Raw genomic sequence first — 288,358 nt, 5'->3', positions numbered from 1 at the left:
TCTGGAATTTAGGTCTGGGATCTACTACCAACTGGAGACCTAGTGCAAGTCAATGAACCCTCTCAGCCTCAGTTTCCTCAGAAGTTTTAACTAATACTAGATGAATTCTCAAGTTTCTTTCAACCATGAAAGTCTGAGATCATGTGTATGTTCAAAAGAAGAAAATGATCTGTGATTTTTCTATTCTATAATAACTGGTGGTAGAAGCAGGAAGAGGCTCAGAGGAAAATAACAAGAACATGAGTAAGATGTGGTTTGAACCCCTTAGGTGATTATATGGTTGGGCACAGTTGCTGTGCTGGACTGATGTAACAGAGATAAATGAAGTTTATAGTTTGTTCTCAGGCTTCTCTGAATCTAATCATGTCATGTGGCACATGGGGAACTATTCCAGTTGCTAATTCTCAGGGGTCACTTAATCTATCTAGTCCTGGTTTTGCTGTTTAGAAATTGAGTATAAACTAGGATTGCTGTATGTATACACATGGATGTATAACCAATGTGATCCTGCAATCTGTACATGTGGAAAAATGAGAATTCATACTCTATTTGAATCAAATGTATGATATGTTAAAATCACTGTATTGTCTTGAGCAACTAATAAAAAAAAAAGAAATTGACTATATACAGTCATCCCTTGGTGCCCATGGAACTGATCCCAGGAGTCACATCTGCAGATGTTCAAGTACCTTACATTAAATGACATAGTATTTGCATACAATCTTATGTACATCCTCTCATGTACTTCAAGACATCTCTAGACTACTTGTAAGATCTAATAAAATGTGAATTCTATGTAAACAGTTGTTACATTACATTATTTAAGCAACAATGACAGGAAAAAAGTCTGTGCATTTTCTGTACAGACGCAACCATAGTAAAGACTGATACACAGTATGCAAATAAGACATGGGGCAAATGAAGCTTAAAGAAATGCTGGAGCGAGACTGAGGACCTAGGGAGTGGCCAGAAGCTACAGCAGGTGTCAATTATATCTTCTCTGAGGCCAGAGAACATTGATTTCTTTATGTTACCTATAATACATAGTATATATCAGGAGCTCAGAAACTTTCTTGGATGAATCAATATTAAGTTATTAAGCTATTAATCTGACCAAGTGTATAATTTGAAATAATATCTAATAAAATGTAGGTTAAATTTAAATAAAATAAGTAATAACAATCATAAGCTAGTTAAGTCTTGGTTTTGATATTTTTCCATCCATCCTTCTGTGTCTAGTTTGAGAGTGATTTTCTTAAGAACTTTTATTTTTATCATGATATTGGGTTAGTAAATTCATCAGTTAAAAACAGCTAAGGATACTTTGTGTCTCCTGTGAACTCTTTTCATCTCTCTGAAGCTTGCTGGCCTCTGTCATAGGAGAGTGATATTCTTTCTAGCTAGGAAATCAGATCCTGAATGGCTGAAAACATGGGTTTTATTGTTAGACTTGGTTTGGAATTCTGACTGCCTTTGTTAGCTATGCTGTGTTGAGGGATTTAGTTAGTATCTCTAAACTTTCCTTTTCTCATTTTTAAATGAAAGCAATAATATATCTGTCCTGCAATTATTGCAAGTGCTGGTTCTACTCCTGAGATGCTTCAAAAGTGAATCATCCGTCATAAGAGTCTCACCCAAATCAGGTTGGATTTCTCTTGGTTCTATGGACTTATAAGTACAAACCATACCAGGCTATGAAATTTCAGAGGCATACTAGAAAGTTAAAACAGAAATGCAGGGACTGTTGTGCCCATTTTCCTGGTCTGGTTAGGCAAAAAAGAGGAAAGCAGACTTGTGCATCTCATTTTGAATCAGACAGATGATAAACACTTTAAGAAATTCCTTATTGATTGGAATTTCTTCCGCCACATTCATTTTTCCTAGTTTCCTATGTCTCTAAACTTTACCATAGAGGTCTTCCGAAAAGCCAGCTTAGTTCGGGCCATCAGATCAGTCCCACAACTCATTTCGGTTTACAGAACAATTAAGGGAGGGGGCTAACAACTACTGAGCACTGAGCGTCTACTTACATGGTGGGAAGGTTTTATATATAATTATAATTATTATTTTTAATAACTTTATGAAATAGGTATAATTATATCTTTTGTATAAATAAATAGAAGCACATTCACCTCTGGAGACTGTACAACTAGTATATTTCAGAGTGAGGAATTGAACCCAGAGAGTCTATCTGGTCATTAACATTTGAGATTTTTGATGTGATTGAACCAAATTAGCTGTATTTGTGGGGTTTTCTTTTACTGTTTCTATGTTTGGAAACTTGTAAACCAACAGGATTAGCCTTTTACCCCTTAATACTGTAGGAAAATAGCTTTCATAATATCATGCTAAGAGAAATCAAAGGTCAAATGTCTTTCATAAGTGGAAGTAGGGAGAGAGAAAAAAGGAATTGAAAAAGGGGGTATCTTAGGAAGATAGGAGGTTAATAGTTAACAGGAAGGGCGTTGAGAGGGAGGGATATATATTCATATATTTGTATATGAATATAATATGTACATAATTATATTCATATACAAATATATGAATATATATAATATGTACATATTATATTCATATACATATTATAATATGTACATATTATATTCATATACATATTATATTCATATACAAAGTACATATTATATTCATATACAGATATATCTCAATGAATTCTTATATATAAAATAATAATGCACTAATAATAATAATAATAATAATAATAATAATAATGATGGAAGGAAGATCAGTAGAGTAGAGAAAGTGGATCAGGAGGAGGGAAGAGGGAAAAGAAGGGGAAGGGACTGGGAAAGGAGTAAATCTCACTGTTGTGTATAATTAAAATAAGCCAGTAGTGCTGGGGCTGGGGCTCAGTGGCAGAGCACTTGCCTAGCATGTGGGAGGCACTGGATTCTATCCTTAGCACCACCTACAAAAATAAATAAAATAACGGCATGCTGTCCATCTACAACCACATTTTTTTAAGTGCACCAATAAAATTAAATAAAATAAAAGCACCAATATTTGAATAAAAAATTTGTTTAGTAAGGAAACCAAGAAAAACTGTTTGAGAACCCTTAGACCCTGCTTTTTTCCCTCGTGATGATGTGACATTGATGCGAGAGCATATTTCAAGAGAGTTTGATGTTTGTAAATATTCCTACACCCACAGGCTCAGACATTGTTAATATTCATTTTTCTGAAGTAGTGAGGTAAGTCCCAACTATAAAGGTTCAGTTATATAGTAACAATTTGGCTGTTTTCTCAAATATGGAAGCAATCAACTACATGTTTGATTAGGAAAGTAAAAGCCAGGGGAAAGCTGTCTGAAGATCTATGGCTCCTATTCTGGCTTTGTGAGGACATTTCATTCTCATTAGCAACTGGCCACTTGGAGCGCCATTTAGCAACACTACTGAACACCATGGCACCACATATAGTTAAACAGCTATGTCTATTCAGTGGAATACAATAGAACAGAGGTAAGGAATGAGACAATTAAATAGATTGGAACGGAACTATTCCTAACATGAATAACAGAAAAACCAAGGTGAAATGCATGTGTTAATACTTGATTTTTTGAGATTAAAAATATACAATTCATAGTTTTTATATACATGTAGACTATTTCTAGAAAATACTACGGTAACAGATAACTAGTTGCCTTCTTAAGCAAGAGATGATATTCTGAGGTGGATGTGGGATTTACTTTTCAATTATATGGGACGTTGTGTGGGATCTCTGGAAATTCTTGAGCTTTTTTTCGAGAGGTACAAAAGACCAAATTTATTTTCATAATAACACTAAGATGTTTTTTCTTTTTTCACTCCCATTCACTCATGAGTAGAAGGTAGAACTTCCAGAGGTTAAGTGACATGTGATATTGCAACAAATTGAATCCAGAAGCATATATGCTAATCCAACTGTGTTGATGAAGCCAGACATTTAAGAGATTTTCAAAAACAAAACAATGTCACTCTTCTCCCTAAGTTTTCTCTGAAGAGAAGTTTTTTAATCTAAAAATTATTACTTGTGCTCACATTATTATTATTTAAGAAATTAATATTAATAAATTAAAAATTTTTATTTTGTTTTCATTTGTAAACATTTTAATTTGTAAAAGTTCTAATTTGTAAGACAGTAAATTCTAGGAGACATAAACACAATCTCTTTGAGGTTCTCTGGGCCATGTCTGTTTCCCTCAGTGCCTCATGTGCTTGGCCGCTTTATTGTGTAGTGGTGAAGGGGGATGCCAAGAAGGAAAGAAATGTGAATGAAGCAAAAGTTTGCAATAAAACAGAGCTTTTTCTTTTTTCCACTTCCATAAAGGAGATCTGCAGGTGCTCTGGGGTTCAATGCTCTAACAAGTTCCAAAATAATTGAAGAGAAGCCGAGGCCAGTTGTTCCGAGGATCCTGCTCCACAGAGAATGTTCTGCACCCATTGATGTAAGTAGGGCCAGTTGCTGAAGCTGTGTCAACACGTGTGATTGAAGACCCAGACAGGAGCCCTGTGACTCCCCTTGAAGCCCTCATTTATCCAGGCTGGTGTCACAGGGGGAGTTTAGTGCTTGGATTTTGTGCTTATAGCTAATGTCAAATGAGGAGACAATGCATTTGATTATATAAGAAACCTGATGTTGAATTTCAGTTAACACTTTCCACTTCTACAAATCTGGTTGTGATGAGACCCATGTGAGAGGCCAATCTTGGGGTGTACTGGCTAAGGATGTCTTCCCCAACTCTGAGTGGGGGATCTGGCTGTGATTTCTCCATCCTTACTGGTGCCACTGGACTCTGGGTTCCTGGATTGCTGTGTATTTTCTAATATTAGAAATCTCATTGAAGTTTTTTTTTTTTTTAAAGTTACTTTCTTCTAGCAATAATTTGAAGTGACTTACAGTAAAACAATGCTTAATAGAAACATCAAAACCAGGAAAACAGGACAAGAGTTGATATATAATACAGTAAACGTATAAGAATTTCTAGCCCAGAGATTCTTACTGCAGATCAGTACAACACTAAACTGGGACTCATGGCAAAAAAACAGAGGCATGATGCACTGCAGAACTTTTATTAGGACACCAGGAAGCATTCCCACATATCAAGGTAGTTTGCCACAGGTGAATCTTTTTCTGAATGGGACTTCTTTGTTCACCCTTTGGTAGGCTCAAATCTTACCTACGAATCTAGACCTGAAGCAATTTTTTTGAATCAGAGACCTTACGAAGCTTAAGCTCATTGAAATTAGAAACCATATCTTCTTCCTGCCTCCCTTTTCAACCCTAGCACAGAGTCTGACACGTGGAAGATGCTCAGTGAGAACCCGCCTACTTGACATAGACTTTACTGTTTTCCCTAGAGCTTCAGAATGCTTGTTGAATGAATGAATGATTGAGTAGATAAGTGATAAGTGATGATTGGCTATGAGCAGGGGCTAATGTAGTATATATATTTTTATATATACTATATATATATATAGTATATATATTTTTCACATTCTCCAGGTTTCTTCTCACTGTCACAATGCTCCTTGGATTATATACTGCTTTCCATTTGTTATCTGGAGAACTCTTCATTATTCCTTAGCTGCCTTGTGGTGATAATTCATAGTTTAATATTATAAGTTCTATGTTTTCCACAGATTTCCCAGAAACTTGCTTTTTCTTCCCTCCCTCCCTCCTTCCTTGCTATGATAGACTCTTGATACAGGAGAGCTTAGAAGTTTTAACTAAAGCCTTTATGGTATACATTTCAGAATGATTAACTCATAGCTATGCCTGACCACTAATCAGAAGTTATTGCAGCATCTCTCTGTTACATTAGATTCCCAGACATTATTTATCTATGAATCATTCTGCTTTACCTTTCAGAAACTATCATTGTGGTCTTTTCTTTCTCTGTCACTGATCTTAAATAACTATTTCCAAAAGCCATTGTTTCAATATCCAAGGCATGTACTATATATAGACTTTCCTGTGAAACCTGATTTGGGTGCCATCCAGCACCCCCACCTTTATAATATTACACTTGGAACCTTCTCAAATATTTTGGTTAGAACAATAGTTATTGAACATTTGTGCTGTGTAAGGAACCAGGAGAAGGTTTGAGGGGCACAAATATAAATATATAAATAAGAGATAATCTCAGCCTATGTTTGGCAGGAGCTAAAAGAAGAGAAAAGGAATAAAAAAGAGAACTATACTCAAAAGAGAGACAGTCTAAGGAAAGAGAGAGCACTTGATTCTTGGTTGGTCAAAGAACAAATGTCCTAAATAAAGAGGGTGCAGTTTGGGATTGGAAACTGGTTCTGGAAGGGAATTCAATACCTACAGGAAAGATGTGGGTCAGTCATTACAGCTGATATAGGCAACAAGGACCCAGAGAGATCTGTGTTGGGCATGTGGGGTGAACAAGAGGGAAAACATAGAAGTCTGCTTAGAGCAGAGTGTGGGTTGAAGAGTGGTGGAAGATAAAGGTGGAAGATAAAGAGTAGATGCCAGACTGGGACGTCCTGACTGTTGGCCGGGCTGAAACATCTGGACACCATTTTAGGGATTCACACCTGAATTGTATATTCTTGGGAGGGAAAGAAACATCTTTTGGAGATGTTCATTTCTGATGTCCTTTTTGATGAGCGTGTGTACAGTTCTGAACCAGACTTAAGGTGTCAAAAAAAGTAAACCCCCAGGGGGAAATACCTGAAAGCCTAAAAAATTATGTGCATGAGATTTTTATTTTTATTTATTTATTTATTTAAATATTTATTCTCCAGTTCTCGGTGGACACAACATCTTTATCTTATTTCTATGTGGTGCTGAGGGTTGAACCCAGCACCCCGCACATGCCAGGCGAGTGCACTATCACTTGAGCCACACCCCCAGCCTCCCTGCATGAGATTTTTAAACCAATGTTTTCTACCAATCGCTTATTTTTTTCTTCAATCGCTTATTTTTGCTTTGATCTTTACAGAGTTTATAAAGAACAGATTTAAGGATTCATCACAAACTATTCTCAGAGCAGATCCTGGGTTGCTCCCCAAATTTTTATTTTCATTGTTTCAATTTTTGTTTCATTATAACTTTTCATATTTCGCTACATATTTTAGCCCCAAATGTAAGTTATACAGTATAGTAATAATGTTGTCAAGTCTTCCTGGTTGACAATGTATCCTGAATTGCCTCCTAAGCTTAAATTTACTCAAAAGTTTCTACTTCTGTCTTCCTTGTTTCTACTTTTAGTTTGATGAGCGGGATTTAGAGTCTCCTTTCTCAACACTCAAAGCAATTTTAAGACTTTCTCACTGGTGTCTACTTGTCTTACAAGAAAAATTCATAGTCTCATATATTAATTAATTCTTATTATATATGAGTTTTCTTTCCCTCAGATGACTGTGATTTCCTCTTTTAAGATCTGAGTCTCTGTCAGTTATTTTTGCTTTTGCACAGCAGTTAGCATAGTATTACACCTGTAGTATTTTCTTTGTGGGTAAAGGAACTGGGTAGTTTATGATAAGCTGCAGGAGCCCACCTGTTTCCATGTTTCTCTCCACCATTACCTTTCTTTCTTTCTTCTTTTCTTTCTAGAGAATTGTTTTCAGTAGATCTTTGCTACTTGAAATATTTCCTATTGACAGTATCAATATAACCTAAGAGCTTATTAAGAGTTCATAATTCAGGCCTCAGAATAAAGTAGAATACATATTTTGCTTGGCATTTGAGACTTTTGTTTTCTTACACAAGTCACCTAGGGATCATGCTAAGTACAGGATCTAACATATTCATAGTTCTTAGGTAATGACAGAATAGCTAGGCCTTAAAATTTTATACTATCAAAGTAGTTATTTCCTTTCTTAGAGTGTCCTTGGACAATATTTCCCCCTTACTATGACACTCCTCTACATACAACAGGTTTATGATAGGATTGGTACCTAGGGACTTTGGGCTGAATCCAGTCCACCAACCTGTTTTGGTAAATAGAGTTTTTTTTTAGAACATAGCTATATTAATTTATCTATAGATTATGTATGGCTCCTTTTGTGCTACATTGGCTGAGCTGAATAATTATGACAGAAATTATATCTTTACAGAAAAAAGTTTACAGACTTTGACTTACAAGAAGAACCCTACCTTTTTTTTTTTTAAAGTTAAGGAAGTAGCTATGATCTTTTGCCCCTGTGGCAAAATTTGTAAGCCCATCTTAATTTGTCTCTATTCTAGGAGAAGCTGAATCGTAAATTGTAATTCCCAAGTAGACAATGAAAAATCTTGAGTCCAGTTGATCTAAATAATGGTACCAGAGAATCTATGACTTTCCAAGTCCCATTTAATCTCTCCCTCTTAGAATAAAAGATTACAATTTTATTGAGATGTATCTTTCTTCCACAAATTGATTTCCTTAGTTGTTTAAGGTAAATTTGACTTTCCCAAGAATTGGAAAGAGTAGAAGAGGAAATTCTGAGTAGACATATGTTTGGGACCAAAAGAAAAAAAATCCTTGCATGGGTTGGATATAATCTGCATTTTTAAGCCTGAAAAGGTATTGTTGGTCTCAGCCCATTTCTGGACTCTTCATTGCACAGCTAGATTCAGATGGTGTGGGCTTGGGGTTCTTTTAATTCCCCTGGAGAATCCCACCACCTGTCTCTTATTTAGGGTTTTGTGAATTGTGAAATAATGGCAGACACAAGCTCCAAGAATAGCTGCATGTGTATGCCAAGCATACAGAGATGGAAGGCTTGGGCCAAGAAGCAGGAAATATGGAAGAGGGGCTGGGCTGGAGGCATCTGCTCTACAAACAGTGCAGCCGGAGGCTGTGGGAGGAGAGAGGCGGGCCCCATGCAATCATTCAAGGATGTGGGCACTCTGCTCTGATCTGCAAGTGTTGGAGATCCTGGCTATGCTTCTGGAACCAAATTTCAGTAGAGGTGGGTGTGAAAGAATTGAGATCCTTTCCCTCATCCAGAGTTATCTGAAGCCAAAGACGTTCAGTGTGGAATTCTGTGGGAAACTTGGCTGTGGCTCCAGGAGCTTTAGTTTTAGTTCCCTTCCCCTCTTTGTCTGCATAACACAGGACGCTAACAGGGTATTTTGAGAAGATGGTGTAGACATAAGTCTTTGCCTCAATTCTAGAGTATATCTCACCCCCAATTAACTCAGAGATTATAAGAGTGAATTAGGATCTCTTACACTAAGAACTACCCGCCCTGTTGCTGGGAACCCTCATCAGATCCTCTCAGGCACATTTAGCTCCATATCTCAGCTGGTCAGAATATGGGGGTTTAAAGCCAAAGTTATTGTTTGGGCTGATATTTCAGCCATTCCCTCTATTGGAAGAAGTATAGTACATTAATTATTTAACTAATAAATTCCACAATTATCCATCTAAAAATATTCCATGTAAGGGGAGGGTGTGGGAAAAACATACACTGAAGAATCAGAGATGCTTGAGTTTAGATTCTAGATTCGTGAGCTAACTAACTCCTCATTGAAATTCTAATTCAGTCACCATGATTTTTCTCTCCCCATTCCACTTTCCCTGAATCTGTGCATTGGGGTGATTGAATGTTTCCTTCTCTCTGCTTTTGCATCAAACTTTGCATATGATGAATGGATATTCATCATACCATGTTATATGAAAATCATTAAGTGTCTGCCTTTCTCCCCAGATTGTAACGTCATTGATGGAAGAGAGTTTTATTCATATATTTTTACCCCTACTGCCTGACACATATTAGCAATTAAACATATGTTTATTACACTGAAAGGTACTCATTATGTAACTTTACTAAGTAAAACATGGCTTTCTCTTATGTAAAATGAAGGTGACAAAGATATACTTTGTGACTTTGTTGTGAGGATAAAATTATGTAGTGTTCAGAAGAATGTTCTGTAAATATGAGGTACTCCGGGATTGATTTTAATCTAGTAGAAGACAATAAGATATGTGGAAAGCATGCAGAGATGTCCTAGACCACTTTTTCTAAACTGAATGATTTATTGGGGAGGATCTGGAGACTTGTAAGACATAATTTCAGTGAAAGAATTGACACTGGACAGGGCTTTTATGTCTCTCCCAGGAGATTATATGCTTATAACAGTAGAGACATATCATATTAATTTTTGAACTTCTTTACTGTCCTAGGCACAATTAAGAATGCCAATATTTGGGCTGGGATTGTTGCTCAGCGGTAGAGTGCTTGCCTAGCACACGTGAGGCCCTGGGTTCGATCCTCAGCACCACATAAAAAATAAATAAAATAAAGATATTGTGTCCAACTACAACTAAAAAAATAAATATTTTTTAAAAGAAAGCCAATATGTAATAATTTTTTTTAATTTTTAATTTGTTCTCATTAGATATAAGTGAATAGAAAGCATTTTGACACATCCTACATAAATGGAGTATAACTTCTCATTCTTCTAGTTGTACATGATGTAGAGTTACACCAATAGTGTAATCATGTAAGCATATAGGGTAATAATGTCTGATTCATTCCATTCTCATCCCTACCCCCACACTCCCTCCCCTTCCCTCACTCCCCTCTGTCTACTCCAAAGTACATTTATTCTTCCCTAGCCCATTCCCTCTTACTGTGAATTAGCGTCTGCATATCAGAGAAAACATTCGACCTTTAGTTCTTTGGGATGAGCTTATTTCGCTTAGCATGATATTCTCTAGTTCCATCCATTTACTAGCAAATGCCATAATTTTATTTTTTAAGGCTGAGTATTATTTCATTACACATATATACCACATTTTTTAATCCATTCATCTGTTGAAGGGTACCCAGGTTGGTTCCATAATTTAGTTATTGTGAATTAAGCTGCTATAAACATTGATGTGGCTATGTCAACTGGGTCAAATGGTGGTTCCATTCCAAGTTTTCTGAGGAATCTCCACGCTGCTTTCCACAGTGGTTGCACCAAATTGCAGTCCCACCAGCAATGTATGAGTGAACCTTTTTTTCACATCCTTGCCAACATTTATTGTTGCTTGTATTATTGATAATTGCCATTTCTGATTGGAAAAGATGGAATTTCAGTGAGTTTTGATTTCTCTAGTTTTGAACACTTTTTCATATTTTTGTTAATGGATCATATTTCTTCTGTGAAGTGTCTTTTTAGTTGCTTAGCCCCTTTGTTAATTGGGTTGTCTTTTTGGTGTTAAGTTTTTTGAGTTCTTTATATACTCTGGAGATTAATGCTCTATCCGAGGTGCATGTGGTAAAGATTTTCTCCCATTATGTAGGTTCTCTCTTCATGTTACTGATTGTTAATAATAATTGTTTTTTTGATGGGCTTTGCAAAGCTAAAATCTTCTGTACCTCAAATCTTTCCATATCTGTAACTTGTATATCCCCTATCTTGAGAAGGTGAATGGCAGAACTATTAGACTGAAAACAAAGATTTGGAAAGAAGAGTTGAGTTTGAAACATGTTGAGTGTGAAAGCGGTCCATCAAGCATGACATAGAACATGTACAGATTCCATAATGCTTAATGCTGCGGCTTGTTCATTTAAAAGCACATGATAAGTATTTATTGATTCACTGTGAAATTTTGGATCCCTCAGTCCATGTAGGTAACAAAGAACTACCACAGATATTTGAGCAGGGTTGTAAGATAATATGAATTTCTCTCCAGGAAGACTTGATCTTGCTGTTGAAGGTAAGGAAGATTGGAGGGAAAGGAGTTGGGGGTTGGGACATTCCTTAAGAGGTTCAGCAAAAGAGCAAGTGGGCAGTGAAGGAGCCGTAAACAGACCTGTGATAGGTAGAATAGGGAGGAGGGGACTACACAAGAGACTGGAGATTCAGCTTCCTCCTCACTATTATTAACCCTAGAGAAATTGCCTGGTTCTGGGAGGAGCAAAGACCAGCCTCCTCTGGCTTCAGAACAAAAGGCAATTATTGCATCCAAGGAGAGATAATGAGAAACACACAGGCCATGAGGATCAGGAAAGCATCATTAATCTTTTTGTTGCAAAACTACACTTTCCAAAGCCCTGGGCAAGGCTGCAGACGTCTCAGCATGAGGACTTGGGCCCTGTACTAGGAAATGCAAAATGGAATCCCCCTTAATAAATCACAGACCTGATAATATCCAAGAATCTGAGAAACTGGGAGGGCAAAGGGGTGGGGCAGTTTCTGAGGAAAGAGAGAGGAATGAAATACTGATGAGAAGATAAGAGAAAGCAAAGATGGAAAAAATGGTCAAGGGTTGAGTAGACTAATTTAGATATTTTTTCCCTCTACAAACTAATTTTCTAGAGACTTTGATCCATATACAAAATATTTATTAATTAACGAAAAGCTGTTAGAACAGTTGAAGTTACTTTCATTAAATAAAAACTCTTATTCTCTCCAACCCCAGAATTGTATACATACATATTATTTTTACTTATTAAATAATCAAAGATGGAAGTCAAATAGATAAGATACATGAATGAGATTTAAAAATGTCAATACTATTTGATTTAGGAATTTTGTTGTTTCTACTTAAATTATTTTCATTTATCAGTTTGTTCCTGAGGGCAAATAATTGCAGATTTGCTATTTGTACTCTGTTCAAACATATAAAATATTTTTTTTTATAACCTATGTGGAAAACAAGGTCCAAATCCCTTGGACTGATATCCAAGGTCTTTTAGAGTCAATTTCCAATGGCTCTTTCCATTTTAGTTCCTTATATGTATTTTTTATTCAAATCAAAAAACCTTCATACTCACAATTTCTTGTATATGTCCCAACTACCCATTTCTACCCATTTATTCCTGGGGACATTTTCACAGAGCATGTGTTAAAGTCTGTAGGTAGTAGTCTCTTTCAGCAAGACCACGGTGATAGGGTGTGTGGTCCTGGCAAGTCAGTTTAGACTCTGGATTTTAGACAGCACACTTGTAAAACAAGGGAGTGTAACAGGTGGTTGTCCAGGTTCTTTAAAGTTCTAAATTTTGGTGAGCTTTGTCCCCTACTGTCCTATGTTTGCTCATTCATCTGTCTGTACCTCATTTCAGGTTGTGACTGCTGCCTTAAGTGGCCCTTCTCTTCCTCTCCAACTGTCAAACCCTGCACTCCTTGGCTAATCTTTTATTTTCTTCTTGACCCTGTTGTCTATAGTTCTCATTAACAGGGACTATATGTGTGATTCCATTGTCCCCTCACTCATACTGCCTTTGGTCAAAACCATGGCATATGCCCGAGATTCAATAGATAATACCATTTGGATAATTCAATCCCATGGTAGTGGCGGAACCTAGCTGAGTGAGGTTTGGTATGAAAATGCGTATTTCCTTAAATCTTTGCTTTATGGTCCAATAGAGCCCAATCTGTGTCCCAGTTGCTAAGGGCAAAGGAATATATAGACTATTTATTCCAATATTCTTAAGAAAAACCACACACAGACCCATGATAAGTCTGTGTTTCTTTATTTTGAGTCAGAGGATGTTTTTTCTTTTCTTTCAAAGCCCGCATACAAATATGAACTTTATAGGACCTACCAGGGAATAGGTTCCACTTCTACCAATAGTTTAATCCTATATTTCTTATATAATCCCTAACATGACTAAAGACTTCTTGCTCCTTCAAATTTCTGCAAATACTCTGGTCCTTTCCTTTACCTTCACCACTCATATCCATGTTGGACAGAAACAATGACGACTGGAGGAAACTGAGTGTATACCCAAACACCAAGAGCATCTTTGCCATGTTCCCGCACAAGGGGCATGGTTAGAAGGAGGTGATCAGAGCCATCTTCTGACTCACCCTTCCCAAGAGTAGCCAGGGCAGATGGACGCTTCCCGACTGTTTACTCTTTCTCTCAACCCCATGAAGCATTCTTTCTCTTTCTGTTTCTTATTAATAGCACAAGAGATTTTTTTTTTTTTTTAAACAGCTTGGTGTAGAAATCTTGCCATATTCAGCTTTGCAGTTCTTTTTGGAATCAAGTATGGTGCTAAACACAGGGTAGGCATTCAGTAAGTATTTGTGGAGTGAATGAATGAATAAAGGAAGGACAGACAACTTTGATGGCAAGAGGGGTAATGTGAACTGTGGGAAGAGTATCGGGTCGTAGTCAGAATGGGTGATGGAGGATTGCTCTGACTTACTAGTACTGTAACCTTGAATAAGTCCCTTCATCACTGATGGACTCCCCCTGCTGTTGAAAAGTGAGTGTGTGTGTGTGTGTGTGTGTGTGTGTGTGTGTGTGTGTGTGTTGGGGTTGGGAGTGGTAGTGATTAAACATGAATACCTTAGAAAGAAATGTATGTAAAATCATCTGGTCTGATTGCAAGTGAAGGTCTGGGCTTTATGTAGCTCTCCTTCCTCCTTTTTGTTGGTACTAGGGATTGAACCCAGGGGGGTTCTCATTCTGAGCTGCAACTCCAGCCCTTTTTATTTTGAGGCAAGGTCTCCCTCAGTTGCTTAGGCTGGCTGCAAACTTAAAATACTCCTGCCTTAGCCTCCCAAATGGCTCCTTAATTTTTTTTTTAAATTAAAAACTCTGAAAAGCACTAAATAATACGAACGTTTAAACATATGTTTTAAGAATTATATGAAACGAGAAGTAAATTTTTCCTTCCTGGCTATCTCTTCTAATTCCTCAGAGTTGACTACATTTCTTGACATTCAGGTTTGAGGCTTACCCTTCCTGTCATCTTCCCAAAGTTGCTTAAAATGGAACTATTCATATCTATGTATGTAACTACCTATGATTTCTAAGTCGCTTACTTTTTGAATGAAGACAGAAATATTGATTGTTTTAATAAACTATAAATTACCACTAGTCCCCACTTCCAGTATTTTGTGATTACAAACATTATTGCAATGAACCTTTTTATGCATTTATATTTATATGCTTCGTTGTTGCACTTACTTAAGTATTAAGGCACATTAACATGTATTGTTCCCTTGACTCATAAACACTATGAGAAGCAAGGTAGAAATTGTTGCTCTGTAAAACAGATAAAGAGAAAAGAGGGTGAAGGGAGCAAGTGAACTGTCAGGAACACACAGACACATACAGCAAGATGTAGCAGAGTTCAGATTTCCTAGGGCCTTGAATTCTAGTCCACAGCTCCTTTTATCCCTCTGCAATAAAGCATGAGTTGAGAGGTAATATCCACAACCAGGCAGAGAAGGGTGGATCAGTGAGCAGGCAAGCACTTTGAATTATATAAAGCATACAAACAAACAAACAAAAACCAGCAACAGTAACAGCACCAACAAACACCACACACAAAACCACACATACACACTCACACACACTCCAACTCAAGGCCAAACACATTTAAAAGATTGTTGGAAGAAATATACCAGTGGTGAGTGAGGAGCCAGCATAAGATGAGTTGTTCTTTAATGAGCCATCATCTCTTTTGCAATGTTCTCAGTATGATGTACAAATGGTGAGGCTGGTATGGGTTGCATAAATGTGTCAGGGGATTTACAAAGGACTTTGCAACAATCCTATCAATGTCACTGTCCCCCTCTCCCAAGAGAAGTGTCTAGGGAGGGCCCATATGCATGTGGTTAGGATTGGCCTCAATTGCCACCTTCCTTAATTATCTACAGGAAATAAAAGCTATTTTATTAAAATTCACAGATGCAATCAATTGTCAGAGTCACTGGAGACCAAGCATTTCTCAGTGGTCAAGAGCATGGGAGAGAGGCTGGCAGGAACAAGAGCTAGCCAAAAAAAAAAAAAAAAGAAAACTAAAGTGATGGGAATTTTTAAATGTTAATTTCTTCTAAGTTTACTTTCATATTTTTCTTTTCAAGACTTTCGTTATTGGCCTGATTTAATTGCCTCCAAAGTACTTAACATCTGACTAGAAGCAAGAAAAATGTTCAAGAGAGATGGAATTTAATACTATTATGGATTACCATGTAGTTATAATTACTTAAAAATATAAAATGACTCTAAATACAATGTCACCTCAGCCCACAAGTGCAAACATTTTATCAATATTAAAGTGTTGCTGTTGTTTTTAAATAATTTTGACCAACTAAAACAATGTGAACATTTTATCAATATTAAAGTGTTGTTGTTGTTTTTAAATAATTTTGACCAACTAAAACAATGCATACTAATGAACATAGTAAGGAGAAAATCTTAGGGAGACATGGCTGGGCCTAGGGGAAGAAAGTGAGGCACTTGTCTTGGGTACAAGCTGTAAGAGGGCTCCAAAAAATTTAAGGATCAAAATAAATTATCTTTTTTTTATTATACATTTTTTGGTTGTCAATGGAATTTATTTATTTATATGTGGTGCTGAGAATCGAATCCAGTGCCTCACACATGCTAGGCAAGCGCTCTACCACTGAGCTACAAGCCCAACCCAAGAGAGAGAAATTATCTTTTAATGTGGTACTTAATATATCAATCAGCAAAGTACAGTCTGGGAGCCAAAAACCTATTCATAAATAAAACTTTACAGTAAAGCCACAGAAAGTGAAGTTATACCAATAAGGAGAACTGAGCTCATTCTTTGACGTGTGAAAATCCTGGTTAATCATTTGACGGTTACACACATGTGACTAGCCTGTGCTTTAAGGAAAAATATTTCTGTAGAAAAAGAATAATTTGTTATTTGAGACTGAATTCACAGTTAGCCAATGGAGCTGCTTTAACTTCAGACCGAATGTTTACAACCATTATTATCAAATAGGACATTTTCCTGGTGGGTGTATGTGTTTTGAAAGGAACTAAGTAACTGAGAGGCATATTTCCAACTTAACCCTTTCTGCTTCTTTGGCTTGCTTGCTCTCCTTATGCATTTCCTTCTCTGCACTTTTAGCAGAAGTACTCAGAGCCACGTGGATGGACAAGCTATCTTGACTTCATATAATGACCAGCAGCTTAAGTGGTTTGTAAGCTATTTTGATGGATATTATTTATCAAGTCATTTCTAACTCTCTGTTCAAAATACACAAACCAAACATATTCCAAGAGACAGTAAATAAATAAAATAATATACAAATGGAAAGGATACCGGATTTGACCATTTCTATTCATTTCTTAGGGCTGCTGTAATGAATTGCCAAAAACTGGGTGCTTAAGACAACAGAAATTTGTTGTCTCACAATTCCTGAAATTCAAAATTCAAAATTCAAAAATTGTTGCCTCTCTTTGCTAGGGAGGCATCCTGCTTTGACTCTTGTCCCTTATGCTGGTGCCTGCAACCATTCCAGTCTTGGCCTCTGTGGTTACATAGCCATCTTCCCTAGGTCCTTCTCTGACTCTATGTCCACCTCTTTCTCATAAAGATCCCATTGGATGAAGCCTCAATCCAGATTCCTCATCTTAAACTTCATTTCCAAAGAAGTTCCCATTCACAGGTACCAGAGGCTAGGGCTTCCGCTTATCTTTCTGGAATGGGGGTACAATTCAACCCACCACACTATTAAACAGTGGGGGTTTAACTTAGAGGCAGTGGAAACATATTACCTGTTTGCAGGAATCTGGCAGTGAATTGGGAGTGTAGGCTTCTGATCTGATTTAAATACCTAAAGAAATGCAGTGTAGGTCCATTGGGATGCTTATCTTACAGTGTCTCTTCACAGAAATGATGAAAAATAAGTGTGGGGTTTTTTAAGGGTAGTCCGGATTTCAAGTATTTAAAAGACAATAACTGAAAATATTTTTACTAAATTATATTTTCCTTTTGTGGATATTTTATTCTCAATATAAGCAATTTACTATATCATTACTAATATAACTAGGATAACTTTTAGAGATTTTTCATATAAATTCACCTACTAGGGGAAAGTGTTCTTTGTCAGACCCAGTATCCTGATTTTTACTTCATGACACATGACTATTGATTGAACCTGTGAGGTTGTCAAAAGCTTGGGAAACAGACTATTGAACACCTTTAGTATTTTAAGTAAGTTGAGTTGTAAATGGGAACCAAATATATTTTCTCCCATTTTTCAATACTGCCAAATTCTAAAACTGGAATGTTAGCCTTTTAGTGAACATGCTTGTGTAGTTTCAGTTAATTGAATCAGCAATAATAATAATATTTTAATTGTATATCACTAATCCAAAATTACTCTATGATCAATAAATATGCCATTATAAAGTAAATAATTCAACAATAATAGCTAATACTTATATTGAGTGCTCATTGTGTATAAGGGAGAGGTACTGATCTCTTTATATGCAGCATTTTTTTTTCCTTAGGAATAAAATTCTGTTTACTTGGGATTGAAATGCCCTACATTGTTTTCTACTTTTGGTTAGAATCAGTAGCCCATTTAAGAGAGCTGTCCATGGGTGGGTACAGTGCTATATACCTGTAATCTCAGTTATTCAGGACGAGGACTGCAAATACAAAGTCAGCCTGAAACTTATTTGGCCAGTCCCAAAATTAAAAAATTAAAAAACAAAAAAGTTGGAGATGTAGCCTAGTAGTAAAGTGATCCTGCGTTCAATCCCCCTTAACAAACAAACAAACCAACAAAAACGGGTATGGGTAAACAGTGTGTTACTACAACAGCAAAAAAGAAATTTTCTCTTTGTCTGAATCCCCAATTAGAGAAAAACCATCTCTTTCTCTTCCATAGTTTTCAAGTTTCTTTCAATTGCTCCGGGGACTTTTCAGAGATGTCAGCCCTGTATTCAGAATCACTAGCTTCTCACCTACCTTGAAGAAGAAGCTGTTCTCTCTCTCTCTCTTTTTTTTTTCCCTCTTCTTTTTCTTTCCTGGCTCCAGCTCTGGATTCTGTGGGGCTGACTGCTCTTAAGGTCAGAGCCACTACTACCACTGTCTCCATGGCAACCACACCTCCTGCTCCATCCAGCCAAGGGCATTACTCAGGAACAACTATTATAGTTGGCTACATCAGAACTGTACAGGGACAGCTCTGAAGTGCCTGAACTGCCAGGTCTGGTCAAACCCTTGTTGTCATGGTCATCTTCTTCTTTTAAAATTATTTATTCTAATTTAGTTATACATGACAGAGCAGAATGCATTTTGACTCATTGTACACAAATGGAGCACCAATTTTAATTTCTCTGGTTGTACACCATGCAGTCACACCATTTGTGCAATCACACATTACATGGGGTAATAATGTCCATCTCATTACACCACCCTTCCTACCCCCACACCCCCTCTTCTCCCCTCACTCTTCTCTGCCCAATGCAAAGTTCCTCCATTCTTCCCTTGCCCCCCTCCACCTCCCCATTGTAGATTATCATCCACTTATCAGAGAAAACATTTGGCTTTTGTTTTTTTGGGATGGGCTTATTTCACTTAGCATGATATTCTCCAACTCCATCCATTTAACAGCAAATGCTATAATTTCATTCTTCTTTAAGGCTAAGTAATATTCCATTGTGTGTATATACCACAATTTCTTTACCATTCATCTATTGAAGGGCATCAGGTTGGTTCCACGGTTTAGCTATGGTGAATTGAGCTGCTATAAACATTAATGTGGCTTGTCATCGTAATATGCTGATTTTAAGTCCTTTGGGTATAGACTGAAGAGTGGGATAGCTGGGTCAAATGGTTGTTCCATTTCAAGGTTTCTAAGGAATCTTCACACTACTTTTACTGTGGTTGCATCAATTTGCAGTCCTACTAGCAATGTGTGAGTGTACATTTTACTCCACATCCTCATCAACATTTATTGTTGCTTGTATTCTTGATAATTGCCATTCTGACTGGAGTAAGACGAAACCTTGAGTAGTTTTGATATGCATTTCTCTGATCACTAGAGATGTTGAACATGTTTTTCATATATTTGTTGATTGATTGTATATCTTCTTCTGTGAAGTGTCTTTTCAATTCCTTAGCCCATTTATTACTCGGATCATTTGGTTTTTTTGTGTGTGTGTGTTAAGTTTTTTGAGTTCTTTGTATATCCTGGAGATCAGTGCTCTGATGTGCAGGAGGTAAAGATTTTCTCCCTTTCTGTGGGCTCTCTCTTCACATTATTGATTGTTTCTTCTGCTGAGAAGAAGCTTTTTAGTTTGAACCATCTCATTTATTGATTCTTGGTTTTATTTCTTGTGCTTTAGGAGTCTGGTGAAGGAAGTCAGGTCCTAAGCGAACTGATGAAGATTTGGGTCTACTTTTTATTTATTTTTTCTATTAGGCGCAGGGTCTCTGATCTTATTCCTAGGTCTCTGATCCACTTTGAGTTGAGTTTTGTGCATGGTGAGATATAAGGGTTTAATTTCATTTTACTGGATATAGATTTCCAGAACATTCTCCAATGAATGTTTTTGATGCCTTTGTCTAGTATGAGATAACTTTATTTATGTGAAATCCTCATCCTGTCAGGGTTTTTCAGTAAAAAAGGAAGCATTATTTTGATTCAATTTCCTGATGCAAAGCAGTTCTGTCTGATGTTTTCAAAGCCTCTCAGAGAATGCATATATATCGTATATACAGATATTTCCTGTCTTACTTCAGGATTCTTCTCCTGAGATGTGTTGGCTAGGGCTGGCATGAGTGAGAGCACTGGGGTGAACTTGCTGTCACCCTTGCCACCAACGCAGTGGTGAGTTAATTGGCCAAACCTGTGGTCTCAATTCTCTTTCTTAGAGCAAATGATTTTCCCTGGAGGCTCCTCAGTCCTTCATCAAATAGACTTCTAGAAAATTCTATCTCAAAAGCCTTCCATACGTGCTAGAACATGTCTGAGTCTCACTGTGAACTCAAGTTGGGTTCTATCTTGCATGCCTGCAGTGTGGACACACAGCTGGACCTCTGGCTCACCTGGAAAGTTGTTGTGAGAGCCACAGTCACTGGACACATATCAGAATAGTTGTTTTTAATTTTCCCAAGTTTTAAATGGTTAGGAGCTTAGTGAGACCCTCAAACTCATAACCTCTATCTGCTTTCCTTGGGGCTAAAAAATATCCACCTTTACTACAGATTTCCCTTACTCCAGCTAAGTAGAGCAGCTGGAAAGAATGCACGAAGGGCTGGTGCCTGACTGGAGTCAAGGTGTCACAGGTCTGACCTAGACCTGGCAGTAGAAGGGAGAAAGTGTGTTAGGTGCCTCCATTTTCCCTTTGGGTACCTCCATAGAATTTTGTGACCTACTTTCCTGATCCCTGTCCCCGAGGGCTGCTTTCTGCCACCCATTCCTCACTTCCTTGCTTAGAGACTTCTTGTTTTTTGTAGGCTCTCCCCCATCTTAGAAAAAATTAAAATTTTACTTCTGTCAAATGAATCCTCTTTCCTTATTACCTTCCGAGTTAACCCTATAGGATAACTGGGAAAGTGTAATTCAGGCACCGTACAAGCACTTAATAAAGTCTGTGATTTCAGGCTGTGGTAGAAGGCGCCCCAGGCGAGGCAGGTAATCTGACACTCATTCGTCACAAGGCATGGGTAGCTGCCCCCTTTTGTATCTCTGTCATCTAGAACAGTCCCTTGTACCTAGTAAGCAACTCATTAATTAGTACTGGTTTATATTTTTAATTTTACTTTGATTGGCACATAATAATTGCACATATTTATGGGAAACTAAGCCTCACCTCTATAGGGGGAGGTGGGTAGTGAGTGGTGAGTCAACTGGTACAATGTCAGATAAGATAAATAAGCTCCAGTGTTTCATTCCACAGTAGGGAGACTATAATGAAAAGTGACACAAATTTCAAAATAGCTTGAAGAGAGACTTATGAGTTTTATGGCCAGAAAGAAATGATAAATATTTAATGAAGGGATATGTTGTTTATCCAAATTTGATTATAACACAGTGTATGCATACATCAAAATATCAATAATTGTTTACAGAATGGATGTACCTGCTGAGAGTCTATCCCTGATTGGGTTCAACCAGAGAAGTAGAACCAATAGCAGATGTATGGTAAGAGATTTGCTGCAAGCACTTGGGTTAGGCATTTGTGGAGGCTGGTTAGCGTGTTCAATATCTATAAGCTCTCTGGAAGAGCACACTGGAACTCTTGGCCTGGGCTAATACTGTTGACCAAGGATGGAATTTCTTCTTCAGGGAAGCCTCACCTCTGCTTTTTAAGGCTTTGCACTTGATTAAATCGGGATGATCCAGGTTATCTTTGATAATCTCTCTCACTTAAAGGCATCCATTATGGATTTCATTCAGATCTACAAAGTACCGTTACATCGACACCTACATTAGGATCTGAAGGATAGGGACTCTTGCCCAGTCAAGTTGACACCTCGACAAACTGTGACACTGATGCTCTGTTGCCCTCTAGTTTCCTCTTGGGTGTCAACAATCTAGCTGATATACACTGGAAGATACGAACTGAATTCAACTTTGCTGATGTCCAGTTGCTTTAACCAAGTGCAAAACCTGGGCTACTTCAGTTGTCCATTGGTACCCAAAGGCTCATGTTATCTGAAGGGTAAGAGGCTTCACTCTGATTTGCCAGAGGAAAGTGGTTATGTCAGCGAGGGAGCCAGAACACTAATTTCAGTGCTTTGACTCTGGTACAAGTTCTGTGGAGTCAGAGGGTGGGATTTTTTTTTTTTCTCTTTGGTCCCTGTAAACATTTTATACTTGTTATGGTGGTTTAAATACTGGATTTGATCTTTTATTTGTGTGCCAGGAGGTTCACAGTGAATGAGAGGTGTGGTCTGTTAGGGAAAAGTGGCTGTGGCTTGGCTTCTGTGCATCATCAGGGCACACACATGGTCTATAACACGAAATGCACCGCGTGGGGGCTCATTCTTGAGCTCTGAGTCCTACTCCCTGTGAAACAGTGGGCAGAGGTGGCGGGGGAGGGAGTGAGGCATGGTAGAAACAGCACTGGACGTAGAATGAGTTGCTAGTCCCAGTTTCTCATTGGTTCCATTTCTGTAGTCTGCTCATTTCTTCACTACTCTGGACATATTTATGTAGTGTCAGGCCAGGCACAAGGCATTTAGAATTCAGGAGTGAGCAAGACAGATGGGAGCCCTGTCCCTTCAGCAGTAATCACGCTGGAAGTATTTATTGAGGGCTACTATTCCCAAGCATGTGGTTTAGGATAGAGGAAATGGGGGATTAGTCTAGGTATGGTAGTCAGCTTTCTATCACTATGACAACACTATTTGACAAGAACAATGTAGAATAGGAAAAGTTTATTTCTGGCTTATGATTTCAGAGGTTCAGTCCATGGTCAGTTGACCGTTGCTCTGGGCCTGAGGTGGGCCAAAACATCATGGTGGAAAGGCATGGTGGAGGAAAGATGCTTGCCTGCTTATGTGGCAACCAGGAAGGAAAGACAGTGGGTTGAGGGCAGAGACAGATATAGTCTAGGGCCATGGTCCCAGGGGCTGCTTCCTCTAGCTACACCCCACCTGCCTATAGTTACCACTCAGTAATCCATTCCCGTTATTAATCCACCAAATGGATTAAGCCACTGATGAGGTTACAGCTTTCATCATTCAATCTTTAAAGCCCCATCTCTGAACCTTGCTTTGGGGGCCATGTTTTTAACATATAAACTTTTTGGAGGATACTTCATATCCAAATAATGACACTGGGTTAGAGTTAAGGAAACCCCTTGAGGAGTGACTCATTATTGATACCTTTCCTACTTTGGAGTCACATCCTTTCTGTGATCCTCTTTTCATCCATATTCATTCCCTTGGCTTTCTCAGACTGCACCTTGCTTCAGGCTCCTGTCTTCACAGACCTTCTTTAGCCTAATATTTCACTCAAGCTCATGTCTTGAACCTCTGGCTGCCTGATGGACACCTCCTCATGGAAGCCCTCATGGGCTCACGACATACCATCAGTGAAGAACTCAATTCTTCCATTATATTCTTCCTTCCCTTTTTCTGCATCTAATAATTTTGTCATCCTTCTTTTCTTTCGGGTCAAAAACTTTATCAACTTTGACCTACCATTTCTGTCATACCCACAAGTCACATAGCCCTACCCCTATGAAGTCTCCTATCTCTCCCATCACCTGCAATGCCTACTTGAACCATCATGGACCATTTTCTGTGAAGCTGTTCACCCTCCCTGCTTACAGTTTCTCTCCACTTTAGTCCATCCTCTTTAGAGCCTTCAGAGCACATATTCTTTATAGAACTTGTTACTCTGTCACTCACAAGCCTTCAGGGTTCACTACTAAGATCCATAGCCAGATGCCTGGGTTCTTAACCTGATTCTGTCACTTCATACCTGGGTAACCTTGGGCAAGCCATTGACAACCCTGTATTGTGGTATTTCATCTGTAAAGTATTTGTTCCATCTCTGAGTGTAATGGGAATTAAATAAATTCATGTGCAGTGCTTACAAAAGTGTCCAATATCCTATCAGTAGTCTATCTAGTAGATATATCAAGTTCCTTGTCTCTCCACAGGTTTTCTTTCATACCTTGCCTTTTTGCTTTTATAGTTCTCATTCTATTTCTGATATTTCTGTTGTTTGCAAAATAGTCCACAAACTAGTGGCTGGATCTATATGAACTACATTACATGTGATATACTTGTCTTTCTTCATATTCCTCTAAAACAATATATATGACATATATATATATATATATGCATACATAGACTCATATATACATATGATTTATGAATACTCTTGTGTTTATTAATTAATTGAATGTTTTGATGATGCTTCTAAATGAAAAGATTTAGGCAAATCTCTGCTTATTGTGTGATGAAAGATTAATTTTTGAAAACTATCCAGAGAATAGCATTCCATCTCTCTAATCATCAGAGATAATTTTGATTTCTTTTCCTTCAGTGTACCAGTCATTCTCATGAGGGTGGGCTGGGTTGACTGGTTTTAGTAAAAGTTACTAGTGGGCATGTTCTTAGGGCCTCTCTAGCCCCATGAAATGATCCCACTCAGAGACATGGAAAACCACTGAGATGAGCTCATGCAATTGATTTCTGTGATGAGAATAGCAAAATGGGATAGTTCCAGGCACTTCAGGTTCACAGAGTATAATTAGGATTGTTCCTAAATCAAAGCCCTCTATAATTTCACCATTACGTGTATTCTTTAATTATGGGCTCTATTAGCCGTTCTGCAATTAGATATAAAGACATTTTATATTTCAGTTCTGCAATTAGATATAAAGACATTAAATTTGGAGATATATCAACTCAAATGTACTCTCATGATCTTTCCCATAAGCTACTTTTTTCTTTTTAAAGGTATTTTTATTGATGCCTGATAATGATTCCATACTCTACCTTTCAAGGAAAATTAATACATCATTTAAAAATTTACATATGAAAAGACTTTCTCAAAGGGCAGCTTGGGGAGCCAGTGAGTGTTTTCACAGGAGAGACCCTGATTCAGAAGGACATGAGAACATCACTCTTTATATGTTCCCCGCAGACTGAGCTGCTTTATGTCAGCTAGGCACCTCAATGGGGCTATAAAGGACAGGGAAGAACTCCCTTAATTCATATAGAACCTTATTCTCTTAACTGAAAAATGTTAAGGTGACATTAATGCTTAATGAGTCATGAGAGAGGAAAGAACTAATGTTAGGGCAATCCTGGCTTTTTGTTTTTCTTGTGACTTACTAAAAGATGAGCAGATGAGACATTTTGGATTCATGAGGTTTGTATTTTTGTATTTTTAATTTTGTATGGGCACTGTTTATCATCTGTCTATTTTTTCTTCTATCATTATCTGTGCGTGAGAGGGGAGGAAGAGGTGGGGGAGGGAGGGAAAGAAGTAGAGAGGGAGAGAGAGAGAGAGAGAGAGAGAGAGAGAGAGAGAAATGCTTTATATTTTAACAGTGCAGACCTTGATTAAACTAGAATCTGTTATAAGAACTCTCGATAAATCATCTCTTTCTGCCTTTCCCCCCTCTCTATGGCACTCTACTTAAAACAAAAACAAAAACACCCCACCAAAACCAGACTAATGACAGAGTATCCCCATGAATTATGCTATATCCGTTTTATCAGACATATTCAGGCATTTAAACAACATCATCATTGACCATACTTCTTTGTATTTGTGAGGCATCACCAAGGCTTATATGGCCAGAACATATCCCCAGAATATACTGTAAATCTGTCTGATTCCCTTTTTCTCTAGTGCTAGTGCCTCAGTTCAGACTGCCATATCTCAGTTCAGTTGCTCACCATGCTAACTGATTCTTGCTTTTTCAGCTCCAGCGTTTGCCTCTCTTTGTCTTTTCCCTCAATTTTTTTTAATTTATTGCTTTTCCACCAAGAACAATTATTACAAAAGATAAATTAGTTCAGAACACCCTCTTTCTTAAATATTTTCATTGAATAAAACTCAAGCTTCTTACCATGATATATCTGCTAAGGCTGCTAGAACAAAATACCACAGACTGGGTAGCTTCTTAAAAAACAGAAATTTATTTCTCACAGTTCTAAAAGATGTAAAAATCCAAGATCAAGCATTGAAAGAATTTGGTGTCTGGTGAGGACTCCCTTCCCGGCTTGTAGATAGCTACCTTCTCATTGTGTTCTCCTGTGGCAGAGTGGGTAGGTAGAAGGGTTGGGGGTAGGAGAGGAAAAAAAAAAAGCAAGTTCTCGGTATCTCAGTGTCCTTGTTATAAGGACACTAATCCTATGATGCCAGTAGGGCCCAATCTATTTTAGTTAACGTTTTTGCTGCTGTGACCAAAAGACCTGAAAAGAGCAATTAAAGGAGGAATAGTTTATTTGGGGGCCTACAGTTTCAGAGGCCTCCGTTCACATATGGCTGACTCTGTGACTCTGGGCTGGAGTGGAGGTCTAATATCAAGGTGGAAGAATGTGGTGGAGGAAAGCATGTTAGGATATCTCGCCTGGAAGCGGGGAAGGGGGCCTCTTCTTATCATGAGAAAATATAAACCCCAAAAGGTACATCTTCAGTGACCCATCTCCTGCAGTCATACACTACCTGTGTACAGTTACCATCCAGTTCATCCCTATCCCTATCAGGGCATTAAAACACAGATAAGGTTCTCATAACTAATTTTTTATGTTAAGGTTCTCATAATCCTATCATTTTACCTCTAAACTTTTCTTTCATTGCCTCACACGTGGGCTTTTGGGGGATACCACGTGTCTAAACCATAACACCATCTTTATGCTCATTTAATCTTAATTACGTCCTTATAGTCCCTATCTCCAAATGTAGTGATATCGGGAGTTGGAACTTCAACCTGAGAATTTGGGGTACTTTCTTTAAGTGTTGTGATCTCTACTCTGCCAGGTTATCTCCAATTAAGTCACTCTGGCCTCCTGGTTCCTTGAATAGGCTAACTTCTTTTCAGCTTCAAAGCCTGAATGCAAGATTTTTTATTTGTCTGAAACAACCATCTATCTCTAAATTGTCCCTTGCTCTTGACCGTTTTCCTGATGACCTCTCATCTTTAGGTGTGAGTTGTCACCTTGTTTCTATCCTCAGATTTCCTAACCCTTCTCCGTCACTGTGTCCTCTTATTCCTTTGACGGAACTCAGCATGCCTTGTAATTTGCTTGTTTATCAACTTCCCCAGCGTGTTGTTATGTTCCACTAGGACAACAATTCGAATCCTCTTTATGCACAATGGGTCATACAGCACTTAGCACAGAACCTGAAATGTGTACTGAATACTATAAATTGAGGACTTAATGAATGAAAGACAGAAATTCTGCTTCTCGGGAGTTAGTAATACAGAGTGGGACTAGCCTGCTTTCATGGGTGTCATGGCTTGGAGATGAGGTGTCTTCCCCCAAAGCTCATGTTAGACAATGCAGGAATGCTCGGAGGCAAAATTATTAGATTATGAGAGCCATGACCTACCTAATCAGTGGATTAATTTGTTGGATGGATAATATTTTGAGGGATCTGCTGTACTGGGTGATAACTGTAGGCAGGTAGGGGGTGACTGGAGGAATAGGTCACTGGGGGTTTGCTTTGGGTGTTTGTTTTTTGTCCCAGGCACCTTGCTTGCTCTCTCTGCCTCCTGGCTGTCGTGAGCTGAGCAGCTTTTCTTCACCCTGCTCTTCCGCCATGATGTTTTATTCACCAGGGGCGCACAGCAGGGCAGGCAGCCTACTTTGAACTGAACCTATGAAACTGCGAGCCAAAGTAAACTTTTTATCCTTTACATTGTCTTGTTGTGTATTTTCGTCACAATGATGAAAAGTGGACTAACACAATAAGTAACCAACAAACAGGGTAAAGTGTGACACTTCTCTTCTGGGGACAACAGACCACTCATTTTACTTTACTGTTTTACCAAAAAAAATCTCTCTCTTTTTTTTTTTATCAATTTTCAAAAATCTTAATTTTTTCTTTTTAATTAACATATAATTACATAAGCATTCACAGGGTTTAGTGTGACAGTTTAATACATATACACAATTCATAATAATCAAACCAGGGTAATTAGCATTTCCATCTTCTCAGACATTTATCATTTCTTGTGTTGGAAACCTTCAAACTCCTCTCTTCTAGTTCTTTATAAAATATAAAATTAGCTGTTGTAAACTATCATCACCCAACTGTGCTAGAGAATGCTAGAACCAATTTTCCTATCTGTATTTTGATACCCATGGTCTGGTCCTCCTCCATTTACTCCCATTCCTGACCACTGTTCCAGCTCAACATCTACGAAATCAACTTTAAACTTCCACATGAGTGAGATCATGCAGTATTTGTCTTTCTGTGCCTAATTTATTTCACTTAACACAATGTCTTCTAATTTTATCCATATTGTTGCAAATGACAGGATTTTATTCCTTTTTATGACTGAATAATAGTTTTTTTTTTTTTGGTGTGTGTTTGTGTGTGTGTCATTTTCTTATCCAGTCATCCTTCTGTGGACACTTAAGTTATTTTCCTTTCTTAGCTATTGTGAATAGTGCAGCATTGAATGTGAGAGTACAGATGTCTCCTCAACATGCTGATTTTCTTTCCTTTGGGTACATACCCAGGAGTGGCATACTGGTAGTCCTATATTTCGTTTTTTGAAGAACTTAAATGCTGAGGGCCATTGCCAAGTAGGAATGACCCATCGAAATTTCCTTGCCAGCGTACCCCATGTTAAATGGACTTGCCTTGGAAATTCGCTGTGACATTGCATATGTGTTTGAGAAAGGTGACCCTGCTCAAGGACGAGGGTGGATCCAGGTTTAGTGTGTATCCTGCAGGTTTTAGGAAGTATCCCGGTTTAAGACAATTTGGGTTTAGGTCGTTCCCAGTTTAAGACAATCTGGGTTTAGGGCAGTTCCAGGTTTAAGATTATTCCTGCTGGGAATAGGGCGTATCCTGCTGCCTGAGTTCCCGTTGAGTTCTCGTGGAATTGAGAAAGTATTTGGGACGTGAATTGTGCAGCAGAACTTGGATTTCCCCAGAACGTGTTTGTAGAGGGCCGGTGTGAGTTCGGGAATAAAGAATTGCTGTTTGAATCTACAAAGCTGTGAGTGGCTCATGATCTTGTGCCCAGCCAGACTTGATTTAGTGTGTGTGTGTGTGTGTGTGTATTGCTGGGGACTGAATCCAGGGGCCACTCTACTATTGAACTATATACCCAACCCTTTCCTTATATTTTATTTTGAAACAGGGTCTCACAAAATTTCCCAGGATGGCTTCAAACTTGTTATCTTCTTCTCTCCGCCCGAGTAGTTGGGATTACAGATGTGTACCACTGTGCCTGGTTTTTCCAGTTCTTTTAAGCAGCATAATTCCATCAGAAGTTTGAATTCAAGTCCTACTTTTGTTACTTACTCCTATGACAGAGCATTGTATGAAGATTATTTACTACTTGCTAATTGCTTTGTAATTATTGTTGATAAAGCTACTCTCAATGTTGGAAAACCTCATCTTGAGCTTCCACTCTCGGAGCACCTTAACTGGGAGGAATAGAGCCCACACCACATTTTAATGACTGCAATCAGAGAAGGAACGCTGCTTGCACAGCAAGTGCTTTCTGAAATATTCTCATGGTCAGGTGCTGGGGATGTGGAATAATATGGAGATCACAGGGTTCTGGGGTTGGGCATGTAAACCAGAGAGTAGAAGAAGGGATGTGAGTGATGGTACAGCATTCACCAAAAGCTGAGTGGGACCAGTATCCATTCTACGGTGGGTGGTGGAAAGGGAAGGATGGTGAGTGTATCAGAGTCCAAGGTGAGTTTTAACAGTCGAAGGAATTAATAATCAAGGGCTTGAGGCTTGCAAACTGGCCTAAAGCTTTTAAGGAACCGCCCTTTTTCAGGCCTGCTGAAGTATGTGTTTCAAAGAAATATCAGAAGCAAAGCTTTCTATTTTTAAACCTCTTACTAAGTTGCCTAGTTAGATAGTTGAGACCTAAAGTTGGAACTCAAATCCAAAGACTTTAACATTGTAGGTATTTGGCTAATATTTGTTAATGGATAGCTCTGAGGCAGGAAGGAGCTTGAGATATTGGGAGAGGCAACATCACGGGGGTCTTTTTTGACATGTTGGAATACGTAAGAGGGAGTAAACAGATAAATGGTCAGTGGAGTTTTCTTTAAGCAGGGAAATGACCTGATCAGTTTGAATTTTAGAAAAATCCCTTCTTTTACAGAACACGGGATGAATTGGTAAGAATAAGACTGTAGCCATGAGCATATACAGGAAAGGTAACAGCATGAGGAAGGAACAGAAAATGTAGACAGAAAGGGTATTCAGATTGCCATAGTAACTCAGGGAGAAGTCCTAGGCCTGGTCTGTCAGGCAGAGAAGCAGAGACATAGAGGTGCAGTCACACTGTGCTGACTGATTGGAATGTTCAAGTGAGCTTGGTTAAGTTGCACGTGTGTGTGTAAGTGTATGTGCATGCAGTCATGCGAGTTAGCGAGCTGGGTTTTGTGTGGATGTACACTAGTGAAATGTGTGCATCTGTGTGTGTGTGTGTGTGTGTGTGTGCACTTGAGTTGGGATGTGTATGTGTGTGACTGGAGTGTGTGTGTCTTGGAATGCAGTGTGGCTAGTGTTTTGGAATAAGTGTGTGTCCATGAGTGCAAGTGAGCAGTTAAAAACTATCTAATACATTTTTTATTTGGCCTAAAGTTTCATGCTGTACTTCTTATGCCTAACTCCTGATCACGTGCAGAAATGGACAGAGTAAATCCTTCCTGACTGACTTAGCTGTTAATTGCTTCTTCCTTATATTCACACAGTACCTTTCTCCATATACTTGTAAGACCTTTATTGTTATTAGTTTATATGATACTCCCCCTTGCTAGCCTGTGAATTCTTTAAGTTGACAAAGTGTGCCATGTATTGTTCTATCCAAATCTACCTTATTGAGGCACATAATAGATTCTCAGCCAATGTATATTAAATAAACTAAAGAAAAAAACCCCACACATTTAACATAAAGCCTTCAAAAGTAAAATCTCATTATTGCCTCCTGCATCTTTTGGAAACAATAGCAATAACAATCGCTATTTATTAAGAATCTATTGTGTGCTGGGCACAGTGCCAAGAACATTATATGCAATCTTAAAAAAAGAAAAAAGCCCCAAACCTAGGCAATAAATATTATCAGCTGCCTTCTACAAATGACAGCAGCAAGGTTCACCATGGTTAAGTCACTTGCCAAGTTGCAAGCTAGGTTGAGAGCCAAAATCAGATCTCAAAAGTGTATGCTTTTAACATGCTCTAGAACCTTCCATTCCCTATGATACCCTGTGACCAGCTTTCTGTTTCTTGCACTAATGGAAAAGCCACTGCTCTCTCTTTGGGATATAAAAGGGTATAATCTGGTTAAAAGGAACCAGTGTTTCCTTTGTGCTCAAGGGGGTCTGCCCAATCATAGGCTGTTAATTCAAACCAGTATTATCTGAGAGATGTGGCCAGTTTGGATTTGCTCAAGCTCTGGATGCTGTGAACTGGATCCCAGGAGTGTACAAGAAATGATAATAGTTCCACTTGAGATCCAGGCCCACAGTGGGTCAAGGATAGAGATTCCCCTTTCCTCAAAATATTGGCTTTTTCTTTTCTTTCCCAAGGATTTGTAGGATGCCATCTATCCCATGGGGGAACCACTTCCAAATGCTGCTCTATTACTGAGTGGAAATTTTCAAATATATGAAGGGTTTGCTCTTTCCAAATTCTGTGTTGTGACTTTCATGGGCTTTAAGTAAAAGTAAGGCATTCAATGAATATTTTATTATTATCATTTTTTTGGTACTGGGGATTAAACACAGGGGCACTTAACCACTGAGCCACATCCCCAGCCCTTTTTGTATTTTATTAGAGACAGGGTTTCACAGAGTTGCTTAGTGCCTCACTAAGTTGCTGAGGCTGGCTTTGAACTCGAAATCCACCTGTCTCCGCCTCCTGAACCATTGGGATTACAGGCGTGTGCCACTGCGCCCTGCAACATTTTATTTCTTGATATGTCTTAATTGACTAGTTTCTTTGTAAAGCTCTGTTCATAGATAAGCATCAGGTGATTGTTCCAGACTCTTTATGTCTTTTTATTTTTCTTCATTTCTTTTCCAAATGAGTTTTTCATTATTTTGGTAATCCTAGAACAGAGACCTTTTCTTACTTGAACAAATAGGGACATTCTAGAGAGGTCTTCTAGCTCTAGATGATTCACGAACATGTCCTTTTCATTTAGTATCTTGGAACTGAAGAGCAACACTCAAGCAGCGTTTAACTTGGGGATCCTTTAGAAGCAAGCAAAATAGGGAGGTGTGGAATTTGGGGCCTTGAGTGATTTCAGGGCTTCACGAAGGTGTCTTGTGTCTAAAATTCCTCCCCGTCCACTGTATATGACTTTCATTCTCTCAACTTTTGGCTTTCATATCTACTCAAAAATACATCTCTTTGTTGCCTCTTTCATGTTATATTATTTCTACCGAATAGGTTGGGGCTTGAGCAAATTTATTTGTTCTCTAAAACATTTTTTTTAATTTTATAGAGGGAAAATCATGATAAAGTTTGTCAACTTGTAGGGAATTGGGAAAGTAAATGTGTTAAAATTTCAAGTCAGTAAAGATGGTTTGCTGGGGAGACACTGAGCTCAGCTTCCTAGACAGATCTTTCCGCATGTAATAGCAGCTAAGAACATGGCTCTGGCACCAAACCAGCTGAGTTCTTTTACCTACTAATTGCGTGATCATGGTGAGGTTAAGTAACTTAGCTGAACCTTAGTTTACCTATGTGTAAATTATAATAATTACAATTCCTATTTCATAGGGTTGCTGTAGTAAATGAGGCAATGTATATAGAGTGCCAAGAATTAGTATATGACAGACAGTAAACACTGATTAAAATGGTTATTATTCTTTGCTTGCTAAAGTTCTGTCTTCCCTCAAATATCAACTTCTGTCAAGTGAACCCTCTGGGATTTAATACTAGAAATTTAGGCTTGCAGGTAGAGCTGGGAGGAACTTTAGAGATCATCTAATCCAAGCCCCTCTTTTCTGAATGAAGAAACACAAGTCATTGAGGAATTAGGAAGCAGTCTGAAGTCTGTTGTCTGGAGCACATTTCTTTTCCCCGGAAGGACTGAAGGAGAGGGGAAGTAACTTTTTAGAGGTGATCTTGTATCTCCCCATAAAGACCTCAAACGGTTATAAAGTTTTAGAGAAGTTCCTGAGATGACAGAGTAGGTTGTGTTCAAAGAGTAGTGAGGTAGAAAACCTGGTCTGTCTCTGGTCACTTTGGTGAGGCGAACTCAGTGAAGTCTGAGAATCCTGGAGACCAGTGGATCAAGGCAAGTGTCCTGAGAGGTGTTGAAGGAATTCCATATGGAGAGAGAAACATGCAAATTTTCCAGAGATCCTGATCAACAACTTATTTTTAAGTCGAGAACTTGGGTTTATTTTTGTCAGGATGGTTCCTAAGGCGCTAAGACCTATTCTTAGTAAGAATGACACTTGCTAGCTCATTTCTTTCTTGTCAAAAGCTTCATTTAGTTCAATGGCCTTAGAGATATTTAGAATGGTATTTAGGAGAATGGACTCCTTTACGAGAGTGTACAAGTAATATTTTAAAAAGTGTAAAAATAAGACAACCCAGCCTTAGAGGTTTTTTGTTTTGTTTTGGTGGGGTGGGGGAGGAGAGGATTGACTCATAGTCCTATCAACTGAACACATTCAAATCATTTTATACAAGCACACATTTTTTTTTATAAAGTTGAAATCATAGAGCCAAGACATTTCTAAGAAAACTCAAGTTCAGTCAGGGACTTGTTGATTATCCCCGGGGAAGTCAGTCTGGCTTCTTTTCTTGGGAGGAGTACCATGACCTTACCAATGTGAGCATCCACATATGCTTGTTTTTGTGATGGAGTGGGGTAGAATGAAGAGAACACTGGCTAGGCCAAAAGATTCAGATTGAAACCAGACCTTATGCCTGGGCTCTACTTCCCATTTCGCTGGATAACCTTGAGAAAAGGGTCTTAACCTTCCTGGATCTAGTTTTTAGCTTTTATAAAATAGATTGCTGCATGTCAATTTGTTTACAGTGTGCTGTGCTCAGCCTTGGCACACAGGCAAAAGGTTTCTACAAATTCAGGGTTCAGATATTATCTACATAGTCTTTCCTTGAAGTTTGATTGATTGATTTATACAACTTAAAATTGTGAATTGATTGAACTTCTTTGGTTGCCTGTGTTTTTTCATGATTGTCCCTTGGTCCACTCCTCTCTGTAGTGACAGAGGTAATTTATCAGATCATTTTTTTCCTTCTCTCTTTCATGAATTAGGCCATCAGCCTCACTCAAATTCCAAGAAACAATGCATGGATGATGTGGGTGGCAGTACAGTGTCCAAGTCTGTTCAGTTTATTAAAACAAGCTATATAGAAAGGACGACTTAAAAGAAACAGACATTTATTTCTCAAAGTTCTGGAGGCTGGAAGTCCTAGATTGAATCAGCAGATCTGGTACCTGGTAAGGACTGCTTTCTGGTTTACAGATAGAGATTTCTTCCTATGTTCTTACATGGTAGAAGGTAAAAGGGAGCTCTCTGGGTCCCTTCTTTTTTTTTTTTTTTTTAAGGTGGACACAATATCTTTATTTTATTTTTATGTGGTGCCGAGAATTGAATCCAGTGCCTCATGCACGCTAGGCGAGCCTCTACCACTTGAGCCACATCCCCAGCTCTTCTGAGTCCCTTCTTAATCCCTTGAGGTCATTCACCTCCCAAATGCCCCAACTCCAAGAACTGCCACATTGGGGTTTAGGTTCCAACATAAGAATCTGGGCAGAACATAAACATTGATTCTAGCAGGGAACATGAACATTCTGTCTGTTCACAGCACAGGAATGCTCCCAGCTGAAGTGAGCCGTGAATTGTGTGTAGACACCTTCAGTCCTCTACTCTGAGTCATCTTATAAGCGCCTTCATTTCAAGGGAGGAAGGTTCATTTTGGGCCCCCTTTGAAGCATTTAGGTGACTCCTGCCAAAAGGATAGGACTGAGCTATAATCACATGAGATGCCTGGTCATGCCTCTAAGTCTACTTTGGACCAGACCCAAGGTGTTGCCCTATGTCCCTATCCAGCCCACTCCCTCTTCTTTCCTGAAGAAATCCACAGTGAGGGTGGAGGCGGGAGATCAGTGTTTATCTTGGTGGGCCTCCCTTGAGTTGGACACTGCTGCTCTGTTTTCTTAGGCTGAGATCTGGCCCTCCTTTTTTAATTGGCCAGGGACTCTTTTCTGGCCATGTGGCCTGACAGTGATTTTTGTCCCCCGCCCACTGCCCTAAGCTTTCTGGGATCCTGTGGAGTGCTCTGACATACCCTGCCTGCTTGAATCTAGCAGTATCAGCAGTCAGCCATGACTGGTATGTATGGTTGTAAATATTATCAAGTCAAAGTCCTACACGGTAAACTGGAACCTCACTTCTCTCCCAAGTGGGGCTGGAGCTCACTGAGCAGGTGTACATGTTAGAATTAGTGCAGTCTTTGCCAAACTCAGCTCTAGGATTGATAATGAAATAGCCTTGCTTGCTGGCTGGCTCAGGCTGGTGATGCATGCTGGGTGCAAGCAAGAACATTGGAGTGCAACTGGACTCAAATTCCAATTCCACTGCTTCCTGGGTATGTTAACTTCAGCAGATACCTTCACCTCTTTGTGTTACCAGTACTGTGTTCTAACCAGTTACGCCACTGGAGCTCCTACTTTTACCTCCCTCTGTCTCAATTTCCTTCATTAGGGAATGGGCATATTTTGAGGATTTTGAGAATATTGTTTTGAGGATTAAATAAACTCATACATTAGGCTGAAACATGTATAATTACTATATTTTTTTGTACCTATAAAAATGACAGAGACAACAGAATTCTTTAAAAACATGATCCATCTACATGCTGTCTGTAAAGAACTCCCTTTAAATATAAGGATACAGGTATGTCAAAAGAAAAGTGACGAAAAAAAGCTGTATGATACAAATTTTAAACAGAAGAAATCAGGAGTAGCTATACTAATGGGCATGGAATATCTCAACAAAATATTAGCAAATTGAATGGAACCATGTATACAAATAATTACATACAAGTGAGGTTTTTTCCAGTTATGCAATACTGGTTCAATATAAAAAGTAACATGATCATATTAATTGTCTCAAAAATATAATTTGACAACATTCAACATCCATTCATGATAAAATCTCTCTGCAGTTAGAAATAGAGGGGAATAGCATCAATTTGATAAAAAGCCTCTTTTAATAAATTCATGGCATTTGCAGGTAAATGGATGGAGTTAGAGAAGATAATGCTAAGTGAAGTTAGCCAGTCCCCCAAAGCCAAATGCTGAATGTTTTCTTTGATATAAGGAGGCTGATTCATAGTGAGACAGGGAGAGGGAGCATGGGAGGAATAGACGAACTCTTGATAGGGCAGAGGGGTTGGAGGGGAAGGGAGGGGCATGGGGTAATTAATGATGGTGGAATGTAATGATCATTATTATCCAAAGTACAGGTATGAAGACACAGAAGGGTGTGAATATACTATGTATACAACTAGAGATATGAAAAATTGTGCTCTATATATGTAATAAGAATCACAATGCATTCTTCTGTCATATATAAATAAAAATTTACATAAAAATGCCTCTTTAAGGAGTCTATAGTTAACATTATACTTAATGATAAAATGCTCTCTCCCTAAGCCTGGGCTGGAGGCAAGAATGCCTGCTTCTGTCACTCATATTCAATATAGTGCTGGAAATTCTAGTCATTGGGGGAAAAAAATCAAAGGCATACAGATTGGAAAGTAGGAAGTAAATTTATATTTGAAGATGACATGATCACCTACAGAGAAAATCTCAAGAAATGTCTAAAAAATCCTCCTAGAACTAATAAATGGGTCCAGCAAGCTCACTGGATATAAAAATAAATTGTATGTTTTTTAAAAAAAAGTTCAGGTTTTTAAACTTTCTTTTTTTATATCTTTATTTATTTATTTATTTTTATGTGGTGCTAAGGATTGAACCCAGGGCCTCACACGTGCTAGATGAGTGCTCTACTGCTGAGCCACAATCCCAGTCCAATAAATTGTATTTCTATAGTTCAGTAATTAATATGTGGATGTCAAAATTAAAAATCAATTATCATTTATAATCCCTCAAAAATATTAAAATGTTCTCCAGTTCCATCTATTTGCCAGCAAATGATACAATTTCATTGTTCTTCATAGTTGAGTAAAACTCCATTGTGTGTATACCACATTAAATTAAAAATCCATTTGTCTATTAGGGGACATCTAAGCTGGTTTTATAACTTGGCTATTGTTAATTGTGCTACTATAATATTGGTATGCATGTATCACTATAGTGTGCAAATTTTAGTTCTTTTGAATAAATATCAAGGAGTGAGATAGCTGGGTCATATGATGGTTCCGTTTCTAGTTTTCTAAGGAATCTCCATTCTGCTTTCTAAAGTGATGGCACTAGCTGGCAGCCACCAAGAAAACATGAGTGTACCTCTTCCCCCATATCCTCACCAACATTTATTGTTATTTGTATTCTTGATGATTGCTATGCTATCTACAATGAGATGAAATCTCAGTGTGGTTTGATTTGTATTTCCCTGATTACTAAGGATGTTGTACATTTTTTTAAATATACTTTTTGGCCATTTGCATTTTTTCTTTTGGGAAATATCTGTTCAGTTCATTTGCCCATTTATTGATTATTATTTTTTGTGTTAAATTTTTTGAATTCTTTATATATTCTGGATATTAATCTCCTATCAGAAGAGTAGTGGCAAAAGACTTTTTTCCCATTATGTAGGCTTTCCCTTCATGTTTTTAATTGTTTCCTTTGCTGTGCAGAAGCTTTTTAATTTGATGCCAACGCACTTATTTCTTTAGCTTTAGATTATGTTGAAGTGTTGACCCTGTGTATTCTCCTAGCAGTTCCAATGCTTATGATCGAATTCCTAGGTCTTTGATCCATTTTGATGTGTGTGTGCAGGCTGAGAGATAAGGATCTAGTCTTATTCTTCTACTTATGGATATCCAGTTTTCCAAAAACTATTTGTTTAAATACAGGCTTTTCAATGTATAGTTTTGGTACCTTTGTCAAAGATCAGCTGATTGTATCTGTGAGGGTTTCTCTCTGTCTTCTATTCCGTTGATCTTCATGTTTGCTTTTATACCAATAGCAAGTTGGTTTCATTACTGTTACTCTACACTGTAATTTAAAATCAGATTCTCCCATCATGTACAACCATAAGACTGGAATCCCAATTAAAATAAGATATACTCCATATTTACATAAATATATCAAAATATGCTCTACTGTAATGGATATCTAAAAAGAACAAATAAAAACAATACATGCAAGGAATCTGATTTCAATTCTTATTTCACCCTCACGTTTCTCTCTTCCTCCCATCACCTATTCTCCTTCTTCTACTCCAGTGATCTTCCTATCACTTCTTTATTTATTTTCTTTTGATTGGTGTGTGCACGTGTGTGTGTGTGTGTGTATACACACACACAAACACACACACATATGTAAAATTCCCTTTGATATATTTATATATGCATATAAAATGATTTTGTTAAATTCATTCCCTATTTCCTCTCCTTCCGCAACTTTATTCCCCCTCTCTCATTTTCAACTCCATTGATCTTCCACGTATATTTATCATGTTTGATACCCTCTTTTCTAGCATCACTCTTATTGCTCAATATTGCTTTTGCTATTCTTGGTCATTTGTTCTTCTATATGAATTTTAATATTGTTTTTCTATTGCTGTGAAGAATGTTATTGGTATTTTGATGAGGCTCACATTGGATCTGTAGATGCTTTTGGTAAAATGTCTATTTGGACAATATTGATTGTGCCTATCCAAGCATACGGGAGGCCTTTCCATCTTCTGAGGTCATCTTCAGTTTCTTTCTTCAGAGTTCTATAATTTTCATGATAGAAGTCTTTCACCTCCTTGGTTAGATTTGTTGCCAAGTAGTTTTCTTTGTTTGTTTGTTTTTGATGTTTTTCTGGTGTCTTTTTCAGCAGATTCATTATTGGAGTATAGGAAAACTATTGATTCTTGAAGAACAAAGTGCTAAGTGAAATAAACCAGACTCGGAAAGTCAGGGATTAAATATTTTCTCTCATACACAGGAGCTAGATAGAAATAAGCAATTTTTAAAAATGGGCATCTCAGGAAAATAGGAGGGAGAATTGTAGAGAAGAAGAAGAAGGGGATCAAAGGGGAAGGAAGAAGCTTGGGAAAGGAGAGGAACTATGGAATTAAATTGACCAAATTAGGCTATGTGTGTGTGTGTGTATGAATATATTACAGTTAATTTCACTTTTATGTATAATTATAATGCATTACTTTAAAAAGCATAATAAGTAAATAAAAGGAAGGCCAATAGAGTAATGAAAGGGAATCAGGGAGAGTGAAGAGAGGGAAAGAAGTACTGGGCATGGAAGGGGAGCAAATTGTGTTATATGCATTTATGAATATGTCATAATGAACCCCACTGCTATGTGTAAGTATAGTGCACTGATAAAAACATTTTAAAATGCTTAAATGTAAATATACCAAAGTATGTTCAGAACTTATACACTGAAAATTTAAAAACCCAATAGAACAAATCAAAAGAAGATCTCAGTAAGTGGAGATACATACTGTGTTCTGGGAATTACTCAACATAGTGAAGATATGGTAAAGATGTAATTCTCCCCAAATCAAATATATAAGTTTAACATAATTCTCACCAAAACCTTAGTATTTTTTTTGTGGATATAGACAACATTATTCTATGTAATATTACATGTAAATTCATGCAGTATGGGTCCTTGAGAACTCTGAAACACACACACATAAGTGGAATACAGAAAACATATGTGCACGCATACACACACATACAGCACCCTTAGCACCAAAGCCATCTGTGTGAATACTACAATAAATACCCATGATTAAAACCAAGCAAGAAAATTTGAAATCTGTATAAGTATTAACACTCAAACTTGAACTGGGTCATAAAAAAAAATTCCCTCTTAAGCTCATGATGCAGTATAGATGATTGGTCATAAGTGCAAATTCAAGGGAAAGACTGCCTGAGTTTAAATCACAATTTCCCTCCAAAGCACCTATGGTAACACAGGAGGTAAAATGTTTACAGTATGAGAGCTGTAACCTAGTCAGATCATCCCAGTTTGAACAGACTGACTGGGTGGTAACTGCGGTCAGATGGGGTGTGGCTGGAGGAAGCCTGTCACTGGGGACATTCCTTGGAAGGTTCATCTTTCTTGCAGGCACTTCCTGCCCTCTCTCTGCTTCCTAGCTGCTATGAGCTGAGCACCTTTTCTCTGCCATGCTCTTCCACCATGATGTTCTGCCTCACCTCAACTCCAGAGTGGAATTGATGGTCCACTGTGGACTGAACCTTCTGAAACTAGGAACCCAAAACCAATTCCATCAAGTTGTTCTGATTAGGTATTTTGGTCCCAGAATTGAGAAGTTGACCAGCATATAAATTTTTGAGAGGATTTGATCTTTTCAGGTGTTTTCCCAGCTGTCTTCTGGGAGCCAATAACTCTGGGTGTTCTAGTCCCAGTTTTCATTGTAACTTCCTGTGATACCATGAGGGTGGTGTGACATGTGTTCTCTTAGGACTGAAGGGAGGGAACTGAGTTCTAAGACCTTGACCTCATCAGCTATGGTCTTAGAGCGGTTATATATCTGATCTCAAAATGAATGATGACACTGAACAGGCACTTCACAGAAGAAGAAATATGAATGGTCAACAAGTATGTGAAAAATGTTCATGTACATTCTAACAGAGAAATGAAAATTAAAAGTACACTGAGATTCCATTTCACTTCAGTCAGAACAGCAATTTTTAAGGGTACAAGTAAAAATAAGTGTTGGTGAGGATGTGGGGGAAAAGGTACACTCATACATTGCTGGGTGGGACTGAAAATTGGTACAATCACTCTGAAAAGCAGAATGGAGATTCCTCAGAAAACTTGAAATGGAACCACCATTTGATCCTGTTATCCCACTCCTTGGCATATACCCTAAGGACTTAAAATCAGCATACTACAGTGACACATCCACACCAATGTTTGTAGTAGCTCAATTCACAATAGTTAAGCTATGGAATGTGGTATATATACCCAATGGGATATTACTCAGCCTTAAAGAAGAATTAAATTATGGCATTTTCTGGAGGCTATAATGCTAAGTGAAATAAGCCAGTTCCAAAAAAAATCAAAGACTAAATGTTCTCTCTGATATGTGGATGCTAACATACAATATGCTGAGGGGAGGGAAGAATAGAAGTTTATTGGATTAGACTAAGGGGAATGGAAGGAAGGGAGGGAGAATGGGAATAGCAAAGAGAGTAAAATGAATTGGACATAACTCTCCTATGTTCATATATGAATACACAAACAGTGAAGCTTGACATCAGGTACAACCATAAGGATGATATCCTAATTAGAATAAGCTATACTCCATGTATGTATAATATGTCAAAATATACTCCACTGTCATGTGTATCTAAAAGGAACAGCAACAAAAACCATACAGCTAAATTTAATTAAAGCTTATCAGAACTGAACTACATTTGGTGTAGTATCTGTGCTTTGTTTATCTCTGCTTTAATAGGCATTTCATTGGCATTATTCATTTTTTAAAATAATTTGAAGCACAGCTTTTAATAACCTCAAGCACTGGAAGAATCTGAGTATTCAGGGTATACACACCAAGTAATAATGGAGTACTGGGGTAGATCATTCTTGTGGGTTCATTTTTATATGTTGGTGCAATCAGAAAAGCAAGACATGATGTAGATGAATGTCTGGTATTTTCACTCTCAAACTTTTGCAACTGCAACTCAGTCTACTAAAAGTTTCCAGGTCAACTCAGTCCAAAGGTGATTGTTTTGGAAACTTTGAATGAGATTGGTTCAGCAACTTTGGTGTTATGCAAGTGAAGGAGTGAGAACAGTTGAAAGAGCCTTTGTTTTGGACTGGTTCTAAACGACTTTTACTAAAGGGAATACTTGAGCATACATTAAGAATGAGACAAGTAAGACTGAATATTTCTCCACTCCAAGAACCAGCACACACAAATGGATACAACCTTTGGTTCTGTTTGGTGTGAGACTTCTCTGTCTCTTTTCTCTTCATTCGCTCAGACACATTTACCACCAGTCCAAGTGGTCTGCTAGCCTGTGTAGGGTACACTCTAGTTTCTGGGCACTCCTAAATATTTAGTACATGTTAATTCATTTAATCCTATGAACACCATATGTGGTAAATAGATTTGTTAAATCTTACTGATATGGCAACGGAGTCATGAAGAGGTAAAGTATCTCAAGCAAGACAAATAAGTGGTTCAGCCAGGATTTGAACTTGGGCAGCAAGTGGCTCTACAGTCTAAGCTCCTAACCACAACAGTGCAACTGGCTCTGTAAAATCTACTGATTTTAAGCTCTGTTAGTTGAGGAACATTTATATACTATCTCTGTTAAAAAAACAAAAGCTTGGTTTGGGTTTTGAATCCACCCTTAGGAAGACTTTGTCATGACTCAGAGAGGAGGGGCATCCAGGGTGCGTCAGTGGACGTGAGACTCCCAGCGCTGTCCTGGGTTGAACTGAATTGTGCTTCTGCCAGAACTCTGGCTGGAGAGACAGCCCAGAGAAAGTACCAAGAGGCAAAGAGGTCATCTAAGAGTTTTCAGCTACCAGTGTGTCCGTGGGCACCTGCAAATCATAGGTTGTCCAGTCCTGGCTATGATGCTGGTCCTCCCCAGATTTTTGTTAATGTGTTAGTCCATTGGAACTTATTTCTGCTGCTGATGAAGACCCAGGTCCCTGGGTTGCCCTTACAGTGTTCTGCCAGAAAATTGCTCACACTCTTGTTGTGTGACCAAAGTTCCATCATTCAGACTGATTGTCATGGGACTTCATTCCAGTAATCTGTGTTGGCTTTGTATATTATTTGTGCATCTCTTCAGGCTAGAGTCAGTGCTGTAGATTTGGACTATGGCTCTGTTGCCAGTTGCAATGTATTCTGCAAGGATAACCAAGGACAGGTTATCCTTGCAGAATACATTGTCATACTCTGTCACGTAGAAAATTTATGGAAACTCACATGGATGTCTACTATGTGTGGTGATGGCTAATTCTTGTATTTCCAGAAAGATACTAGGTACTGTTTAGTCCTCTCGGCAACCCTACATGGTGAGAGAAGTTACTAAACTCATTTTGCAATTGAAGAAGTGTAAGCAAAGAGAGGGAAAATAACTTGCCCTAGGTTATACAGTAAACAAGTAGAGGAATTAGGATTTAATTTCAGGCAGTTTTAATTTAAGCCCAGGCAGTTAAAGCCTAACATTTGTGCTCTTGACCACAAGGCTAGCTCACTTGACCTCTGCCAGCCCTTATAGGGTGAAGTCCTGGGTAACATGGACAATTCCTGCAAAGACTGACTTGTTGGTTTCAGTTATTTAAGTTTTTGGTGTTCCTGGGTTTACTTTAAGTTGATGAACTTCTGGAAAAAAAACTCAAGGGGTCATTTATGAATAATTCTTTGTGGGTTTTGTTTGTTGTTTGTTTAGTTAGTACTTGACATTGAACCCAGAGGTGCTCTACCACTAAGCTACATTTCCAGCCCTTTTATTTTGAATCAGGGTCTCATTAAGTTGCCCCTGCTGGCCTTGACCTTTGTGATCCTCCTGACTCAGCCTTCTGAGATCACAGGTGCGCACCACTCTGCCCAACTACTTTAAGGTTTTATTTCAGGCTACTTTTTCAAAGAACTTACCAAGAACTCAGAAGACAGAGTGCTGAGTCATTAGGGACTAAGTTTATTTAGTTCCATCTTATTATCTAGTATAATATAATAAAGGGCATGATGTATTGAGCACACAAGCTGGGGACTATCTAAATCACTTTATGGATGTTTCCTCACTCTATGCTTGTGACTGCTCCCTGAGAGCTGGACTATGATCATTCCCATTTTATGGAAGAGGAAATTGAAGTTCAGGGATATTATAAAACCCATTCACAGTCACTCAGCTTGTAAGCCACGGAACTGCGTAGGAGTCCAGGCAGTCTGGCTCCAGATTCCACGTTCTTCATTAACCACCACTCTAGGGTGGAAAGACCACCAGGCTTGGCTTAGGACACTCACGCCAACCCTGCCAAAATGGGACATGGAACACTGGCTGAGTCATGCCTTCTCTCTTGTTCTTCCTCATTTGTTCATTCAACAGCTATTTCTAGCAGACCTCCCCTGTGCTGGGCATTGTTAGTGCTGGACACAATCTGGTAAGACTTGGTCTAGGCTTTTCTAGAGTTTACAGTTGAATTTTCAGTTTCCTCATCTATAATAGATGAGAATAAAAATAGACAAATATTTCCCATCTTTTTGAAAACACTTTTTTTTAAAAGCAATGTTTCATAAGCATTGTTATGCTTTCTTTAATGTTCTTTAAAATTTCCAAGTCAGTGACTTACCGTGACTAAAAATACATTAAAACAATTATAACGCTGACTGATTTTTGTATGAATCACACAGACCCTCATCCCTATTCCTGAGATTCTTATATGCTGACCCCTCCTGCCGGTCCTGGGTATTATTTTGATTAAGAATTGTATCTTTGCTCTAAAAACAAAGAGAAGTTAAAGTTGTTAATTGCTTTTGAAATGTTGGGGTTATATCTTTTATTCTTTCACCAAGTTTTGAGCTCTTGGGATTTTGTGGCAAATAAAACTTTACTCATTCTTTTTACTGAAAACCCCTTTCCCCCATGGGGCATTGTTGGTGTGACTCATGTGCTTTCCTGCCATTTGACATTTCCCCATCCTGTTTTTGGAGGGAACAGCAAGCGACATGCCCATGTGTCTGACACGGCAGGTCCCAGGCTCCTCCTCCAGGGCTTTGTGAGTAGATGAGATTTTGGCTCTAAGAAATGCCTGGACTCTTTTTACTCTGAGATTTTCATGGGAAAGGACACTTCACAGACTTCCTAGGAACATGAGTTGCCATGTAAGTATCTCCTGAGGACTGGACTCTGGAATGATTGGCTTCTCTAACCCACCGCCTTCCATTTGATTGTGCTTTACCCCACGTTGTTCTCTAAATGCTTTCTGGATTCCTTTTAAACTCTCAGTGATGGTGTCTTGGCGTATTATTAATAAACATGACTTACATGCTTGTTGTACTGAAGAAGTGGAGAGCAGGACTCTCATAATTATTATTAAAAGAATATATTTCCTTAGGATTCTAAAAGAAATAATAGACATGGTAAAAAAATGCAGTTTAATTAAACTAACATCAATGCAGACTCTCTACACAGTGACAGGCATATAACGATGAATAGAAGCAGTGTGCAGTGATGTGCTGGCAAATACTTTACAACTGGTTCTATATAAGAGGTGTTTAGGCCTTTTCCAGTTTCCATGGTGTAAATATTCTTCCCATGGTTGATTCTGAGCTAACAGAGTGATGTCAACTGGCTCTCAGAATTCCTGAGCATTTAATAATCACTTCTCATGAGGCTGTACAAGCTGGTCCTGTACTCTACTGTCAATGTCTGCTTAAAAAATTGTCAGTTTAGACTGGAATCTATATAAATTGCAGCGCAGTGTGATAAAGCAGTGTTAGAAGTATGCACAAGTTACAAGGTGTCCCAGGGACATTGATTCAGTTCTGTGGTGGCCATATTCACATGGTAAGCTGTAGGGTAAGGAAGAATTCTAGGAAGGTGGAGACAGGGGCCTTCTGAGCATCCTCACTGCCTTCAAGCCTAGCAGAAATGCCTTGGCTTGTCTTGAAGGTCCCTGTCAGACTAGCCTCACTTCACCTCACTAAACTTTCCTTCCACATTTCCTGACACAAACCTACTCTGGCCAATTCAGCCCAGAGTTTTCACAGTCTTGGGAACAAATCCCTGCTGTGGCTTATCCCACTCTCTCCATTTTGGAAGTGATTTCCTTTCATCTCCTTTTCCTGCCTTTACTCACCCTCTTTTATGAGCAGCATAAAATTTATTTAATTATTCTATTCATTAAATAAATGAATGCATGTTGAGCTAGATCTTTATCACATGTCAAGGCCCAAGTCACAGAATACATTGCCATAAAGGGAAAGAGTGACAAAATAGATCACATTAAAGTTAAGAATTTATGTTCATTGAAGTCACTGTTAAGAAAAGGAAAGGCAAACAATAGAGTCAGAGAAAATATTTGAAGTACTTATACCCAAGAAAGGGCTTGTGTTCAGAACATATAAAGAACTCTCACCAATCAATCAGCAATAGGCAAAAAGAGGGGGAAATAGAATTGGATGTAAACGTCATAAGAGTGGATATCCAAACAACATATACAAAAGTAGGCCAACCTACTGCATCTCCACTCTAGTCATTAGGGAAATGAATACCACTACACACCTGCCCCCAAAGTGGCTACAACTCAATAGAGCTATAATAGTATTATTGAGGATTTGGAGCAATGGAAAAATAGCAAACCCCTTTGAAAAATATTTTACAGTCTCTATTAAAGTTGCACAAATGCATTCTCTAAGATTCAGTAGTTACTCTTCTAGATAAATAGCTTAATAATATGTATATGTACAAAGAAGAACAGTAGAGTGAAGGATGGTATCAAGGGTCAGGAAGGGTGTAAAAGGGGAGGAACCATAGAGTGCCATGTGCATATATGAATATATCACAATGAATTCCACTTTTATGTATAGCTATAATATAACAATTAAAAAAATAATAACAAGTAAATAGAAGGAAGACCAGTAGAGTAGAAAAAGAAGTCCAGGGAAGGAAGGAGGAGAGAGAAGAGAGAAGTGCTGAAATACTGGGGATTGAAATGGATCAAATTATGTTATATGCACGTATGAATGTCAAAACCAACCCCACTATTATGTGTAACTAAATGCACTAACAAAAACATTAAAAATGTATATACATATGTTAACCTGAAGGTGTGTATTGCAATGTTCATTTAGTATCATTAAGTAATGGTTCTAAATTATAAACATCCAGATATTCATTAATAGTAAATAAAATAAATTATGGATTATTTATAAAGTAGAATCCTATACAGCTATGAAAAGGCATAAAGTATAGGGCTGGGTTTGTGGCTCAGAGGTAGAGCGCTCGCCTACCCCTACCATGTGTGAGGCCCTGGGTTCAATCCTCAGCACCACATAAAAATTAATAAATAAAATAAAGCTATTGTGTCTAACTACAACTAAAAATAAATATTTTAATTTTTTTATTGATTTTATTTTTTTAAATATACAACAGTGGAATGTATTACAATTCTTATTACACATATAGAAGACAAAAAAAAAGAAAAAAGAAAAAAAAAGAAAAGACATAATCACAAGATGGATGAGTCTCACAAATTTAATTTTGAATGAAAAGTGTCATACTCCAAAGAACAAATGGAATATATGTATATAATGTTCAAAAACAAATAAAACAATTTATGGGTTTAGGGGTCAGCTTAATGGCTTCCTTTGGAAAGGACCAAAGAAGGTAGTGATTGGGAGGGTCCTGAGTAGCTGAGGGACTTCTGAGTAGCTGAGGATGTTATATTTCTTGCCCCAAGAGGTGATAGATGGGCGTGTTCATTTTGCTCTACAGGTTGAACATCCCTAAGCCAAAAATCTGAAAGCTGAAACTTTCTGAGCTCCAGTAAGATGATGAAAAATTTTTAGATTTTACAACAGTTTGGATGTTGGATTTTTGGGTTAGGAATTCTTAACTGGTAAAATCTATGAAAACTTTTCAACCCCCCCCTCCAAAAAAAAAAAAAAACAAACTGCAATCTGAAACACTTCTTTTCCCAAACATTTCAGATAAGGGAACAACCTGTAATTCACCTTTGTATTCAAATAAATAGCATTTGTATACATTTTTTGTGTATCTTATATTGTCATTAACTTAAAAAAATGGGGTTTCTGAATGAAAGTGTTAGAAATAGCCATGAATGTTTTTCTGGATCATGTGTGTATTTTTTCTTTTGTCTTTATCAATTTATTCATTAAACAGATATATATTGAGTGACTATACATGCCAGGAGGATTCTTTGGATTTTGAGGATTAACAACACAGGGAAGTTACTGTTTTCATAGAACTTACATTCTCATGGGAATGGAAAGGCAATTTAATAAATACACAAAATATCAGTTGGCAATAAATGCTCCCGAAGTAATATTGGGGTAAGAAGATAGAGAATAATGGAAATGAGCGGAGGATTTGGGCACTTAGTAGGCTTTATTTTATGTCAGAGGGTTGAAGAAGATTTCTGGTAAGGCAGTATTTGTTTAGAACCTTGAATTCAGTGGAAGCCTGGGAGGTCTGTGAGGAAAGAGCATTCCTGGCAGACAGAACTTTAAGTGCCAAGTTCTGGTTTAAGAGGAGGCCAGCCTTGAAGCAAGAAAGGTCAAGCCTCATTATGGACTTCTCTCTTCTTCACCTTTGTATTCAAATCAAATCATGACTATTTGCTTCTATCATCCTTCCACTCTTTCTCCATTCCTACCATTATTGTCTATTTGGGCAGTGGTTTCTTAATATGGCCTTCTGATTTCCCAATTTTTTTCTCCTCTGATTTTAAGTGACTTATCTGATTATGACACTCTTCTTCTTCCTAAAGTCCTCCAGTGGCTCTCTTTTGTGCTCAGAGAAATTTCCTATGAGGTTGCTGCTTCCCTATCTGGTCTCAATTTCTTGCTGGCTGGGCTGTCTATTCCATGCTCAAGTCATGTGAAACAGATTCCATTTCCCCAATCCATTTGAGCTCCCTAGTTTTTGGGCCCGTCAGTCTACATAAGGGTGCTTCTTCTTGCAGCACTCTTTCCTCCAGCTACTCATTTCATGTATTGTGCATCCCTTAGGTCTCAGCTGAGGTGTTTTGTTTGGAAAACTTCCGGTCCCTTCACCAAGGCCAAGTATTCTTTCACCAGGCTCTTATAGCATCCTGTGCTATCCTGATTGATCATATCATCTTATATTAATTTGCAATTGACTCATTCTTCTGAGTCTCTCACTGAACTCTAACACAACAGGTGGGAAATAACTCTGTCTGTTGGAATCCTCCTTAGTTAGCCTAGTTCCTGACATTTGGAAATTGTTTAATAAATATTAAATAAATGAATGCATGTTGAGCTAGATCTTTATCATATGACAAGAGTCTAGAAATACTTTTATAAGTAACTGATAGGAACATCTTACAGCCAGAAAAATATTTATCAATTCACCAAATCCAGACCAGCTTTGTGTTTTAAGTTTTCATCCCTGGTCATTTTGTGTTCTATTATTCATAACCATTATCTTTCAAATTTTAACATTACTGCATTTTATTCAATCACATGTAAAATTCCAGTTCACAAAACTTTGAATGTATCTGTGAAAACATTCCAATGTAGAGATTCAAATATCTTTCTCTGATTGCAGGACTATATCATTATTGTGACTGAGTTCCAGAACTGAGTTTTTATTTCTAGAAAAAAAAAATTCTGAAACTTTATGAGTTCTGCCAAGTGTTTGGCATACTAAGGTGAACATTCTTTCCAATTTGTCACAGACCCTTCATATGGAAATGAAAACTTTTTACATGATGAAAGGGTGGGAAAGGCAAGAAAGATCTTAAGCACATGCTTTGCATCTATATGAGAAGGGATGTTATTGATCCCTCTGAGGTGTGACTATAGGAAAGCTGGAAAGGGCTTAACATGGGGATATGCAGCACTGTGCCAAGGTGGTTTGAACATTGTTTTAAGGATTATTTGGAAAATTATAACATCAGATACACTTATATCCCATCACTTATTGAATAATCACTATATGTAGGACACTGTAATAACTGCTTTAAGTAGATTATTTTATTGAATTCTAATAACAGCTATTTGGGATCACTACCATTATCCCATTTTACATAGGAGAGGTTGAGTGATTTGTTCTAGGTCACACAGCATATCACTGGTAGGATAACTTGAAATGTAGCCAGCTACTAATCACTAGGCTCCTTAACCTCCCATATTAAAAAAAATATATATATATATATATCAACTAACACATTCTAGAGCTAAATGCATTTTACTTTAGGTCACTGCTGTGGATTATCCATGATATAATGCATTCATGTGCTCCAGAATTGGTTAAAGGGTAGAAGAGAAGTGATAGCAAATTTTACCTGTACCAAAGAAGGACTGAAACAATATCCTTTATACCAAATAATACGAAAATAAGGGTCACCAAGCGAGATTTCTCAAAAGAAGATCTCTAAATTGTGTGCGGGGCAGCTGACTTTACTCTGAGCAAAAAGAGTCTGTACTCTGGAGAAGCTGTGACCCAAGAGAGGAAGAGAGCGGGAACAGCTGGCCTTCTTCCCCTTCACAGGCTGGGGGCCTCCTCTGGGCCTCTGGGCTCAGTGCTCTGCCCGAGGGCGGATTTGTTTGGCTGTGACTCTTTTCCTTCAGTCTCTCTCTCTCTCCGGGTGTTGTATTTCATGAGTTCTGGGGCTGAGGCTGCCACAGAGCTCAGGGCTCCTGCCTGTTTCAGCCAGGGCCTCTGGCTTTCATCTCTGCTTCCTTGGCCTGAGCTAGGTGAGGCTTTGAAAAATGACACTGATTGGATGCACATTTGGTGGCGGTGATGGCTGGACAAGCCCTCTCACCCATCCCCAGGCCCAAATGAAACTGACAGCTACACCCTCCTGGTTGGGGCCCAGACCACTCCCTGATTAAGAGAGGCTTCTTCTCCCCTCCTCCCCACCCACACCCTCAATGCTTGCCAAGCTCAATGCTGAAATCAGAGGGGGGTCATGTCGCCCCCAGCCTTCTCCCCTGTCCCTGCTCCTTACCCAGTCTTCTCTGTGACTGAAAGCCCCTAGTTGTCTGACTATGCATTTCTTCTGTTTGAGATTCCTGGATTTACTTCCTTATTTCTGGGACTAGAATCTCCACTTCTTGGCTGAGATTTCTGTGCTACAACAGGCTCAGATGTCTTGGGTTCTCATGTCTCTACACTCTTCACTCAATCCCCATGCATCCTGAATCCAATCATGATCTTATGGAGGAGAGCTCAGCAGAAAAGTAATAACACATTTCTCCTTGAAATTTGTTTGTTGAACTTCATGGGTAAGAATTACCGGCTAGAGTATGTATTTCTTAAAAGAGATGGAACTATAGAAATTAAAAAAAAAAAAAAACAACTAAGGACTGTCCGTCCCCAGGAGTATACCGAGCAGCCCAACTATTGGAGCCAAAGTTGGGTCTCCTGGGTACGTCATAAAATCCAGTCATAAGAACTTCCTGGCAGGAAGAATTAAAACTGCAGAGTCTCACAAAGTCTTCTGATGAAAAATGAAGTATCCCAACAAGTTTATAAGAAATTTGTAGAATTAGATATACTCAGAGAAATAAGTTCTAGTAAGAAGATTGAAGCTGACAACTTTTCATGCTAACCTGGACTGCTTCTTAATATAACAAAGGAGGTGGGGCTTTTTGTTTGTTTTTAGTATGTTTGTTTTTGCTTGCCAATATATTGTAATTTTATGATTATTTAATATGTATGAGCCTAGCCATGGACTAAGGAGAATCAAATGTATTTACTATGAAATGAGACTAGTTCCAGTTGTTTAAACAGCTCCAGTTGTAATAATAGTACGTTAAGACTTGATGCCAAGCTCTGATCTCAGTATTAACTCATTTATTACTCAAGCTAGTCTTCTCAAGCAGCACTGCTATTAGCATCCCATTTTTAGAGGAGAAAGCGAAGGGTGGGGTATTACCTAACTTGTTTAAAATCACTCAGCTATGTAAAGGTTAGAGTTGAAATTGAAAGCCAGGCACTCCAAAGCCTGTGTCTCAGCCACTGAGCTATAAAGCTCGATAGTGTTATTAAAAGGAGAGACTGTGTAGGATTAGATGAACTGGTGTTATTAATTCTAACCCTAAGATTTATATAGATTTATAGTCGTTAATAATAGAGCAACTGCCATTGAAAGAAATTCTGAAAGAGACTCTGAGTAAAATCTGCTATATTTGGGCTGGGGTTGTGGCTCAGTGGTAGAGCATGTGTGAGGCACTGGGTTCTATTCTCAGCACCACATATAAATAAATAAAATAAAGATCCATTGACAATTAAATAATATTTTTTTAAAAATCTGCTATTTTGCTGGTCACTAATGTTTGCAATTTATCTGCTTATTTATCAGCATTAGAACTATCTTCTTAGGACACTTTGCTGGGTGAAATAAGACACTGGAACTGACTAGAGGAGAACTGAGAAGGGAGAATAATTGATAAGGGAGAAAGATCAAATGATAAAGCTTAATGGGATATTGTGTCCCAGCGGAACAGTCAAGGGATTTAATTCTCAGAAGATGTCTAGGTAGATGCTTTGTTTACTTGAGTGAGTTAGCTTCTTGCTGTGTACATGCTTGAGGCTGTTCAAGCACCTGTGTCCATTCAGTTCTGCGTCATCTCTGAATACTTCTGTTCCCCAGTATCACTTGTTTATAGGATAGTGATTACCTGATGGTGCACTCTGAACCTAGATTTCTATGAAAAAATATCTGCTTTAGTTAATTCTGACTTCAGTTAATTCTAACCTGGGATTACTTACTTTCAGGAACATTGGTTTTATTTTATTTTTTTGGTAATTAGAGATTGAAACCAGGGGTGCTCTACCACTGAATTACTCCCCCAGATCTTTTTGACTTTTTTTTTGAGACAGGATCTCACTAACTTGTCAAGACTGGCCTAAAACTTACAATCCTCCTGCCTTAGGCTTCTGAGTTGCTGGGATTATAGGAGTGTGCCCTCATGAATGGTTTATGAACATTGGTTTTGAAGAGTATGGGGTCTTGCTGGAGAATGGCTTGAGGCTTATGTAATCTGATTCACAAACCATCCATCTGGTGTTTGAATATTGTTAATGCTATTCTCTATTTCTTGTTTGAGCCATTCAAAGTTATGAGGAAATAAAAGCAAAAATGTAGAGTATTTCCAAAGTATTCAAGTTCTCTTAAGTTCATTTTGATTTTCTTTCTATAAGAATCACTTATTGTTTCTACGAATGTCAACAATTTTATCTTAGCCTAAATTCAGTTTTAGTTTCATAATCTATAGATAAAAATCAAACTCAGTTTTAGTTTCATAATCTATAGATAAAAATCAGAGCCAGACTTGTATGGTGAAATTCTTTAGATATAAATGCCAAGATTTTTAGATTTGCAGATAAATAGTTTAGATAACTCTCAGAAAGAACTCTTCTTTCTAATTAGATTCTATTCTTACCTTGTCATATTGTATTAGTTGGTACGTGCCTCAGTTAGTTGGGAAAGTGATATCCTTTGTATGCCGTAACTATAATCATAAACATCTGCAACTCCATTTTCAAACATTGTTATTCATGAGAGAGCTTTAAACCACACAGAGGTGGATGTCTACCTCATTGGCAATTGACCATGACTTTACCCTGAGCTTATTGCTTACCAAGTTTCTTGTTGCTAATGTGGCAAGATTCTAACCATATGGTTTGCTGTCCTGTTTTCAGCCTTAGCCCACCCCTCACTTGAGGTTTAGCAACAATATTCTGGTTTCTACTGTCAACCCCATCTTGTCACTTTGGGTAAATTAATTCCTTCTTGTCATCACTGAATTGCCAGGCTCTGAACCTCATGACCACTGTGCCTATTGGTCTATTGTGAACCCATGAGTGTGACCTAGCCATTCACTTCCATATGCCACATTCTTTTTTCAGAAAGTTAGGTCAAGGAAATCCTGCCACTCAGTTAAGCACTATATTGATGGTTCAGGCCTAGAGGAATATGTTGTTCTTAAGATGCCTGAGGTGCTGGGATTCTAGGAAAGTGCTGAATTTTTTTTATCAGGTGATTTCAGCTTTGGATTCCTAGTATACGTGCAAACTTCCATACAATGGGAAATATTTGCAAAAAGCATGAATATGCTGGGGTTGGGGCATTCTTCTCTAGGACCCAACCATAAGCATTTAAGGCCATGGCAAGACATTGGAGAAGATGATATTGAGAAGATGAAGTGTGAAGTGTGTACTTCTAGGGCACTACGGGGAATAGCATATAGCTTATGCCCCCAGACCGCTTGTGCTCATGGTAGAGATGAAAGGAAGCTATTGCTTTGTAATTGAACCCATGTTTTCTTTTCCATATTCTGTCTTTTACATGTGCTGTAGTGAAATGAAATAGGAAAAACACTGAACACTGTTGGTTTCTATTTCAGTGCTATTCAAGACCCTTGTAAATAATTTAGGATTTGGGGAGGGGCATGGAAAGAGGAACTATAAAAAAGGTAATTTATGAATGTGTGTTTGTAGATTAAAACACTTGAGTAACTAGGATTTTTATAGCTCAGAGTCAATCTAATTATTTTTTGCAACTAAGTTGTATTAAATAGGCTGACCATATTTTCTCAGAGAAGTGTTCAATTTTTCCCTCTAGATCTCAATTCTGACTGAATGTTAAAGTTGCTTTAAACAGGTGAGCACTGCCTGATATCCCAGTTTTGCCATAGAATCTAGGCCACATAACATGTTGCACGAAACGAAAGTTATCACAACCCTGGTATCTGCATATGTGTGTGAAAGTGTTCCTGTCCACAAACCATGTGACCATAAGCTGGGCCATAAGCTATTTTCGTGTGAGGCTTCAAGTTGGTATCAATATATGCCAATGTCTTGGCTGGGCACCAGATCAGGAGGCACCCACAGCTTTGCAGATTCAATCAGCAATTCTTTATTCCCGAACTCACACCGGCCTCTACAAACACGTTCTGCTCTAATCTCCAATATGCCGCTGCCCCAAATCACCTAACCCACGAGGCTTTTTTCCCAAATCCCATTTCAATCTCACGAGAACTCAACGGGAACAAGCAGCAGGAACACCGTAATCCCAGCAGCAATAATCTTCAACCTCAATTTCCCTAAAACCCCTATTGTCTCAGACCGGGAACGCCCTAAACTTGTCTTAAACCAGGACACCTTAAACTCAAAGAGCGGGAAACTTCCTCAAACCTGATCAGCTCTAAACCCGGATCCGCCTTGGTCTTTGAGCAAGGTCACCTTACTAAAGCATACATGCAATGTCCCATCGAATGTCCTCTAAGCAGCATGGGGTATGCTGGCAAGGAGATTTTGATGTGTCATTCCTACTTGGCAATGGCCCTCGGCCCTCAGCAAATATAAATAAGTTAGCTCTCTCAATTCTATTGTATCTGTCCTGTGTCAGGCTAATGTCAAGTTACCCTGATTCTGTACCTGATGAGCTGATTTTAGAGATTATTTGTCCAGTGTCCTGAATAGAAGCCTCCTTACTAAACCCTCTCAAATAAGATGCTTGTCCAACCTCTAATTGAATACTTCTAGGAATGGGGAGCTTTTACCCTCACAGAAAAGCACCTCCATTTGTCAATGTCTTGAATATTTTGGATGTTCTCTTTTATATTTGGTTGAAACCTGACTCTCTGCATCTTCCTTAGTTATGACTTTGGATTTCTATTGCATGATCAGAATCTCTCTACTTCAGGAAGGTCCATCACCTACTTGAAGATCAAGTTCTAATACAATCTTTTTTTTGCCCTGTCTGAAGCATCCCAGGATCTTCCAGGGATTCTTCTTTTTCTGGTTGGGAGTCACTACACATCACTACTTTTCTCTTCCCACTCGGGCTATATTACGTTCCATAAACTTTTAGATCCTGGAGTATAGCTACTTTGTCATGAAGTCACATTCACTGTCTATGAGAAGAGCCATATCCTTTGTATAAGTCCTAGATATACAGTTTTGGTTTCTTCTCTTTTTCCTTTGTCTTATTTTTCTTCAAAGTATTCTCATTACACAACATTAACATAAAAGTACTGACTCTCATTCCTTGTCTTTGCTTTTCACAATTATTGTCATTCTGCTTCCCTTCTTGGATTATTTTTCCATTCTTCTTACAAGAATTTTAAATTTCCCTAACTAGCTAGAGAAAAGAGATACCCTTTAGAGTCTTTTAAATTGTCTTCCAGCTTATACTTAAAATGCAAGCAGCTTGTACTTATAACCGATGGCATCTGTGAGCTCAGAAAAACCAAGAACAGTGTAATTTCTTACATTGTTTGGTCTTCTTTTGTTCGGGTATTATCTTCCCAATTAGATCCATATATATGACTCTTTAATTTTTAGGATATTTTCTTATAATTTTGATTGAAATCTGTCTTTCTTCGATTTTTAATTAAGACCTTGGATATCTATTGTATGATCTGAATTCCTCTATTTCAGGATGATGCATCACATATTTGAAGATCAATTCCCAGTGCAGTCATCTTTTTACTAACTGAAACATCCAAGGTATTTTAATAAATGTCTGTGCCATTAATTGAAGGTCTGTAACGACTGCAGACTCTGAGTATGTATTCTGTTGATGTGGGCTCAAGAAAAATTGCTTCTACATGCAGTTTAATTGTTACCTGCTAATTATATATCTGCTTCATAGATTTATTCTTCTTTTCATGGCTATATTATTTTTGTTCTCTACTATAAGATTTAATCACATAAGCTTTGGTAATGCTTATTGTTCAGAAGGAACAAAATGTTTGTGAGAGAGAGGGGTGTCCTGGGCAGTCTTCCCCTTTGTTTTACAGATGAAGAAACAGGGAGAATATTTTACAGGGAAAATATCTGGCTCATCCAAGTTTACATCATTAGGGGAACAGCTGGCCAGATGCTGTTTTCTCTAAATCACTTAGCTAGCTCACTCCCTTGGTTTTCTTAGAGAAGGAGACTTAAATTGTTTTATTTCTGATCTTATACGTGTGTGTATGTGTCCTTGTGTGTGCATTTTTCTTCTTTATCAACCAGTACATTGTCTGCTATGTAATAAGTTCTCAATATATGCTCATTAATGAAGATTTAAGTTTTTTTTCCATTGGAAGGTGGGGAAAATGACTAAAGAGAAAAGACTAGTTTGCAATGAAACGTAAGTAAAACTAGGGAATTCATAACTCGAGAGAGAGTTATGCTTGTTCTATGATGCTCATTCAGAAATTATCTAAAGCATCATGCTGGATATTATGGTGCCTATGAAGGATGTATAACCTAGTCCCCGATCTCAGTGAATTTATAACGAGGTAATTATAGTTGGCACAATATAAATAAGATAAAAATAGAGACAAGCCTAAATCATGTGGTAAAGACTAACTTTTAGTCCCATAGAATATCAACAACAATAAAGAGCTCCAGGAAGGGAAGGTAACGGAGAGCCTGTTATTAGGTTGTCATTCTCATTGGATGAGGGGTGACTATGAGGGAGAATGGGAGACTAGAGGGAAAATGAGAAGTCTACGTATTTCAGAGCATTATTGTCCATTTAGTACAAGTCACTTGTGGCAAGAAGCCCACAAAGCCTACACTCAGCTTAAGTTTCTGAGACAGAAGAGATTAAGAATGTAAAAAGGGATGCAAAAGTTTATTGTGTACTTACCTACATTAATTCAACAAATATTTCCTGATCACCTGAACTGTGGCAGGCATTTATATTGGGTATTAGGGATTCATTGGTGATTAAAAGAACTAATATCTCTAAATTCACAAACTATAAATTCAAGTGCAGGCCAGGCACTGAGCTAGGAGTCTACCAAACCATTTCAGCAAGGATGTGTTAAAGTCATGGAATCTCCTCTTACATATAGGTATTATAGGTTCTGTTTTCCCTTTATAATAAATTTTGCAATAGCTTCTCTCCTTCCACCTAACCTCAACTTTTTTCTGAGTCTGTTTTCCCCAAACCTAGTTTTGTACTTGTGAGTATGAAGGAATCCCTGGGGGATTGGTGACATCATACACTTTTGGATCCTGTTGCTCTATGCACATTTCTCTGGTTAATCCTGGCCAAAGGAGCTCAAACCCTCATTTTACTGTAGACTTTTAATCTCTCTTTTCAAACTCTGACCAGCATGGTTTTTGAAAAGACTTATCATGCATAAGTTTAAGGAAGAGTTTTCCATGTATCTTGCTGTCAAACCAAAATTCTTGATAAATCTATCAATTTCTTATTCTGGTGGAGCAACCACATATTATAGGGTTCAGGGTACAGGACAAACAAGTTGTAGAGAGAGTGTCACATGTCCCTAATCTATTCTTGTCCTGAGATAATGTCTGTTGCATTCCCCAATCACCAGGGAATATCTTAGAACAATGGAATCAAAAAGTCTGAGAATGATAAGGGGGAGAGGAATCATGTTTGCAGGGTGAGTGTGCATAGAGCCATACGCATTATCTGTATGGAGAATTGCTTAGTGTATATAACCCTTTGACCTGACTTGACACATATCAGTATCAGATAACTTTCTGTCTTAGTCCTTTGGATTGCCATAAAAATATTATAAACTAGGTTGTATATAACAAACAGAAATTTATTTCTTACAGTTCTGGAGGCTGAGATGCTGGCACCTTGGGTGTCTGGTGAGGGTTTGCTTTCTGGTTTATAGATGGCACTTTCTTGCTGTGTCCTTACATGGTAGAACACGCCAGGGATCTCTCTAGAGTTTTTCTTTAAGGGAATTAAAAGAGTACCCTTCTTAATTAAGGCGCAAAATGAAGGTTCCTCCTAATACCATCCCTACCTCCTAATCACAATGTAGTTCAGGATTTCAACAGATGAATTTGAGCAGGATGCGTATTGGGCAGACACGTTATAGAAAGACTATCTCTCTGCCCCTAATCCTTTCCTGACCTGAGATAATATGTTGCAGTCCCTCATCACCAGGGAATACTTCAGGATAGTGGAATCAAATGGATGAAGTGATAAGAGAGAGAGGAGGTATGTTTGCAGGGTGAGTATGCATATGAGCATAGTCAGTCTATAGCATTATCCAATAAAGGAATCTGAACAGTCATGGTCCATTTTACAGAATGAGTTTACTAAGGACTTGCGATGGTGAATGGATCATCTGTTATGGTTTAAATGTAAGTTGTCCCCCAAAAGTGCAAGGGTGAGACAATGTAAGAGGGTTGAAAGGTGAAGTGATTGAGTTATGAAAACCTTGTCCTAATCAGAGCATTAATACACTGATATGGATTAATGGGTGGAAATTGTAGGCAGGGAGTGTGTAGCTGGAGGAGGTGGGTCATTGGAGCATGCCTTTGGGGTTTATGTTTTGTAGCAGTGAGGAGAGTCTCTCTGCTTCCTGGTGCCATGTTCCCAGCTGGTTTCCTCTGCTACACCCTTCCATCATGACGTGTGCTTCACCTCAGGCCCCAGAGAATGCAGTTGGCCATCTATGGATCTCTAAAACCATGAGTCTCAATATGAACTTTTCCTCTTTAAAATTGATCTCCTCAGGTCTTATGGTCACAGTAGCAATAAAGCTGACTAAAACGTAGGTCTTGCTTCAAGCAGATCTCCATGTCCGATAGATTCCCCTGCAGATTTGCCCTTTGTTTTCTGGGCAAGCACTAAGAGAGGAAGTGTTTGGCTCCGGTCCTGTCCGCAGGCTTACCCTCTACTTATCTTCTGATTAATGCTTGTCATTCTGCTTTGAAGATGCCTCCAAGGACCCAGAGGGAGATGTTAGCCTCTTTTCTGTGGAGAACTTTGGCTGGACTCTCCTGGCTAATCCCAGGGGTGAGAGGCTGCAGTTCCTGCAGACTCAAGCTTGGCACTGTTTTTATCTCTGGTGGGTCAAGGACCCGATCTCCAATATGACCCTATCCAGGACCTCTTTGTTCCAGAGTGACCTCGTGGACTGTCCTGCTGACTGGCTCTTAACAATCTCTGCGATGGGTGGTTTTCATTCCAGATAGGAGCCAATGGGTTCCTGAAAGGGAGTGTGTGTGTGTGTGTGTGTGGACTTCTCTTGCCATCTCCCCTCTGGTCTGGGTCTGGCGATGCTCTCCTCTGTGGTCTGGATGAGGAACAACGTGGAACCCAGACAGCCCCTTGTTCTGTGATATTTAAAGCAGCCAAAGCTCTCATTACTGTAATACAGTATGTGCCTGGGCTGAAATGGGGAGCAGAATCCCTCCTGGATCAAGAGGCAGTTCTGCTATGTGGTGGTGAGCCCTGGGGGGGTGTTTGGAACCATAATTGACAGAATTTAGAGTGCCAGGGTGAGAAAGACCTTCAACTACTCCATTCTCTTTCATCCCAACCCCTCCTTTGAAAGAGCTGGTGAAGGGATGGCTGCGAAGGCTATAGCAGGTTCTGTGGCAAAGCTGGACTAAAACTCAGACCCAGAGATCATGAGAGTCATGTCAGCTGGTGCAGTTTCTGTTTCTATCCTCTTTACTTGCTTAAGATCCTTCAGAGGCTCTGAACACAATGAGGAAAATGTGTGCAAAACTTAGCATCCGGCCTGGTTTATAAGTGCTCCATTAAATATTTATCATTATTCTCAGAAGCCCTGAGACATGAAAAATATTTTTGGTCTATTTCAGGCATCCTGAGGTCTTCTTGAGGAGGCAAGATTTTCACATATATGCATAAGCACAACTAGAAAGAGCAATATAGGTCACAATGTGGTTATCTTTTAAGTTATGAGGTATGGATTCAATGAGTCCAGCAAAAAAAGAGACACATTATTATGATCTGGAAGAAGTACCACTGAGGAGGTATCAGCCTCATGGAAAAAGCCTGTGCACTCGTCTTTTCAATTCTTGGCAGTGAGGTTAACAGGTCAGTAGCTAGTGTAGACTCCAAAGAATCGTCTGGTCATCCTTTCTCTTTCCAACACATTCACTGATTATTACTAAACTTGGTTCTTTGCACAGGGAATCTAAAGGAGTCCATAATGAGGTCTCTCCTGTTAGGAGCTCACAGCCTGGGCAGGAAGGTGGGTGTACGTAAAGATATTACCTCCAACAGATGCTACATTCAAATATGTGTACATTCCCAAAGCAATCATCTGAACGAACCAACCAACAATAACAACAACAACAAAAAAAGTCAGATAAGAGCTCAGAGCAAAAGTCTGAAGGGAAGATTTACCAGCTGAAAAGGAGCAATGCAAAACCATGAGCTCTTGTCCAAGAGAGCTGGAAAGTATGAGTCTTTCTATAGAAGAGGTGGAGTTGGTGGGAGATTAACCAAGAGGCTGGATTGAGAAGTCTCTGTAGCCAGCATTGGACAGGCCCTTGGTCTCACATTGACCTTGACTATGTGGTGTTTGTTAGCTGGGCTAGGAAGTGGGGAGAGTAGGGCTGGTAGAGAGGGGACTCTTATACATCAAGAGTTAAGTGCCAAGCACTGGTGACTCAGGGAGACTTCCCGAATGGAGAAGTTTAATCACCTTAAATCAACTTATGTTGTCTTCACTGCTTCATCCAGAGGCTGCTGGTTAAAGTAAAATAGAAGAGAATGTCCAGCCAGCTTTGTGAAGGGCCCATGAAATGGAAAGGATTAGAGGCTGAACTCCTTTTGATAAATGATATTATTATTTTGGCAAGGATTGCAGGAGCTGCAAGTGCTGAGGGATTGACTTGCTTGGAAGAAGAGGTAGGGACCAGGAAAGGAATCTCAGACACTTAGGCCTAACCCAGCTGCAGAATGAGGTTTTCAGACACTGGGGTTAGGCCAAGGATCTGATCCTGAGGGTCTAGAGTCTTTTTCTTAGTGTATATTTATTCCCAGGTCAATAGATATATTGCACCCCCTCTTCCACTTTGCGTTAGCATCCCTTAAAGCCGGAGGGAAATGGAAAGGTTAGGTTTAGAACTGTTTTTGCTAAGACTTTGGAGCCTTCTGTCTATGAGAGGATCTACAGGTGTATCAACTAAGTAGGGACGGGGAGCAAGCCGACCAATTAGAATTCAATTTTTTTCTGTCTCAACCTTGAAGGACTTCCTTCAAGCCCTTTTCCTTGGCTAGGATGTTGAAACTTTGCAATTTTTAATGATTCCCTGTTTCATAGTTTTTCCTCTTGATGTTTCCTAAAGTCTGTGTTTCATTCAAGTCCACATGTAGATTTCATGCTCTATTGCACCATCCCTGGGCCATGACCTGACATAAAATTGATTGCCCACCTGATTGTCTTGCTTGTTATTCCAAATATTCATAGTACCAGTCATTTAAATCTCCTCCTGGTCAACAAAACAAACAACCAAACAAAGAACTAATTTCTTTTTGTGGTTGTATTGCTCTTAAATGACCTGACCTGTGCTGGGCTCACAGTCCATGTCCAGTACATAGATGCCACCTGATTATTGATTTTCTTCTCTTCCTCTACATTATTCTATTAATAATAATACTATGAATAAAATAATGCTAATAGAACTTATTATCTTCCAGGCACTCTGCTATCTGTCCTTTGTATCCCATTTCATCTTAAGAATGATACCATTTTATGCTTCCCGGATCTATAGAAACATGTACCTCCACCCAGAGACTAATTCGTTTCTGTTTTAAAAGTGCCTGACCTGTAATGTTGCTGAAGTTATCACTACAGAATATGGTAACAAAGGACCAAGAGGAGAAATCCTCTCTTTCTTCTTTAGCTAATAGTCTCAGAGAAGGTGGGGGTTCTCCTGTCTCTTTGTGGCAAATCACCAGGATAAGCCCTGATTACCTGGGTGTCGCGACCCCTTGCCCGCAAGGAAGACGCAACTCAGGAATCTTCTTTCAGCAGTTTATTCAGGCCTTTATTTTGACATGTCTTTTAGCTTCTTCTACTTCTACTACTATTACTACTCCTACTACTACTCCTACTGCCACTACTATTACTACTCCTACTGCCACTATTCCTACTACTACTCCTACTGCCACTACTACTACTGCCACTACTCCTACTGCCACTACTACTACCCCCGTGTGCCCCAGCCTTAATAAAACAGATAAAGCCCCAATGCACAACTGCCACGTGGACCTTTCTCATAGGGTGCCAAGTCACAGCGTGCCAACTCATTCTGATAAGGAGTTGTTTGTCACAGACTACAGCGGAGCCAGCGCCATCTTGTAATGGCGGCCACAGTACACAGAAACGGCTCACCATATCAGGATAAGCCCTGATTACCTGGGTCTTGAACATGTTAAGGGACAGACATGGCTCTGCCAAAAGGGCATATCCTGGCTGGTGCCTGAGAAGGTGGGTCTAAGTGTCTCTAACTAGAGGGCCTCCCACAGGGATCAGGAAGTAAGGTTCATTGCAATTTCACATAATCACTTCAGTGTTTCCTGTAGCTGAATGAAATAGAATTTGTGTCTCAGAGATGCTTCAAGCCCATGTTGACTTGGCCTGGACACAAAATAAGCAGCGTAACATGGAGCCATGTCTTCTTAAGAGGCAGTACAGCTGTAGATACTCCAAGGTAGGGTAGTGTTAGTGCAATGGCATCATCAAAATAAGCTCTTGGCCCTTGTGACTTTGGGAAGCTGGGTTGGCAGGCTTTTGTGGTGTGTGTACCTTCACATACAGGGAGAGAACAGCACTGGGTCATGTAGTATGATGTGGTCACCATCCAGTTTTTCTCAGCCCCAGGCTGACTTCTGCTATTCTGGTTCGGAGTTAAGCTCATGAATCTTTCATGATTGCTGAAGCCCAAGTGTCTTTCCTCAGAAATGTATCACTCATAGGCTACGTCCAGCAAAATTTAGTGTGCTGGTCAAAGACAAGGAGTTTGTATTGTAGTTTTTTAAAAATTTTATTACAATTTAAATGACCTGTCAACCTCCAGGCATTCTCTGAGCATCTACTATATAGGTATTAATTGACATAAAAATAAATATATGGCTGGGGGAAGCATGCTTTTTTGAGCCTAGCTTGCAAATTTGTTGAGGAAACAATGCCAGGCACAGAAAAGTAAAATAAAAAGACAAATAAATGCTAATATTTATGAGTTAGACACTGTCCTAAGCCTTTTATCTTTTTTTGGTACTGGGTATTGAATCCAGGGGGCACTTAACCACTTAGTCACATCCGCAGGCCTTTATTAAATGTTTTTTTTTTTTTTAAATTTTGAGACAGAGTCTTGCTAAGTTGTTTAGGGCCTCGCTAAGTTGCTGAGGCTGGTCTTAAACTTGCAGTCCTCCTGCCTCAGCCTCTCAAATCATTGAGATTACAGGTATATGTCACCATAAACTTGTTCCAAGCACTCTTATGTGTTATCCTTAACATTCCTGTGGAGCAAGTTCCATAATTACCCTCATTTTTACAGATGAGGAAACAGAGGTGTCAAGGTTCAGGTGTGTGCCTAGTCCCTACAGCTATTGAGAGATGAGAACAGAACTCAAAACCAGTTTTGGTTTCAGAAAAGGTGATTCAGAAAGAGAGTAAGGCAAGTAGGAGGCAGCACACTGAATGAGGGGAACCAGGGGCCAAAGGAAATGTTGAAAATTGAGTCAGATGTGGCTTCGGGATTCACCAGTGAGCTCTCAAGGGAAAGACATCTTATACTTAGATATCATTTGTCTTTAAACTCACTCTCAGGATTAAGGAGAGAGCGGCATCCTTTGATGGACATTATTTCCCATTTTGCATTTACCATATGGCCTAAGTCCTCATTCTAGGCTCCAAGGCAACAGCCAGATTGGTGATGAATTAAAACACTAGACAACATTCATAAATCAGTACTTAGGTTTGTGGTAGGCTATTTCTTACTGAAGGAACTTGTTCCAGTTAAATCTTGCTGTATAATAAATCATCTGTTGTAAATTTGTGACTTAAAACAACCATGATCAGTTATTATTATCTCTCATACTTTGAAGTGATTGGGTTCTGCTAGGCTGTTCTTACACAGGGTCTGCCGGGCGGTTGCAGGCAGAGAGGAGCTATGGTCTCAAATTCTTTCTCACTCACGAATGTGAAAGGAGATTCCACTGTCTGTTTATTAGCCAAAACATCTACGTGTGGCTTTTCCTTGTGGCCTGAGTGTTCTCATGGCAGGGTAGCTGGGTTTCCAGGACAATAATCCTAGGACAGAGAGTCAGGTGGAAGTGGAGCATCTTTTAGGACCTAACCGCTCAGTTTTCATGTGGTCCCTTTCACATCATTCATTTTGTTAGAGGTGTGTTAGTTCAGCCTATATCCAAGGAAAGGGAAATTAGTCCCAAGGTCTCAGTGGGAGAGAGTCAAAAAATTTGTCGACACATTTTAAAACGACCATAGAAATTTTCCTAGTAACTTCCCTCTGGCTTCAGCAAAACAGTTATCTGAAGCAGTCAGGACCTAAAGAATGTATGTGTAGTTCTGAATTTTAGGAAAGAAAAACAGGCGGTTGGGCCAGAAGAGGAAGAATGATAAGAGAATGCCTGCTAGACTAGACGATCAGAGGCCTGTCTCTGCTTCTGACCAGCGATTGCTCCTGGAGAAGTCATGTGGTCTGGGGGCTGCCTCCCTTTCTTTGCCTCCAACTCAAGAGGGGTTGGGAAAGAAGAGGTCTCAGGACCCTTTGAGCTTCACTGTTGTGGTTCTTTGATTTTGAGGATTAGCATGCTTCTTTGATTACTTTCTAGGCCCTCTGACCATAGTTCATCCTGCTGACCTTCCTGTGCCCCATAATGTAGACAGACAGCTTCTGCTCACCAGCCCGTGCTTCAGAGGACGGAGGAGCCTGGGATGAAGTTGAGATGGGAAAAGAAAATGGTTGAATGCAGGATTATCTATCAGCGAGATAATTTTCAGCTGTTTGGAAATTAGAAAGGGGAGGAAACAGTTCAAAGAGCCGGGGACTGATAGAGTTCATCAAGGTCTTGCCCAAGATCTTGGCAGGCGGAGGGATACTGGATTGTAGAATTTTTTAGCATCCAGTTCTATGTTTGGGAAAATACACTGCCTTCACTTTGAATTTACACTCCTTCTTTCTCCTTGTAGTGCTGGGAATACATTAGATTGGAAACTCTGGGTAGAATATGTAAAGGAAAGAAAGCCATTTCACACTGTCCAGTGGCTCCTTTCTGCCCTGGAAGAAGGGTGTCTCCTCTGACATCGATTGTGCTCAGCATCTGCTCCTCTTTCCAGAAGAAAAGCAATGGAAGGAGGAGGCTATTGGCTCTTTCTCTACCTCATTCTTTTACAAACTCTAGTTGTCTCCATTTTACAGACGAAAAGACCCAGGCAGAAAGAAACAGTGTACCGTCCTAACAAAGGCAGAAGCAGGGATGGCTGTTCCATTCCACTCTAGGCAGTGTGGGTCACCCCAGGTCACTGAGTATACAAGCTGTGTCCTTAAACACTGACTGACTGGGCCATTCGAGGGCCTTGGCTCAGTGCTGAGGAGTTGGTAGATTGAGAAGCACGAGGTTGGGGACTCCCAGAGGAAATCTGAGAGTGAGGAAAACTTCAGCAAATCCCTAGGAATCAAGATAAAACACGAGAATGTTTGGGATGGTGCTGTTTGTGTGTGTATGTGTGTTTGGGGGCCCATCTCTTGCCAAAACCAAGGTCATTTCTGCATATTTGTTTTCTGAATATGAAACACTCCAAAGATTGCTCTTTGTTGGTTGAATTTGAAATGAAAATGACTCAGCAGAGAGAAAAATAAGTTTTGAATGCCCTGAATGGGCTCTGGATTAAATATATGGCCCTAAAGTGTGTGAGATTCATTGTCTTTACCAGACATTAACGTTCCACATACATGTAAGTGCCATAGATAGAGTCATGACACACACACACACATACATTGTGTGCTTGCTCCAACTTGACCCTAGTCCCTTTTTCTTACCTCCACTCTCACTCCAGCCTTTCCAGAACACCATCCTTTCTTGCAGGGAAATTTTATCTAGGTTTCGGTGGAGGGTCCTGGATTTTAGCTCATAGCCGATTTTCCAGGAGGGGCCAGCATTTCCTTTCTGGTCGTTGTCAATATCAACATCCCTGAAGGAAATCTGTGAATTTTTATTTTTATTTTTTAGCAAAGTCAGGGTCACCTCAGATTGTCCCTTGCTTTAGGATCTGGGAAGACAGACTGTCTGGGAAGAATGGCCACCTGCCAAATCAGATGTTCCCTGCTTTGTACAGCAGCCATATTCCTGAAAAGTTGGGTATAAACTGGATTTTGATGCACTGAATCACGTTTTGGATGTATTGAAAGGATTTGCTATTGGAAGACCCACAGCACTGGATCCTTTTGTAAAGTGGAGAATTATTTTGTAATGTGGCTACACACTTAATGATTTATGAGTTTGGTAAGTAGATGGAACATTTTTTCATACCAAGTGTTATTTTAAATGCACTCTGTGGGATTTCTTATTCAGAGTCACCGGAGCAACATTGAACGTTTTTTGCAAAGAACTATTCTGTCATGTGGGTAAACATTTCATGATTTATGAGTTTGGTAAATTCAGACTTTTCTTAAAGTGGGATGTGCCTCTGGTTCTGCTTCAGAGCAAAAGACAGTTTTGCTGATATTCAGACTTGGGGGAAAAAGCACTGTGCTCTCTGTGAGTTATGGTTATTCTAAGGGGGCTCGGGAAGAACAGAGCTACTCAAACTTTCCATTTTGTTAGAGCAAAAGATGCCATGGGTTCCATATGGTCACAGGGGTAGGAATGATGGAGCTATTTTTCCAAGTAAATGTTAACTATTACAGTTAAGTTTTCAAATCTGTCATAATGATATTTTATTATCAGTTCTATAGTGAAAAATAGACATTGCAGTGGGTCTTATATCTTGGAATTCTAAAGGGCTGCTGTTATTACCAGTGCAGAGAACTGGACCTTACTCTAAGATTCCTGAACATGTGAACCAGGTGTGAGAGAGATCCTAACTTTCTGCTCACCTTGTCTCCATATGGCTCAAAAAATAATTTCCACACTGTCCTTCCAGATTCCTTGCTCTATTACAGGCAGTTGGTAAAGAGGAGCATGATCTCAGAGGTATCTAACCTAGAGCTGCAGGATATTTAGGAATGACCAGGAGTGAGCCTTTCAATGAGAGCCCCCCATGGAACAATACAGGGTTAGGCAGATATGCTGGTGACGCAAGCTTTCACCATGGTGTGGCCCTGATTGTATTTCTTTTTTAAAAAAATTTATAAGTTATACTTAAAATTTTTAATGTTATACTCCATGTAGGTATAATATGTCAAGCACATGGAGTGTAACTTATTCTAAATAGGATTCCATTCTTGCAGTTGTACATGATGTGGAGTTTCAATGGTTGTGTATTTCTATATGAACATAGGAGAGTTCTGTCCAATTCATTCTACTGCCTTTCCTATTCCCTTCACCCCTGCCTTCCCTTCATTCCCCTTTGCCTAACCCAATGATCTTCTGTTCTACCTCCCTTATTGTATGTTAGCCTAAACATTCATAGAGAACATTCAGCCCTTTGATTTTGGGGGATTTACTTATTTCACTTAGTATGATACTCCATCCATTTCCAGAAAAATGCCATAATTTAATTCTTCTTTATGACTGAGAAATATCCCACTGTGTATATACACCATGTTTTCTTTATTCGTTCATCTGTTGAAGTGCACCTAGGTTGGTTCCATAGCTTAACTATTGTGAATTGAGGTACTATAAACATTGATGTGGATGTGTCACTGTAGTACGCTGATTTTAAGTCCTTTGGGTCTAAACCGGGGAGTGGGAAAATGGGGTCAAATGGTGGTTCAATTCCAACTTTTCTGAGGAGTCTCTATACTGCTTTTCAGAGTGGTTGTACCAATTTGCAGTCCCACCAGCAATGTATGAGTGTACTTTTTTCCCTACGTCCTTACCAACATTTATAGTTACTTTTATTTATTTATTTTGGTACCTGATATTGAATGAGGGGCACTTAGCTACTGAGTCACATTCCCAGACTATTTGTATATCTTATTTAGAGATAGGTTCTTGCTGACTTACTTAGGGCCTCAGTAAGTTGTGGAGGCTGGCTTAAAACTCGCAATCCTCCTGCCTTAGCCTCCTGAGCTGCTGTAATTACAGGTGTGCACCACCATAATGGGTGTTACTTGTAGTCTTGAAAATTGCCATTCTGACTGAAGTGAGATGGAATCTTAGTGTAGTTTTAACTTGCATATCTATAATTGCTAGATATATTTGTTATCTGATCATATTTCTTCTTCTGAGAAGTACCTGTTTAGTTCCTTTGCTGATTAGGTTATTTTTTTTGGGGGGGGGTGTGTGTGTTAAGATTTTTAAGTTCTTGGTATATCCTGGAGATTAATTATCTGAGGTGCATGTGGCAATGATTCTCTCCCATTTGGTAGGCTCTCTCTCTTGATTGTTTCTTTGTTGTAAAGAAGCTTTACATCATTACCATCTCACTTCTTGATTCTTGATTTTACTTTTATGCTTTAGGAGTTTTGTTGAGGAAGTCAGTTTCTAAGCTGACATAATGGAGAGTTGGGCCCTCTAGTTGGTGCTGGGTCTCTGGTTTAATGCCTAGGTCTTTGATTGATGTGAGTTTTTTTTTGCAGCATAAGAGATTAGGGTTCAACTTCATTCTACTACATATGGATTTCCAGTTTTCTCAGCACCATTTGTTGAAGAGGCTCTCTTTTCTCCAATGTATGTTTATGGTGCCTTTGTTTAGTAGGAGATAACTGTATTTATGTGAGTTTGTCTCTCTGTGTATTCTATTATTTTCCATTGGTCTTCAGATCTGTTTTGGTGCCAATACCATGCTGTTTTTATTACTGTATCTCTGTAGTATAGTTTAAGGTCTGGTATTGTGATGCCTTCAGCTTTACTTTTCTCACAAAGGATTGCTCTGGCTATTCTGGGCCTCTTATTTTTTCAAATGAATTTCACGACTGCTTTATCTATTTCTATGAAGAAAGTCATTGGAATTTTAATAGGAATTACATTAAATCTGTATAGTGCTTTTGGTAATATGAACATTTTGACAATATTAATTGTATCAGGGGACATGGGAGATCTTTTCATCTTCTAAGGTCTTCTTCAATGTCTACCTTTAGTATTCTATAGTTTTCATTGTAGAGGTCTTTCACCTTTTTTGTTAGATTGGTTCCCAGGTACTTTATTTTATTGTTTTTTGAGGCTATTATGAATGGTATAGTTTTTCTAATTTCTCTTTCAGCAGATTCATCATTGGGGCATAGGAATGCAATTGATTTATGAATTTTAATTTTATATCCTGCTACTTTGCTGAATTTGTTTTGAGTTCTACAAGTTTTCTGGTGGAGGTTTTTGGTTCTTCTAAATATAGAATCATGTCATCGGCAAATAGGAATAGTTTGAGTTCTTCTCTTCCCATTCGTATCCCTTTAATTTCTGTCTTCTGTCTAATTGCTCTGGCTAGAGTTTCAAGTACTATGTTGAATAGAAGTGGTGAAAGAGGAAATCTCTGTCTTGTTCCTGTTTTTAGGGGGAATGCTTCTTGTCTGTAAGTCTATTGACATGGTCAATTACGTTTATCGATTTCTGTATGTTGAACCAACCTTGATCCCATATGTTGAACCCCACTTGATCATAGTGTAGTATCATATTAATATGTTTTTGTATGCAACTTGCCAGCATTTTACTAAGAATTTCTGCATCTATGTTCATCGGGAATATTGGTCTGAGGTTTTCTTTCCTTGAGCTGTCTTTGTCTATTTTTGGTATCAGGCTGATACTAGCTTCATAGAATGAGTTTGGAAGGTTTTCCACCTTCTCCATTTAATGAAATAATTTGAGGAGAATCGGTGTTAGTTCTTTGAAGATCTGGTAGAACTTGGCTGAAAATCCATCTAGTTCTTTCTTCATGGGCTTTTGAGGGCATCTTCAGTTTCATTGCTTAAAATTGATCTGTTTAAATTTTATATGTCTTTCTGATTCAATTTAAGTAGGTCATATGTCTAGAAATTTGTTGATGTTTTCAATATTTTCCAATTTCTCAGAATATAGATTTTTAAAATAGTTTCTGATTATTGTCTATATTTTAGTAGTGTCTGTGGTGATATTTATTTTTTATCACAAATCTTAGTAATTTGAGTTTTTCCTCTCTTTCTCTTGTTAGCTTGGTTAAGGGTCTATCAATTTTATTTATTTTTTCAAAGAACCAAGTTTTTGTTTTCTTTATTTTTTTTTTGAAAAAAAAAATTGCTTTTTGTATGTTTCAATTTCATTGATTTTGGCTCTGATTTCATTTGTTTCGTGTATTCTGTAGCTTTCTTGTTGATTTGTTCTTCTTCTAGGGCTTTGAGATGTAATGTTAATTTATTATTTGGTGACTTTCCTATTCTTTTAATGAATGAGCTCTGAGCAGTTTACTTTCCTCTTTGAACTGCCTTCATGGTGTCCCAGAGATTTTGATATGTTGTGTTGGTATTTGTGGGAGACCAACCTTGCACTTGACTGAGTCACACTCCCCGGCTGGGTGCTGAGGCGCTCAGTCGCAGAAATGTGGCAGAGCTTTCCCCAACCTTCTTGGGTTCGAGGGTTGGTGTCTTGTGCATGGGTGTGTCTTGCTACAGCCCCATGGGTGGAGCTATGTGCTCACCTGTTCCTTTGTAATGTAACCCCTTGCCCTGTTTAGGATAGAATCTTCCATGGAAGTGCCTTGTGTGTGTCCCCTTCTCTTACTGTGCCCTTGGGTGTGGCCTACCCAGGTGTCAGTCAACCTGCTGACAGTGGACATCATGAAGATAGACTCAGCCCCCTGAAACCTGACCCCTGCCTCATTTGAATAGCTTCTCCTCAATAAAAGGGGTCAGCACGTGCTCTCTCTCTCTTTCTGCAGACCCTTAAGGTCAGAGGAGCCATCACAGCGACCCCCAAGAAAAAGGTATTTGTGTCTCTTGTATGGTTATTTTGTGCAGCCCAGTTAGCCCAGTTTAACTGGAGTGACCCCTGAGCCTTTTAGTTGAGAACAGAAACCCGGCAGGTATTCTTATTCACCTCTAAGTATTATTTTTAAAATTTCATCCCAGATTTCTTCTGCTATCTATTGGTTATTTAATAGTGTATTATTTGGTCTTCAGGTGTTAGAGTCACTTGTATTTTTTATTTTATTGTTGATTTCTAATTTCATTCCATTATGATCTGATAGAAAGCAAGGTATTATCTCTATTTTTTTGGTACTTGTTAAGAGTTGCTTTGTGGCCCAAGATATGATCTATTTTAGAAAAGGATTCATGTGCTGCTGAGAAAATGTATATTCAGTTATTGGTGAATGAACATTTTTATATGTGTCTGTCAAGTCTAAATTATTAATTGTGTTTTTAGTTTTATAGCTTCTATGTTTAGTTTTCGTTTGAATGGTTTATTCAGTGATGAGAGAGTCATGGTAAAGTCACCCAGAATTATAGTGTTGTGGTCTATTTGATTCTTGAAATTTAAAAGGGTTTGTTTGATGTATGTAGATGCTCTATTGTTTGTGGCATAGATATTTAGGATGTTATGTTTTGTTGTTGTAGAATTTCCTTAAATAGTATGAAATGACCTTCTTTGTCTCTTCTGATCTTGAAGCCCAGTTATCTCATTTGAGGATAGAAACCCCTGCTTCTTTACGAGATCCATGTAAATGATATGTGTTTCCCCATCCTTTTATCTTCAGTCTGTGGATGTCTTTGCCTATTAGGTGAGTCTGTTGGAGACAGCATATTGTGGGGTCTTGTTTTTAATCCAATCTGCTAGTCTTTGTCTTTGGTTTTTGAGTTTAGACCATCTACACTCAATGCTATTTGAGAAATTATTTTCATTTCCTGTCATTTTGATTTATTTATTTAAAAATTAAATTAGTTTCTCATTTGATTCACTGTTCTTCTACTATAATTTCTCCCTTTGCTGTTTTTCATTTTTACTTTTTATTTTTTGTTCATGAAACATTTTATTGAGTATGTTTTCTAGTGCCAGCCTTCTAGTTGTGAATTCTTTTAACTTTTTTTTTTTTTTTTTTACCATAGAGGTTTTTATATTATCATCAGTTCTGAAGCTTAATTTTGCTGAGTTGGCATCCATTTTCTTTCAGAGCTTGATATATATTATTGCAAGACCTCCTAGCTTTGAGGGTCTGAGTTAAGAAATCATCTGAGATCTGGATTCATTTTCCTCTAAATGTGACCTGTCATTTTTTTTTCCAGGTAGCTTTTAAAATTCTATTCTTATTCTGTATGTTAGGCATTTTCATAATAGTGTGCCTTTGTGTGATCTGTTGTAATTTTGTATATTTGGGATTCAAGATGCCTCCTATTTTGATTTTCCATTTCATTTTTTAGGTTCAGGAAGTTTTCTGATATTATTTCATTGAAATGATTGTGCATTCCTTTGGTCTGTAACTCTGAGCTTTTTCCATCTATCCCGATAAATCTTAAGTTTGGTCTTTTTATGTTATTCTGTATTTCTTGGAAGATCTGTTCATGGTCTCTTAGCATCTCTTCTCCATGGTCAACTTTATTTTCAAGATTATATGTTTTGTCTTCATTGCCTGAAACTTTGTCTTCTAAGTGGTCTAGTCTGCTAATGATGCTTTCCAATGAATTTTTAATTTGGTTTATTGATTCCTTCATTTCAAGGATTTCTGTTTGATTTTTTCAGAATTTCTATCTCTTTGTTGAAGTGATCTTTCACTTCCTGTATTTCCTCTCTGATATCACTCCTTTACATCATCCTTTACATTGTAGATTATTTTAAGTATGAACATTCTAATCTCCTCTGACATCCACTGTAGTGTGTCAGTGGATTCTGTTATTGAAGTATGTTATTTTGTTTGGGGTGATTTTTTTTCTCCTTTCTTTTTTATGTTGTTGGTGTGTCTACCCATCTAACAGTATGGTTTTGAAGCAGTAGAATTTGTACCCTGAGGACTTATAGTTTCCCTGAAGGTGTTTAGTACCTCACCTTTTTGGGGAAGACAGGTAATAATAACAATCAATGCAAATAATTTACAGCATTGAACCAAATAATTCCTGCTATGGCATTTACATTGTTAATTGTAACAATAAACAGAAATGATACCATCAGTTATAGCTCATGGTAAGAACAGTAAGTTTACAAAAGGGTTTACAATTTTAAGTGATGAACAATGAGAGAACAGAAGAGACGTAGGATGTGATGATTATGAGGGAGGAGGAGAGAAAATAAAAGTCTTAAAATTAAAGGAAGATGGTCTGGGTGTAGCTCAATGGTAGAGTGCTTGTCTAGCATGTGTGAGGCATGGGGTTTGATCCTCAGCACCACATAAAAATAAATTAATTAAAAAAAGAGAATCAAGGGAAACTGATAAACTGAGAGAAAAATATGTATAAAATAAAAATTAAAAAATATAAATATAAATCAAAGAATACATGAACAAAACCTGAACTATACTATTCAGATATCCTAGTCCTTAAAATAATGATCCAAGAAAAAAAAAACTGTCTTCAGGAAATGCTAGAAATGGGTAAAAGGAAGCATGACTATTTATAAGTGTCCATGTGTCATTCAGGTCACAGTTGAACAGAGAAAAGTAAAAAGAAAAAAAAAAGTGATCATAGTGGAAACTTCAAGAATTGTTTGTGTTGGGTATCAAAAGATTCTTGGCTTCCCTTCTCAGCTGTGTAAGGTGGGGTTGCTGGGGTGTGAGAGGAAATCCTGTAGTCCGGGCTTCTGGAGGCAGGGTTTTAGCATAAGTAGGCTCTGGGTTCTCTGTTGAATGGCAATTGGTCTGAACCTTTTAAATCATCACACCTCCCAGGCCCAGCATTTTCTGGTCGGTGCTGGGAGACTGACCCCTGGGAATCTCCCCTGGGTTTCACTCTGTGGTGGAGGTGCCAATCCTTGCACTCCTCAGTCACTCATGGGCCCTGCATTTTCTGGTCTCTCGGGTCTAGTCTCTAAACTCAATCAATCCCTACCCTGCTTTAGAATTCCCAGCCAGGCACATCTGTCCCAGCTGATCTTTCAAATTGGTGGACTTGAGTGGGTGGGGAGAAGCATGGTAGGTTTCCCTACCTGTATTGCACTGGGTAAAACCCTCTCCATACTGGATTTTCTCCTGGTCACTTAAGCAACCTCTATGCTGCAAGGTGTGGGTTTGCCTGGCCTGATTTTCAGGCCAAGCTCAATGTCCAAGAATGAGTCCCCCCAACTGTTGGTTCCTGCACTGCACCTGCAAATGGTTCCTTCCTCTGTTCTCCCTAGGAGCCAGGAAAGATGTGGCTGCTTTCCTGCCCAAGGATATTGTGCAGCACACCTTTCAGGTTAGTGGGGCAGAATATTTGATCTTTGATCTCTCTGTACCCAGACATGTTTCAGGTCTCCAAAAAATCTTATTTTTTTTAATTGACTTATCTCTCCACTATTTTCTTGTGTGTGTCAGGGAGGATTGCACTAGCAGATGCTGCCACCAGTAGCAGTGTAACTAAGGATTTCCCCTCCTCCTCCTCCTCCTCCTCCTCCTCCTCCTCCTCCTCCTCCTCCGCCTCTTCTTCTTCTTCTTCTTCTTCTTCTTCTTCTTCTTCTTCTTCTTCTTCTTCTTCCTCTTCCTCTTCCTCTTCCTCTTTTTCTTCTCCTCCTCCTCCTCCTCTTCCTTCTTCTTTTGGCTGTATGCAACTTCCTGAGTCCCAGATCTTCTTTGAGTGTCCAGAATTTATTCCTAATAAATTTCTCCCTCACACCTTGCTGAGAAGCTGCCTGACTGCTTTCTTAGTTTCATTCCAAAGAACAACCAGGAAAGTGATCTTCTCTATTCTGCCATTTTGTTCAAAAAAACCCCTGATTATATTTCCAAGAGAGGCTTTTGGAAGTTCTTCCAAGTTCAGAGATAATTTGTGAGAAGTTGAATCTCACAGACAATTTGTTTCTTTGGTTGTTTCTTTTATTCCTGGAGAGCTGCTAAATTCCAGGTGTGGCTGCCACACTGTTTTGCCTGATCTTCCATTTTACTTCCTTGTGTTCTGACAGCTATGACCATGGTCTGTCCAGATTCTGGCATGGGCAGTCCCAACGTGAAGAGTCAACCATCTTCCATCAGGTCTTGTAAAGTTTATGGGAGGTCCTGGGCCATGGCTTCCTTTGGAGTCAATTTGGAGTGTTCATCCAGCTTGGCAAAGGAAGAGGGTTTTGATGGAAGAGGAAAGGGAGTTCTTTACTACAAAGTACATATTCTCTCTGAGCCACCTTGGAAATTTTGTGGAAGTAGAAAAACTGACCTCTGGGGTCAGAGGAACTGGAATCAATGCTAACCAGGCCTCTTTCTAGCTTTATGACCCAGGCAAATAAAAATTAATCTCATTTTGATATAGAGATAAGCTAGATCCCTGATTTTAAATAACTCATAGTCTGTCTTTTCTATAGTGAAGAAGCTAACTATAGTCAGCACAATGAATAGGAAGCAGCAGCCAGACCAAGCAAAACTGCCTCACTTGTCCATGAAGTGATTTTACTTTCCTACTTTGTAAAAGGGGGTTAGTAATTGAGGCTCAATGACATAATGCAGTTTAATTTACCTAATAAGTACAAAGCATTCTAAAATAGAAAACATAATCAGTCATCTCAACTGTTTTATGCTTTCAGTCTATCCACATGCTAGATGTATTAATTAATACCCCCACTTCTCCATACTACAAATGACTTAAGGTGTATGTTCCCCCACCACAATATCTCCTTCAACTCTGCAATATACAGAGTTGTTTGGAAAGCACTCTTGAGATTATGATAGCCTGCTCCCAGGAATAATTCTTTCTTATTTTTGTCAGAAAAACTGATATAAATGATACTAAACAAGAATTGCATTTTCCTTGTTAAAAATCAAAACATTACAAATAAGACTGATCTCTTCTGATTACCATTCACCATCTCCGGTGCCAAATGCTGCAGTTCATTTCCCAACTACATTTTTGAGGGAACCATTGCTTTCAGCATGGTGTTTAATTTTCATATCTTCTAAGTACATATAATTCTGTGTGTATTCATAAAAATACATAAAAGTGTTTCACATAAAACTTGCATTCTGCTTGTTCACCTAAAATATGTCATGGATGTCAAACCATGAAACCACATACAGCTTTAATACATTCTTTTTCACTATTCCATAGTATTTCACAGTGGGAATATATCATAGTTTATAGCATTCTATTATTAATAGGCATTTCCCCCATTTTTGTTATTTAAAAAAGTGACAAAACACTTCTTTGCACATGCCTCATTGTGTACACAGAGTCTCTTTCTAGTTTAAGCAATAATAAATAGTGTGTATAGATGATATGTTTATGCATTTTATTTAAATTATTGTCTATATACCCAATGGCAGAACATGGAAGTATGCACTTCCCCACATTATTGACAATTATCAATAATGTGAGATATTATACTTGAAACTGCCAATCTGATGGTCAAGACTGGTATTTAATTCATGCTTTAATGGTTGTTTTTCTGACTGCTAGGGAGATTGAACACTTTTAGGTATTTACTGCATTATATTGTCTCCTTTGGTAAAAATGTTTTTTTTTTTTTGTTTATTTGGCCCATTTTCTGGTGGCTCTTAAAATTATTTATAGAGATAATTTATGTAAGAAGCTATTTTGTTATACAATTTCAAATATTTAATGTTGTTTGTTGCTTGTATGATAAATTATGATGTCTTTTTGTCTCAATGAAATTTCAAATTTTGATGGAAAAATTATTCTTCTTTTCATTTATGAATTTTGCATTCAATGTCTTATTTTTGCAGGTCTTTTTAAAATTTTTAGTTTATTGCAAATTCTCCCATGTTTTATTGAAATATTTTTGTAGTACTATTTTTATATTTTGGACTCTGTTTTTGTGTGTGGGCTGATGTACCTTTATTTGCTTTTAAAAAGCCTAATAAATCCTCTAAAATTTCACTGATTTTAATTATCCCTTTTATTCTATAATAAATTCTCATTTATTCATGAAGTTTTTCTGGGTTTCCTATTCTCTTCTTTGTTCTGCTCAACCACTTCTCAGTCAGTCATATACCCAGAAAGACCTTTGCTGGCCACCTTGGAATAGCTCTCAATCACTCTCTATCACATTTCTCAATTTTCTTTTCTTTGCTACACATATACATACCTTTCTTTTTTTCACATTTTAAAATATTTTTTTCATTTTTGTTTTCATTTATATTAAACTGACACAGAAAAAAATCATGAAAATTGTACATATTAATAGGACAACTTTTCTATGTCCTTAAACATTTGCCATTTCTTTATGGGGAAAAACTTCAAAATTCTTTTTTTCTAGCTTATTGAAATGTACAGTACATTATTGTAGCCTATCAGCCAATGTGCAATAGCACACTAGATCTTCTTGCTTCTATCTACCTGTAACTTTGTACCCACTGATCAATCTCTCTCCATTCTTCCCTGATACCTTTTTTTAATGTTTTAATTTACTGAATTGTAGAGAATTGTAGGACTCTTCTACAAAAGAATATGGTTAGACAAGGCAGTTCTGAGACTCAGCACTAACTAAAAGATTACTTATATGAGCTTAGGACTTTATGGAAGAACATCTTATATCATGGTCCTGAGCTAGTGCTAGATTATAACCCAGATCAATGTCTACTAGACCTGCCTATGTATTTTCTTTTCTGAGCATATTTGGGGACACATTTATGGAAATAGCATTCCTGCTGTTGGAAGTGGCAAGGCACACTGAATCACCTATTTATTACATCCAAAACAATGAAATGAAACCCAGTTTATTAGTCTTTATGGTCTGTGGACCACTTATTCCCTGCCCCATACCAGGGCCACATTTATCTTCTGAGTTCCATTTGCTTTGGCACCATTGTTTTCAAACAAAATCATTTGAATATCTGACTTTTTAAATTTGTTTTTAATTTACTACTTTGGATGGGTCATCATTCTATTGTCTAGAAATCATCATAGAAAAATTCTGTAGGCTGAAAATATACCTTATCCTTATCTATTCCATTTTCTTTTTTTACTTAATCCCCATTATAATCCAACCTGTCCTTCAGTTACTGATTTCTCCATGAAATCTTCCCTAATCAGTTCAGTTCAAAGGGATTTCTGAAACTTTTACAATTTTGTTGCACCTTCGATTTCTAACAGTGAATCCAATGTATGATTGAATATCAATGTTACTTAGGGGATAATTTTTTTAAAAAAATAAGCATTTTATTTGAGAACAGTTATATATTTATAGAATCATTGTAAAGATAGGACACAGAATTCCTGTATACCCCACATTCAGCTTTCTCCATCATTAACATCTTATATTAGTATAGTACATTTGTCAAAATGAGTGATTTGATGTGGATACTTTATTGTTAACTAATGTCCATAACTTATTCCAATTCCTCAGTTTTTCCTAATGTCTTTTCTCTGTTCTGGGATTCCATCCAGGATATCACATATTGCATTACATTACATTTAATCTTGTCTCCTCAGGCTCCCTTAGCTGTAAAAGTTTCTGAGACTTTCTTGCTTTTGATGACCTTGACAGTTTTGAGGATTACTCATCAGGAATTTTGTAGAATATCCCTCATTTGGGATTTGTCTAATGTTTTTCTCATGCATAGACTGTGGTAATGGTCTCTAGGGAGGAAGAACACAGAGTCAAGTGCCATTCTTGTCATATCATGTCAAGAACACATACTAGCAATATGACTCACCATTGTTGATATTGTCTCTGAACACCTGGCTTGAAGTAATGTTTGTTAGATTTATACACTGAAAAGTTATTCTTTTTTCCACCCTGCGCCCTTTGGAAGAAAAAAAAAGTAACCATCTGCAGCTTACATTTAAAGGGGAGGATGTAGCTATGCTCCACTCCTTAAATGTAGATTAACTATATAAATTATTTGGAATTCTTTTTCATGGGAAATGCAAATTCTCCCACATTTGCTTAATTTAATCATTTATTTACATCACCATTAACTCATGGATATTTATTTTTATTCCAACTGGACTATTGGGAAATCTTTCATTTGGCTTCTGACTTTTTGATATACTTTAATCATTTTTTTGTGTGTGTGTATACTTTCTCAGTTTCTGGCACTAAGAGATAAGAGATCTTGACTAATTCCTGTCCTAGTTCTAGGATCAGCCATTTTTCTAAGGAACACTGATTCCTTTTATTGGATAATGGTATCAGAAACCAAGATTTAAGCACTAGATTTGCTTTTGTTGTTTCCTGGATACTCATTACTAGGATGTCATTTACTTTAATTCCTCTCAGCTAATAGAGCAGAGAGTGTGTATGTATGTATATATATATATACACACACACACACACACACACACATTAACTTGTGTATACACAAATACCTATAAATATTTCCATATGTAACTATCTGTATCTCTTTAAACCTGAGTTTGTACTGGTATCTCCATATCTAATCCATTATCACATGGTCATTCTGAGGAAACTAGAAAAATACAATCCCAGTTAACACTTCTGAGCTAATGAATCAGGAACTTACACGTTTTGAAAGGCAAACACATGAAAATTATTGAATGTTTCTCCTTGTTTAATATTGGAATCAACATTGAAATTATGAAAACATGAGTTGACAACCCCAGAAATATGTTTCATTTTATTGTTTGCCCTTATCTTAGTAAAATGTTATCACCTGACCATAGTTTTTCCAATTTTAATTCTGTTAAGTGTATGATCATTTGGAGTTTGAAAATTTTTATATTAGGTGATTACTGGATGATTAGTTGGATTCAACTCATAAGTCTATAATTTGAAGTTCTAAATATAGAAATAGAGACTGCAAGAACACAACATTAGCTGTGATAATTATGTTCACTCATTTTTTCCTCCTTTTTCTGTTTCTTTACTGCAGAACCCAATACCACCTTCTGAGATGATCTTGGTTCCCAGAATGCCTTTTGTGCTGCTCCTGCTGCTGCCTATCTTAAGTTCTGCAAAAGCTCAAGTTAATCCAGGTAACACAACCACTGCCCAGCTATATGCTAGAATACCAGTTGAATGGTCAAGTCCATTAATGTTCATCTTGGGAAAGTCCTGCCAAGGGAGTCAAAAAGCGACTGTATGGTGAAACATGGACCAATAAGAAACAGAATATAATACTCTTTCTCTTACCATAATATCACATGTTGAATGCTATGAAACAGTTTTGATATATAGAGTAGGGTGTAGCACATGCATTTCTGAAAAATGCGAGGTGGAAAAGGCAAACATTTGCTTCTGCATCTTCTAGAAAAAACAGAAGAAGATAATTTTTAGATGCCCTGGGGAACTTGTGCAGGTTGGTTTATCTGTTGTTTCAGTTTGTCTCTGGCTTAGATTTTACTTAGATGTCCTTCTATGCTTCTAGAACATTGGACCTGCAGGCTCTCGGGAAGGGTCTCTTTCTTACAGGGTGTAATCATCCTCAAAATAGATATGTATGAGGAATCTTTTAAGATAAAATTCATTTGTGTGTCTGTATTATGTTTTACACATATTTTCAAACTTTGACCTGAAGTATTCATTTGTGTCATATGTCTATTATACAATAGTGCTTCTTAACAACCCATCTATAGATCTATAGTTCAGTGTCTTAAAATAAGCACTTATTTTGCTCATGAACTTATAGTTTCATGGTTTATGCTGGGCTTGGTTGCAATACTCTTTTCTTACTCTTTCATGGTTCATATGCACATCTAGAAGTCATCTGACTGGTTTAGGCTCATTTAGGATGGCTTTGGCACTAATGAGTAGGAGCAACTTGGCTGGGATCTGCTTCATCTTGCAGAATACTAGCCTAGATCTTTTCGTGGAAATTGCACAACAAAAATAACAAGCAGGAATGTGCAAGAAGTTTTTCAAGCCGCTACTTAAAACACTTTTGTTGAGACCTCATCGGCCAAAATAAGTCACATGGTCATGCCTAGAGTCAGAGTAGGAAAGCACAATATATGTCCTGGGTGAAGAACTGATCTCTGGGGTAGGTGAAGAATTGGAGTCATTTATTTTCATTCTTCCACAAACATAAACAGAAAGGTATATGTATCTTAAGTATTCAATTGGGTAAATTTCACATGCCAAACACACTCAACTAAATAGTACCCAGATCAAGAAACAGAACTTTATCAGCAGATTCAAGACCTTCTTCATACTCTTTTCTAGTCTTTTCTTCCCTCAATTTTGACCCAAAGGTTAACCTTATCCTGCTTTCTAGCAACATAGATTAGTTTTACCTGTTTTGAACTTTAGATAAATGGAATCATATGATGCATAAATACACTATATCTGGCTTCTTTTACTCAACATTTTGTTTACAATATTCATCCTATTTTTGCATGCTTTTGTGGGACTGCTTATTCTCATTGTTGTATAATATTTCTTTGAATAATTCATTTAGCCAGTGTATTGTAGATGGGAATTTGGATATTTATAATTTAGGCTCATTATGAATAAAGCTCCTAACATGATTTTTATATAGAATTTGTGGTGGAGATATACACTCAGTTTTCTTGGGTTTCTATCTAGAAGTAGAATTTCTGGGTCATACGTAGCATGTGATCTTGCATAATGACCTTGCATAATGCCAAAGAGCTTTCCAAAGTGTTTTAACCATTTTACCATCCCATATAGTATATAGAACTCGAATGTTCTGTGTAGCTGTATTAAATTCTTGAGGGCACTTTCATTTTGTCCCTTGCATAGCATAAGGGTACGTTTGTGAAAATGCTTGCTTGCCTCTCCTCACGTGGAAATTCTATGTGTGTGAGAGGTATAGGTGGGGCTGCCTGGTGGAGGATGATGAGTGAAAGACCCAGAGGGGCTGCTTCCCTATTTAATTGCATCATCCTTGAGTCAACTTTCCCTTCAATTCCAACTTGGGCCTGGGATGCTGGACTTGATCATGAACTAAGGGAAAATCTACAAGACAGGAAAGCCTTCAGTCTCGACAACCAGGTACAAGAATATACCGGGCCATTAGAAGTTATTTGTCTAGCTAACAAGGACTTCCTCCCTCCAGGGGGTGTCAATGGTTAAAGGGACATCCTGGTCCTTATGTTCTTCGAGGCAGGAGAATGAGGAGAAGTATTGGATTATCTTAAAAATCAAGCCCAGGACTCTGAAGTTGCAGGGACCCAGCCAGCCAAGTAGAGAGCTGCTTTGTGTAAAGAGCACAGAGACAGCTGGCCTTCATCTCCCAACTTGGCCTGTGACACCTGCTTGTGCTTGGGAAAGGAAGAAACATCCTTTCTCCCCAATAGGGAAGCCAGACGTTCACATTTAGGACCCAGGGCACAGAGCCAGAGTAGGGTAGTGCTGGGACGCCGATTTCACACCACACTCCCTGCCTCCCCCCCGCCCCCCCCCCAAAAAAAAAAAAAACCCAGGCAACTTGCTACCAGTTCAGAGATTGGGGTGGGAGTCGGTGGTGTTCCCCATCCCACATATCCTGTGTCCAAAATGTTTCTAAATTGAAAAGAGTGTGAAAAGAGTGGTAAAGATAGTCAGGGTTTGAGAACTGAAGAGGCCGAGCTGTTCTCCTGGCTGCAAATTGCACATCAAGCATGTTCACCACTGTGCTGTTTGTTCTAGTCTCAGTTCCACACTCCAGTGAGTTTTTAGCATATGGGCAACTAGAACCCTAGACCACTCTTATCGTAGTGAACCTTAGAGACATCTAAGTTTCTCTTTCTCATTTTACAGATGGGGAAAATGGGAGTCAGAGCCGATGAGTGATTTGTTCATGATTGCAGAATTATCTAATGCTAATGTGGGGGCAAGGACCCAGGCTACCTATCTTCCAGTCCCAGGTTCATTTCATCACACTACCAGGCCCCTAAGGGAGTGATTTGAACAAATAAACTATTTTTTTTCCTCTGAAAAATCCTATACATTACTGCAACCTCATGGTTTCCTTTCTGCAATTTTCAATGTACATTTAGGAAGTGATAGGTAATTAAGATTGAGGGACAATCTGAGATAAAAAAAATGGAGTAAGTCTAACAGAAAAATATAGAGTTCATATCAGAAACTTAAGTCGTATTATTGTGCTCAGGAACATTGGAGCTAGAAATCCTTCAGGAACAACTCAGCCTTGCAAAGAAACCAAAGCACTGGGGATACTTGTGTACCCTTTTGCACCAAGTTGACTCTTTATCCCTACCCCCTGTCTTCCATCAGTGCTGATACATATTATGTAATCTTTGCACATTTCCAAATTGGAGAATCATTCTTGTTTCTCTCAGTTCTCATCATTTATGTCCCTGGAGATGTGCTGAGGACTTAAATGGTTTCATTTGTTAATAAGAATGTGGAACTGGTTTCAGGCCTGAGGGGGGTGTGTGTTTGTGTGTGATGATTTGAGCAGGGGCCTGGTAGGGAAATAAGAAGGCAATGTTTAATTATCCGTTGCTTCAGTTTCTTTTGAGTGAGCAATGCTAGGCGCTGCTCAGATGGGCTCTTTCTTGTTTGCATGTTTGTTTGTGGAGTTTGGCCTGATGGTGGCCTCTGGTGTTCTTCCTGCCAGTAAAAGGGTCTTACTCTCAGGAAACAGAAACTCAGCTGCCTCCTTGAGATCCCTTAGCTATGCCAAATAGGGAAAAGGAGAATGCAAAATTCAAAGGAAAGCCCCAACTGATATTCAACGAACATTTAATATATTCCTGGTGCCATTGTAAAGGATGTAAATAAATTTAATCTTAATAATAATCTGTGAGTAAGTAATATTATTATTCTAGTTTTACAGAGGAGAAATTGAGTTACATGAACATTAGGTAACTTGCTCAAGTTTAAAGAGGAAACAAAGAGACAGAATTTGGATTCATCCAGATCTTGACCTCTGTACTGTATTGGCTCCTGTGGATGTTGAGTCTCACAGAATGTCAGTGTAGAGGAAACTCAAAGTCCTGAATCAGCTGTGTAGGGGTATTGGGCCTGTGAACTTGTATCCTAAATGTAACATTTGGAGGCAAAATCAATTTTCTAAAGAAATCTCTAAGTATTATTGAATATCCAAAGGATTCTGTGATCAGTCCCAGAAAAAGCTTAGAATGATCAGATTTGATTTAATCTAATCTTATACAAATGAGGAAAGTGAGATTCATAGAGATAAAATGAAGGCAAGAAGCATGTTTGGAAATATTACCAGACCTAACTTTGGATCTCGACTCTGCTACCTACTACATGGGTAAGCTTGGACAAATCTTTAGTTTTTCTGAACCTCACTCTATCACTATCATCTATCCCTAGTCACCTTAAAGGTTGTTATGAAGTCTAAAAGAGTATATGTAAAGTACCTAATGTAGCATTAAACACATGAGTGTGATTAATAAACACTTATTCTTCTTCCTTTTCCTTAATTCTATATTGTGTTTTGAAGATAGTGGATTTCAATAGTCTTTCCACTATTCTAAAGTCTTCTATATTCCAAATTAATTATTTACACTATACTTTAAAACTCCATTCCTATCCTCTAGAGCAGATATTTCATACTTGTGTCTCACCACTTTAGGATGAAAGTATTGAAGTGCGTTTGTCAATACTTTCATCCTAAGTAGTCAGCTGAATTCCCTGTTTATACTTTAAAACTTTGCTTGTGCCCTGCCATTTAATACTCTGAGGCCTAGATTCCTGGCTTATAAAAGGTAGACAGTAAGTTGTAATTAATGCAAGAAAGGACAGAGCTCCACTTTTCTTCAGTCATTAGGGGCAGGGGCAGGAAGCCTGATAGTGAGATTGCTGGAAGATTACCACACTATTCATACCAACTGAAGTCCCTATTGGACCTCTTGGTTTTTACTATAATCTTCTGAGTTCAGGTTTTCTCAAGGCTTCGATGTGGAAAGGCTAATAGTCTACAAGAGGACCAACAATGTTGGCAGAAACAGATAAGGAGCCAGTCAGTGTCTTTGGTTTACCATGGAGACCAAGCACTGGAGCAACTAGGGCCACATATCACTGCTTTTTCACATTTCTGCTTACCAATAACTTTTCTTTTTTGTTTTTGGCGGTGGGTGGGGGAAGGTGAGTACCAAGGATTGAATTTAGGGGCACTCAACCACTGAGCCATATCCCCAGCCCTATTTTGTATTTTGTTTAGAGCCACCGTCTCACTAATTGCTTTGCACCTCACCATTGCTGAGGCTGGCTTTGAACTCGTGATCCTCCTGTTTCAGCCTCCTGAGCTGCTGGGATTACAGGTGTGTGCCATGTGTCTGGCCCAATAACTTTTCTAATAGCTGGAAGAACTCTAGGGCTTTGAATGCTATAGAATCAAGATACACAATATATTTATGTTCATGTGCTATCCAAATAGGCCGAATTTCCTGATAGTTGAAATACTAAGTTATGACAGTGAGTTAGAGTTGAAGAAATTTGCCAGAGCAGGCGAAAGAGTAAGGGAAATCATTTAAGTTTAATAAAAGGCTCATGGGCACAAAAGGAAAACAATTAGGATAGGGATGATTGTCAATGAGGAATCATGAGAGTAAAGGTGGATTTGGGGTGGCATCAAAAATAGGAGACACCTAATTTTGGAATTCTCAGTGTGTGCCAAATACTTTATGATCAAAGGCCTTGTCTCAGTGCTAACAAAATACTATGTCCTGTCCTCCTCCCCAGGATGCAGATATCTTTTGCTATTATATTTCAATACATCCTGGAAGCAGAACTAGGTTTAGATAGGCAGGAAGTTTCCATGAGCCCTCCATCCATATTGTTTTCTCACTTCAAGGTTCTTCAACCATTGGAGCCACACTGTGGACAGTGTGGAGAGTGTGTGCTGTCAGCAGGGTGTCATGACCACATGGTATGGTGATTAGACCATGATGATAGAAATCAAGAGGTCTAGATGCTAGTTTCAGCTCTGTCACTACCTAGCTTTATGATTTTAGGTAAATCCCCGTACCTTACTGTATTTATCAGCTATTTGCTGTTATAATGAAATACCTGAGATGATAGGCTAACTTTATAAAGAAAATCTTGGAGGTTCAAGGGCACGGAGCCTGCCTTGGTTCAGTTTTAGTGAGTGGCCTCTCCATCGCGTCACATCATGTTGGATGGCATGTGAAGGAGCAATTGACCAGGAAAGCAGAGAGCAGGTGGGGCTAGGTTCAGGCTTTTATAACAACCAGCTATGATTGGGTTTATGAGAAAATTACTTGACTTCTTTCTCAGGGCAGGGTTTCAAAGACCTAGGGTCCTCCTGCTTGGCCCCACCTCTTAAAGATTCCATCAGTTTCCCTATTCACACATTGAACTCCCAACACATGGATCCCCACAGGGATAAACCAAATCTAAACCATAGTACTCACTTACAAAATGGAAATAACAGCTCCGCTTTCTGTACTTTGTAGGATTATGGGATGGGGGAGGATGTGAATGAGACAATAGTGAATGTGAAAAATGGATGTGAAAGGGTTTTGGAAAGTCATATGCATATATTGAGTTGTATTTTGTTACTTTGGGAAAAGAGAGAAATTAAAATAACCCAAACACCACAAAACAACAGTTCCTTCCAAACAGATGATAGCAGGGGGGAGGAAAGAGAAAGAGTTACTGGTAATCATTATGGTCCCCTGTGGTCTACAAAAGAGATTCCAGGTGCCTGTGGGGAATGAAGATTTCTAACAGCCTTGGACTCTGGCTATCCTAACTCCAAGGGGATGTAGGGCCCTGAGTTCAGGCTGAGAATATCCATTACAGTGGTTCCCCTAACCCGTTGGGACCATCGTGTGATTGTTGACTTAACTCTTGGTTTTAGCTAGCAAGTCTCAGAAGACCATGCATGTAGCAAGAGAGGTCTCCCAGAAGTTTTGGTGGTTTGGATACATATATAGTAAAGTAAAACAAAAGTTAAGATAGTCAAAATCTTTTTTGAGGTTTTTTTTTTTTAATGCTTAAGTGTGAGGTGATGAGTTGTTAAAAATATGCAACTTTCCTTCATCCCTGATTCAGAGATGTTTATGACCTTGGCTTTTATCTTTTTGCTGTGGTGATGATCTGTTGTGGACCCATGACCACTACTTATCACGGTGCTACCTTGATAGTGCCTGGTTTTTAGAGGCAATTAGTAAATTTTTGAGAATGAGGAGAGGGAGAGAAGCAAAGAAGTCTAGGAACTCTTTTTTTTTTTTCTGCAAAAAGAAGAAGAAAGAAGAAAGAAGAGGAGGAGGAGGAAGAGGAAGAAAATCATGCTATGTGAGACTTGATCTTGGGAAGCTGAAAAAGAAGTCCTAGGAATGACATCCCTTATAGGGATACTAAGTGAAGTCAGTAAATCAGGAGAGTGATGAGCTTGAGGTCCTGAGCTCTAACTATCAATGTGCAGCACCAAGGCCCACTCTTGTGATGTCTGGGGCCTGGGAGAGCCCATCCCCTTGTAGGTGAAGAGCAACTCTGGCTGCAGGGGAGGGTGAAGTCTCTGTGCCTATTCCTAAATACCTAAGTTCTCCCTGCTTTAGACTATAGACAATAGACTTTGATGGTTATACATAAAGGAAAATGTGCTTATATTTTGTGTAGGTCTCTTACTCTTGGCATGTGAAGATAGGAATTCAGATATCATCTTCCAAATGTTGTAACTTTCAGTGAGGATAGTAATAATGAAGCATACTGTCTATGTTAACTTAGCATTGCTAACTTGAGAAATTATTTATTCTGTCATGGGAGGAGCACTGGCTGTGGAGAGCAGCAGGAAAACTTTTGGGAAAACTATACTTTAAATTTATTTGTTGGATTTTAATAGGTTAGACTTAAAGTTTTTTTTTTTTTTTTTGTGTGTGTGTGTGTGTGTGTGTGTGTGGTACTAGGAATTGAACTCAGAGTGCTCTACCTCTGAGCCACATATCTAGCCCTTTTAATTTTTTTTTCCTTAAATTTTGAGTCAGGGTCTCACTAAGTTGCCAACACTCATCTTAAACTTGCAGTCCTTCTGCCTTAGCTCCTCCAAGTTGCTGGGATTGGTGGTGGTGGTGGGGGGTGCAACACCATACCTATTTGATAATGATACCGGTCTTGGAAATCAGGATCGGGTCCTCGTTCCTCTGGTATTGAAGATTAAACACCTGAGAAATGCTGAGGCAAACCTAGAAAGCAAGTTTTATTTAAGAAAGAGACAGAGCAGAGATAGCAGACTTCACCAGAGAGAAGTCAGGGCCCTGAGCTGGGTGCCCACAGGAGAGGGTGTGTCTTGCCCTTTTATAGATCTCAGATTTCCTCTCTCCCCCTTCCTACCTCCTCCTTATATCCTGTCTAAGTTTCCAGAGTTAGGAAAGAGCAGCCCTAGGGCTACAGTGTGGGAAAGTGTGACCCCCCCCAGCCCCCCCCCCAGCCAAGTTTTAACAACCAGTTGAGCCTGGAAGAGATGGAGGTGTTAGCCACCCATTTCCTTTTCTTTGAAAATCAGTCCTCATCTTTCTGACCCAGTCATTTGATCATTTACTATCTAGGTTGACTACCTGTCCTTTGTCCCTGTCTCATTAATAGATTTTCTTATTAAAGAACTTGCTCAATAAGAAAGATAAGAAAATCTATTACTGCTAGATAAGTGTACCAAAAAATTAATAATGATAGAATGACATATCTTTGGTTATTGGTATGTTTCTTGATTCCATAAAACTAATTCTTAATTTCTTTCACGAGGATGAAACATTTCTTCAGTTAACAATGCTTGTATATAGAAGGTATACTTCATTGTTAGTTCATACCTCTTGAATATGGACTGTGCACCCAAAAGATTTAATCTGATTTTCCCCCTTGAAATGCCAAGAGAATTCCTTAAATTCATATATATTTGGGCATATTTATGTACTTTATTCTTTATTTATAGCTACTAAAGCACCCAGCCTGTAGGTGAAAAACTTGCTTGGCCTCTTCCCTGTGAAGCTGGGGTGGTCTTTTCTGGGAGAATGTACTTGGATTTTTGGCTTTTTAAAGAGGATATGAACCCAACTACATTGGCCAACAACTGGATCTGCCCATTCTTGGCAGAGCAAAACATCTTTGCTCTGGGTAGTTGGTAAGCCTGAATTCTTGGTCATTCTGAGCTTTTCAAAAAATTCTGTGTTTTCTCTTCCTGGCAAGTTTTTAAGATATCTTTATTATGTCAGACTAAAAACTCAGCTTGATTTTTCAGAGGGGTTTCTCCTTAGGGTTTTACATTCCTGATCCACACAGCCCAAACATTTGGCACATGTGCTGAGTGAGAAAAGTGTTGCATGCTTGATGAATCCCAGCTCTCCTCTGCTGATTCTTTCCTGTAGCAATTCTTTATTAGTAAGTGCCATGCCCAGAATCAATCTCTTGCTTCTACCCCAAATTGGCAAATGGCTGCAAGTAGCTACAGAAATTCTCTCACCTTTCGGACATTCTCCCTTCTCTGAAATCTTAGTCTCTCCATTCCTATTGCTTCAACAGTGTAGATCATCTATGAATTTCATCTATTTTTTTTTCAGTTACTCTTGGGAGAGCATGGCAACCTACTCTAACCCACCTAAAAACAGAAATAAAAAGTTAACTTTCACTTTGTTTTCATTGTGATTTATGTTAACTAATTGTGTTTCGCTTTTTAAATTGACTTCTAGGAAGCTCAGAGCCAAATTTAAACAGCCAAGAATGTAGGCCTAAATGTAATATATTCTGAATACTAACCTAGCTCTAGATTATTTTACTTTTCCTATTCTTTTTCCTCTTAACCCATATTCTTCATTTATTTATTCATATCATTTTACCTTATGCAACTTAGGAAGCTGGCTCAAATCTTTTATCTGTATGAATCAGATTAAGAATAAATTAAAAATTAATAATAACTAGGCTTTATTAAATATTACACTGCTCTAATTTCTTGACACATATTAGCTCATATATTTCTTACAGCAGTCCTATGAACAAGTACTATTATCATGATTTGATTGAAAGTATAAGCTTAAGTAACTTTTCCAAGGTTAGAAAACTTCTGAATTGCTGAAGAAAGAATGAATGTAATATTTAACACAAATAATCCCCTTTCTTGCTCCTTCTAGGTATTATTTATTAAGTTCTATTACATCCCATAAAATGTGTTAAGTTCTATTTTTTTTAAAATGTGTTAAGTTCTTTGTGTATATGATATAAAAGCTCTCTAACAACTCTACTTATCAGGATTATTGAAGAGGATATTGAAGTTCCAAGAGGTTTAGTAACTAATTTCAGGGTCCCAGAATTTGGAAGTAGCTGAATCAAGTTTTAAGCATAGACCTATCATGATTCTAAACCATGCCCACTTTTCCTCTCAATCCATAGCCTTCATGACTACCCATTTTCTCTTTGACTTACCTCCTTGTTGGGCAAAAGGTCATACTATTTTACTGTGAAGTTTTCACTAACCCACTTAATCAGGAAGAAAAATGTCTTCTCTGATCTCTACCTCAGTACCTTGAAGTCCACTGCAGTTGAGGCCTTTACTCCTGGAGCGCTATAGTATTTGTTTCTGGAGGTATTTTGGGATTAAAGGAATATTGAAATTCTAAAGAACTATTTCTAATGGGAATTTCAACTTGGAAATGGGTGAAATAGACTCACTGTATGGCCTGTAGATTGAAGAATGGAGCCTAAAAAAATCTTTACTGGACTCTTGCAGGATCCCATTAGGAATTTATCTACCCACTGAATCAGTCTGAGGTCGTTGGTTATGTGGAGTTTGCAGGGGGCAGGGTCCCAAGAGACAGCTTCTACTGGGTGACTACTTGGTTCCTTTCTGGAATTAGAAGAAGTTGATCTTGGTAGTCTGGGGTTGAAGAAGGAAAAAGAACCAGGCATCAGGAGATCTGTATTTCAATGCTGGTTACACGGGTCAACTGTGTGTCCTTGAGCAAGTAAGTTCATGTTTCTGGGTCTCAGAAATTCTGATATTTAGTATAGAGCCATTGGAGAGGTTGGAATCTTAATTTTCCTTCCTGGATCTAAAGTTTTGTGATTCCAAGCAGGGCATGGTGGCACTTTCCTGTAATCCCAGCACATTGGGAGGCTGAGGCAGGAAGACAGCGAGTTCAAAGTCAGCCTCAGCAAAAGCGAGACACTGAGCAACTCAGTGAGACCCTGTCCCTAAATAAAATCCAAAATAGTGCTGGGGATGTGGCTCAGTGGTTGAGTGTCCCTGAGTTCAATCCCCAGTCCAAAAAAACACAAACAAACAAACAAACAAAAAAACCCTAAAGCTTTGTGATTGCAAATTAAGCCATCAACTTGCTTGGGCCCCCAGATGACCTCAGTACCTGCCCCTCAGTCAGCTATGTGTGCCCAGAGAAGGCTAGGGACCAGATCTCTATGTTTAGGCTGTGTTTTCCTGGAAGCTGTATATAGGACACGCATTGACAGGGAGCCTGTGGCCTGCAGCTAGTAGTGAGATGGTAAACATCATGGAACAAGAAGCCCTTTCAGCCTTTCAACCTTGGCAGGATAGTATGAAAAATAATTCTTGGGAAGCTGAGGACTGGTGGCAGCTGCTTCTCCTTAGACTGCTGGCCAGGCCCTACCGGAGCTTGGGATGGATGAAGCTTTCAGCCAGGCCTGCTGCAGCTGGTGCTGGTACTTTTCCACTCTGGGAAACTGGAAAAGTCAATTGGCTTCTCTGTCAGGAGATTGGTGGGTAGCAGAAGCATCAGAAAACCACGAAGACAACTCAGCAGGCAAAATCAGGAGGTACTTTTTTTGGCTACAATTCCCATTTTTCATGCTTCTTTTACATTTCATAATAGAAAGAGGAGAGGTTGATGGGATCTGATGAACAAGATGGGGGTTCAGGTGAAAGAGAGGGGACCTGACATTGAGGACTCGGGCCAGCTTGGCAATTCTGAGTCTTCACTAGTGTCTGGACTCTCTTCCACCGAGTTTACCCAAAATAGACATTTTCAATGGGAAAACCACACTGGTACTGCTGAGACATGCCACGTTGGTTGTCCTGGGAAAAGGTTTTGCCTGGTTCCAAAGACTCAGTAGGATGATAAAGGCCATCCAAGATCAGCTCGTCCATTTTCCTGTGCCCTTTCTGGGAGGCCCCTAGGAATACTGATTCATCAAGGAACTCTGCCTGTTTTCTAATGTGACTATTGCTGCTTCACTGGTTCTTATTTCTGAATTCCCTGTCTTCATCTGTACATTCCTTGATCCCAACTTTTAGACCTCCAGCCTAACTCCCACTGTCCAAATGGTATATACAGCAGTCCTCCTTCTCTGGGGTTTTGCTTTCAGTGGTTTCAGTTACCTGTGGTCAACCGCAGGCTGAAAATATTAAACGGAAAATTTCAGGTATAAACAATTCATAAGTTTAAAATTGTGATTAGCGTCATGAAATCTCATGCCCTGCCACTCTGTCCCTCCTAGTGCCTGTGAAATTGGTCTCATTATGTATGCAATTGTGTCATCTCATATTACACAGGAAGGATAAGATTAATACAGTAAGATATTTAGAGAGAGAGAGAGAGAGAGAGAGAGAGAGAGAGAGAGAGAAATAGGGAAAGAGACCACATTCACAGAACTTTTATTAGAGAATATTGTTATAATTATTTCATTTTAATATTAATTGTTGCTTTTTATCACTTGCTGTGCCTAATTTATAAATTAAACTTTACCATAGGTATGTATGTATAGAAAAAAAGAAAACTATGTAGAGGGTTTGCTACTACCTGTGGTTTCAGATGTCCACTGGGGGTCTTAGAACATATTCCCTGCCAATAAAGGAAGATAGCTATAGCACTCGTGGCCCAGAGGCTTACTCTTAGCATTGAGCTGGGAATCCTCATCAAAGCATAGAGCAAGATTCTTGCCAGTCTCCATTTCTCCAGTCATCTGTGTCTCTTCTAACCAAAGCCTGGGGATCCCGCCTCAGTTCACCTTGGTAGATAGTTATCCAGTAACCACTGAGTCATATTTTTTTGTCAGAGCTCTTTTGCTCCCATGCAAATGCCCCCAAAGCTCCTGAAAGAAAGCCCTGCTGTTCATTACTCACTGGAGGTGGTTGTGAATTGGAAAAAGACAGTGCCCCCTATGATGTATTGACTCTGATTTGGGAGAGTGCTGCCTGTTGAAATGCAGCTGAATAGGCTGCTTCTTAACATGTGCTGAACACTTCAGATGACTATGTTCTGGGGAGATTCTGGGCAGAGAAATGAATCAGTTATAGCACCTGCCCTTAGAGTTGGATTCTCCATTCATTCATCCTTTCATTCATCTACCCATCTCTCTCTCTCTCTCTCTCTCTCTTTCTCTCTCTCTCTCTCTCTCTCTCTCTCTCTCTCTCTCTCTCTCTCTCTCTCTCTGAAGTTACCTATTTGCCAAATGTATGTTGAGCATCTAATTAGTACTGTGTGTTGGGAAGTGCTCAGGGGGAAATGGAACAATCTGACACGGTTACTGTGCTCAACATTGCTTATAATTCCAGTAAGGAGCTACTCAAGCATAAGTAAAACATGAAAATCGATGATGAAGGGGATTTCTTAAAAGTCCCTCCCATCACTTTTATCCTGACACCATGTTTTAGTAACTTTATCAGACTACCTGAAATATAGTACTGGTCCAACACATCCTCCAGCTCTCTGCCTATCACTCCTTCAGACAACCAACGTGGCATGTCTCAGCAGTACCAGTGTGGTTTTCCCATTGAAAAAGTCTATTTTGGGTAAACTCTGTGGAGGAGAGTCCAGGCATTAGTGAAGACTCAGAATTGCCAATGGATGATTCTCAAAGGATCAGTTTATTTCTGATTTAGTCTGTTTTCTGTTGCAATCTCTGAATACCATAGATTGGTAATTTATAAGAAAAGAAATTTGTTTCTCAGCTCTAATTGCTAGTAATAGCTATGTCAAATAGACAGTTGAGGTGTATGTCTCCTCGATTATTGAAAAATCTATTTTGTTTGTCTCCCATACCAGAATAGATCAGTCATTTCATGTATCTTGTTCACTACTTTATATTTTGAATAGTACCTAATATATAATAAAAGCTTACTGACTAAATAAATATGTGAACAATCATTAAATAAATACATTTGGTAACTAGATACACCAACATAAAGTTTTCTTATGCAATAAGTTTTCTGATGACTCAGACTTATAAGGAAGACTCATACATTTGCTGCCTGATTAAATATCATGAGTTAGGGGTAACCTTGACTAAATTTATAGGACTTTGTTTTTAATCCCTGTAAAAATGAACAACGGAAAACTCATTCGTTTTTCAACAGATATTTATTGAACACTAATTAATTTCAGACACCTTATGAGATAATGGGAATGCAGTAGATATTCCTGTCCTCCTAATGCATACTATTTAGTTGAAAGACCAAAATTAAATAAAATAACTATTTATATGAGGAGTGTGAAAATAGGTATCAAGGGAAAACAGTGTGTACAAGGGCATGTACTAGAGGTTCCTAAGTTAGCTGGGCATTTGGGGGGAATTCCCTGAGGGAGTGATAGGCAGAGAGCTGGAGGATGTGTTGGAGTAAGCAGGTAGAGTAGAAAGGAAGAATGTCCCTACTAAAGGGAGTATCATACATAAAGAGACTCTGAGGCTTTAAGTATTTTATGCATTTAAAGAATTGAAATAAGGCCAGTGTACTGGTATGTAGAGGGGAAACATTCAAGGTAAGGCCACAGAGTAGACTGGGCCCTGACTCTGCAGATCTCATGGGCCATATTTTCTTAAGAATTGTGGAGAACTGTTAAGATGTCAGAATAAAGTTTAGGAAATTCACTTGGGTTATATGAGAAGGAACCAGAGAACAAAAGCAGGATAAAGAGCTAGGTAGTCCAGCTGTGAGTTGTTGGAAGAGAAGGCAAGATGTAGCTGATTTCAAGAAATTTGCAGAAAGTAGAATTTTCTGTACCTCTTGATGGTCTGGATGATTCTCAAAGGACCAGTTTATTTCTGATTTAGTCTGTTTTCTGTTGCTATCTCTGAACACCATCGAGTGGTAACTTATAAGAAAAGAAATTTGTTTCTTACAGCTCTAAAGGCTGGGAGGTCTAAGAGCATGGAATTGGCATCTGGGGAGGGCCTTCTTGTTACATCATGACATGGCAGAGGGCATCATATGGTGAGACAGGGCAAGCACACTCATGTCTCTCTTCCTCCTCTTATAAAAGTCACTAATTTCATCATGGGGATCCCACCCTCATGACCTATAAAATCTTAATCATTTCCCAAAGGCCTCACCTTCAAATACCACTAACGAATGAATTTGGGAATTAAGTTTCCAACACACAAGTTTGGGAAGACCAAATCATAGCAACTTCTCATCCTTTGATTGCCTCCTGGTATGACCTATCATTCCTGAATGATTTTTCTGCATGTTCTATATTGGTCTTCAAGCAGAGGTTCGGGGCCATCTGTGCTATCTCTGGAAGAGTCCTTTATCAATGTCACTATCATTCTGCTGTTTATGCACAGTTGATTTAAACTCTTCCATGAGGGAATGAGTCGGGGGGGACACTGATGCACTTAATATTTCTTTATGTGGAGAACTGAAGCCTCATTTCATTCCCTGCTCCCCCCACCCCACCCCTCATACTAGGGATTGAATCCAGGGGTACTTTACCTTTACCATTTGAGCTACAACCCCAATCCTTTCTCTTTCTTTTTTTTTTTTTTAATTTTGAGACAGAATTTCATTAAGTTGCTGAGGCTGGCATCGGACTTGTGTGATTCTTCCACCTTAGCTACCTTAGTTGCTAAGATTGCAGGTGTGCACCAACGTGTTTGGCTCATTCTCTGGCTTAAGTCTTAAAATCCAGTGTGCATTAGAGTCACCTGTAGGTGTGGTTTAAACACAATTGTTGGTTCACCTGAGTTTAAGTTTCTGACTCAATAGATTAGGCTGGGGACTGATACTTTGCATATCTAGTAAGTTCCCAGGGAATGCTGATGCTGCCCTTTGAGAATCACAGGTCAAACCATAAGATAATGAAAGCATTGATAAGGAGGTCAGATAGCTTTCTGGGAAAGAATTGGCACTCCTCTGACACCAGTAGCAGAGTATCCTATGTAGTATCACTCTGTCTCTCTACTATTTTTCGTTCTTTCTCTCGATTACACATATTTCAAATATCTCTTACTTTATTTTCCTCATCTATTAAGTGGAAATTTCCTGGATGGGTTTAATGAGGGAAGGATCTTAGGAAATAGAATCCAACTGAAATATGTCACAGAGGCAGCTGCAGCAGCAGTTGCTCTGTTTAAACTTCTGGGTTGCTATTCCAAAGGGTGAACAGTGCCTTGGTAGAGTTATTTGCAATAATATCATAACTCAGCCTGTGCAAGCCTTCTTCCACATTTCTGGTTTACTTCATATGTCCTTAGAAGTAGAGGCTCAGAGTCTGAAGGTTCATGATGGCCAGGAATGGAAACCCAAGGGAACTGTGGAGGTTAGATTATCTGGCTCCAGAGAATCATTATGTATCCAGACAGGATAGAACCTGGGAGCAGTGGTTCCCAAACCTGAGAATACAACAGAAAAACTGGATAGTTTTATAAACATGCAGGTTTCTGGACTCAGCTTCAGATATTCCAAAGCTAAGTCTCTAGGAGGGATTCACACTTGTGTGTTCTGAAACCTCTCTAGGCAATGCTAAAGCAATTGTTCCATGGACTGTTTTTCAGGAACCACTGCCTTACAGCAAGTCTAATCCAGCCCCTTTGCTTTCCAGTTGAGGAAATTGAGACAAAAAGCGGGCATGTAACTTGTCTAGGTTCAAGTCCCCTCTGGTTAAGTGGTGGAGCCAGAAATGGATTTGAAGTTGTGATTTTCAGAGGTTGCATAGCTTGGTAGATCAGAGGCCTTAGAGGCAGATTCCAAGATGGCTTAGTATTTACTCAATGAATAGTCTTGTTTAGTTAACCTCTTGCCTGTAGAATGTAGAATTCATGGGAAACATAAAATATTGAATGAGAAAATGCTTATAATTTCTCACATTTTTAAATGCTTCTAAATGGATGCTGCTTTGATTGTATTTCATCAAATTCAATAAGCTACTAAGATATATTATTACTATATTTTTCCTCTAAAAAGAAAAAAAATAACTACCAATTAAATTAAGAGGCATAATTAAGTATCACAATTCTAATAAGTGAAATGCATTCATGATAAGGAGAGCAGGGAGTCTTCAGAAAGGGAATTGACACTCCTCTGACACCAAATAGTAGAGTATCTGTGGGATCTCTGTCTCTCTTCTATTTGCTTGTAAGTAACCAGTTGTTAACATGTGTACAAACAGGAAATATGGTATTCTACTTCTCTTCCTTGAGCCCCATGAAGAGTTGCGTGTCCCTGAATTAAATACTTTAAACAGTAAATGCAGATTTCCAAAGAAGAAACATACTATTGTGATTGAGGAATATCAAGGCCAGTGTAACTATGGGGAATATGGTATGAGTGGGGTGGGGACAAGGTCAAAGACAGCCAAGGGGACAGGTTATACAGGGCCCTGGGGACCATACAAGGAATTTGAATTTTATTATGAGTGAGATATGCAGTTACTCGAGGACTTTGAACAGAAGAGTTTCATGATCTGACTTACATTTTAAGATACATGAGGAGAAGTGGACAAAGGGAAACTGGTCATGAGATAATTATACTATTCCTGGTGATAGAAGATTGTGAATTGGCTCAGTAAAATAAATGTGGGAAGGAGTAGATGGGATATGGAAATACTTCTAATGTGGTCATCAGAACTTTTTGTGCATCTAGTTGATGGACTAGGTATGGAATATGAAAGACGTCAAGAATGGACTCAAGAGTTTTGTCTTGAGTCATTAGAATAATTAAGTTGGATGAAAGGGAAGAAACTGGGGGGGGGGTGAGGTTTGAAAGAAGTCTGTATTTTGCTCAATTTTATTCTTATTCCTCTCCTATCTCTATTTCTAAGGCTTACCTATTTTTCAATAAATATATTTAAGTATATATTTTTTCCCTATGTGTGCACTGAGGAATAAAAATAAGTATGATATAGTCCTCCCACCAAGAAAAAATTTGCCATCTATAAGGGAAAAGGACTTTCATACAAATAATTATATTATGAAGTAGGGTATATCTAATGTTATAGCAGAGATCAAAAAATGCCAGAAAATAGAGGAAGGAGACATGTATTGGAATCATTATTATCCTTCTTTAAATATGTTTGCTTTAGTTCATTGCATTGCAAAAGGAGAATGGTAGTATAATAATGTTAGGTAGCATATCAACTTGGGGTGAAATGGCCTCCTCACTATACCTTAAGCCACCTTAACCAGCATGCTTTTTCCTCAACCATACCTTGGTACTTTTTGTTCCCTTTGCATTAAACATCCCCAACTCTGAGAGTCACTGAGCTCATCTGTTTTCCTTCACTCCAAGCTCTGCTCAAAGTCATCATGTCCAGGAGGACTTCCTTGACTCTTTGCGGAATGAGCGTCTGTTCCCTTTCCATTGCCCTTGCTATATTCTCTCAGACATTTATTTGCTTATTGAATGTCTTCCTACACTAGGATGTATACTTTATGACAAAACACACTTTGTTTTGTTCATTGCCGTATCCCCACAGTGTTTGACAAATTGTTGAATGAATTAATGAATTCTGTAGGCTCTTTCTGACTTTGCACTCATTATATTGTAGCTGAATACTCTCGGGGCAGTAAGTTGGCTCAATTCCAGGGCTTATCTTTGTTTTCCCATCTCTCTGAGATTGCTATTCATTGTTCCCTGATGTTCATGATCTGAAGGCCAGTTTCCCATATAGTTAGCCCTTTCTGTTTCTTTCATACAGGAGAGTAAATCTGGTGTCTGTTACTGTAGCTTGGGTTAAAGTAGCTGTCCATTCCCAGAGGTTATTGGTCTTAGCCAAGGGACAGACATGATGCTAATGTGGGCCAAAAATACACATTCAATCCCTTTTTAGGAGAGTTTATAGGTTTGCTTCATGTTTCATGCAATCGGCTACCTGGACAAAAAAGAATGTTATGGATTGCAGGGTACCTGATGGTTTCCTAAGTTGTGAAAGAGCACTACAATTGGGAAATTGATTAGAAGTGCACATCTATTACTAAATAAAGGGATAAACCAATGCATTATATCATATTACATCACTTAACAGAGTTTGAACTAAAAGATAAGTTTGGCTAAGGATCAAGTGTCGGAAACAAAAGTGGCATTTAGATTCAGGGCTAGGAAGAAAATTCTGGTAGTCAGGATGGTCAAACTGGGGTCATGGAGGAATTTAGGAGACTTTAGTTTCTTTTAATTCCCTGTTAATAATCAGTTGCAGTCTTTCTGAGGGGCTTTTGAAATAAAAATAAAAACATGTCCTCTCAACTTTTCTTTGGTTTCTCTTGGTCCAGCTATATGCAGGTATCCTCTGGGCATGTCAGGAGGCCACATTCCTGATGAGGACATCACAGCTTCCAGTCAGTGGTCAGAGTCCACCGCTGCCAAATATGGAAGGTGAGGATGGCTGTATCGAGAAGATTGAATTCTGGGTAGTTCAAATTTCCTGGACACACAATCCTGACTCAAACAGCTGGGGAAGATTGGTGATGCTGGGGAGAGGCGGGGAGAATAGAAGAAAGGCACCAAGTGGGTGTGTCCTACTCTGCATGTTTTTAAGGACAGAATTCAGGTCTTGGCTAATGTGCTGGTCTGGCGACCTCATTCCAACCACAGAGGCTCCAGAGCCACACCACATACAGTGGATGGGTTGATTGACATGTGCTCAGTTTGCTTATCTGGCCTTCTCACTGAGAGCTGCTGCAGGAGAGAGGCCAAAGTAGCAGATGTGGGAAAATGCAGATTATATAGGACATTGAGAGTGAAGAGGCATCCTTCTCAGATCGTGTCTCTGAAATACCAATTACTTGATAAACAATCAAGGACTTAATCAGACTTTGTTGCCTCCAACAAGTCCTTTTCTGCTATCAAGGAAATCCCACACAGAAGGGCCATCTTCATTCATAAACAGGGTGTGGTAGGTTTCTTCTGGCAAAGTTTTAGGAGTCTTATAAATCAACAAACTCCCAAATCAAAAAGTTCTCTGTGGGTCAGGACCTACTTCTCCTCTTGGAATCTAATTCTTGGGGGTAAGGTATTGATTTTTATTAAAATGGAATTGCCCAAAAGGAAAGGTAAACCTTCCCCCATAATATTTATCTTGGTGGGTGAAAGATGAGAGTTAGTGAGGTTAGAGGGGACAAAAATTGAGCGGGTAACATCTGCGAGAAAAGGGAGCATTCCAGGAAAGAGAGAAAATGGTAAAAGGTTCCCAGTGTAAACTTTATACTGATTTCACAATTTTGCTTAGTGGTAACTCAGCCTGGAGATAATAAAATGAAACCAGATCATTTACAATTCCCTTAACATGCTCTTATTCCTCACCCTCGCTGTGGATTTCCATGGTTTTTGCTGGGTGGCCATGCCCATCCTGCTGGTTAAAATTCCACTGCACTGCATAGCCCACACTGGAGATTTTACTGTTCCTCCCTCTCCACTCCCATAATTTGATATCCAAGCCAGGAGTGGCTAATTTTATTAGGCTGAGTCTAAAAAAAAAAAAAATAGGAGAAGGGGATGGTGAAATGATTCCATAGGGTAACAGGGGATAGAAATTGTTTCATTTTCCTTGGATCTTCTAAATTGAGAGGGAATGTGAAAGTTACTCTGAAGGCCTTAAACTCCCTGATGGTGACTCTCCTGGGTTCCATGATGCTTCAAAGAAAGAATACTGAGCCTAAATAAGAATGGTTGGGGGCAATCAGACTGGTGGGAAGAACCCAGATGTGAGTCTGGAGTGGAATTCCAGGCTGCTCTCTCCCCTAGGGACAGGAAAGCTGTTTTTGTGTGTGTGTGTGTGTGAACTGGTAAACAACTTGGTTTCATCGTTGCTCTCTCTTTCCCCAACTCTTACCTTCCAAGGCTGGACTCAGAAGAAGGAGATGGAGCCTGGTGCCCTGAGATTCCAGTGGAACCTGATGACCTGAAGGAATTTCTGCAGATTGACTTGCACACCCTACACTTTATCACTCTTGTGGGGACCCAGGGGCGCCATGCAGGGGGTCATGGCATTGAGTTTGCACCCATGTACAAGATCAATTATAGTCGGGATGGCACTCGCTGGATTTCTTGGCGGAACCGGCATGGGAAACAGGTAGGAAGAAGAGATGTCCACACCCTGGTGTGTCTGCAGACAATATTTTGATTTAGGTGAGAAGGAGAACAGCACAGATTATCTGTGCAGATATGTGTGCCTACAGACCTGGCATGACCTATTTAATGGGACCTAGGGAGAAGGAGGTTTCACAGGGAGGGTCATCAAGCCTGTTGAGAAAGCTGAATCAATATATTCTGTTCTTTGAATTAAGTAACAGCTTCCATATAAAATGGGTGATAGGGTTGAAGAAAAGTGAACATGATTTTATACCATCTCTTCACTTTTTCTCTTCTCTCTCTTCAGGTGCTAGATGGAAATAGTAACCCGTATGACATTTTCCTAAAGGACTTGGAGCCACCCATTGTAGCTAGATTTGTTCGCTTCATTCCAGTCACTGACCACTCCATGAATGTTTGCATGAGGGTGGAACTTTATGGCTGTGTCTGGCTAGGTAGGTCTCTAGCACAGGGATTTTATAGACTTTAAGCAAAACCCCACTCCCTGGGAAATAAAGTCAACCAAATCAGAAAGGGATCGGACTAGTTACTGCCAGAAGAATGTGATATCCTCTTGATTAGAGAAAGATGCATTGTTCATCCACCCATGGCTTGGTGCACCACACCTGAAATAACATATTCAAAGTTACTTTGCTGACTATCACCAAGGAATGCTTTTCAGTAGTGCTCCCTGTTTACCCAAATAGAGCCTGATGGGACACATTGCACAGAACTGCACCCTTGAAACTCATGTCGCTCCCTGAGGTAGTTGGTCTGAGGAGTAAGCACATCTTCCCAAAGACACTGACAACTCTGTTTCTTTGGCAGATGGCTTGGTGTCTTACAATGCTCCAGCTGGGCAGCAGTTTGTACTCCCTGGAGGCTCTATCATTTATCTGAATGATTCTGTCTATGATGGAGCCGTTGGGTACAGGTAAATTTTGGGAAGCTGGATCATCAGAATGGGAAAGTGACCACCAGGAGTTAAGAATAACGTTTTATCATGACTTTACATCAGTAACCAATCAAACCAACCAAGTATTTATTTAGTCCCTAGACTATACATGGTAAGGTAATTTAGATGAAGCCAACTGTGTGGTTTTTATTTCCAATGAACTTAAAGTCTACCTTGGGAAGACAAAGTCACAACACAGAAAGCAACAATAAATTACACAAATCAAGGCTAAACTTTTTGGTATGATCTTAAAGTGCGGTAGCCATATTTTTGACCCAGAGAACAGGGCATCTGTCCTGACACAAATATTGGCCTCGCCGTGAAGATGAAGGGCCAGAAGAATTGAAATAATAAGCATCATAAATTGGGGGCAGTCAAGAAGTTCACAAAGAATGGACTTCATAAATATAAATCTTTTAGAAATTGTGGAAATTAATAAGACAATAGGCAAGGAAAATTTCTAGGATGAGATGAGAATTGAAGCAGGGTAAGGTAGAGTGAAGGAGAGCAGAGGAAACACGGCTGAGAACAAGAATGGTCTGATTATGGCAGAAGTTGGATGCTGCAAAATACCAAGAGAGCCCCCTGAAGTGGATTAACAGAGAGCCATAGCAGAGAAATATCATTAAATAAGTAAGAATTTAGAAGTAGATAAGAGATGTATCCCATTCCAGTCTGAGCTTTACCATTCTTCTAGCCTATCCCAATACTCTTCTCTCTTATCTTTGTCTTTATCTGCAAAGATTGAGCCTGGGAGAGATCATGGGGATATACAGGGGTTGAGAGAGGGAAATATTAGTGAGTCTCAGGAAAGGGGATGTGGAATTACAGGACTGCCATTAGCTTAGGTGTAGAGAATAAATGATTGCCCCCAGCTGTCATCCTCTGGGTGAAATCCTGATTCATCCAGTCTTCTATTCTTAGTCACTTCCTTTTCACCTTCTTAGTCACTGGTCTTTCCAATTTGCTTAAACTGTCTTAGCATCATTTTACTCAGCACAACCCAGACAGCAAATACTCATGTCATAAAGGAAACCAGAGATCAATTGAACTCAGTTTAGTTTAATCAACCTTTGCTAATTCACTGTTACTCTATGTAAGGAATTTGGTTAGGCATTATAAAATAAATAAGTCGTTGATTGATCTTACCTTTAAGGTACTCACAGTTTGGAATGGAGGCTACATGAAGATATAAACTACTATGATGCAAGAATATGAATGAGAGATTATTTTATTAACACTTTGAGGTTCTAAGGAAAGAGTAAGCCATACAGTATTGGGAGTGAAAAATGGCTGAATTCCCCATGTTCTGAATTATTATTTTTTTTTAGGGTTAAGTAAATTAAAATACTTAAGAAAAGCATTTTGTAAAAGTACAGTACTATACATGTGTAAGTTATTATCTTATTGGAGGACGAATAAAGATAAATGGAATTGATAAAATCTGAAATGCATTCCAAAGGATAGATAGAACTTCTATAGGTAGAGAATCTTGAAATGGCATTTAGATTGAGAGAATAACATGGGGGAAAAAAGAACATTGGTTGTAAATTTCAGAAGAATATTTGTTAAAAAAATTGAACAGTTTAGTTAACCATCAACCATATTTACATAGCAAAGTAGTAGATGAGAAGTAGAACAAGGATTATGCCATATTTGGAGGAATCTGAATGTCAGGGCCAGGAGGAACAAGAAAAGGAGAAGAAAGAAGAAAGGAAGGAACAGGATGATGAGGAAGAGTTGTTCTGCTTATTATTAACATCATTATCAAAATGATGAGCAACTAAACATTTTTAAAGCTGGGGAACATGATCACTGTGCTTTAGAGAGATTAATCAAAGATTAGATTTGAATAGAATAAAAAATTAGGGATATTCCTAAATTCCGGTTTTGTCAGATAAAATAATTAATGAACAAGGCCAGAATCATGACCTTGGGAATGGGACTGAGGGTCAGATATTCTTTTACAGGACATCAGCAACCTGATTGGATGTAAGCGATAAGATGGTATGGTGAAATAAAGAGATGAAGTATGACAGTCTAAGTGACTGAAACAATGGAGCTGACATTATTTGCCCAGCAAATACATTTTCAGGGTGTAATATGGATGCACTCTCGGTGCCTGTGAAAGAGAAGTATAGCTGGCAGAAATGGAAAACCTGGATGAAATATTTAGTTTAATAGGAGATAAAGATAGATTTCGTTTGGATATGAGTCAAAGGGATATTCAAAACATTCAAATGGAGAAATAAGAAAGTTAGTTGAAAATATAGCTATAGACCCCAAAGGAAAGATCAGATAATTATAGAAATGTAAACACTAATAACTGAGATAATCACATTTCTGATTGAGATGTGGCTGAGGAGATCCAAGGTACTTAGATAAGGGTCTCAGGAAAAAGAGTTGTTATGGATAAAAGACAGACAATTATAAAACATTTGTTGAAAGATTTATAGACAATCCAGGGGCATTTTTGAACTTCATCATTCTGTTAATGTTTCATTTGCTAATGAGCTGAACTGTTGGATAAAATAACTTTATATTTTTAATTCTGAATCTGCCATCATAATTATTTTAGAATTATGGGGTTCAATTCATTTTTTGACAAACTCCATTTGACCCTGTCCATCTAATCCTACATTGTCTCTGGTTACCGTATTTTGTCTCATATATATTTGTCCAGATACAGTTGTAGTAGGTATTAAAAATGATGTCTTTACCTAGATTGATGGAGAGCATGACCTGCCTACCACCATGCAGCCCACTTTAATACAGGAGCAGTATGAACTCCTCTCCACAAATGTGTGTGTGTGTGTGTGTGTGTGTGTGTGTCGTGTGTGTGTGTGTGTGTGTAATTTTTAAAAAATGTTTCTTTAGTCTTGTTTGTGTTATACCAAATTGAATGGATTACTTTTTGGAAAGTTTTTATAGTACTAATCTTCTAAATTTAAGGACTATGTTAAAAGAAAAAACTACACACAATTTGATGGAGAATAAAATCAAATGGTTATGAAACAGTGATAACTGTGGACAATTGGCTGAGATCATTTTAAAATAATTGTGTAATTCAGTTAGTGATTGGAACTGACTTAAAGACAGATATTATATCTAATACGAAATCATAATAATTTTTAATTTTTAAAAAGTTATAAAATAACTTTTAATTTAAAATAAATATGAGTAATATATGCTCATTGTAGTAAATTTTAATACAATATAAAGTTAACTTGGAAAGTTTTTTCTGTATTCTCCACTTAATTTTTATTTTGAAGAAACTGAATAATCATTCCTCTTAATTTGTGTTGCTTCTCTTAAAACTTTCATGAGATTTATTTTTCTGGGGACAATGGGAACTACATTTATCACAAGTAAACTTATGTTCTCCTAGCCTTCTGATCTGTAGAGAGAAGAAGATGGCAAAACCTTGGAAGGGAGATCCAGGTCACTGTGGATAAGGCCAGTCAAATTTTATAATTTGCCAAACATTTTTATTGAATAAATATAGTTTAAAGTGTATATACAAAGCTGGCACAATCCATCTTAATCTTTTTTTTTTTCTTACAAATTTTACATTCTACTGGTTCTGGCTAGAAACTTTAGAGGTCACACCCAATAATGCTTGAGAATGACTATTGCAGTCTCTTCTTTTAAGAAACTCCTGACATATCTCTCAGAGCTTGAGGAAAGACACATTTCACATGATGAGTTCCTGCTCTTTCCCACCATAAAAGGAAGGAAGAAGGCCTTTTTATGTCCTACATATAGTCAAATTATGTAAACATACTTATGTCCCATACAGCAGTCAGACAAACTCAGCTATTCAAAACAGAACCTCCTACTCAAAAGTAGAAAAGGCTATTAAGCTCAGAAACAAAATTACCTGAGACTCTCATGAAATCCATGTGTTTTGCTCCATGGGTCTAGTATTCTACATATTTACATAAAATTAAATAAAAATTAATATTTAAATTTTGTAAGGTTAATTTTTTTCCCCTAGTTAAATTAGGTTGTTGGAGATGTGAGGTATGCGAGGACATGATTGGCTTCTCTGAAATTGATTCACTGAATAATGACAACACACAGTTAAAGAAGAGTCAGAAAAATTTCTAACAAGCTCTGGATATATTTATTTAGTGATGAGACAAGTGCTACTATGTATGACATTCATTCATTCATTCACTTATTAATGAATTAATTCTTCAAGTGCATTTGATAATACTGAGTCACTACATATTAAGACATGATATTCAATATATAAGAAGAGATTATAGAAAAATTTTCATATAAATTATTATTTAAAACTTTTGCTACTAAAATGGTAAGCATTGAATTTTGTAAGATTCATTTATATAAACTCTTATTTTTCCATTGATGCTGAGATAAATGAATCACTACCATAAATAAAACTGAGTTTTTATAATCCTTCAATGAACATCTAAGATTATCAGCTCTTAAAAAACTCAGAGTGAAGCAGTTGGGTGAATGCTCTTCTATGAATGTGTAATTAACTTCTTTCCTTCATCTATCTTAATCTGAGCAGCATGACTGAAGGACTGGGCCAATTGACAGATGGGGTGTCTGGCCTGGATGATTTCACCCAGACCCATGAATACCACGTGTGGCCGGGCTATGACTACGTGGGCTGGCGGAATGAGAGTGCCACCAATGGCTACATTGAGATCATGTTTGAATTTGACCGCATCAGGAATTTCACTACCATGAAGGTCAGTGGAGTTAGGTATGGTGGAACTTCTTCCAGGAGGGTAAACTCACAGTGTGGAAGAGAAAAGGTATGCCAGGAAGAACCCTTAACAGTTGCCAGCAGAACTGGATTCAAATACATATTCCATTAGTAACTAGTTATATTCATTTCAAAGTTAGTTTATCTCTAAGGCCTATTTATTAATTTGTAAATATTATAAGGATTGGGCTAGGACAATAGTTCTCAATGCCTTCCTATCTCTTTCCTTCTTTCCTTCCTTCCTTCCTTCCTTCCTTCCTTCATTCCTTCCTTCTAGCAACATTGGAGCCAATGTGTACATTTCACTAGGCACAGCAGCTATTTTGTCATCCTATTACTGTTGTTGACATTTACTACTGCAGTTGAGAGAGCAGTTAAGAGAGAATAGGTCTCATCATAATGTACATCCACAAGACTGGGGTCCTAATTAGAATAAGATATATTCAGTGCTTGTATGATTTTATCAAAATGGGCTTTTATTGTCATGTATAACTGAAAATAACCAATAAAAAATAAAAATTAAAAGCTTATAAAAAAAGAGAGAATAGGTGAATTTTATTATGTAATTGGATAGAGGATAAAGGCTTGGAAAAGATCTAAAGACTGGGCATGTGAATTCAGACACTTGAGAAGAGCTGGGGGAGAAGACCCAAGTTCCATTCTCTGAAGCAGGACCTCACCAGAGAGCCCAACCTTGGTGTTAGAGTTGAGGAGATTTCTGTTAATAAAATTATGTGTTTCCTGGTGCTTGGCTCAAATAATTATTTTCCTTTTCTCTTACTCAATCACAAGTCTGTTTCAGAAAGAAAGGAATGGAAGGCAAGAACAAATATATAAAACTGTGTGGGAGTGAAATCCTATGTTATTTACTTGCATTCCAGGAGAATTTCCAAGATATCTGTAGAAGAGATTATCACTTTCTCCACAGGACACTTGTCCAACACTTCGAATATTTCAAAACATGAAAAATCTGTTGAAGCTATGGATGCTATTTCTTTGATTTTTTTTTCTTAGCCTTATTCCATTCACCTATGTTCAAAAACTAGAATGGTTAACTCACCCCAAGGAAGGTATTAACATGTTTTCATGCGAAAAAGTGACCAGATTCGTTGTTAAACCTGAATTCTCAGCTTGAGGTAAATTAGGACTCAGGAGTGTGAAGGAAAGCTGTCTTGATGGATTAATAAAAAAGTTGCAGGATGTCATGCAGTGTTACTGATTTATGAAGGAGTATGACGGGGTCCTCAAAATAAGCCTTGAGGGAAAAAAGTGGGAAAATCACACATAGATTCTTCTTATCTATTTTTTATCCCCATTAATAGTTCGGTGCAGGGCTGGGGATGTGGCTCAAGCGGTAGCACGCTCACCTGGCATTCGTGTGGTCCAGGTTCGATCCTCAGCACCGCATACCAGCAAAGATGTTGTGTCCGCCGAAAACTAAAAAATCAATATTAAAAAATTCTCTCTCTCTCTCTCACTCACTCTCTCTTAAAAAAATAGTTCAGTGCAGGTTATTAGTAAACAAAAATTAATGCAGGTCTATTATTGCCTCTATTTGTACTTAGTCTTCAGCTTTAATATTTATTTCCTAAATTCATCCATTCTTCTGTCTGTTATTATCATCTATGTTTGAAGCATATATGGTACCACTCAGCTCTGAATGTACACAGTTGAATAATAAATAATCTGTATTTTGGAACACAATGCAGTTCAGTTGAAGAGGCAATGTTTATTTGCAGAAGCAGATATATGGGCTGACATAAGACTCAGAAGAAGGAAATGTGTGTTGTCATTGAGGGTTTCTAGTAATGCAAAACTTGCGATTCCTTGAACAAACTAGGTTTCCAAAAGAAAAATGCATGTCTTTTACATTTCACCCAGATGTTAGTATGATGATATCTCCCAATTAGATGAACAGATATTCGTTAAATTAACAAACATTAAAGATGATAACAGAAGAATCAACATATGCCCAATCTGCTAGTTTATTATTCAAGGATAGCTCTTGGCAGTTGCACAACATAAGTGTGTGTGACTGTGTGTAACACATTATTCTTCACAGCTTTTTTTTTTTTTGAAGGGGGAAAAGAAAGGAAGAAGTAAATACACATAGCAACAAAAATGCTTTAAAAGAAAACTTACTTTTAGTCCTAAATAATGTCTATATCCATATGTACCTATGGGCATGTAGGTAAATTCACACATAGATAACAATTGAGAGATTACCTAGTATAATAAATGATGAAATTATTTTTACACTCCCTATAAAGATATATTGTTTAGTCAATAGACACTGATCTTCTAGAATCCCCAGGATTCTGTTCAATAATTTATCACAGGTTAAAAATACCCAAGAGCTTAGACAGCAAAAAGAAAGTGTCAAAAGTATCTATGGAGCTGATTCAGGGAAGTCTCCTGAAAACCAAACAGATCTCTGGCATATTTTGACTTTTCTGAGAGAAATAAAAAGTAAAATATGACTTTCAAGGAGTTTCTAGAGACTAGTTTTTGCTTCCTGGACAAATTACTACACATTTCTCACTTTGAAGTATGATTAAACTATACCATTAAGATATATTAATGCATTTTAAGTGTATTGTTTATTAAACAAATATGTAAAACTATATGGGAATGAAATCCTATGCTATTTACTTGCATTCTAGGAGAATTCCCAAAATATCTGTGGAAGAGATTATCACCTTTCCCACAGGACACTTGTCCAACACTTTGCAGGTTTAAAAACATGAAAAATCTGTTGAAGATAATGGATGCTGTTTTTAAAATTTTTTTTATTATTCCATTGACCTATGTTCAAAAAACTAGAATGGTTAACTCACCCCAAGGAAGGTATTAACACATTTTCATCAGTAAAACATTTGAAATGAGAAAAACCCAAAGGGAAAAGTCCAGAAGATTTGCCACATTTCTGTGTGGCATAATAAGTGGAAAGAGCACTATCTCATAGGCAAGTCAAACTTCTCTGATACCAGTGTGTCATTGGTAAGTAAAGAGTTAGACTAGATGATTTTTACAATCTCTAGTAGTTCTAACATTCTGTTCTTAGAGAACTCTGGTGTGGTCTTCAGTTATTGAATTTCTATCATTGCTGATCTTTCAACTAAAAATAAATTTTATAGTATAGTCCTATATTGATTGTTTAGAAACCCCAGGAGGGTATTAAGGACAATTAAAGGGTTATAACTCAGGGCCTATGCAACATATTAAAACAGAAACAGAAAGCATATTTTGTGAATGACGATTATATCTTTTCAACCCAAGAAATCCTTAAATTCAATGGATAGTAGCCAGCAAAGATCTATTTCCACATAAGACTGAGTCAGAGGATATGTTACTGAACTACCACAGGGGCTTGAGTCAGTTACAAATATATACGCTTTATTTTTGCGGGTTATTAAATACAGCAATGTGCTACAGAGGGACTGTTGTGGAATTTCTGCTCCTGATGGCCTTAAACAACCATATAAATAACTGGTGCAATCATGACATCGGGCAAAAACATGCCAATTAATTTCCCATGGACCTTTTTTTTTTCATCTCAACAGTTACTTATGAGAAATATTTGATGACTGCATCAGAATAACTTAAACTGAATTTAATTAAAAGAGATGATTAAGTCTGTGTCTCTGGCTGAAAAGTTCTGATACTTGAAATAAGATATCCAAAAGTATGAAATTGTGTTGGTTTATATATTCTCATCTTTCAAATTTCTTACCTTTCCTTGTTGAAAAGGAGTAGTCTGGCTTTGGAAGGAAGTAGGATGGCAATTTATCTCATGCCTAGTTCAGAATAGCTCAAATAGGGGTAGGTAGCAACTGTGGTTGAGAGGATCTTAGATTTAATAGAGTTCAGAGCCTGAGAGGATGGTGGTTCATCTCTCATTTAACAAATGAGGATATTGGAGCCCAGCAACATGAATTGAGGAGGCATGCAGCTGCATCAAGGTAACTGGGGTTGCAGCCCAGGTTTTATAAGACCTGATCATTGTATCCTTGTCACTATGAAGTCCCTAGAGAGAAAAATGCAGAAGTCTGCGGATCATCAGCTATTCACCAAGGGTGGTGCTCAAAGAAACAGGCAGGTCTAGGATTTTTCTGGGTTTGCTTGCACCATGTTCCTATGTGACTTAGCTGGCCCAACCTGTCACTCACGTGCTTTTTTTTTTCTCTGCCAGGTCCACTGCAATAACATGTTTGCTAAAGGTGTGAAGATCTTTAAGGAGGTACAGTGCTACTTCCGTTCTGAAGCCAATGAGTGGGAACCTAATGCTGTTTCCTTCCCTCTTGTCCTGGATGATGTCAACCCCAGTGCTCGCTTTGTCACAGTGCCTCTCCACCACCGAATGGCCAGTGCCATCAAATGCCAATACCATTTTGCTGACACCTGGATGATGTTCAGTGAGATCACTTTCCAATCAGGTAAGAAGCTTGAGGCCCATAGGGAAGTCAGAGCAGGGTGATGAAGGATGAAGGCATACATCTAGGCTTCCACTGGCACATCTCTGAGAATATCAGGGTTGTATAGGTGGTTTCTCACTGATGGACAGGGGGAATGCTTTGTGTGACTAGGTTTAATGATGGAGGGGTAGGGGTGAAAATGGAAGTGAACAGAATATTTACTTGACTCTTCTTCCTTACACATTTATCTAGAAAAGATATGTGGTAAAGAACTTAAAAATGATGACACAATTTGCCAAAAATTATACAAACTAAGACTATTAAGGTGAATCACACCTAAGTATTGCCATTCAAATGAAAGTCTCTATTATTCATGAAAGTAAACAGAACAAGGAACCCCATCTATCACTTAACTTTACTAACTGTCACTATTTGCTATTCTTGTTCAGTCTAGTCCTCTTTTTTTCCCCCTGTAGTATTTTAAAACAAATCTGAAACACTATTTGATTTTACTATTAACAATTCTGGAATGAATCTAATAAAATAAATATATCTTCATAGGCATAATATCCTTATAAAAACTCAAACATTTATGAATAAATAAATCCCCCATATCACCTAATATAGTATCCATAAACATTTATTTGTAAATGATTCATTAATATCACCTAATATCCTGTCCATATTCAAGTATCTCTGATTATCTAATAATGTGTTACTATAGTTGTCTTGTTTGATTCAGGATCAAATAAGGTTGTCTTTGTTATATCTTCTAAAAATCTTCTTGAATCTAAAAGAGTACTCCCTTTACCTAAGAAATTCATTTTGGTTTGATTGGTTGCTTTCTGTGGTATTATTTTACAAGAACCTCTAGTCTCTGTCATGTCTATAAATTGGAAGCCTGTACATCTATAGGCTAATTTGATTCAAGTTTGATACTTATTGTGTATTTTGTGTTGAACTTCATCATTGGTATGTAATACTGGATCCCATCACTTTCAGTCATACTAAAAGTGATTTCTGGTCTCAGATCATTTTCTCTTCATGGGAAAGTTCCCTCTGAACCTTTACTTAGGTTTTGACCTCCTGAATCACTGGGATTACAGGTGGGTACCCCTGTACCCACCATCTAATTTAATTTTTAAATTAAGAAAATTCCAAGAATTTGCTTATTAAGATGTACTGATAATGAAATATAGATTATATTTAGAAAAACAAATTTGATACCTAAATGCCTTCTGAGCTAGTGATTTTATTAAGAGTAAACAGACTGATTATGTTATATGAGTATCAGTTGAGAGCAGAAACCAAGATGGTCAAAAACAGTGCCACTTAATTCTCTGTTAACTGGGGGACTAACAGATTCCTATCTATCCTTTGGGATACCCTTGGCACAGTAATTGATACACTTACCTGATTTTTGACTAATTGTAGCAATGGACTATGGATTTTGGCTCCTGGGGCCTCTTGATCTTTAAATTCAATGCCATTAGTTTTCACTGGAGACTAAGGACTCAGTTCAGAAAGTACATGTCGATGCTAGACACCTTAATTTCTATAGTAAGGTTAAAAAGAAGAAAAATAAAATTTTTGAAAGGAATGTCTCATATGAGAATATATATTCTAGTTTTTGACCCCCTTGATTAGACAAATCAGAGGGAAAAAATTAGTTGTCAACATCTACCTGACAAATACACTCTGGGGGCCAAGTCTCAGAAGCTGCAGCATCATAGCAAATATCAATATCTCTGATATCAATATTCTCTCTCTAAGGATGGATGAAGTCTTAATTTATAAGATAATGACTTTGGGAAATAAAGCATAGTGGAAAGACTTTTATGGAAAGAATTTCATTTTCATGAGGGAAATAACTTCTTTGCATTATGTCCGTCCCACGCCCACTTACCCACTGCATTCTCTCTACATTTTGCTAAATTTGTGTCCTGCCTTCTGTGCATATTTTATGATAATGTGTGGTCATAGCTCTCAAAACCTCTTAACTTTTTGTACGTGAACACCTATTATATAATAGTTGAAACTAAAATTTTGCAAAAGAAAGGTCGCCCTTACTGTGGTTACAATTTTACTCAATGTGTTTATGATCTCATTTTATTTTGTTTTTAATTGTCATATAAAAGTTGTACGTATTTATTGGGTACAGTGTGGTGTTTTGATAATGCACTCATTGTGTAATAATCAAATGAAAGTATTTTCACTAAAGTGATTTCACACTGTGCCAGGTCACAACCCTCAGATAAGCCACTACCTATCTTCTCGCCAGCTCTGACTCCCTCTTATTTTGTAACAGATGCGGCCATGTACAACAACTCTGGAGCCCTGCCCACCTCTCCTATGGCACCGACAACCTATGGTATGTGTGATTCCTAATTATAAAAATTAAATTGAAGTCACCTCCTGGAGGATGAAGAAGGGTGGAGATTTGCAAAGGCCTGACTGTCTGTGTGGGAGGCTTGATACCAGGTGGCTTTGGATGAAGAGTAGCCCTGGAAAGGTAGGACAGTCCACCTTCAAAGCTGAGAGTTCAAACTTACTCTCTTCACTGCTCATTCATGTGATTCTTTAGCTTGGGGAGACAGAATTTAGAGTGTTCCAACTGCTCCATGAAAATCTGAGAACCCTGGGGCAGAAATAGAGATTCCTAAGTGAGACCCCATGGTAGGATCTCAATAAATAGGAAGAAGTCTATGAAACCAAATAGTGGTCTCATTGATTGAAGATAAACATACAAAAGTATATTCTTTGCTTCAGGCGGTTATTGACTGTATCTGCCAGCAATCTGGGAAATATGTTTGATTTAATGTTTCCAAAGAGGATTCTCAGCAATCTTTGCCTATTGCAAAGAATAAGGAGAGTGAAACCAGTTCCTCACTTGTATTTCATGGGCTGTGATTAGGTCTATGCCATGATAATATAGGAATAAACTGGGGGAAGAATGGGAAAGCTCTTCATTACCCAGTCGTGAGACATGGGGAAAGGGAGGCTACTATCTCATGAAGGGGTACTGTAAGAGTCAGAAGCAAAGTAACAAAACAGTAGCAAAATCAAGAATAAGTAGAAATGTCAAGGTAGAATCTTTGGAATTATCCTGAAAGAACAGAGTGCACTTCTTTCCCCACCCCCAGTTCAGTCCCTGATGCTTTTATTTGCCCCATAAAATGATTATATTCTTTGCCTTTTCTTCCTGGCTACAGATCCAATGCTTAAAGTTGATGATAGCAACACACGGATCCTGATTGGCTGCTTGGTGGCCATCATCTTCATCCTCCTGGCCATCATTGTCATTATCTTGTGGAGACAGTTCTGGCAGAAAATGCTGGAGAAGGTGAGGAAGTGCATAACAGGCATGGGACAGGAGGTTGTGCCTCTCTTTATTAAGCTGTTATTGACCCAGGAGTAAAAAGGCAGATTACAAGAGTTTACAAATGGCAAAGGAGTCATCAGAGACTGCAAAGAACTATAGAAATTGAGAAGCTAGTTGCTGAAAGGAACCAGAAAAAGAATTAGCTAACTTCATTTCCTCATTTTTAGAATGAAGATTTTGGAACCTCCCTAGAAATCTCAGAAAATGCTTCCTAATACATTAAAATTTTCACTTGGACAATTCTCATGAAAATTCTTATTCATTTGGCTTGGGGTGGAGTACAGGCATCTATGTATCTCTCTATATATCTTATCTACCATCTATCTATTTCTTATTTCTATCTATGTATCTATCATCTATCTATTTCTTATTTTTTTCATTTAAAAAGTAATTTTGATGCATATACAAGATTGAGAATCATTCTTCTAAAGCTTAGCTAAAATTTCTGATAGTACTGTTGAAATTCCATCTCTTCTCTTTTTGTTTGTTTTTGGAGAGAGTGGGAGAGTGAGAGAAAGTGAGTAGAAAAGCATCCAGCCTCGTTAATATACAAATCAAGTTTCTTACAATTCTACCCTTATTTCTTTGTGTATTTAAACATTATGATTATGTGTCTTTTTGCTTCCTCTTTCTATCTAGGTCAAATGATCTAAATAATTTTTCATTACATTTATCTATTATTTTATAGTATATAAGTATAATATTTTATGTATTGTTTTATATGAACCTCTGAGTAATGGTGAGATAGGCATAGTGGTTATATTAAAAAAATTTTTTTATGAGAAAATTAGATGAATTCAAGGTTATGCAGCTAGTATAGTGTCTTTTATGCTCTTTTCAATTGCAAATATTGAAATATGTTGCCATCTTTCTTCCAAAGTTACATTTTATCATAGATGATATTAACTCGATTGACACTGCTTCTAAGTGGCTGATTCTCTTGGGCCTGCTGCCAATGTCCTTAGGCATAAACACCGCCCTTGGGCAATGAGTTTTTAATGGATAGGGACTGACATGGTCATAGAAACTCTGGGCCCTGAGGTTTTGAACTGCCTATCAAAAGAAGGGGGCAGGAAGGAAGGTATTGTCTGATTGATTTCTGTGTTCTGTAGGAGTATATTCTAGAGGAGGATAAGCTCACCATAGAATGGGCTTGAATCTCCAAAACTCTTTGAATGTAGACAGAAGAAAAGAAGAAGAGCAACCCAGATGGGTGACCTGCAAATCATTCTGACCTGTTTTACATTCGGATTCTTGAGATGGTTGAGGTTTAATTTAAGATTTTGGCAAGAATATTCATGGAATTGAAGTCTCTTTGCTTCCAACAAGGATCTCTACCATTAATCTGAAAACACTTTACCTAAATAAACACTTTAGCTAAATTAAAGCCTGATATAAAGAAGATTTGAACACTGAAAGAAAGAATCCACAGAGAGCTCACCAATTTGTGTGACTATGTTTTAAGGCATCTATGAGATGATATCAAGATCTTTGCTCTGGGTTGGGCTTGGGGTTTAGTGGCAGGGCGCTTGCCTAGCATGTGTGAGGCACTGGGTTCAATCCCCAGCACCATGTTAAAAAAAAAAACAAAACCAAAAAACTAAATAAACAAAATTGGAAAAAAAGAAAAACTTTGCTCCTTTAGAATGCTGGAATACATGAGGTGTCTAAATAAGGAATTCTAGCATGAAGGGTAGCAAAGGGTGGTAGTGATAAAAGATGAGAGACTAAAGGCTCATTAGGCAACTTAGATTCCTTACTGAATGGTCTGTTAACACTGCATTTTATTCTCTATTCTGTAATATCTTTTTTTTTCTCTTTATTTAAGCCAGAATATACTACCCTTCTCTAGGCCTTTCTTCTGAGGCCTATTGGAATGTCTTCATGAGCTGAGAAAGGAATGTTGGATTAAAGACTCTCCAGATAAAAGGGAGAGCAAATATTTTGTCCTTGAATATTTAAGTTGGTCCTTCAAGAAATTCTTTCTATCCTAATGCACTCAGTGTAAGATAATTCAAGGTGCTCTAGAATGACACCTTGATTTAAGTTTCTCCATTGAGCACCCAAGTGCTCAATGTTGTTGGAGTGGTACATTTTACACATTTAAATCTAAATAGTTATATCAATTCAGATGCATTTTCCTTTTGATGGAATGGGAAGATTACCTTAAATGATATGCCACAACACTTAGTTATTTGGCTCTTTTTCTTTCTGTATTATATATAATTAGTCTTGGTATCCTCAGACACCTAGGACTTTCCTATCCCATTTTGTAGCCATTTTAATTTTTGTTAGTAAATATAAGGGGATGGGGAGTGTTATCTTAACCCACACTGCTAGGTGATGAGGTGAACTATTAACATCATGTTACAGCTCTTCTAATGAGTTAATGAACATTTTAACTTATGTTTACCCAGAATCAAAGTAGTATAAGGTAATCCAGGAAAACTCATTATTTAAAAGAACCTAAAAATCTCTTTAAACATGAGTAATATTCCATTGTGTATATATGCCACATTTTTTTAATCCATTCATCTACTGAAGGGCATTTAGGTTGTTTCCACACTTCAGCTACTGTGAATTTTGCTGCTGCTAAGTGAAGTTAGCCAATCGCAAGAAAACAAATGATGAATGTTTTCTCTGATACAAGGGGACTGATTTATAGTGGGATAGGGAGGGGGAGCATGGGAGGAAAAGATGAACTCTAGAAAAGGAAGAGGAGTGAGAGGGGAAGGAAGGGGGCATGGGGTTAGCAATGATGGTGGAATGTGATGGACATCATTATCCAAAGTACATGTATGAAGACATGAATTGGTGTGAATATACTTTATATACAACTGGAGATATGAAAAATTGTGCTGTATATGTGTAATATGAATTGCAATGCATTCTGCTGTCATTTATTTAAAAATCAATAAAAAAATAAAAGTTAGAAGATCTTTGGTTACTTATAGGTTCTTATTTCATTGTGTAAATAATGCTTAGAAGTGCTTCAGTGAAAGTGAATGAATGTTAACAGGACAGGAGATCTAGCTTGAAGAAATGAAGGATTTTTCAAAGTTTCTTTGACACAGAAATTTGTGGAACTAGACTGCATCCCTGTCACTTACAGTGTTTCTAGGTTTAGCAGGAATAAACTGAATGGAAGAGCTAGGTTTTAAAAGTAAAGGAAGTGATAATACCCTTATGCCAGATGATCTTCTCTGCTCTTTTCCTTCAGGCTTCCCGGAGGATGCTGGATGATGAAATGACTGTCAGTCTCTCCCTACCAAGCGAGTCCAGTATGTTCAACAATAACCGCTCCTCATCACCAAGTGAACAGGAGTCCAACTCGACTTATGATCGCATATTTCCTCTTCGCCCTGACTACCAGGAGCCATCCAGACTGATACGAAAGCTCCCAGAATTTGCTCCAGGGGAGGAAGAGTCAGGTGAGAATGAAAGAGTGAGCAGGGGATTGAGGAAGAAGTCTCGACACATGTTACATAGGTATAACAGTATTGCTCCTAGATAACTGGATCTATTTTTGGTCTGTGCTAGCTTCCTGAGAAATCCACATTCTCTTTCTAGATTTGATTAAAATAAAAGATGTTACTAAGGTGGTAACACCGAAAGAAACTGATCAGTTTAACTAGTTTAACTTGCTCATTTTATGAAGAATGTGAGAAGGGCCAGATAGGGCGCATTCATGTAACATAAAACTTCATTAAGGATAAATTCAGGGTTGTAATTTCACCTGGAAAAAAATATATATATATTTTTTAAAGTGAAGCTAAAGAAATTCTGAATTTCAGCCTGGTATGATGGCATATACCTGTAATCCCAGTGACTCAGGAGGCTGAGACAGAATCACAGGTTCAAAACCAGCCTCATTTAGCAACTTAGCAAGGTCCTAAGCAACTTGGTGAGACCCTGTCTTAAAATAAAATATAAAAGGGTTGGGAATGTGGATCAATGGTTAAGTGCCCCTGGGTTCAATCCCCAGTACAAAAAAAAAAAAAAAAGAAAAAAGAAAAAGAAAAAGAATTCCTGAATTTCCCAGTTTTATAGTTATCTACATAATTAATTATCTTATTTTTCTTGATTTGTCTTTGGTCAACATTTATAAAATAATACAGGATTTTATTATGAGAGTAAATATTTCTTGCTTTTTATCAATAAAAAAACATTGAATAAAGTAACAGTAATGCTAATTGATTAAATTCCCAGTGCCTTTTTTAAAAGTACTGCATAGTGCCTGACTTTACTGGGGATGCTAGGGTCATCTCTGAAACTCAGAGCTGCTTTTCCATAGTTCGTCAACCTAAGAGTGACCCCATTCTGCAGAAGAGGACTTGTGCAGCACTTAGCCTGAGCCGGTTGTGGAAGCTGACAGGACTAAACTGGAGAGCATAGGCATTTGAGGGAACAAACCTTGAAGGGATCTTGTGCAAAGAAGAAAGGAAACCAACACCTATTTTTATCATTTAGTGGATAGAAGACATTGAAAAAGCATATTGAATTTATGGAATTTTGGCAGAGACAGCAAGACCAAGGAATGTAAATGAATTTATTTTCTAGGCTAAGCTGAAGTTATTTACCTATTCTCTCAAGTTTTAAACATTCCCCACCTCATATTTTAGTTTTTTTAAAGACGTTAACATGTATCTTAAACAAGATTTTATGAACTTGATCATATTCTTAATCCCTAAAATAGGCTCTTACACCAATTAAAATGTTTTAAAATTAAGGAAATTTGCTATTAAACCTTCAATCTTTAATACTCCCATCCTGATATAGCAGGAAACTTGTTGTAGCTTTTCTTGGTTACAAGATTGACCCAAGAAATTGTTAATGATCATGTATTATGGGGAGAATGAGAAACAAAATGGTGGCCACCTACATTCTGAAAATCACAAGGAAGAGTCTCTAGAGGAAGCAAAAGTGTTCTCCAAGTAAGAGTGTTATGAAGAAGGTTAGACTGTCATGGAGGCATGTTCTAGATCTCCTCTTGGTTTTTTTTCTTGAAGAGATCTCCAAAGATGTCTCTTGGAATGAGACTCATTGTCTTTGTCTTTCCAGGCTGCAGTGGCATTGTGAAGCCAGCCCAACACAACGGACCTGAGGGAGTGCCCCACTATGCAGAGGCTGACATAGTGAACCTCCAGGGAGTGACTGGAGGCAACACTTACTCAGTTCCTGCTGTCACCATGGACCTTCTCTCAGGAAAAGATGTGGCTGTGGAAGAGTTTCCCCGGAAACTCTTAACTTTCAAGGAGAAGCTAGGAGAAGGCCAGTTTGGAGAGGTGAGTTGACCCTTTGTGTGAGGTCTCTAGTCCTTGGTGGTTCAAATGAAGTAAGTGCCTAACAATGGTCAGTAGAACAAAGTGTCCCTTCCAGAAGTGAATGCACAACTGAAAGTTTTCTCTACTTGGCTTTCTTTGAATTGTCCTCTGGATGACTAGTAATTAGGTCAACTTCATCTTAAGTCATATAGCTAAGGAGTTCCTAGAAACTCTGATTCCTATACAAGGGTTTGTAAGGCAAATACGTCGTTAGACTTCAGATATGCTGAAAAACATTTAATGCTTCCAAAAAATGTTTATAATAGGTTACAAAATGTTTATAATAGGGTGGGGCTCATGAGATGTAATCATCTTTTATAAACCATCCAGGAACACCCTGCTGTTGGGTGTTTATTTCACTTTGTGTTTTTCCTTTTAAGATGGGAGTTACATATAAAGTAGTCAAAAACAACCTCGCCCCTGCTGTGGGTCCCAGAATTAGCTACTAGGGAATGACTCACCAACCAAGATAAGGAGGAGTTTTCTTCTCAACTGTCCTCAGATTGATGTGTGTAATACTAAGTATTTCACTCTCGCAGCAGTCACATAAACCTTCTGAGATATAGAAATGTTTAATTTGTAATAGGAACTCTTCAACAACCCTGAATACCTGGTTTTATAGAAATATGTTATTGGTTTTCAGTTTGGGTCAGATGTTTTCCCCTTGATTAGGTCTGGTGTTGGGGGAGGTAGAGGAGCCCATTTTATCTGCTTATGGTGTTTATGTGTACTCATTCTGTCTCCTGGGTTGAAAAACCACACTCATTATAATGTTATTAAAACTCAGGAATAATTTGCAATGCTAAATCCCATACTAAGGTATTATTTTAGAAAATTGATTTATATTTTGTAGGTTCCAGTAACTAAACTTTCTCAAATCCAAGTTCAAGCATTTATATTGAAACATTTTTTAATTCTTTTTTTTTAACTTGTTCTTTTTAGCTATACATGGCAGAAGAATGTATTTTCCATTTTAGAGTGGAGCTATGTTATAATGAAATTTTATGTTATAGATTCATGTATTCCCTTACTGAATGTATATTTGTTTTAGAAGACAGTAACATATCATATTAGCTGGGTACTTTACCATTGTTTTTACTTTTATCATTTGAATCAAAGATATGTTATATATACCTTCTTATCATTCTTTTGATTACTTTGCCTGAGTGGTAAGAGTTAGTTTATCTCCAGGAAATGCCCAGCAAGAGTACTGAGACATCTTCAGGAGAAATGATGATGCTGAGACTAGATGACTTTTGTCTAGGTTCATCTTTGTGAAGTGGAGGGAATGGAAAAATTCAAAGACAAAGATTTTGCCCTAGATGTCAGTGCCAACCAGCCTGTCCTGGTGGCTGTGAAAATGCTCCGAGCAGATGCCAACAAGAATGCCAGGTCTGTGGTCTGCATTTTGAATTTTCCTTTATTTATTTCATCTTTCAGACCAGGAATATTTCTGGAAACATCAGAGAATCTTTTTTTTTTCATTTGAGATGGAAAGTTTGGTAAATACCCTTGTTTCCATTATTATGCTTTATTTTTCTAATACAAAGTCCTCATCTTCTCCATCTTTCTCAAACATAAATGTACATTTCCATTATATTTGTCACATTTACTTCTTAACTCCCTTTGTACAGCACCATACTTCCCAATACACAAAAATCTAGTGGTGTACTTCTTTAGTCATTATACAGACTTCTGAATTCATTACATCCTACCACACTTCACAATCAAACACATCTTTCTTGCTAAGCTTTTTACATTCTCCTCTTTTTACATCTCTGTTTACTTTATCACCCTTTCTTTCTCTTTTATGCTCCTTTTCTTCTATGTCCAGCAACCCCACAAATGAGAAGTTGCCTCTAGTTGGAAAAGTATCCATGGACCTTAAAGCAAAAGGATCCACAATCCTTTAGCAGTTTTTCAAACTGCTAATAATCTCTTGGATCCTTTACTTCATAAATTGCTGTTTCCAGTCATACTCCATTGTCTGAGTAATGGTGAGTTAATCCTCACACAGAGAGGCATGCTGATTGAAAGCTTGTTTGTGTGTTCCAGAAAAATTTGCACATCTGGTTAACATATGCATTTGGGTTGCCTTGATTCTTATCACTGATATTCATAGTGAGGTAAAGTTTGTTATTCCTATTTCATTAAGTCTTGAAATTAACAGGGTGTGGAATCAAAAAGAGAGAAAGGCGAGAAATGGAACAGAGTACTTTTAACTGAGAATTTCAGTCTTAAGGATTATTAGTGTGAATGAAAAGTGACGTTCTCTGGTTCCCATGGAGAGATGGAGTATTCTTCATATTAATCTTAGCACATGAGTGGAAAAAATGGCAAGGAGAGAAACCAAAACATAGAATATGATAGTGAGGTTTGCCGTGCTGCACTGTGCCCAGCGTACTGACCAGTGATGAATGGTCTAGACTCTGGGCCCTTCTAGGCCATGGATACCTCTGATTTAAGATTAAAGGGAAAAATGAAGAAGGAAGATCTCGAATTAGGACTATATTGTTTCCAAGGGTTAATACTGACATAGTATGGCTTTCAAAAGAGAATTCTTATGCAACCCATAGGAGACTCCAATACTTTTAAGAATGTGGGCCAGTGGCTTCCCCAAAGCAAATGTTGCTACTTTATAACTCAAGAATGACTGTCATTAAGTACTCAGAGAATTATTAGTCTTGACTAGGTGAGTACTTCTTTTGACGTGACCCCACTTTACCACCATAGCCTTTAAAGAACATGCTACCAAATGTGTGTTGTGACTGACTGTGGGAATAGACTGCATTAAGAAAAATCAGTAAGAGAAAATAAAAAAATTATGAGATAAACCAGAAGGTGGTTATCCACTTTATAAAAACTTTCTTGGCTTTATTAATAGTGTGAATCTTTGGCTTTTTGGAAAGGCAAATGATTTCCAGTGAAAAGTTTTATTTTTCAGAGTAGTTTTATGCAGCATATATTTGATTTAGTAAATATTGACCACTTTCTGTATGACAGGCATTTTGTTAAATACTAGGAATGCAATTTATATGTGAATAAATCATAAATCTTATTCTTAAAACCATTATAATTGAATAGTGATGTTCCAGGAGATATGGAGAATGAAACAGTTCATGGTGCCAATTTCTCTGTCCTTTCAAAGATTTCCCAAAGACAAATGAGCCTTGGTGTAATGGATAGAAATAGACTTTGATGTGCATACTTCCCCTCTTCATTCTGATCCCAGCAATCTCTGAGTTTATCTGTGTCTGTATCCTCCAAAGGAATGATTTTCTTAAGGAGATAAAGATCATGTCCCGGCTCAAGGATGCAAACATCATCCGTCTCTTAGCTGTGTGTATCACTGATGACCCTCTTTGCATGATCACGGAATACATGGAGAATGGAGACCTCAATCAGTTTCTATCCCGCCATGAGCCTGCCAATTCTTGCTCCAGCAATGTACCCACTGTCAGGTAAATAAGTCAGGTCTTCTATCTCTTCCCTGTGGTCATGAGAGTCACTTGGAGTTTTAAAACAGAGAGCAATGAGCCTTAAAGTTTACCATTTTTCCTGGCATGGTGAGTGACTATTCTACAGGGAATAAAAAAGCAGCTGACCCTTCGGAAGAAAGCAAAAGGGATTCTTTAAGAATAGTGAAAGAATGTTAAGGTTTAAATGCTTGGTTTGTTGATATCAACTTTAGAATGAGTAACTTCCTGTATCCATACTTTCTCTTCTCTTGTATTTTCCTCAGTTATGTCAACCTGAAGTTTATGGCTACCCAGATTGCCTCTGGCATGAAGTACCTTTCCTCTCTGAATTTTGTCCACCGAGATCTAGCTACTCGAAACTGTTTAGTGGGTAAGAACTACACCATCAAGATAGCTGACTTTGGAATGAGTAGAAACTTATACAGTGGTGACTACTACCGGATCCAGGGTCGAGCAGTGCTCCCTATCCGCTGGATGTCTTGGGAGAGCATCTTGCTGGTGAGTTCCTGGCATTTGTAAGCCCTACCCTAGGTGGGGACAAATCAAAGACAGCAGGAGCCAAGCTCCACAGACCTTCATATTTTCTCTGATTGGAGATGATCTTTCTTGTGTACCAATTATTATTATTATTATTATTATTATTATTCAATACTTGCCTATTAATTGAAAAAAAGTAATATACTTTAGGAAAGAATGTTAAACAGTATGATGTGGGATTTAGTATCATATTTTTTCTACCCTTTCCACATCCTCATCGGTCTTAGGGTTTTAAAAATCTTATTATGTAAAGAAATGTTAATCACATAAAGAATTTTTCTTCTATGTTAACTTCATAATCATGTTGTTCATTAGATTTTGCCCTAGATGTCAGTGCCAACAATCCTGTGTAATCACTATATTTTTATGGTCTTTACCATTTACTTTTTAAGTTTATCATTATTTGTTTTCTACCTTTTACTTAATTCCTGGTATTCTCCATCATGAATGAATGATTTTTTCTAATGTCTTTCTTGGAGATGTTATATGACCATGCATACCTAAGAGTTTCCATTGCTGGTTTTATAAACATTTAGCTGATTAAAAGGATTAATAGATTATGTACTTTTACTTCCTACAATACTGTGTACATGTAATTTTGTCTTTTGTAGTTATTGCAGAAAAAAGTCACTTTGGTTTTATTTATAGCTAATTTGCTTATTTACAGCTCATCCTTTTACAGGATTCAAAAATTAATTTTGAAATGAGAAAATATATAATTATCTCCTTCCCCTCATCAATTAATACTTTAGTATATTTCCTTTGAGAATTTTTCATATGCATTAATTTCTTCATGTGTATTTCTGTGCAAAATGTATATTATGTAATTGGAATAATGCCAACTCATACAATTCTATATATTTTTGCTTAGCACATTTTCATTGACATGTCTGAAATCATTACATATTTTTTAAAGCATGGTTTTAGTGACTGCATCATTTCTATTGTAGGGATATGTTCTGTGATTTAATAATATCTTTATAATTGGATGTCTAAGTTCTTTTCAACTTCTTGCTATTAAGAATGATGCTGTAATATATACAACTTTTCAAAAATCTTTATAATTTTTTTCATCTCTATATGTGAATCTTTATATTTTACCTAATTCTAATGTAACTAGCAATTGCTCTATCTATGTTGTTAAAAAATATTTAAGACTGAGATAGAGAGACCCTGGCTAAAATTTCAATTTCTCCAATACTTTATGTTCTTATTAGCCATGGTAATTTGGCAAACCTCTGCTGTCATTTTTATGATCTAAATATATCATCTACTTTGCTGTGTGGTTGTATTTATTGGATAAAAAGGGTCCGAGTATTTATTACATGCTAATTACATCTGAATCTTAGTGCCATCACTAAGATGTCTCTTTTTCAATACTAGGACTATCACTGAAGTGGGAAGAAAGAGTGCTGGATTCACTCAGGGACTTAACTCCAGACACTTCAACCAGATTCCTCTATCTCTGACATAAAAACAGTTGACTTTCCATTCTTACTTTGACTTTCCCAGGGACCTTTTCCCAAGGTACCCTAGAGCCTAAAAGTTGAACCTCTGACATTCAGTTCATGATGAATGCTTTGTGGCTGTGTTTCTTTCAGCTCCTGGTTCTCATCTATAAGAAAAGCAGAACTAAGTTGAGATCATGAAGATGAGAGAATGGCTTGCCTTTTTGACAACTTCACATTGTTATTTCTAGAACCTCTGTGAGATCTTGGCAGTTTCAGTATTCTTTGCCCTGGGTTGAGGAAAGGAAATTAACTCCAGATTATGAAAATATAACCTGCTCTTGTTTTGCATGGGTTATCCTGATTATTTCCTTTTTTGACTTCAATAGGGCAAATTCACTACAGCAAGTGATGTGTGGGCATTTGGGGTGACTCTGTGGGAGACATTCACCTTTTGCCAAGAGCAGCCCTATTCTCAGCTGTCAGATGAACAGGTTATTGAAAATACTGGAGAGTTCTTCCGAGACCAGGGGAGGCAGGTAAGAGTATTTCAGGATGAACAGATGAAGACTTGGGTGCTTTTTTTTTTTTTTTTGGTTGATTCAGTTTTTTAATATTCCTATGAGTGGATATTTAAAGCTTGCTAGTAGCTAGATATCCTTTAGATATTTTTTTTAGGAGGGGGAGTCTAAATTATCTTGGTTATGAGACATTTCTCTTATAGATTTTATTTTATTTATTTTTTATAAATAAAAATATAGTGGACCTTTAAAAAAGTCCACTATTTTTACCTTCATCAGTGCTAGTGGTGCACAAAATATACATTTTTGACTATCAATGCTCATGGACTAAAAGTCCGTATTTGACTAAAGCCAGGCCAAAGCCAAATAGCATCATTACAAGCTGAGTAAACTCATCTATAAACATCCAAATGTAAATTTTTGATGAAAATTTTCTAAACTAATAGATTAAACATAATTTATTTGATTTTTATTTTATTACATTTTACTATTTAATTACTATTGAATTTCTTATTTAAATTTCAGTATTTAAATTTTAAAAGTTTAAAAACATTTTTTTTATTTGACATGACAGGACAGTATATTTTGACATATTATACATACATGGAATATAACTTATTTTAATAAGGATATCATTCTTGTGGTTGTACATGATGTAGAGTTTAAAAGTTTGATAGAGTGTAGGGACACCCATTTCAGTTATCAAGTTCAAGAAAGTGGGCAAGGGGGATGACTAAACTATGATGCAACTAGTCTTCATTTTGTTTCCTGATCTTAATATTTCTTTTTCTCTCTCTTCTTTAAATTTTTTGTTTCCAAAGATTTACCTCCCTCAACCAGCCATTTGCCCTGACTCTGTGTATAAGCTGATGCTCAGCTGTTGGAGAAGAGATACAAAGCACCGTCCATCGTTTCAAGAAATCCACCTTTTGCTCCTTCAACAAGGGGATGAGTGATGCCGTCAATGCGTGACAGCATTCCAATGGCCCAGGTTCTTCCCACAAGACCTACCACTCAACCATACCTAAGCCACTCCATCCGGACATTTTACGGAACTGAGAGACACAGGCCTTTTGCTTTGTTCTCTCTCTCTGTCCCTCACCTACCCCATGCCACTCCTTCACTCCCTACCACTGTCTCATATATACTTTTTTTTTTTTTTTTACATTAAAGCACTACAAAAGAAAAAAAAATCTAGGGCAGATAAAATCTAGTAAAAGAAATCTTGATATACCAAAGGGTTAGATAACAAAAGCTACAAAATTTAGATAATTTATAAAGGTTAAATATGCTTATGTTTATAAATGTGCAGATTCTATAATATTTTTCCATGTCACCTTTTATAAAGTATCTTCAGAAAGAGAAAAAAAAATTGAAGAATACTAAGGTCTTGGGAAACATGAGATTAGACTTAGGGGAAGCATGTAGTAGCCATGGAGAATCTGAAGACTTGATATTTAACAACTTACCACAGATGGTTTTCTCATTTGGCTTCTGAACATATACCATTCTCTGATTTCCCTCTCCTATCAAAGTGAATAATGTATTCTGGAAAAGTCCTAGTTTTTTGGAATGGGTATTTTCTTCATTCGTGGGCAGGGGTCATGGTTAAAATGCATTTATAAAGTAACAGGGGATATGGATAGGAAAGAATGTCTGCTGCAAGGCTAAATGTAAGAGAACAGTTATTTTTTTTAAAAAAGTATATCCTGCATGGAAGGATTCTTGAATGGATAACAGATGTAAGAAAGGAGTTCTATGAAGGACAGATAACAAGTATCCTATTCAATATTCACTTGTGAGGGTCCTCTTCTTTGTCTTGTTAAGAAATTTTTATGTGTGTGTTTTAGTGGGCATCTGATTTTTTAATTAGTAAAGGCTGGTGTCTTAATAGCTTGATGATAGACCCTTTGTTTCACCTTGTGCAAGTTTCTATTAATGGTTAACATCGCTGGATGTGTGAACTGGAGACTGAATTTCTCAGGCATAAATACCTAAAGGACATGTATAACAGAGTAGATCTGTTCTGAGTGTCCCCAAAAGGTTGACCCAGAACAATGAGAAGACGTTAAAGGGAAACTGAAATCTATTCTTTTTAGGGAAAATACATCCAGTCAGGACATACAAGAATCAATGGGCTGCCTCCAGAGATGGAGAGTCCTCTGTCTTTTGCAGAGGATCATATATAGGCTAAAGAACTATGCAAGAAGATGAAGGTTTTCAAATAGAGGAAAGATAGCTATATTAGACAATATTTAATGATTTTCTAACCTCAAGAATCATTGATTCCAGAGAGGCCTAGGATGGCCATTCAGTGCTACTGCTTAGTGTTCATCTTCTTGTTAACAAGATAGTATGGTCAGCAGAAAAATATGAGGCTCTAATTCTCAGAATTCATGGAAGTGGATACCTGTTGAGTAGGAATCTCCTTAGAGAAGATTCTGAGCTTTTGACACATGACAAATTTCCAGATTCATTGGGAAAACTAGAAAAGGGGACCCTTAATTCCCATTGAGAAAAAAATAAGAGAAGATTACAAAACTAACTTCCTAAGGTGGCAAGAAATAGTCTTGATCCCCTAGATCTGCTTCTCTTGCTTCCATGGTCTGCCTTTTTATAATCTCTTAGAATCGTCAATGTTTCTCCATTTAGCTTTCAAAATTGTTCCAGGCCCTGCATGAACATAAATCTAAGTCCCCAACATTCATTTTGCAGGTCATCTTCTGACTATAGCAAATACCTTTTCTCCCTGGTTGTTTTAAGCCTGGACTTCAGTCTCTTCCATGACTAACTTTGGTTTAAGAGTCGGGAGAATGTTTGGCCATCTTTTGCTTTAAGCCAAGTGTGCCATCTTGTTTCTCTGAATTTTGTTTTCTTTCTGTAAAGTGAGTAAATTGAATTAGATGGCATTGAAGTGTTTATTGAATACTGTTTTTCTATAACTGATGTGGATTCAGTAATCCGGTCATCTCTTGTTCTGAAAAATGTGGTTGGTAGAAGGGATCTTGGGAGAAGTTACTGTAATAGTAGTAACAATGGCACCTGCATCTGTATAGTGCCTTAGCATTACCATTTCTATAATATTTATTTCATTTTATATGTACAGGGCCAGACATGTTTTCCTATGAGACATGCCACCCTCTGATCTCAAGGAAAGTGTTAACTTCCTTAGAAATAAAAGGATGTGACATCAGAACCTACAGTCTACTTATCCATATGCCTCTGGTAGGACTACCTCCAGACCATTTCCCCTTCCATAGCCTAACATCTTTCTGCTTAGGACTTTTTAGGATTCTGCCTCAATTCACTGTATTTCATGATCCCATACTTAAAAATATTTAAAATGTTATTAAAGTATATGAATTTTCCTGACCTTGAGTCATGGAAGTAATCTGTTTTAGGTGGCAGCCAAATATGTATTATCATGTACAAGTATCCTTTTCTGGATGAAGAATTCTCCATCTTTTGGCACTGAGAAATTGCACTATAGACATAGGTTTAACTTCTAACCTAACTCGTACCTGTAGAGTTTAGCAGCACAAATCTGAAGTGACCCAACAGAGTAAATGGTAAAGACTTAGTATGTAGACTTAGTATGTTATAGTAAAAAGGTGTTCAAATCTAAATTAGAGGAATGAAGCTAGGAAAAGAAATAGGAAAAATGATAAGAAAGTATAGGACCTTCTTCTCTTTGCTATAAGTTATCCTCTTCATGATGCATGTAAGCTATTTTGTATCAAGGTTGTGTTTTTAGATAGTCAAGATTTTAATTTATACTTGTGCTGGTTAACGTGTTGATAGCTAGGTCAAAATCTTGATGTGCTGTCCAGTCGACACATATATGATTAGTTCACAAAAGTGTTTACCGGAGTGAAAAGAAGTATCCAGGGAGAGTAAGCTGTGGAAAGATCACTTGTAAGTGTTCAAGAATATATAGCAAAGAGGGAGGTATGCAAGTGGGACAAAAAATGAATACATGAATGTGCATATGACTGGTCAGGGAGGCTGAGGAGGGGTTAGGAAAGAGAGTGGCAATAGTAGAGAGGCAATAAAAAGAGGCAATGAGAGTGCATGGGAGCCATGGATAGGGGCTAGTCAAACAAGGTAGAAACAGGGGTAACGGGAGCTGATGGAATGCGCTCTGAAGCAAGGAAGCAAAGATTTAGAAAGAGACCTGAGAAAGGATAGAAAAAGTGACTTGAAGTAGGATGGTAAAGAGGAAATTCTGGGTGATAGAGATTATAAAATATTTATTAAAAATGAAAAGACAGGTGCAGTAATGGAAACAGGATTGTTGTTTTTATTGTTTAAAGGTATGTAGGGATGTCCTCCATAGATCTAAAAACACATAACTATCAGGGAATGATCCTCTAATTTCAGAGTCAGGGGGTGAGGGAGGCAGTTTAAGCCCCTATGTGTTTTAGACTACTTCAAGGGCTGGTGAGGGGTCAACTCTCTGCCTGAACTGGATTTGATTTTCCAAGGGCTATTTTAGACATGAAAACCTAGATACGGGGAGCTAATGGTAGTTTCTGAAACTTTGCATTCTCTCCTCTTGCCTTTGTTAATGAAATCCATTTTCAAGGATGTCCATCATTGCTGTGCCCAGAATGGCAACAGACAACTGGAAAAAATAGGCATAAGTTAGGTAAAACTAAATCTCATCTGGTGTCCACACAATGAGTTATGTGCCACGTTAGAAACATGCATGTTTCTAGTTCCATCCAGTCTTCCCACAAGAAAGCCATGATGTGGGGCTAGGCCATGTGTTTTGAGTAAAGTAGAATAGGAGTGTCTAAAGGAGGGAAAAGGAAGATGTTGCAAAGAAATATACTAAAACAACAGCATCTGTTCTCAAAACTAAAAAAAAAATGAAAAGGATTACAATGTATAGCCATTATGTCTTTGATCCTAAGTTGAATTCATAAACCCAGATCTTGCCATCTTAGTCTTCTCTTGTCTGTCGTATTTTTGTTCTTTGTTAGTGCATGTGGTAGGTCACTAATATTTCTGGAAGATGCAGATCCTGATCTACTCTGGGAAATACTTCTAAACTGAAATTTCACATTTGTATAGAAACAGATAAATGTCTTCATCTGCTCCAATTAGATACATTGCGTGGTGGCAGAAAACTAATGAGTAATTGTTTGGTTGCTGTCTCCTTTTTGAAAGACTCTCAAGACGTTTAAAAAAAAAGTGTAGAATGTTCTTACTCTAGATCTAGTTTTCCCCAACTGATAAAATTTTACATAAGCCCATTTTCAACCACAGAAACCATAGTCCCTTTTGAACCATTTTCAAAACCAGAAAATTGACATTGGTGTAATACCTCTAACTAAACTACAGATTTTATTTGGATTTCACCATTTTCATACATATATTCCTTTAGGTACTGAATTCTTTTAACCCTTGATAATTAGTAACCTGTCCTTGCTTGGATGTATTAGACACTATCTGGACACAATTATGCAAAATTCAAGAGAATATAACAAATTAATATGTTAATTTATTGTTAAGCAATATCGTCCCTATTCTGCTTCCAAATTTTACCATTAGTTTTACAATCCAAAGATGACTTAGGATTAGATAATACCAAAGTAAGATCCATCTATAGATTGTTGGATAGAGACTCAGCTGTGGAAGGAAGTGCTAAATGGTTCCTGCAGTTTCTACAGGGGAGTAGGGTTTTTATCAAAGACAAGAAGAAATTTTTCAGGTAAATCAGTATTTTGGTCAAGAGTTAATGACACCATGGATAGCTTGTGGAAGGAATACAATATAATAGTGTGGACCTTGAATGTGTAATAAAACACTATTTTTTTTTTTTTGAGTAGCAGAGAAGCTTCATTTGCTTAAATATCTGTTCTTAATGGGAACAACAACCCTAGAGAAGTTGAAGCTCTTTTTGTGGATTACAGCTTTGAGTTTTGTGAGTGCCATTTTTAAGCTGCCCTATTGAAGGGTCACAAGACTATAGCAGTGTGTGTCTTGTAAAACTTCTAGCACATAAGTGAACACTTGATAAATATTTTCCAAATGTTGTTTTTTGAATGAATAAAAGATGGAGACAAAAACCCTGTCATCTAGTATAACTAGGGTGAATTTAGTGAGATTGCTTTGTTGTAACAGAAATTTTATTTTCAAATAAGAGGACATAGTGCTCATACTTGTACCAGGTAAAATACATTCTCCATTTGCATACTTGGTAATAGCAAAATTGATCTATGGAAATGCTTCATTCTTTGAGGTAATTAGACAGCAGTGCAAGGTAGTTCTCAACACTGTACCAGATTAAAAGTAAGGACCAACACTGGCTCCAAACCCAGTTCCTGAAACAAGCTATTTAGTTTCTCCTGTAGACACTTTGTCAACATCTTTACAGGTGAAGGGATCTGCCTCCCAAGCTAGACTGTACATGTTAAGGAAGAATTTGAAAATAACAACAACGACAAAAACACACCAAAAACTTAAGGCAGAGTATGTTAGGATGAGGTAATTACTTGCACTGTAAAATTGTTTTTTCAAGAAGAGGTTTGGAAGTAACTGAAAGTTGGGAAAATTATTGCACACACACCAAGAATCTGTAAACTAGCCTCACAGTTCTTTACTGTTCATGATATCCTATTTTTTCCCCCTGTTGTCTGGTAACTTTTTTTGGAGGACTGAGTTTCTGCAGCAATGATGAGGAAACATCTGGGCTTTATTCCACAGGCTTTGGAGGATAATGTGTCTCATCAAGGGGTAAACAGCAAATGGATTTAATTTTTGCTTAAAACTATTATAGTCATTCCAAAATAGAATAAGTAAAAATTCTCTGTATTAGAAAAAGAAACATGATACCAATTGTATATTTTCTTTATTTATTCTCTGTCAGATGATAAATTGTAAATAACAATGATTAAAGAGTTGTGATACTAATGAATCCGTATTTCTGTGTAAACATCACCTGAGATTTCTTACATCAGTTTTGGAGAAGTAATGGGACATGGGGACAGAGATAGGGAAGTTATACAGTATGGCTGTCTCTTGCTGAGGTTGTCTGACAGGGTTATTTAGATAGGTTTCTAACACCTTAGTTGAATGTTTATTGGAAGAAAAACATTCTAGTCTCTGACATATCCAAATATACCAGAGTCTGTGATTTTATATCCTCAAATTAATTATCCAGTTCTGAGGAAACCAGTCTAGAGTTTATTGGGGACCTTTCTTGTTATTGTTACAGAGTTATCTGTACAAATCCCTGCTAAATCCAAATATGGTCTGTCTTAGATTGTACACAATGCACAAACCAACAAAATTATACGAAATCAGAATATAGATTCAGTTTTCATGTTAGATATTAGTGTGAAATCAGTCAACATAATACATTATTTTTAGCCTGAAGAATAAAAATAAATTTATATTTTCAATTATCTAAGTAACATGAACACATTTCTTTCAATAGTGGTCATGGTAGATAAGGAGATATATATTCATAGGGCTCATAAAGACACATTCTGATTCTTCAGTGTATCTGGTTTCATTCTCAGACTCGACAATGATTCCCATAGCTGTGCAGTGGGAGTGGGTTGGGGGCAAAGAAGGAAAAGTAAACAAGGGCTTCAGAGATGTACAATTCTATTATCAACACCTATTTCCAAGGTTTAAAAGTAGATATGAGAGATGTGTATTTCTCTCTCCCCCACCCCCATAAACACACACACAATGCATGCACCTGGATATACAAGTTGTTAATGAGGACAAAGATAATGTCTGATAATGTCTGGTCTTCATTTTTTTTTTAACTAGCAGCTTGAGGGACTCTATTCAGTTAAGTGTTAAAGACTAGCAAACTGATTCATTACACTTGTAATTTTATATTTATATTCACTTCATATTTGAAAAAGAAATGAACATACTCGTATCTGTAAGTAGTCCTCCATGTAGTTGTTGAGTTCTCCATGAGACAAATTTCTCAAGTGTGGGCAACAGGTAACCTTTTACCATCAATGAACCTGATAAAATTTCACTCCTGAGGTAGTTTTAGGCCAGACTAAATGTGTGATATCAAGGGCAGAGAGGTGAAAGATATGAACAAAAGAAGCTGTGTGTGTGTCCATTGGCAGCTGTTCTTTTGCTCTTGTTTGCAAATTACAAGAAAGTTATTTATAGATAAGTTTGTAAGAATCAAAACCAGCTCTATTATGGAAGCAAAAGATACATTTACTCATCCTTGTCCATTGAAGGACTGCTTCAGTCTCCATAAAAGGGATCAGAGGTCAGTTTCAGGGCTTAGGGAGCAGGTAGATTTATTATAGAAAATAACTAAGCACATTTATTCTTGGAAGAGGGACAAGAAGACTAAGCCAGATAAAGAAAGTTCTTGGTTTGAACAAAAACTAATTATCTTTACAGGTGAGGGATAGTTTTGCAAAAAAAAAAAAAAGAAAGAAAGAAAGAAAAGAAAATAGTAAATAGATAGTCAAAGAGCAGTTGCTACATTTACTATTCAAATAATAGGAACCGAGATTTGTCAGTGATAGATGGAATCATTGTGTGCCTGGTTTCCAGGAAAACAGAATGAGCTCTGCACAACACAAACCTATTCATCTTGAGATTATAAAAACATACCTTCCCAAACTCATCTACTTAGTAAAACATATGTTCCAATATTTATTGAGCTGTGTTTTCTGTGTTATAACATTTTTAAAATACAAAATTAAATGACATCTATTAAAAATGATTTTATTCTAGTAGGTTAGCCCATCTTTCAAAGCTCACAGCACACTGAAAAAAGCAGATTATACTAAAAAAAAAGGAAAAAGAGACCAAAGTTACTTCATTCAGTTAAATGGAAGTCATAAGGGATGAGAGCCCGATGCCCTTGCTCTGCAGTCAAATGGCCTTCACATAATTCACACTCCATCCTACACTATCATCGCAAGATTGTGGTGATGCTGAACCTCTGGAGTCTGTACCCTCTACTTTCTGTGTAGAAATTAATTTTCTTTGGGATGGCCACACATCTCTCTTTCCTCTCTTACTCCTTTCACATGTGCCTGCTGAGCTCCAGGACATTTTAAAAGTGTTTGATTTATATTCTCAAGATTGGGGTTAATATCACTCTAATACATTCAGAAAATATTGTTGAACTGTGGTCTCTTCAGAGCAATTGAAAGTGAGATAACAATGAAAGTTGAGTCCCACCTCAGTAATGAAGAATTTTTATCTAGGAATCTAATGTTCAAATAATCAGATTTGCTTTTTAAAATCTAATTTTATTGGCATAAGATAAATGATTACTCTCAGTGGTATTATTAATCAAAACGTCTAGGATCAAAAACCAATACCAATTATCCCAGTTTTTTAGGGATCATAGCTGTTCATAAGTAATTGAAATTTTGAAGGAGGCCATGGAGTGGATTAAAGCATGTTCAGTAGTTTGATGTATGATGATATACAGTTTAATTCAGTTAACAGGGCATGGTAATGGTTCTTCTGTCTACTAGAAATATAGAAACCTAGAGGAAACATTAGAAATTTTTACAGCCGTTTGGTAGAGTACTTTTATATGTGTTGATTCTAATAAAAAAAACTAGGGCTCGTAATTTGTATACATTTTGTTTTTAATTTTTCCAGTAATTTTTTGTTTTTTGTATTTTCCAAAAATACGTATATGGAATGGCTTGGAAACAAAAAACTGCTTCTTGGCCAGAAAGAGTTTGAGAGGCATTGATGTAGATTATAGTATATTTTCAGTACATCATTCTGAGAATGAAGTTCTGAGAATATCTGATTCCATACCACATTCCAATCTTTGAAGATTGGTATTTCATGCATGATTCTACAGAAAATTCTTAATAAAGTCAATGTTCATTTTCCCAAAGAGGATTAAGCTGGATCTATACACTCAAAAAACAGTGGAAAATTTCTCATTTTTCTGATTGTACAGGTTGCAGAATCACATTGGTCATACAGTCACCTATATACATACAGCAATAATAATGTCTATTTTATTCTGCTGCCCTTCCTATCTGGCCTTCTCCTCCCCTCCCATCACTTCTCTCTACCCAATCTAATGTGACACACTTTTTTTTTTTAACTAGTTACAAATTGTAATCACATTATTACTTGCATAAGTTAGGTTGACTTTTTAAATGTGTTAAATGCAAAGAATTCTAAATAATGCAATACTATCCATTTTAATACAATGTTCATTTTACATGAGACAAGTAAGTGATCATTTTAAATTTATTTTGTTAGAAAGTTTCAAGCATTTATCTTTATTTCTTAATTTCCTCACTTTCCCTTTATCCCTTTTATTCTTTTTCTTAATTGTAGTTATATGAGAGATTTTTTAAATAAAATGATAAAATACAAAACATAGAAATATTTCTTCCAAGTTTCACAATTCATAAATAAGAAATTCACATATATTCAGATTTTCTATTTTAGGCAATGTTTTTCAAAAGTTAATATATGCTTCACATAATTATGTATAATATGCATTATTTTTACTTGATGACATCTTAAACATTGTTGCACATTACTAATAAATGTGATAAACATAAAAAAAAAAAAAACAGTGGAAAAGCACATAATCCCTGAACCTTAGCTCCTGTATCTATCCCTTTTCTCTAATACAAGCTCTGGTGCAACCATCCTAATGCCATTCTGAGGCTCCAGTACATGGACTCTGTGTGAGCCACGGCAACCCATGCTCTGCTCAAAGAGCACCACCACGCGGAAAAACGCAGCTGGCCCAAGCCTGGAGCAGCGGGGCGGGAGGCACCTGCGCCCCGGAGTAGGCGGGGACTTCCTGGATTGGCTTGACGCTCTGCGTCACGCGGCTCCGCCCCTCGGCCTATCTCACTCCACCCGGCTTAGGCGTTGCGCGCCGACGGCAGACTGCGATTGGCAGGCACGGTGCGGAGTCGATGACGCAAGAGTCCCGATCGGTTCCCCCATTGGTGGGTGTACGCTAGGGTGCAGCCTCTCTGGGGGCGGGGCGGGGGAGGGAGGAGGTTCCAAAGTTAGTATGAATTCGCAGGGGTTCCGAACGCTGAGGTGAGGACCTGCTTTACGGCTCGGCTCTTGAGTGTGCGAAGATGCGAAAGGTGGTTTTGGTCACCGGGGCGAGCAGGTGAGGGCTCTTTGGGGATTGCAGAGGCTGCGTTCTGGGGTCGGAGGGAGCAGAAGCCGGCGACCTGCCGTTGACAACCCGGGCAGTTGCCTGTCTTTGAATTTGCTCCGTTGGGGACTTGGGCCGAGACCCCATCCTACTATTCTCTGGTTCCTTCGCCAAGGTATGGGGCATGCTGGCCCCTTGAGGTACTCAGAAACTGGTGCTTTGAATGAAAACATGGCAGTGTAAGGGAGAACTACACCACCAGTAAGTCGTCAGGGTTGCTTGTGATTATCCAGGGAAAGGGAAGATTCCTACGCGGACCCTGCACACGCCTTTGACCCACTCTGAAGTATACACTGTGAATTCCTGAAGTTTAGTTCGGTGCTGAGCACGTGGCCATGTCTTATGCTCCTAGTTTTAAAATTTCAACTTCCATGAGCATCAGGAGCCCGCGCGCGCGGTGGGGAGCTGGTGTCTTATTTCATTTCACACAGCACTAACACATACTCTGTAATACAGAGTATATGATAGGAACATAGGAAAACATGATTCCTGTTAAGGCATAGTCCGTCCGAGTGCAAAGTAATTAGCTCATAAATATTCTGGGATTGCTCACCTGGACTCTCAGCCTCCTTTATTGACTGACTGTTTTACTTCTCATTTGTACTTTCACGAAGGATGTGTGGAGGATAAAATCAATCAATCCATTTTTCTACCAATTGCTTTTTGGCGTTTTGAGAGATTAAGACAGAAATATGGTAAATGTCATTTAAGATTGCCCTGCTTCAGTTATCTAACCATATTCACACCAACTAAATCAGCTATGTAGCTGTCTGCCATGGACAGTTTTTCGGTATGCCCTCTACTTTGCCAATGGGGGATAAATAAAGCAGGGCTGACTTAGTGTATGCTTCTTTTTCATATATTGTGATATGTGCAATTTTATATTTAAAGTCCTGTTATTCTTTAGTGAAGATGAATAAACATAACATACTTGATGCAGCATTGGTAGTACCAACATATTACTGATGGTTTCAGGCTCTTTTTGGAATTCTAATATTTAATTTATTGCCCCGGTTTTCATTAGTCCCAGCAGATGATCTGACTGCTGTCGCCATCTAGTGGGAAGTTTTATAGTGCTCTTTCTGAAGTAGTTTATTTAAAGTCTAAGCAAACTTGACCCTGCATCTCTTTCTTGGTCCCCATCTAATATTTATTGCTACCTCCTATTCAATAATACTGAGTTCTTTCTCTTTGTAGTGGTTATTCAGTCACAGTAATCGAGAGGGACTTATACCTCCTGCCTGTCACTGATGCCTCTTCCTAAAAAACTCATTCATTCCTTTATCAGGGATTTCTGGTGCTCCTTATAGTGGCAATGATACCAATAGGTGGTGGAGCCCTGGACCTTGAAGAATGTAGACAGCAAAATAAACCATAAGCACAAGAAACAGCTAATAAAATGCTCTTTTCAACACTTGCTAGTAATGTATCACTTTCATGAATAGCACAGTAAGTACATAATGAAAACCAGTTATTGTGCCATTGAGATTTTTTGGAATGGGAGAAACAAATGAGACATCATCCTGAACAAATGACTATTAGAGTGGCAGATTCCTCTTTTCTTTAAATAATGCTTAAATATTTTTTTTCTTGGTCTCTACTCTTCCTTGGAGCTCAAATTGATACAGTCAGAAAGAAATGCCTTTATTTAGCACCATCTGAATTTACATATATCTTGTACCTGAATTGCTTTCTCAGTGGCATCGGCCTAGCCCTTTGCAAGAGGCTTCTGGCAGAAGACAATGAGCTTTACCTTTGTTTGGCGTGCAGGAACTCGGGCAAGGCAGAAGCTGTCCGTGCTACTCTGTTGGCCTGTTACCCCACTGCTGAAGTCACCACTGTGCAGGTGGATATCAGCAACTTACAGTCAGTGTTTGAGGCTGCCAAAGAACTTAAACAAAGGTATTTCTCCTATTGTCTCATTTCTCTCTCATGTGATTGTGTAACATAACATTTAATAAAATATCAAAGGATAGGAAAACTTTGAACAGGTAAGAAATTATGCTGAGAAAATCTGTAGAGTGATCCTCAATACATCTCAGTTTCATTTCAGTACATCACATTTCCATTCTCAGTCATGAAGATAAATTTGTGAATATACCCTGATATATGGTCAGTTGTAATGGCTTAAATTAATATAACTCTTTTGATATTTGAACCGATTTTTACATATTTCTTCCACATAACAAATTCACTAATTGGTAGGGAGAGTATTGATATTTAACACTTGATGAAACTAATACAGAAATAGGATATTAGATATGCCTAATGGGATCATGTGACTTTATCTGGTTGGGTTGTTCTAAAGCTCAGTTCTCTTCCTTGCTCCTCAGAAATCTTTTTCCCCAGGCAGTAAAGATTTCTTCATATCTGTACAATAATTGTCATGTGATAAGCATTTGATGAGTATTTTGGTATATGAAGGAATAGAGTACTTGGGTGTTTAATTTCCCTGGAAGTGCACACAGAATTGTTCCTCGGTGCACAGTACATTTTTTTCTGGGTTCAGAGGATCCTTTCTTTAAATTCTAAGAGGAATTTATGATCCCCAAAGGTTATAAATCCTACAGTAAAAATACGTGTGAGCCATGGTGTTATCCACATTGATTAATTTTCATACTTCTTTTTTATTTCTTTTTAAATAATTGAGGCCTTTACGAAACAGGGAACTATTTTATTTCCTTGCACAGTAGAGGAAATGTGATAGATACAAGGAAAGTGTTCTTGGTAAGGATATTTCCTGGACAATAATACTTTGCATTTTATTTTTGTGATTTCATAGTCATTTGCATTTCCTTGTCACAAATGCACAAGTTATGAAGCAAAAGCTGTATTTTCACCCCACTCTTGTTCTCTATGGCCTTGGACCTTTGTGCATCTAGTTTCTCTCTCTTGCTGAATTCCTGGAGTTTTCTGTCACATCATATTTCTAAAAAAAAAAAAAAAAAAACAGATTTTACAGGTTCTACTTTCCAATAAATTGTGATATGTTTTATACCCCTTATTCTTCCATAACTTAGAGAGTCTTCAAGCCTCTGAAACTGCATGAAGATTCTTTATAGAGTTACAAACAGGACTTAGAATCAGCATACTACAGTGGCACAGCCACATCAATGTTTGTAGAAGCTCAGTTCACAATAGCAAAGCTATGGAACCAACCTAAGTGCCCTTCCACAGACAAATGTAAAGAAAATGTGATATATATATATATACACAATGAAATATTACTCAGCCGTAAAGAAGAATTAAATTATGGCATTTGCTGGTAAATGGATGAAACTGGAGACTATCATGCTAAGTGAAATAATAATTCAGTCCCCCAAAACCAAAGGCCAAATGTTCTCTCTGATATATGGATGTTAATACACAATTGGTGATGGGGTGGGGAAGAATAGAAGTTCATTGGATTAGACAAAGTGTAATGAAGGAAAGGGGGGATGGGAATAGGAAAGACAGTAGAATGAATCAGACATAACTTTTCTATGTTTATATGTGAATACACAACTAGTGAAACTTGACATTATTTACAACCACAAGAATGATATCCTAATTAGAATAAGCTATATGCCATGTGTGTATAATGTGTCAAAATACACTCTACTGTCACGGATATCTAAAAAGAATAACAATAACAAAAACCTGAGTCAGGAGAGAAATTTGCAGGCCTTCTTTCCCCAGACCTTCCTAGCCAGCTAGTTATCTTACCTGTATAAATTGAATTATTTTTTTCCTTTTTTGGTGGAAAAGAACCTTTATCCTTTGTGAAAAATGGCCCATGTCAATATAATTGACTTTTGAAATGTTAAGTTTTAATATTTGTAGTATGGACTATTCTCAGTTGCCTCCAAAGACTCAAGATATTTGGTGTCTATTGCAAATTTAGTAATATAATGAGATATTTAGTGATTTAGCACAAATTTAAGGCTGTGTAACAGAAGGGAACATTGAAGAAGGTAAGATGGCAGTTGTCTCAGTTGCCTTTCGTCAACTTTTAGTGCAACTTTGATGTAATCTCTTTCTCTGGGATGGGCAGCATTGCCTGGTTTTAGGAAATTATGGTGATAGTGATATTCATGAATTTGGGAATATTTGAAAGTGTATGGATAGATCTCTTGCCTATGTAGACCCTACATACTATACTTAATGGCCCAAATGGATATTGTTGGTTCTGGTCCTGAAGTAAATTTGATACGAGAGCTAGAGAAGGATCCCTTCAGCAGCACCATCCCTGAAACCTGGTCTTTCCATCTATAATACTCTGTTTTATTAGATATGTGCAGTTCAAAACTCATAAGAAATAGTGATTCTCATGTATCCAGAATAGAGCAACTGTGTCAATCATTTCATCTTTGAAAATATTTTGTTCTTTTACTGAAGCCAGAGCTTAATTTGATGTTCTGGTGCAATGTTTACTCTTCACTAAGCATTTGTCTTCATTCCTAGCAAAATAGATTAATATTCTTTGATGGAAGTTTGAAAATTAGATAATGGAACCATAAACAATAGCTGGAACTATTTATTATCTTTGTGACCCTTGTGTGATAAACTGATCGTAATAAGATAAGTGTTTAAACAGCTTAGTAATTAGAGTCTTTTGGATGTTAATTATTTATAAGATGAATAAGAAATATTTATGTGTGATCTGAATTGGCAGACATATATGTATTTCAAGATCCAGTTTTAATAGCTATGGCCCTGTCCTTCTGTGTACATAGAATTATAGGAATTATTTTTAATATGCATGGTGCTTTTGAGTATCATGAGAAGACGCTCCACTCATCTTGAGCCTAGTTCAAAAGGGGTACACTTAGATTAAGGTTTATATAGGTTTAAAAATGAAAAAGTTTTCTCAAGTCAGCATTTTACAGTTCCCTCCACAAGTATTCTGGACTGAACTTTCCAAGACTATCTTATCCCCATTCAGCTCTTATAATGTCACCATATGACAGTGAACTTTCATCATTTTATGGTAAATAGTTCTTGTCCATGAATGCTGAATGGCTTCCGTGTGGGTCCTCCATTTTAGTAGACATCTTGGCCTTCAGATTCCAGCAGTGATAGGTCAGGCCAGATCTATTATATGTGATATAAATTTTATTTGTCAACTAGGGGGAATGGTAAGCTAATTAATTAGCCAACTAACTAAATGCAAGGAAAAAAAAACCACTTTGCAATAACAGGAAAGCAGATTAAGAGAGGGTTCTGCACTCCCTAATTGGGAACCTGGAAGGGTTTATTGATCAGAGAAGATTTGACTTTCAAGCCCATGGAAACCAGTGTCAAAGCAGATAAACAAAGAGACAAACAAAAACCAAAAAAAAAAAAAGGTAAAAAAAAAGAAAGAAAAAAGAAAAACTCAAACATTTACTAGGGCTAAGAAAAAAGAAAAATGCTATAACCCTGTCTTATTTATTTATCTTGAAGTGGCCATCTTAATTAGCCAGAAAATTTTTCCTGTCCTCAGGCCTTCTATACTCTAGAGATAGAATACACTACCTTTTGTCTTCATTATTCTAACAATCTTGTCTTAATGTTTTACTTGCAGGTTTCAAAGATTAGACTATGTGTATCTAAATGCTGGGATCATGCCTAACCCACAGCTAAATATTAAAGCATTTTTCTCTGGCCTCTTTTCAAGGTAATTTCCATTTTCTAGATGAATTGATTGAAAGAAAGGTATTCTTTTTTTTTTTTTGCCTTTGGTGTGTTAAATTGTGGGGAATGAAAGGCAAAGGAACGTTGGGAAGGGTGAAATCATAGAAAGCAGGTGTTACAACCAGGTCATGAAAGAAAAGCATTCATTTTTTCATGCAACTTCCTTCTTATGGTATTCTAGGTCTCTAGGACATTCCAAGTGGTTGGATGTTTCAGGATGTTGGGTTTTGGTCTGCCTGAGTGTGCCTATTTGCAGGAACATTTCTACATTAGAGTTTCCAGGGAGACTCCAGGCTCACAAAGGCTGCTTTGGAAGCTTTTCCTTAGCTGTATGTCAGGTGCTCTGACTGGTAGCTGGGAGAAACGCAAAGAACTAGTGTTTACTTGGGAGTTTCTCGATACACATTGATGTATTGGCTTTCAAAAATGTTTACCTGGGGCTGGAGTTGTGGCTCAGTGGTAGTGCACTCATCTGGCATGTGTGAAGCACTGGGTTTGATCCTCAGGACCACATAGAAATAAATAAATAAATAAATAAATAAATAAATAAATAAATAAATAAATAAATAAATAAAATAAAGGTATTGTGTTCATCTACAACTAAAAAAAAAAAATGTTAAAAGAAAAACCTGTTTACCTGAGTTGGGAGCATAGCTCTGTGGTAGAGTGCTTTCTTAGCATGCTCAAGACCCTGGGTTTAATCTCTAGTACTGCAACAAATAAAATCATAAATCAGAGTAAGAAATGTCTTGTGACTCAGTACACTTATTTATAAATACATATTTTTATTGCATGCTAATTACTGCTTTTCTTGCATTAAAACATACACAGACAAATCCCACATTGTAGTGGCACCCCCTTCTTCACAGGAAATCTTAATTAAGCTTCTCTAGAGACCCTCACCATAATTGCTCTTAGACTATCAGAAAAAAATTCTAAAAGAAGTTTTTAGGCAGGAGATATGTTTGCTGAAGCAGAGTGTGATAAGACTAACCCAAACAGTGGAGAAATCCTTGAAAGCCAGCTGCTGAAGGAAAAGGGAGAAAAACTCTCCCTATCCCAGGCACTGCTTTTTACAAAGAATATCCTTGATTTATTTGTATCTAGACTGGGTTAACTGCCAAGTACATTAGAGAAAAAACAAACAAACAAAACTACTTTTATGTGGACTTCTATAGATTGTGAACCTCTGAGCTCCCCCTCCCTCTGTACACTGGGTATAAAATTCTAAATATTTCTAAACTCAGAGTTCAGAGGAAGAATTCTTAGGCGAGACCTACCTCTGAACCCTGCAGCCAATAAATCTGCTTCCTGCTATTCCTCAGTGTCCAGAACACTGGTCTTGACCTGCTAAATTGATGGCATAGCAAAACAGCATATTAGTATGTTCAGTGCTCTAAAAATTCCTAGTGAAAAAACAAACCTGCCTAATTTTTTTTTTTTTTTAAGCAGTTAAACAAACTCTGTGCAGGTAGACTTTTCTCTCTTGGCATAGCTGTTTTCCTTCAGAACAGTTTATCTTTAACCTGATTTGGAAAGAGGTGAAGAGAGTGTTTGCTAGAAGCAGGTTTTGAGAGACATGGCTTCCTTTTGGTAGTGTGAATAGTAAGTATGTAAATATTTCCATGAATTTGGGGAAAGAAAGCTTTTTTTTTTTTTTTTTTGTATCTTATTTAATACTCAGAATAACCCTGTCTGAGAAACTGATATTTCTATTTCTGTCATGATAGACTTAAGGAAGCTGTAGCTTGTGTATATGTGTTGGTGGGGGAGTAGGGTAAATGGGGAGTGTCTTTAATTAAAGAAACTTTAAAAAGTAATACCACTGTCTTTTGCTGTTTCAGAAAAGCGATTCATATGTTCTCCACAGCTGAAGGACTGCTGACCCAAAAGGATAGGGTCACTGCTGATGGGCTTCAGGAGGTGTTTGCAACCAATATCTTTGGACACTTTATCCTGGTAAAAAAAACTTAACTAAACCCACATTTAGTGCTATGATCCTAAGGGCTTGCATGGATACATTACAGTGATTTTTTTTTCTTTTGTTTTTAAGCTCATTAGTTTATGGGTAGCATTAAATGTCTGAGTATTTAAATATGGTGATCAGCTGGGCAGTGACACAGGCCTGTAATCCCAGTGCTTGGGGTGTCTGAGTCAGTAGAGTTGAAAGTTTGAGGTCAGCTGCAGCAACTTAGTGAAATCCTGTCTACAAATAAAAAGTAAAAAGGCTGGGGATGAAACTCAGTGGTAAAGTGCCTCTGGGTTCAGTCCCCAGTACCAGTAAACAAATAAACAAGTAAATAAATGAGGTAATCACTTTATTTCACTTGACTTTTTGAAAACATTGTTTCCCTATAGTAACCTATTGATATATAATTTTTTTTTCTTTTAACAAGGACTGTAGCAAATCAAGATAGAAAGTGGAAAATGTACAGTAACCTTCATAAATAATGTATAGAACAGAGATAAAGCATACCAGTTTTTATTTTATTTTATTTTTTCTTTTCTTTTTGGTACTGAGGATTGAACTCAGGGGCACTTAACCACTTGAGCCACATCCCCAGCTCTTTTTTTTTTTTTTAACCTTTATTTGCTTATTTTTATGTGGTGCCAGGGATGGAACCCAGTGCCTCACGCATGCTAGGCAAGTGCTCTACCATTGAGCCACAACCCTAGCCCCTCAGCTCTTTTTTATATTTTATTTCACTGAGTTGCTTAGGGCCTCACTAAGTTGCTGAAGCTGACTTTGAACTCAAGATCCTCCTGCCTCAGCCTCCAAACCACTGGGATTAAGGCATACGCCACCATGCCCTGCTACCCATTCTTAATTCTAAGTAGTCTTTGGAAGTGTGCTTGGCATCCAATAGTTTGGGATGGTAGACAAGCCATTATTAAACAGTAATACATAGTTAATTTTTTATTTTCATGATTTCTGACTTCTTAAGCATTAGCACTTTGGTGTTATAATTTCAGGCGTGCATATAAAGTTAAACACGAGATGTGTAGCTTATCTAGCATGCTCTATGCTCTTGTCCCAGGAAGGGACAAGGGCAGATCATCTGTAGAAATTACTTGGAATTTTTCTGGCAATAGAGATTTGCATCTAGTAACCACCCAGTTAGTCCATTCAAACTAGAATAGACTGATTAAGTCACAGCTCTCATAAATAAAATGTACATGAGAAAGATCAGAGACTTGCAGTTAATATTTTAGACATAGGCAATCAAGGCAAAGAAGCAAATCTTTATTTGATCATCTTTTTATATCCATATGGACTCATGGATGTACAATTTCTATTTGGTTCTTTCAGTTGGTTCCCCCATCTCTTGTACTTTTATGCCATTGTTTGAGTTTCCTGGTTTTGTTCTAACTTTCATTTAGAGCACTTTCTTTCTTTTGGGCACTGTAGGGTGCTTCTTGTATTTTCTGCCTTGATCCTAGAACAGCTGTTTCTCTAAGGAGATCTGGTTCCTTTTATTGGAAAATTGTTATCAGAAAACAAGATCTGGGTGCTTGTTGCTATTGAGATGTCAATTGCTTCATGCCTCTCTGCTAAGGAGATAAGTTCGTGCATGTGAACTCATGGATGCATACATATCTATTTTATATGTAACTAATCTGTATTCCTATAAGGCTGGACATGAGTTAATACTGACGTCTCTAATTTATTCCCCATGGATCATTCTAGCCTCCTCCTCTTTCTTATTTGTGATTTTTTTCACTCCATCAGTGACAAAACTGGTTCTTTCCATTTTCAATCCATATATGTAATAATTCAATTCCAGGATACAGATGTAGTACTTTCAAAATTGTTATCCTGTACCGCTCAGCAGATTTTGATACTTTTTTGTTCTTTTTTTTTTTTTTTTTTCCTTTCAGATTCGGGAACTAGAACCTCTCCTCTGTCACAATTATAATCCATCTCAACTCATCTGGACATCATCTCGGAATGCAAGGAAATCTAATTTCAGTCTTGAAGACATCCAGCACAGGAAAGGCCAGGAACCCTACAGCTCTTCCAAATACGCCACTGACCTTCTAAATGTGGCTTTGAATAAGCACTTCAACCAGCAGGTGAGGCCTGTTTCAGTGATATGGAAATGGCAGAATAGTAGTTTCTTAATTACAATCTATTTCCTAATAATATGACTGGTTTCCCACTTACTATTGTAGTTTAGAGTGAGAGTTGGTATACATGAAAGCTTTGGAACAGAGATGATTAGTTCCTGATCTTGTATTTTTATGTGGTTCATTTATTATAATGTAGTATTCAGGAACTCCAACCTGTTAAGAGAATGACACTATTAACAATAACAATAGCCACTGTTTAAGTACTTACTGTCAGGTGTTCTTCTACTTTTTATTTATTGTCTTCCCTGTGCAGTTAGGTGGGTCTGATTATTACCATATTTCAAACGAGAACAAAAAAATTTGAGTCATTTACTCAAAAATCTCAGGCCAGCTGGCTTCACAGTTTGGACTTTTCCCACTAAACTGCACTACCTCCTAGTCAATAGTTATAATGCTCTTTGGGTAATGGTGATTTTAGATAAGACTCCAGAGCTCTTCTTCCATGGGATCTGAGTTTAGAGGGTGTTTCTTTGGAGACGCTGACCCTTGTGAGTCGTGTTGGCTCCGTGTACCCATTGTGGTTTGGAACTTACTGCTTCTTTGCCTTGATTGCCTATGTCTAAAATATTAACTGCAAGTCTCTGATCTTTCTCATGTACATTTTATTTATGAGAGCTGTGACTTAATCAGTCTATTCTAGTTTGAATGGACTAACTGGGTGGTTACTAGAAGTGGGTAGGTTTGACTGGAGGGGGTGACTCACTGGTGGTGTGCCTTGGGAGAGTTCATTTTCCATGTAGCCCCTTCCTCTTTCCCTTTCTGCTTTCTGGTTGGCATGAGTGGAGCAGTGCTCTTCTGCCATGCCCTTCCGCCTTGAGGTTCTGTTGTCACCTTGGGCCAGAGCAGTGGAGTCGGCCAACCTTGGACTAAACCTTTGAAACCATGAACCAGAATCAATGTTCCTCCTCTAAGTTAATCTTATCAGATATTTGGTTGCAGTGTTGAAAAACTGACTAACCCGGGGTAATATAAGAATATCTTCTCTAAAACTGGATTTGAATTTTGACTTTGTTACTAGCTTTTTAATCTTTGCCAAATTATTTTATCTCCTTATGCCTCAGTTTTGCCTCCTGAAAAAATAGGGATAATAAATGTCTGCCTCATGGATTTGTTAGGAGAGTGGAATGAGGGGATCAATATGAAGCCTTCACAGAAGTGCTGTGTTGCTCAGAATGTGAGGATATTTATATGTGTGTGTGTGTGCATGCATTCACATGGGGGGATACCTGTGTGTGTGTGTGTGTGTGTGTGTGTGTGTGTGTATTTTTTTTGTGGGTGTGTATGCATTTGTATGTGTATTTGTGTAGGTGTCTGCATCTTCTTGAGTATGTTCATGTGTTGTCTATTATTATTTCATTTTGTGCTCAGTGTGTTGGTCCACTTAGGCACCTCTTTCTAATGTTTCTTGAGATGTTTAAAAACTTGTCACATTGCTTCTTTGTACTCTGGAAACTCCCTTTTAAAGGGCAAGGTCATATTAGCTTCTCCTTTCATAGAAAGCTCTGGGAAGGAGGGAAAGAGAAAGAACTGGTGAGTAAAACTGACCAAATTATGCTATATAAATGTATGGATATAGCAAATGAATCCTACTTTTATGAATAATTATAATACATGCGTCAATGAGCTCTCTTATTTGGGAAAACTAGAAATCCATATGCAACAAAATGAAATTGAATCCCTTTCTCTCACCATGCACAAAAGTTAACTCAAAATGGATCAAGGATCTAGGAATTAAACCAGAGACTCTGCGTCTAATAGAAGAAAAAGTAGGCCCTAATCTCCATCACGTGGGGCTAGGCCCCCATTTCCTTAATAAGATGCCTATAGCACAAGAATTAAAACCAAGAGTCAACAAATGGGATAAATTCAAACTAAAAAGTTTTTTCTCAGCCAGACAAATAATATGTGAAGTGAATAGGGAGCCTACATCCTAGGAACAAATTTTTACCCCTCACACTTCAGATAGAGCTCTAATCTCTAGAGTATACAAAGAACTCAAAAAGCTAAACACCAAAAAAGCAAATAATCCAATCAACAAATGGGCCAAGGATCTGAACAGACACTTCTCAGAAGAGGATATACAATCAATCAACAATTACATGAAAAAAAGGTTCTTAGCTTTTTGGTTCAAGCTTTTCCTCCTTGGCTTTTATAAGGAGAGAAGAAACATAGAACTACATTAGGAAATTCCTTTTGAAGCTTGTATTACTGTTAAGTGTCAGGTTCTGCATTGGCTACCTGAGAGATTTTAATGATTCATTAATGCAGGCTGTCCTTATATAAGCTACATAGAAATTCTCAAGATCATCACAATTTTTTCCCTGTAACTAAGCATGGAGAGGTGTCTTGTTAATTTCTTTTGCTTATCAAAGAAAGTTTTACATGTTAAAACCCTGTATTTTTGTTTGAAGATTTCTCATTTGGAACTAAATATTTTCTAACTATTTCTAGAATAAGAACTTTTCCTTAGCGATCTTTGGGGCAAAATAAGATACTTTTTTTGGGAAGAATTTTTGGGTATAGTGGTGATGAGTTCCAGCTCTTGACATTTTTTTCAGAGAATTGTTTGTTAATCTAAGGAACTCTCAGGAGTGAATGACCCATGTCAGGTACTACCAGTCCTCTGCAGCACCAAATAAATGATAAAAAGCTTCCAGCTTCTGTTTGTCAGTGTGCCATCTGTCCATTGATCTGTCTGTGTTACCCTGGCACTGCCTTTTTGTTTTATTTTTTGGTACTGGGACTGAACCCAGGCATGCTATACCACTGAGCCACATCGGGCAGCCCTTTTTATTTTTATTTTGAGACAAGGTCTTGCTAAGTTGCTGAGGCTGACCTTGAACTTGGGATCCTCTTGCCTCAGCAGCCTGAACTGCTGGGATTATAGATGCACACCATGATGCCTGTCCTTAATTTCTATTTATTTATTTATTCATTTTTAATATTTATTTTTTAGCTGTAGTAGACACAGTATCTTTATTTTATTTTTATGTGGTGCTGAGGATTGAACCCAGAGACTCGTACATGCTAGGCAAGCACTCTACCGCTGAGCCACAATCCCAGCCCCCCTAATTTTTATTTGAGAGGAAAAAAATGAGATTAAATGTAAAAAAAAAAAAAAAAAAAAAAAAGAGTTAAAATATTCAGTATTAAAACAAGGTAAAATGTAGTCAAAATTAAACTAAATGAAATAGTTTTAACCAAGCCCAGTGCCACAGAGCTTTCTACAGATGGCATTGGGCCCTTCTTATTAACATAAGCTCTGTTAGTTGAGGCTGTCTTTCTAAGACAGAATTTTCTAACCTGATGAATCCCAGACTAAGGATCTGATTTAGATATCTTCAGTTGGAGCCCTTCATGGCACCAGAACAACTCTTTGTTCCTCTCATGCCAGGAACACCCATCTCAAGCTAGAGGTATGGGTCTTAGGGACCTACAGGGAAACAATACATACTTTAGGTTTGGCTATCTGTATTTACTACATCAGAAACTTCTTGAAGGCAAGGACTAAATAAACTCTGTCAGTCTTTTCATCTGAAGTGCTTATTAAGATTGATAAATTGATCTTTAAGGCTCTACTTTTCTCCTCCAGCTTCAAGATTGGTTATTCTTTTTTTTTTTTTTCTTTTGTGGTACTTTTTAAAATTGTTTTTTTATTGATCTTAGAAATTTTATCTCAAACAGAACATCAATAAAATTTTGCTTACACTCGGCATGGATAGCAATATACTTTTTAAAATTTGTTTTAATTAGTTATTTGTGACAGTAGAGTACATCATATATAATGGGATATAATTTCTCGTTCTTCTGGCTATACATGATGTAGAATCCCACTGGTCATAAGTTATATATGTACATAGGGTAATGATGTCTAATTCAGTCTACTATCCTACTATTTATTCTACTACTCCCATATCCCCTCCTCTCTCTTCACTCCTCTCTACCTAAAGTAACTATTCTTCCCTAGCCCCACCCCCCTCCATTGTGATTTAGCATCTGCATATTAGAGAAGACATTTGTCCTTTGGTTTTTTGGGTTTGACTTATTTCACTTAGTCTGGTATTCTCCAGCTCCATTCATTTACTGGCAAATGCCATAATTTCATTATTCTTTAAGGTTGGGCAATATTCCATCATATATGTACCAATTTTTTTTTATCCATTCATCTGTTGAAGGGCACCTACTTTGGTTCTATAGTTAAGCTATTTTCAGTGGAGCTGCTATAAAAACATCGATGTGGCTGCATCACAGTAATATGCTGATTTTAAGTCCTTTAAGTATAAACTGAGAAGTGGGATAGCTGGATCAAATGGTGGTTTAGTTCCAAGTTTTCTGAGGAATCTCCATGCCACATTCCATAATGATTGCACCAATTTGCATTCCCACCAGCAATGTATGAATATACCCTTTTCTCCACATCCTCACCAACATTTATTGTTGTTTGTATTCTTGATAATTGCCATTCTGACTAGAGTATTTTGATTTGCATTTCTCTAATTGCTAAAGATATTGAAAATTTTTTTCATATATTTGTTGATCAGTTGTATTTCTTCTGTGAATTGTCTGTCCAGTTTCTTTGCCCATTTAATGATTGGGCTATTTGTCTTTTTTGGTGTTAAGTTTTTTGAGTTTTTTACATATTCTGGAGATTAATGCTCTGAGGTGCATGTGGTAAAGATTTTCTCTCAATCTGTAGGCCCTCTCTTCACGTTATTGTTTCCTTTGCTGAAAAGAAGCATTTTAGTTTGAATCCATCCCATTTATTGATTCTTGATTTTACTTCTTCCACTGAGGAGTCTTATCAAGGAAGTCAGTTCCTAAGCAGACATGGTGAAAATTTGGGTCTACATTTTCTTCTATTAGGCACAGGGTCTCTGCTCTAGTGCCTAAGTCTTTGATCTACTTTGAGTTTTTGAGAGATAGAAGTTTAACTTTATTTTGTTACATGTGGTTTCCAATTTTCCCAGCATCATTTATTGAATAGGCTATCTTTTCTCCGGGGTATGTTTTTAGCACCTTTGTCTAGAATGAGATAACAGTATTTATTTGAGTTTGTCTCTGTGTCTTCTATTTGGTACCATTGGTCTACATGTCTGTTTTGGTGCCAGTACCATGTCATTTTTTGTTACTATAGCTCTGTAGTATACTTTAAGGTCTGGTATTGTGATGCCTCCTGCTTCACTCTTCTTGCTAAGGATTGCTTTGTCTATTCTGGGACTCTTATTTTTCCAAATGAATTTCACGATTGCTCTTTCTAATTCTATGAGGAATGTCATTGAGATTTTAATTGAAGGGGTGCTATATTTTGTCAAGTGCTTTCCTGCATCTATTGAAGGGATTATATGATTCTTGTCTTTAAGGGTATTGATGTGATGAATTACGCTGTGAGTTTCTTGAAAATAGAGACTTTATCTTACTAGTTTATGCAGCCTTAGTGTTTCTCATAGTGGGTTCTCAGTACCTGATTCTTAAAGTATAATAGTCCCAACTTCAGAGATGACTTGGAGTATAAATTCTTTATATCCTGGCTTCCTGGCTTATGTATGTATCTCTTTTATTACCTAGTGTATACACTAGCTATAGCTGGACTGAGTCAATGTATGTTGAATTAAAATCATATTGTGTCTCTTCTCTGTGCTTCCAGGGTCTGTATTCAAGTGTAATTTGCCCAGGGACAGTACTGACCAATTTGACCTATGGAATTCTACCTCCATTTTTATGGACACTGCTGATGCCACTGATTTGGCTGGTGAGTAATACTTCTTAATTTAAGAGTTGGGAAAAGACATAAGAAATTGAACCTGCGTGTGTCAGAATTCTATTTAACTGGAAGGTTTTTATGTTACTTATATGTAGCCTCTGCTCCAAACTCTCTGGCATTACCACTGCTCTAGTATCTGAGCATTTTCTTTGATAATGCACCATGGATCCCAAGAGTTCTGTATTCAGATAATTTTGGGAAACCTGTGTTAAGCAATGTTAAGCTGGACTGTTTTTGCATTTTTAATGTGTTTATGAGCATTAAAAGTTTTCAAGACTTGCCTCTTCTGGGAATCTATACACTTACCTTTGGATAAAGTTTAATTTATAAGTTAAGCAATGTAAGAGATGAATATTAATTAATAATAAAATTTAAAAATTATGATAATAAAAAGCTTCTCAATAAGGGAATGATTGTATATTATATAACCCAGAACTGTTTTCATTTGTTTTGCATTTTGAGATCTTGTAAGACCAGTTCCTCTAGTACACATTAAAAAATTGTACAGATAGGAAATGTTCCTCCTGATAGGAGTCAGGAAAATAAAATGTCCCTTTATTGGGCAGGCATAGAAAAAAGTTCAGAAGTAAAGATGTCTCATGCTAAAAGTAGTTGACTCAGAGTGTTGGAGATTGATATTTCTTTTTTGATGTCTTTATTTTTTTTTCAATATTGAAAAATGTTCCTTAATCAGAAGTTTAAGTTTTCTTTCTTAATATTAAAATGAATAATTCTTTTGTGACTCTATTCTAACCCTCTCAAAATGACTGTTTTCTTTTCTCAGCTTCGCTTTTTTGCAAATTCTTTTACTTTGACACCATATAATGGAACAGAAGCATTGGTATGTTTCTCGAGTTTTTATAGCTTGTATAAGGACATAGCTGATGTGAATTATGAGTTCACTGGTAAAATAAACAGTTTCAGCTGAAAAAGTAATAGAGATAGTAAGAGAATAAACTGAATAATCAAGGTCCTGTTTAGGACTAGGGTGAACCATCAGGGTAGATGCAGAACATGAGGATTATAATTTGAAAGTGTAGCGTCCACCGTGGCACTGGTTGCTATGATTGTTAGGGAAAGCAGCTCTTTAGAAGCAAAATAAAGTAGTGACTGGAGGAGAAACAGCAGTGAAACAATTAGGGGATAAACAAAGCACAATGGTAATTAGGCAATCGGTGAGTGAGTTCCTATGGGGGAAGACTATGTTGTGAGACAAGAATAGGGGAAACAAAATTCATCTTTATTTCCCTATATGAAGATTCTCTTTCCCCTGTTGGTATTAGAGGATCAAGTTGTTACCTTATTAGGAAAATAGTATATTTCCTTAAATCACACCTGGAAAATGAGTTACATGTGTTTCCTCATCAGTGGCAGATTACTAATGAATCATAGTACTCTTTTATGTTGAACACAAATAAAGTCTCTGAATATTTTTCAGCATAAAGTTCCAAAGGGAACCTCTATGATGGATCAGAATTGTCATACAATATGAAACTTGTTACTTGTTCTATGCACCGTCTGGTTGAAATCCCACTGTAGTAGAGCCAGTTGTTTGTGTGCTAACTCCATTGAGCTCCTTCAGTAGTTTTGCTCTTTATCATAGGAATATGGGGGCCTAGCACTGTAGTGTTTACCTTTAGTAGAGTCTCAAATCTTGATCAAATTGAAATAACTAAGGAAACATGAAGGAGATTGACTTGATGCTCTTGTTTTGGTAAGCATTGCAGAATCAAATGCCTTTATTGCAGGCACAAAAGTTGATTGTAGAAGCAAGTGATTTCATATATATATTTTTTTCATATCAGGGATTGAACCCAGGGATATTTACCCACTGAGCTACACCCCAGTGCTTTTTATTTTGAGACAAGGTCTCACTAAATTGCTTAGGGCCTTGCTAAATTGCTGAGGCTGGTCCCTGAGCCTCTGGGATTATATGTGTGTTCTACTGCTTCTGGCCTATACTATGTTTTAATTAATTCTTAATATAGCTGCCAGTTGAGGATAAGTATTAAAATGTAGTCCTTAGGAATTACTCATCTGGCATCCATAGTACTGAAAATCAAGTCTAGAGGTCAAGAACATATAGGTGTCAGAGGTAATGGGGAATAGTTGGATGAAAAAAATCTCTTAGAATTATGTTTAGAAAAAAGAGTAAACCCACAAAATACACAAGAAATAAGACATCATATAATGCTTACTCCAGGAATAATCAGAAAGTAGGACCAGTGAGGGGACTGGGGTAGTTGGAGCAGACTTTGCTCACTGAGTTGAATTGACCTAGGCTCTGAGGGTCAGGAAGGATTTGGATAGGATGACCCAAGTATCACAATTAAAAATATTGTTGTAACCTTTCTATAATTTCCCAAAATATGAATAGGTAGGAGAATATCACCTTAAATACCACCCAGTGATGGTCATAGCTGCTGGTGGGTGTGGATAAGAATGTGAGCATACCACATGGGGAGAAGCTCAATCTCTTTCAATCTCTAGATGAGTTTTATCTCCTTAAAAGGAGAGCTTGAACCTGAGCTTGAGAGACTTAAAGCACAGTGTTGAAGAGTGAGGGCACTAGAATTACTATTAACTCTGTCCAAATCCCAATTCTCCAGTTCCTGGCTATGAATACTCGGGCATGTTTTTTTTTCTTTACCTACTTGTTTTTTTTTTTTTTTTTTTTTTTTTTTGTGTGTGTGTGTGTGTGTGGTGCTGGAGATTGAACCCAGGGCCTTGTGCATGCAAGGCAAGCACTCTACCAACTGAGCTATGACCCCAGCCCATCTGAGCCTTTGTATGTGTGTGTGTGGTGCTGGGGATTGAACCCCTGGCCTTGTACATTTGAGGCAAGCACTCTATCAACTGAGCTATATCCCCGACCCATGCTAAGCCTTTTATTATCTATAAAATAGGAATTAGATGAAAATAAGAGAAGGCATATTGCAGAGGATTTAGTATATTTCAGCACTTAAGAATTTAAAGGAAATTACTTTAGTGAAAAAAGTATGGGCTGGGATATATAGTTCAATGATAGAGCACTTGCATAGTGTGTGTGAGGCCCTGGGTTCAATCTTTAGCACTTGAAAAAACAAACAACAACAAAAAACCAAGTATAGTTCTGACATGCATATAGATGGATCATATGGAACAGAGTAGAAAGCTGAGATACAGACCCATAAACTGTAGCAATTTATTAATTAGTAAATATGTCATTTCCAAAATTAGTGGGGAAAAGGTGGGTTATTTAATAAATATTTGAAAAAACGTAGAATAGGATTTTTTTTCTTCATACCTCATACCAAAATAATATCCTAGATAAACTAAGAGATTAAATGTTAAAAAAAATGTTAAAATATTAAATTACTAGGAGAAAATATGGGGAAATTATGGCTTCAAGATTGTAAATCCTTATCTAATTGCAGAAACAGCAAAAAGAAAAGACTGAAAATTTTGACAAAAAAAAAAATTGGATGGCCAGAAACTTCACTATTAATAAAGCCCAAAGTCCAGCCTCAAACTGGAAGAAAAACGTATATCTGCCACTCTTAGTAAATACAGAGTTTCAGCAAATCAGGAAATGAAGTCTGTTGGAGCAATAAACCTTTTTTTATGTTCATGTACTTTACATGAATAGAAAGTTTAATGGTTTTTATTGTGTGAAAAGATGCTTAGTCTCACTTATACTAAGAGAAATGCAAATTAAAACTTATTGAAAACTTTTAAAGCTCAGATTATCAAGGATCAGAAAGTTTGATAACATATATTGAAAAAGGTGTATGGAAATGAGGACTCTTCTACATTGTTAAGGGAGAGTAAATTAATATAGATGCTTTTAAGGACTCTGGCAAGTTCAGTCAAAATGTTAAATAATGCATGTACCCTTAACCCAGCAGTTTTATCTGGTGTTTATCTTACAGATACATGCAAAGGTATGAAATGATATATTCACCACCCATTGCAATATAATTCCTAATAGCAGGGTCTGGAAACAACTTATATATCCTTTAATTGGAACTTCTTATATAAGTTGTAGTATATTCCTAAAATGGGATACTGTGTTTCTTTTAAAACCAGAATGAAGAGGCTCTACATATATAATTTGAAAGTATCTGCAAGCCATATTTTATAAATGAAACATCTATATGTTATCCTTCCATTGAGTAAGAGAAAATGATATAAATGCTTTTCAGTAAATAGATTTTCTTTGGAATAATACACAAGAGTTTAAAAACAAAAAATACTTTCCAGAGAGGAGAGCTTTTTGGCTAGAAAATTAGAAAGGGAGGGAGACTTTTTACAATATACAACTTTTGAGTATCCTTATCTATTAATAAAATATTATATCAGTGACCTATATTTTACTGTGATCTACAGACCAGGAAATTTACATGAGGACTAAGGGAAAAGACATACTTTAGCAAGTATGATTCTTTTGCTATAAATAAGGCTTCAAAGGATATTATTAAACAGTCTTTTTGTTTTTCCTTTTCAAATTATAATAGCACAAGTTGTGGGTTCAATCTCCAAAACTGCAAAAAAGGAAAGGAAAAATATATGTATGAGTGGTTCATGAGATTTTAACAATTGGCTGATGATACTTGAGAATATTTTAGAATTTTGGGGGGCAGTTCTATAAGGTGCTGATTGTAAATCTCACTCATGTGCACAGAAGAAAGAAATCATTGGCATATTCTTCCTTTCCAGATTTGGCTTTTCCATCAAAAGCCAGAGTCTCTCAATCCCCTGATCAAATATCTGAGTGCTACTACAGGCTTTGGAAGTAATTATGTCACAGTGGAAAAGGTAAATCTGTTTACATTGCCACACTGAAGATACTAGCTGCTGGGCTGAGGGATTGGATCTTGCATTCCAGCCTTATGCCTTCCCAGCCTCTCTTCCCTGCATCTTCAGGGGAAGACGGCATCACCTTTCAGTAGCTTTACTTTAGCTTGTTTTCATTTCTTTGTGTTCTCTCCTTCCTCTGAGCTTTGCATATTCTGTTCTTCCTACCTGAACTGCTTTTACACTTCTTTCATCTGATTGATTTCTGTTTTTCCCTCCCAGCCTTCTGTGACCCTTTAGACCAGGTCAGGTCCCTAAATTATAGACTTCCTTATGTAACAGTATTCAGCCTTGGGTTATCCTATTGTCATATAAGCTTTCTGAAAAGGACTATCCCCTATTTTAGCATGTTGTCTTACACATGAAGGTATTGGATAATATGTTGCAAGTTGGGTAAAATAGGAATTCTCTCTCTTTTTTTTAATCTTTTTTTTTTTTTGGGGGGGTGTTTTTTTTTTTTCCGTCTTTTTTGGAACTGGGGGTCGAACCCAGGGCTTTGCGAATGCAAGGCAGATGCTTTGCCACTGAGCTACATCCCAGCCCTAAAATAGGAATTCTCTATGTGTAATTAATTTTCATTTGAGTATTCAATAATTATCAGCTTTAATAGAACAATGTTTTGAAGAGAAGGGGAATAGAGTACAGAAAAAAAAATCAATATTGTGTTTCTTTTTGGGGCTCTGTATAATCTTAAAAGAAATCAAACATGGGGAATGAGAAAATTTATTTTGAACTGTAAGAACTGTTGTACTTTGTCATGAGTAAGGTCACCTTTTGTTAAAAAGGCTTTCTTTTCTTCAGTGTATATTTTTGGCACCTTTGTCAATCAGGGAAATACAAATCAAAACTACATTGAGATTTTATCTCACTCTAATTAGAATAGCAATCATCAAGAATACAAATAATAAATGCAGGCGAGGATGTAGGGGAAAAGATAAACTCATACATTGTTGGTGGGACAGCAAATCAGTACAACCATTCTAGGACAAAGTATGGCGATTCCTCAAAAGACCAGGAATAGAATGACTGTATGACCCAGCTATCCCACTCCTTTGTGTTTATTCAAAAGAACTGAAATCAGCATAATATAGTGATACAGGCACATACATGTCTTTAGTAGCTCAGTTTACAATAGCCAAGTTAGGGAATCAATCCAGGTGATAAATGGATAAAGAAAATTTGGTACATATACACAATGGAGTTTTACCTGGCCATTAAGAAGAATGAAAATTTGACATTTATTGGTAAATGGATGGAACTAGAGAATATAAGGGTTAGTGAAATAAGTCAGACTCAAAGTCAAGGGTTGAATCTTTTTCCTTATATACAGAAACTAGACCTAACTAAGGGGGGAAAAAGGGTGATAATAAAAGAGATAAAACAAGTCATCTCAGTAAGTCAGATACTTGGCAGTGATCTTTGTCTATATGTCAGTAGCATAACATAAAATTCATTTTTTTTTATTGGTTGTTCAAAACATTACAAAGCTCTTGAGACATAAAATTCAGAAAAATAGAAATAGAAGGGAGATCAGTGAAAGCAAAGGAAGGGGAATGAGAAGGGAGAGGAAAGTGTGTGTGGGAGGGAATCCCAGGAAAGTAAAAGGAAGATCAGTGTAGCAGAGGAGGGGGAATAAAGGAGAGGAAGAATGGGGGAAAAAAAGAGGAAATGCCAAATGACACTGACCACATTATGCTGTGTACATGTACGAATATACCACAATGAATTTCACCTTTATGTATATTCATAAAACACTAATTAAAATTTTAAGAAAACTATAGATAAACAGAAGGAAGACCTATAGAGTAGAGAAAAAGAAACAGAGGGAAGGAGAAGGGGAGGCAAAGGGGAAGTACTGGGCGACTGAAGTGGAACAAATTAGATGCCATACATATATGACTATGTCAACATGAACCCCATTGTTCTGTGGAACAATAATGCACTAACAAAAAACAGCAAAAATGGAATTTTCTATTTAAACACAAGAATTTAAAATAACAGTAAATTAAATAAGATAGAATCTTAGATTTCTTTCAAGTAAAAGCAGTTTGGAAAAAGACAGCCTCAGGTTGGCACGGCAGCTCCACAAATTGTCAGGCATCCAGGCATCCTATTGTTATTGATCTGCTGTCCTTAGGGTATGGCCCTCATCCTTCTGGTTAAAATAAACAGTATAGAAGAAGGAAGAAAAGGGATGCCCTATTCTTTTGAAGAGACTCCAGGACTCTTCAATGAGCACATACATGTCATTGGGCAGAACGTGTTACATGGAACCCATAGCTACCTTGGAAGTAGGAAATACGTAATCTTTCGTCTGGACAACTGTGAGCTCAGCAAAAACAAGGGCTCCTTTACAAAAGAAGATGGATCTCGGGAATCGCTGTTGGAAATTCTAAATTCTCTTGATTTTCCTCTTTTGTGCTTTTCTTTCACCATCGGTATCTTCTGTAACTGAAACAGGGGAGTTAGGGTAGATGGCAGTACTCAGATATTTCAATCTTACTGTTTAAGGTGAGCAGCAGTAGATTTGGTGAGTGTTGAAGTTCAAATGAGAGTTTTTAATATTCTCAGGTTTCCTAATAATCCTCACATGCAGCCACCACGCCCTTTTCCTCTAGCTCCTTTGTTTTTAGTTCTCTTACATATGTAGAATGTCATCCTTTTATACACATGGTATTTGTTTTATTTTTTCTTTCTTATCATTGGTTTTTTTTGGCTTCTTTTTCAGATGGACATAGATGAAGACACTGCTGAAAAGCTTTACCAAAACTTATTGGAACTGGAAAAGCGTGTTAGGGTCAACACCACTCAAAAATCAGATCACCAGAGCTGACAGTGACACTCTCTGGAACATTGCCTACCTTCTGTGCATTCTGGGACACATGGCTTTCCGTTGAGCTGGGTGGTATGCATTTCTATGAACTGTGAACTCTGATTATCTCTTTCCTTTCCTTTCAGAATTATCTCCAAGACTGTTTCTGTGTACATATGTGTGTGTGTACATAAGATTGGTAAAGTAAACATATCAATTAGATATTTTCTAGAATGGTGCCACATCAAAATTACTAGAATCACCTAATAGAATATCTGTATTATCCTTCCAAGTGGAAATGAGTGATAAGGAATGGACTTGAATAATTTTGACACAGGCACATCTTGGACTTGCTTTTGGCTTGTTACCAGCAAAAGGAGGCACTGTCCACTCTCTTGAGTGGCAGTTTTAGCTTTATTCTTTTCATTATGAGCAATTTTTTTCTAAGGTCTGGTGCTTTATTTCCTTCATATACTGTTTCTAATGATCCTAACCTAAGATTATTAGAATCCAAACAATCCTACTATGGATGTCCATGTAGTTAGTCTCAGGAATAAAAATATTTATGTGTTTGGGTCACTTGAATTATTTCTTTTATTTTAAAAATGTCTTTTATGATATTGGGTTAGTTCATGATAAAAGTGGGCTTGATCCTTAACCCCATTTGTAGATTTGTTTATTAGGGACCAACTCATTTTCATAATCATATTTTGGCAGATATAAACTTACTGCCAAAATTATTTACTCATGTTAAATTTTAGTAACATTTTCTGATTAAACAAGTTGCTAATAGAATATCTACTGGTATGAGGTCCACTGTAGTAATGGAGGAAAGTGGTTAATTTACATGTGCCACATAATTAAACAAAACTTTTTCTTTATTAATCTTAAAAGGGCCACACCAGAGTCCTCATTTGATATGGAAACAAATTGCTAAAATATCTAGATTTTTTATTATACATATAACTAACATAACACTGAGGATATGACAAAGTCAGTACAATTTTGAGTAAATAAAGTGAAAAATGATACACAAATATAATTTCCCCACAAAGTATGAAAACATTTTTTGATTACAGTGCCTGTAAGTTTGTTGTTTGTTTGTTTATTTATTTATTTTTGTGCTGGAATTGAATACAGAGGTGTTCTACCATTGAGCTATATCCCTAGCCCTTTTTATGTTTTACTTTGAGGCAAGGTCTAAGTTACCCAGGCTGACCTTGAACTCATGATCTTCCTGCCTCCCAAATCACTGGAATTACAAGAGTGAGCCACCACACCTGACTGTTAAAGATTTTTATTTTTTTAATTTTTTTTTGCCAGCAGCACATATTTATTATTCATGAGTGGTCAAAGAATTATGAGATCTATTATTATTATAACCACACATATGAAATGTTATTTAGCAACATGGGCTGAAAAGAATAGTTCTATATTTATATTTAAAAATACACATACATACTCTTTCAAATGTTCACCATCACTGCTAGGAAAGCAGGAGGCATCAAACTGCAGAAGTTCCCATATACATAACATATTGAAGTATCTCAAGCATAAAAACTGTACTTAAGTTGCAAAAATAAAGTTTCTTTCTTCAAATATTTTGATCTTCACTCAAGCAAAGCACAAAATGAACACCAATGATTTTTGTATGACTTCACACTTTAATACAATCAACATACGAGTCAACAGCTTAAAAAAAAACCAAACCTGAAAATACAGAACTCGTAGAAATGAACAATGTGTTTCATACAAAATAAGTCTACAGCAGGTCTGATTCATCCTGACTCTAAACATTTAAGAATTATAATTTTATTTCAAACTGCAAATTAAGCCAGAACAAATATGGTAAAAATCATCACTAAATAAAGCATCATTGCCCTGTAGTTTCTTTAGACAATTTCACTAGTGCAAGAGCATCATTTACCTGAAAGATTTTAAGAGTCACAATTAAAGAGTACCCATACATAACTATTTCCTTTTTTCTTTAAAAAGTGCCACAAAATATATACTTTTCATTAAAAAAAATAATATTAAACTAGTGAAAGACTGTCTCGATCTCTTGTCAGTGAGGAAAGGCCAGAGTGATTCCTTGATTCCAATTCGAAGTGGTGTTAGCTGGCCAATGCCCAAGGTCTCCAATTTGGAGCAGTCAAGCCGAGCATTATGTGGACATTGTGCTCCTATGACTGGGCTGTCAGTGATAGGTCTTAAGTGACTGCTGGGGAGGTTGAAGGCATCTTCAATGCACATGCCATTTCATACTTGGTCATCTGTTCATTACCAGACCAATGAAAGGTTCCCTTAATTAATGGGCACAGCATTCTCTTCTCTGCCAGCTGCCAACACACTGTAGCCACATCTTTGACATGTGTGGGAAACCTCTGATACCAATGGTCCATGTTTGCTGACTTGTTGCTGAACTGCACTTTGTCAAACATGACCATCACAGCACTTTCTTCAAGCTTTTCAACGTCTCCATACAGAACAGGAATTCTCAAAACAGCAGCTCCGAAGACTGCCTTTTCTCCTTCTAATTTTGTTTTACCTTACAAATTTAGGGGACTTGGTATGTCTTCCTCACTGTAAGGTGGATCCCTTCCATCAAATAGATAATCTGAGCTAATATAAATGAGAAATGCTCCAATTGCAGCTGCTTCCTTAGCTAAATTCCCAGAAGCATCCACATTAAATTGAGAAGCAGCATCTGGCTGATATTCTACAACATCTGGTCTTCTCTGCTGCACAATGTACTATGACATGAGGCTGAAATTCATGAATGATGTGATGAACTGCATTAGAATTCAACAGATTATTAACCTGTTCAAATTTTGGTCTTGCTCTTCTAAAACCACAACCAACAGCATACCAGTTATTCTGCTGAAATTCTTTGTATACAGCTCTGCCAAGGAGTCCAATGGCATCAGTAATTAGAGCCCGCCTTCTGGGGATGTTTACTTTCTCCCAACCCACCATGCACAATGACCTGCCACCTCCCCAAGCGTGCTGTATCCCACTGACACCCTCTGTCTCTGTGAGAGAAAGTGAAGCTGAAATCAGAGCTGTTTTCCACTCTCTGTTGGCTCACATTGTCAATTTGGAAGAAGCGCCTCATTTGTTGTAAATGTCCAGTTCTTAATCTGTAAAGTGGAGTAAATATCTCTCTGCTTCTGCTCATGGGTATGGTGAGAGGAGGAGGAGTTAATGCAATAATATATGTAAATGAATGAAGTATTTTTTTTGAGAATGATGATTTTTATTAGCAATCAATAAGTTGGAATGCCATGGCTCAGTTGCTGCAGAATAAAGTACTGAGTGACCACTGCCTGTCTGACTGGGAGTTGGTTCTGTTTCCTGAGCATTGCCAGAAGGCAACATTTAGTCAAAGGGGAAAGGTGTGAGGGAGGAGGAATTCAGGCCCTGGGGCAGACACAGGATCAAATTTGGCTTTAGCCAATTAACTAAAGGTGACTTTGGGCAAGTCACTTCAGTTTTTACATCAATGTAATTATAAAAAATGTTGATATTTTTTTATAATTAGAGAACTACTATTTAATTCTGATCTGTATTAAGTGTCCAAAAGGAAACTTCAAATACATACTAAATCCTGATTTCATATCATTTCTAATGTTCAGTATGTTGATGTGCAACATATTTTCTGTCACTTTATGCAAATTCCTCAAAATAGAGAACAAATCATAGTATCCATCCTGACTCTTGTAAGTAGCATACTGCAACAGTTGGTTCCTGTCAGTAAATGATCTTCAATTTTGCTGTTTTGTGTCTGAGTTTGACTACCAGGTTGAAGATTCAACTACTAAGACGTTGGGCTTTAGGAGATGTCCAATTCCTGCCTTGGACTGATGCATTTATTCTGATTTCCATGATGGATTCAGTATAAATAATAATTTCAATTGTTCCACAAATATTTATTGAGCACTGACTCTGTGGGATACTGTTGGATTCTTAGGATATAGATATTAACATGTGGATGATAGAATAAGACATTTCAAAATGCATCTCCTAAGTATTCCTGAAGGACTGAATTGAGAATAAGTCACTTTATGAAGGGATAAAAGCTGAACATTTTTTAAAGAATTGATGGAAGTTTAAAAGTACCCCCCCAAAAATTTGATGAAAGTCATGATCATCAGATTCTGGAAAAATGAAAAGTCCCAAGTTAAGATACACACAAATAAATAAAAGCCTAGATATAGTGAGACTGCTAGGAAACAAAGTAACCTGCAAAACCAATTAAAGACAATAGCTGATGATTAGGCTAACAATAGCTTTACCTAGTATTGCTTTTCAGAAGAAAACTTGAAAGCACTGAATGAAAGTAAACCCTTATAAAATGTAATTTAAGTGGAGGTTGAAATAAAATTTTCAAAGGTTGATAGTTTATCTCTCCCTTACTAAATGACTTCACTTCTTAATCTTTTGGAAGGTTACTGGATTTTATCTCTACCCTTTACTTCAGCCCTTTCTGAAGGAGTTTACCTCTATTTATCTCCCTCTAAGGAGGTGTACTTGAGGAAATTGAATGCTCCAAGGGAGAAGTGAGATACAAAAAGGAAGCATGAGTGAAGAAATTTGAAAACCAAGTTTCAAATACTTAGTTTATAAAATAATTAAAATGACTAGTTTCAAGAGAAAAAAGCAATGTAGAAATATGCAAAAGTTTATTCAAATTAAGAAATTCTAATTATTATTCAGAAGGAAGGAATATCTTAACTTAGAGATTATAACATTTGATATACTTATTAAATAGTTAATGGCAATCTTATGGTACAGAAATTAGTTTCCAAACCAGCAGAAGTTTAAAAAGGAATAAAAACCCAAGTATCCTCTTTCTCTTCTTTGTATCCCAAAAAGAATGGATAGGAAGAAGAAGGAGAAGATACTCAGCAAAACAAAAAACAACTCCACAACTAAATTTTGAATATAAATAGAATGAAAAAGTTAATTAAATTAAAAGACAATTTGCCAGAATGGGTTTTATCTCTTTTAATAAGAAGAACTACTAAAGCCAGGAATGGTGGCAGATGCCTGTAATCCCAGTGACATGGGAGGCTGACACAGCAGAATTGCAAGTTCAAAGCCAGCCTCTGCAACCAACCAAATTGTTACTAGTGACTTAATCAAAATAATCTGGGTGTCTCTCAGGATCCAACCTAGGTGTCCCTCAATAGATGAATGGATAAAGAAAACGTGGTATATATACTCAATGGAATATTACTCAACTTTAAAGAAGAGTGAGATTATGGCATTTGCCAGTAAATGGTTGGAGTTGGAGAATTATCATGCTTAGCGAAATAAGCCAGTCCCACAAAACCAAAGGCCAAATATTTTCTCTAATATAGAATGCTAATTCACAATAAGGTGGGGGGCACTAGGGAAGAATAGTGTTACCTTAGATTAGGTAGAGGGAAGTGATGGGAGAGGGGGAGTTGGGGATAGGAAAGATAGTAGAATGAAACAGACATTATTACTCTATGTATATATGTGACTACATGACCAATATGATTCTCGACATGTACACTCGGAAAAATGAGAAATTATATCCCAGCTATGTATTTCAAAGTGCATAAATGTATTTTACTGTCATGTATAACTAATTAAAACAAAAAATTTAAAAAATAATCTGGGGACTACTGGCTAGAAATCTGGAAGAAAAAAAAAGTGGACCCCTCTTTATTGTAGTAGGCAGAATTTGAAATGTTCCTTAAGATCTTTGTTCAGTGTTACTCTTATGATTGTGTTATGTGTTTTATGTGGCCAAACTGACCTCAAGTAGAGAGATTATCATGGCTTATTTGTATGTTTCAGTGAAATCACATAAACCCTCAGAAGAGTAGTAGCAGAAGTCAATTCAGAGTTTAGGAGCTGCAGGAGATGCTCTAATGTGGATGATGAAGGAGAAACTACCATATGTGGAAAGGGCCATGTGACAGGGGATGAGGGTTAGAAGAGCCCCTTTAAAGACTGAGAAGAGCCCATCTCCTGACAAACAGGAAATGGGGACCTCTGACATCTGCAAAGAGCTAAATTCTTCCAAGACTGTGAGTGAACTTGGAAAATAGATTCTCCCAAATGCATCTTTGATGTTCCCTTGATTTTAGATTAGTGAAATCTTGAGCAAATATTTTAGTCCAGACTGAACCCTGAGTTCTGTTAAGCTGTCCTGGACTTCTGACTCAGAAAACTGAGATATAATATTTGAATTGTTTAAAGCTGATAAATTTATGACAATTTTGATAGCAACAACTCAAGACTAATAAAATCCATTATGCCAAAATAAATTCCATATGTATTGATGATGAATATGAATATGAAGATTAAAACTTTCTTCAACAAATTATAATAAATAAAATATAAGTCAAAATACAAAAAAAATCTGGGTGAATATTCATGATACATGAGAGCCCATTAATCTGATATTTAAAAATTTAAATATTTGCACAAAAATCAACCATAAGTTTTATAGTCGTAATCTCACCAATAAAAAAGGAACTGAAATTGAAACTATGTAAGTTATCACCTTTTCACTTATATTAACAAACATCAAGTAATTTTTTAATATTAAGGACTATGTACTTTCATTTAATGTTGTTGGTGATATAAATCATTTACTCCTTGAAGAGCAATTTAATGATACCTATCAAAATTTAAAATGCACATACCTGTAGCAACTCCACTTTTTCAAATTTATCCCAAAGATACAACTCATAAAAATGAACATCTATAGACCCACTATCATCCAAAACTCTTAGTATTTTTGAAAGATATTTTGATGCATACAACTGAGTATATCTTGTAACAACTCTAGTAGGAGTTGGGCGTAACAGCCTATAATCAAACAGTTATATATTGGTGAAAAAATACAAATTCACATTAAGTAGTATAAATATTATAAATAGCCTAACATCTGCTCAGCTACAGTTTAGCTGCCAAATAAGCATGCCAAATGAAAATATTTTCAGTTTTGTAAGTTTGGGCCTTGGAATCACAGATAAAAGATGTTAAAATTGAACAAGATTACCTACTGCAGCAGAGTTTTTGTTGTTGTTGTTGTTTTTTTTGTTTTTCCTGTAACAGTAAATGAGTAGAAAGAACTTAAACTTTTTATCCCAGCCTCTAGGTACTGAATAAATAATGGTATCATATTCACAAAATGTATTAAAAGTATTAAAGTAATAAAAGTATTAAAAAGAGTGAGAAAAGGCTGGGATAGGTATATGTGGATTGTGGATTAAGTGAATAAAACCCAGATACTGTGAAATGTGTCTTTTTGTTTTCATTTGTATCACACACACACTCACACTTGCACATACATGAGCACACACATACACATACCCCACACTCATATATTTACATATATGCAGTGAAAAACCAGCCTCTACCTCAGAGCAAATCCTCTTCAAGGAAGGGGGTGTGGCCCTTGTCCTTGGAAAGACCCACAGAGCGCTCCTAGGCACCTACCCACCCTGCTGAGTTGTTTACCTACAAATAACTGGAGAGATCTGCGGAGCCAGGTGTCCCTGAATCAGTCAGATCAGGCTAGATGAGGACCCATAGCAACCCCCTAACAACCACCAATCAGCATGAGACAGGGAAAATACCTGGGATGCCAGATGACCCTCCCAGTAGTTTATGGTGGTTGATAACATGTTGGGAAACCATGTAGTACAGCATGTACACCCCTCGTGGCTTAAACCAATCAATTCAAAAGAATCCCCCTCTTGTACTAACCAATCACCCCTACCCAACTTGTTCTTGCCAGTGAATGTGCTAATCATGTTTTAGAGTTGTTTTATGATTTTCCCGTGGTGTGTGATGATTTGCTAAGAGATGCTATGATGTATGTGAAGTCCCTGCCTTCCCCAAAGAGTGTATAAAACTGCTGCAAACCCTGGGCTCGGGGCCTCCCAGCGTCACCAGTTGCTGTGTGTGCGTGGAGGACCGAGCTAGCTCGCGATTAACACCTCTTTGCTGCTTACATGGATCTTGGTCTCTGGTGGTCTTTTGGGGGTCCCGAATTTGAGCATAACAGCAGATTCTGGAAGAACCTATGAGAAAACAGGGTTTTGTGACAGTGAAAGTTGTTGCTCTGGGAAGATAAATTAACCAATGAATGAGCTTTTCATTGTATTATTCTTTTATTAAATTTGTAGTTTGTATGTTTTATTGTAATTTAATTGTCCTAGCAATTTTTTTTTCCAAAATGAAAAATATGCAGAATTTTAAATGGTTAGTTCAGGTTTAGTACTCCAAGTCTCCAACATTGGAGTTGCTGCCTTCCCCAGGAAAGATTTTGAAAAGATGGTCCTGAGAAGCAGAAAGAAAGGTTATAGAGGTTCAATTTTTAAGCATAAGCAGCTGAAGTAGATGGCCTGTTTTACCCCATGTTATGGTATAGATAGGAGCTATCTCCCCCAAAACCCAAAGTGTGAGAAAATGCAAGAAAGTTTAAAGATGAAGTAATTGGGCTATGAGAGTCTTAATTGCTGCATTAATCCCCTACTAGAGGTATTAACTGTAGGCAGGTAGGATGTGGCTGGGGCAGGTGGCTCACTGAGGCATGACATTGGGGTATATATTTTTTCCTGTGAGAGAAATCTCTTTCTGCTTGCTCCTGACCATATCCTGAACTGCTTTTCTCCACTACTCTCTTCTGCCTTAATGTTCTGCCTTACCTTTGGCCCAGAGCAATGGAGCTAGCCATCTATAACTTTTCCTTCTCTAAATTGTTATTGTTGTGTCTTTTGGTTACAGTGACAAAGAAGCTAACACAAATAAAATTGCATACAGTGTAAATACATATAATTTCCAATCAGACTCCAGATTATTTTTTCATTTCAGCCGGTAACTAAAGACACCAAGAGAAATGAAGAGGGCGTTTTTGTTTTTGTTGTTTTTTCATAGCTGACTGCATAGTGAAATGGCAAAGGAGAGAAGAGAGATTGGAACGTGAACTAATGAATGACCTAGTGTGTCGCGACCCCTTGCCCGCAAGGAAGACGCAACTCAGGAATCTTCTTTCAGCAGTTTATTCAGGTCCTTGATACTTTTTCTTCTTTCAGCTGTTTATTCAGGCCTTTGTATTGACATGTCTTTTAGCTTCTACTGCTACTCCTACTACTACTTCTACTGCTACTCCTACTGCCACTACTACTACTGCTACTACTACTGCCACTACTACTACTCCCGTGTGCCCCAGCCTTAATAAAACAGATAAAGCCCCAATGCACAACTGCCACGTGGACTTTTCTCATAGGGTGCCAAGTCACAGCGTTCCAACTCATTCTGATAAGGAGTTGTTTGTCACAGACTACAGGGGAAACCAGCGCCATCTTGTAATGGCGGCCACAGTTCACAGAAACGGCTCACCACACTAGTGGTTTCATTTTTACACTTAAAATGAAGTAAAAGGCCAAACTGAATAATGATTAAAATTTTATTCCCTAGCAAAAACCTCAGGAATAGTTCCAGCTGGGGTGGAAGATGTGAGTGGAAGTGATGGGGAAATTGTAACACTGAGCTAAGTTTTCCTTCCTTCCTTCCTTCCTTCCTTCCTTCCTTCCTTCCTTCCTTCCTTCCTTCCTTCCTTCCCTGCAGTGCCTCTTGGATAACAGGATTCACCCTCATGCCACCACTGGACCAAGTGTTGCTTGCAGAGCTGGAACCCTGTTGGGAGGGGAGAATCCCTATGGGCTCTGATGCTACAGGGCATGACTGAGCTGTGGGATGGACCTCTAAATTAGTCTAGGGAGATAAAAACTCCAATTTGGGAAACTGCTGCCACTGGTGTTTGCTGCACAAGTGTTGAATTTGTTACCCATTGCACTGCTGATGAGGAAGGTAGTTCTAGTTACAGGTGTGGGCAGGTGAGTAGGTGAGCACCTCCCTGTGATCCCTAATAGAAACACTGAACTGAGTGGAGGATCCGTGACTCTGGACCTCAGTGATTGTGGCCTTCTGCTGGACCAAGGCCACTCGGCTCACCTTCTTACCCATTTCTCCCAGCCTAGGGGAACTCAGAGAATGCTCAATTAAGTCAAATATGTCTCCATGGACCTGTGTCTTGCTTTCATGCTGATCCAAGTGATCATCTGTTGTGATAGAGACAGAATGCAGGACTGTTCCAGACATGTGCTGGCATATGTAAGGAGTATACAATCCATTTAAACTCTTCTAGTTCTTACTCAGTTTGTTAATGAGAATTAGTTGGAAGAGAAGCTCTACTTCCTTTGCATTTTCTTTGTCTGCTTTAGCCATCTCATTCAAATTCTTAGGGCAAGTAAGGCTCTCTATAGCATTTGTGACCTGGGCTGTCTCTTACTGAAATAGTAGAACTAGTATTTCTAAGACTCTGGTTGAATTAACCCAACCCCAATTCTTTCAAGACCTCCTCTGTAATAAATCCATAGTGTGAGAACAGAAGATGGTCCAGAGGATCTAGGCAGCAACTAACTCTTTACCTCTCACAGCCCAGAAAAGAAGACCTGACCAGAGAGGTGACAGACAGAGTAAATAAAGCTAAACATTGCACAGTTTGAAACTTGGAGGGACTTGGAGTGTGGTTACTAGAGCCTAAAATAAGGATAGAATTCCTTGACCCAGAATTCTGATCAGGGTAGAGTTAGGGGGAAGGGATAACAGAGAGACAGAAAGAGAAGGAAAGCCCATAAGCTTACTTTTAAAACAACAGCTAGAAAGAACACAGAGCAAGTTAAAATGATACAGAAGCATCAAAGACAGCGAAAGAGATCAAGCAGTTGAATCCAAATGTGGACTAAAAACTGGGCAGTGATTTTGTAGAGTCCACAGCTATCCAGCCTCCTTAGAAGAAATTAAATTAGCACAATTTCTCCCCAGATTAAGGTAGTAACAAATAAAACCAGAGGAAATGCCTCCAAAATGAGCCACATGCCCAGTCCTTTTAATTAATTAATTAATTAATTATTTTGAGACAGAGTCTTGCAAAGTTGCTTAGGGCTTCACTAAGTTACTGAGCCTGGCTTTGAACTTGAGATCCTCCTGCCTAAGGCTCCCACCACATGTTACTATGCCTGGCTTATGTGTTTCTTCTTTTGAGAACTTTCTGTTTAGTTCTTTTGCCCATTTATAGATTGGTCTATATGGGGGGGGGGCATTGAGTCTTTTTTTTTTTTTAGTTTTTTATGTATTCTGGATATTAATCTCCTGTTAAAGGAGTATCTGGCAAAGATTTTTCTTTCAATCTGTGGGCTCTTTCTTTATTCTCCTAATCACTTCCTTTACTGTGCAGAAATTATTTAATTTGATGTGTTCCACCTATTGATTCTTGGTTTCATTTCTTGAGCTTTAGGGGGTCTTGCTGAGGAAGTCAATGCCTTAACCTATATGATGGGGTGCTGATCTGATGTTTTCTTCTTGCAGTTTTAAGGTTTCTGGTTTTTGATTCATTTTGTTTTGACTTCTGCACAGGGTGAAAGATAAGGACCTAAATACATTCTTCTAATATGAATATCCACTTTTATAACACCATCTGTCATAAAGTGTATTTTTTCTCCAACATATGTTTTTGGCACCTTTGTCAAGTATTTGATGGCTGTGTAATTTTAGTTTGTCTCTGTGTTTTCTTACATTGGACTTTATGTCCATTTGATGCAATACCATGCTGTTTTTGTTGCTATAGCTCTGTAGTATAATTTCAGATAAGGTATTGTGATGCCTCCTGCTTTGGCTTTTTTGATTAGTATTGCTTTGGGTATTGTGGGTCTCTTATTCTTCCAAATTAATCTTAGGATTTTTTTCTAGTTTTGTGAAGAATGACATTGGTATTTTGATGGAGATGGCATAGAATCTGTATATTAATTTTGGTAGTATGGCTGTTTTGACAATATTAATTCTGTTTACACAAGAAAATGGGAGGTCTTTCCATCTTATGACGTTGTCTTCAACTTCTTTCTTCAGCATTCTATAGTAGAGATTTTTCACCTCCTGATTAGGTTAATTCTCACATATTTAATTTTTTGAGGCTATTATTAAGGGAGTAGTTTTCCTGCTATCTTTCTCGATGAATTACTATTATAATATAGAAAAGCTATTGATTTGTGTGTATTGATTTTGTATCCTGTTACTCTACTAAATTTATTTATCAGCTCTAGAAATCTGGGAATTTTTGTTTTGTTTTGTTTTCTAGGTATAGGGTTATGTTATCAGCAAACAGTGATAGTTTGACTTCCTCTTTTTCAATTTGTATCTCTTTAATTTCTTTCTCTTGCCTGATTGCCCTGGCTAGGGTTTTGAGAACTACATTGAATATAAGTGGAGAGAATGGATAACTTTGTCTTTTCCTTTATTTTAGAGAAAATGCTTTCAATTTGCCTCCATTCAGTATGATGTTGGCTATAGGTTTGTCATACATATAGAATTTATAATGTTAAGGTAAGTTCCTTCTATCCCTAATTTATCCAGTGTTTTTAGCACAAATAATTGCTGGCTTTTCTGCATCTGTTGAGATGAGCCTGTCATTCTCATCCTTAATTCTGTTTCACTGGTGAATTACATTTATTAATTTGCATATGTTGAACCAGACTTGCATCCCAGGGATGAAAGTCATATTTTCCTAACAGTTTTTGATTACAATTTGATAATATTTTATTAAGAATTTTTGCATCTATGTTCATCAGGGATATTGGTTTGTAGTTTTATTTCCTTGATTCATCTTTGTCTGGTTTTAGTATTAGGGTTATACTGGCTTTATAGAATGTATTTGAGTATTAAGTTTCAGTCTCTTGAGAACATCACTGAATCTCTTAACCCTCCCCCTCCTCTCTGAAGGGAGCCAAGCTGAAGAGCACCAAATTCAAAGGTTTTCTCAACCAATCCCTGCAAGACACAGTGTCAGCTCTCTGTTCCTGAGTCACCCTGCTAATCAGCACCTGCCATGTCCCCTAGTAACCCTTCTAAGCCAAAGCTTGTAAGCATACACTCCCTGCCCTGCCCTCTTCCTCTCTTCCTCTCCTCTCTCTGCTCTCTTCCCTCTTCCTTTCTGCTCTGCTCTGTTTCTCTCTGCCTCTCCTTCCCTTCCAGCAGCCCCTCAATAAAATCTCTTTGTTGACTCTCTGTTTTGAGTGAGTCACTTGCCTTTCACACTGGATACAAAAATTTTAAAGTATTTTAAAAGATAATGACAGCTTGATCATTTAAAGGTTAATATTATGAGATCAACTTCAGAACTAGAACATTTTACCTAAGATTTGTAAAGAGCCCCACTTTACCTGAGATAAGGCTCTGCCTTCCACTTTATAGTGTGTCAGAATGACTCCAAACTAAGCCAAGACTTCAGTTCATTTAAAGTTGTATTCAAAGATTGATTTTATTATAAGATCTCAAACAGGGGATATAATGTATAACTCAGCCAATGCTCAAAATTATATACAAGCTAAATATGTTTTTACTCTTGTTAATTTCACTTTGTATTTTTCTTATAACTAATGCCTATTAATGTTTTGCAGAGGTAATAATTCAAGAACACACAACCTAAATTGAGATATAAAACCATCATCTATGGACAGTAATTGAAAGAAATAAAATTAACTGTAAAGTAATGAACATTAAAGTTAAATTCAAGTACTCTTAGTTTGAGACTGATAAAACTGACTTGCTGAATGTTTAAGGCCAAGGTTTAAAGATGAAGGTTAAAATAAAGGGGCCAAGAAAACCAATATTTGGCTCTTGCCCTCTGAGTCAGCCTGAACCTAGGGAAAAGGGGAAGAGCTTTGCAACCCTGGGCCACTTAACCTCCCAATAAGGGAGATTAATGAGACCACTGGAGAATGGAAAGCCAATCAGTGGGCATGCTGCAAAAGAGGAGGGTCATTGAAAAAAGGAGACCCACCTGATGCTTCCAAGGGAAAGCCACATGGTCAGCAAGACCTTGACCCATCCTAACACAAATGGCACTAGCAGAGCTAAAATGCTGCTCACCAGTTCCCCAAGAGTGTCCCCCAAGGGAACTCAGCTGACTCTTAACAATAGATGGGAGCAAGGTCAGTTTGAGCATCTTGATCTTAAATACCTAGCAAAAGCAGTCAAAACCAAAGCACAGCCATTCTTTACTTGTATTGACTAGGAACATTTTGATCTATTTCTTTTAATTATGGTTATGGAAAATCCCATGAGAATACAAATATGATTAATTACCTTACATTGTTTTGCTAACAGCTCTATTCAGCTTCTGTATGTGTGTGTGTGCTTGCTTGCTTGCTTGCTTGTTGCTATGCCAACCTAACTGCGTGTTTTTTTTTTTTGGTGTGTGTGTGTGTGTGTGTGTGTGTGTGTGTGTGTGTGTGTGTTTGTCTGCCTTTAAATATCCTGAAGTGTTAAAGCTGGGGCTGCTTTCTGGGGAGACAACTTGATCCTGTGAGAAGCAGACCCAACTGGTCAGAATAAAGACTCTTTAATTTAGATAAACTTGGGACTTGGTGAGTTTTCTAAGTAACCCACCCCCACCATACATGTGTTGAAAAGATACCATGAAAAATCAATGAATACCCGTGGACCAGAGTGGGATAGAAGTGGGAAGGGAAAGGGGAGGAATTGTAGAATGATATTGACCAAATTATGCAACGTACATAAATGAATATACCACAGTGAGTGTTATCTTTATGTATATCTATAAAGCACCAATTAAAAATTGAAAATCTACAAATAAATAGAAGAAAGAACAGTGAGTTAGAGAGAGGTGAGTAGGGAGAGAGAGGAGGGAAAGGAATGTGGAAGTACTGGGGACTTAATTGGAGCATGTTATAATTTATCCATGCATGATTATGTCAAAATAAACCCCAACTTTATGTGTAAGTATAATGCACTAATAAAACAAAAAAATCTGGAGTGTGACTGGGACACATGATTTTCATAGTACTAGCCTCAGACTCCAAACATTTAGAGACCACTAACCCTGGATTCCTGTGGCAACACTTTTAAGCAAACTTTGGAACCCACAATGCTATTATTTACCCAAAAACCATAGCAAAGACTTTGAAGTAATCAGGGAAATGAGAGGAGCCAGTGGAAAAAATGAAGAAAGGAGAAAACTTTGTGGTTTTCCAGCTTCACTTGGAAGCTTGGCTTCCTGCACTCTATCTAGAGTTTCACACATGGAAGCAATCATTCATCATGAGCTATATTAAGGCCCCTTTGCCATGTTTGAAAGAAAATACACCTAAGTGTATTTTCTGTCAGAGAACAGCATTTCTTGTGAATTTCTAAAGTTTACAATAGTGACCAATTGCCATGCCTTTGCAAAAGAAATTCCCTTCTTTCATTTTAAGCCCATTTGAAAGTTTTCTCATCCCCCCCCCCCACTAAATTCTTTGTCTCTAGTACCTCATTGCTACACTGAGTTTAGGCACATTTGAGACATAGCTTTTCAAGTCTCACCTTTTCCAAGTCTCACTCTCTTGAATTTTTCTTTGGTTTTTGTCTAACAAGGTTCACGGTATTTTAATCTCATACTACTGTGGCCTTGGCTATTTTGTTCTGAAAAAATATTTAATTCTACAAAAATTTTTATGATAGGGAGAATCTCCCCTTTGCTAAAGATTTATTTCAGCTGGAGAGTCACCCGTCAACTTGTGCTTGAACTGAAACTAACTGCTATTTGTTCTTCTAGAATCTGGCTTCAGCAGATCCAATGAAGACCAATACTTATGTATGCACTTCTCAGATTTTGTTCTTTCTTGTTTGCATGTTAAAATTTTGAATAACTTATGCTGGCTTCTGTGCCTATTGTTTAGTGTTTTTCTCACCTTCCTGGTACTTTGATAAGCACACTCTTTAAAAGTATGTGCTGTAGTAACCTCCCCATTTTTAGTTATTAGATTCTTAAAGTTGGTATGTCAATGCTTTCATATTTAACATCAATCTCTCATTCAATCTGTCTCTATCACCTATAATTCTCTAACACAGGGGTTCTATAATCTTTAAGGAGTAGCTGAAAATGATAGTTGTTATAGGTTCTTTATTTCTTTACAGGTTACCTTTATAGGAAGTGGGGTGGTAGTGGGGAGTCATTTCAGTTAGTCTTTCTTGCTCTTTTTGAATACAGACACTCTTGCTTATCTTGCTGAAAATGAGTTGGAGCTGGGGGAGGTCAGTATTTTATTTGTTCTCTGTTCTTGAGAAGACCTGAAATTTTACTTAAAACACAAATATCAAGAAAGCTTGAGAGCATTTTCCATAAAGGGGGAATAAGGTAATAATAGGATGTTATTTTCTAAAGAGTCTCTTGGCTTTCTTCATAAGAAAGAACCTGGAAATATCTAAACTAAAAAATTTCTGAAGAAAGCTTATGCTATTAGTAGTTGTCAGAATTTGTAAAAACAGAATGATAGATTCAAATACTTCATATACCTTTTATAGAAATTCTTCAGATTACCTTTTTTTCCTTGAATTAAACTCATGATGTGAGTATAGTGAGGGGCCCATTCTTCTAAATATGAATATTTAGTTTTTTCTAGCACCATTTGTTTTAAAGATAATCTTTTCTCCAATCTATGGCTTTGGCACCATTGTCAAGATCAGATGACTCTATCTGTATGGGATTTTCTCTGTGTCTTCTATACTGTACCATTGGTCTACATGTATGTTTTTATGCTATACCATGCAGTTTTTGTTTCTATAGCACTGTAGTATGATTTGAAGATAGATATTGCTATGCCTCCAATATTGTTTTTTTTTCTTTCTTTTTTTTTTTGGTTTAGAATTACTTTGACTATTCTGGGTATTTTATTCTTCCAAATTAATTTTACAACTTTTTTTTTCTAGTTTTGTGAAGAATCATTGGTATTTTGATGGGCATTGAATTGAATCTGTAGTATACTTTTCACATTATGGCCAGTTTGACACTATTAATTCTGCCTACCCAAGAACATGGGAGATCTTTTTATCTCTTAGTGTCTTTTTCAATATTTTTTTCAGTGTTTTATAATTTTTATTATAGACATTTTTTTCTCCTTGGTTAGATTTATCCCTCAGTGGGGTTTTTCTGAGCCTATTATAAATGGATTTCATTCTCAGCAGTTTCATTATTAGTGTATTTAAGAAATACTAATTTTTGTGTGTTGATTTTGTATCCCAGAACTTTGCTGATTTTATCAGTTCTTGAAGTTTTCTGATGGACTTTTTTGTTGTTTGTATATTTTAAGTATAGGATCATATCATCTGCAGATATTGGTAATTTGCCTTCTTTCTTTTCTATTTGTATCCCTTATAATCTTCTCATTCTAAATTTATCTGGATAAAATTTGGAGTAGTATATTTAATAAGAATGGTGTTGATGAAAATCTCTGTGCTGTTTCTGATTCAAGAGGAAATTCTTGCAATTTTTCAACAGTCAGCATGATTGTGGCTTTATAATGTTAAGGTAAGTTCCTTTTTAACCCTAATTTCTTCAGTGTTTTTAACATGAAAAAGTGCTCAAACTTATCAGAGGCCTTTTCTGCATCTATTGATATGGTCATGTGACTTTTGTCTTTAATTCTATGCATATATTGAACAATTCTTATATTCCTGAAATTCAGCTGATTTGATCATGATGTATATTATTCTTAATGTAATTTTGAATAAAAATTGCTAATATTTAATTAAGCATTTTTACATCTCTGTTCATCATGGAAATTAGTCTATAGTTTTCATGCCTTATGTGTCCTTAATCTTTTTTTGTTATCCAGGTGATACTGACTTCTTTTTTTTTTTTTTTTTAAAGAGAGATTGAGAGAGGGAGACAGAGAGAGAATTTTAATATTTATTTTTTAGTTATCGGCGGACACAACATCTTTGTTTTGTATGTGGTGCTGGGGATCGAACCCAGGCCGCACGCATGCCAGGCGAGCACGCTACCGCTTGAGCCAGATCCCCAGCCCAATACTGACTTCTTAGAACCAATTTAGGAGTATTTCCCCATCTTCTATTTTATGTAATAATTTACAAAGCATGAACATTAGTTCTTCTTTAAAAGTCTGGTAGAATTTGTAGGGATTCTGATCATGGAAATATACAGGAAAGCATTCCTCTGGTGAGCAAACTCCCGGGAGTAAAAGGCATACTGTTTCCCATGTTTAGAATGCTCTGCAGTTTCTCCAAGAATCTAGTAAGATAACTAATACATGTGCAATGTCTAGTTGCTATGATAATGTTCTTCGTGAAGAGGCTCTGTGCTAGAATCTTATCAGCATGGACTTTGATCTCAGACACTCAGCTCCTAGGAAAAAAGAAACACTAAACAATATTGTAGTTATGGTACTAATGACCAAACATAACCTTTTCATATAAATAAATGTGGCCACTTGGACAAAGAGCCTTTTTTCCTGCCTCTGCACCACTGTATCTCTTTTAATATTCCTTGAAAGAATTTAGCTGAGAATCCATCTGGTCCTGAACTTTCCTTTGTTGGAAGAATTCTTATTATTCCTTCAATTTCATTGTTTATTATGAGTATATTTAGGTTTTCTTTATCCACTGTGCTCAAGTTTGGTAATTTTGGTAATTCATTTGTGCCTAAAAATTTGTCCATTTCTTCTTGACTTTCTAATTTATTAAAATACATGTTTGAATATAGTCCTTAGTTATCCTCTGGATTTCTGAGGTGTCTGTGATTTTACCTTCTCATTTCATGTCTAATTTTCTTAATTTTGATCTTTTCTTCCTTTTGGTTTATTTAATTAAAGGTTTATCAATCTTGTTTTACTTTTTTTTTTTAATCTTTTAATATTTATTTTTTAGTTTTCGGCAGACACAACATCTTTGTTTGTATGTGGTGCTGAGGATCGAACCTGGGCCGCACGCATGCCAGGTGAGCGCTCTACCGCTTGAGCCACATCCCCAGCCCTTGTTTTACTTTTTAAAGAACCAACTTTTATATCAATCTTTTTATTATTTTAAAATTTTCTATCTCATAAATTCCAACTCTTATTTATTTTCTTCCTTCTAGTTCTTTTGGGATTGGTGTGTTATTGATTTTTATAGGATCTTGAGATATATCATTATGTTATTTTTTTCAGAGTTTTCTGATTTTTTTTTTTTTTGTGCAGGCCCTCACAGCTATAAACTCTGAGAACTGCTCACACAGAATACCAGAGATTCTTGTATGTTGTATCTCTATTCTCATTAGAGTATAGGGATATTTAGAATTCTCCCTAATTATTTCCTTACTTTCTTTGTCACCTGTATTTTTATGTTGAGATTTTTTTTTTCCTTGAATGGATCTCTCTCATGCCTATTTCTTAGAGAAATTGTTAGGAGACTTAGTAGACTTCTTTTACCTTAATATGTGTGCCCAGACAGAGGTATGCCTCTAAGTCAAAGCATCTAATCAATGTATTCACAGTGATTTAATCAACCCCTTCCATCTTTTTGAGGGAATATGATAATCACCTGTAACTGCAAATACATGATAGCAAACCACAAACTAATAGATTATAAAACTTATTAAAAATGTTTTTTTCCAACTCCAGTAGTTCCGAAATGGATAAAAGGAGGGTATACTCTACAAGATTGTTTTTCAAGAAGTTAAATTGATATTAAACTGTATAGGACATGAAAATAAAGATAAAGGAGAAGAAGGATAAGAAGAGGAAAAGAGAAAGGAAAAAAAGAAGCAGCGAGGAACAGCCACAAGTATGTGATACTAATTAGAATAAGTTATATTCTATGTAAGCATAATATGTTTAAATACACTCTACTGTCATATGTATGTAAATAGGCAGGCAGACTCTCTGCCAAGGGGCTTGATAGACAGGTTTGGTAGCAGGCCTTCTAGCAGGAGTAAAAGTTTGCCTTGCCCACCCATATTCTGAATTCTTGGTATTTCTAACACCTGTTAGATATTTCTAATACCTGTTAGATATATTAATTTAGTTCATGCTTTCTCATCTATATCAAATACAAAAGTTATTGTTACCTTGTAGCATATGCTGGTTGCCACCGCATGTAGCATGTGAGAATTGCCACCAGTCTAATCAGAAAAATAGTAGTCTATCAAATTTGGGTTCAATGTTAGCAAACTGGGCTTTTCCTTCTTGGAAAAGTTGAAGTATACTTCCACTTACCTTAGCACCCCAGTCTTTATTTAAATAATATATATACCACACACATCTTTTATTTCCATTTGGATTATCAACTGGAAAATCTGTCCCACTGCTTGGGTTACCAGAAACCATGGTTTTCCTCTGACCCTTGATCTTGTAGTTGACCAGCTTGCTGTTGCAGTGGAGTATCAGGTCATTCATACTGTTCATGAGCAGCCTGATGGTCTCACAGCTGGCCTTCTAGCCCTTGGTCAAGGTGATCTTGTCACCCCAGATGTCCTTGGATGAGTCACTCTTCTGGGTGAATAGCTGCCATTAACTTGATGGAGTGGTACAAGGCAAGAGCAGTGGAGCTGATCTGCTGCCTGGTCTTCCTTTCCAAGAAGTCATTCACCACTTAGATACTTTGCTTAGTGAGGCATCTCATCATGTATGCTAGTGCCAGCTTTAGCATGGGAAGCAACTTGGTCTGCTAGTATGTTGGCTTCTGTTGGAGGCTCTGTGCCACTGGGTGAGTTGCCTCCAGGCATAGGCAGGCACCATGAACGCTGTGTGGGTGGCTTCTCCTGATCATGTTCAGATGCAATACAGTAGACCTGGTTCTGGGATGCCCATGCTCATCACTGCCTTCCTTGCCAGTTCCTCCTGGGATGGGCTGGCTGGGCACAGGGGCCAATGGTGAGGTTGGTGTATATTAGCCTTTGACAGGAGCTATGCTTCTTCCAGTCCTGGAGACAGTTAGTGCTCCTTGCAGCAGTAGAAGGAACTGTGGCAAGGAGCCTACTTCAGTAGAATGTATCCTGTTCCAGTGAGGGAGATTTAGAACTGCATAGCTAGTCAGGGTAAGATGCTAAATAAGGAAGTTAGGAGCTGGTCTAGGTGTTAAGAGTATAAAGAAGTTCCCCCAGTAAGGTCAATTTCTTGGTTGAGGAAATGCTCACGGACATGAACAGGGGACACAACTGAGGCCGGAAGGTAGGTCTACCATAGGCAGATAGGATAAGAGCCCTCAAGGAGCATAGGATGGGAGGGGAACATTATGCCATCATAAGGAGACAGCATGGTTTGAAAGACATCTGTGACTCACTGCTCTATGCCAATGTTAATCAAAATGCCTTCTTCTGACCCGTTTCTGCCTGTTTCTGTTCCTTCACAGCTGCAACTACAGCAGCCTTTCCCATGTTATCCTTGCCCTACCCTAGAATGGCTGATCACAAGCAGGCCCCTACTCAATATGCTTCCTTTTTCTAACAGGAAGGTTAAAAACCACCAAGTGAGGGATTCAAAATGATGAGCTAGGAGAAGGAAGAGACGACAGACCGGCGCCGCGGACCGATCGCAGGGCAGACGGGATAGCCGCGAGCGAGCGAGGCCCGGAGTCCCGCTAGCGTCCCTTGCTAGGTCCGAGAGCAGGTTCTGTTTCGGCGCAGAGACTCAGGGTCGGGCTTTTCTTCGAAAGCCGCCGCCCTGCCCTTGACTTCCGAGGACAAAGAGCATCGAGGACCGGGCACGCTGGGGGCGCTGGGGCCGGCCATGGTCATGGAGGTGGGCACGCTGGACGCTGCTGCGGGAGCGCGCGGCGCAGTGCCTGCTGCTGGACTGCCGCTCCTTCTTCGCGTTCAATGCCGGCCACATCGCCGGCTCCGTCAACGTGCGCTTTAGCACCATCCTGCGGCGCAGTGCCAAGGGCGCCATGGGCCTGGAACACATCGTGCCCAACGCCGAGCTTCGCGGCCGCTTGCTGGCTGGCTCCTACCACGCCGTGGTTCTGCTGGACGAACGCAGCGTCGCCCTGGACGGCGCCAAGCGCGACAGCACCTTGGCCCTGGCCGCTGGAGCGCTCTGTCGCGAGGCGCGGGCCGCGCAAGTCTTCTTCCTCAAAGGAGGGTATGAAGCTTTTTCAGCTTCCTGTCCCGAGCTCTGTAGCAAACAGTCGACCCCCATGGGGCTCAGCCTTCCCCTGAGTACTAGTGTCCCTGACAGCGCAGAATCTGGATGCAGTTCCTGCAGCACCCCACTTTACGACCAGGGTGGCCCAGTGGAGATCCTGCCCTTCTTGTACCTGGGCAGTGCTACCATGCTTCCCGCAAGGACATGCTGGATGCCTTGGGCATCACTGCCCTGATCAATGTTTCGGCCAATTGCCCCAACCACTTTGAGGGCCACTACCAGTACAAGAGCATTCCTGTGGAGGACAACCACAAGGCGGACATCAGCTCCTGGTTCAACGAGGCCATAGACTTCATAGATTCCATCAAGAATGCAGGGGGAAGGGTGTTTGTCCACTGCCAGGCGGGCATTTCCTGGTCAGCCACCATCTGCCTCGCTTACCTCATGAAGACTAACCGGGTGAAGCTGGATGAGGCCTTTGAGTTCGTGAAGCAGAGGCGAAGCATCATCTCCCCCAATTTCAGTTTCATGGGCCAGCTGCTGCAGTTCGAGTCCCAGGTGCTGGCCCTGCACTGCTCCGCCGAGGCCGGGAGCCCTGCCATGGCTGTGCTAGACCGGGGCACCTCTACCACCACCATCTTCAACTTCCCCGTCTCCATCCCTGTCCACTCCAAGAACAGTGCCCTCAGCTACCTTCAGAGCCCCATCACCACCTCCCCCAGCTGCTGAAAGGCCCTGAGGTGAGGAGATTCCATCCTTCCAGGACCACAGGCTCTTCCTCCAGAAGAGAGGCAGTAACTCCAGAGATGGGCTTGTGGGTGCTGGTCCTTATTTATTTAATTTCACCCAAGTTCCCTGGGTTCTGAGCAGTTGCCATGGTGACAGCGTCAAGACATTTGCTGAACTCAGCACGTTGCGGACCAATATACAGTGGGTACATCAAGTCCCTCTGACAAAATGGGGCAGAAGAGAAAGGACTCCGTGTGTGAGCTGCTTTCTCTTTGCTTGCTTCCGTTTTTTCTAGAAACTTGATGCTTGACATACCTACCAGTATTACCATTCCCGATGACATATATGTATGAGAATATACCTTATTTATTTTCCCGTAGGCGGTCTGCCTTCACAAATGTGTCTACTCCTAGAAGAACCAAATACCTCAATTTTTGTGTTCAGTACTGTACTATCTTGTAAATAGATCTGAGCAGGTCTGTTCTCACCACTGGTGGAAAACACCAGTGTTGGTTTATTTAGTTGCCAACAGTTGTGTGTTTGCTGGTTATTTATGACCTGAAATAATATATTCCTTCTTCTAAGAAGACATTTTGTTATATAAGGATGAATTTTTTATACAACAGAATAAATTATGTGATTTCTATGAAAAAAAAAAGATGATGAGCTAGAGGAAGGCTGCATTCCTTGTCACTTTGTGATTTGTGACTCAAGCAAAGAAAATACTGTTTCTCTGCAAGACAGTGCTCGCTGCCAATTGATCCTCTATTCTTTGTCCCCTCCCCTGTTTGTCCACTGCAATTACCAGCCTTTGGCCAGTATATTGTCTGATTTTCATCTGCAGCCACCTCTGCCTTCTCAAGGTGTGGCTCCCCCAGTCAGGGGACACTGGCCAGGAACTAGAAATATATTGTCAGAATACCTGTAGGTCTGGTTGCCCTTACGGTCTTCCTGCTGAGTGTTCTAGTGGCCTCCATCTGGTGGCCTCTTTGCAGGATCTCTACTTTGTGTGAGTGCATCCCTGGTGGTCTCTCTGCAAGTTGGAATGGCATTGAGATAGTGGGACTGCAGCAAGGCAGAGCCTGCAGAATATGAAGCCCAGGTCTGTCAGATTGCAGCTGGATCTGCATGGGCCAGTCTGGGCCTGAAAGCCTGTGGAAAGCCAAAGATTGGGGGCAGTTTCCCAAGGGTAGCACAGGTTGGAGAAACTGGAGAAACCTGGGCTCTCTCCAGCTCAGTGAGTCCTGAAGGGTATGGGGAAGAAAGGAGCTGGCTACAGGAGGAAAATCTGGAAGAAGGTGTAAGGGCATCCTGTTTTGGCTCACCCAGTCAATTGGTCCGGCATGCACAAGACTGGATGTACAGTTAAACTTCAGACAATCCCACCTATAAGCAGAGAATGGAAGGTGAGAAAATTATTGAAAGCAAACAGAAGCAGTGGCAATTTTCCATAGAGATTTTCCTTTTTCTTTTCCATCTCTTTCACACCTCTACTATCTTTAAATCCAAATATGTTTTATGCATCAATTTATTAAAGAGTGGGATGTCTGAATAGTATATTACATTTTGGTTGTGTATTCTTATATTTTAACTTTGTAAAAATATCTGTATTTATTTTTTCTCTCACTTATATGTCTCCTTGGATTCTCTTCCTCACTTCTCATGCTTACAGCCAACCTCTATTAATTCCTTCCTTTTTCTTCCTATATTTTTTTTACCTCTATCTTCTCTCCTTCTCCTTTATAAACATCACATCCTACACTACTTCTGTATCTCTTTGTCCATCATTTGAAATGGTAAACATTTTTAGCAAACTTACTGTTTATATTGTAGACAATAAGTGAACACTTCATTTCTATTTATTGCAACAAAACTGTAGATGCCTTAATAGGAGCTATTCAGTTTAAGGTTGTATATTGTTTGCATTGGATGTTATTAACATTGGTCTGCACCTTAAAGGTAAGGGACTGGAAGCCTTCAGGTACATTATAAGATTATAGGAAACTGTACTGCCTCAGATCCATGCCACTAGATGGGAAGAACACAAATCACTTGAAAAACAAGGGAACAAAGCACCTCAAACAAACCAAGATGTTTCAGTAATATAATCTGTAGACACAGTAGAAGAAATTCCAGTCCTGAGAAGGAGTTTAGAATGTACATAGTTGAATTAACCTGCAAAGTATAGTATGAGGAGTAAAATCAAAGAGAAAATACAAGAAGTGAAAGATCACTTCAATGAAGAGTTAGGTTGTCTGGGGTTGTGGCTCATACATAGAGCACTTGCCTTCCATGAGTAAGGCACTAGGTTTGATTCTCAGCACCATATAAAAACAAAATAAAGATATTGTGTCCACCTATAAGTAAAAAAATAAATATTAAAAAAATAAAGAGTTAGACTGTGAAAAAAAAACAAGCAAAAATTCTCAAAATGAAGGAATCAATAAACCAAATTATAAATTCAATAGAAAGCATCACCAACAAACTAGATTAATTGGAAGACAGAATCTCAAGCAATGAAGAACAAACTTTATACTCTTGAAAATAAAGTCAACTGTATGGAGAAGAGGAACAGAAGCCAGGAACAGAAATTATAAGAAATATGGGAATAACATGAAAAATTAAATTTAAGATTTATTAGAATAGATGAAGGCATGGAGATACAAGCTAGGGGTCTGCACAATCTTTTCAATTACATAATATCAGAAAATCTCCCAAATCTAAATAATAAAATGGAAAATCAATTAGAAGAGGTTTACAGGAACCCAAATGTACAAAATTACAATGGACCCACACCAAGACACACTATAATGAGAATGACTAACATACAGAATAAGAATATAATTTTAAAGGCTGTGAGAGAAAAAAAGTCAAATTACATGTAGGGGAAGCCAATTCATATTTCAGCTGACTTTTTCAATCCAGACCCTCAATGTCAGAAGGTCCTGAACTACATACATAAAACCTAGAAAGAAAATGGACCTCAACTGAGAATTTTAATTCAGTAAAACTAAAGCTTCAGATTTGAAGATGAAATAAAAGCATTCCATGATAAACAAAAGTTAAAAGAATTCACAATTAGAAATCCTACAGTATAGAACATTCTCAGAAAAATATTTCATGAAGAGGAAATGAAAAAAAAATAAAAAAACAGCAAAGAAAGGAATTACATTAAAGGAAAGGTCAATCGAAGGAGAAACCAAGTCAAGTTAAAAACCAAAAATAAACCAAATGACCAGGAATGAAAATTATATTTTAGTAATAACCCTGAATGTTAATGGTCTAAACTCATCAATCAAAAGACATAGACTGGCAGATTGGATTAAAAAATAAAGACCCAACAATATGTTGTCTTCAAGAGACTCACCTCCTAGGAAAAGACATTCATAGACTGAAGGTGAAATGTTGGGGGAAAAATGTCATTCACATGGATTTCCTAAACAAATGAGGTTTTTCTTCCTCAGATTAGGTGATCTTCAAGCCAAAGTTAATCAGAAATAATAAATAAGAATATTTCTTATTGCCAAGGGAATCATACATCAATAAGACATAACAATCATAAATATATATGCCCCAAACAATGGAGCATCTACATACATCAAATAAACCTTTCTTAACTTCAAGAATCAAATAGACCACAACAGAATAATACTGGATGACTTTAACACACCTCTTTCACCACTGGGAAGATCTTTCAAACAAAAAGTCTCTCATCATTGAGTGAATACACTTTCTTCTCAGACGCACAGCACATGGATTCTTCTCTAAAATACACTATATGCTATGTCACAAATCAACTCTTACCAAATAAAAGAAGTTAGAAATACTACCCTGAATTCTATCAGAATAATAGGACTAAAACTAGAAATCAATGATTAAAAAGAAAAAGCACAGAAGTTACTCCAACATCTGGAGGCTAAATAACATGCTGCTGAATGATGAATGCATAGCATTAGAAATCAGGGGAAAATAAAAAAAATACTTAGAGGTAAATGAGAACACCAATACAACATATCAAAATATCTGGAACCCTATGAAGCCAGTGCGAAGAGGAAAGTTTATTGTATTGAGCTCATTCATTAAAAGAATAAAACATCAAAGAAGTGGCCTAACATTACATTTCAAAGCCCTAGAAAAAGAAGAACACATCAACATTAAAAGCAAAAGAAGACAGGAAATAATTAAAATCAGAGTTGAAATCAATGAAATTGAAACAAACAAAAAATTTTAAAAATTGACAAAACAAAAAGTTGGTTCTTTGACAAAATAAATAAAATTGATAAACCCTTAGCTACACTAATGAAGAGAAAGAGAAAACAAAAATTTCTAAATTTGTATCATAAAAGACACTATTAAAATACAGAAGATAATTAGAATATAGTTTGAAAATTTATGCTTCAATAAAATAGAAAATCTCAAAGAGATCAACAAATTTCTAGAAACATATGAACTACCCAAACTGAAGCAAGAGGACATACACAATTTAAACAGATCAATTTCAAGCAATGACATACAAGACACTATCAAAAGCCTACCAACCAAGAAAAGCCCAGGACAATAAGAATTTTGAGCCAAGTTCTACAAGACCTAAAAAAAAGAAGAATTAAGACCAATACTTCTTAAATTATTCCATAAAATAGAAAATAAGGGAACCCTTCCAAACTCATTCTATGAGGTTAGTATCACTCTAATACCAAAAGCAGAAAAATACACATGAAGGAAAGCAAACTTCAGACCAATATCCCTGATGAAAATAGATGCAAAAATTATCAATAAAATTATGGCAAATTGAATATAAAAACCTATTAAAATGATAATGAAACATGATCAAGTGGAGTTATCCCAGGGAAGCAACTTTGGTTCTGCATACAAAAATCAATAAATGTAATTCATTACATCAATAGACTTAAACACAAGAATTACATGATCATCTCAATATATGCAGAAAAAGCATTTGCAAAATACAGCACCCCTTCATGTTGAAAACAGTAGAAAACTTAGGGATAGTAGGAACATACCTCAACATCATAAAAGCATGCTAAACCCAAAGGCAATATAATTCTAAATGGAGAAAAATTGAAAGCATTCCCTCTAAAATTGGGAACAAAATAAGGCTGCCCTCTTTCATCACTTCTATTAAATCATCCTGAAACTCTAGCCAGAGCAATTAGGAGAAAAATATAAAGGGATCCAAATAGGAAAAAAACCCTCAAAAACAATCACTATTTGCTAATTACATAATTCTATATTTATAAGAGCCAAAAATTCCACTATAAATATTCAAAAACTCATAAGTAAATTCAGCAAAGTAGCAAGATATAAAATTAACACCCATAAATCAAATGCATTCCTGTACCTCAGTGATGAATCTACTGAAAGAGAAATTAGAAAAACTACCTCATTCACAGTAGCTTAAAAAACTTCAATAAAATAAAGCAAAATAAAATAATTACAACAAACAAGGTGAAAGACCTATACAATGAAAATTACAGAACATTAAATAAATAAGTTAAAAAGTTAGCCAATCCCCCCCAAAACAAATGCCAAATGCCTTCTCTGATATAAGGGGGATGACTTAAAATGGGGTTGAGGGGGAGAGCAAGGAAGGAAGATTACCTCTAGATAGGGAATAGGGGTGGGAGGGAAAAGGAGGAAGAAGGAGAATAGCATAGATGGTGAAAGAAGACCCTCATCACTATACAAAATACATGTATGAAGATGTGAATTTGGTGTCAACATACCCTATATATAATCAGAGATATGATAAATTATGATATAATGGTGTATTAAGAATTGTAATGCAAAAATAAATAAATAAATAAATAAATATTTTTTAAAAAAGAAATTGAAGAAGACCTTAGCAAATGGAAAGACCTTTCATGCTCCTACTTAGGCAGAATTAATATTGTCAAAATAGCCATACTACCAAAAGTGTCATACAGATTTAATACAATTCCAATTAAAATCTCAACAACATTCTTTATAGAATTAGAAACAGTAATTATGAAATTCATCTGGAAAAATAAAAGACCCAGGATAGCCAAAGAAATCCTTAGCAAAAACAGTGAATCAGGAGGCATCTCAATACCAGACTTTAAACTATACTACCTTAAACTATACTATATAACAAAAATGGAATGGTATTGGATCCAAAACAGACATGTAGACCAATGGTACCAAATAGAAGACACAGAAACAAACCCACATAAATATAGTTATGCTAGACAAAGGCACCAAAAACATACTTTGGATAAAAGATAGCCTCTTCAACAAATGATTCTGGGAAACTGGAAATCCATATGTAGCAAAATGAAATTAAACCTCTATCTCTCATCCTGCACAAAACTCAACTCAAAGTGGACCAAAGACTTAGGCACTAGACTTGAGACCCTGTGCCTAATAGAAGAAAATGTAGACCCAAATCTTCACCATTTCTGTTTAGGACTTGACTTCCTTAACTAGACTCCTAAAGCACAAAAAGTAAAATCAATAATCAGTAAATGGGATGAAATCAAACTAAAAAGCTTCTTTTTAACAAAGGAAACAATAATTTGAAGAGGGCCTACAGAATGGGAGAAAATCTTTACCATATGCACATAAGATAGAGCACTAATCTCCAGGATACATAAAGAATTAAAAAAATACCAAAAAACTAAATAACCTAATCAATAAATGGGCTAAGTAACTAACCAGACACTTCACAGAAGAAATACATTAGATCAACAAACATGAAAAATTGTTCATCATCTCTAGTGATTAGAGAAATACAAATCAAAACTACACTAAGATTTTCTCACTCCAGTCAGAATGGCAATTATCAAGAACACAAGCAACAATAAATGTTGGTGAGGTTATGGGGAAAAAGGTACATTCATACATTTCTGGCGGGACTGCAAATTGGTGCAACCACTATGGAAAGCAGTATGGAGATTCCTTAGAAAACTTGGAATGGAACTAGTATTTGACCTAGTCATCCCATTCCTTGGTTAATACCCAAAGGGCTTAAAGGCAGTATACTACAGTGACATAGCCACATCAATGTTTACAGTAGCTCAATTAACAATAGCTAAACTATGAAACCAATGTAGATGCCATTTAACTGATGAATGGATAAAGAAAATGTGGTACACATACACAAAAAAATATTACTCAACCTTAAAAATGGATGAAATTATGGAATTTAGCAGTAAATGATGGGGCTGGAGAATATCATGCTAAGTGAAATAAGTAAAACCCAAAATCCAAAAGCCAATTGTTTTCTCTGATAAGGGGATGTTGATCCATAATGGGGGTGGATAATGAAAGGACTTTTGATTATGCAGAGGGGAATGAAGGGAGGGGAAGGGGTTAGAGGATGGGAAGTATAGTGGAATGAGATAGATATTATTACCCTATATACAAGCATGATTACACTACCAGTGTGACTCAGCACCATGTTCAGCCAGAGGAAGGAGATGTTGCATTCCATTTGAGTACAATGTGTCAAAATACATTCAACTGTCATGTATAACTAATTAGAACAAATTTAAAAATTAAAAACCCACCAAGTGAGATTAATTTTCTTAATTATGTAAATAAGGGATTGAAATTATACTCTCCTTATTGGCTTAATAAGTCCAAATCCATCAGCTTGATTGGTCTGTAGCAGTATTTCCCAATAGCACAGACTCTCATTCCCCAAACTAGTAGATAAGCCCTTAATATCCCAAGCAAAGAGGAGCAAGCAGTATCCTCTCTTGGGACCCCTTTCATTCTTTGGGAGTCCTGTCTTTCTCTGCTTTAAATAAAACATATTACTTTATCCTCCACTTGTCCATGGATCTCATTCCTTGAATTCATAAGGCAAAGAATAAAACTGCCTAAATCCAGTGTTACATATTGGCAGCTTGTCTGGGATCCACAAAGGGCAAATAATATGGACAAAGGAACTCTTATCCCTCTTTTCTGTGCTTTTTCCTAGTTAACAATTTGTCTGAAAAAGAATGAGGGCCTGTCAGTTGATAAGTTACATGTGACTAACACAGCTGCCAGTTTTAAACTCAGGTGATAGGTTTCTCATCTTGCCTAGGAGTCAATTCCCTGATGCTCATTAAGAATGTTGGTCCTGGAGAGATGATTTCTATTCTCAGGGTTTTTTTTTTTTTTGTACACAGAAAGAGAGCAGAAATAGGTTCATGGGCAACTGAGGGTCTCAGGTAAGAGCTATTCTCCCATGTGATCCAAAGGCCCTAAACTGCAACCTCCCATCAGGGTGAGAAGCCTGAATTTTGCACTTTCATATTTTACCTTTGCATTTTATTGGGAAACTGAGATCTGATGGTGTTGAGTGTCTGCATCTGTTGATCCTGGATCCCAGTTGGTCTGGGATCTGTGACATCAGATTTAATGGCAACCCAGGAATCCCCAGAGTAAAAATCTCAAATCCCTTCTTTTGACTGGAATTCTATCTTGACCCAATCAGTCCCTCTCTAATTCCCCTAATTCTTCAAGGTCTCTGTAAAAGAAAAGGAAAGATTTTTTCTCATATTCTTTGTTGTCTTCCCCCAAACTGCTCTTGATGTGCCTTTAAAGCTCCAGTGATTCTACATGTGATTCTACAGCATTATCCAGAGAAAAGCTCTTCTATAGATCCTTCTCATGCACTAGTTGGCCTGTAGATAAATTTAATCAAGTGTCCAACTACAAGGGAACTTCCATTAAAATACCATTCTGATGTCCTAACCTCTGGGACTCATTTCTTGGCCATACTTAAGAATGGATTTTGTCTCTGGTCATATGATAAGGATTGTCTCATTCAGTCATGCAGATTTTCAGGGATCCCCATATGACTTTGAAGGCCTCTATGGTCATAAGGCCACCTTGCCAAGACTTCTAGAAGATGAAAGCTGGATAGAACCCAACTGACCTACGCTTAACTTGCTTGAGAAAATTGTAGAGTCATATTGTCAGAGAGCTCCAATACCATATCCCCAAAAGTATTACAATTGGTTTTGGGCTCAGGACATCCAAGAATTAAATAAGTTTAAGTTATTCTATCAGTGAAGTCATTCAGTAGATCAGAGGAGGGAGTCAAATGAGGCCTTGCTGGTAAGAACATGACTTAGTCCACTAGGTTGGTTCCTCTCATGATTGAGCATGAGGGAAAAACTGCCACTATGCAGCACTGTGTAGATGTTAGTACAGGTGAAGTTGCCAGTATGCAGCAGTCAATATGGTTGTTATTAGTATGCAGGCAAAAAGCTGTTACTATTCAGACACTGCACAGCACTGCACAGGTGTTGTTAGTGTGCAGGGAAAAGCAAAGGATGCTCTGGTTCACAAGAGACAATTAATTTGGGGGGATTTCCTATATTTCCCCTCTGTCTCACAGATGGGAAGCCAGGTTTCCACCCCTCTGGAATACATAGAAAAAAAAAACACACTGGGATATACTTGACCCCCAGAACTTAAGGAAGAAACATTGAAGGTTTTTCTGAACTCAGGTCTGGCCAACATATCAACTGGAGGATGGAGAAAAATGTTCCCTTGAGGGAAGTATCAGTTATAAGGCCATCTTACAATGAGATCTATCCTGTAGACAGGAAGGCAAATGGTCTCAAGCCCCTTAACTTCAAGGCTTCTTTGCTTTGAAAGACATTCCTCAGTTATATGCACAGTGCCAGTTAGACCCAGCCTTTATAAGAGCCCTCATCTCTGCACCAGTTATCAAGAAAGATCCTCCAACTCCTTGTCTACCTTATCCAGGATCTTTTGGGGCCTCAGGTCCAAGTGTTCCAAAATTTATTACTCCTAAGTTTCCATTCCTCAAAACCTTAAAGCCACTTTTCCGGATCAATCCTCCCCTATTTCCATTAAGAGTGACAGGAATTTCTGGGAGGCCCATCAGAGTGCATACTGCTTTTAACTTACAGAATACAAGACAGGTGAAATCAGCTCTGGGGAAGTTCTCAGAAGACTCTAGAAAATATATTGAAGGCATGTAAAAAGTTTTTCTCACCTTTGACCTAACCTGGAGGGATATCATGGTACTTCTAAACCAAATCCTGATGTCTGAGGAAAAGATAGCTGCCCTTTAGGCAGCTGAGATTTACAGAGATGAACTATTTGTCATCTATGGAAGGGAGACCTATTATATGGTCAGGTCATAGAACATCCATTTCTCATGGGGACAGAGGCTGTTTCCCAAGATGACCCATTCTGGGACACCAGCCATCAGATAGGACAATGGAGAAATAAATATCTCTAACAATGCATCCTTGAAGGGTTTTATCATATCTGCACTAAGCCTTTAAAATACACCAAGGTTTCCTAGGTTAGCCAGGGACATACTGAGAGTCCCACAAACTTCCTAGAACAAAAAGGGGGCCCTCATAAAGTTTACCAAGTATGCTTAATTATATGAGAGATGATTGATTTTAAGGGATCATTTTATTACCCAGTCAGCAACAGACATCTGTGAGAAACTCCAAAAATACCTTTGGGTCCAGACCATGCACTATAAAATCTCTTACAGAGATTTTTAAAGTTTATTGTGACAGGAACCAGGAGGAAAGAAAAACAAAGAGGTTTGTAATTAGAGAAAAATAATGGCTCTTGTAGCTGCTTTACGGGAGGCCAATTATGAGCCTGAGGACTTCCAGAGAAGGTAAACTCCTCCCACATATTACTGCTGTGGACAAAAAAAACCATGTTCGAAAGGAGTGCTCTTGAGAGCCCCAAAGGCTTCAAAGGCCCTATCCTTTATGTCAAGGAGACTATTGGAGGATAGGTTGTCCCTGAAGGTGAAGGCTGCCAGGTCTAAGTTCTTCCTTGATGGTGCAAGCTCAGGGCTGAAGGAGCCTAGGTGATTCCCTTCTGGTTCCTATGTCACAGACTACTATCACTGAAAAGGAGTCTCAGGTAAAGATGACCACTGAAAGAAAAGAATTTGATCTCCTCTTAGGCACAGAAGTCAGCTTTTTCATACTCCTGGCCAATCCTGGTTTCCCTTCTATACTCCAAATAAAAGTACAAAAAGAGATCCACCCCACCAGCCTGTGCAGGAACCAGGCTCACAGTCTGCCCTTTCCATCCCTCCACAGGGGCGAGGGTGGGGGGGAACAGACACCTGCTAGAGCCTAGTCTCTGGTGCAGGACCGTCCCTTCTGACTCAAGAGGTCAAGTCCAGTGGCCCAGATCTACCCACACCAGCCTATGCAGGGCCCAGGCTCACAGTAGGCCTGGGTCCACCCCTCCACCAATAGGCAACAGCCAGGGCAGAGCCTCTAGCATAATACCGCCTCTTCTGACCAGCAGACTACCATGGGAGTCAGGCCTAACCCAGATCTGTCCGGACCAACTTGCTCAGGACCCGGTCCAGGATGCAGTAGCATACATTGAGAAACTTCAGCAGGAAATGGAAGCCCACCATCAAGGTGAGGTACAGACAATCTGCATGGGTACTGCATAAATATAGGGAAGAAACTGTAATATTTCAGGTCCACACTGCAAGAAAGGAAGACACACAGACAACATGAAAAAAACAAGGGAAGAAAGTGCCCCCACCCCCAAACCAGGGCACTATAATAACAGAACTCATGGACAGTGAAGTTGATGAAATATCAGAGAAGGAGTTAAAAAGGTTCAAAATTAAAATAATCTGTGAATTAAAGAATGAGGTAAATGAGCAAATATAGGCAAAAATTGATCACTACAACAATAAAATTAGAGAGCAAATACAGGTAGCAAGAGATTACTTCAAGAGAGAGACTCTGAGAAAAAACAGTCAGAAATCCTTGAAATGAAGGATAAAATAATTCAAATAAAAACTCAATATAAAACATAATCAACAGACTAGATGGATAACTTGGAAGAAAGAATATCAGATAATGAAGACAAAGTGTACAATCTGGAAAATAAAGTTGATCACACAGTGAAGCTAGTAAGAAACCATGAACAGAACACCCAAGAATTATGGAATAACTTCAAAGGCCAAATCTAAGATTCTTGAGATAGAGGAAGACACAGATTCAAACCAAAGGAATGCACAATCTCTTCAGTGAGATAATATCAGAAAATTTCCCAAGCATGAAGAACAAATTGGAAAACCAAATACAAGAGGCTTACAAGACACAAAGCTTACAAAATTACAACAGATCTACACCAAGGCACATTATAATGAAAATGCCTAGCATACAGAATAAGGATAGAGTCTTAAAAGCCACAAGAGAGAGGAATCAGATCATGTATAGGGGGAGGCCAATTTGTATCTTAGCAGATTTTTCAACTCAAAACTTCAAAGCCAGGAGATCATGGGACAACATATACTGAACTCTGAAATAAAATGAATGCCAACCAAGAATCTTATATCTAGCAATACTAAGCTTTAGATTTGATGATGAAATGAAAACCTTCCATGATAAACAAAAGTTAAAAGAATTTACAACTAGAAAGTCGGCACTATGGAACATACTCATAAAAATATTTCAAGAATAGGAAATAAAAAACAATGATGAAAATCAGCAGAGGGAGGTATTATACTAAAGGAAAATCTAATCAGAGGAGAAACCAAGTCACATTAAATACCAAAAATAAACAAAAATGGCTGGAAATACAAATCATGTCTCAATAATAACCCTGAATGTTAGTGGACTACACTCACCAATCAAAAGAAATAGACTAGCAGATTGAGACATCCACAGACTGAAGGTGAAGGGTTGGGAAAACTCATACCACTCGCATGGACTGTGGAAGCAAGCAGTGGTTTCCATCCTCATATCAAATAAAGTAGACTTCAAACTAAAGTCAATCAAAAAGGATAAAGAATGGCACTACTTACTGCTCAAGGGAACCATACACCGACAAGACTTAACAATTATAAATATATATGCCCCAAACAATGGAGTGTCTACATTCATCAAACAAACTCTTCTCAAGTTCAAGAGTCAAATACACCACAACACAATACCTTTGGATGATTTTAACATACCTCTTTCATCACTAGATAAGTCTTCCAAACAAAAGATGAACAAAATAACTATAGAACTCAATATTACAATAAATAACTTAGACTTAACTGACATATATAGAGTATTTCATCCTTCAACGAGAGAATTCACTTTCTTCTCAGAAGCACATGGCTTTTTCCCCTAAAATAGACCATTTACTATGCCACAAAGAAACTCGTAGAAAATATTAAAAAAGTAGAGATACTACCTTTCATTCTATCAGATCATAATGGAATGAAATTAGAAATAAATAATAAAATAAGTAATAAAATCCATGCCAACACCTGGAGACTAAATAGTATGCTACTTAATGAACAATGGGTTGCAGAAGACATTAAGGAGGAGATTAAAAAATTTTAGAGGTGAATGAGAACACAGATACAACATATCAAAATCTCTGTGACACTATGAAAGCAGTTCTAAGAGGAAAGTTCATTGCATGGAGTTCATTTCTTAAAAGAAAAAAGTTAACAAATAAATGACTTAACATTACATCTCAAAGCTCTAGAAAAAGAAGAACAAATCGATACCAAAAGCAGTAAAAGACAGGAAATAATTAAAATCAGAGCTGAAATCAATGAAATTGAAACAAAAGAAACAAATAAAAAATTGACAGAACAAAAAGTTGGTACATTGAAAAAATAAATAAAATTGACAGACCCTTAGCTATGCTAACAAAGAGAAGGAGAGAGAAAACTCAAATCACTAACATACGTGATGAAAAAAGAAATATTGCAACAGACACTACAGAAATATAGAAGACAATTAAAAATTATTTAAAAAATTTGTACTCCAATAAAATAAAAAATACTGAAGGCATCAACAAATTTGTAAAAACATATAATTTTCCCAAATTGAATCAGGATGATACACACAATTTAAGCGGATGAATTTCAAGTGAAGAAATAGCAGACACCATCAAAAGTCTGCCAACCAAGAAAAGCACAGGACCGGTTGGAAAGACAGCCGAGTTCTACAGGACCTTTAAAGAAGAACTAATACCAATACTCTTCAATTAATTTCAGGAAATAGAAAAAAGGGAGCACTTTCAAAGTCATTCTATGAGGCCAATATCACCCTGATTCCAAAACCAGGCAAGGACATATCAAAAAAAGAAAACTTCAGACCAATATCTCTAATGAACATAGGTGCAAAAATTCTCAATATAATTCTGGCAAATTGAATACAAAAACATCAAAAAGATCATGCATCACAATCAAGTGGGATTCATACCAGAAATGCAAGGTTGGTTCAACATACAGAAATCAATAAATATAATTCATCACATCAATAGACTTAAAGATAAGGATCATATGATCATCTCAATAGATGCAGAAAAAGCATTTGACAAAATACAACACCTCTTTATGTTCAAAACACTAAAAAAACTAGGAATAACAGAAATATATCTCAACATCATAAAGGCTATCCATGCTAAGTCCCAGACCAACATCATTCTCAATGGAGAAATACTGAAAGCATTTCCTCTAAAAACTGGAACAAGACAGGGATGCCCTTTTTCACCACTTCTATTTAATATAGTTCTTGAAACACTGGCCAGAGCAATTAGACAGATGAAAGAAATTAAAGGGATATACATAGGAGAAGAAGAACTCAAATTGGCACTACTTGCTGATGATATGATTCTAGACCTAGAAGACCTAAAAGCTCCACCAGAAAACTTCTAGAGCTAGTAAATAAATTCAGCAAAGTAGCAGAATATAAAATTAACATAAATCAAAGGCATTTCTGTATATTAGTGAGAAATCCTCTGAAAGGGAAATGAGGAAAACAACCTCAATTACAATAAACTAAACTAAACTAAACTAAACAAACAAACAAACAAACAGAAAACCCCATCAACAACAAAAACTTGGGAATCAACATAATAAAAGAAGGAAATATTTATATAATGAAAATGACAGAAACCTAAAGAAAGAAATCAAACAAGACTTTAGAAGATGGAAAGATCTTTAGAAGATGGAAAGATCTACCTTGCACTTGTATAGGCAGAAGTAATATTATCAAAATGGCTGTACTACCAAAAGCGCTATACAGATTTAATGCAATTCCAGTCAAAATTCCAATGAATTTTGAAATAGAAAAATTCCTCATTGAAATAAAAAAAAGCAGTCATAAAACTTATCTGGAAAAAAAGAGACCCAGAATAGCTAAAGCAATCCTTAGCAGGAAGAGTGAAGCAGGTGGCATCACTATACCAGACTTAAACTATACTACAGAGCAATAGTAACAAAAATAATATGGTATTGGCACCAAGACAGATTGGTAGACCAATGGTATGGAGTAGAGGACACAGAGACTAACCCACAAAATTACAATTATCTTATATTAGACAAAGGTGCCAAAAATATGCATTGGAGAAAAGATAGCCTGTTTAACAATGGTGCTGGGAAAACTGGAAATCCATAGGCAACAAAATAAAATTAAACTCCTGTCTCTCACCATGCACAAAACTCAACTCAAGATGGATCAAAGACCTCAGAATAAAACCAGAGATCCTGCATCTAATAGGAGAAAAAGTAGGCCCTAATCTTCATCATGTGGGATTAAGCCTCAGCTTCCTTAATGAGATTCCTTTTGCGTAAGAATTAAAATAAAAAATCAATAAATGGGATGGACTCAAACTAAAAAGTTTCTTCTCAGCAAAAGAAACAATCTGTTAGGTGAATAGAGAGCCTACATCTTGGGAGCAAATCTTTACCCCTCACATATCAGATTAATCTCTAGAGTATATAAAGAACCCAAAAAGCTAAGCACCATATAAACAAATAACCCCATCAATAAATGGGCCAAGTACCTGAACAGACACTTCTCAGAAGATGATATACAATCAATCAACAAGTATATAAAAAATGTTCATCATCACTAGCAATTAGAGAAATGCAAATCAAAACCACTCTAAGATTTCATCTCACTCCAGTCAGAATGGCAGCTATTAAGAATACAAGCAACAATAAATGTTGGAGAGGACATGGGGAAAAAAGTACACTCATACACTGGTGGTGGGACTGCAAATTGGTGCAGCCAATCTGGAAAGCAGTATGGAGATTTCTTGGAAAACTAGGAATGGAACTACCATTTGACCCAGCTATCCCTCTTCTCGGTCTATACCCAAAGGACTTAAAAACAGCATACTACAAGGATACAGCCACATCAATGTTTATAGCAGCACAATTCACAATAGCTAAACTGTGGAACCAATCTAGGTGCCCTTCAATAGATGGAATCTTACTCAGCCATAAAAGAGAATAAAATCATGGCATTTGCAGGTAAATAAATCAGTTAGAGAAGATAATGCTAAGTGAAGTTAGGCAATCCCCCCAAAACAAATGTTGAATGTTTTATTTGATATAAGGAGGCTGATTCATAGTGAGATAGGGAGAGGGAGCATGGGGTGGAATAGAAGAACCCTAGATAGGGTAGACGGTTGGAGGGGAAGGGAGGGAGTATGGGGTTAGAAATGATGTTGGAATGTGATGGTCATTATTATCCAAAGTACATGTATAAAGACAAGAATTGATATGAATATAATTTGTATACAACCAGAGATATAAAAAATTGTTCTCTATATGTGTAGTAAAAATTGTAATGCAGTCTGCTGTCATATATATATCAACCCAATTGGCTTGAACTGTTTTACCATAGGAATTCAGAGACAGTCCATATCTCTTTGGACAAGTTCTAGCCAACACCTGTCCCAATTCAGCTATGCACAGAAAAGTTGTTATTCAGTATGTAGATGACCCTTTCTATGCCCCACTGTAAAAACTGTTTCAAGAGGGCACTCAAGCTTTTTAGCCAAAAAAGGATATAAAGTCTTCAAATCTAAGTATGTATATATACTTGTTAAAGATATACAGAAGAATGCCTGTATATCTTTAACAAGTATGCCAGACATCTGTCAGGTACCTGGGCCTAATTTTGAGTAGTGGGATCAGAGTGTCCTATGAGCATTTGTAGCAGTGGTTCTTCTAGTCTCAGAAGCCACTACACTAATTTTGGTGAGAGAGCTAATCATGTTCAACTTTCATGATGTAGCTGGACTTCTAGAGGCTAAGGGAAGCCTCTGGCTGTTAGATAATAGGCTTCTTAAATACCAGACGCTGTTAATTGAAGAACAAATTGTTCCACCAAAAACTTGTTCAGCTTTAAACCCAGTCGCTTTTATCTCAAAGAGGTAGATGAAATCAGTAAACATAGTTGTACATAGTGTACAAGTAATACTCCAGACCTATGCTGAGAGAGAAAATCTTGGGGAGAGAACTCTGGAAGCCCCAGATCTAATCCTTTGTACTGACAGAAGTTCCTTCATGGAAGCAGGAAATTTCCAAGTCAGGATATGCTGTAGTCACTGCCAAGTAAGTCACTGAAAGTTCACTCAATCCACCAGGCCCTGGTGAACTCATATCTCTCACCTGGACATTAGAAATCATTTGAGGCAAGAGAGTTAACATATATACTGACTTTAAAAGTGCCTTTTTTGTTGTATATGCCCTGGTGCCATCTGGAAATAGATACACTTCCTAATAATTAATAGATCCCCTATAAAATATCAGGAGGTCAACAGGCTTTTATTCACTGTCTTCTTGCCTTCTAAGGTTGCTGTAAGTCATGGTAAAGGATATCAAAAGAGTAGAGACAGCTGAATGCAACAAACTGGGCAGACTCAGCTGGTAGGACAGCTGTGACCAGGAATCCCATGACCCAAAACAGTTCTAGAGGTACCTCTAGTATGGAACAATTCTGTTAAACAATTACAACCCAAATATTCTCAATCTGAGAAGGATGAAACACTTCTCAGGAATATATCATACTAACTTCAGGATGGATCCAGACCCCCAATGAAAAAGTACTCAACCTGGTGGCAAATTGAGGGAAGGTTATTAAAACACTTTACCAGCACACTGCAATGACTTTATGGCACTTTCTGGTAAATGGGTGGATCTGGAGACTATCATGCTATGCCAGTCTCCCAAAACCAAAGTGTGAATTTTTCTCTGATATATGGATGCTAACCCACAACAAGAAAGGGGAAGGGGAACAATAGAAGTTCAATGTATTAGATAAAGGGGAATGAAGGAAATACTGAATAGATGGGAATAGGAAAGACAGTGGAATGAATCTGATATAACTTTCCTGTGTACATATATGAATACAACACAGTGAATCTCAACATTGCACACATCTGTGAGACTGGAATTACAATAAATATATTTCATGCTTGTATAAATTTGAAAAAATAGATTCTACTATCATGTGTAACTAAAAAGAACAAATAAAAAGAAAGGAAAATTAAAAAAAGAAAAACACTCTACCAGGTCTTCCATTTGAGAATAAATGGTACAAAGATTATTTACAGGAAAAATCTCTTAAAGACAGTCCAATAAGTAACCAGGACATGTTACCAGAGAAAGAACTTCTTCAATAAGAAGATGAGTTCTCCTGTTCCCTTGTGTAAGGGGTTCTATCTGGGAGAAGACTAGCAATTAGATTTTACCCATGTGCTGAAGTGCCAAGGCATACAGTACTTACTGGTATGGGTGGGTACCTTCCCCAATTGGGTGGAGATATTCCCCTGCTGAACTGATAAAACCACTGAGGTGATAGAGTTTCTGGTTTTTGAAATCGTTCCCAGGTTTGGATTCCCCAAAAACTTACAAAGTGGTAATAGACATTCCTTTGAGATCACGGTCACTCATGGAGTCTCTAAGGCATTGAATATCAAGTATCATCTACATTGTGCCAGGAATGGTAGAAAAGACTAATGACACTATTTAGAGACTAATGAGGAAATTGACTCAAGAACCTTACCTTCCATGAGCCACATTTCTTCCTATGACATTGTTACGTATGAGGAACACACCTTAAACCATGGGAATAAGACCATATGAGATGTTAGTTTATATGGGAAGTCATTTCTTAGCAATGATTATCTACTTGATAAGAAAGTGACAGCACAGATACAGGACAAATTCTAACAAACCTTACAGCAGTTGTCAGAAACCTATAGCAGGAGACAGGGCCCCCAACTGTTTAACCCTGGAGATCTGGTGCTGTTCAATTCACTCCCTTCTGTCACCCTGTTCTTAGAACTAGTCTGAGATGGTTTGTAAACAGTAATTCTGGCAACTATCACTGCCGTCAAGATTTCTGGAATTGACACCTGGATTCATCACTTCCTAGTCAAATGTTGGATACCTGCGGGAGCTGAGTCAACTTCATAGCCTGATTCAGGAGAGGAACCTGACCAGTACATTTTTAATTCTAAAGAGGATTTAAAACTCCTCTTCAAATAGCTACCATCTGGTAAGACTCATCCATAACAATTGATCATCAGGCTCTCAAAAAAACCCCTGTTTTTGATAGTGACTTTATCGTGGATAGTTTCGATAGTTTTTGTTTTCTGTGTTAGCCATTGATTGGTTCCACTGGGGGATGGAACTTCTCAAACTCTTTATGTCCACCCCCATAACTCTTTCAATGACTCCTATCATTTTGACCTCTCATTAACAGCTCTAAGAGGAAAATACCCTCCTAAACCTAACTCATGTCTTGGCTTGTGGCCTTGAGGTTCATAATTGCTGGGTATGTTACAAAGGTATCAAGGCAGGGGCCAATGTTCCCTTGTGGAATATCTGACTGGCAAATAAATCAGAGCCTACTTGTCTCATTCTTGAGGGAAAACCCCTTTTACCTCTCAACCCAATCATCTTTCTTAACTACCTTGTCTGGACAAACAAAAAACTATGGTATGTCTCAGTAAGTACTCCTCTCTGGAAAACAAATGTAGATCTCTCTTCTTAAAAACTTAACGAGAGATTCTAACCATAAATTTACAGAAGATGAATGTCTAAATAAAATCATTTGTTTTGCATATTGGTATGTGGCTGTCAGGCATTAAAAACTGTTTTATTTTAAACAAAAACTCCCAAACTCCTCTGGTTCTGGATTAACAATCCTCTGACATATTTCTATTTAATCACTTTTCACTCACTCTCCTCTATTAACATGACTCTTCACAAACATTCTAAATTTTTTAGCTAAGGAAGGTGAATTCTGTGCTATTGCCAGCACCTCTTGCTGTGTATACATAAATTCTACCGGAGAGGTGGAGTCACAAGCACAGATGACTCTACAAAAAAGCTAAATGGAACAGGATCAAGCCCTCCAATTTATGCTAACCGAGGAAACATAGGAACAGATAAAATATAGGATGCCTTCTCTGGTATGGCTAACCACACTTTTTGAACCCATAATAATAATTGGTTAACTTTTACTTTTTGAAACACATCTCTGAAACTTCTCTACAGGATTTCCTTCTCATATAGAGAGCATGAAGCTTCAAATGGTGATGGAAATTCAATCCCTCATGGAACTTCCTTCTGACTTCTATGGAGGCCTTCTTGACAGATCCTCTGAGGGAGGGGTGAGCTCTGACTGCTGCAGCCAGTGTCCCTTTTCAGTATTAAGCAGCCAGAGTGATCATTGCCCAATTCCATCTAATGGCAGCTAGTTACCTCTCTGGAGGAGAGATCTGAGATAAGGAGGTACATCTCCTGAAAATGGATAGGATTAGGACATTTGGAGAAGGATGGGAGGAGAGAGGGACATCATACCAACTGGAAAAGGGACAGCAGGCCTGAAAGACATCCTGTGATTTGCTGGTCTCTTCCAGTGTTAACCAAAATGCTCTCTTCTGATCAGGAATACCTGTTTTTGTTCCTCACAGCTGCAACCACAGCAGCCCTTTTTTTAAGCTATCCTTGCCCTACCCCTAGCAATGGCCAACCACAAACAGACCTCTACTCAAAATCCTTCCTGTTCTAACAGCAGTGCCCCAAACCACCAAGTGAGACCAATCTTCTTAATTATGTAAATAATGGATTGAAATTATACAATCTTGATCGATCTTCCTAATTATGTAAACAAGGGATTGAAATTATGCAATATTGATTGGTTTAGTAAGTCCAAATTCATCTGCTTCATTGGTCTATAGAAGCATTTCCATTAGCATAGAACCTCACCATCCCCCAGTTTACCTGCATGAAGCCAGTAGATAAACCCTCAAAAACTCCCATCAGGAATATTACTCAGCCATAAAGAAGAATAAAGAATAAAGAATGGTATTTGCTGGAAAATAGATGGAACTAGAGACTCTCATGCTATGTGAACTAACCCAGTTCCCCTGAAACCAAAGGCCAAATGTTCCCTCTGATATGTGAATGATAATACACAATAAGGGTGGTGGTGGTGAAAGAATAGAAGTTCATTGGATTAGATGGAGGAAAATGAAGGGAAGAGCAGGGGTTGGAAACAGAAAAAACAGTAGAATGAGTCAAACATAACTTTTCTATGTTCATATATGATGACCAGTGGTACTCCACACCATATATAACCACACGAATGGGATCCTAATTAGAATAAGCTATACTCTGTGTATGTATAACATTTCAAAACACCCTCTACTGTCAAGGATATCTAAAAAAATGAAGAAGAACAGCAACAAAAATAAACAAGAAAAGCACAGCAACAAAAATAGACAAAGAGCAGCCAGCGGTACTCTCCCTTGAAACTCCTCCCATTCTTTGGGAGTCTTGTTTTTCTCTGCTTTAAATAAAATCTATTACTTTACCTTTCACTTGGCCATGAATCTCTTTCTTGAATTCAAAAGACAAAGAATGTGACTGGCTAGATCCAGTGTTACAAAATCAGGTACACCACTGTGTTCTAGACATAAGTGGGGGATTCCACAGAAAGATTAAACAGATGCACGAACATGGGGTGCCAATGAGTGAAATAAGGAGAGTATGGAGAGGGGATGAGATAGAAAACGGAGGAAAACCCAAAGCCCATAAAAAGAAGAGTCCTTTCCTATCAGACTACCAGTTCTTGGGCCCCTTCTCTTTAAAGAAGTCTGTTACTTTATTTATCTATTTATTCTTTTTAGTTAAACATGACAGCAGAATCCATCTTGATATAATCATACCAGCATAAAATGTAAATTATTCTAGTTAGGGAAGCCTATTACTCTGTTTCTTTTGCTCTTGCAATAAACCTGCTGCTTTCTTGCTATCTCTTTGACCTGTTTTTCAATTCTTTGTTGAGTGGATATAAGGAATTTGAGACCACTAGAAAGTAACAAGCCTTGGTCAGTAACAGTCATGTTAAACAGCTGTTGAAACTGAGAAAGTCACTGTTGATTGTCTGGCTCTTCTTTGAGCCTCTGAGGCTGGTGAAAACTCAGCCATGGTTAGCACTGCTGAATTCCCAGACTGACTGACTCCTTTTGCTTTTTGAATAGGTACAGAGTGAGCAATGAACTCCACTGTTCCAGACAACATTGGTACAGTTTCTTCTTTTCTTTGTGGGAGACAATGCTGTCTTCAGATGTAAGGCTCCTACTAGGTTGCTTATGTCCTCCACTGCTGGGGGAGGGGGGGGACTATCAATAGAAGGAAACTAAGACCAGACTCAGTATGGAAGAATTCCTCCATTTCTGAGACCTTTAAGTGATCATCACTCCCTATTTCACAAAAGCATAATGGACAAAAAATAAAAATAACAAAAGGCAATCAGGAGAGGAAAAGGAAGAGGAAATTTTTATAGTGGTTGACCATCTCCTATATTTTGACTGCATAGAGTTTGAAAAACAAGGACTAGGTGGGTTTCAACACCACGTTCATAGGTGCAATTACTTTATCCTAGATTGGAAAAAAAATGCCTAGATAAAAAAGTGACCAAAAAATTCTTTACAAGAAGGATGCCCTCTCTAGAAATCCTTTTCCTTTTGTGGCCATCACTTCTATTGTAGTAGCAGTGTTAGGACTAAATGCTTAGAGAAATCTCCCAAGACAGAATCCCAAAGTTTATTGACAGAGATATCCTGCCATGCTGCCAAGTTGAGTGGCACAGCAGCCAGTGGCATTTGAGTGGAGGCTTATATACTTTTTAAAACAAGGAACAAGAGCAAGCTCAAAATGACCTTAGATGCAGATGGTTGGGTAACAACAGATTTTTGTATTTAGGAACACTGGGAGGATTATGGGAACAGGATATCTTAAGTTTCTTTTTCTTGGCAGTTTATAATTTCATTTTTGAGTTAAAATATAGTTCCAAGTTAAAAAAGTGTGTATTACTAGGACTCATAATATAATATTTCCTTCCCTATTTCAAAACATATATGTTTATATACGTTTTCAGACATATTTTCACATGAGCATTCTTATGAATATTTATGTTTTCTGATATTCCTATTTATTCCATAAACTTAACTCTAACCCAGCCCCCTCATGCCTATGCCACTGGAGACAGGACCACTGAGGCCATGTGGAGAGGACCACTGTGTCCATGTGGAGAGGACCATCACACTGTGGTTCCCTATCCACTAACATGGGACTCCACCCAAACCACCTCCATCATGGGACACTGCAGCCACTGCTAGAGCCCTCCCCATGTGGTAATCTCCACTGTGGGACAACAGACAAGGCCAGGAGGCAGCTTCCCATTGCAGCATGGCACACCATAGTGTGGCATCACTGAACAGATTTCCCAATGTTATTGCATACCCATACTTCCAGCCCATCTCTGAGAGCTATTGCCTCCACCTTGGTACACCTCTACTGCCATCTTGGGTTACCTCTACTGCCACTTCTGCCACTTTTAGTTGGGGAAGCTTCCATCTTGAGACGCCAATTGGTGTCTGGAAGCCCAACATCAAGGTACCTACAGGCTTGACACAACTGCCACCACCAAATAGGAACATGGCTGCTTACATCTAGGAACAACAACCAGGACCTAGAAAATCATTACTAAGGTCCCTGTGGGCCTGGCTGCACCAGAGGTATCCCTACTAGATGTGCTAACAGACACCATCCTGTTACAGGGCAAAAGGGTGCACTTTTGAGTTAAGATGAGGTTTGTATCATTCTCCTTTTTCTCCTGCTAAAAGCCAATTAATTTTGATTCCCTTTCACTCATCCTACAATCTAATACCTCTATATTCTCACATCCTACCTCATAAACATCACATCCTATCCCCCCATTCACCATTAGAAACTATAAACCCTTGTGCAAACTTACTGCCTATAAGGTAGAAGATAACCAAATTCATCATTTCTGTTTATAGTGACAAAAGTGTAAGTGTTCAAATAGGAGCTAATGCATATTGGTTGCATACAGAAACATCAAAAGACTTTAGGGTAGAAAATGCAATACCTCACATGTGCATTGCAAGAGAGGAAGAAACATAGATAACATAAAAAACCAAGGAAGAAAATTGCACCACATAAGCCAAATTACTGCAATAATAGAATCCATTTTCAGTGCAGTAGATAAAATGTCAGAGAAAGAGTTCAGAATGTATATAATTAAAATGATCTGTCAATTAAAAAATGACATAAATGAACAAATATAAGAAAAGTTAATCACTCCAACAAAGAAATAAGTGAGCACATACAGGCAATCATTGGTCACACCAACAAAGAGACAAGAGAGCAAATAAAGGTAGCAAAAATTACTTCAAGAAAGAGATAGACATTCCAAAAAAAAAAAAAAACCAGAAATACTTGAAATGAAATACTTGAAAAAAGAAACTCAATAGAAAACATCACCAACAGACTATATTACTTGGAAGACAGAACCTCAGACAACAAAGACAAAATATACAATATTAAAAATAAATTGACCACACAGTGAATATGGTAAGAAACCATAAACAGAATATTCAAGAATTATAGGGTAATATAAAAAAATATCTAAGATTTATCAAAATAGAGAAAGGCTCAGAGATTCAAACCAAAGGAAGGCACAATCTCTTCAATAAAATAACATCAGGAAATTTCCCAAACATGAAGAATGAATTGGAGAATAAAATATAAGAGGCTTACAGGACATCAAATGTGTAAAATTACAACAGATCTACACCAAGGCACATAATAATGAAAATACCTATCATACAGAATAAGGGTAGAATTTTAAAGGGTACAAGAGAGATGAATCAGATTACATATAGGGGGAGATCAATTCAGATCTCACAGATTTTTCAACCCAGACTCTCAAGGCCTGGAGATCCTGGAAGCTCTGAAAGAATATGAATGGCAACCAAGAATCTCATATCCAGCAAAATTAAGCTTCATATTTAATGAGGAAATAAAAACTTTCCATGGTAAACAAAAGTTAAAAAAATTACAATAAGAAAGCCTGCACTACAGAACATTCTTGGCAAAATATTTCATTAGAAGGAAATAAAAAACAACAATGAAAATCAGCAAAGGGAGAAACTACATCAAAGGAAATGCCAATCAAAGGAAAAAAAAACAAATCAAGTTAAAGACCAAAAATAAAACAAAATGATAAGGAATACAAAATAATTTTCAATAATAACCCTGAATGTGAATAGCCTACCCTCATCAGTTAAAAGACATAGACTGGCAGACTGGATTAAAAAGATAGCCAGAAATATGCTGCCTTCAAGAGACTCATCTCACAGGAAAAGACATCCACAGTCTGAAGGTAAAAGGATGGGAAAAAACATATCACTCACTAGGACCATGTAAAAAAGGAGGGGTTTTCATCTTCATATCACATAGAATGGACTTCAAACCAAAGTTAGTGAAAAGGTACAGAGAAGGACATTTCATATTACTTAAGGGAATCATACATCAACAAAACAAAACAATCATAAATATCTATGTCCCAAACAATGGGGCATCTATGTATAGCAAACAAAACCTTTTCAAATACAAGAATCAAATAGGCTACAACACAATAATACTGGGTGATTTTAACATTCCTCTCTCACCAATGGTTATATATTTCAAACAAAAGCTAAACAAAGAAACTGTGCAACTCAATAAAACAATCAATAATTTAGACTTAACAGACATATGTAGAATATTACATCCATCAATGAGTGAATACACTTTTTTTTTCTCAGCAGCACATGGATCCTTCTCCAAAATAGACAATGTTATGCCACAGAGAAAGTCTCAGCAAATTAAAAAAATAATAGAATACTCCACTGAATTATATCTGACCATTATGGAAATTAATGATAAAATTAGAAATCAAGGGGCTGGGGATGTGGCTCAAGCGGTAGCGCGCTCGCCTAGCATGGGTTCGATCCTCAGCACCACATACCAACAAAGATGTTGTGTCCGCCGAGAACTAAAAAATAAATATTCGGGTTTTTAAATCTTTAAAAAAAAATTAGAAATCAATGGTAAAATAAAAAATAGAAGCTACTCCAACAGGTGGAGACTAAATAATACAGTATTGAATGATTAATGGATATCAAAAGACAACAGGAAGGAGATAAAAAAATAGTTAGAGGTAAATGAGAACTCCAATACAACATATAAAATATCTGGGACACTATGAAGGCAGTGCTAAGAGACATGTTCATTGCATTAATGGTATTCATTAAAAGAAGAAAAAGTCGGGCCGGCCCCGCGTGCCAGACCAAAGGAGGAAAGTCCATCAACCCTTAAAACCCATCAACCGGGGGCATGGATACCAGCATGGTTCTGTGGCTGATCCAGGTACACGGTTTCCAACTCTCCCACCCTTAGCTTTGATAACTCAAAATTTTTCCCACAAGCTTTTGGGGGGTGTAGCTATCAACGCAAAACAACAACTGTACAGGGACCTGATTTCTATCTCAGAGACTAGAGTAGGGAGGCTACAGGTGGAAGCTCAAGTCCTTTCACACTGGCTTCATCCACCACCCTGAATGCAGAGGCTTAAGCTAGGAATAGTCATGCCACCTACTGGAAGAAAGGAAAACAGAGTTCTGAGAGACTTTCTTTCTTTTTTTTTTTTTTGGCTTTCTTTCTCCTCTTTCTCTCTTCTCATCCATTCATCCAGTCTCCTCTACCCTTTCCCCTCTGGTCCTCACAACCTCAACATATGTGAAACTAAGAACTGTGCATGAAATAGGACTTTAACAACTGAATCACCAGAATAATATAATATAGAGGAATTGCATATGCCCCACCTCCCCCCCCTTTTTTTTTCTTATTTTCTTTTTCCCTCTCCATTTTTTCTCTTTTTTCCTTGTTATTTTTTTCCTTCTTACTCCCTCTATCCCACTTTCAACCCCCTAACTTTTACTATTTATATGTAGGGTAACTTCCTAAGTACAGATAGGAGTTTGAATCTATACATTCTTCCATAAATTACCCATCTATTGGTTAGAGTTCTCCAAAGTTACTAAGTTAGATTAACCTCATACCCTCACTCGTTTCCCCCTAAGCATAACATCCTACATCTGAAATTCAGTTTTCTATATGCCACCAGAAATGGTATGCCTTTTATGAAACTAATGACTATATTTTTAAATAATAATTGAAGCCAACATCCGTAGACTTAGAGTCTAACTATAAATGTATTAATAATGAAAATTTGTGCTTAGATGATATACTATTGATATTGGGAACTGTTAACATTGTCTTTCTCCACAAAAGAGAGATTTTGGAACTATACAAGAGCAATATGAATATATAGGGGGAAAATCATTAACACAACAGTTTCACAAAGCTGGAAAGAAATGTGAGCAGTATCAAAAGACAAGGAAAGAAAGGACCACAAACAATGCAGGTCAATTCAACATTAGAAGAGGTGATATCTGCAGCAGATGGAATGTCAGATAAAGAGTTCAGGATATACATGTTTCAGATGATCTGGAGTCTCAAGGAAGACATTATACAGCAAAATCAGACAATGAAAGAGCACTTTGACAATGAATTACATAAACAAATCCAAGAAGACAAAGATCAACTCTACAGGGAGACAGAGGCTATAAAAAACCAAATAAACAGAAATCCTGGAAATGAAGGAAATAATAAACCAAATTAAAAACTCAAATGAGAGTATTACCAGCAGAGTAGAACACTTAGAAGATAGAATGTCAAACAACGAAGACAAAGTATTTCAACTTGAAAAGAACATAGACAGCTCAGTGAGACTGTTAAGAAACCATGAGCAGAACATCCAAGAAATATGGGATAACATAAAGGACCAAACTTAAGAGTTATTGGGATACAGGAAGGTATAGAGGTCCAAACCAAAGGAATGAGCAATCTATTCAATGAAATAATACTAGAAAACTTCCAAGACTTGAAGAATAAAACAGAAATCCAAATCCTAGAAGCCTATAAGACACAGAATGTGCAAAATCACAAGAGATCCACACCAAGACACATTATAATGAAGATGCCCAACATACAGAATAAGAAGAGAATTTTATTAGCCACAAGAGAAAGGAAGCAGATTACATTTAGGGGTAAACCAATTAGGATAATGGCTGATATTTCAACACAGACTCTGAAAGCTAGAAGATCCTGGAACAACATATTTCAAACACTGAAAGAAAATAGGTTCCAACCAAGAATCATGTATCCAGTGAAAATAAGCTTCAGGATTGAAGATGAAATAAAAACCTTCCACGATAAACAAAAGTTAAAAGAATTTGCCCTTGAAAACCATCACTTCAAAACATCCTTGGCAAAACATTACATGAAGAAGAAATGAAAAATAACAATGAAAACCAACAGTGGGAGTTAGTACAGTAAAGAAAAAAAACTAATCAAAGAGGAAAAACAAGTCATGTTAAGTAACAAAAATAAACAAATATGGCCTGGAAGTACAAACCATATCTCAATAGTAACCCTACATGTTAATAGCTTAAACTCACCAATCAAAAGACATAGGCTAGTAGACTGGATTAAAAAAAAAAGATCCAACAATATGCTGCCTACAGGAGACTCTTCCGATAGGAAAAGACATACACAGACTGAAGGTGAAAGGTTGGGAAAAATCATACTTCTCACATGGACCTCAGAAGCAAGCAGGGGTGTCCATATTCATATCAAATAAAGTAGACTTTAAGCCAAAGTTAATCAAAAAGTATGAAGAAGGACACTACTGCTCAAGGGAACCATACACCAACAAGACTTAACAATCATTAATATATATGCCCCAATCAATGGTGCAGCTACATTCATCAAACAAACTCTTCTCAAGTTCCAGAGTCAAATAGACCACAACACAATAGTCATGGGAGATTTTAACACACCTCTCTCACCACTGGACAGATCTTCCAAACAAAAGTTGAATAAAGAAACCATAGAGCTCAATAATACAATTAATAACTTAGACTTAATTGACATATATAGAATATAACACCCAACATCAAGCGGATACACTTTTTTCTCAGGAGCACATGGATCCTTCTCAAAAATAGACCATATATTATGTCACAGGGCAAATCTTAGCAAATACAAAGGAGTAGAGATACTACCATGCATTTTATCTGATCATAATGGAATGAAATTGGAAATCAATGATAAATAAGGAAGAAAAATTCCTACTTCACATGGAGAATAAACAATATGCTACTGAATGAACAAGGGGTTACAGAAGATATCAAAGAGGAAATTAAAAAATTCTTAGAGGTAAATGAAAACTCAGACACAACATATTGAAATCTCTGGGACACTATGAAAGCAGTACTAAGAGGAAAATTCATTTCACGGAGATCATTCCTTAAAAGAAGAAAAAGCCAACAAATAAATGACCTCACACTACATCTTGAAGCCCTATAAAAAGAAGAACAAATCAGCAGCAAATGCAGTAGAAGGCAAGAAATAATTAAAATCAGAGCTGAAATCAATGAAATTGAAACAAAAGAAACAATTGAAAAAATTGACAAAACTAAAAGTTGGTTCTTTGAAAAAAATAAATAATATTGATAGACCACTAGCCATGCTAACAAAGAGAAGAAGAAAGAGAACCCAAATTACTAGCTTACGGGATGAAAAAGGCAACATCACAACAGACACTTCAGAAATACAGAAGATAATTAGAAATTATTTTGAAACCCTAACTCTAATAAAATAGAGGATAGTGAAGGCATCGATAAATTCCTTAAGTCATATGATCTACCCAGACTGAGAAACAGACCAATATCAAGTGAGGAAATAGAAGAAGCCATCAAAAGATTACCAACCAAGAAAAGCCCAGGACTGAATGGATATACAGCAGAGTTTTACAAGACCTTTAAAGAAGAATGAATACCAATACTCTTCAATCCATTTTGGGAAATAGAAAAAGAGGGAGTACTTCCAAATTAATTCTATGAGGCCAACATCACCCTGATTCCAAAACCAGATAAAGACACTTCAAAGAAAGAAAACTTCAGACCAATATCCCCAATGAATATAGATGCAAACATCCTCAATAAAATTCTGGCAAATTGGATACAAAAACATATCAAAAAGATCGTGCACCATGACCAAGTGGGATTCATTCCCGGGATGCAAGGCTGGTTCAATATACGGAAATCAATAAATGTTATTCACCACAACAATAGACTTAAAGATAAGAACCATATAATCATCTCGATAGAAGCAGAAAAAGTATTCAACAAAATACAGCATCCCTTTATGTTCAATACACTAGAAAAACTAGGGATAACAGGAACATACCTCAATATTGTAAAAGCTATATATGCTAAGACCAAGGCCAGCATCATTCTAAATGGAGAAAAATTGAAGGCATTCCCTCTAAAATCTGGAACAAGACAGAGATGCCCTCTCTCACCACTTCTATTCAACATAGTTCTTGAAACACTATCCAGAGCAATTAGATGAAAGAAATTAAAGGCATAAATATGGGGAAAGAAGAACTTAAATTAGCACTATTTGCTGATGACATGATCCTATACATAGCAAACCCAAAAATTTCAACCAAGAAACTTGTAGAACTAGTAAATGAATTCAGCAAAGTGGCAGGACATAAAATCAACACCCATAAATCAAAGGCATTCCTGTATATCAGTGACAAATTCTCTGAAATGAAAATGAGGACAACTACCTCATTCACAATATCCTCAAAAAAATAAAAAAAAAATACCTGGGAATCAACCTAACAAAAGAGGTGAAAGATCTATACTATGAAAACTACAGAACCCTAAAGAAAGAAATAGAAGACCTTAGAAGATGGAAAGATATACCTTGCTCATGGATTGGTAGAATTAATATTTTTAAAATGGTCATATTACCAAAAGCACTTTACAGATTCAATGCAATTCCCATCAAAATCCCAATGGCATTCCTTGCAGAAATAGAAAAAGCAATCATGAAATTCATCTGGAAAAATAAGAGACCCAGAATAGCTAAAGTAATTCTAAGCAGGAAGAGTGAAACTGGTGGTATGGCGATACCAGATTTTAAACTATACTACAGGGCAATAGTAACAAAAACAGCATGGTACTGACACCAAAACAGGCTGGTAAACCAATGGTATAGAACAGAGGACACAGAGACAAATCCACAAAATTACAACTACCTTATATTAGACAAAGGTGCTAAAAGCATGCAATGGAGAAAGGATAGCATCTTCAACAAATGTTGCTGGGAGAACTGGAAATCCATATGCAACAAAATGAAATTGAATCCCTTTCTCTCACCATACACAAAAGTTAACTCAAAATGGAACAAGGATCTAGGAATCAAACCAGAGACTCTGTGTCTAATAGAAGATAAAGTTGGCCCTAATCTTCATCACGTGGGGGCAGGCCCCAAATTCCTTAATAAGATACCTATAGCACAAGAGTTAAAACCAAGAATCAACAAATGGGACAAATTCAAACTAAAAAGTTTTTTCTCAGCAAGAGAAATAATATGTGAGGTGAATAGGGAGCCTACATCCTGGGAACAAATTTTTACCCCTCAAACATCAGATAGAGCTCTAATCTCTAGAGTATACAAAGAACTCAAAAAGTTAAACAACAACAACAAAAAAACCCACAAATAACCCAATCAACATAAGAGCAAAGGACTGAACAGACACTTCTCAGAAGAGGATATACAATCAATCAACAAATACATGAAAAAATGATCATCATCTCTAGCAATCAGAGAAATGCAAACTACTCTAAGATACCATCTCACTCCAATAAGAATGGCAGCCATTATTAAGTCAAACAACAATAAGTGCTGGGGAGGATGCAGGGAAAAAGGTACATTCATACATTGCTGGTGGGACTGCAAATTGGTGTAGCCAATTTGGAAAGCAGTATGGAGATTCCTTGGAAAGCTGAGAATGGAATCACCATTTGACCCAGCTATTCCTCTTCTCGGACTATTCCCAAAAAAGAGCATACTACAGGGACACAGCCACATCAATGTTTATAGCAGCACAATTCACAATAGCTAGACTGTGGAACCAACCTATATGCCCTGCAATATATGAATGAATAAAAACATGTGGCATTTATACACAATGGAATATTACTCAGCACTAAAAAATAACAAGATCATGGCATTTTCAGGGAAATAGATGGCATTAGAGCAGATTATGCTAAGTAAAGTTTGCCAATCCCTAAAAAACAAATGCCAAATGTCTTCTCTGATATAAGGGGGGTGGGTCAAAATGGGATAGAGAGGAAGAGCATGAGAAGAAGATTACCACTAAATAGGAAGAGAGGTGGGAGGGAAAAGGAAGGAGAAAGGGAATTGCACAGAAGATGGAAGGAGACCCTCATTGTGGGGAGCCATTCTCACACGTGATTGGGCAACTCCTGGTTTGGGTCTGAGGCGCTCTGGCTAAACTGTGTTGGAGCTTTCCCGACCCTCTCCTGGTGCGAGAGCCTGTCTGTGTGGAGGTGTGTCTGACCACTGACCCCGGGGGCCAATCACTGACCCTGACCTTGGAGTGCTGCCCCCCTCAACCTTCATTGGATGGAATTCTCCCCTGAATTTCTTGTTCCCCAATAAAAGGCTACTCCCTGGCGTGCTCTCTCTCTCTCTCCTGCTAGCCCTGAGTAATCCCTGTTGCCTTACCGGGTGGTTCGAGGTGTGAGTTCAGAGGGAGAGCCATCTCAGACCTGGTCATAGAAAAAGGTAACTGAGTCTGTGTGTTTATTTCAATCTCACTAGCTAACTTTTATGCCAAGAACCTCATTAATGAAGCCAGTGTGCTGGTCGCATGGTGGAACCTTATCATTATACAGAATACATGTATGATGATGTGAGGGGGAAAAAAGTGTGTCACATTAGATTGGGTAGAGAGAAATGATGGGAGGGGAGTGGCGGGGAAGGAGGACAGGAAGGGCAGCAGAATAAAATAGACATTATCATTGCTGTATGTATATAGGTGATTGTATGACCAATGTGATTCTGCAACCTGTGCAATCAGAAAAATGAGAAATTATACCCCATTTGATTCAAATGTATGAATTGTCAAGATCATTGTAATGTCATGTGTAGCTAATAAAAAAAGAAGAAAAAGCCAAAATATAAATTACCTGACATTACATTTTAAAGCCTTAGAAAAAGAAGAACAAACCAACACCAAAAGTAGAAGAAAGGACATAATTAAAATCAGTGCTGAAATCAATGAAATTGAAACAAAAGAAATAATTCAAAAATTGACAAAAACCAAAAGCTTGTTCTTTGACAAAATAAATAAAATTGATAAACCCTTAGCTACACAAATGAAGAGAAAGAGAAAACAAAAGTTAACAAAATTTGTAATGAAAAAGGAAATGTGACAAACATTATTGAAATACAGAAAAAAAATAGAAACTATTTTGAAATTTTTTTTCCAATTAAGGAAAATCTCAAAGACATCAACACATTTCTAGAGACATATGAACTACCCAAACTGAATCAAGAGGACATACAAAGTTTAAACAGACCAATTTCAAGCAATGAAATTAAAGATGCCATCAAAAGCCTATCAAACAAGAAAAGCCCAGGACCAGATAAAATTTGAACCAAGTTCTGCAAGACCTACAAAGAAGAATTAAGACCAATACTATTTAAATTGTTCCATGAAATAGAAAATGAGGGAATCTTCCAAACTCATTCTATGAGGCTATTATCATCCTGAAACCAAAACCAGACAGACATACAAAGGAAAGCAAATTTCAGACCAATATCCCGGATGAACATAGAATGCAAAAATTCTCAACAAAATTCTGGAAAATTGCATACAAAAACATTAAAACATAGTGCATGATGATCAAGTGTGTTTTATTCCAGAGATGCAAGGTTGGTTCAACAAATCAATAAACATAATTCATCACATCAATGGACATAAAGATAAGAATCATAAGATTATTTCAATTGATGCAGGGAAAGCATTTGACAAAGTTCAGAACACTTTGATGTTCAGAACACTAGAAAAACTTTAGGTAGAAACATACTTAAACATTGTAAAATCTATCTATGCTAAGACCAAGGCCAATATTATTCTAAATGGAGAAAAATTAAAAGCATTCCCTCTAAAACTAGAACAAGACATGGATGCCCTCTTTTACCACTTCTATGCAACATAGTCCTTGAAAGTGTAGCCAGAGCAATTAGACAGATGAAAGAAATTAAAAAGATACTAGTAGGAAAAGAAGAACTCAAACTATCATTATTTGCCAATGATAATTTTATACTTAGAGGATCCAAAAAAACTCCACCACAAAACTTCTAGAATTAATAAATTCATCAAAGTAGCAGAATATAAAATCAATACCCATAAATCAAATTCATTTTTAATACATCAGTGATGAATCTTCTAAAAGAGAAATTAGGGAAACTACCCCATTCACAATAGGTTAAAAAATACTTGGGAATCAATTTAACAAAAGAGATGAATGACCTATACAATGAAATCTACAGAACACTAAAGAAATTGAAAAACTCCTTAGAAGATGCAAAGATCTCACATGCTCTTGGATAGGCAGAATTAATATAGCCAAATGGCCATGCTACCCAAAGTGCTATACAGATTCAATGTGATTCCAATTAAAATCCCAATATCCTTCCTTAGAGAAACAGAAAAAACAATCAAGAAATTTATTTGGAAAAATAAGAAATCCAGAATAGCCAAAGCAATCCATAGCAAAAAGAGTGAAGCAGGATGCATCACAATACCATACTTTAAACTATACCTCAAAGCAATAGTAAGAAAAATGGCATGGTATTGGCACCAAAATAGACATATAGACAAATGCTACAGAATAGAAAACACAGAGAAACTCATATAATTATAGTTATCTCATACTAGATAAAGGCCACAAATGCAAATATTGAAGAAAAGATAATCACTTCAACAAATGATGCTGGGAAAACTGGAAACTCATCTGCAGCAAAATAAAATTAAACTCCTATCTCTCACCATGCACAAAACTCAACTTGAAGTAGATCAAGGACCTAAGAATTGGACAAGAGACCTTACACCTAATAGAAAAAAAAAGTAGACTCAAATCTTCATCATGTTGGATTAGGCCTCCATCTTCCTTAATAAGAATCCTAAAGCACAAGATTTAAAGTCAACAATCAATAAATAGAATGGATTTAAACTAAAAAGCTTCTCAGCAAAATAAACTCTCAATGAGGTGAAGAAAGCACCTACATTTTGGGAGCAAATATTTTTCTCATACCCATCAGATAGAGCACTGATCTATATTCTAATATATCTCAGAATATATAAAGAACTCAAAAAACTTAACACTAAAAATAAATGAGCTAAGGAGCTGAACAGACACTTCTCAGAAATATGTAAAAAATGTTCAACTTCTCTAGTAATTAGAGAAATGCAAATCAAAACTATTTTCAGATTTTATCTGACTACAGTCAGAATGGCAAGCAATAATATGTGCTATTGAGGATGTTGGGGAGAAGGTACACTTATACATTGCTGATGGAACTACAAGTTGGTGCAGCCAATATGGAAAGCAGTATGAAGATTCCTTAGAAAACTTGAAATGGAACCACCATTTGACCCAGTTGTTCCACTCCTAAGTCTATACCCAAAGGACTTAAAAACAGCATACTACAGTGATGTAGCCACTTCAATGTTTATAGCAGCACAATTCACAATAGCTAAACTGTGGAACCAATTTAGCCTCCCTTCAATAGATGAATAGACAAAGAAACTGGTACATATACACAATGGAATATTACTCAGCATTAAAAGAGAATAAAATTATGTCATTTACAGATAAATGAATGGAGTTGGAGAATAGCTAATCTCCAAACACCAAGGGCCAAATATTTTCTTTGATAAGTGGATGCTAATCCATAATGAGGTGGGCATGGGATGAGTGGAGAAATTTTGGGTGCAGCAAAGGAAAGTGGGGGGAGCATGGGGTAGAAAAATTGGTGGACTAAGATAAACTTCATTACCCTAGGTACATGTATGATTGCACAAATGGTGTGACACTACTTTATGTACAACCATAGAAGTAAAAAATTGTGCTTCATTTATGTATAATGGATCAAAGAGCTTTCTGCTGTCATGCATAATTGATTAAAATTAATAAAAAATTTTAAAAAAACCTAACCCTAACCCAACCCAAATTTTAATACTTACCCTAACCTTACTGTTGTACCTAAACCTAATTTTACATAAAAATACATACAGTAATTTGAACATTTATGTGTATTTTGACTTATATATTCAATTATTAATAGTTCATTTGCATATATTATATTTATTTATATGATATATCTATGCATCACAAATTTTAAGTATGCTATTCCTATGACTCACATTATCCTTGACCCTGTTTCAGAACATATATATTTGTGTATGTTTTCAAACATATTTTATGCATACTTATATATGCATTCTTATAAATATTCATGTTTTAAAATATACATATTCATTTCCTAACTCTAACCAACAACCCAACCCAAAATACAATACTAAGCCTAACTTTCCTATATACATTAACCCAATTTTAGATAAAAACATGTATCATGCTATGAATATATGTATTTTGACATATATATTACTTTTTCAATGGTTTATTTGCATATATATTATTATATACTCATTTGCATGGTATATCCATGCAATACCAAATTTAAAAATGTGTATTCTTATGACTCAGATTGTACCTTTCTGTTTCAGAACATATGTGTTTATATATGTATATACATGTTTTACACACATATTCTCATGAATATTCATATTTTCTGATATTCATATTGATTTCATAAACCTAACCCTAACCAACCAAAATTTTAATAATAACCCTAACCTTATTGTTATACTTAAACATAGTTTTATATAAGAGCATATAGAGTAATGTGAACATGTTTTTTTGACAAATATATTCTATTTTCAATGGCATGTTTGTATATATTGTATTATATATTTATTTATATGATATTTCCATGCATCCTGAATATAAAAAAAATGTAACCTTATGACTTACATTGTTACATTGTACCATTCACTATTTCAGAACATGTTTTCATACATATTTTTACACTTTATGTTTATGAATATACATATTTTTTATCTACATATTTATTTCCTAAACCTAATCTGCCCCAATTTGCATAGCTGATCCTAAGAAACTAGTAAGGAGTAATGAGGATTAAGAAACACATAAACACACACACACACACACACACACACACACACACACATTAAGATAAAAGCCTGGGGTCAGGTGGAACAATGCTGGAGAAGCCATGAATAAAGAAGCCATGAATAAAGAGGTAACTCAGTGAGTTTTATTTATATATGGTCTCATTATCAAGAAGTTAAAAACCATAGGCATTATTCTTTATGCTAAGAAAGATACATGACTAGAAACATTTATGTAGCTTTTCCACTGTTGCAATGTGCAATGTTAGTAGCTTTGTGCAGCACTCAAGAAACTCATTGTCTAAAATTACTGTTAAGCTTGTAGGCTCAGAGATACCAGTGCTGGTGAAACATTGTGATTGTCTTGCCATGTTCAGAATTTCTCTATCCCTGGGGGCTATGTGTCTGAGATCAAGCTTGAAGTTGATAAGACTTGTTCACACAATCTCTTTGGGTGGGATGTCACCGTAGCAACTGGGCATCTTGTGCCCTTGCATAGAAACATTCCAAAGGAGCAGGCACACCATAGTCATTTAAATATTTAATTAGCAAGCTATGTGGGATCCACAGAATCAATCTGACTTTCTCAAATGTCCTGGATATGGTGATGTAACTCCATAAGATCCAGGCTACCATCATTTCTCTGCCAAATGCTCATTAGATGATATTTTAATTTTCTCCCAATCCCATTGAGAAGCATTATACTTTGCTGATGTAACACTAATGTTTTGTAGTTAGCATGGCAGTGAAGCTTCTTTATGAATTTAAGAACAGTATCTTCATTACCTATAATAATAATTGTAGCTTCCAAGATGTTTAATTTAGTTTCTAACATGTCATCAAGACCTGCCTGGTTTTTCAGGGCTTTGGAAGTATTTTGAAGAATTATTAAGAAAGTGATAAGGCTATCACAGAGGTCTTGACAGAAACGCAAATGGATATCCAAGTGACTACTCCAAATACAACAATACCAAGAACATCCTGCTGTCTTCCTAAGTGGTCATGAATCTGCTGAAGTAATGGAACTCCAGTATCCTCCAGTATCAGAATAACAGGGCTCTGAAATATTAGCTGGAGTCATAATAAATGAAGGTTTCCAGGTTTCCTGGCACCAATTGTTGGAAGAGGCTCTCTTTTCTCCAGTGTATGTTTTTGGTGCCTTTGTCCAGTGTGAGATAACTGTATTATGTGAGATTGTCTCTGTGTCCTCTCTTGTGTACCATTGGTCTCCGTATCCATTTTGGTGCCAATCTCATTCCATTTTCTTTCTGTTCTAATGAATGCAAACAGATTCTAGCATGAAATTTAGCCAATCCATACTATCCAGACACTGCTTGAAATTTCAGTGCTGTGGTTGTGGGATTAAGACCTTTCACTCAGGGACAGTCTTCTAAAGCCACATCAGTAATGATTGACAGTTACTTGTCTCTGAGGGCCATTTAGTAGCCTACATGAAATCACTTAGTGGTCTAAATTTAATTCCAGTTTGAAAAATAGAACAAAAATGGAATGAACCTGTTAACTAAGAGTGAATTTCTTCTATGGACTTAGCAAATTTTATCTCCTGAAACTTAGAAGTGGCCTTCAAGTTTTGTGAAGAGAAAGATGTTTTATGCAGTGAACCATTATAGTGAATAAGCAGATTTTTATTGCAATGTATACACAAGGGTAATCCTCTTACTAATAATATGAACTTAGAAATGAATATCATGTTTCTGCCTTTATTCTCCATATTTGTCTTGTCGAATTTCATTAAAGTGAACTACGTCATACTATTTATTGTCAGGTGAGTCAGAAGAAGTTGAATACAAACTTAAGAGATTTCTACTTTATTTTATATTATTTCAGGAGTCTACTGTTAGGTGTATCTTATAATTTATTAGGAAAAATTAAAAGAACAATCTCTGGGCATTCTCCAGATACTTTATCAGCCATTTGCTTTCAATATAAATTATAAAGTGTGTCCTGGCATTTTGTGGCTATTCCTCTCAGGTGACATTAGTTATGGTGGTGACATTAAGGCTGCTTAATGTGTAGTTCTTGTGCATTATTAGTGATTGATACCTTCCTTAAATAACTTGGCACACTTTCCTAGAAATACTCCAGATCCCAGAGGAAATAAGTAGGGGAAAAAAGAAAAAACTAGTGACAGCAAGTGAATATTTAATAAGCACCTAGCTCAAAGGCAGATAACAATAATATGCTCTCTGGTTATCAAATAGAAATTGTTGTACAACTTTTTAAAGATAGCTTTAATGATTTATAGATAGTCTTTTAAAATTCATAATCTCCTACTTAGAACCATTTCAAGCATTTTCACAACAGGCATTTTAAAAATGTGATATGAACAAAGAATGAATGTACCACTGATTACTTCTTCCCCACTTCTGCTGACTGATTCTTCCCAGCCCAGGAAGGGGGCTTTTCAACAGGTTTTTGTTTCTACTGGATGTTGTTGACAGTCACAAACCAAGGTAATGGTGTCTCATGGTTCATGTCTCTCAGACAAATAATGGTTCAAACAGCAGTCAGTGCCACAGGGTTGTGTCTGGTATTACTGCACAACCCCTGATAGTGTAGGTATAGTGCCAACCACAAAATCTTCAGTGATTCAGAGGAAGCTTGTTTTTTACTACTTCCACTTTCTAAGACCCTTTTTTATCATAAGTGGGTACTGACTCTGATTGACCTATTTCCCCCAATCAAGTAAGAGAGTGTCATAATTGTTGATTTTACTTCTTTATATAACTCAAAACAATTTCCCAACTAGGTCATGTTGAGCAGTGGAAAGTTATCATAAACACATAATTATTATCAGCATTTTTGACAGCTGATTTGTTACTGAAAGGTCCTTTTGCAGAGGAGAATGTATTCAAGACTATCACATAAACTAAACTTCATAGAAGTATATCAGTTTGATTATGATACAGAGAATATAAATGTACTTTAAACTCTTTGAAGTGAATACTTCTGATGGACACTATCATGTGGTTCTCTCTTTGAATTGTATTGTTTTTAATTTAAAATTTATGTTCAACTTTCTGATTTAAATTTATTAGATTTTTCTTCTTTGTAAGAATTTCATTTTAATATTTTTCATTTAATTTAGTGATTACACAAATAGATATGCTTATATGAGGATCTCTGATAGACCCGATATAATACCAATCACAACGTTCCTTCACAGAGGAAATTTGTTTTGTCTCCCTAAACTTCAAAATTACAAGTGAGTTCTTTCATCCTTGGGTGATGTAAACTACCTGAATACTGTTAATCTATAAAATATATTATTATTATTATTACTATTATAAATAGTATATGTGACTTATCTTTTCATTTTCTTTTTCTTGATGGAATCTTTCAAACAGCAGAAATTTAAGATTCCAAGAATATTTAATTTATCTCTTTTTTACATTAATAGTTTGTCCCCTTTGTCTCAAATATAAGAAATCATTGCCAACATAAAAATTCAAGGCCAGAATTTTTTTCATCTTAGTTTTCTTCTCCAAGGTTAGAGCAGCTTTTATTTCTAATCCAGAAACAATGGATTAGCACACTGAGAGACCAAGCTGAAGTCTTTCTCTAAATAGAGAACAAGGGGGTAACAGCATCTATAATAAGAAGATAAAGAAGTATAAAAGAGACGCTAAGATAAATGAGTCCCAATCTGATTTCTAGAACACAAACAAACAAACAAACAAATAAAAAAACAAAGAACACATTGGAGGAGCACAGATATGAAAAAATAACATAAACATAAGAAAAATGTCCTGGCCTGTCTTCAGATCCAAAGACATACAAAACATTAAAGAAAAGTTTAAACCACACATACATGTACACACACACACACACACACACACACACACACACTAAGGCATACCCCAATGGAAATTTAAAGTGTTTAAATTTAAAGTGTTCCATAACCAGAGTAAAAACAGAAAGTGCAGATTCTGCACAAAATTACAGAGGAATTCACAATAGTAGTACATAATGAAAATACAAAGTAAGATCTTATTATGTTATAAAATTACTAATAATATAACTGTGGATTTGACAGCAATGTTTTAAAAGAGGTGCATAAAATAGAAGCATGAGTTAAAGTATGTTATTTCTAATCTCTTAAAAAGTTTCACATGATGTTGACAAAATTGCAAGATATTGGAGAAAATAGTAACAAATTATTGTGTAGGGAAAACTATGTTACCCAAGGCAATTTTTACTACCCCAGAAAGCATTTCAAACCCATGTAAAAGGGAAATATGAACTGGCCAAGGCTCCAACTGTTCTTTTCCCCATGTGTCAAATTGAGAAATCACCAACTGCACATTTCACTGTTGCTGTTTATTTATGTTACTATTTTCATGGCTGGTCCCTAAGATCTGAGTTGGCAGAGGCAGAGTCTCTATGTATATAGACCAACATCTCTAAAATATAGAAAAAAGTGTATTTTCTCTTTTATTATAGTAAACACAGAACTATATTTGTTTACCAAAATGTGTGTGGATATTTGATCCTCTAACAGTCAGTCAGTTCTCTAGTAGATACCTCTGGGGGTATCCTGACACTTCCTAGAGAATAGGACTAGATTCCACAGTTTGAAGGTGAATCTGCAGTCCACTTTGGATGCCAAATGCAAGCATAAAACCTTATTTTAGGGGGTACTCCTATAAATTTGTAGTCCACCAAAGAGGACCTGTGCTTCTGTATATGTGGGATGTGTGTGTGGTTTTTTTTTTTTGTGTGTGTATTTGTGTATATTTACATTTTATTTTATAAAATGTTTATTTATAAAATAAATAAACATTTTATAAAAGAAATATATATAATATAATATAAATCAATATTTTATTATACACACACACACACACATATAGCTGGTAGGCTATAAATTGGGGTTTCTAATCCCCTCCTTAGGTTTCTTTAATTTTCTAGAGCAGCTCAGGGATATACTTGTGTTTGTAAATTTATTGGCCTATCAACAAAAGATATTACAGAGGAGATTGATGGGAAGCCAGATGAAAGAGAGCACAGGTAAGGGAGAAGAGGTGCAGAGCTTCGTGCTCTCTCCAGGAATGCCACTCTCCAGGAAGCTCCCCATGTTCCACGACCTGAATGTTCATTGAAATCATGCCTATTGAATTCCTATGAGTAAAACTGAAAATACTTTATATGGAAGTATGTAGTATGTCAATGTCTAGGTCAATCCTGACATGCCTGGTCATGTTACTGGAAAGCAGAAAACTGTTCTGTGCTGGGGCAGAGTATCATGAGTCCTTGACAGCCTGTGGATTTCCAGATTTGGGCAGGTGGGGAGTGGTGCTTCTTGTAGTAGACTTGATATGTGTTGGGAATGAGTTGAAGTCAGAGCTCTAAATTAACAGTTGGTCTGAGAAGGGCAACTGCCAAGGCATTTGCAATAAGAAAAAATTGCCACTGTTCTATTGACTGGGTCCTCCTTTCTATGGGGAGCAGGCATTTTAGGAAGTGTCCACAGTGGACCTGCAGGAGAGATGAGAGGACCTGTCCAAGAAAGAGCAGTGCCCTTCATTCTTTTATTGGTTTCTTTCTCTTGCTGTTATCTGCAATCCTTGTATTTTCAGGGTAAGGATAGAAAGATATCTCCAATATGTAAAGATCAGAAAACCAAAAAAGACACCCCATGCTGAAAGTAAAAAAGACACCCAAGGTGAAAGTAAAACCAAATCAAAGAGATGTGTAAAAATGAAAAAGCTACACCTATGTATTCTGTAACATCAGGTTCTATTCTAAACAGTGCATCTTTAGGATACTTCCCTTTGCTCTACTCTTGACAATATCAGTGACTGCTATTTTCTTTAGGCAAAGAATAGTGTAATCTACTTAGAAAATTTTACACACACACACACACACACACACACACACACACATATATATATATATATATATATATATATATATATATATACAGTGTTCTAAATAAACCAATTGTGACAGTCACTACAGTCACTATCAAGAATATCACTCTATACTGACTAAACTAAAAGTAATTATCCTTTGGGGCTGGGGTTGTGACTCTGTGGTGGAGAGCTTGCCTGACATGTGTGAGGCCCTGGTTTGATCCTCAGGAACACATAAAAATAAATAAGTAAAATAAAGGTATTGTGTCCATCTACTACTAAAAAGCTGTTTAAAAAAGGGGAAAAACACAATTGTCCTTGATGAAACCTTATTTTAGTTTTCATCCTATAAATTGATAGTCCACCAAAGGTTTTGATTGTGTGTTTGTCATTCTCATTCACTTTTGTGTATCAATTCTTTTAAATATGAATTTGTCTTATATTTTCATTAGTAAGTAAATTTGCTTTTTCTTCAAATCTTTGTCAATCTGATTTTTTCAAATCAGCATGGCTTGTTCTAAAATTGAAGAAATCCTGTTATTTCTGCTGAAATTATAGTCCCTTATGAATCTTGTAGGCAGAAGTGAAAATGAAGGATATTGAGTCTAAGAAAAATCAATTCAAGTCTCTTTTTTGTGCATTACAGCATTTTAAATTATCCTTCCAATAGATCTTGCACAGCTTTCTAATGGTTTTTGTCTAAGTATTTGGTTTGTTGTTGCTATTACGAATGGATTCTTTCTTCCTTCAAATCTTGTGGTAGTTGCTCTATGTGTAGCAGTAGTGATAATAATAGAAAAAATATACTGAATATTAACCATGGGCAAGTCAATTGTTATAGTAAGGACCTAGAAATGTCCCCTAAAGAACTCGAGTGTTAAATAAGGCAACCATGTTCAGAGGTGAAACAGTTGGATTACAACAACTGGATTGATCCATTTGATGAATTAAAAATTTGAATGAACTCTTGGTTGGTAACTGTAAGCAGGTGAGTCGTGATGGGAGGAAGAAGGTCAGAGGGAGCATGACCTTGGGCTCTATATGTCCTGGTCCCTTCCCCTCTCTCTGCTCCCCAGCTCCCATGTGCTGAGAAGCTTTCCACCATATCATCCTTCCACCATAATATTTCTGCCTTGGAGCCAGCCAATGATGATATGAACACTCTGAAATTGTGAACCAAAATAAATCTCTCCTCTAAAAGTTATTCTTTCAGGTATTTTTCATCAAAGCTCATTAACATAGCAAAGTTGTGTTTTAGGTCAATCAACTCAATCTTTACAAATAAGGCATCAGTCAGGTCTTATATGTAGAGAGGAGAATTATATTACATAACTAATTACATATAATTACATGTAATTATATAATCTAATGTAATTATATTACATTAAGGGATATATTTAAGATATTTCCATACTTTATAAAATTTCTAGGAAGGATAGAGACCTCTGTTTGGATGTTGCACAGCTAGAAAAAAAATGGAGTAAGGAGAAAGGTCCAAACACAGCACAGAAATATTCCAGTGGACACTACTCCCCAACTTGGGCCATTTAACACCGTGCTGCCAGAAACCCAACTCCAGAGCTTGATCAGGATACTCACTTTCTTCACAAGAACATAAATTCCCTACATGCCACTACTACCCTGAATCGTCCATACGCACATGTAGGTTTCTCACATGAATTCATCTCATTGAAGAATCAATGCCAACTGCAATCCTTACTCCAGATGAGACTGGGAAACTGCACTTATATATTATCAGTCTATGCAGTAGTAGAAGGTCTGATAAATGGAGAAAAAGACATCTACCATAGTAGACATTAGACTCATTATATACCCTTGATACAAATTTATATATTGTTCAGTCCCACAGAGGCATCCCTGGCAGCAACCTTAGTTTCAGGGGTTTGGTGAGTGGCTCTGAGTGCTGGGGGAGATAAGGTTGGGGTTGTGCTGGTCCTGCAGTCTGCTGGGGGCCAATTGCACACCCAGAGAGATAGGGAAGCTGAAGACAAACTGTGAGGTAATGGTGGGAGTGGGCTTGCAGTACCCCTAAGGGGCCTGAAGGGCTGGTGGGCCTGGAGGGGCAGGATGTGGCCAGCACCTGGGACAGCTGCTCCATGCAGCTCAAGGCCTTCTCCAGCCTCAGATGCTCCTTTATCATCTGCCAAGCCAAGCAGATGGTAGCAGAGCACAGGATGCCCTCCTAGCAGTGTGCCATCCCTGGACTGCAGTAGTCCTTCACCGCACAGTCCTACTCCATGGCTTCCATGAATCAGGAGCCCATGTTGGACTTGTGGTTGTCTTCTACCAGATGCGTTTGTACTGGTAGCATCCTTGCATGTGGTTTGGGCATTCGGAGGAGACATTCAATAGGACTGTGATCCCTAGGGCGTGCAGCATGTCTCTCCAGGCAGCGTGGAAGGCAACCTGGAAGTAGAGGAACTGAAGAATCTCCAAGGGAGCCCGCCGCCTGTGCAGAGAGGCTCCAGTGGAGCTGCAATGCAGGTGAAAGGACTCCATGGCACTGGGGAGAAGTCTGCCGGGGTGCTGGTTTTGGAACAGAATTCTGGGTAAGCAGAGGAAAACTTCTCACAGCCACCTTTGAGCAAGCAGATGTCTCTTCACTGGGGCTTAGGATGGAGTGTCTGCAGTACTAGAGTCAAGGTGAGGTCCTCCCTGAGCCCCTGGCACCTGGGCTCCACTCAAAGTAGAGGATGGCAGCCAAGTAGAGACTAGAGCACAAGAGGGCACACTTCCCCCTGAGCGTGCAGGATGGACTCCAGGATCCTGGAGCCCTTGGCCTGCCTATTTTCCTGGGTGTTGTATCGAAGAAGGTGGACAGAACCTCTGTCTGATAGGAAAGGTGTGCAAAAAGTCGAGCAGCAAGCGCTTGCTGGCGCTCCCCAGCCCCAGGGTTCAGGGGCTGCCACTGCTGTCAGCCCAGCTGCTGCCAGGCACTGCAGTCTCTACCCCTCACATGCAACCCAGGGTAACCACCATCTCCTGCCACAGTCTGGCTGGGCACAAGATCACGAGCCACTCACACCTTGTAGATTCAAACAACAATCCTTTATTTCCGAACTCACACCGGCCCTGTACAAACACGTTCTGGGGAAATCCAAGTTCTGCTGCACAATTCACGTCCCAAATACTTTCTGAATTCCAAGAGAACTCAGGCAGCAGGACACGCCCTATTCCCAGCAGGAATAACCTTAAACCTGGAACTTCCCTAAACCCAGATTCTTAAACCAGGAACGCCCTAAACTTGTCTTAAACAGGGAACACCCTAAACCCAAATTGTCCTAAACCGGGAACGCCCTAAACCCAAGGAGCAGGATACTTCCTAAAACCTGCAGGATACACCCTAAACCTGGATCCACCCTGGTCCTTGAGCAGGGTCACCTTTCTCAAACACACATGCAATGTCACAGCGAATGTCCAAAGCAAGTCCATTTCCACGAGTCCTTCCTCTAAGCAACATGGGGTACGCTGCCAAGGAAATTTCGATGCGTCATTTCTACTTGGCAATGGCCCTCAGCAATCTCCCAACTTCTTTGCCTCTGCCGCCGCCACAGCTACAGCCTCTGCCTTAGCGGTTCTCGCACAGCTTCATAGGCTTTTTGAGCACACTGCAGTCCATCTCTCCCAGTTAATCAATCGTCACCATGGAGTATAGGAACTGGGGCGATAGACAGTCACCCAGGTCAGTCAGCCAACAGGAATGGGCGAACAAGGGCTAAGAGAGGGAGCCTTCAGAAGTGACCGCCAACTTGGTCCCCAGAGGCTTGGGCAGCCAGACTCCTATTGGGTCCCCTTCCTCCTGCAGCCTTCAGGTTACATAGCAGCCCTAGCAGCCTCAGGTGCCTTGCACAGGCTGTGCTCTGACAAGGGAGTGGCAGCGCAAGTGTGTGTGTTGAAGGCAGAGAAGCACTATTTTAAAAAATCTGTATTCATATGTGTCACATTAAATCTTTTCTCAGTTCAGGGCTGTGGCTGTGGCTCAATGGTAGTGCACTTTACTGGCATGTGTGAGGCACTGGGTTCGATTCTTGGCACTGTATATAAATAAATAAAATAAAGGTCTATCAACAACTAAAATTTTTTTAAAATAATAAAAAATAAAACCTTCCCTAGTTCAAAACATATTTATTTATATTTTCATACATGTATTCATGGGGTATTCTAATGAGTATTCTTAGTTTTCCATATGCATTTTTTTTCACTAACCCTAACCCTTACCCTACAGAAAATTTAACACTAAGCCTAAATATAACCGTATACCTGAATGTACATTAATATAAAGCATACATAAAATTGTGAATATACATGGGTAATAAGACCTATATATTCAATTATCAAAAATATATTTGCATATATATTATATATGCATATTTATTTGTGCATTCACAAATTTTAAAATGGCTACTTTCATACCAGATTATAAACACCCCCACTTCTGCTTTTGCTCATCTGATCCCATCCTCTCAAACTTGAAACCTACTGTCTACTTATTTTCCCTAAAATAACTCATGTCCACCTTTAGGTTTTTCCTGATAGATTATCTGCAGCTGAATATCAATGTGAACACACTGTTGACAAGCATGCAATTAAACATATCAACATCAGTCGAGATATGCTGAACACACAAAGGCTAGTACATAAATTCATACTTAGATTGGATATCCACTCTTCCAGACTTGTACTCTTCATATATGCACCCTCTCCATTCCTCTGCGTCCATCACTCTTCTAAGGGAAACACAGAACCGCAACATTTGTTTCCTTCAGAGAACAAGAAAACCTCACACTTCCCTGGTATTTACCACCTAAGTATGAGCTTAATGAATGCTTGATTTTATACTTTGAAAAGCACTGGCTCACTAGTCTAGAAACTTGGTGGACAGGGCCCATATTTGTTTTGTGTCCACACCCAACAGTATGCTCTCACTAGCATTTCAATAAAATGATAAATAAATGACTATATTATTATTTTTTTAAAGATTTTTTTTTTAAATGGGCCTGTATCTTGGTGCTGAGAATGGAACCCAGTGCCTCACACATGGCAGGCAAGCGCTTTACCACTGAGCCACAACCCCAGCTCCAAAGATATTGAGTATATATATATAAACAGCTATTCTGTTACTCAGTTGCTGCACCACTACCTTCTGTGGGGGAGATGAGTTTTCAGAGTTTGACTGAAGCAACTAATAAAACCACGCAGGCGAGGCCTTCAAAGGATGGGAACTTAAAAGTGCCTTCGCACACCCTTGGGCACCACATCCAGCGGGTTCTGAAGCCTTGTGCTTCCCGCCCAAATTTGCAAGTTTCCCCGCCCACCCGCCTGCCTACCCCGGATGTGGCCCACGCCTAGCTCCGCCCCCCACGCACACGCACGTGCTCCGCACTCTCCAGGACCCCGGAAGGCCCAGGCGCCAGTGGGGAACACAACCCTCAAGACCCGCCCAAAAGAGCAGTTCCCACGAGTTGTCTTCTGGGCCGTCCTTCGCCAGGTGACTTCTCACTTTCCAAGCCCTACTGCTGTGAGTCCTGCGCCTGTGCCCGCGTCCATTCCTCTGAGGGTCTGCTGCTCACCTGGAGAGCTGGTAAGAAGCCCAACGGGTCGCCCTCCCTGTGGCTGCCGGAGCCTCCGCCCCGCGCACCCTGGGTACACAGCCTCTCCTGTGTGCTGCAGAGGACGGTGGCAGCGCCATGGAGGACCCTGGGAACAGCTCGCAGGATCCTGGGAGTGCCACAGAAGACCTGGGAGTGCCACACAGCTGCTAGGGGGCTCCTGCTGAGAGGACTGCTGCTGGGAGCTGCAGCTGGGAGCTGCAGCTGGGTGTCATCCTCCAGGTGAGTCCGGGAATTCTTGGGTGGAGTCCTGGAATGGCTACTCTGTTCTAGGAGTCCAGCTCAATTCTGTTGACTCTAGTGATGAATTGGGTTAGACCCTGAAATCCCCTGACCTTTCCCTGTTAGCTGTAAACCAAGTGAAAGCCTCTGAATGTTAGTGAGTTGAAATGAGCAAAGACTGAATGCCCCCAAGGATGTTTCAAGGAAACTATGGGGAGTAGATGGAACCGATGTGTTAAGGGGGACTCAACATCAGTTTTGAGTGATTTCATGATGTAGTATACCACTAACACAAATATTAAAATAATAACAAAATGGAAGCATTTACTTTGTACTTCTATGTGCTACCCTAAGGAGTTTATACATATTTTCTTATATAACACAACAACTTTATTAGTAGGTCATGTATGCTGGAACTTAGAATCGTAATCAGCAAAACAGAGAACAGAAGTTGTATTATTTTCTAAGTAACATCATCAGAATATTATTTCCTTGTAAGTTAATCCTGGTGCTTCCATTTTAGAAGTGTGCCCCCCTTCAGTAAATTCATTCTGAACTACAAAAAAGTTGAGTTTGGGTTGTTTTTTCATAGAAACTCCAACAAAGCATGTTTTTAAGAAGCTAATATTGTGTCTTGAGTCTTCATGAATACTGATTGAGCCACCTACTTTATGTGCCAACCACTCCTTATGCTACTGCAGATAGAGGCTTCTAATCTCATGGAGCTTATATTTTAAAAGGAAAAGATAGGCAATAGATAAAAGTCAGGTAGTGATCACTGCTAAGGCAGTGCAATGCTAAGATCAATGCTAAGACAGTAGAACAGTGTCACATCATATAGCTTCATTGATTTTGCCCATCACCTTTCCTGTTACCTAAGTCCTAGGCTAGAGGCCTAACTCTGTGGGTCCCCCAAAATCAGAATTGACCACTTGCCCCAAAAAACAAATGGAGAATACAATGGGGAAAGAAGGAAATAAACTTTAATAATCATTGTACCTATATTCGGAAGACAAGTGATGTCAAGTGTCTTAATTCTGTCATTCAGGAAACTGATGTGAGTTTTACCTTCAGAGGAAGAACTGGGGTGGGAAACAAGAAGTATGTGTAATAAGCAGTCTTGGTCAAACTGTGGTGTGTTTTATGATTTTCTTGAATTCTTATCATACCACATGTTATTGGTGTTGAAGAAATTGCCAGCTATTCAAGGGGCAATTTCCATTTGCTTCATAGGATACTTATCTATTAGATCTGTGATTCTGGGATGTCCTATTCAGTTCCCAGGGGCCTATATTGTTTCTGCTGAGAGAAGGCCATCTCTTCAGGGTTGATCTGCCTCCAAGACTAACTGTGCTAAGAGTAGGGTAAAGACTGAAGACTTCTGGGCACCACTCCAGGTTCCTGGAACAGGACATAGTAAAAGATTTCGGTCTGTAGAAAATATCTTAGTTTTTCTTACCTTAATGTCTTCAGCCTTGAAGGAAGTAAATTATCAGATGTAGACAAATATTCCTTAAATGATTAATATGCTTATGCTTATGTAAATTAGTAGAGCAGTTATGGAAATACTATGAGTCTCCTAAAACAAAACAAAACAAAACAAAAAAAACAAAAAACAAACAAAAAACACTGGGGATGTGAGTCAGTGATTGAGCTCCCCTGGATTCAATCCTCAGTACCAAAACAAACAAACAAACAAGTATTGTTAAATGTTTGAGGGCCTTTTGGAGCATTTGAAAATCTAGCACCTGTGATTGTTAAAACCTTGGGGAAAAGAGAGGATATTTAACAATGAGCAAACTAAGACATAGAACATTTAGGAAACTAGTTCAATATTTTCTAGTGAGTCAGCATTAACTTCCAGAATGAAGTCTAGCTCAACTTGTTTTTCATTCCTTGCTTAGGTTATGCAATCATGATGCTTTCATTAATTCTGTTTTATTCCTCTGCAAAAGGGTAAGTCCTCTAACAACAGCAACCCAGTAACGTTAACAGTAATCAAATCATGCCTTTGATAGTTCTTAGCATCTTCAACCCCAACCCAAACAAGCATGATTGAAGGACAGGTTAGTGAACAGATTATGTGTGGTATCCACTATATCTTTGGTTTACTGGGTTACAATAGAATACTCGCTGGCAGCATCTACTGAGTTAGATATGAAGCTTGAGTAAAAGATGTGACCATAAGGGAAAATGCTTAGAGAACTCTACTTGCATACATAAACTTAAACCTTTGGGCTAAGGTTAGGATTAAGTCAGTGCCCTCCACTGAGTTGAAAGCAATTTGAGTTTTTACTTTCCAAGAATGAAAAACTACATTTGACTATGATGTAATTATATTTCTGAGGCATTAAATTTACATAATAAATGTAAAACCCAGAGAACCCAAGAGCCTGAGAAGATATACCAAGGAGAGTGTACATTCAAGTATAGCAAGAAGTGTTTTACAGCACTCTTGCCCAGTCACCTCTGAGAATTGTCATTCCCTTTCAATACTAAAGGTAAGGTCACACAATAAAATATTTTCAAATAAATCTTTGAGGACACAGGTCAGAGATCGTAGATGGCTCTGCACTGAAATTTGCCTGTGTGTCTTGTTTGACAGAGCAGTTCTTGTTTTCCTTTTTTGTTCATTTGTGATACTTACTGGGAGTGAACTCAAGATCTTGCACATATTAGGCAAGCACTCTCTTACTGAGCTACATCCCCATCCCTTTATATATTATTTTATTCGACTTTATTGAGTAGGGGTTAATGTGTTTAATTTGCCAAAGCTGGGCTTAAATTCGTGATCTTCCTGCATTAGCTTCTTTAGTAGCTGTGATAACAAGCATGTGCCATTGTGCCCAGGTTTTTTTTTTTTTACTTTGTAATTGAATACTTTTGCAAATTAGTCACAGCAGTTTTATCTTTTGTTCTCTGTCCTGCCTGAAAACTTTTATATAATCCACCTTGCTAGTTCCTGGAGCTTTTGAATTTACAAGTGCTGGAATTTAACTTTTTTGACAGATTTTCACATAGGGAGTAGGTTATCTCAATAATGAAATGACACGAACCCAAAGTGTTCCTCATGATTCAGCCGACATTGAAACCCTAGGAACTCTCTGTGACCGTCCACTTCCACTGTGTTGATGAGAACCCCAAGCCATCTCATACCCTAAGCTCACAAAGCCTGGGTCTTTGTTTATATTTTGTAGTTTATCTATCTTTTATTACAGCAGAAAGTCAGAGTAACTTCCATGTTGCAGCTGAAGGATCAGATGGGTGCTTCTGGAAAGGGAGGAAGATGACACCAGGGTGCTCCTCAGCTGGGTCTTGCAGGTACAGGGCTTCACCATCCTGTGCACAGGATTTCTTCTAAAGAGGGCAGTCGAATCTTGCTTCCCCAGTCAGCTCTTGTTACAGCATTTATTTGAGTGTCATGGCAGTTGTCATTCTTAAGAACTGTTGACAGATTTGTGCTTTCTGCCTCTTGTTCTTTCTTTAGGAAAAGTGACATTGCCCTTACCAGGTGAAGATCCTTGAAGACCATGAACAAGAAAAGAATCTCTGTGATTGGGTGGAGCCTGTTGGCTCTGTTTTGTCAATGGCTGCCTGGATGAAGTCTTGGAAAACCTGTTTGCTTTAAAAGGACTGATGACATTAGAGAGCTCTGGAGGTATCAGGTCAGTCTTTTAGTCCCTTAGTACTTGAATCCCTCCCTGCACCGGGGCACATGCAATATTTTATCTCATGTGAGGTAATATCAGAGCTTGTTAGTGACTAAATCTGATAGAATTCTGCCTGTTGACTTCTTAGCAGCCCCTCACCCCACCTTTTATGGGGGCTTGACTTTCCCTCTGTTGGCTGCAAAATGCCACATAGATATGACCCTTTTTCCTTTTCTGCTATCTATGTAAACCACAGAGAACATTTTCATTTCATTCGTTTTGCTGTTTTTCAGAAGATAGAAATAATCTGGAGAGGAAGGAAGGATGAGAAACAATCATATACATTAGAAAGCACATAGGGATTAGAAAATGTAGAGTGGTTCCTTCTGATATGTCTTAAGGGTAAATGAGGTAGAATTACCTGCTGAAAACTTGTTCCAAGAACACCCACTCCCCTGCCTAATCTTTAACTTTATTTTTTCTATTAAAAATCCAGGTATTTCTCTGACAATTCCAGTCCGTGAAGAAAATATAAACTCTGATACTGTTATTTGTTTCAAATTTCTTGCATTGAGAAGTTCAAAGTTCTTTGTATTACAAAAAAGAGCGGAGGGCACCTGCAAGTGGGCTTTCTTATTATTTTAGATACTCATTTTTAAAGTCAAATTGTTTTTAATATGCCTTTGAGAAATAATTCTACGAACAATAACCTTATTCAGATCTAGAATGGATCCCCTTAGCAAATCCCTATATCTTTATCATAACTAGTTTTGGATGTGTGGTGAGAAAGCTGTTAATTTGTTTTTAGTAACAGAAAATTCTACATTTGAAAGTCAGCTACACCCAAAACAAACAAAAAAATCAACAAATTGGAAAGAAATGAAAAGGCACTTCACAGAAGAAACCCAATAGATCAACATATGAATTTAAAAATGTACAATATCTGTATCCATTATAGAAGTGCAAATCAAAATGACACTGAGATTCCATCTCACTCCAGTCAGAATGGCAGTTATCAAGGATATAAGCAACAGTAAATGGTGGTGAGGATGTGGGGGAAAAGGTACTCACATACAATGCTGGTGGGACTGCACATTTGTGCAAGCACTATAGAAAGCTTTATGGAGAGTCCTAAAAGTGAGTGAAGGGAATGGGAAGGCAAGGGGTAAGAGCATAGTGAATGAATCAGAAACAGTACTGGCACCAAACCAGATATATGGAGGAATGTTAGGTTTCTTGAGTTCTTAATGTGTTCTGGAGAATAATGCTTGATCTGAGGTACATGTGGTAAAGATTTTTTCCCGTTGTGTAGGCTCTCTCTTCACGTTCTTGATTGTATCCTTTGCTGTGAAGAAGCTTCGTAGTTTGAATCCATCCCATTTATCCATTCTTGGTTTCACTTCTTGTACTTTAGGAGTCCCAGTAACAAAGTGCGTTCCTAAGCCGACATGGTGGAAATATGGGCCTACATGTACTAGGATCAGGCCTAGGGTCTCTGACCTAGTGCCTCCACCTTTGATCCGCTTTGAGTTGATTTTTATGCATGATGAGAGAGAGGCTTTTTACTTCTTTTTAGTAGGTATGGATTTCCAGTTTTCCTAGCACCACATGTTTATGAGGCTGTCTTTTCTCCAATGTATATTTTGGGTGCCTTTTTCTAGTGTGAGATAACTGTATTTTTGTCAGATTGTCTCTATGTCCTCTCTTTGGTACCGTTGGTCTCTGTATGTGTTTTGCTGCCAATATCATGCCATTTTCATTCTGTGCACCTCACCTGGAAAAAGACTGTACCTTGCTCCTTAGTCAATGCATACTTTGCAGACAGTGACAGGCCCAAAGGGTCCCCACTCTGTGTTCCTAAATGCTAGCTGAGCGAGAGATGGTCCTACATTGAGGGTATAGGTCAAAATCAGGGCACCATCCACATCTACAGAAGCTGGCATCCTTCATCAGCCAGAGCAGCCACCTCAGTAGTCACTTCAGCAGTGTTAGCTGGGCCTCTCAGGATTCACGATTCTCAGATTTTCTTTATCCATTCATCTATTGAAGGACATCTAGCTATTGTGAATTGAGCTTCTATAAACGTTGATGTGGCTGTGTTACCGCAGAATGCTGATTTTATGTCCTTTGGGTATAAACTGAGGAGTGGGATAGCTGGGTCAGATGGTGACTGTCTCCACAGAAGAGGTCCAGAGTACCACAGAGCACGTGCTGCAAGTTAGATCCATTTCCATTAATGGAATGTGACAGATTTTGCAAAACTCTGGGGCAGTAGGAGAGTTTGCTTTTCCACAGAGTCTCTTTTTTAAAAATTTTTAAATTTGTTTTAATTAGTTATACATGACAGTGGAATGCATTCATGCCCTTTGGTTATCATTTATAGATGGGATATAATTTCTCATTTTTCTGAGTATGCATGTTGTAGAATCACATTGGTCTTGCAGTCATATATATACATAAAGTAGTAATGTCTGTTTTCTTCTATTATCCTTCCTGTCCTCATGTTCCCTCCCCTCCCTTCACTTCCCTCTGCCAAATACAAGGTAACTCTATTCTTCTCTAGTTCCCTGCCCTCCCCTTATTTTGAATTAAAATGCACATATTCCAGAAACTATTTTGCCTTTGGTTTTTGGGGATTGTCTTCCTTCTCTTATTATGATATTCTCCAACTCCATCCATTAACTGGCAAATACCATAATTTAATTCTTCTTTAAAGCTGAGTAATATTCCATTGAATATCTATCTCAGATTTTCTTTGTTCATTCATCTATTGAAGGACATCTAGCTATTGTGAATTGAGCTTCTGTAAACGTTGATGTGGCTGCATTACTGTAGTATGCTGATTTTATGTCCTTTGGGTATAAAGGGTGGAGTGGGATAGCTGGGTCAAAAGGTGGTTCCATTCCATGTTTTCAGAATACTCTCCATACTGCTTTCCATAGTGGTCATACAGTTTGCAGTCCCAACAGCAATGTATGAGTGTACTTTTCCCCCAAATGGAATCTTAGTGTAGTTTTGATTTGCATTTCTTTAATTGCTAGAGATGTTGAACACTTTTTCTTACATTTGTTGATCGATTGCATTTCTTCTTCTGTGAAGTGTATATTCATTTTCTTAGTTCCTTTATTGATTGGGTTATATGTGTTCTTGGTGTTAAGTTTTTTTTAGTTCTTTCTGTATCCTAGAGATCAATGCTTTGTGAGAGGTACATGTGATAAAGATTTTCTCCCAGTCTCTAGGCTCTCTTCTCACATTATTGATTGTTTCCTTTGCTGATAAGAATCTTTTTTATTTTAATCCATCCCATTTATTGATCCTTAATTTTACTTCTTGCACTTCAGGGGTTTTGTTACGGAAGTCTGATCCTAGGCTGACATGGTGAAGATTTGTTTCTACTTTTTCTTCTGTTAGGTACAGGGTCTCTGTTCTAGTGGCTAAGTCTTAGATGCACTTTGGGTTGATTTTGGGGCATGGTGTGAGAGAGAGAGGTTTAATTTCATTTTCCTGCATGTGAATTCCCAGTTTTGCCAGCACTATTGGTTGAATAGGCTATTTTTTCCTCCAATGAAAGTTTTTGGCACCTTTGTCTAGTGTGAGATAATGTATTTATGTGGGTTTGTCTCTGTGTCCTCTTGGTAGGGCATGACATGTGAACTTGCTCCACCCCTCTGACCTTTATCCTGATTGGCTCCTGCACATTATATTAGCTGTGTGTACTTCCTCAATAAAGGAGATCCTGCTTTGACTGGTCTCCCTGGTGCTTCTGATTGTCTTCCAGTGGGGAGGACTGGGTGGGTGACCTGCCGACCCTCACATTTCTTGATCCATCCGGTTTGGGGCGTGCTCTCCTAAGCCTCTCTGTAAGACTGAGTGGATAGAAGAAGCTAAAAACCCCAACATCCTCTTCTGTACCATTGGTCTACAAGTCTGTTTTGGTGCCAATACCATGTTGTTTTTGTTACTGTAGCTCTGTGGTATGGTTTTACGTCTGGTATGGTGATACCTCCTGCTTTACTTTTCATGCTAAAGATTGCTTTGCCTATTCTGTGTCTCTTATTTTTCCAAATAAATTTCATGATTGCTTTTTATATTTCTATGAAGAATGTCATTGTGATTTTAATAGAAATTGCATTAAATCTATATAATGCTTTTGGTAGTAGAGCACATTTGACAATAATAATTCTGCCTATTCAGGATCATGGGAGATCTTTCCATCTTATGAGTTTTCTTGACTTTCTTTAATGTTCTCTACCTTTCATTATAGAGCCATTTCACCTCTTTTGTTTGATTGATTCCCAGGAATTTTATTTTGTTTTATTTTGAGGCTGTTGTGAATGGGGTAGTTTTCCTAATTTCTCATTCAGTGGATTCATCACTGGTGTATCAGAATGCATTTGATTTATGGGTGTTGATTTTACATCCTCCGACATTGCTGAATTCATCTGGTAGTTTCAGAAGTTTTCTGGTAGAATTTTTTGGATCTTTTAGATAGGGAATCATGTCATCAGCCCTGTTTGGGTTCTTCTATACCTACTTGTATTCCTTTAACTTCTTTCTTGTAATTACTCTGGCTAGAGTTTCAAGGATGATGTTGAATAGAAGTGGTGAAAGAGGACATCCTTGTCTTGTTCCAGTGTTTAGAGGGGATGCTTTCAATTTTTCTCTATTTAGAATGATGCTGGCCTTGGGTTTAGCATAGGTAGCTTTTACAATGTTGAGATATGTTCCTACTATTCCTAATTTTTCTCGTGTTTTGAACTTGAGAGTGTGCCGTATTTTGTCAAATGCTGTTTTTTGCATCTATTGAGATCGTATGATTCTTGTTTTCAAGTCTATTCATATGATGATTTACATTTATTGATTTCTGCATGTTAAACCAAATTTGGGTCCTTGGGATGAACCCCACTTGATCATGGTGAACCATGTTTTTAATATTTTTGGTGTGCAATTTGTCAGAATTTTATTGAGAATTTTTACATGTATGTTCATCAGGGATATTGGTCTGAAGTTTTCTTTTCTTAAAGGGTCTTTGTCTGGTTTTGGTATCAGGGTGATGTTAGTCTCATAGAATGAGTTTAGAAGGCTTCCCTCTTTTCCTGTTTCATGGAATACTATGAAAAGTATGGTATTAATTCTTCTTTGAAAGTCTTGTTGAATTTAGCAGAGAATCTGTCTGGTCCTGGACTTTTCTTGGTTGGTAGGCTTTTTTAAATATATTTTTATTAGTTTTAGATAGCCACAATGCCTTTAGTTTATTTTTTATGTGATGCTGATAATCAAACCCAGTGCCTCACACATGCCAGGCAAGCACTCTACCACACAACCCCAGACTGGTTGGTAGGCTTTAGATGGTGTTTTCTATTTCATTACTTGCAATTAATCTATTTAAATTGTGTATGACCTCCTCATTCAGTTTGAGTGGAATTTGTTTATGTATTCTATATTTTCTATTTTTTTGGAGTACAAATTGTCAAAGTAGTTTCTAATTTCTTTCTGCATTTTAGACATGTCCCTTGTGATATTACTTGCTTCATCTTCTTTTTTAGTAATCTTAGTTTTCTTTTTCTCTTCATTAGCATGGCCAAGGATTTATGTATTTTATTTATTGTTTCAAAGAACCAACTTTGTGTTTTTTCAATTTTTCAATTTTTTTTCCTTTAGAGTTCATTGATTTCAGCTCTGATTTTATTTTATTTTTTTATTGGTTGCTCAAAACACTACAATGATCTTGACATATTTCATACATTTGATTCAAGTGGGTTATGAATTCTTATTTTTACCACTTGTACAGATTGCAGGATCACATTGGTTATATATCCACGTTTATACATACTTCCATACTAGTGTCTGTTGTATTCTGCTGCCTTTCCTGATTTTCATTAGTTTCTGTCTTCTATTGCTTTTGGTATTGATTTGTTCTTCTTTTTCTCAGGCTTTGAGATGTAGTGTTAGGTCCTTTATTCGTGCACAGTGCAGTAAACTTTCCTCTTAGTACTGCCTTCCTAGTGTCCCAGAGATTTTGATATGTTTTATCAGTGTTCTCATTTACCTTTAACAATTTTTTTATTTCATCCTTGATTTATTTGACTATCCATTCCTCATTAAATAATGTATAATGTAGTCTCCCTTTGGTAGAGTAGCTTCTGTTTTTTACTTGAGCGCTGATTCCTAATTTCTTCCATTTTAATATGATATAATGCTGGGTAATTTCTTTGCTTTTTTTGTATTTACTAAGAATTGCTTTTCAGTGTAATATATGGCCTATTTTAGAGAAGAAGACAAGTGCTGCTGAAAAAAAAGTATATTTACTCGTTAATGGATGAAATATTCTATATATTTCTATTAAGTATAAATTATTGATTGTATAATTGTATGGTTTCTTTTTTAAAAATATTTATTTTTACTTCTTAGAACTTTATTTTATTTATTTTATTTTATATGCTGTGCTGAGAATTGATCCCAGTGCCTCATACATGCTAGGCAAGTGCTCTACCATGGAGCCACAACCCAAGCCCCTCTATAGTTTTTTCATTTAGTTTTTCTTTAGAACAACTGTCTAGTAGTGAGAGAGGTGTGTTAAAGTCACCCAGTATTATTGTGTTATGGTCTATTTTACTATTGAAATTGAGAAGGATTTGTTTGATACATGCAGACGTCCATTGTTTGGCACACAAATGTTTATAATTGTTATGTCCTCCTCATACATACTTCCCTTAAGAAGTATGAAATATCCTTCTTTGTCTCTTCCAATTAAATTTGACTTGAAGTCTACTTTATCTGAGATGAGCATGGAAACCCCAGCTTGTTTACACAATTAATGTGATGTTTTTTCCTATCCTTTCACCCTCAGCCTGTGGATGTCTTTCCCCATGAAATGAATCTGCTAGTCTGCATATTCTGATTGATGAGTTCAGGCTGTTAATATTCAAGTTTATTATTGAGATATGATCTGGGTTCCCACTCATTTTGACTTATATCTCCTTATTAATGTGACTTAGTTTCTAGTTTGGTTGACTATGTATTTAGTGTAGATTCTCCCTTTCCTGTTTTGTTTTTAATTCATCCTCATGAAATATTTTGTTGAGAATGTTGTGTGGTGTGGGCATTCTAGTTGTAAATTATTTAGTTTTTGTTTATCATGGGGAACATATATCTGGCAGGGCTCTGAATGACACTCGTTGATGTACATCTCCCAGCAAGGTGCCTTATGGCTCTCAGGACCCTTGAAGTGGAAGCTGCTGTCCGTGTTCACATACATGCCTGCGTGCTCACAAGGATTGCTGTTGGCATCAAGACACAAGCACCTGTGACCAGGACCCACGCACCAGCCAGAATTTCCACACATGCAGACAGCAGAGGAGCATCTGCTACTTACACCAGCCCCAGAACTTTGGTAAGCTTGCTTTCTGCTTTTTAATTTGTTCAAATGTATTCTTCATTTGTTCTGATCAGTTACACATGACAGTGGAATGCGCTTTGACACATCCCAAATCAGTGAAGTGTAATTTCTCCTTCATCTGGTTGTCCATGAAGCAGATTTACAAAAATCATGTAATCATGTGGGCCCATGCATTAGTAATGGCCAAATCATTCTACCATTGTTTCTTTTTCTTTTTTTGTAAATATTTATTTTTTTGGTTATAGTTGGACACAATATATTTATTTAATTTATTTATTTATGTGTGGTGCTGAGCATCAAACCCAGGGCTTCGCACATGTGAGGCTAGTGCTCTACCACTGTGCCACAACCCCAGCCCCTCTACCATCATTTCTAACCCCATAGTGTCTTTTATTCAATTTTTTTTAAAGCTGTGTTTTTCTTTCTTTGTAATCAGGTATTGAACTTTTAATTAATCATTCACATATACTATTGTAACACCAATGTATTGAAAAGGTAATCCGCAGCTTTAACAAAGCATGCTTTGAACAAACAAAATCCAAGTAACTTTTTATTTTTGCATTTCTAAGTTACAATGACTGATGATATGCTTTGGAAGCTCCAGACACTACAAACAATACAAGGCTGTGGTGTATTCCTTGTTTCTAATTGTGTCTTACTCTTACTTTTTATGTAAAAGCTTAATATTTTGTTACTATTTTGTTTATTAAATTGGCCTCCATTGTAAAGACAAATTTAATGTTAAGTGGTCTAGTTTGAAGTAAAGGTTTAATAACCATATAAGTAATAATTATCAGTTTTATTCAGAATATTTTTATGTTAAGTTGTTTGTTTTTGATTTGGGAGTACCTGCTTTAAGTGCATAGTGGGTAAATTTTCAGGCATATCCAATTTACTTGCCTTTAAGACTTCTTCTACTTTAATACTTAATTTAGAAATGTCATTTAAAATGGTTCTTAAAGATCAAATGCACTCATACTGGAAAAAAAAAGTCCCAGATTCTGTTAGTTGAGTGCCATACTCTGAGACCGACTGGTCCCATTATTAGAAACTCTAGGTTTGAATATAGGACTCCTCACTTTACTAGCTGTAACTAGAGGAATTTAAATTATCTGATCTTGATTGTTTGGTAAACTCAACTTTCAACTACCTGTTCTACTTATTTTATAAGACTTTTGTGAGAATGAAATGAAAATAAAGTATGTGCAAACTAAAAAAAAGGTCAAATGCACTCATTATTTTGGTAGCTGTGATATTTTAAGAATCCTCATATAAATGTGTTTTTGTTGCTAAGAGTATCAATTAGCTGATGTTCAACAGTGATCATCAGTATCAGAGAGTGTGTTTGTCAACATTTCATTTTCACTATAAAGATTTCTTTAAATCAATAGATACTGTAGAAGATGATGTGCCTAATAAATACAGGAGTTAAATTTGAGTTTTTAAGACTTTACAACTAAGTCTGTAAGTGCTACAGTACTTAGAAATAAAAGTTTAATTGAATTTGAGTAAACAAAATTTAAGCCTTTTTCCAACCTCAGAGAACAATCTTTAAAAATATTAGCAGTCCTCAGGCAACATAGAGGTCTCTTATTAAAGGAATAAAAAATGAGGTTGACAATAAAATTTTAAAAATTACTAAGTCTACTAATTTTTGATTATTATGAACACTGACTACATATGCTTTTTTGTAATTGACATATGCTATTGTTTTAATTAAATAACATGTACAGAATTAATTCTAATTAAATCTTAGAGAATTAAATCTAATTAAATCTCTTATCCTCAAAATTATGATTTTTTCATGTTAAATTTTCTAATTGAACTTCTGATTTTAATACTTTTTTTCTTGGTTCCATAGCTTTTAAAGGAATTAACTGTTGGATTCTGATAATAAGAGTTTTGATATTGAAATAGATAACATGTATACCTGTTGTAGAAAATGGAGAAGTAAAAGTGCATGTACTCAAAGAGTAATTGGAAGTTACATTGCTATGTTCCATATTTCATCAGACTTTATCTGTTTTGGAATTTGATTTTTCACTCACATGAAAAGGAAGTTTATTCCTCAAAAACTTTTTAACAAAAATGGGTTGACTTTGACTTGACATCATGATAAAGGGCAATACTTCCCATATTTCTTAGAATACAGACATCTTGTGTTTATCAGTAAACCAATGTGGATCTAAAGTGAAGGTATCTATGTTTTAGAGTATCTATGGTATAGCTCTGAAATGAGACTAAACGTTGTAGTAGAAGAAAAATGCTGGAAAAATTGTGTATCTTATCAAAAGGAAAAGCCTAGGCAAATTATAGTAGAAGATTTGTAGTAGAGATATTCTCCTTGCCCATAAGGACTCTAATAATTATCTGTCTGTGTATCATTGAACCATTGCTTTCTTGAAACCATGCAAGTTAAAGGACGACTAATAAATGATTGGCACCATTGGCACTTTCAGCTAGAATTATGTCATACAAATTGCTACTTGAAATTGAAGAGTCTTAGATGGGGTCTAGATTTACAGTAGTATTTTTTTTTTTTACTTTCACGTTCTTTTTTTGTATTTTTTAAATTTTAATTTGTTATATATGACAGCAGAATGCATTATGACTCATATTCCACATATAGAGCACAAATTTTCATACCTATGGTTGTACACAAAGTAGAGTCACACCATTTGTATCTTCATACATACTTATGGTAATGATGTCCACCTCATTCCACAGTCTTTATGTTTGTCCTCTTCTTGAGAATATTAATTACATGACGGCAAATGCAGAAGACAAATTGGCTATGTTTTCTTAAGCTTTCAAAGACTACTGCTTCTCTGTCAAGTTTTGAGGATATATATTTTTAGTTGCTAAATATCTACAACAATGCAAGTATTATTGTTTGGAAGAAAAGAATAAATAAAATAGATAACCTTTCCATATGTAATTTCAAATTAATGAAATTTCCATCTCTCCCTTTTTTCCTCTATTCATTCTTATTCTCCGTATTATGTCTATTTTACCTACATAGCAAAGTAACCTACAGTAGGAAAGAAGAAAAAAAAATCCTTTATTAATTACATATCAAGTAAAACAAAAAGCTTGGGTAATTTTTCAAGAGAATTGTCAAGTTGTTTGTACATGTACACCTTGCTTTATATTCTATACTCCATTTTCTATATTTAATAATGATTGGAAATTGCAAGAGAAGGTACCACAGAGCTTTATTGTTTTCTCGCTATGAAAATAATTTGAAGTCAATGAAATATAGAATAAGGGATCAAAAATTATGTTAACTCAAAAAAAGAAAAAAAAACATTTGTTCATATTTTGGATAAATTAATCAGGTATTTACTCCAAATTATATGTTGAATATTTTTGTTGCATTGAGCCATGCAGTTTATACATTTTATATTACTAAATTTTTTCCCCAAGAAAATTAGCAATACTTTGGGATTTGAGCTTTCCTGAGTATAATATTGAAAAGCTAAAAAAGCCAGTGATACCTATGTATCTAATTGTTTATTTATTTTTATTATTTATTGATTTCTTTATTTTTGTCTAAGGATTAAAATTAAATGAGACAACCATGACTGGCAGCACACAGGCCAGCAGCATCACTGACAAGAATGAGCTCACATCCATCAACATAAATGATTCAATAGTTGAACACTTACAAAAAGTAGCATAAAGACTATTTTGTCTTCATCTTATCATCATAATATTAGATGTCACTAGCTACTATTGGCTATTTGTCCTTTATATATTCCCTTGACTTCTGTGTTTTGTTGAAATGATATTCTTTTGGACATTCCTTTTTTAAGTTTCTCAACATCCAGAATTGCTATGTATTTGGAAGCTTTCTTTGATCTAAAGAACACAGAGATGTAGTTTGGTAGTCCAGTAGGTAGAGAATCTATAAATACTCAGCTCACCCACGAGAGATTCAGGGCAATATTCTTGTGTTAAGCTTAAAAAGGGAGCCCGGTGGATACTGTTGCTGGATTGATTGCCAGGGATTTATTGAAGGTTAATCTGATTTGTCTAGGAGGAGAGCTTGATATTGAGTGCGGCGGGCATTTGACATCCAGTGATTTGTGGCATCCCTCAATAGAACTTCCACTGTATGAGGGGCAGTCACAGTTAGAGTCTGCCCTAGGGTAAGCTTGTCTGTTTCCTTCACCAGAAGTGCAGTAGCCGCTATGGCTCATAAACAAGGGGGCCATCCTGATGCTACTGGATCCAGATTTTTGAAATGTAGGCAGTTGGCCCTTTCCATGGCCCTAGATTTTGGGTAAGAACCCCCTTTGCAATGCACTTTCTCTGATGAATGTACAGATGGAAGGGCTTAGAGATATCAGGGAGGGTTAGGGCTGGAGCCTGTACCAGGGCCTTTTTTAGATTTTTAAAGGCTAATTCATTTTCTTCAGTCCAAACTACAGGTGAGTTACCCCCTGCAGTTGCAGTTTATAAAGGTTTGGCAATCTCAGCAAATCCAGGTATCCAAAGGCAGTAGTACCCAACTGCCCCCAGGAATTCCCTAACTTTCCTTTTAGTAGTTGGGATTGGAATCTTCATTATGGCCTCTATGCGGGCTTGGGATAGCAGCCTTTTCCCTTCCCTCAGTTCATATCCTAGATAAGTAACTCGAGGAGAACAGATTTGTGCTTTCTTTTTGGAGTCTCGGTACCCCAATTGAGCCAAGGTTCTCAGTAAACCCTGGGTGGCCCTTAAACAGTCCCTTTCATCCCTTGCTGCTAGTAAAAGATCATCTACATATTGGAGCAAGTTTATCTCGGGGTACTCACTGCAGAAGAGGCTCAAATCTTTGTTGAGTGCTTCATCAAGGATGGTGGGGGAGTTCTTAAATCCTTGAGGTAGTCAAGTCCAGGTTAGTTGTCCTGATATCCCCTGTTCTGGGTCAGTCCATTCAAATGCAAAGATGGGCTGACTCAGTTTTGACAATGGAATGGAGAAAAATGCATCTTTCAGATCTAATGCAGTGTAGACTCTATGTTCCTGTGGCAACATACTAAGCAAGGTATAAGGGTTTGCAATGGTTGGGTGTATGGTTTCTACCCATTTGTTTACTTCTCTTAAGTCCTGTACCAGTCTGTAATCATGAGTTTCAGGCTTTTGGACTGGCAGCAAAGGGGTGTTTCAGGCTGGCATCTAATTAGAATTCCCTCTTCTAGGAGACATCTGATATGAGTTTTGATGCCTTCTCTGGCTTCAGAGCTGATGGGGTATTGTCTAACCAAATGGGCATAGCCCCAGAGGTTAGTTGAACTATGACTGGTGGCACATGTTTAGCTAACCCCGGAGGGTTATCCTCAGCCAAAACTGTAGGAATTTCTTGGATTAATATTTTTTTCCATTTTCCCTCTGAAGCTTGGATAGGATTTTGAGAGAGCAGATATTCCTCACTTAATGGGCATGTTATAGTTAGGGCTCTTGTAGGACTCCCCAATTGTAGTGTGGGCATCTCCCCTGAAAATGATCTAGTTGCTTGAAGTTTGCTTAGAAGGTCCCGCCCCAGCAATGGGAAAGGGCATTCAGGGATAACAATGAAAGAGTGAGTCACGGTTCCTTGTTCTACATCAACAATCCGATCTGTGGTCCATCTATAATTTTTAATTTCTCCTGTTGCCCCTTGTACTTCCATAGTTTCATTAGTGAGAGGTCTTAGGGGCTTCTGTAACACCGAATATAAAGCCCCTGTATCCACTAAGAAATTTGCAGGTTGGCTCCCAATTGTGAAGGTTACCATTGGCTCTCAGGAGCCTAGTTTGAAAGAGCCATGGTACCCCTATTCTTCTAAAGTTAGAGCTGATCTTGGCTGAGGGGCTCCAGTCTGCAGCTGGAGAAAGTCTTTTCAATTTTGTTGGGGGCATTGATTTTTCCAGTGTCCATATTCCCGGCAATAAGCACACTGATCTATTTGGAGGGGAGTCTGTCTTTTGCCTCTGCCATGTGCAACCTGCATCTGTCTGGAATTGAAAACTTATGGAGACCTTAGTGCAGCTACTGTAGCCCGATTTACTTTCCTTATCAGTAGATCATCCCGGCTGCCTCTGTTTTCAAATACCTTTTGGGCTATCTCCAATAATTCTGACCTGTTCTTCCCAGCAAAGCCATTTATCTTTTGAATCTTTTTACGGATGTCTGGGGCTGACTGAGCTACAAGAGCCAGGTTAATTGCCTTCATATTTGTCAGGTCCTCAGGGTCTATAGGAGTATATAGACGGAATGCCTCTAGGAGCCATTCGAGAAACGCTGAAGGTGATTCTTCTGGGTTTTGTTTCACCTCTGCTACTTTAGAAAGATTGGTGGGCTTACGAGCTGCCCTCCTCAGACCCTCTAATAGAGCCTGGTGGTAATCACTGAGTGCTCTCCTACCTTCAGCCTTTCCATGATCCCAGTCTGGTCTTCTTTTAGGTAAAGCCAAGTTGATTACTTCTGTTTTCTCATCTTTCCTAAGAGAGTTTATTCCAGGCAGGCTTTAGCTGTTTCTGCCAGGATTGGCTTCCTTTCCTCCTTAGTGAAAAGGGTATGGAGAATCTGTTGGCAGTCATCCCAGGTGGGGAGATGATTGAAAAAGACAGAATCAACCAGGAAAATCAGGGAACTTGGATCCACGCTAAATGGGGGATTCTGGTTTTTCCAGTTGTAGAGATCCCTTGTGGAAAACTATATATAAGGACCTTCTGGAACCTGATGGAGAGGAAGGACAGGGGTGGGAGTCACCTCTTCCTCTGGGATAGAAATAGAAACAGTGCCTGAGGGTCTGCCTGGGAAGCGGATTGAGTCAGACCTTCCATAAGTGCGACCCTGTTGGGTATGGGGAGGGGTAGGACAGAGGCTGGCTTATTTGGGGATGCTGTAGCAGAAGGAGTGGTGGAATGAGGTGGTTGCAGTGGCTCAGGGGAGGGGGAGAGAGGTGGTGGTGCAGTTGTTGGAGTTGTCTCCATTGTCCCTGCACCATCGGCAGAAAGATAAAGAGGAGCCCCAGTGTATGGGGGAGAGGGGAATCCTCCTGAGTGTCCTGTAAAACAGGGTTCTTAATTGAGGGCTCCTGGGGAACTTTTCTGGTCACAATTAGGGCCTGCCCTCCCTGTCCATTCCCAACCATACAAACCTTCATCCAAGGGGGTGGATTAGTTGTTGCTTCTGCCCAGGGTAGGATATATCCTATTTGATCTGGATAGCCAGCGTTGCCAAGAGTGGCATTAGTTACAGCCCATGCCACCTGGGGATTAAAGGTGCCCTCCAGGGGCTAGCTGACTCCAAAGGTGGGCCATTCTACCTCACAGAAAGTTTGGAGGCGATTCTTGGTGATGGGATAATCATAGCCCTGCTTAACAAAAAGGGGGTAAAGTTTATCAAAGTTCCGTAAAACACAGTTCAAAGGGCTATCAGGCTTACTTGCTTTATTACCCATTTTGATGTCCACTTTTCCTTAAGTTTTACCACAGAAATCACACAACAAAAGGCAGGAAAAAACATATAGAACACAGAACAAAACACAAGGAAACACAAACCCAGCGCCGAAACAGAAAACAGAGGAGCAATGCAACATCTTGCTAAAGTTCCAGGGGTAGGAGTGCATACGTGCCCATTGGCACCTCTATACCCTTCCAGAGGAATTCCCTACAGAACAGAACAGAGGACAGAATGATATCTAGTTACTGTCCCGGACAGGAGTATATGTGAACCTCAGAAGAGATCTCCCTTAACTGGATCCCAGATGTTATAAAGGCACCAGTTACTATGGAGGTCTCCTCCACCAGGTGCTTGCTAATTGTTTTAGGGCAGCAGTTCACTCCAGCTCTCCGAGGACCAAAGGCTCACCCTGGGGCCTTGGACCATCTCAAGGTGCTCATTCCCTAGAGTGGCTCTGCAGCCCAGAGCCTCGGAGCGAAGGTCCAACTTCAGAATTTCCAGCAGTCTGATATTTCAGTCTTGTCCTGCAGTTTGATCTTGCTGGGGCCTCCAGAAATGTTAGACCACGATGCAAGAAAAGACCACTGACTCCAATTAAAATGAAATTAAAGCAAGCTTATTATTTCAACTGGCCGGGCTGCCTTTCCCAACAAAATCATGGGAGCCAAGGACAGCAGTGAAGCTTCCTTGCAGCCCAGTTTATAGCCCAAAAAGTTACACAAAGGGGGGGTTACAGATAACAAAACACTGAGGAGCATAACACAAGTTTACATTTTTGATGGCCCTGACATCAAAATTTATGAAGGTTGTTAGAGTCTCAGAGAGGGTTGTTATCTGGCCAGGGAAGGCCAGGATTCATGAGGCATCACTAAGGTTTAGGAAAGGGTTATTATCTGGTCAGGGAAAACTGGGCATGGGTGAGTTCAAGGCCCGGCAGGCATTCCAAACAGCTTTACAACGTCAACTTATGGCCAGGCTGTACAGAAATCCTAATATTTTTACACAAAAATATTATTATTTTTTTAGAGAATTAGGCTAGGTATATCAATTGTTTAAAAAGAGCCATGGGGGCTGGGGATGTGGCTCAAGCGGTAGCGCGCTTGCCTGGCATGCATGCGGCCCAGATTCGATCCTCAACACCACATACACACAAAGATGTTGTGTCCGCCGATAACTAAAAAAATAAAATATTAAAAAAAAAGAGCCACGACCAACACTGTTGCCTGAGAACATAATATGTACACTCCAGATGAAGCTTAGAGCTAGCAGTATAACCACTGTGGCACCTGGAGAGGCTATAAAAGGCCTTGTATGTAAAATCAAAGATGCACAGAGAATGTGAAAGTCATCCCTAAGAATACATGTATGAGGCCAAACATCGGAGCTTCTGTAACATCATGTCCTTCCTATGTATATGTCAGTGTTGTCCAAGGGCAAGGGCATAACACCAAGGTGAGTCACCTGTAGAGTCCTACCTGCTCATGAGCACAAGGTCAATATCAACCAGTGCTGTGATACATATTCATGAATTAAACATCCTCTGGTAATGTTGGTTTACAAAATTTCTGTTGAGATCAATGTGCTAACTTCAGTATTGCAATGACCTCAGACAAAATATTATTGGAGGTTGTGTGCCACATCTCCAAAGAACCCCACTAACCCTTTTAGAAAGATACACATGTAAAACACCAAGAATCATTATCTAAAGCTAGTTTCATAGAAGTCATCAGAGTATCAGATAACTGCCTGAGAATGTGGAAATTGTCAATGGTGAAAAGTAAATCATACTTGAATCAACTCATTATCCCTGAAAGTAGGTAAATATCATTTTTGTTGATGAAAAACAATCTAGGGCATGAATTTCTACCTTGTGCATATATTCTAAATAATAACTAAGCTAAGAGATTTAATCACTTCCTATATGCCAAATACTTTTGCATAATGTTATACTACATCTCATTTAAACCTCTCAAAGTCATATCAGCAGTTCCTATTGCCATTTATAAATTATATATAGAAAACAATCAGAGAGACTACATAACTGCCCAAAATTACTCGGCAAGAGAAGGGCAGAGCTGGAATTGGAATCCTTGTTTGCATAACCTTGATTGACATCCCTTTTTAAAAATGAAGGTAGATTTTTCTTTCCAAGTTGGAAAATCTTCTATGTTATACTATTTATGCTTATGTCAAAATTATTACAAAGTGTGTGTAGGGACTACAAATGTCCAGTGAATGAAGACACTTAAATGGCTTAATTATTTCATACCTATAGTCACTCTCCTTGCTATTATTTCTAGAGTAAGATCTTATTAGTTCTTAAACTTGACTAAGCAAAGGAAGGGATAAACATTAATGGCAACACTGTAGTTCTTATCCAGAGGAGGGCATATGCAATTTTTAATTTCTTCATTTCTTAGAATTTTCTAATGTTTTACAGATTCTGCCTTATGTGGTAGCTAAGGTGAGGGAAGATGTGGAAAGTCTTTATTTCATAATGGACTATTGCATCCACAAGAATAGAATCTTTTCCACTGAGAAATTATGTTCTGTGTCAGTTATTTGCATCACCTGCATTGCTAGATGGTATCATATATGACACCACATCTACATTCATAGCAGTTGAATTTAAGAAATTTGTAAATAGGATTTTATCTGATGTATACATCCAAAAGGAATTTTCACTGTACCATTTTTATTTGCTATTTATTGCAACCTAAGACATTTTAGTTTACTGAAGGAAATTCACCACAGCACCTCTTGTGGAACATTTATTTGTATTTTAGGGGAGTACAGGAAATTTCAGGGTAGTGGTTGTGGGATTTAAGACCTTTCACTCCAGAACCAGTCTGCCAAAGCCACATCAATCATGATTGACAGTTATTTGTCTCTGTGGGCCATTTAGTAGCCTACATGAAATCACTTAGTGGTCTAAATTTAATTCCAGCTTGAAAAGGAGAATAAGTATGGAATGCACCTGTTAACTAAGAGTGAATTTCTCCTGTGGACATAGTAAAGTTTACTTTTGGAATTTTAGTTTTAAGTGACTTAAAAGTTTTTAAAAGAGAAAGATGTTTTATTCAGTAATCAAATATGGTGAATAAAGCAGATTTTATTTCAGTGTGTACACAGGGTAATCCTCTTACTAATAATATGCACTTAGAAGTGAATATTCTGTGTCTGCCTTGATTCTCCATATTTGTCTTACTGAATTTTGTTAAGATGAACTATGTTATAGTATTTATTATCAAGTGACTAAGAAAAAGTTGAATACAAAAGTACATGATTTCTACTTTATTTTATATGATTTCAGGGTCTACTGTTTGGTAGATCTTATAATTTATTGGTAAAAATTAGAAGAACAATCTCTGGGAATTCTGCAGATACTTTATCAGGCATTTGTTCTCAATATAAATTATAAACTATGTCCTGGCAGCTTGTGGCTATTCCCCTCAAGTTGACATTAGTCATGGTGGTGACAAGGCCTCTCCATGTGTAGTTCTTGTGCATTATAGTGATTGATTGATATCTTCATTAAGCAACTTGGAACACCTTCCTAGAAATACTCCAGATCCCAGAGGAAATAAGTGGGGAAAAAAGGAAAAACTAGTGTCAGCAAATGAATACTTAATAAGTACCTAGCTCAGTGGTGGGTAATAATAAGTGCTCTCTGGTTATTAAATAGAAATTGTTGTACAACTTTTTAAGGATAGTTTTAATGACTTATAGATAGTCTTTTAAGATTCATAATCTCCTACTTGGAACCATTTCAAGCATTTTCTACAACAGGCATTTTAAAATGTGATATGAACAAAGAATGAACGTACCATTGATTACTTCTTCTGCACTTTTGCTGAGCGCCTATTCCCAGCCTAGGAAAGGGGCTTTTCACTAGGTTGTCATTTCTACTGGATGTTGTTGACAGTCACAAACTGAGATAATGGTGTCTCATGGTTCATGACTCTCGGATAAATAATGGTTCAAACAGTAGTCAGTGCCCTAGGGTGTGTCAGCTCTTAATGCACAATCCCTGATAGTGGAGATATAGTGCCAATCCCAAAATCTTCAATGATTCAGAGGAAGCCTGTTTTTTTTACTAGTTTCATTTTCTAAGACCCTTTTATCAAAAGTGTGTACTGACCCTGATTGACCCATTTGCCCCAGTCAGGTAAGAGAGTCTCATGATTGTTGGTTTGACTTCTTTATATAACTCAAAACCATTTTCTGACTAGGTCATGTTAAGCAATGGCAAATTATCATAAAGACATAACTATAATCAGCATCTTTGACAGCTGATTTGCTACAGAAAGTTCCATTTGCGGAGGAGAAATTGTTCAAGACTATCACATGCACAAATTTCCTAGAAGAATACAGTTTGATTACAGAGAATATGAATGTTCTTTAATCTTTTTAAAGTGAATACTTCTGATTGACACTATAATGTGGTTTTAGCTCTTTGAAATTTGTTGTTGTTGAGAAAGTATATTTACTCATTGATGGATGAAATACTCCATATATTTATATTCAGTATAAATTGTTGATTGTATTATTTAGTTGTGTAATTTCTTTTTTTCAATTACTATTTTTTTACAGCTATGTTTTTCTTTCTTTATAATCAGGTATTGAATTGTTCAGTAATCATTCACAAATTCTATTGTAAAACCAACTTATTGGAAAGGTAATCTGCAGTTTTAACAAAGCTTACTTTGAACAAACAAAATCCAAATAACTTTTTTGCATTTATAAATAATAATGAATGAATATATGCCTGGGAAACTCCAAGCCCTGTTAGGATCTGTATGATCCGTCCATTCCTCCTCCTCAGCCTAATGAATCTGAAATTTCTCTTAGGGAAGAGCTAGCAGGTGACAAATCTGCGTTGAGCATGCTTTTCAAAGAGGCAGTTTCTACCCTGCTGGTGCTAGTTGGAACATGTTCAGTCTTTCAGGAATATAGTTTAGCATTGTAACTAATATTCCCCATCCTGTTTGACCAAGGAATTTCAATGCTGGGACTTGTCATTAATAACTTTTCAGAGTTCATCTCAAGGTAATTTGTGACCTAAGAAAATTGGAAATAAGACAAATGTGCATCATGCACACAAAGAATATGATGGTGTAACTTTATTAGTATGAAGGAATTTAAATTGTGTGTAGCAAGTTATTTAACAATATAATAAAATGGATGTTCAAATAATAAGTAGTGATACTTGGTGTGTAGACAGTGATAAAATTTTTGTTTCTAAATTATAACTTAGTTTGTAAGTATTAAAAAAAGGTGAAAAAATACAATTTTAATTGCAAAATGTCTTCAGGTTGGGATTATATTTTTTCTTAAATCTGTATGTATGACCCTTCAGATTTTTCAAATTTATATATTTCCCCAATTTTAACTTTCAAAAACTTACATTTAGCTTATTTCAGAAAGCAATTCAATGCTCAAGACTTCAATCTTCATCATAATTTTAAATAAGCAGGATAATAACAAATATACTGTGGTGATTTTTTCATTACAAAATGAAAATTACATTTTTCACAAAAGAGTTCTACAAATGGATTTTTAAAATTTTTAAAAATATTTAATTTTTAGGTCTAGGTGGACACAACACCATGCCTTTTATTTTTATGTGGTGCTGAGGATCGAACCCGGGTCCCGTACATGCTAGGCGAGCACTCAACTGCTGAGCCACAGTCCCAGCCCCGATTTTTAAAATTTTTGACAGGTAGTTTTTCTTAAAATCCATTGAAAATTTGTCACTGTTGTGGTAGATATATGTTATATTTTTCTAAATTATTGATGCTTTTTGAAGAATAAATTCAGACTTTTTATGGCATTCTTTTGACTTACTTTTTCCAAGAAAAGAGGCTTAAATACATTAGTTTCTTTTCTGTTTTCCCCTGTTTATAATTATCCATATATATGCCCAAAACATGTTTAAGAAAATTATTCTGTTACCGGGAGGTGAATTTAAAAAGATTTGGAAAACTACTCTATGTCTGTTGAATTCCTACATCTTTCAGTAATTAATTCAAATATTACCTTTTTAAGAAGGTTTCTGTGGTCTTCTCAGCTGGACATCATCTCTCTCCATTATGTGCACGCTCTCTCAGAGAGGACAACTTTAGACTTTATATCTTGCATCTTTTATATCTTGGCATATTTTCTATGTTTTAATTAACATTATGATCTTTATTTAAATACTGCTTTCAGGATATAATATATGTTTTTCTGTATCGCTTTAAATATTATTCTGAGTTCTTAAATATGGTATGTAATAATATTGTTGATTGATTCTCTGGAATATCTGGGCATTTTTATTGTTTCTGTTTACTCTTTATTCTGTCATTTACTCTTTATTTGAGTCTGAATGCCTCTAATATTTACATTGGAAATTCAGGACCACCAAATCTGGGATAAGGCTGGAATTTATTGTCTGTTAATTTTATATGCTCCACAAAATATTTCGTCTAAAGTATACTTTAGAGATGCCTTTAATTCATAGTTAATATATTCTATTTGGATTCAAGGATAAAAATCTCCCTTTAATAAAAATGAAAAGGTTTTTTCATTCTAAACACATTCTCTGTGATTTTACAGAGGATTCACCATCTCTGCGATATTTTTAGAATATAAACCTTAATCTTTAAAATTAGTTCTCATATGGCAGCTACTTAAACTTATTTTTTGTTGTTCTTAAACATAACACAATCAGATCTTTGCTAAGTCTTCAGGACGAAAAATATATCTATTCTCTATTAGATATAAATAGATTTTTTTCTGATTGACTGTATTTTAGGGGGCTGAAACCCTGTTAACCTTTTGGGTACAGCAAGCCCTTAGAAAATGATCTTATTTTAATGAAATAAAATTTAAAAATCAGTTCCTTAGCTATAATAGTAGCTGCATTTCAAAAACCATGCATGATTATTAGATACTTTCTTGATAGTACAGATACAGAATATTCACATCATCACCAAAAATTCCTTGAGGCAACAGTAGTTTACAGCTTCTCTGTTTTGTTGGCTCTCATATGGACAATTTAGCTCATCCAACCTTCTGAATTAAAAATAAGCTGTTTTACTGAAAAAAAAATCATGTTCTGTAGTTGTAGCATTTGACTCTTACTCCCATTTTTCTGTCAGAATGTAATCATTTTCCTAATGCCTAACAGCCCCAATTTTCCTCTTTACCACTGCTTTTCAATAAGTTGATTCTGATATATCTCATATGGTTTTCTATGTATTTATTCTTCTTGTATTTATTCATTGAGATTCTAGGAGTATCATTTTTGTCATAGTTAGAAGTTTTTTGCATTCTGTTTCTGAATATTTTTCTGTTAGCTTCTCTGGGACTCTAGAGGCATTTTAAATAACTTGAGATTCTTCACTGATCCGTGAGGCTGTTTGCTTTTCATTTACATTTTGGTTATTCTCAATTGGAACAGCTTCAGATTTTTGTACCTGTTCTGCAAAGCTTTATCACCTGTGTTGTCTATCCAGTGATTTTTTAAAAAAATGTTTATATATTTAAATTTTTCTTTTTAAAAACTCCACTTGATTCATTTGTGTATCTTTCATATCCCTCTTGTCATATTTTTCAAATACCTCAGATGACTAGGAGATTTCGATCTTATGCTGGAGATGGTGTGTTTCCTGTTGCTATTTTTAAAAAGAAATCTCATGCTTTTCTCTGATAGTCATTTTGATTTCTACAGTTTTATCATCTGGTTTTCATGTTTTACCAGGATTGGCCTAGGTATCATATATCCCCATTAACTAAGGTCCACTTCTTCTGATGTCTAAATTTGATGCTCTCAGGAATGAGTTTAGACTCTTCACTTTTGCTAATATACCCACTGTGGATCTTGTGATTAATAGTTCACAGCTTTCCAATAGCTTTTTAAGCAGACACATGCAATTTTCCTCATTGTATGCATGTTATGGAGATCAGCATTGATTCAAGGGACACCATGAAGCAGATTTCTGGAGTTCCTTTCCTCTATAGCTCTTTTCTCTCATGAAAACTGCCTCACAGGGCTGAGTCTCTAGATCAGTTAGTAGAGTGCTTACCTAACATGCACAAGGCCCTGGGTTTAATCCTCAGTCGTGCTCGCGCACACGCGCACACACACACACACACACACACAAACATACTCCATCACAAAATCCTGCCTTCCTAGACACTCTGATCTCTGGTCTTCAGCTCCTCAACTCAGGTCACTGTCTGTATTTGCAAAACCTCCCCCAGCCCCTCTTTATTTTCTGTGATCTAAAATATGCTTTCTAGGCAGAAAGTTGGGGCTACCCTAGGACTTAATTTGTATTCTCTTAGATGTCTTGGCTTTGTACTGCTTGTAGTTTAATGTCTGAAAAACAGTTGCTTCATCTCGGTTTGCCTGGGTTTTCTAGTTGTTTGAGTCAGGTGGATTAGTTTAGTCCCTGTTATTTTATCATGACTGAAAGTTAAAGTCCTTCCTCACCTAATTGAAAATTCATGTAATACATTTGTATTGATTTAATGTACAAGCCAACCAGTAGACTAATAATCAAGTATTTGCACAATAGTAACAGACTTGAGGCTTGATTTTCAGAGAATGTTTAATAACCACAGAAGTAATAATTAACAGTTTTATTCAAAACATTTTCAGGTTGTTTGCTTTTGATTTAGGAGTACTTGGTTTAAATGCATAGTGGATAAGTTTTCAGGCATATCCAATTTACACAACACCACAAAAAATCATTCATTCTCCTCAATGCTGACAGAAACTGGCAAGTGAGTCTTTGTGAGAGAGATTAGATGCATATAGACTTTAGGGTACCTAGTAGTCATTGATTACAATTACACAATCTACAGTTGGGAGTTCACGAGGGAGTCATACTCATATGGTAAAAGGATCCTGTCAAAGGTCACATGTTGACATTTAAAGTGAGAACTCTAAAGTACCAATGTACCTTCTTAATAAATCTGAATGAGGATCACTGTCTAATCCAGAACACAGGGCTGTGTAAACCATGGGTCCAATATAATCTAACATTTCTTGTGTTTGCATTTTAACCCTATATCGCTTTCCAGGAAATAAAATGTCAACCATAAAAATATTTAGTCTAGAAAATGACTATGATATTTAAAAAATATTTATCAAATATCAGGAAAAAGAAAGTAATATGATATCCATGGATTATCTTACTGACTTTGACCTCTACTAGTAAGAAATGGAACCTGACACTAGATGACACAGCTAACATTGTTATATACACATATTTTGATTTTTGTTGTTGTTGTCTCACTTGATTCTTGGAATATTTCTCTTGAGGATTACAATAGCTCAAACTCCAAAATTTTAAAAAAATTATTACCTTTTCTTTCTTTAGTCCTAGCTTGATTAGAAGAAGCCATTTAAATGTAGCTAAATCGAAACAAGGCTGTGGAATACTTTTTGTTTCTAATGGTGTCTTTTCTTACTCTTAATTTTTATGTAAATGGCTTAATATTTTGTTTAGTAAATAGGCCTTCATTATAGACAAACATAATGTTGAGGGGTGTAGTTTGACGTAAAGCTTTAATAACCACAGAAATAATAATTAACAGTTTTATTCAAAATATTTTTAGGTTGTTTGCTTTTGATTTGGGAGTACCTGGTTTAAATGCATAGTGGATAAGTTTTTAGGCATATCCAATTTACATGCTTTTAAGACTTCTTCTACCTTAATGCTTAATTTAGAAATGTCATTCAAAATGGTGTTAAAGATCAAATGCACTTATTAATTTGGTAGCTGTTGTATTTTAATAATCTTCATATAAATATGTATCCATTGCTGATTAAGTATATCAATTAGCTAATGTTCAACAGTGATCATCAGTGTCAGAGAATGTGTTTGTCAACATTTCATTTTTACCATAAGGATTTTTTAAAATCAGTAGGTACTGTAGAAGACGTCTGGCAGAATATATGTGCTTAATAAATATAGGAGTTAAATGAGCTTTTAAGACCTTAAAACTAAAAACTGTAAGTGCTACAGTACTTTGAAATAGAAGTTTAATTGAGTTTGATTAAACACAATTAAGCTTTCTCCCAAGCTCAGAAAACAATCTTTAAAAATATTAGCAGTCCTCAGGCAACATAGAGGCCTCTTATTTAAGGAATAAAAAGTGAGGTTGAGAATAAAATTTCAACAGTTACCAAGTCTGTTAATTTGCTGATTATTATGAACACTGACTACATATGCTTTTTTGTAATTGACATATGCTATTGGTTTAATTAAATAACATGTACAGAATTAATTCTAATTAAATCTCTTATTTTCAAAATTAATCTTTTTATGTTAAACTTTCTAATTGAACTTCTGATTTTAATACCTTTTATTTTTTTGCTTCCAGAGCCTTTAATATGATTAACTGTTGGATTCTGATAATAGGTTTTGATATTGAAATAGATAACATGTATACCTGTTTTAGAAAATGGAGAAATAAAAATGCATGTTCTCAAGGAGTAATTGGAGGTTACATTGTTATGTTCCATATTTCATCAGATTTTATCTGTTATGGAAGTTGTTTTTCATTCACACAAAAAGGCAGTTTATTCCTGAAATTCTTTTGGCAAATATGGGCTAAATTTGCTTTGGCATCCTGATAAAAGGCAATACCTCCCATATTTCTTAGGCTACAAGACCTCTTGTGTTTATCAGTAAATCAATGTGGATCTAAAGTGGAGGTATCTATGTTATAGACTGAAGTGGCTCTGAAATGAGACTAAAAGTTGTGGTAGAAGAAAAAAGCTGGATAAATTGTGTACTCTTACCAGAAGGAAAAGCCTAGGCAAATTATAGTAAAAGATTCGTAGTAGAGATATTCTCCTTGCCCATAAGGACTCTAATAATTATCTGTCTGTATATCATTGAACCATTCCTTTAGCCCCTAAATTTATAGAAAAAGGAAACTCTTTGTAAACATGCAAGTTAAATGAAGAGTATAATAAATGATTGGCACCATTGACACTTTCAGGTAGGATTATGTCATACAAATTTCTACTTGAAAACAAATTCCCTTAAGTGGAGCCTAACCTTACCGTAGTATTTTCTTTTTTTTTTTTTAATACTTTCACATTCTTTAAAAAATATTTTTAAATTTTAATTTGTTTATATGACAACAGAATTCATTATGATTTATATTCTACATATACAGAGCACATTTTTCATTTCTCTGGTTGTATAGAAAGAAAAGTCACACCATTCATGTCTTCATACATGTACTTAGGGTAATGATGTCCATCTTATTCCACCATCTTTATGTTTGACCACCTCTTCATAACATTAATTATATGAAGGCAAATGTAGAAGAAAAACTGGCTATGTTTTATCAAGCGTGGAAAGATTGTACTGCTTCTCTGCAAGTTCTGAGGATATATATTTTTAGTTGGTAAATATCTACAACAATGGAAGTATTATTACTTGTTTGGAAGAAAAAAATAAATAGGTGACAATTTCCACATGTAATTTCAAATTAATGAAATTTCTTTCTCTTCCTCTTTTCCTCCATTCTTTCTTATTCTCTATGTTATGTCTATTTTACCTACATAGCAATGTATCCTACAGTAGGAAAGAAGAAAAAATCCTGTATTAATTTACATATCAAAGTAAAACCAAAAGCTTGGGTAATTTTTCAAGTGAATTGTCAAGTTGTTTGTACATGTACATCTTGCTTTGTATTCTGTTCTCCATTTTCTGCATTTGATAATGATTGGAAATTGCAAAAGAAGGTACACAGAGCTTTATTGTTTTCTACCTATAAACACAATTTAAAGTCAATTAAATGTAAAATTAAATACAGAATAAGTGATCAAAGAATGGGCTAACTGAAAAAGAAAAAAAAACATTTGGTCATTTTTCAGAAATAAATTTTGCGTAAGTGAATCAGTTATTTATTCAAACTTATATGTTGAGTATTTTTGTTACATTGAGCCATGCAATGTATACCTTTTATATTACTAAATTTGGGATTTGAGCTTTCCTAAGTATTATATTGAAAAGCTAAAAAAGCCAGTGATACCTGTGTATCTACTTGTTTCCTCTATGACTGTGTTCTTTTGTTTCTTTGTTTAAGGATTAAAACTAGGTGAGCTAACCATGACTGGCAACACACAGGCTAGCAGTAGCACCAACAATAATGACCTCAGGTCCATCAATTCCGGTGTTTTCATTGGCAATTTAAACTCAGCCATTATCAAGAAATTTTACATTGAAGCTATTTTTTCAAAGTATGGGAAAATAGTTGGATGCTCAGTTCACAGAGGTTATGCATTTGTACAGTACATGAGTGTGCAGCATGCAAGAGCTGCAGTGGCTGGGGAAAATGCTAGGATCATCCAGGGTCAACCGCTCAGTAAGCCATGTTCACTTTCAGATTACACAGTAGGTTTTCTCTGCACACATCTTCATACAGTTTCCTCTTTGAAAATCCAGAACCACCATAATATCTTTTTTATTAACCAATCATGGTGCTTGAATATATATAGTTATGTTGTTTTCTTGTTCTCATTGTTGTGCATGTAGTTATCATATTTTCTGTGCAAACTTATAAACTCTATATCAAGGCTCCTTCGAAATATGTGTTACTTCTACCAATCTTAGCAGAACCAGGGAAATAATAAATTTACATTACATGTAACATTATTTCCTTAAAATTGTATTTTCCAGGAAACTATAGACTAAGTAAAATAACTTTTCATATTATAATATTTGCTCAGAGTAGCTATTTTTTTAATCTTCAGTTTTTATTTTTGTGAAGGAAGAAGTAGAATATAGTAAAAGGAAGCAAACTGTGTAGAATTGGAAAAGGCATGTTGTAACTCATTCATTTCTCTCTCTCTCTCTCTCTCTCTCTCTCTCTCTATATATATATATATATATATATGTATAAATTTTATATATCACAACTGTTCAATCATGTACAATAATCAGATATGTGCTTTATGTCCAAGGAATAAAATTGTATTTTTTCGGAGAGAATAATATAGTCTAAAGTCAAATTCCAAGACAGGAGAAAATATGTCATAAATAATGCATGAGAAAGAATAAAAATTAGATAATCCTTAGATGTTTTCCCCATATGGAAAAATACAATCAATATATTAGTGAGTCCCAAACATCTCTTGCTGTTCACATTCACATCTCAAACTGATTATTATACAATATCTACTCTTGATATCCAGCAGGCATGTCAGAACAAAATTCTCAATTTTCCACACCCCACCCTGTTTTACCCCAAACTTCTCTCTTATTATATTTGGGATCCCTTTTTCTTCACTGTTCTTATAAAATCTTCACTTTCAACCCTGATTATTCACTTCCCCTGCATTCCAAACACAATCCATCATCAAGTTTGTTTGCCAATATATCTCTAGTCGCCTTCTAAGTCTGCATTGCAGGCCAGCTCATGCAGGCCTTCATTTTACATCAATGGACTACTGGGAGACTCTCCTAGCTTTTCTCTTTTCATTCTTACCATGTGTCTTTTAAAAACATCAATTAGATTATGCTGTGTACCTACAATGCCCTACCATCACATTCTCAATCTCCTCCTCTCCACCTTCCTGTTCCATTCTAGTAAGGCTATCCACTTGGATGTGCCTCAAGCATTCCAGAATGTTCCTACTTCAGTGGCTTTGAACTCCCTAGTTCCTCTAGTGTGTTTTTTTTTTTTTTTTTGCTACCTGATTTACTCTATGCTGTGCTCAATATTTACCTCTAAAAAGAGGCTGTACTTGACTAGCCTATTGAAACAAAGTCTCCTTCTGCCCCAGCACCTTCACTGTATATGCTGTGATTCAACTTGTCATGCATCGTAGCCCTTATTAGTATATGATTATATGCCTTAATGTTTATGTTACCTCTGTCCTGTTCACATACATAAAACCAAAGGGCCATAGGAAACAAAAAAAATATTGAGATATCAAGTTTGAAGAGTATTACAGTATAATGTGAGCAATATGAAATTTTATAACATACTTAAGAAAAATGTTTGAGAATTCATGGAATTCATAAAAATGTGAATTAAGTCTAAGAAATAGTTTTTCAGAAAAAAAATCAAAAGATACTTTACAAAAGTGGTTGTGATTACATATCCAAAAGTAATCATTGCAGGAATATATTTTTTATTTACCTTATTATTGTTCAGTTTTCCATATCTTAAAAAAGTTAATGCTTTTCATTTGTTAGTTTTCCATTTTTCTCTTTGTTTTTCTTAATGTCTCCATTTTGTTTATTTACCTTGATATTCTGACTTTTTTATTTTTTGTATGCTGAAATTCTTATTTCAAAGCCACATTCAAACCAGTTTCAGTGAAAACTCCACTTATTGCCTATACCCTGATGATTATCAACTTGCAGACCCTTTTGATATGCATTTAGCTATTTCTGATTTTTTTTAAAAAAATAATGATTGCAAATGTAAGGCCAATTAAAAGTCTGGTTAACTTTTAAATGAAGAATAGCTAAATTTCTAGAGTTCTATTCCCTATACCACTCAACTGATCATTACCTTTTTCTAGAATAATGCAATGGATAAAGAGAAACATCCAGAGCAAAAATTTAGTTTCTTAATTTAATTCCTGAAAAAAATGCCAATACCAGATCACTTTGCTTTGAGCAGCACCAAGTTAAAATGTTCCATTAATAAAATGCATTTCTCATGTGCCCTCACTCCTCTTGGAGCCGCTTAGTTCTATGCTCAGAACAGTGTCTGGAACATATGTCTAAATCAGCCATAATCACACTTTGTGCCCAAATGCAAGTTAAATACTTTATTTTTGGTGGGGAGGCGTTACTAGGGATTGAATTTAGTCAGGGTAACTCCATTTACAATAGCCTCTAAAAAAAATAAAATACCTGGGAATCAACCTAATGAAAGACGAAAAAGATCTATATAATAAAAATTGCAGAACCCTAAAGAAAGAAATCAAAGACTTAGTATATAAAAAGATCTACCTTGCCCTTGGATAGGCAGAATTAATATTATCAACATCACCATACTACCAAAAGCACTATAAAGATTTAATGCAATTCTAACGAAAACCCTAATGACATTCCTCATAGAAATAGATAGCAGTCATGAAATTCATCTGGAAAAATAAGAGACCCAGAATAGCTAAACCAATCCTTAGCAGGAAGAGTAAAGCAGATGGCATCACTATACCAGACCACTTAAACTATACTGCAGAGCAATAGTTAAAAAAACAACAACATAGTTGTATTGGCACCAAAACAGGCTGGTAGGCCAATGGTATAGAATAGAGGACACAGAAACTAACCCATACAATTATAATTTTTATATTAGACAAAGGTGCCAAAAACATGCATTGGAGAAAAGATAGGCTCTTCAACAAATGGTGCTGGGAAAACTGGAACTCCATTGCAACAAAGTGAAATTAAACCCCTATCTCTCACCATGCACAAAACACAACTCAAAATGGATCAAGGACCTAGGAATTAAACCAAAGACCCTGCATCTAATAGAAGAAAAAGTTGGCCCTAAAGTTCGCTTCTCTACATTCTGTTTTCACCCCTCATCTAGGCTTGCCTCTACTGCTAATTTTTATTATTCCCTAAATCAATTTTGCATCATCTAAAGGAACAAATTGTATATTTCTCCACAGATTAGTAGCTATCCATAATGATTGCATTATTTTTTTCAAGCCTCCACATCAGAAAGACTTAGATGGGAAAGAATAATTTGAGTCAAGTCCAGGTTGTACCCCTCGAACTAAGAAAGTTAGGATTTCATGCCATATAAAGGAAATCTTTGTCATTAATTTATTAAACCACTTTTGAATTGACAGATATAATTGGAATGATCATATAAAGAAATTTTAATTCCCACTTTCTGATTCTGCTCCTTCTTTGTTCTTTTCATATTATTGCTTCTCAGTAGTGGTATCAACTAGAAATTCTTAAATTATGACAGAAAGTAACCTCATTTCTAAAGCATTTAAAGTTATCACAGGTGAAATCTTTCTCAAGAGCTTTCAGTCTTTCAAATACATGGATATACAATCTATGTCACTAATGAATTCTGAACATTAAATTGACCTGAATGATTGGAGCCCAAACTTTTTTCTCAATTTTGGCAAATTTTTGACATACAACTTAGAATGTTAAGAGTTGAAAAAAGCTATTAGAGTAATGTACAGACTCTGAAATGATTTCCAGGTAGCTACATTTTTTTTTCTTTTCTAAATATAATGGAAATTTCCAATAATTTTTACTGAAAAATAATTTGGCTTTCTAAATTTCATAGTTTAAACAAAAGATAAAATTGTTAGACAAGCTGTAATTAATTCAATAAAGGCCTGAAGGCAAAATATCATGTACTTGATAAATGTATGTAAAGTTTCTTCTCTGAGTTCATTCCAGCACTAAGATAAAATAGCTTGGATCATAGGATTGTGTTCTTTGTGATTCAGGGAGTTTACTTTGACTCTCTTCCTGACAAACATTGGACTAATCCTGCCCAGATATCCTGTACATCTCAATACAACAGTGAATGAAAGATGAAAGACAGATCAGAGCCATCACAGATACAATATCTATAAGGGAATATATTACTAGTGTAATAATATAGGTACATATTTATATATGCCTACATGCATGCATATATACACACACACACACACATATACATATTGTCACACATATACACATCTATTTACATAGTAAAACAATTCTTTACAAAAAGGAGCATATCTCTGACTGAATGACAATTACTTGTTTTCATTTTAGTATTTAAAGCAGTAAAATTAAACCAGATTAACGTTCTATTTGATCAGTCATCAACAAGTTACACATTTTTACTTTTATAGGACTATAAAAATATTTGTTTCAGAGGGAGCAAAAGTTTTTGGCAGTTTCCTAAAATGCGCAACAGTTAAGCCTAAACTTCTCTTACTGTTTGGCAACTTAAGGTGTATTCTAAATTCATAATTTAAAAACTTTATGCTATTTATCTCTTAGTAACAACAGAAGTGACAGGTTTTCTGTCTGAAATATAAATCATTTACCATCATTAATTCTCCTCTTTTTACTCCTATGCATAATGCCCTGCCCAAAGCATTTATAGCAAACTGTTTGTTAAGGATATCTAATTAGTTGTGTGTGGCAGAAGAAACATGTTCCAAACTCTGGACCTACAATTACAATTTCTGGCAAACTTAAGAAGTCATCTTTGACATTTATTTAGAATTTGTGTCCCTGATTTCTATTGGCTCAGAGTCACAAGCATTGATTGAGGACTTGTAAAGCAATTTGTTTTGACCTCTGCTCTACTATTTGCCAAATTTTTATTTTAAATTGAGCCAAAAAATTTCTGTATATTTTATCAGTGCAATAACCAAAATTCTCAATTAGCCTATTATATTTTATTTCACCTTTTCTCCCACATTGTGTACACTAAGTTGTTTAAGATTGCATTGGCAAATTCCTCATTTTCCTGGAGTTTGTACTTGGAAGTTCACCAGGTAAACATCAAATCAATAATACTTAATTAAAACTACGTACAGGTGCTCTATATATTTCACAATGCTTAATTAATCTCCCCCAATAAAATAATTCAATTCTATTTTCACAATGGAAATAGTATTATGAGTCTCAAAATATCTTCTGTTGCAGTCAGTTATTATGATGCTAAACTTCATTACTATTTCTCCCTTGGGGAGCAATCATATTACCTACTGTTTATCATGGCCTGAATTTTATTCCATGTAAATTGGTTTTATATACTATAATTGCATATAGGTCATGAATATTCCATAAGTTTTCTAAGATCTGCCTACACTATTTTTTAATTGTCTTAGTATCCATTTTATTCAAGTTGTTATTTTAAAATTGTCTTTTTAACCTTCATGAAGTGGCTTAAGCCCAGACTATTTCGTTTTAGATATAACATGATTGCTAATGTCATTAAATAATATTCAGAGACTCATTGTCAAGACAAGACCAAAAAAAGAAAAATACAATAATGGATACAGTCCACACTTAATTCTTTTCACATTACTGTAAAAATTTGATTTGTCTTAATGTTAATTGATTATTTGTCTTATTGTTAATTGAATCCAATTGATCTAGAAACTTTACCTAGGAAAGAAGATAGTGTTAAACAAAGACTTTGATAAGATTGGTATGGAGCACTAAAACAGATTAATTAGTTTGCGGCATGTTTTAATAAAAGTGGTGCTGTGTACTTTCATAGATAAAATATGCATACACACATAGAACAATGTTTTGTTGACAAACTGAATTTTCAGTTCTTCAAAAAACAATAATCTTTGCATTCAGTGCATTCTAGCTTGGTGTAAATACTGTGTAGTATATGTATATGAGTCCTTCAAAGAAATATGAGAGATTATATAACTGCCAGAAACCAAATATAGGAAACTCATACTAAATCATACAGATTCCTATATAATTCACCTTGTAAACATTAGAAATAATGAAAAGTTAATCTAGCTTTTAACTAACCTACATAAACACATTTTATGGATTTTTTTCATGGATGCATATAAGGATAGCAAACCTAGTTAATAGTATTAAGAAATTTCTTTGTAAAATCATCAGTGTCTTTTAATTCTAAAAATGAGATTATTTAAAAAATCCCATTTTACAAGCAGCTGGGTTTACATTTTCATTGGAAATAAAACAATTAAGTAGTAACACTTCCCCAAAATCTTAAGCTAAAGCTTTTTTTTTTATGAAAGCAAATGCAGATACATAAAATGGTCTTAAAGCAACTTGAGTCCTTTGTGTCTGCAATTTCCACATCTGTGGCTTTAATCAACTGCAGATCATTTACTATGTATATAGTCCGGCCTCTCATGGCTGCAGCTGTACTAAATATGTACAGTCTTATTTGTCATTCCATAAACAATACTGTATGCAAACTATTTAGATACCATTTACATTGTGTTAGGTTTATGCAGAATCCATAGATGACTGAAAGTACCAGGAAGTGTGTGTGTATATTATATGGAAATACTATTCCATATGGTTTAAGGGATTTGAGCATCAGTGCACATTAGTAAAATTCCAGGAACCGTTCTGTACACATCAAGGACAACCATATATAAAATGAAAAAAAATATTAAACAATTGTTTTGAATAACTGTATATATAAGTAAATCTCATTCTTAATGTAATTATTCAAGATTACACCACTTATATAACTTCCTTTTTGTAGCTATGTTCGGTGTAATGTCTTTCTTACAGATAATGGTTGAAAAATTAGTTAAGTGTAATAGAGATGTTTTGGTTACTACCTAATAGTTCACTTAGTGTAAAGGGTAAGGATAAGTGTAAGTAAAGGATAATGTGTTATCTAATATGATTTAAGTTCTATTTGTTTTTTCAAATGAGAAATAAAGAGTACACTTCCATTTTTAACAACAAAATCTATAAAAGAGAATTTGGCTTTAATTCATGTTTGAAAACTAAGTACACAATATCATATAAAATATAATACCTGTGTATTTGTGTATGTATGTATACACTCACACCTATGTATAAATATAGATACATTGATTGAGTGATTGATGGAAGAAAGGTATTGCATTATTACTTCTAATTTATGAGCCAATTTCCAACAATTTGCTGTAATTTTTTTTGCTCTCATTAGTTTCACCAAGTCTTTTTTATGGCTACCGCCCAAGTTATCCTCTTCAGCTTTAAAGTAACACACTAAATTCGCCCATTTATTTGAGAAGAATTTTTTTGGGGGGAACTCTCCTATGTTGGGCTTCATGAGGGTAGAAATAATCAGCTTTACTAAAGGTTTTAAACTCAGAATCTATGTCTACACTCTTGTATGGATAAATTGAGGATGAGACATATATCTGGTTTATGCATGGTTGGCTGTAGCATATTGGCAGGGATTTCATACCAAGGAACCACAAAAAAATGATATCTATTCACAATATATAGAGAAATAATTCTAGAATGCACAAAACCTCTTGGATTCTGCAGTGTCTCAAGTGCATTGACTTCTGAAGTATGTAAAAATCAATGCAATTTATAGAAAAGTTGGAGCCGCTGTTGTGTTCTCTGTGGGAGCTGTGGGCCATGCTTGTATCAAATAGGGAACATTGAGAATCCATCATCCTCAGCTCATTTTCTAGTCAGTGCATCTTCTTTTATGATTGCCATGAAAGCAGCAGCACTCTGCCATTATCCTGGGTGGATCAGTTTCTTTCTCTTAGAAGATAGTTCCCATGACCTTCTGCGACCACTCCCTTAGGCCTCTTTGAGAACCACCTGGGACTCTTGCATCTGACTTTCTTGATTTAACCATACACTTCATCACACCAGGCTGAAAACGAGGGACAGGAGGAAAAGGATGAAGTGGAAGAAGCCCTGAAGGACTCATTAATGAGACCCATAAGACATCCTCCATTTACTGTGAACTGCCTGATATCCACCAACATCCCTGCTCCAGTGTTGACCTCTTAGTGAGTATGAAGTCACTTCTCTTGATGCAGCTTGGGAGAAGTTCATTAAAAGAGAATTATACTGATATCAGTCAGATTTCTGTTGGGGTTCAGTGAAAATTCAGGATGGTGAACACAGGAATAATCAGAGTGGGGTGATTGTGGAGACTGCAACAGTCCCACAGGCACCACTGATGCACCTGTGGAGCAGAGATCTGCATGGTCTCTTTCCTCCAAGCTGTAACAGGTGATCTTTCCTATAATGTCCTTGCTAATTTTTGATCCTGAACAATAAGTCTACTTTGAGGATTGGTGAGTGTACAAATAGGTTAGTGCTCTTGATTGTATCATGGGAGATATTTTTGTATGGTCCCTTATGAATGTGTTAGAATTATTCCTGAAGGCCTGGACTGGACCCTGACACACTCCACTCCCTTCAATAGAAATTATTCTGTTTGCTCAGTAGCATAAAAGATCTTTCCTCAAGGAAGGTTTATAGATCCCACACATTATTTCAGTCCCTGTAAATAATCTCAAATCTACAAAGAAACTAGCTTCTGGAGTAAGGTCTGAGTCTTGAAGAAAGTGTTCTACAAGCCAGTCTTTAAGTTTTTCTCTTTCATTGGGATAATGAATAGTTTCAGCTGATCACCAGATTCAAAAAATAGAGTATGATGCTATTAATAGACCAAACAAGGGATATCTGACCATTGACTAAGGAAAGGACACCTTTCCATTTCTCAGAAGATACACCTCAAGAGTTCCTTGAGTGTACTCCTCAGAGTTTCCTTTCATCACATAAAGAAAACACTCACCCTGTGAATAAATTGGTATAGGGTTGGTAACAGGACATAAGGATAAGTTTTTGTTGTTATTCTTGTGTCTGAATATATTTGCAGAAACTCAAAGCAATCTGAAGCAAAAGAGCCAGTGGACTCCAGGTAAATGTGAAAGTCATGGATAATGAATGTAATGGTGATATCTTGAGATTGCAAGTCCCAAGGAAGAGCAAAAGTACAGAATGTACTTATTCCATCCATTCTGGTAACCAGGAAGGGGGCCCGTTGTTTCTTTTCTTGGTTTCTACCTTCCATTAGTTTTTACCTTAGTAACCTAGAGACAGTCTTTCCCATGGTGTTAAAGTCAAGTTTCCTTCACTCACAGTAAACCACTGTGCTCTCCTATGCCAAAGGTAGTTAGGAGGAGACACACATCATTTTCTGTGGGTTAGGCCTGAGTTTGTTGGTTTTGTTGAATTCCATAGCAAGAAATGTGACCAAACCACACCAAAGTCATATAAAATCAAAATATTAAAGAACAAGGCCTGAATGTCCAACATCTTTTGGAATCAATAATGCCTCAGGAACTTTGATTTATTAGAACTTGTTCAAGGAATGTGGAAGAAAAGACTCTGGGGTTGTACCGTCTGTTATGGCTGTCATTGTGGTATGACATGCCTGAACCACATAGGGATAGATGAGTCTCCTTCCTCACCAGCAATGTTACCTAACCAGTGAACTGAGCACCTGAAGCCCTCTCTCACACTCCACCCTTTCTCAAATTCCCATGAAAGTCAACTTGAATGAGGTACTTTTGACTCATTCCAGCTGTCATGACTTGTCTCACTCCGTTGGCCTCCCAAGCAAGAGTCCAGCCTCCCTCTCTGAGAAACATGTGGTTTACTCTACTCTGGATGTGGCTAGTGAGTACACTGCTTACAAAAAAGGTGATGGAATGAGGCTGTAGCTCAGTGGCAGAGTGCTTGACTAACATGAGTGAGGCACTTAATTCAATCCTTAGCACTGCATTAAAAAAAAGGCATAAAGAAATAAACAAATAAAACTATCCATCTACAATTATTTAAGAAAAGAGAGAGAAAAAGCAACTGGCTGAGGAGTGCAAGCTGGCAGAGCATTTTGTAAGGTGCCCAGAGGCCCTGCTCACAGGAAGCTGCTCCAAAGTGCCCAGCTCATGAGAGATTCCATTAGGCAAGTGATATTTGTACCTGCTCTCCTGGTATCTGCATTTTGTGTGTAGTCTTGAATGATGAGGACTGCCTCAGTGGGAGGACAGTAGATTCTTCCAGTAGGTAGAGGTCATACTATCCCAACACTTTTCCTGTCTAGACCAGGCATGTGCCTTTTAGATAGCAGGCAGCAACTACCTAGCATAGTTTCAGGAAAGATCGTGTTACAGGTGCAAGTTTGTGAAACTGAAAAGAGTGTGGCCTAAGAAAGAAAACTTTTAAGGAGTTTGCAGGCTGATTTAATTGTGGGCCAAGGGAGATTTATCCTTTCTGGTTTATGTTTCCTCTTCTCAAAAATATTGCTTAATGCACATTGCATGATTGCTGTAGCATTCAAATGGAGAATGTTTATGAGTATACTTTCTAAAGTCACTCCCATGGTTTGATTTAGGGAGTTGAAGTAGTAAAATCTGAGGGTGGGATGTAGGGTACACTGGAATACTAAAGAGGTTAAATGGAGAGAATTTTCCCTTGTTAAGTGATAAAAGCAGGCCTGGAGTGTCCTGTGTAGTTCGCAGATGCATGGAGTGTCATGGGACAGGGTCCCTGAAGAGGAATGAGTATGTTTTCCATGAAAGTCATATTGGGAGGTAAATCACTGTGCCTGGGAAGCAGCCATGTAACAGCAGGTAGGTACAGCTGGAGCTTCCCAAAATTTACCAATTTTCTCCAGTTTCTGTTCATGTGGGGAGAAAAAGACATTTTTCCCTCTGCCCAGTTAAACAACTAGCATGCTGCTCATGAGATCTATTTTACAGGGACTACTCTGTTTCATGGATAAGAATACCTGGGCAGGCCATTTCTTTAAAGAAATACATGAGATCTTTCTAAATTCATACCAATAATTTCTCTGTGCCATGTTAGGCTACTGTGTTTTTAACGAATGAGGGAGAATTGCTTAATATCTAAAGGGGCTTTTATAAATTCAATTGTAGGAAATAGTGAAGAGCATCATGATGAAGAAAAGCATTACTTGAATCACTGGCCCCCAGGGAATCATCATGGGAGGGTAATTATCAGACAAAAAGGAGCACACAAACAGGCCAAAATAGCTGCAAAGGTAAAAACCATCTGCTGGTGTCACTGGTTTCCTTTGCTAAACCACTCTGTATGGCCTGTTTTCTGTTGAGCATTTTTATCATCTGTCTGAGAAGTCTTGGGGACTTTCTACCTTAAAAAAGTCAGTTGTTGGGGCTGGGGATGTGGCTCAAGCGGTAGCGCGCTCGCCTGGCATGCGTGCTGCCCGGGTTCGATCCTCAGCACCACATACCAACAAAGATGTTGTGTCCGCCGAAAACTAAGAAATAAATATTAAAAAATTCTCTCTCTCTCTCTCTCTCTCTGTCTCCCTCTCTCTCTCTCTCTCTCTCTCTCTCTCTCTCTCTCTCTCCCCTCTCTCACTCTCTCTTTAAAAAAAAAAAAAGTCAGTTGTTCCTTTAAAAGAACTAAAATGAGAATGACATGAATAACTTCTTTCTGCAGTGTTATCCCAAGATCCTGGACAGTTCTGCCATAGCAAAAACAGCAGCTACACAAACAACACCAGTATATCATATGATGTGAAAATATTGACAGGAAGACGCCTAGAAGGCTCAAGTTCTGTGGGACCTTCCACATGAAGGAAGCTATGTTCACTTGATAGGAGAGTGTAAAATTCAACTTTGGTTATGCATAAGGTTGACTCACTTCTATGGTTTTCACTCTGAACTCTTTTCTGTATCCAAAGCTGTTGTCTTGCTCTTCTCTATAACTGCCATACTGACGCAGAGCCAACTCAGTGTCCAAATACTATAAAAATTATCCTTTAAACACATGGCGCTGTCCCTGAAATCACACACTTTGTAGGCTGTTTTGCCTTTTCTTCCCAGCTCCCTCAGCTCCACTCCCTCTTTCTCCTGGAGGCATGGTCTTCGTAAATCACTGGCACATGGATGCTTTTCTAACACCTATCTTTTAGGACAAGCATAAATAAATGTGTAAGTCTTTTCTTCAGTCAACCTTTAACTTTTATACAAATTAAAAATTTTTAAAAAATTAAAACTGACAGAAGCACTGATTACAAACCCTAGAGTGCAATGTGGATTATAGGTGGGAAACAAACTGTTCTCGGGACAGTTTTCTTTTCTTCACATCTGCAGAGTTATGTGCAGGACTCTGTGGCACTTGTGGACTCATTGAAGGGGACACTAACTAGAAGGCTTTAGATGACACTGTAAAGGGACTTCATTGTAATAACTGTGGTATGCAACCACTTTTATGCATTCATTGAGTATAACCTGCCTCAGTGCTTGGGCCTCACTGGAAACTGTGAACACAGAGGTGGGTCGAACATAATCTTAGCTTTTACAGAACTATCAGTCTTGTAAACAGCAAGTGAAAGAATTGATAGTGGACTCATTGGTGAGTGTAGCCAGTGCTGTATCAAAAAATGTTGGTAATCAGGTTGATCCCCCTACTGGTTGTTTCCAACAGGTCCCAGCATAATGATGGATGACTTCTCAGACGAACATCTGTTCTCTAGTTTGGCTCATAGAAATCCATATTCTCAAGATCTGAAGATATTGAGTATGTTCTGGCGAGCTGGAGAAAGAGGCAGGATAAGTTCTTCCTTGCGAAGATTATCGTGATGTTTTCTCTAGACCTCAGCATTTTCTATCCACTTCAAAACAAACTAATATTGTCATTCCTCAAAGTTCAACTCTTGTTTTTACTCAAACTTCATTTCAAATGCAGGTAAATAATTGAAATAATTTTCAGGTTTACAGTCCAAAGGGAGGAAGGTGGGGCTAAAAGCCTGGCTTTCTGACATTCAAGTGGATGAGAGTCGAAGACTCTTGTGTTCATAGAAGCAGAATAAACTATCTTACTATTTGTACTCTTGATGGTTGGCATTCAAACTGGAGCGAGATAAAACTCAGTGTAGTTTTGATAAATTATTTTTTAAAAGGAGAAGAAATCCTGAAAATTAAGAAAGGAACTTTCGGCCAGGCATGGGGGCGCCCTCCTGTAAGTCAACGCGTAAGCCTTTTCTTCAGTAAACCTTTAACTTTCATACAAATTAAAAATTTAATAAAAAAATTTAAAACTGGCAAGAGCCCCAATTACAAACCCTAAAGTGCAATGTGGATTATAGGTGGGAAACAAAGTGTTCTTAGGGTAGTTTTCTCTTCTTCACATGCAGAGTTATGTGCAAGACTCTGTATGTGGCACTTGTGGACTCAGAAGGGGACACTAACTAGAAGGCTTTAGATGACACTGTAAAGGGACTTCATTGTAATGACAGTGGTAGGCAACCACTTTTATGCACTCATTCAGTGTATCCTGCCAGGTGCCTCAGTGCTTGGTCTTCACTGGAAACTGTGAACACAGAGATGGGTAGAACATTATCTTAGCTTTTACAGAACTGTCAGTCTGGTGAACAGCAAGTGAAAGAATTGATAGTGGGCTAATTGGTGAGTGTAGCCAGTGCTGTATCAAAAAATGTTGGTCGTCAGGTTGATCCCCCTATGGTTGTTTCCAACAGGTCCCAGCATAATGATGGATGACTTCTCAGACCAATACCTGCTCTCCAGTTTGGCTTATAGAAATCTATACTCTCAAGGTCTGAGGATGATTCTGATGACATCAGTAGCTATTGAGTATGTTCTGGCCAGCTGGAGAAAGAAAGAAGCAAGTTAAGTAAGACACATCAGTTCGTCCTTGAGAAAATTTTCATGATGTTTTCTCTAGACCTCAGCATTCTCTATCCACATCAAAACAAACTAATATTGGTCATTCCTCAAAGTTCAACTCTGGTTTTTGCTCAAACTTCATTTCAAATGCAGGTAAATAATTGAAGTAATTTTTAGGTTTGCAGTCCAAAGGGAGGAAGGTGGGGCTAAAAGCTGGGCTTTCTGACATTCAAGTGGATGAGAGTAGATGATTTTTATGTTCACAGAAGCAGAATAAACTAACTCCCCTGCTTTGCTCCTCAATTTACCCTATCATGTGTATAAAATGTAAAATCTCCACTCATCAACAGAACTTGCATTATAAGTGAGTTAAGCCCAATGCATGCATTTGCTGAGCTCCTACAGGTAAAGCACTGGGCTCATTTCACTGGGGCATGCTAGGAAGGGTATCCAGTCCTTACTGAAAGGAGCTTAAAGTATCTGCTCCACATTCAGCCGTGGTTCTCTGTAGGTCAGAACATGGATAGCACACACCAGTAGCCTGACCTGGTGAAGGGAAGATTGCCATGAAGAGCAGAGTCAGCACTGGACTTTATCTGCTTTGGACTTAGTAAGAGGGATCTGGAAATTTTCTTCCAATGAGCGTCCCACAGTTGAGGGTTCACAAAGACTTAGCATGGTTCCCCTCCATGTTTCTATTCTCCTTTCCATGTTCCTATTGCCTGAGCCAATTGGAACTTTTGTAATGGAAGTGAGGAATTCCTTCAGAGTCCTATACACCAACAGATGTCCCAGTGAGAGAAAAGAGGCCACAATAAAAATGGAGTATAACAAAATAATATTGATAGAGTGCAGAAAACTATTTCAAACACTGATGGTTTACTCTTTGTTCTGTATTTTTAGTGGATTTTGAAATAATGGCTGCATATTCACAGAAGAACATTATGACTATGTTACATTGACAGTTTTGCATTGTTCCCTTGAGGAAAAGCCTTATGATCCACTTTATTATTAAGGAAATAATGAGGTGACCACTGGGTAGTCCTGTAGATAATTACTTCGAGGATTCTCAACATATACCTGTAGGAGTAATGTGAAATATGGTGTTTGGAGAAGGGAACAAAGAAAAGTTGGTAACATTGGCATGAGGGTACACAAGTACTGAGACTGCCCAATGAGTGGCGGTCCATGTCTGTAGTGACCTTCTGAAGAAACCAGTGGGTCAGCCATCATGAGGCCATTGGAAGGAAGAGGCTCCCACATTCCATGACATCTCCTACATTCTGATTCTGTTAGACTGTTACCTAGCGCACTCAGCCCTACCTCCTCATTTCTGTCTTGAGTCCATGATATAGACTCAGGTGTGTGAATCCTTGTTTGAAAGGTGAAGGAGTTTCAAGTGTTGTGGACTGCTGAGTACTTAGTTCTCAACAGTAAGTGAATCATGACAGCTGCTGTCTTCCCTTAGTCCTGATGAATTCTACTTGGGTTATTTTATTATTTTTTTAAATATTTGGGTCAGAAGCACTCGAACACTGAGCCACATATGCAGCCCTTTTTTGTATTTTATTAAGAGACAGGGTCTCACTGAGTGGCTTAGCACCTTGCCATTGCTCAAGCTGACTTCTAACTCTAGATCCTTCTGTCTCACCTTCTGAGCCTCTGAGATTATAGGCTTTTGCCACTGCAGCCAGCTCTTGGATTCACTTGTTTTTAACCCATAACATGTTTGGGTTTCCTCTTTGCAGGTCCTGGCTGTACATTTACTGTACAAACATGGCAGTATTCTTCAGCCCTTCCCCTGATGGAGGGGCTGAAATGAACCTTGACGGAGAGCCTCAGAATAAACTTAAAGAAATCATATGGGGACTACAAGCTGAATTACAAGAACACAAACTGAAATTCCGTGATCTGGAAGAAAAATTCATCTTATGTCAATCTACTGTCTATACCCTTGCCAACCAGTTCCAGAAATATTGTAAGTTGCAGATAGGTTTATGGTCACTAAAGTGAGGTATGATTGTCTGTTTCCCCTCTGAGAAAAAGATTTTCTCCAAAACGTTTTCTCCTCTTTTTTTTCATCAAAAGGAAATCCATCTTTTCTAGTAGTAAAGATATTGTTATTTTGCCTTCAGTTTACTAACAATGGAATAATGAAACACAAAGACTATAGCAACTTTCAGTTTACAGGGAAGTGTAGGGTGGGCATAGGTTAATTCCCAGTTACTGATTTCTACTGGAGACATGAAAATGCCTTTTCATCCTCAAGAATAGCTCAAACCTTTTTTAACAGTATTCTGTTGTACCATATCAGATCCACAGACATATAACAGCCGTGTTGGTAAAGGTCTGGGACTAATGATTCTCCATTGAGTTCAGGCTTCCCCTGTGTTTGTAGTGAGTGATGTAGAAACTACTCACTGACTGACTGGACATTTCTGAATTTGATTTCAGGGAGTGGTGCAAAGGAGGAGAATGGAAAAGAACAGGAATTACTGGCTCCCAGGTAACAATGAGTATTAAGAGCCTGGAAGAGGATGGGTTAAATATGAGGAGGGTCCCCAGATGAGCAAACCAAGAGGTACAAAGTGTCCACACTATTCACATGCAAAGGCAAACACAAGCTGCTGCTATAACTGCATTCCTCAACCATTGAAGAAGTCTATCTTTTAAGGAGGTGTTTTTCTTTTCTCTGTGGTTCCTGTCTGTAACCAACTAGAAGTAATCAAACTAACTAAATGTTTTTTTTTTTTTTTTTAACCTCACAGAATCTACATCTCCTGTCTTGTATGGGTCCATTGAGTATGAGATATAAATCGGGTTTCTTTCTGGTTGATAAGACTTTTTGGCAGGGTGTCATAGCCTTTGGTGGGGGGATACACATACACACACACATATACAAATGTGTGCACACACACACACACACACAAAGTCCATTTTCTGTGTATGCTGTGGCTCATGGTTGTATCACACAGGGAGAGTGGAGTCTCTGTCCTCAGCTCTTTTCTAGTCAGTAGATTGAGCCCCTCTTCCTATCTCCTGTCATAAAAACATGTGCACCCTGCCCACATCCTAGGAGGATCATTTTCTTTCTCTTTGAAAGGAGTATCCTCTTGCCCTTCTGTGACCACTCCCTTAGGCCTCTATTTAGACCAACTGGGACTCATATTTAATCCTCTCATTTAATCATACTCTTTATCCCTCCAGTCTGAGACAAGCCCCACAGGAGGAGAAAGAAATCCTGCAGGACGTATTGAATGAGGGCTGTAACACTTGCCCCGGTCACTCTGAATCATCAGATATCCAGCAGGCCCCCTGCTTCAGTGCTGATCTCTTGGGTGAGCATGAAGTCTCCCTTTGTCTACCTGCAGCTCATGACTACCCCATTAAAACACAAATGCACTCCCATTAATTATACTTCTGAGGGCCCAGTGACAAATTCAGGATGGTAAACCTAGAACTAACAAGAGCAGGGAAGTTGTAGAGAATGTAACCTACTCACAGGTACCATTTATGTGTGTGCATATCAGGGCTCTGCATGACCTTATTCTTACAACCTAGGACAAGTGATCTCTCCTACAGTGTTCTTGCTCATGTTTGATCCTTTGATTACAAGCACAAGCCTATAATCCCAGCTGCTCAGGAGTTTGAGGCAGGAGGATCTTGGGTTTAAAGCCAACTTAGAGGGCATGGGATGTGGCTCAAGTGGTAGGACAGTCACCTAGCATGCATGAGGCACTGGGTTCAACTCTCGGCACCATAAAAAAGATAAAAAATAAAGATATTGTGTGTCCACCTAAAACTTAAAAAAATTTAAAAAATTTAAAAAGCCAGCCTCAGGAAAAAGCAAGGTAGTAAACAACTCAGACCCTATCACTAAATGAAATACAAAATAGGCCTGGGGATGTAGTGCAGTGGTCATGTGCCCCTAAATTCAATCACTGGTACCACAAACAAAAAAGAGAGAGAACATTGAAATGGTTACTTTTGCTTCCATTAAAATGCTAGAATCAGGTGGTAGAAATATTGGTTTCTACCAGAACAGTTCTGAAAGAGGAATATCCTTCTAGTACACTGCCAAAGTTAACTTTGAGATCCTTAAAAAAAATCCCTAGTATTGAGAAAAAATGAGTCTCAGGGATTTTAATCCTCTTCATAGAGAATGAAAATGGTTCTGTTTGAGAATTATGAGGGGGCCCAGAGCCACTAAGTCTTGGAATGATCTTTGTGGAAGGAAGGAAGCTGAAGTTAGTGAAATCCAGAAGAACCTGGACAAGTATCCAGGGATCAGGAGACCAAAATGTATTTTGACTTTGTCCAGTTACATGAAGAGCATTCCATAATAATGATCCACCCAGTCAGAGATATTGTGCATGATGGATCAGCATAGCATCCCAGACCATTTCTTTAAATTCAGCATGTGAGTTCTTCCAGGTTAAGTCCCTTCGTTGCTCCCTGAATTATATATACATAAATTATGTCTTCTTCTGAGGGAGGTGTCTGTATTGGAATGTGTAAAATGGAGTTATTTAATGACTTCTACATTTCTGAATATGTTTACAGAACACCATGACAATGAGGACAATGATAAAGAAGAGTCACTTTATTTCAGGTAACAATGAATGACCAGGGGCTAAAAAAAAATGGGTAAAATAAAAGGGGTGCAGGAATCCTAAAAGTACAGAGCATGAGGTCAAATGTAGTCAAAGTTTCTTAAAGGCACAGTAGGAGTGCTGATTTCAGTGAAGTTGTTGATTCAACCCAAGATGATGGAACCCATTAGCAAAGTTCTCTGTCTTCTTTATGGTATTGTAAGAGTGAGTCTGCTCAAGGAGAAATGAGCAGCCTTGGGTACTTCTAGATCTTAAATAAAACATGTGTTCCCTTTGTAAAGGTCAGACTCAGGATGAGACCCAAAAATCATTTCTGTAGTGTTAGCCTGAGCTCATCAACAGGTATTCCATAGCAAGAAAAGTAGATAGAACAAAAATGATATCATGTCATAAGATGGCTGTGCAAAGAAGGCAAAATTTCTCTGAGACTCTTCAGTTCAGGAGACTATTGATCAGACACTTGTGTCTAAAATTCACCATGCTTTATGCACAAGATTGGCCCCTGCTATGCTTCTCATTGTATGACCCTTCTGTGACTGTACTTTATAGGCTGAGCTGTGCCCTCTTCCTCATCAGCTTGTTATCTTGTTATCAGTACACTGACCACTGGTGGCCCTTGGTCTCCTAAACTATGTCCTTCAGATGAAAATGGTTTTCTGGATCATTTTTGAAGGGAGGCACCTGTTTGGGACTCCACCCTTCAGCTTTGACTCGGGACCAGCTGGGAGGCTGTAACTTCTGAACCACCATGATTTCATCTTTTGTTCTTCCCTGCCTCAGCTGTCTCAGCAGTCTCAACAGTGAATTGAAGGAAGACGAAGAGAATGACCTCCAGCTGGATGAAAAATATTTTCGGTACTCTGGTCATCCTGATTCATGTGACACAGAAGAACTTGACATAAGCTCTGTGTTGCCATCACATGAGCCTAATGTCAGCTCTACTGTGGATGGAACCAGTGAGTACTTTTATCCTAATTCAGATGGATGCAACTTGTCTCCCTGGTAAATCACAAATTCTCTGCACTCAACTCCACTATCTAGGCTGAGACATATGCCTGCAGAGCCAGGAGACCCATTTTGTTTCCCAGCAGGTGTAGAGGTCAGGTGGATCTGAAGCTTTGTTATTTTTCTTGCCAGGTCAGTTGATTTTTAATCCTGGTCTGCAATGTGCCAGCCAGAGTTGCAGGTAGACTGGAGTTAGGAGGAGGGGATTAGAAGCACCTCACAGACATCACTACAAGTTGTTCCAGGAGGGATTGGTCATACCTCAGTCTTTAAAGGGGTTAAATCATTCCTTCTGCAGTGTCCTTGGAAATTGCATTTATTTTCTAATGATTTCCTCTCTTCTTTTTATGTGATAGAATATTCAAAAATCATTGTGGTGGTCTTTTATGGTTCTTGAGTGTTGACTCAGTTTCTCAACTTCCTCTGAGAAGGCTATCCTTCAATTAATCATTCCTGTTTCTGTTCCACCATACATTGCTGTAGATTTCAACCCAAAGGAGCACAAATGATTCTTTCCTCCAGAGATTAGATGTTGAATCATCTGTTCCATCTGAGAGTTATGTTCTCATGTAAATTGTCAATGGCCAGTGTACATGATGGGGAACTGACCCAGTTATTCAGACAACAGAGAGCATTTCTCTCCACAATTCCCAGGAATGTCACTCTTGTTGAACAAGAGCCATGAGTGATAGGAGTGATAGTAGCTTTATAGAGTATGTAGAGAAAAAAAATATATTCTTCTTTCCTCGCTCTCAAGGTAGAGTTCAACTTTTCCTCAGATAAACTTTTGAAATTCTTGAGTCTTTACTCATTACATCAGTTTTTAGGAAGAGCAGAAGTCTGTGATGTCTCATTGTATCTGAATGTTTTATAGTAAAATTAACTGACTAAAGTTATTATCCAACCCTTGCTTTAGTCAGTACCTTTTCAGGTGTGACCATCTTTTTCTTTTTCCCATTTCCACTGAGGTGCAGTGATGCAAAGGTTTAATCTCAGTGTCCCAACATTTCAGAAACAGAAATCAAATACATGTGGTGAACTGTAACCACTGCCAAGTGATCTCTGTATACAGACTACTCCATTAAATCCTCAAGAGACACTATCCACAGTTGGTGGTGTCTCTACAGTAGTGCTGAGGACACTGAGATTCAGCATGGTCACTGCCCCCAAATCTACACTAGTGTGTGGTGGGAACACAGGGCCCATGTCTGCCTGACTCCTCAGCCAACATATTTTTACTGCTGTGCAGCCTGATCTTTCAAAGACGAGGTGGGTTGGGTGTTCACCCATTCCTAATTCTGTATGTTACAAATGTTTTTGAGACAATTTCAAACAGAAACAGAGACATTGCTTCTCTGGAACAAAGAATTCATAAAGCCTCTCACATGGGATGTTGAGCTATTAATCAGTATACTTTGTCCCTGGGAAGAGCCAGTGCCTCATCCATTCCCTCCAAATAGAGCTGGACACATTCACCTTTATACATGAATCTGAAATGAAGAAAAAGAGCATTCTAATTGTACAAATATTCATCCTGTGTGGGTTCACTGACCCTAATGTATATATTGTGAACAGGACACAGCTGTAACTACAGTAGTGGTGCTGACCTCTCTGCTCAGACCTATCCTCTGTGTACACAGAAAGCCCTGCAGAAACAACATGAATATAACTAAGCTACAACTTGATATTTTGTTGAGGACTTTCCCATCTTGCCCACTAATGGCATGTAACAATACTTTTAGAGTTTGATAAATGGCTCCAATAGTTGCAGAGGATCTTCTACTGTGAGCCTTGAAAAATGTCAGCAAGTTTCCTCCCTGCTAGAAGCAGGCAACCGAAAATAGGACAAAGTTCTAACCCAATTTAAAATATTTATTGCAGATGACCTAGAGGGTAGTAGTAGCTCTGTAGTCATTCATGGAAGTGGTAGAGAGAGTGAGTCTACATTGAATTACAGCCAGTTTGAGACTAAACTGCCCCAAAGTCCTTCAGTCTGAGTTCAAGGTAGTTTAAATGTAATATCCTTGTGGGAAGGTGAGACTTTCCCAAGGGACTTCACAGATTTGGCCACTTTTCATAATAGATGCTGTATGTAGGAGGGGCTGGAGGTTTAGACACAGTGGAAATAAATATTGTACCCGATGATTGAGGGATCCAGCAGCAAGGAACTGAAAGAAGTAGATTGAAGGGGAGGAGATTTGATTTGATATAATTAGACAAAATAGGATTTCATGAAAAGGAATGGGCCAGGATTTCAGGGGTTGGACATATAAAAGGAGTTTTCCTTCCCACCAAAATTATGTAACGACAGAGTGTCTGGTAGTAAGCATGCTGTACAAGACCTTTGTGAAGAAAGTGTCCACGTTGCCAAGAGTCCACAAAGAGATTCTTGTGTCAGTGGCCATTTTCAATCCTTCAGGGTCTAATCTCCTTTTTTTCTGTTTCACCATTGCTTTCACAAACAGGTATATTGGTTTAAGATACTTTCTCCTTCAGGTCAAGAGGATCTCTCATGCATGTTACTGAGTGTCTTCAGTGACAGATGATTAATGATGGATGAACTGAGACTTGGGGACACAGAGTACATGACAGGCAGGGAGCAGCACCTGTAGACAAAGACCTGAATGCTGGAAGACAGTGAAGCAGAGTGAGAGTCAGGGAGGAGACAGCCTGACAAGGAAGGATGGTGTATGGGAGTGTCGGGATGTGATGTGGGATAACCGTGTGGGGCCAGGAATGAGGATTTCAAATGAAGATGGGGAGTTGGAATTATTCAGGGGGATGTAGGAATACAGTTTTCACAAGCAGAGTGGGAACATGGTAAGAGCAGGACATTGAGTGAGAAGGCTAGTGAGGCTGGGCTCAGTGGTCCCAGCAGGAGGTTCTCTCATGGCCAGGAGTGTGAGGCCAGCATGGGTAACACTGTGCAGCTGTATCTTAACCAAAGTAAGCCTGACGAGAGAGTTGATCTTTGTGGAACTTCATAACCAGAGGAGGTAGTGAGGAGGAGAGTGGAAGAATCTAGACACCAGTAATGAGAGTATGATGAAGTGTGCTCTCAGGGTGATGGAGCCAAACAGTCAGATTGAAGAAATTTTGAGAAAACTGAAGCAGATCGTGGTGAGAATGAGGGATTTTCAAGGAGAGTGTGTGGAGAACACAGTAGTGGGCAGCAGGCCCTGTTGTACCCAGTTCTTCCTGAACCTGACCTGGATTGACATGAGGCTCCTGGAAACCTCCAGTCAGCTCAATTTCGGAAGACATCTATTCATTTCCCTAGGGACATAGAACTCAATTATATCAGGAGGAATGTCCAATTTGCCTCTGTAGTATGTGGAAAATATAAGGATTATGGACCCGATATCTCTTCACAGTTTCATACAGTTGATTTACAATAAGGAGCCAGCTCCTCTGCTGCATTGCTTATAGCTGCTAACAGCCTCCAGGTGGCAACAGACAGTATATGTGTATGGATTGTAGGTGGTACATAGGCCACAAGGAGTCATAGGCTTCTGAAATGCAGAGAGGAGCACATAACTAGGAATGTTATACAACCACTCGACACCCCTCTCCATGGTATCCTAGATTCTTTCCATGATCTTTCCTCCCTGGGAAGAGAGATCATTAACTCTTTTTATTTCAGTCACTTCATTGAGTCTGTATAGAATGTCCTCTCTACAAACAGTGATGGAGTTAATAATACTGGGAAAATAGCCTTGAACTCATTTTTTTCTTCAAAGCCATCTTAAGTGGATGATTTTTCTTCAGGGACACTCTTTTCTGGACACCTGCCTTTGTTGTTGTTGTTCTTGTTTAGTAACATATGACAGTAGAATGTATTTTGCAAATTACACATTAGTAGAGTATAACTTATCCTGTCGATGATCCCACTCTTTTTGTTTATGATGTGAATTTACCCTGGTTATGTCTTCAAATACAAGGCTAGTTAAGGCTAGTTAGGTCCAGTTAATTCTATTGTCTTTCCTGTTTCTCTATCCCCTCCCATCCCTTTATTTTCCTTCGTCCAATACAGTAGATTTCTATTATTCCCTTCCCCAAACTCCCTTGTTTGGGGTTAGCATCTACAAGTCAGAACATATAGCCTTTCGTGTTTGGGATTGGCTTATTTCACTTAGCATGATATGTCCAGTTCCATCCATTTCCTGCAAATGCCATTGTTTTATTTTTCTTTATGCCTGAGTAATATTCCATTCTCTATATACATTACGTTTTCTTTATCCATTCATCTGTTGATGATGTCAAATGGTGGTTTCATTCCAAGTTTTCTAAGGAATCTTCATACTGCTTTCCATAGAGGCTGCTCTAATTTTCAGTCCTACCCAAAATGTATGAGAGAACGTTCTCACCCCCTTCCCCACCAACATTTATTGTTACTTGAATTCTTTATAATTGCCATTCTAACTCAAGTGAGATGGAATCTCTGCGTAGTTTTAATTTGCATTTCTCTAATTGCTAGAGATAATAAAGAGTTGTTCATGTATCTTTTGGCCATTAGTATTGTTTCGGCTGTGAGGTGCTTGTTCAGTCCCTTGTCCATTTATTTATTGGGTTATTTAATGTTTTTTTTTCTTTTGGGTTTTTAGTTTTTTGAGTTCTTAATATATCCTGAGGATTGAATGCTCTTGTCTGAGGTGCATGTGGTAAAAATCTTTTCCCATTCTGTAGGCTCTCTCTTCATGTTATTGTTTCCTTTACTCTGACGAAGCTTTGCAGTTTGCCATCCCATTTATTGATTCTGGCTTCTTAGCATCCAGGCACAGAAACCAAAGGTGACATATCCATCACACTCATGATCTCTGTCACTGTACCTGAGTCACAAGCTGGTTTCC

The 288,358-nt window shown here is 37.5% G+C and overlaps 2 protein-coding genes and 4 pseudogenes across 2 annotated transcripts; 3 read left to right on the top strand and 3 right to left on the bottom strand.

Annotated features, from left to right (window-relative positions):
• The first annotated feature begins 56,690 nt into the window (after positions 1-56,690).
• On the top strand, positions 56,691-133,939 carry Ddr2 (discoidin domain receptor tyrosine kinase 2). Its single transcript, XM_077791072.1, has 17 exons — positions 56,691-56,709; positions 81,003-81,105; positions 100,472-100,574; positions 102,039-102,270; positions 102,577-102,724; positions 103,098-103,203; positions 107,765-107,948; positions 112,158-112,401; positions 114,689-114,751; positions 115,593-115,723; positions 118,983-119,193; positions 120,824-121,047; positions 122,351-122,478; positions 124,356-124,547; positions 124,829-125,063; positions 126,940-127,089; positions 127,893-133,939. The coding sequence occupies exons 2-17, from the start codon at positions 81,024-81,026 to the stop codon at positions 128,025-128,027; spliced, it is 2,568 nt and encodes an 855-aa protein (XP_077647198.1). The 5' UTR covers positions 56,691-56,709; positions 81,003-81,023; the 3' UTR covers positions 128,028-133,939.
• A 4,167-nt stretch (positions 133,940-138,106) lies between these two features.
• On the top strand, positions 138,107-161,983 carry Hsd17b7 (hydroxysteroid 17-beta dehydrogenase 7). Its single transcript, XM_026412686.2, has 9 exons — positions 138,107-138,193; positions 139,940-140,143; positions 143,787-143,879; positions 145,741-145,855; positions 147,776-147,970; positions 153,672-153,776; positions 154,573-154,629; positions 158,487-158,585; positions 161,353-161,983. The coding sequence occupies exons 1-9, from the start codon at positions 138,159-138,161 to the stop codon at positions 161,455-161,457; spliced, it is 1,008 nt and encodes a 335-aa protein (XP_026268471.1). The 5' UTR covers positions 138,107-138,158; the 3' UTR covers positions 161,458-161,983.
• A 1,424-nt stretch (positions 161,984-163,407) lies between these two features.
• LOC113199624 (methionine adenosyltransferase 2 subunit beta pseudogene) lies at positions 163,408-164,599 on the bottom strand (annotated as a pseudogene).
• Positions 164,600-181,306: 16,707 nt separating this feature from the next.
• LOC113199636 (egl nine homolog 1 pseudogene) lies at positions 181,307-182,695 on the bottom strand (annotated as a pseudogene).
• A 352-nt stretch (positions 182,696-183,047) lies between these two features.
• On the top strand, positions 183,048-184,169 carry LOC144249101 (dual specificity protein phosphatase 1 pseudogene; annotated as a pseudogene).
• Positions 184,170-229,290: 45,121 nt separating this feature from the next.
• On the bottom strand, positions 229,291-233,104 carry LOC144249387 (dual specificity protein phosphatase 4 pseudogene; annotated as a pseudogene).
• Between the last annotated feature and the right edge of the window lie 55,254 nt (positions 233,105-288,358).

The sequence above is a fragment of the Urocitellus parryii genome, chromosome 11, assembly GCF_045843805.1.
Source record: "Urocitellus parryii isolate mUroPar1 chromosome 11, mUroPar1.hap1, whole genome shotgun sequence".
Lineage (NCBI taxonomy): Eukaryota > Metazoa > Chordata > Mammalia > Rodentia > Sciuridae > Urocitellus > Urocitellus parryii.
The sequence above is the reverse complement of the archived record's forward strand: the minus strand, read 5'-3'. Positions and strand labels throughout refer to the sequence as shown.

Bases quoted from the DNA above. Each gene is read 5' to 3' on its own strand.
- Hsd17b7 (XM_026412686.2), top strand. From the start codon at position 138,159: ATGCGAAAGGTGGTTTTGGTCACCGGGGCGAGCAG. The intron at 147,971-153,671 runs GTGAGGCCTGTT...CTGTGCTTCCAG, and splicing joins ATAAGCACTTCAACCAGCAG to GGTCTGTATTCAAGTGTAAT. The intron at 158,586-161,352 runs GTAAATCTGTTT...CTTCTTTTTCAG, and splicing joins ATTATGTCACAGTGGAAAAG to ATGGACATAGATGAAGACAC.
- Ddr2 (XM_077791072.1), top strand. From the start codon at position 81,024: ATGATCTTGGTTCCCAGAATGCCTTTTGTGCTGCTCCTGCTGCTGCCT. The intron at 102,725-103,097 runs GTAGGTCTCTAG...TTTCTTTGGCAG, and splicing joins TTATGGCTGTGTCTGGCTAG to ATGGCTTGGTGTCTTACAAT. The intron at 124,548-124,828 runs GTAAATAAGTCA...TATTTTCCTCAG, and splicing joins AGCAATGTACCCACTGTCAG to TTATGTCAACCTGAAGTTTA.